The sequence below is a fragment of the Myotis nattereri genome, assembly GCF_964212035.1.
Source record: "Myotis nattereri genome assembly, chromosome: 16".
NCBI lineage: Eukaryota > Metazoa > Chordata > Mammalia > Chiroptera > Vespertilionidae > Myotis > Myotis nattereri.
The window spans coordinates 32,569,118-32,857,475 of record NC_138091.1 but is presented as its reverse complement, the minus strand read 5'-3'; the positions used below and the strand labels follow the sequence as shown (position 1 = coordinate 32,857,475).

At 39.9% G+C, this 288,358-nt stretch overlaps 5 protein-coding genes across 5 annotated transcripts; 2 read left to right on the top strand and 3 right to left on the bottom strand.

Annotated features, from left to right (window-relative positions):
- Positions 1 to 52,408: 52,408 nt before the first annotated feature.
- SMG8 (SMG8 nonsense mediated mRNA decay factor) lies at positions 52,409 to 58,906 on the bottom strand. Its single transcript, XM_081108771.1, has 4 exons — positions 57,129 to 58,906; positions 56,639 to 56,784; positions 55,515 to 56,387; positions 52,409 to 53,584 (listed from the first exon to the last, which is right to left on the bottom strand). Exons 1-4 carry the CDS (start codon positions 58,885 to 58,887, stop codon positions 53,387 to 53,389), a joined length of 2,976 nt encoding a protein of 991 aa, XP_080964897.1. The 5' UTR covers positions 58,888 to 58,906; the 3' UTR covers positions 52,409 to 53,386.
- A 4,267-nt stretch (positions 58,907 to 63,173) lies between these two features.
- Positions 63,174 to 76,090, bottom strand: PRR11 (proline rich 11; the record flags this gene model as incomplete). The annotated part of the gene is made up of 9 exons (XM_081108770.1): positions 63,174 to 64,234; positions 66,458 to 66,554; positions 66,643 to 66,702; positions 67,742 to 67,854; positions 68,226 to 68,324; positions 69,293 to 69,550; positions 73,616 to 73,738; positions 73,952 to 74,102; positions 75,963 to 76,090. 9 exons carry the CDS (start codon positions 76,088 to 76,090, stop codon positions 64,166 to 64,168), a joined length of 1,098 nt encoding a protein of 365 aa, XP_080964896.1. The 3' UTR covers positions 63,174 to 64,165.
- Positions 76,091 to 82,911: 6,821 nt separating this feature from the next.
- Positions 82,912 to 97,690, top strand: SKA2 (spindle and kinetochore associated complex subunit 2). Its single transcript, XM_081108769.1, has 5 exons — positions 82,912 to 82,959; positions 92,834 to 92,920; positions 95,132 to 95,308; positions 95,388 to 95,438; positions 97,227 to 97,690. The coding sequence occupies exons 1-5, from the start codon at positions 82,927 to 82,929 to the stop codon at positions 97,293 to 97,295; spliced, it is 417 nt and encodes a 138-aa protein (XP_080964895.1). The 5' UTR covers positions 82,912 to 82,926; the 3' UTR covers positions 97,296 to 97,690.
- A 4,552-nt stretch (positions 97,691 to 102,242) lies between these two features.
- On the top strand, positions 102,243 to 183,852 carry TRIM37 (tripartite motif containing 37). The gene is made up of 25 exons (XM_081108767.1): positions 102,243 to 102,667; positions 104,692 to 104,793; positions 111,629 to 111,669; positions 113,205 to 113,321; positions 115,698 to 115,785; positions 118,117 to 118,239; positions 120,298 to 120,421; positions 121,523 to 121,590; positions 124,688 to 124,812; positions 128,980 to 129,030; positions 130,058 to 130,139; positions 131,456 to 131,532; positions 138,960 to 139,139; positions 142,206 to 142,320; positions 143,968 to 144,183; positions 146,526 to 146,662; positions 149,042 to 149,127; positions 152,507 to 152,701; positions 156,396 to 156,704; positions 159,265 to 159,393; positions 159,743 to 159,932; positions 162,470 to 162,588; positions 175,216 to 175,326; positions 176,841 to 176,919; positions 183,164 to 183,852. The coding sequence occupies exons 1-25, from the start codon at positions 102,647 to 102,649 to the stop codon at positions 183,192 to 183,194; spliced, it is 2,916 nt and encodes a 971-aa protein (XP_080964893.1). The 5' UTR covers positions 102,243 to 102,646; the 3' UTR covers positions 183,195 to 183,852.
- Positions 183,853 to 190,798: 6,946 nt separating this feature from the next.
- Positions 190,799 to 285,390, bottom strand: PPM1E (protein phosphatase, Mg2+/Mn2+ dependent 1E; the record flags this gene model as incomplete). Its single annotated transcript, XM_081108768.1, has 7 exons — positions 190,799 to 192,430; positions 199,914 to 200,007; positions 200,227 to 200,370; positions 204,138 to 204,326; positions 207,872 to 208,071; positions 212,314 to 212,432; positions 284,900 to 285,390. The coding sequence occupies 7 exons, from the start codon at positions 285,388 to 285,390 to the stop codon at positions 191,376 to 191,378; spliced, it is 2,292 nt and encodes a 763-aa protein (XP_080964894.1). The 3' UTR covers positions 190,799 to 191,375.
- Between the last annotated feature and the right edge of the window lie 2,968 nt (positions 285,391 to 288,358).

Sequence of the window (288,358 nt, the reverse complement as noted above, 5' to 3'; positions counted from 1 at the left end):
AGCAAATGTGATAATTCACCTGATTCTTTCCCAGGCTGTGCCTTAAACACACTATGTATTTGCTGGCTCACTGGTCAACACAGAGAAAAGCACTTGTTTTCATTCTCAGTAAGGAACTTTGGGAGGTGACTTGGGCAGGCACCAAGAGAGCAGCATCCGCAAACTAATTAACCACATAGGAACTGGAGGCCCTTGCACTCTGCCTAGAACCCTACCTAACCATTTCAGATAAGAATTCCAACTTGTCCCTATTTACCCTTATTCTTATTGAAAAGCTCATCCTCATTAGACAATCCTTGTCATGTAGCTTCTGTGCCATGTTTTGCTTGTATGTGGCATTGAGAGGTCTAAATATATTCCTTAGCCAAAGCGGCCACTTTTTCCAGAAAAAGCCCTCCTAGAAAACAAACACATAAATATGAATTCTGCCTTTTCCTTGCTTTCTCCTGCCACAAAACATGCTGTCCTGTTTCCTAGTCCCACTGCTCCACTGGGGGGCGCTGTGCTATTGTCCTGTGTGTGGTTGGTACCATTCTGCATCTCATATTGCTAAGCTACCAGCATTTATCTGTGGTCATTTAGGTCAATTATTAAATCTTGTTCACTCAGAATTTCTTTTACTCACTCAGGCATTTAAGTCTCACTGATTTAATGAGATTTAGTAATGACTCTCCTCTCTTTGCAGGAGTGGAGGAACCAGTACATTCACTTGGAATCAGGCGTCGAAGGATCTGTGTTGGACACAGAAGGAAGTAGGTAGGTTTGGTGCTGGGCTGAGCTGGAGGGAGCAGAGAAGCACACACATGACCCGCAGTGGGGTCCACAGAGGCTGAGGCAGGACAAGTGAATGGAGCAGTGGCCCCACCGGTACTTTTTCTGAAATAAAGTCCTGAGGAGGGAAGTCGTAGGGAGTTGCTGCTCACACATTCTTCTTTATCTCCATCAACTCCCTGGTAGCTATCCAACAGTTGGGAGGGGTTTTTTGTTGTGTTTTTAATAAAAATGCTTGATTATTTATTTTTGTTCTGGATTTCAGAGAGAGGAAGGAAAGGGGGAGAGAAAGAGAGAGAGAGAGAGAGAGAGAGAGAGAGAGAGAGAGAGAGAGAGAGAGATTAGCTGCCTACTGCCTGCCCTCCTACTAGAATTGAATTTGAAACCAGGCATTTGCCCTCACCTGCTGATGCATGGGACAAAGCTCAACAAACTAAGCCACGCTGACCTGAAGTAACCACAAAGAATGGTTTGAAATTGAAACTTTTTAACTAAAAGCAGGTTATGGCAGGTAACCAGCCGGCCCCACCCCCTGGTTGAACTTCCGGTCAAGAAGACAATTTGCATATTAGACTTTTATTATATAGGAAATATATATATATATATATGAAATATGCAAATTAGGCCAGGACACCATAACGGGTCATGACCATACACCAGGAGGTTGTGCACACAGGTGAGGCCTGGAGCTAATATGGAGACAGAGACAGGAGGGCTGGCAAGCCGCTGTGCTGGACTTGGGCCGGCCCCCTGGAGCCAGAGCGGACACAGACAAGGACGGGGGCTGGCTGGCAGCCTCCACGATGGAGCACAAGCCTGGAGAGGAGACGGTGGGCCCGCATCCGGTGGAAGCAGCATGGCTCCCTCTGGCCTCCTGCGGAATTGGCGGAGGTCCCTCCCGGCTCCTGTGAGCGCTGGTGGCTCAATTCAGCCTCCCGTGGAAGCAGTGCAGCTCCTGGCAGTGCACCTCGGTTCCTCCCCGGTCCCCACAGAAGCAGCAGGTGAACTACTGCACACGATATTGCAGGATGGGCTACTAGTATCAGAATAACTTCCCCTGACAGTACATCGCGACTCAAATCCACCTATCACATTTCCTTATGTGCTTTTGGAATATGTAAAACCACCCCTAGAAAGTTTTTACTTCCAAAGCATATCCACATATACACATTTACCTGATGGGGGCTGGGGCTGGGGGTGAGGGTGGGGAGCTTCCTCTGGCTACTACCCTTGGGCAAGTTTAGCCCCATCTTGGGCACCACCTCAGCCTGGGCAGCAGCCCACTTGCCCCGGCTGTTGCCTAGGTGCCTGGAGCAGAGCACCTCTCCCCGTGGGTCCAGCACATGGGTACCTACCATGTGGGGCACAGAGCTGGAGCTGGGGGCTGCTTGAGTGGTCTGCCCTTGCTGGCCCTTCCAATGGTAGTGCAGCCAAGGAAGAAGGGAGAGCTGAGTGGGGAGGTGCTGGGGCCAGGCAGGAGGTGCAGGCCTGCGGAAATGGGTGCAGGGAGAAGGCCCATCGGAATTGCTGAGGTCCCTCTGGATCATCTTCAGACTTTTCTTATCTCTGGCTATTTGACCAGAACTGATAATGGGTGGAGCACAGTCAGTCAAGGGAGCTATGTCTCCAAGGAGCCTAGAAGAGACTGAGCCCATGAAGGGGCCGCTATAGGGCATGCAGTGGGGTTGGGATAGGATAGGGTGTGGGGGTACTATAGGTAGCCAGGCACCTCTGTACTGTGGCATATATCTCATCAGGGCCTCCCTCGTTGTCTCCCTTTCCAGCTTGGAGAGGAAGGCAGGGGAGGCCCAAAAGGTGTCCTCCTCCTGCCCCCTTGATGCCAAAAGATCCCGAGGGTATTGCAGGAGGCGGGGCAGGGGAGGTGGGGGAGGAACTTATGCAACCCAAGCAGGCCAGGGCAGCAGTTAATCCACTCCATCCATAAACAGCCCTGCCTCTGACTTAAAACCCTAAGCCAAAGTGCTATAGATTTTAGGAAAAAACTCAGTACTAATCAGAATATCCTATTTACATTTGACTTTCTCCTCAAGCTCCTCTATAAGAGGCAAAGGATTGAATATTTTCATGAGAGTTTATTTAAATCTCTGGAAGATAATTTTAACGGAAAGCTACATGTGGTCATTATTTGAAGCAAAATCTTAACCAAAATTTCCCTCCTCCTAAGCATCCTAGCGGGAAGTCATCTCTAAAATTTTAAAGTTAAAGGTTCTTTCAGGTATTGCCTAAAATTAAAAAACAAAAACAAACAAGCAAAAAACAGGTGTTGTAAGGCAGAAAAATTCTGCTCAGAGAGTTAGTAGTTTAACAAGGGGAGAGCTTGATGATGTATCCGAAAAGATGAGTTTTAAATGAAAGAAAAAAAGAGAGGTCCCCACCACCCCAACACACACCAGAAACAGACCTTCCTCCAGTTTACCCAAAGGCTCCTCGGCCATGCCAACTTCGATACTCCTGCACTCAGGATGACACCACCTGTAAAGCACAGAACTTTGGCTTTGCTTCTGAAGTGATGCAACCACAATACCTTCATTTTCCCTTTCTTCAAGGTCAGAAAGATCCAGAAGCTGTAAGGGTTTTGAAGTAAAGGTCCTTCCCAGAGTCTCAATGTAGACTTCAAAATGTTTTGTTATTAGAAATAAAAACTAAATTCCAACAATCCCAGCTATCAGTTGAGGTGTTCTGCAGCTTCAAAATCAAGTAAGACTTGCAGATGAATTACTAGATATAAACAACTATTTTTATAAGTACCATACAAATACTGGAGAAAATTATGGACACCATCACCCAAGTCTAAGAAATTATTATTGATTCTAGCTGGTGGTCCAATACTCAGCTACTTCCACTTACAAGTCTCTCACATCGCCTCCCCACAGCCCAGGTCTATTCTTGTCTCTAAAGTCTAGAATTTCAATGTTGAAAGGAATCTGGTTAGTCCAGTGGTCGGCAAACTCATTAGTCAACAGAACCAAATATCAACAGTACTTCTTCAAAATAGACTCGCCCAGGCCCAAAACCGACTTTTGCGCATGGCCTTGCCCTGGAGGCCCTTGTTATTTGCATATAAATACTTGACTATTTACACTTTAATTCCTTACATCAAGGCTAGAGGTAGCTATGAACGGGCACATTTGAAATATATGTTTAATAAGCTAATAAGGCTGAGGATGGCATCACTCTGTGGAGGTTTCAGGAGGTAGTTTCCCCTCCTGTCTCAGCAGTAGAGTCGGAGGTATCAATCTGATGAACCCGAGGATTTACTCTGCTTTTTCTCAAATGTTCGGAGTAAGAAATCCTCCTTGATGAAGCTGAGGATTTACTCTGCTCCCTGGGGTAAGAAGAAGACAAAGGTCAAGGCTTTGACTCTTGAAAGATACAATTAAAATATTCATTATTTCCTCATGCTTGATAAGAATTCTAAGTGTTCCCAATTATTTACATTTTTAGGAAAAGTTCCTGCTCTTGTGATTTCTGCTCCCCCTTCTTGCGTTTCTTGCTGCCATACATATCCTTCAGCCAAAGCAGCCGCCTTCTCCAGAAACCACCGTCCTACAAAACAGACGGGGAAATATGAATTCCGGTTCCCGCGCTTTGTCCCGCCACAGTACTTTGTCCTCCTCAAATGTACCTCAATATCCTGGTCTGAGGAGGATTTCTTACTCCGATAATTTGAGAAAAAGCCACTTGGAGGAAAATACATACCTGAAAGGTTCTCAGCGCAGGAAACAAAGTCAGAGAGTTAAGCAAGTCAGAAAGGAGGAAAAGAGCTTTAATCTGCGTCCCTGGCCAAGACCCACGAGTCCCAAAGGTGGGGCCACTGAAGTCACGCCAACATGGACGACGAGGGAGGGGGAGTTTTAAAGGCCAGGGTCAGGCAGAGGCAGGTCGGAGGGCAGCCGAGTGTAGGGGTGGAGCAGGAACTGATTTACAGTCACCTGTGACATCTCCACGATCCGGAAGTGGATGAACTTAAGGAGGCAGGGGGCTAGGAGAAAAAAGACACAGATGAGAATCAGGGGCCCTATCATGGGTAGGACCCAGGTAGCTAAGGGGCTTTGGAACCAGCCGAAAAGAGAGTTGTTCCGGGAGTGTCTTACACATAGTTCTTCACTCAGCTTAGTCAGGGTCTGCACATTTTGCTCCACTACTCCAGACTTGTTGATGTAGTAGCAGCATTCCTCCTGAAGGAATATACAGGTTCCTCCTTTTTCTGCAGTCAGAAGGTCTAAGGCGCACCGGTTCTGTAGGGCTACTTGGGCTATTGATGTTACTTGTCGCTGTAGGGAGGCTAAAGAGGTGGTAGAAGACTCCAGGGCTAATTGGAGCTTGTCATTGAAGTCCTGAGCAGAGACCAGACTGTTCCCAAGGGACCCCACGGTGAGGCCTACGGAGCCGGTGATACTCACCCCTAACATGACAAGGAGGAAGGCAGCCCAACCGTCCCAGGGGGAGGGATGAAGGGAGCAGCCAGGCGAGCTCAGACTCTCCATACAAGGTTAGTTGAACTACTATGACCACGAAGCAAGGCCCGGGGTTAGAGGAGTTTATGCAGTTGCTTAAGGTGCTGTTGCACCAAAAGAAGGTACCCGGGCTGGCCTTGGTGAGACTGACTGCAGTGTGGTTTTGGGTACAGTCCCAAGTGACTCGTCCCCCAGTTACCGGATTACTGGTCTGGTAGCATATCCATGGGGGAAAGGTGGGTTCTGGAGTTTCAGGCTCCTAAAGGGGAATGCCAGTCAAGGGAGGCTGACATTCACCTTGCCCCTGGGTTCCTGGGGGAGTTATGAGTGGGACGGCAGCCAGCAAAGGCCTTTGGAGAGAGAGGTGCATAGAAAGCAGTGCGGGACATTGGGCAGGGTGCGGGTCTCATTGAGGAATAGTAGAGTGTGTTGAATAAGTTGGAGCCAAGAAGATAGGACTTCTACCCGGGGGAGTCAGGCAGCTTCCCTTTAAAGGACTGTTCGGACTATAGGATGTTGTTGGAGACCTGGATTTGGGCCTCCTAGGCCAAGACATATTCCCGGGAGATGTAAATGGTCCCTGAAGGGGTCAAGCTCCAACCATTCCAGTATAGCTTTCCCATAATACCTGTAACCTATCACTGGTCACAGGGATCCCGGACCCTCATGTTGAAGGTCCCACCCTTCCAGAAAAAGGGGCCAGCCCTGATCTCATTATAGGCATCATGGATGACACAGCCTCTCCAGCACCAACCCCCATAGGTGTTGACATCTTGATTACACCTGTCTGGGTTCCGCTGGTTGTAAGCAAAACAGACATAGGGTTCGCCACCGTTGGACACTGACTGGAGGTCGACAGTCATCAGGATCTCCATCTGGCATCCAACCAGAGGGCAGTCCTGAGATCCTACCTGCCAGGTGACTTGTTTGCTGTCCTGGTAGTAGGTTTCATGGACCTTGAACCTCCACACATAAGCGGGTGGGGGTGGGTGTAAGTTAATCAGGGCCGGGAGGAGAAGGAAAAGGGGGAGGGCAACTAAGGCGGACCTTAGTGGGGCCCAACACCTCACATTTATAGAAGTCATGCTGCTCCGGGGTCCTCTTGAGTCTGGAGAGGTGGTGCCATGATGAATCGCCAAGCAGCTTGGCCATGGTGGGGTTGTAAGGATTACAGTGTGAGGTCCCATCCACCTAGGCTCCAAGGCTTTAGGATGTAGATTCTTAAAGATGACCAAGTCACCAGGGTGAAGGGCTGGTCCTCGGGAGCCCTGGTCAGTCGGTTCTGGCTTGGGCAGAAACCTGTCCACATGTTCTCAGAGCAGCTGCCTGAGTAATGACAGATATGGAAGATAAGTACCCAGGGGAGGAGAATCAGTAGGGAGATGGTGGTTGAACAAGAAGGGTCTCCCATATAGAAGTTTAAAAGGACTTAAGAAGGTGGGGCTCCTTGGTGTAGCCCAGATTCTGGTCAGGGCCATGGGCAGGAGATCTGGCCAGGAGCTGCAAATTTCTAGAGAGAGTTTAGTTAGATGGTCTTTAAGGAGTCCATTAATTCTCTCGATCTTACCCGATGATTGTGGTCGGTAGGGTATGTGTAGTTTCCAGGAGATGCCAAGAGAGGTGCTAACCTGCTGAACGACCCTTGATATAAAAGCTGGGCCATTGTCTGATTGGATGGAGGTGGGGAGGCCGAACCTTGGGGTTATGTGTGTTGTTAGGGTCTCAGCCACTTCAGCAGTTTCCTTGTGGGTGGGAAAGGCCTCTACCTACCCTGTCAGGGTGTCTACCATGGTAAGCAGATACCTGGTCTTTTTGTGGGAAGGCATATGGGTGAAGTCTACCTGCCAGTCCTGCCCTGGGAGGTGTCCCCTCATTTGATGGGTGGGAAAGTTGAGGCGCATTCCTCCCTGGGGTGAGACAGCCGCACACGTGGGACAGGAGGAGCAGGCACTCGTGATCACCTCCTGCAGTGTGGGCGAGGTGAAGAGGGGTTAGAGGAACCTCCAAAGTGCCAGTGGTCCAATGTGCAAAGACCGGTGGATCTGTTGGGCAATGGCCCCTGCCTGGACCCAAGGAAGGGCGATTTTGTTATTTATAAAGATCCATCCCTCAGGACCGGGAGAGCCTCCCCGCTGCAGGAGCTTATTTTTCTCATCTTCTGTATATTCAGAGGTAATGGAGGGAAGGGAAAGAAACAGGGCTGGGGCTGGGGACCCTCTACCCTGAGTTAAGCCTCTGGCCACCACATCTGCTTGGGCGTTTCCCCGCGTAACCAGTGAGGAGTCAGTCTGTGGCTTCAGCAGTGCACGATGGCTACCTGGGAGGGAAGCTGTAAGGCATCAAGTAAGCGTGTTATAAGTCTAGTGTTGATATTAGGTAAGCCTTTAGTAGAGAGAAAGCCTCTCTCCCTCCAAATTACCGCGTGGCAATGGGCTATCAGAAAGGAATACTTGGAGTCTGTATATATGTTTACCCTCTTCCCTTTGGCCAGATGTAGGGCGCCGGTGAGTGTGATGAGCTTGGCTTTTTGAGAGGTGGTACCCTCTGGGAGTCGGGCCGCCTCCAGGGTCCGCTGGTGTGTTACTACCGCATAGGAGGCTTTCCTACGTCCCTGGGGGTCTGGGAACGAGCTACCATCCACAAACAGAGTAAAGTCAAGATTGGAGAGAGGAGAATCTGAGAGTCCTGCCCGAGGTGAGTGAGGGCCTCAACGACCTCGGGGCAGGAATGCGTTGAGGCAGGTTGGGTGGAGGCAGTGGGAAGGAGAGTGGCTGGGTTTAGGGCTGGGGACTGGGTCAGGGAGATGTCGGGATTCTTGAGGAACAGGAGATGGAGTTCCTGCATGCGAGAGGGGGCAAGGAGAGATAAGGATCGGTGGGACAGGAGATCCTGTAGTCTGTGGGTGGAGAAGACCTGTAAGGGTTGTTGGAGGCAGAATTTTGGGGCCTCCTTGGTGAGAGCGGCAGCTGCAGCCAGAGCCTGGAAGCAAGGCTGCCATCCCTAGACCATGGGGTCAAGCTGTCTAGACAGGTAGGCTACAGGGGTGAAGGCTGGCCCTAGGGGCTGGGTGAGGACCCCAATAGCCATTCCCTGCCTTTCATCAGTAAATAGTTGGAACAGCTTAGAGGTGTCTGGGAGAGAAAGGGGCGGGGGGGATGCCAGAAGGGTATCCCGGAGCTTAGAGAAAGCCTGATGAACCAGGAGGGTGAGGAGAGGGGGCCCGCTGGTGTTTCTTTAGCAGCCTGGTATAGGGGCTTAGTTAGGAGAGCAAAGTTTGGGACCCAATGGCAGAAGAATCCTACCAGTCCCAAAAAGGATAAGATCTGGTCTGAAGAAGTGGGAGGCTGTAGGTCTCGTATTGCCTGTGCTCGGTCAACTGTCAGTCCTCAGGAATTGGGTATCAGACAGATCCCCAAGTAAGTGATGGTGGAGGCCGACAGTTGCGCCTTGGCAGGGGACACGTGGTATCCCTTGTCTCCTAGAAAGTTGAGGAGACTAGATGTATGCCTCTGAGACATGTCCAGGGAGCGGCTGCAGAGGAGGAGATCATCCACATACTGGAGAAGAGTGCTGGGTTCTAACAAGCATTGTTGGAGGTCTCTGGCTAGGGCCTGGCCAAACAGGTGAGGACTGTCTCTGAACCCCTGGGGCAGGACTGTCCAGGTGAGATGGTGGGATGCCTGCTCATCTGGGTCCTCCCAAGTAAATGCAAACAGATGGAAAGAGTCTGGGTCCAGAGGGGTGGTAAAGAGGGCATTCTTGAGGTCAAGGACGGAAAAGTGGATGGTACCGGACTGGATGCGTGAAAGGAGAGTGTAAGGATTAGGGACCACCGGGTGGATGGGGACCACCACTTCATTGATCAGCCGGAGGTCCTGAACCAGATGGTAGGTCCCATCTGCCTTCCTAAGTGGGAGGATGGGGGTGTTGCAGGGAGAGTTGATAGGTATGAGGAGACCCTGCTCCAGAAGCTGAGTAATGAGGGGTTTGAGCCCTCGGCGGTGAGTTAGGGAGATAGGAAACTGGGGATGGGAGGGAAATGAGGTGGGGTCCTTAAGCCTGATCTTGACCGAGGCATGGAGTCTAGCAACCACCGGGGTAGAAGTTTCCCACACTTTTGGGTAGAGAAGGGACACAGGCAGTGGGGGATCGGAGTCCCCATGAAGGGAGGGGGCCAGGAGCAGAAGAAACAGGGAGGCTGAAGGGCTCCGAGTGAGCTGCAGAGTGGCCCCTAGTTTGGTGAGGATATCTCGTCCTAAAAGGGGCATGAAGGCATGACTAAGAACAAGTGGGTTATAGAGCTATCATCGAGGAGACAGGGAAGGGGTCTGGTGGCCAGCGGGCAGGTGGATTTCCCATCACTACTCATGACTGAGATCATGGAAGGAAAAAGGGGCCCTGAAAAGGAGGGCAGGACAGAGAAGGTAGCTCCCGTATCAACCCGGAAGGAGCCCGGCTAACCCGCTACGTTTAGTGTTACCCTGTGCTCAGCGAGGGTGATGGGGGTCGTTGAGTCCAGGCACCTTTAGTCTTCAGCCAGTCCCAGCATGGCCAGTGGCGGGTCATGACCTGGAAGGGCGGCCCCTCAATGCTGAGACGCAGAGGGCCCATCACTTTTCCAGGGTCAGTCACGTTTCCAGTGGCCGCTTTGACTGCACGCCAGGCAGGACTTGGTTGGAGCCTGGGGCCGGGGGCTCTGCTTTGCCCAGTGGCCTTCATTTCCACATTTGAAGTATTCTCCGGGTGGCATTCGTCCCCTCATTGCACCCCCACTGCGCATAGCCCCCTTGGGACAATGCGTGGCTGCTGTCGGCCACAGGGCTGCAACCAGGGCTTGGGTTTGCAGGTCTACCTTCTGTCGAAAGCAGGCCTCCAGATCTGACTCTGCCTGCTCCTCACGGGCATTAAAGACCTTAAAGGCCATGTTCACTAGATCTCAGACTGGGGTCTGAGGGCCATCCTCAGCCTTTTTAAACTTTTTCTAAATATCTGGGGCCGACTGCAAGTTGAAGTGGGTGGCTAAAACTGTCCCTCCGGCCGGGGACCCAGGGTCCAGATGAGTATACAAGGTTAGCGCCTCAGTCAGCCAATTAAGGAGGACCGCCGGGTTCTCATCTGGTCCCTGAGTGATTTCTCTGTTTGTCATAATTAACTACCTTGTGGGAGACGGCCTGTAGGCTGGCCATCAGGCATTGGAGCATCTGGTCTCGGTGTCGGCAACCATTTTGCCCTTCGGGGGTACCTAGTTGATACTCCCAGCCCGGCTCCTGGCGAGGAATGACCTGGGTCCCCACTGGCATATTGGCATCTGTAAGGTGAACCTGATCTGCGTGGTTCATTGCTGCCCCCAAGACTCTCTCCCTTTCATCTGACATTAGGGTGGGAGAAAGAATGAATGCATGAATGTCATGCCAGGTGAGGTCATAGCCCGAGAGCGGTATCGGAATTCCTTGATGAACAAGGTGGGGTTGGTGGAAAAGGACCCCAGCCGCTTCTCAATCTGGGAGAGATCCGACAGAGAGAAGGGAACATGGACTCAGTCTACTCCCTCAGATGCCACAACCTTCCGGAGGGGACAGAAGAGAGGAGGGGCCTGCAAATGTGTGTGTTTGCTGACTGGGGAAGCAGGCAGGGGTGGGGGAGGGGGAGTCACCTGGCGACTTGAGCTCCAACGGCCATGGCAGTGTCCCAGGAGTGGGGCGGAGGAGGGGGAAGGTCAGCAGGTATGGGAGAAGGTGTTGCCGGAGGGAGGTCGGGTAGGGAAGGGGGAGGAGAGAGTACGGACAGTGAGGCAGAAGGAGCTTTGGGGAAAGGGCCTGGGTAGGGAGGCGGACGAGTCAGAGGGTAGGAAAGATTTTTGGGGGGTTCAGATAAGGCGGAAAGTGGAGGAGTATTGGTAAGCAGAGTAGGGAGCAAAGGCACTTTTTTAATACAGCTGTTCAATGAGGGGCGGGTGGCATGAGCTTTGGGAGTATCCACCGTGAGAGGGTCTGTCACGGGTTCCAGGAAGTAGTCTGTGTCGCCATCTGTCTGGTACTCTGTCCTGTTAGAAATTCCAGGACAGGTCCATTATCGGCGTCACCATCTACCTGGTGCTCTGGCCTGTTACGGATTCCAGGAAGGGCCCAGTATCCGAGTCACCATCTGCCTTGCGGTGGCCTGCATCAGCTCCTGGGCTTCCCTCCGACCTAACAACACCAACAGTTAGAGATTCATGCCATTCTCCATGTCTCTCACACATAAAGTTCTGGTCTTATTCGGACTAATTGGGTACCTGGGTCCATATTTCCGAGCAAAATCACCACAGACCTGGGACCTTTAAAAAGATTCCTTGTATGCTGGGCTTCCAATTCTCTGTGACTGTTTAAAATGCCCCTGCAGTGTCTCTGGGAGACCTATATATGTGGCTTCGAATGGGATATAGGCAGGATTTTCAGTGTTGCTGACTGCATTTTTAAGCACGGGCAGCAGAAATTCAGCACTCTTTTGGGGTCACCAACCCTGCACCCAGCCCCTCTTTTTGGCCTGAGCACGCCTACCAACTCTACCATGGTAATGACAGAATGGCACACATTGCTCCTATAAAGTGACATCCCTCAGATGCTTGGTGGTTTTTGGATATGCATACCCTTGATGACCTGTGTCGTTTTCACAAGTGTCCTTACAGTGAACACAAAAGTTTAAATCTCTTGACTTTCATGATTTTGTGGGGTTTTCTGACTCAAGTGAATAATGAGCCATTTTCTGAGGTCACCTCTGGCCGCTTACAGAAAGAGGAAATTCCTCTCCTGATGAAATTCTACTTTAAAAATCACCAGACCCATATTTACCTTGAGCTTCCTCTTTTATATACCTTCCTCTGACAAATCTATTTTGGAAGAAAACAACATCATGATTATTCATCACAATGACCACTCTCTCTAAAGCTTTATTCCTTCTCTTTTAAGTGAAATGGTAACTTTTTTGAGGACAGAAACTCTGTCTAGTCCTTTGACTCTTCCATAGTCCTAACTTAGGACCTTGCATGCAGCTGGCAAAGCATTTTATTGACTGTTTCAGATAACATTCAGCAGATAATTCCCGATAAAAACTCTTAGAAGTAGAAAAGAAAAAGTGCCTACCAGAAACCTACACAGCAGGTTTTTTTTGGGTCAAGAACAAGAGTAGGATGCCTGTTATTACTGTTAATATTCATCATTGTCAAGGAGGTCCTAATCAATGTAATAGGAAAAATGAAGTACTAGGAAGAAAGAGACAAAACGTATTTGCACATGAGATGATGCACAACCTAAAAAGCCCAAGAGCATAGATTAAAATTTTATTCAGTAAGATGGCTAAATCAAGACATGCAAAACTCAATACCACAAATAACTAATTAAAAAATGAATGAAAGAGTTCATTTACAATATCAATAAAATGTATAAAAAAATAAGCTTGACAAAAAATGTGTAAGACCCATTAAAATTCTTCTGAAGGACTTTAGAAAGAATACACAAAGTGAGATACCACGTTTCTAGATGGTAGTAAAGATGCCAATTCTCGTCATAGCCGGTTTGGCTCAGTGGATAGAGCGTTGGCCTGCGGACTGAAGGGTCCCAGGTTCGATTCCGGTCAAGGGCATGTACTGTGGTTGCGGGCACATTCCCAGTGGGGGGTGTGCAGAAGGCAGCTGATCAATGTTTCTCTCTCATCAATGTTTCTGACTCTCTGTTCCTCTCCCTTCCTCTCTGTAAAAAATCAATAAAATACTTAAAAAAAAAAAAGATGCCAATTCTCCTTAAATTAATCTACAAATGCAATGTAATCCTATTCAAATTCCAAGATAGTTTTTAAACAAAAACTGTCCAACTGACATTTGGTAGAGAAAATATGCAATGAAATGTATGAAAAAGATCAAAAAGTAGAAGTTTAAATTCCAAAAAGGAATTTAAAATGGAACTGGAATTATATAGTGACACAGGCTCTAGCCAGTTTGGCTCAGTGGATAGAGCATTAGCCTGCAGACTGAAACTTCCTGGGTTCCATTCTGGTCAAGGGCACATACTCGGGTTGCAGGCTCCATCCCTATCAGGCGACATGCAAGAGGCAGCTGATCAATGATTCTCTCATCATTGATGTTTCTATCTTTCTCTCCTGCTCCCCTTTTCTCAGTAATCAATATGTGTGTGTGTGTGTGTGTGTGTGTGTGTGTGTGTATAGTGACTAGAGGTCCGCTGCACAAAAATTTGTGCACTCGTGCTGGGTCCCTCAGCCCGGCCTGTGCCCTCTCAAAGTCTGTGACCCTTCGGAGGATGACCACCTGATGGCTTAGGCCCGCTCCCTGGGGGATTGGGCCTAAGCTGGCAATCAGACATCCATCTGACAGCCCGAGAGCCCTCGGGGGATGTCCACTTGCCAGTGGGGAGCAGGCCTAAGCTGCAGTTGGACATCGTTAGCGCTGCTGAGGAGGCAGGAGATGCTCCCACCACCATCGCTGTACTGGCAGCCATCAGCCTGGCTTGTGGCTGAGCAGAACTCCCCCTGTGCAAGTGCACTGACCACCAGGGGGCAACTCCTGCATTGAGCGTCTGCCCCCTGGTGGTCCGTGTGTGTCATATTGGCCAGTCATTCCCAGTCGTTCTGCTGCTATGGTCAGTTTGCATATTACCCTTTCATTATATAGGATAGAGGCCTGGTGCATGGGTGGGGGTGGGATGGTTTGCCCTGACGGGTGTCCTGGATTAGGGTGGGGGTCCCCATTGGGGTGCCTGGCCAGCCTGGGAGAGGGGATGATGGCTATTTACAGGCTGGTCAAGTTCCCCCCCCCCCACCACAGTGGGGACTCTCACCCCATGAAGGTTTGGCCAGCCTGGGTGAGGGGCTGATGGCTGTAGGCTGGCCACACCCCCTTTAGGGCAGGGGGTCCCCACTGGGGTGCCTGGCCAGTATGGATGAGGGGCTGAAGGCCGTTTTCAGGCTGGCCAAGCCCCCCTGGCAACGGAAGCTCCCAGCTTCTCCCTTTTTTTTTATTCTGAGGTTTATTTACCTTCTATAATTGAAACTTTGTAGCCTTGAGGGGAGCTCAGAGCTGGCCAGGGTGGGCGGGAGGGAAGCGTGGCTTCCTCCATCACCAGGGGCAACCCTAGCCTCCTGCTCGCTCCAGCTCCATGGCCACAGCCGGTTGAAAGCAGGTATCTGGGGTTTATTTATCTTCTATAATTGAAACTTTGTTCCTTTGAGTGGAGCTCAGAGAAGGCCACGGCAGGTGCTAAGCTTGGCTTCCTCCATCACTGGGGCAACCAAGCCTCCTGCTTGCTCCAGCTCCATGGCTGCTGGCCGCTATCTTGGTTTGGTTAATTTGCATATAGTCACTTTGATTGGCTGGTGGCTTAAGGTGTAGCAAAGGTATGGTCAATTTGCATGTCTATCTTTTATTAGATTAGATACTGCTACTGGTACAAAAAAAGATAACTGGGTCACAGCACAGAGTCCACAAAAAGGAAGATTTCAGATCAGTGAAGAAATAATGCAATATTCAATAAAACATTTTAAGACAATTGGATCTTTATGTAGGTTGCGACCCCTTTGGGTGTTGAATGACCGTTTCACTGGAGTCGCCTGAGACCATCGGAAAACACCTATATAATTACATGTTGTTTTTGTGATTAATCACTATGCTTTAATTATGTTCAATTTGTAACAATGAAAACATATCCTGCATATCAGATATTTACATTACCATTCATACAGTAGCATAATTACAGTTATGAAGTAGCAATGAAAATAATTTTATGGTTGGAGGTCACCACAACATGAGGAACTGTATTAAAAGGTCGCGGCATGTGGAAGGTTGAGAACCACTAATGTAACGTGTATGTAGGTTCAGCACCCTGAACTTATAGAAGGGTAAATAGTGTTTTTTTTCAATTTGAAAAAACAAGAAATGTTATAAAAAGGACTAGAAGAAAATATCAGACTACCTTCATACTGTGAGGTGACAAAGGCCTTGCTAACAACATCCACACCCCATAAACCATGAGAAGATCGACAGATATGGTGACAGACTATCTACACACAGCCTACCCTTCACAGACCTTGCCCTCTTCCACCCTAGATTGTCCTCTCCCTGTTGATTTATGGAACTCTTTTTATATTAAATAATTTAATCCTAGTGGCTTTCATTGAATTTCAATGTTTCAAATATTCCCCAGTGTTCTTTCTATTGTAGTCAATCCTCACCTAAGGATGTTTTTCTCATTATTTTTCAGAGAGAGTGGAAGGGAGGGGGCAGGAGGGAAGAAAGAGAGAGAGAAAAAGGAATGTAAGAGAGACACATCAACTGGTTGCCTCCTGCATGGCAGGTGCCCTGCAAACCAGGTACCCGCCCTTGTCCTGGAATCAACCTGTTTCTCTTTGGTGCTTGGACTGATGCTCTAACTACTGAGCAACAGCGGCCATGACCTGTGTTTTTGTCTTTAAGGAGACAGAACAGTGGAGTAGGAAGCACAGACTTCGCAGTCAGGCAAAACAGGGTCCTGCTTTTGCCTTTGTCACTGGGAACTTAAGTCGATCTCCATCTATGGGAAGAAGGTGGTACTATCTTCCTCACAGGACTGTGGGAATTGAATCACTCATTATCTTCATCCTGTGCTTGGCATCAACCAGTGCTAAGTTTGCTAATGGTGTCACAGACAAGGTGGTCAAATCTATCAAAGTTTCTGCCTGTGGTATCAGGCTCAAAAAGCTATTTTCCACCACCAGATTATAAATATATTGCTTTTATTTTCTTCTAGTACTTATACAGGATCTATTTTTTTTACATTTATGTAAATATGTTTGTTTAAGATGAGAAGTATAGATCTGCTATTATTTCCCCCTCAAAGAGTAAAGTAGCTTTTCTATTCCCATTTTTTCATTTTCTTCCACAGATTAGAATATTAAAATGTGACATTTCAAAAGTCTTAGGAACATATAGATCTGAAGCCACTTGGTGTTTACACATCTCTGCTCTGCTCCATGATGTGTTCACCTAGGTATTTCTCTCTTGGGGAAGCACATTTTAAAAAACTGTTTCCCATATTTTTAAGTTCTCAAGGGAGGGGAATGCCTTACTATTGCCCTAAAAAAATGGTGACACAGCTCACAAAAGGAATAGGAATAGCATGGCTGGAAGACTCAGGGTAAGCTTCATGAAGAAAGATGAACCTTAGCTGGCTTTTGGGAGATTCACAGGACTTCCCCAGGGAGAGCAAAATAAGGGAAATTTACATGAGCAAAGGCATAATAAAAAAAAGAATAAAGCATATCTCAGTGCTCATGATTAAAGAAGGTTATCAAGTAGGAATAGCTGGGACAGAGGCTTTGATTTTCAGGTTGTGGGTTCTGAACCTCCTCTAAAGATGGAATATATATTGGAAATCTGAATTAACTATTGTCTTACCGCAATGAGACAGAAAAGTACAATAAAAAATGTTGTTACTGCAATCACAGGTGCTGCCATGATCATTTTGTTTTTATATCCTGGAACTTCTTTTCTGAGCTAGAAGAGGAAGAAGGAGAAGAAGGAGGCGGAGGAGGAGGAGGAGCAGGAGAGGGTAAAGGAAAAGCAGGAGGGGGAGGAGGAGAGGGAAGAGGAGGGGAGAAAGGGGATGGGGAGAGAAAGAAGTGTGGGGAAAAGTGGGAGGAGGGAGAAGAGGAGGAGGAGGAGGAGGAGGAGGAGGAGGAGGAGGAGGAGGAGGAGGAGGAGGAGGAGGAGAAAACAACAACATTAAAAAAAAGTCGCAGATATGGAAAGCATAAAAATGAACTATTCTCAAGCCTACTCTAATGAATTGCTAACTATTCTTGACTACTACTCTAAAACCCCACCCTTCCACATGGTTCTTAAGGAACATGCCAAATCTTATAGGCTCTTAAAGAACATATCAAATCTAATGTGTTATGTAATCTGAACGTTAGCATTTTCTTGTACATTTGTTTATATTGGAAGTTAGGTCCTCTTCTCATCTATCTTAGGAACAGTGGCACAAATCTCTAAATGAGCAAAGTGGAAGTTCACTGTCTAAGCCAAAGTCACATGATGAATACACGATTCAGATGAGGTGCCCCTGGTCTTCCTACCAGGGTACTTTCATGGCATGTCCTAAACTGACTATCAGTCCAGGTCAGGTGTTTCAGGACCTGTCCTCACCTCATTTGATGACTTCTCTTCCTGCTCCCTGAGGGTTTGCATTCTCTCATCTTCCCACTGTTCCTCATCCCACTCTGCGTTGGATATCTTTACTTCCTGCTGCCCAGTGAGCAGTCTCATTAGAAGGCCTATTCCAGAAAAGAGTTTCCTCCGTTAATTTTTGAAACTTGAATGGTTAAGTTCAGGTTTAAGAGAAGGATTCCTTCTGTTGTTTTTCAAATGACTCAGGGGCATATCTGCATAGTGTACATTTGAAAGAGGGAGGTTAATGAATGGTAATAAAGTTGATTCTATATCTTCTAGATTTCCCTCCAAGAAATAAGGCAATTGGTAATTTAGTGCACTATTAACATCACTTTTATCATCAAAGTCTAGCTGCTCACTCATAACGGATGAGGAAGTGTCGCTATTTTTGATAGAGGATGCCCTCTCTGGCTCAATGGTCAGCTCAGTGCTGGTGTTCTGCCGGCCCTGAAATGTGTTCATAAGCGGTCCTTCTATTATGAGTTCTTCATCTGTCAAAAAAGAAGAAATCACATTTGATATTGAAAGACTCATGGGACTGCTATTCGTCAGTCCAGAGCCTACATCCCAGTGCAATATATAGGGAATCAGCAAATATTTGAGTGCCATTTGGAGAGGAGAAAAATAAACCCCGACTTACAACTATGATTGTTGACACAACAAAGGAGAAACTGTCTCTTTTTGAAAAGTGGTTATTTACTTAGAACATTCCATAGCATGACATACGGTGACTATATTTAGGATTATTCCATTGGTCCCCAAGGGCCAACTGCCGGTTACTGGAGGAAAGCCAGGGCTGGAAGACCCACCCAGTTAGACGCTCTGCAGATCTACTGTGAACTCCTCACATTCACGCACCCATCCTGTCCTGTTTCAGATGCAGAGGGGACCTGAGCCTTCCTCTCTCCACTCTTCAGGATGCTTGTGTTTTTGCTACCATCACAAATGACCACGATTAACACCCACTGCTAACACGTCCTCATCTGGACATACCCTTCTCCACTAACCCACCGATTCCTCACTTGGGCCCTGCCTCCACATATGCCAGTCCCATAACCGATGGCTCTATACAGAAAAAACAATATGTCTACCCTCGCTCTGTGCTTAAGATTCAGGTAGGCACTCGGGATGTACGTTAAGAGACTTGCCAGGTTGTGTACCACTGTGGAATCTTCTCTCTATATATAAAAGCCTAAGCAACCATCACAACCGAACAGACAACCGAACAGGCTGCATGGGGCAACCAGGCCTATGGGGGGCAGTTGTAGGCGACCAGGCCGGCAAGGGGGAGAGTAAGTGGCGACCAGGCTGGCAGAGGGGCAGTTAGGGGTGACCAGGCCAGCAGAGAGGGCAGTTAGGGGTGATCAGGCAGGAAGGTGAGCAGTTAGGAGCCAGTGATCCCATATTGTGAGTCAGACATCCCCTGAGGGGTCCCGGATTGGAGAGGGTGCAGGCTGGGCTGAAGGGATCCCCCCGATGCAGGAATTTCATGCACTGAGCCTCTAGTGTTCAATAAATCTATGAAATAATATTTGGGGTCCAGAAGTGAGAAACAACTTTTGTCAGTTGCCGACTTTGCTATCATTTCATGTCATTTCTTATATTTTCAGTTGTACTTGGGGAATCATCCAAAGCTTCTGACTGTGTGAAGGTCAAGTGTGCCATTGTGCAGCTGGTACACAAGAATTTTCAGAAGAATTAAAAGTATTGCTGGTGGTGATAAAAGTCAGAGAAGGAGGTAACGTCCTGGGAAAGAGGAGCATGGGCTTACAGAGAGCCCAAAACTGGGAGCTGCAGACCTGGGCTCTAGGTGACAGCTCTTAGCCCTTTCTGATCTTGTTTTTTTATTTACCTGTAAAAGAAGATTAAAATGCCTATTCTGCCCACTGTTGGGACAGAAGGGAATAATATAATTGGTAGAATCACTGTTTTGAAAAATAAGCTACACTGACTTCATGTAAGTAGCACAGCAGTATTATTTCTGATGTGCCCCAGGTCACGATGGAAATCTGTATTTAAGCTATCTGGGCATGAAAGCACATTTTGGAAGTTATCAAGTAGCTGCCAATAAACCTAATGTGTAGAAAAATACTTAAAAGCACACCACTGTTTGGTGGATAGAACTCCTTGTGCTTCAGAGCAAGGTCAGAGTTGTACAGTCTAAAAAGAAAGAGCCCTCCCATGCCTTAGAAGGGCTGGGTAGCAACTTCTGGTGATGGATCCAAAAACTCTCAGGTTCCAAATAAAACTTACATAAAACAGCACCATTTTGTACTCTTCATAAACTTGCAAAAACAAAAAAAATAAAAATGTATCTATATCTGTCTACACTGCAAAGGGCAATTGAAACCTAATGCATACAAAAGAGTTTACAAACTATGACACACTAATGAACAAGTTCTCATTTGGAAGTAAAGCACCCAGCAGAGAGCACCACACACACGATGTGGCCATTAATGGTAATACCCTTCCCTTCATCAGACTTTTAGCAAGGAGTAGTTCTTAAAATTTTAGAGTTGAACTCTGATTAAATGAATAAAAATAATATGGTTACTTTATTTGCCTAAAAATGTATTGTCATTGATTACAAATATACTAATAAAAGGGTAATATGCTAATCAGACCGGAGATCTTCCAGACAAAGCCACGATGGGAGGGGCTGAGGCAGAGGCAGTTAGGAGTAATCAGGCTAGCAGGGGAGGGCAGTTAGGGGCGATCAGGAAGGCAAGTAGAATGGGTAGGGGCAATTAGGCAGGCAGGCAGGTGATCAGTTAGGAGCCAGTGGTTCCGGATTGCGAGAGGGATGTCCTGGATTAGAGAGGGTGCAGACCAAGCTTAGGGACCCCCTGCCTGTGCAAAATTTTGTGCAGAGGGCCTCTAGTGAAAACATAAAATAAAAAAAAGTCTATCATTGGGCAATTCAGACTCACCACAAGGTATGCTGGTCACACATTCAGTCTCACAATGCAGTTTGACCGTCTTGGCAACAGCCTCAATATCATTTTTAAATTGGCAGAGGCAGCAGGCCAAATGGTTAGGTAAGATACTATAAATGGAAACATACAGAATTATATTAGTGACAAAGGAGTTACTTCGAAAATAGTTGTTTTTTAAAACTTAAACATACACCTACTGTATGACCCAGCCATTCTACTTTCAGGTATTTACCAAGAGAAATAGAAATATATTTCCATAAACAGACTTGTACATAAATATTCATAATAGCTTTATTTGTAAGAGTCAAAAATTGAAACAAGTCAAATAGCCATCAATGTTGAAAAATACTGATATATCCATTATTAATGGAATACTATTCAGCAATAAAAAATGAATTATTGATATGCAAAACAACATGGACTAATCCTGTATAATAAAAGGATACTATGCAAATCGACCCAATGACCTAACGACTGGTCACTATGATGCACACTGACCACCAGTGGGTAGATGCTAAACACAGAAGCTGTCCCCTGGTGGTCAGTGCGCTGGCACAGGGGGAGCGCCTCTCAGCCAGAAGCTGGGCTCACAGCTGGTGAGTGCAATGGTGGTAGCTGTAGCCTCTCCTGCATCCGCAGTGCTAAGGATGTCTGAGTGCTGGCTTAGGCCCGCTTCCTACAGGGAGCCATCAGTTGGGATTCCCCCGAGAGCTGGGCTGAGAGACCCCACTCCAGTGCACGAATTTCGTGCATGAGGCCTCTAGTCTTAAAATAATCATCTGAGTAAAGGTAGCCAGTAAGAGAGGAGTAGATACTATATGATTTTATTTATATAAACTTCTAGAAAATGCAAACTAATCTATAGCAACACAAAGCAGATCAATGGTTGCATGGAAATTGGGGAGGGCAAGGAGGAGTGGGAAGATAAAATTATAAAAGGGACATGATACAGCTTTTTCAGGTTATAGACAGTTTGATTTTGATGATGGCTTTGTGGTGTACAGGAGGCAACCAATCAACCAATTGATGTGTCTCTCTCACATTGATGTTTCTCTCTCTCTCTTTCTGTCTCTCTCTCTCTCTCTTTCTCTCTCTCTCCCCCTCTATCTCTCTTCCCTCCACCCCCACTCTCTGGCTCCCTTCCATCATCACTAAAAATCAATGGGAAAAATATCTCCTGGTGAGTATTAAAAAAAAACAAAAAACAGCCCAGCCTGCTGGTGTAGCTTAGAGGTTGAGCATCGAACTATGAACCAAGAGGTCACAATTGGATTCCTGGTCAGGTCACAGGACCGGGTGCAGGCTCAATCCCCAGTAGGAGACGTGCAGGAAGCAGCTGATCAATGATTCTCTCATCATTGAGGTTTCTCTCTATCTCTCTCCCTCTGCCTCTCCCTCTCTGAAATAAAAAATGTATTTTTAAAAATTTTCTCATATTCATAGATACATTTAATAGAAGACACAACCTTGAAGAAAATATTTAGTAAACACATATCTTACAGAAAGGACTTTATATAAAACACTCTTAAAATTCAATAATAAGATAAATATCCAATGAAAATGAATTTGAACAGACACCCCATTGAAAAATATATTTTCACATAGACATTCCACACCATCAGCTATTAGAAAAATGCAAATAAAACCACACTGCAATACAAATGCATTCCTACTAGAAAGGCTAATTAAAAAAAAAAGAAATATAAAGAACAGGTGAAAATGTGGAGCAATTGCAACTCTCATCTACTGCTGGTGGGAAGGCAAGATGGTACAACCACTTTAGAACATAGTTTAGCAGTTTCTTCTTTACTAGTTAGATATGCACTCAGCATATAATGCAGCAATCCCAGCCTTAGGTGTTTTACCCCGAAGCAATGAAAACGTACGTTCACACAAAAACCTGCATGTGAGTATTTTTAGCATCTTTATTCATAACAGCCAAAAAACTAGAAACAGCTCAAATATCCATTACCTGATTACTGCAGAAACAAACTGGTAACACACAATTGGAATACTATGCAACAATAAAAGAGAAATGTACTACTGATAGATGCAACAACATAGATGGATCTCAAAAGGATCATGCTACATGAAGGAAGCCAAACATAAAAAGCTACACTCGCCCTAACCGGTTTGGCTCAGTGGATAGAGCATCGGCCTGCGGACTGAAGGGTCCCAGGTTCAATTCTGGTCAGGGGCATGTGCCTTGGTTGCAGGCACATCCCCAGTGTGGGGTGTGCGGGAGGCAGCTGATCGATGTTTCTCTCTCGTCGATGTTTCTAATTCTCTGTCCCTCTCCCTTCCTCTCTGTAAATAATCAATAAAATATATATTTTTTTTAAAAAAAGCTACACTCTACATCAATCATGTCAATCTCACAGCCCACGGCCACATGCCTCATTTATTTGGCCCATGTTAGCCTTTTAGTTTGACACACTTGCTCTCATGATTTCATTTATAAGACACTCTGTAAAAGGCAGGACTATAACAATAAAAAATCAGACTGGTGCTTGCCAGGGGCTGGAGGTGGGAGGAGTAACTGACTGCAAAGAAATATGAAGGGCCCTGTGGGGATGATAAAAGTGTTCTGGATCTCTAATGTGATGGTGGTACATTTATCAAAACTACACATTTATCAGAACTCACTAAACTGTACGCTTTAAAAGAGAGAATTATATTAAATACAAATTATACCTCAATAAACCTGACTTAAGAAAATAAAAAAGCAAACCATAAGAACTAAGTGAAAATAAATATAAGAAAAATCAACTTACAGTTTCTCTAATTCAGGAGCTGTCATGAGAATGTTATCAAGTGTTGTCAATGTCACTTGTGTTGTTCCCAAGTCTCTGAAGGAGAAAGACCAAACATGCATGATATGAACCCAAAGACAAAAATTCTATTCTTTTTTTTTTTAATATATCTTATTGATTTTTTTACAGAGAGGAAGGGAGAGGGATAGAGAGCTAGAAACATCGATGAGAGAGAAACATCGATAAGCTGCCTCCTGCACATCTCCTACCGGGGATGTGCCCGCAACCCAGGTATATGCCCTTGACCGGAATTGAACCCGGGACCCCTCAGTCCGCAGGCCGACGCTCTATCCACTGAGCCAAACCGGTTTCGGCAAAAATTCTATTCTTAAAAAGACACTTAACAACATCTGTTTACTTAAATTCTGGCCTTTCTGTCAAGCCAGCTCCATAATTCAGGGTACTTTAGTTTACTTTCCATACATAATCATTTTAGAGAGCTCTTCTTGAAGAAATTTAAATGTATTGCATCATCAAATTAATGTATTTGCATCATCAAATTAATGACTTCGGTGAACAGTACAATGTGTTATTTTGTTTTTGTGTTACCATCATCCTACTTCTCATTCTCTGTTCTAACTACTATGTGATCACTCTTTTAAAAAAGCACAGAATGTACAACTTATTCCTGTTTTCTTTCTGAGATCTATGGTATTTCTACATGCATCTACATGTCTGAATGTGTTCTTCAACACTGCTCCCTTCCTCTGCCTTGTATAGTCTTTATCATTTTTCTGTGCCAATAAATCATTTTCAATAACCCAGTTAAAATTTAAATTATGAGTTTGTTTGTCAAAATGCAAAATTGTTCATCTTGAACAAAAGTAAGAAAGAACAGAAATCATCTCATGAGCCATGAAATTGTTGCAATACTTACAAATATTTCAATGCTGGCAAATTAAAAAGATATGGATCTTGAACAGTCATCAGAGGATTATGATGGAGAATTCTGAAAAATGCAATAGAATTAAAATTGCCTGCATTTTTAATAACTGCCATTAAAGTTTATATTCATTTTGTTGGTTCACAATGTGAAGGTTGAAAAAAATCATTTTCTGTCTATTCCCAGAGGTCACCCTTAGAATCTGTAAAGCATTCTCTTTTGTTGTTGTTAATCTCACCTGAAGATATTTTTTCCACTTCTTTTTTTAGAGAGAGTGAGAGAAATAGAGAAAAAAAAACACATATCGATGTGAGAGAGACACATCAGTTGGTTGCCTCCACCAGATGACCCAATGAGAGCCAGGGATAGAACCTATAACTCAGCTATGTGCCCTTGACCAGGTATTGAACCCGCAACCCCTTGTTGTATGGGCCAATGCTCCAACCACTGTATAACACGGGCCAGGGCTATAAAGGGTTCTTAATTGGGGAACTATCCAAGTCTCTGAATGATAGAGTGAAGAGAAAGTTAAAAAAAAAAAGAGGAAAGAAGTGGATAGCAAAGAAAAATATACTGAAGAACCTTTCAGATTGAAAACCCTATTAGTGACTATGCTGACAGGAAGCTCCTGCTCTACAGGAAATACCATTTCTAATGTCCTCATAATTCAAGGTGCTTTTCTTTCATCTCCAGAAATTTTTTAAAATCCAGTATAAACCACCCAGTTAAGGAGAAAAATAGACCTAATTTCTTGCTTTTGGAGCCACAAATGGTATAGACGTAAGAGGAACAGGTGAAAGCCATGCTCCTATCACATACTCCCATGTGTATTCTTGCATCACAGTCTTTCTTATAATGATTGTAATCACCTATTTACTTGTCAATTTCTTGGACTATGAGTGCCTGACATTTACTAGGAATTTAATGGATGTTTGTTTAAAAAATAAATAATATTTTGATTACATATCAATCAAATAAATAAATTTCTTAATTGACACAAACTTTTATTCCCAGTGCTGAAATAAATTTTCCTCTCAATTCAGTATTACCCGCCCCCCCCCCCCTCAATTCTTGAAAACAAAGAAGCCCATGCAAAGGTCAGTTCTGGGAAAGCAGAGCATGGCATATGTCAGTTAAACAAGTCTCTTGGACTCTTTGTACCTTAGTTTCCTCATTTAAAAAAGAAAGAAAGAAAAGAATGGCTCTTAAGCCTTTCTTCTCGAGTTCAAACTGAGCTTATACCCAGCCAACCAAACACTGTATGAAGTTTTTACGCATAGCTTTTTACATGTGTTCATCTTCTATTTCACTTACAACTTGTGTAACAGCTGCATTCCATGCCCAGTCTGAAATGTTCCAAAGTTCACTTTTGTAATTAAATTGCAACCAAGATTTCTATTTAAAAAAGACACAAGCAAAAGAAGAGAAAAAAATTCATTCAGGATACTTATCCTTTAGCAGAGATTCTAATTTATCCTATCTAATAAAGAGGGAATATGCTAATTGACCCTCACACTGTCGCAAAGTTGGCTGCACCCACAGCCAATAAGGAGGGAATATGCTAATTGACTGACCCACCCTCAAATATGGCAGCACCCACAGCCACAAGATGGTGGCACCTAGGCCCCTGAGCCCTGGGGGGGTGGCAGGCATGCGGCAAGGCCGGGCCCGACCCCAGGCAGGCCCAGCTGCTTTGTGTGCCTGCCTCAGGAGACCCCCCAGTCCCCTCAGCCCCCCAGCCACCCAGGGCCGGCCCGAGATGTAGGCAAGCCTCAGATGGTGGCTGCCCAGCCACCCAGGGCCACCCAAGGCTCAGGTAACCAGGGCCGGCCAAGGCTTGTGCTGCCAGCAGTGGCAGCAGCAGAGGTGTGATGGGGGAATCACCTTCCCCTGATCATCAGGTCACCTCCCACCCCTGAGGGCTCCCGGACTGTGAGGGGGGCAGGCCAGACTGAGGGACCCTCCTCCAGTGCATGAATTTTCCATGCACCAGGCCTCTAGTATATGATAAAACAACCTCAATACTCCCTCTATACACTAAAATTCTTTTTTTTTAAATATATATTTTATTGATTTTTTTACAGAGAGGAAGGGAGAGAGATAGAGAGTTAGAAACATCAATGAGAGAGGAACATCGATCAGCTGCCTCCTGCACATCTCCCACTGGGGATGTGCCCGCAACCCAGGTACATGCCCTTGACCGGAATCGAACCTGGGACCCTTCAGTCCGCAGGCCGACGCTCTATCCACTGAACCAAACCAGTTTCGGCAATATACACTAAAATTCTTACTATGGGAATATTTGCTTATGGTTTATGCTTTCATGTTTATACATGTGGTGCATTAGATACAAAAAAATGCTTCTATTAAACTGATCTATATTTCTCTGAAATAAGGTTACACAATCTCAACACTATTGACATTTTGGGCTAGCTAGATAATTCTTTATTATGGGGAACTGTCCTTTGCCTTGAACAATAATTCTGGCCTCTGCCACTAGATGGCAGTAGCAAATCTACAGTTCTGACAACTACAACTCTCTTTGGCTATTGCCAAGTGTCACCTGGTGCAAAATCACCCCGGTTGAGAACCACTGCAATAGAATGCTTCATTCTAAATGTGACAGAATTCTCACACTAATATATGCTAGAGACAATTAGAATTTGCTATGTAACTTTAGTAACTTTCTACTAATAAAATTTTAATCATACTTCAAAACAAATAACAAAGAGGTTTACAATTATGTTTTATAAAATTTCTAAACACAACGAAGAAGTTATATTTATAACTTACATATATTGTAAAAGAGGTAATGATTCAAATGCATTCTTTTCAATAAATTCTATTTTATTGCAGGACAAGTCCCTAGAAAAAGTAAAAGAAAAATAGTGCTTCAATTACTAATTAGGTATATAATTAGTAGCAATAACTGATAGAGGATAGAATAATATTGAATACTTCGGTTTAGTCTAAACTCTAAACCTTAGGAATTGTGATTTCAACCATCCAGTCCTTTTACGCTGCCCTCACCTCTCTTAAGAGCATCACCTACAGGATCTTCATAAATACAACACACAACTACAGATCTTGATAGATTTTTGAAGGTAATTTTTCCTGAGAGCAGAAGAATTGGTTAGAGGGCCATTTGTGGTCTCATAAAATTTAGATTATGAGCTCAAAGTTTATATCTTCGTGTATATTTATAAATTTCTAACATTAAAAGAAATAGTCTCACATCTACACACCTTCCTGGTTTACTTCTGTTTTTCTAGGCAAATTCAACACAGTCACCAGATTAACACTACAGAAGTGGTTCTCAAATACCAGAAGAAATAAAAGATGCCTTTTCACATAACTTAAAAGGAAGTGACTACTCTAAATAATACAGAACATTAAACTAATACAGAACTTTGAACAAATGATACTTTCTATTATACTAATAGCAATTCATTTTTTATTTTACATTGTTTAAATACCCATGTATTTAATGGCTTCAGTTGTACAGTGGTCGGACAACAGAACACAACATGGTGTTGGATTTTTATTTGAAAACACCATCCCTTGTCTATAATTGACTGTCTTATTTCCATTGATTCCACTTTAGTCCCTCACTTTTCTCACTTTTCTAACTGTCTTCTGACTGGTGTTTCCATCTATAATCTCCCCCTGGCTAAACCATCCTGCACACAGTCACCAGATTAACATTCCAGAAGTGGTTCTCAAATACAGCCAGGATCACTTGGGAACTTATTGAAGATGGAAATTTTCAATCTGACTCTGATTGACTGAATTAGTGACTGCGGGTGCAGCTTGAGTTCGAACAAACCCTCCAAGTGACTCTGTTGGAGGCTAAAGTTTCTCTTTGAGCAATGCCTTGATAACGTAGTACTTGGCATTCAAAGTACTAGAAGATCTGGTTTTAATCTCCTACTCCCACTATGTGTACTCTATAGCTACTCAAGGTATATTTTCCCAGGCTCCTTTTGCAAGCTTATTCTACTCAAGATGTCTGTCCATTGATTCCCAAGAGCCCTTCAAGGTCGTGTTCAAACAGCATTGCTCTACTGACATCTTTGCTGATCCAACATAAACTCTTTTTTCCCTCTGCTGTCACCAAAACCAAATTGATATATCCATTTCTTACAAAATTTTAATAGAGTTACTTTTGCATCCTATTTCCTCTGAGTATAAACTCCTTAAAGTATGGACTGAGTCTTGCTCGTCAGCATTGTCTACTGACATGTGAACAGGTGCAAACTGAAATATTTATCAAATAAACAAATAACTGGCAAGTAGAGACAGAAAAATGACTTTTAAAAGAAATGTAGTTTTATTATTTCATGGCTCCCTCTTGTGTGCCACTGCAGCACATAGTCTTCCATTTACTACTTGTGCTCTATGGTTTGAGTTGATATGTTTATTTTCCCTATGAGAGTATGAATTATCAGAAGGGTAGGAACCCTGATGTACCTATCTTGTGCCTATAGTTCTAGGTACAGTGCTTGGCATGTTCTGTTTTAGCTTGCTTATTGATTGGCATTTTTTAATGGATGGGAATACTTTATGCTAGCATGAAATAGGTAGCTTACAAAGTATTGCACAGTAGAAGTAATGAATGATCTAACCCAGTGGTCGGCAAACTCATTAGTCAACAGAGCCACATATCAACAGTACTTCTTCAAAATAGACTCACCAGGCCGAAAATCGACATCTGTACAGGGGCCACGAAGTTTCAGTCGCACTGCACGTGTGCGCCCGCACGTGGTATTTTGTGGCAGAGCCAAACTCAAGGGGCCAAAGGCCCGCATGTGGATCACGAGCCGCAGTTTGCCGACCATGGACCCAACCTATTGAGCAGTTATTTCATTTTATTTCCTCCAAACTGTATGGAAGGTTTGAAAGCGAGATAGCAAGAAGACCAATATAAAAGTGGATGTCCCTCTGAAGTTTGAAAGGTTTGATAATACAAATGACTATTTTTAGTGTCATGTGAGGCGCTTTATACCTACTTGCCTGAAGCCTTCCATATTTGCAGAGAGAATCCATTTGCTAAATAGCATCATTAATTAGCTTAATAAGGATTAATGACATACACAGCTCTGGGTCCCATGGACAAAGAATCATAGTCGAGTTTTTATACTAAAGAACATCTCCCTATTTCTAAGTAAATAGAATACTAGGCAAGCATTTCTCCTTGACAAGGAGGCTGAAGAGATTTTTATTTTGTAATTAGTAAAGTTAGGGGCATTTCTGATATACTTACTTAGTGGAGACATTCCTAACAATACCACTTAGCCATCATTTTAAACATCTACTTTTAGTATTGGTATAACAATTCCTGCATTGAAATCCTCAACAGCAGTCTGCTTTCTTCGTAATTTAATATGTTCTTAATAATATTGTTTACATAATTCATCTGCTTAAATATTTAATGTGTAAATGTTAATCTAATTTAGATTTAATTATCAAAAAATTATGGGTTAATGGCATTCAAATTAATGTAAATGCTTTATAGTTTCTTGTCCTATAGGAGGCAATTTGAGGTTAAGCTAAATTCCTCTCATTTGACTAAATCAACATTTTGAAACCTTTTATGTAAAGGTCAGACAGTAAACATTTTAGGCTTTGCAGGCCACAAATAGTCTGTCTTGCATATTCTTCTTTGTTTCTTTTCTTTCAAAGCCCTTTAAAAGTGTGAAAATCCTTCTTAACTTATGTGCTGTAAGAAACAAACAATCTGGGGGTGGAGGGAGGCAGCCAGGGAGAGGTAAATGGGGGGAAAAGGATACTTATGTAATACTTTAAAAAATAAAGAATTTAAATTTAATAAATGAAATGAGCAATCATAGGCCCAATTTGATTCATGGGCCCTAAACAAAATATAAATATAAGCAGAGGGTATATAAACCCTTATACAACAAGGCTCATATGGGTGTGTATCATTACTCAGACCTCACCACCACTTTTACTCCATAACTGAAGAGTTTTTCCTACCTATATTTTGTCTAGAGCCAGCGATTCTCAACCTGTGGGTCGCGAACCCTTTGGGGGTTGAACGACCCTTTAACAGATGTCGCCTAAGACCATCGGAAAACACATATATAATTACATAATTGTTTTTGCAATTAATCACTATGCTTTAATTATGTTCAATTTGTAACAATGAAAATATATCCTGCATATCAGATATTTACATTATGATTCATAACAGTAGCAAAATTACAGTTATGAAGTAGCAACGAAAATAATTTTATGGTTGGGGATCACCACAACATGAGGAACTGTATTAAAGGGTCACGGCATTAGGAAGTTGAGAACCACTGGTCTAGAGGATTGTAAAACTGAAAATCCATAGGAGACATTAAATGCTAGAGATGAGCTACACAGACTTATGGAATTGTAGAATTTTATTGCTGGGAGAAATTGTAGAAATTATTTCATTTGAACCCCTTATTTATTTTATAGATAATATAACTAAAAAAATTCATAAGTAAATACAATTAACTTACAAATACTGGAGGGAAGGCAGGCCTTCAAATGAATCTTTACGTAATTCTCTCAAATTATTTCCACTGAGATTTCTGAAAAATGAAAAGGTTATTTCTGGATCAAAATGCAAAATAACTACAACTATTTACTGTACAGAAATATATATGGGGAAACCTGGGCAATGGTGCCATTGAAATACCCTAATTTTTATTTAATTGAAGGAAAATAATCTGGGTTTTTTAAATTCAAACCTTTCTTCTCACGTCTTCTTTGTGCAAATAATGGACCTTTCTAGAATTGATTCACTTTCCCTTCCTCAGCTTTCTTTCTCTCCAAAGAACTTGTCAATACTTGAAATTACATCTATCTAGTTAATACATATATATGTGTGTTTATATATACATATATTCATTTTCATATTTTTTTTAATTTTTAAAATGTTTTTATTAATTTCAGAGAGGAAGGGAGAAAGAAAGAGAAATATCAATGATGAGAGGGAATCATTGATCAGCTGTCTTCCTTATATCCCCTGCAGGGGATTCAGCCCTAAAGCCCAGCTTGAGTCCTGACCTGGAATTGAACCTGACCTCTTGGTTCATAGGTGGACACCCAACCCCTGAGTCACATCAGGTGGGCTAGTCTGGAACCCTGTAAAGGGCTTGATTTAACTGGAAAAGGGTCCGGTACATAGGGTCAGGATGTACAGAAGGGCTTGCTGCCGGGGTCCAACCCCAGCAGGTCCAGGGGTCCCCAAAGGTGTGGACGGAGTCGGCGAAGAAGGAATGACACGGAGACAGTGTTCAGTTGATCAGCAGCCTAGCCAGGATCTCCAGCCAAGTTCTGGTCTGGATCTCCAGCGAAGTTCTGTTTAGGATCTCCAGCCAGGTTCTGTGTCCATGGTCTCTTGCTAGGTTCTCCAGCCAGGTTCTGTAGCCATGTTCCCTCACTAGGTTCTCCAGCCAGGTTCAGTCACCAGGTTCTAGTCAGGTTCTCTTGCCAATTTCTGTAGTCAGGTTCAGTCCAGGATCTTTTGCTATGTTCTCTCGCTAGGTTCTGTCTCTAGGTTCTGAGGCCAGTTTCTGTCCAGGATCTTTTGCCATGTTCTCTCCAGCGAAGTTCTTCTGTCTCTAGAGAACGTTCTGTGTAGGTTCTGTGCCAATTTCTGTCTCTCTCATTTTCATATTATATACTTGTGAACCCCTTGAGAACTGCTGTAATTTGTCTATTTTGTTCTTGGGCCTGTAATCCTGGTACATAAAACAGTTCCTGGCATGTAGCAGATGTTCCATAAATACTTTTTCCATGATTTCAGAAAATGACAAACATCATTTTCAGTCTACTACTTTTATTTAAAACAAATCATCCATTTACTATCACTCATGAGACCAAGCACAGCTTTATAGCCAAAGAACTGTCTGTCTTCTCCCCTACATTTGTGACTAATAATCTTTGGAGACAAGAGCCCTGTGAGAATTTCATAAAAGCTATGGACCCTTTCCCTAGAAAACTACACTTTCTTGAATACATGCAAAAGTGTGCATGTAATTTCCATTTGCTGATTACCCCTTCAGGCCAGAGTCGGTGAATAGCATTGTATGGACTGAATTCAGGGGGCCAAACCTGAATGGGAAATAAAATTTTCACAAACCTCTACCAAAAATTAGCATTCCCCTGAATTGTGAATGTAGGCAACAAACCATACTAGATTAACAGTATAGTTCTTCATTGGGTCTCCAATAAAATCACAGCTGTTTTCATATATTCGTTGCAGATATATCAAAATAACATTTATTCTCATCACTACATTGAAGTTATAATAGGTATTAGATCAACCACTATAGCTTATGTTACTTATAAGAGGAGCAGATTTGCCATTGCTGGTTTTGCTTAGTGGTTAGAGTGTTGGCCAACAAACCAAAAGGTCATGGGTTCAATTCCCAGTCAAGGGCACATACCTTGGTGGTAGGTCCAATCCCTCGCCCCAAACCAGCAGGAGGCAGTCAATTGATATCTCTTTCTCATGTCTTTCTCTCTCTCTCTCTCTCTCTCTCTCTCTCTCTCTCTCTCTCTCTCTCTCTCTTTCCTCTCTCTCTCTCTCTCCCTCTTTCCACTCTCTCTGAAAAATATTAATGGAAAAAATATCTTCAGACAAGGATTAAAGAAAAACGTAAAAAAGAGTAGTATCAATAATATTTTTATTGCTTTAATTTAAAAATATTTTTATTGACTTTACAGATGACTTTACAGAGAGAGAGAGAGAGAGAGAGAGAGAGAGAGAGAGAGAGAGAAACATCAATAATGAGAGAGAATCATTGATTGGTTTCCTCCTGCACAGCCCACACTGGGGATTGAGCCCACAACCGGGCATGTGTCCTCAATGAGAATCCCACCATCACCTCCTGGTTCATAGGATGACACTCAACCACGGAGCCACGCTGGCTGGCCTATCAGTAATCTTTTTAAAAAAAATATTTTGGCACTAGCTGGTTTAGCTCAGTGGATAGAGCGTCTGCCAATAGACCAAAGGGTCCCTGGTTCAATCGGGTCAAGGGCACATACCTTGATGGCAGGCTCTTCCACAGCCCAAGCCTGGTCGGGACTCGTGCAGGAAGCAACCAATTGATGTGTCTCTCTCACATCGATATTTCTCTCTGTCTTTACCTCCCTCTTACACTCTCTCTAAAAATCAATGGGAAAATATTCTCGGGTGAGGATTAAAAAAGGAGGAAGAATAGAAAAATAAAATTTTTTTTTTGAAATCTTCATTTTATAATAGATTCCTTTTATTTTCATATATATTTTAACTTATAAATGGTTTTAAAACATAGTACTCAAGAAAATAAGCTTCTGCCCTGGCTGGCTTGGCTCAGTGGATAGACCGTCGCCCTGTGGACTGAAGGGTCCTTGGTTCGATTCCGGCCAAGGGCAGTTGCCCAGGCTGTGGGCTCGATCCTCAGCAGGGGGTGTGCAGGAGGCAGCCAATCAGTGATGCTCTCTCACCATTGATGTTTCTCTCTCGCCCTCTCCCTTCCTCTATGACATCAATAAAGAAATATATTTTTTAAAAAAGAAAAGAAGCTTCTGCAGATCACCAAAGAGAAATTTGGGAGGAAAAATGGTAAGAAATGGTGCCCTGGGGGGGTCCATTGAGGTTAGAAACCTCTTCCTTACAAGGTATAAATCCCAAGCTGACTTAGAAATCTTCAAACCTGCCTGGCCAGCATGGTTCAGTGGTTGAGTGTCAACCTGTGAAGCAGGAGGTCATGGTTTGATTCCTAGTAGAGGTACATGCCCAGGTTGCGGGTTCAATCCCCAGTGTGGGGTGTGCAGGAGGCAGCCGATTCTCTCTCAGCATTTTATTTCTCTCTCTCCTTCTTCCTTTCTGAAAGCAATAAAAAATATTTTTAAGAAATAAATTTTCAAAAAATATATAAAGGTATCTGAATTCACAAGTAATGAGATAAATTCAAACTTAGGTGGGACCGCCTTTATTCACCAATTAGATCAGCCAAAAAAAAATGGAGATTATCTAGTGGTGGAAGGATAGAAGAAAACACATACTGTAGTTGCCCACTGATTGCAGTGTAAGTTGGCATAATTTCTTGGAGGGCAACTAAACTGTTGTATCAATAAAGTTTCACCCCAACAGTTCCATTTCTAAATATCTATTCTACACAAATACCTGCCCATGATCCCAAAGATGCATGTGCCCTAGCTGGTTTGCCTCAGTGGGTAGAGCATCAGCCTGCAGACTGAAAGGTCCCAGGTTCGATTCCAGTCAAGGGCACATGCCCAGGTTGCTGGCTTAATCCCCAGTAGGGGGTGTGCAGGAGGCAGACAATCAATGATTCTCTCTCATCATTGATGTTTCTATCTCTCTCCTCTCCCTTCCTCTCTGAAATGAATATATAATATGGAAAAATAAATTTAAAAAAAAAGAATGTATGCTGCATGAAATACATGTAACAAGAAAACTAGACATAATCTAAACATCAATATGGAGATTATTAAACTATGGAATATTATGAAATAGTTTAAATGAATTGGGTAACCCTCTCTCTATCAAGGAGACAACGTGTAAGATATGTGGTGAAAGAATCAAGTGGTAGGATGTTACCACTTATGTAAAAAAAAAGATATGAAAATCACATAACATACCTATTTTACTATCTGTAAATATGTGAGTAGGCAAATGCATGGAAAAAGGTCTGTAAAGATATATAGTAAACAGAGTGTAGCAGTTACCTGAGGGTGGGGATGAGGGCACAAGCAGGGTTTTCACTATACCTGCTATTTCATTTTTATATATTGAAAAAAATTATCATGTATTACTTGTTATAATGGAAAATAAGTTTAAATTGACTCTGATTATAAAGAGGGCCTACCAAATTTAATTTTTCAAATAAACAAAATTGCAATCAGTAGACATTGATTTGGGATACAGAGGGGAAATACCTTTTCTCAGAGCTACTGACCTCAAAATTCTGGACCAAGAAGGATCTCACAATGCAGTTAGTTTTTAAATTCATTTTTGGAGGGAATATACTCACAGTTTCTCAACCAAAGAGTATGACTTCCATGTACATTTTCCAATGTAAGAAATAGCATTTCCTTGCAAGTTTCTATAAAGAAACACAGATAATATCATTGAATAGGTAAGAAATGAATGAACAGAATAAGTAAAACAATCATTGTAACCTTGATATTTAAATGCAGAAAACACAAGCTTTCTAATTTCCACAACTATCCGCCTCCCAGTTTGCACAATTAATAAAGATATAGCCAAAACCGGTTTGGCTCAGTGCATAGAGCATCGGCCTGCGGACTGAAAGGTCCCAGGTTCGATTCCGGTCAAGGGCATGTACCTGGGTTGCGGGCGTATCCCCAGTAGGAGATGTGCAGGAGGCAGCTGATCGATATTTCTCTCTCATTGACGTTTCTAACTCTCTATCTCTCTCCCTTCCTCTCTGTAAAAAAATCAATAAAATATATTTTAAAAAAAAAGATATAATGTAAGCTCTAGTCTAGTTGGTTTGGCTCAATGGATAGAGCTTCAGCCTGCAGACTGAAGGGTCACAGGTTCAATTCTGGTCAAAGGCACATGCCTGGGTTGAAGGTCAATCCCCAGTAGGGGGAGTGTAGTAGGCAGCCGATCAATGATTCTCTCTCATCATTGATGCTTCCATCTCTCTCCCCCTCTCCCTTCTTCCCTGAAATCAATAAAAATACATTTATAAAGGCATAATGTGGTGCCCCGGGCACAAACTGAGGCATCTCCTCAGAACCTGAACTTCTTCTCTTGGATTTGTAATGCCAGTTATTTACTTTGAATGCATTTTTTCCAAAATCACTTGTTTCTAAAATGACTCCTAGAAATCAATGAGAAAAGAAGAACAAAAAAAGAAAAATGGCAAAAATGTATCATTTTAAGAAAAAAAATATAAAGAAACCTTATGCCATGCCACACGGAATGTTTGGCTCAGTGCCCTCTGTGGAAATCTCTCCAGGTGTTAGAAGGATAAGGGCAGTTAGAAATGAGGGGACTAAAATTAAAGCTGTTATAGACATATTTGACAGAAAAAAATAGCACAAATCACTGAGCAAGGAGTGAAGAATTACTTCATTAGGGGGAAAATGCAAAAAGAAAAGAGTTTGGAAGGATAGATACACACCAAAACGATAACAGGAGTGGTAGAAAGAGTTGGGTGGGATTTTCACACTATATCCTATATAATTCTGTGACACTAATAAACAAACAAATCACAAACAGTGAAAATGTGTCCATGAATTACAAGTGTTTAAAAGAAGCTGTTAAATTCTGAGGTTCAGTTTCAAACACGAATTCTGTGATGACTTTGAATCTTTAGCTTTGTCCTCTTCCCTCAGCAACAACTTACCCATTCAGTTTACATATTTTTCAGGAGGGTCAGAAAAAGTCAGATATCTGTCTGCCCCTCTGCCTAGTGGACATCTCCACTCAAGCAGAAGCCTTCTTGTTGCTTTATGCTCACCAATGAAAGATGCCCAAACTGAGCTCACCTCCTCAAACTGGCTCTCTTTCCCAACTGCTGAATGCCCACCTGTCATACCACCATCATTCTCCTCATCATCCAGGACAGAAATTTTCCAGGGTCATATTTGATCTTTCTCTTTCCTGTACATCCCATCCCTCACTCCAGTCAGTTACTAAACCTTGTCAGTTCTTCCTTTATAGTGTTCCGAGGATTTTCTTTCGACTCCTATCATAACCACTCTGACTCAGCGTCTTCTCACTGGACTCCTAGAGTATTCTACTTGGTCTCTCTGAGTCAAAATTTCTTCTCTAGATTGCTCTACTTATGGAATCTAAAATAATCCTCTTATTTTACTCATAAGTCTCTCTCACTTGAAAACTTTCAGTGGGTCTCCTTATCTCAGTGTAACTTCCAAACCTCTAGAGCTGATAGTCAAGGTTTTTCATAACCATATTTTTCACTGCTTCCTAAACCAATTCTTTATAACCAGACTGGTCTATTAAGTCCTGATCATTCCTGTAGCCATGCCTTTGCCCTAGACCAGCCGTGGGCAAACTACGGCCTGCGGGCCGGATCCGGCCCGTTTGAAATGAATAAAACTAAAAAAAAAAGACCGTACCCTTTTATGTAATGATGTTTACTTTGAATTTATATTAGTTCACACAAACCCTCCATCCATGCTTTTGTTCCGGCCCTCCGGTCCAGTTTAAGAACCCATTGTGGCCCTCGAGTCTAAAAGTTTGCCCACCCCTGCCCTAGACTGTACTCACTATTTTATCAAACCATAGCCACCCTTTAAGTCCCAGCTAAACTTCTGGCTTATCCATGCAGCATTCCGACTTCCATACCCTAATAACTACAGATTCTGCTGAATTATAGTACCTCTGGCCTGTATCTCTTTTAGTACTTAGATATCACCTACTTTTTTAATGCATATTCCCTTTCTTCCCACCTACCACTGTCATGTTCCATAGACAATGTCATACTCCTGTGACTCCCATAGTACTTAGACCTGGGCTGGGCACAAAATGGGTGATTTATATAGAAAGCCAGGGGGCAAAGATAAGTTCTAGATATGACTGAGGAATCTACACTAATAAAAGACAAACATGGAAATTTACTGTACCTTTGCTACACCTTAAGCCACGACCACCAGCCAATCAGAGCAACTATATGCAAATTGACCCAACCAAGATGTAGGCCGGCGGCCATGGAGCTGGAGTGATGTGATGGAGGACGCCCAGCTTCCCGCAGCCAGCAGTAGCCTCAGCAAAAGGCAACAAAGTTTCAATTATAGAGGCTAAATAAATCCCAGAATAAAAAAGAAAAAAGAAAAAAAGGAGAGGCTGGGAGCATCTGTTGCCGGGGGGCTTGGCCAGCCTGAAAACGGCCCTCTGCCCCTCACCCAGAATGGCGAGGCACCCCAGTGCGGACCCCGCCACCCACCCTAATGGGGGTGTGGCCAGCCTTCAAACAGCCATCAGCCTCTCACCCAGGCTGGCCAAACCTCCATGGGGTGAGGATCCCCACTGGGGGGGCCGCAAGACCAGCCTGCAAACAGCCATCAGCCCCTCACCCAGGCTGGCCAGGCACCCAAGCGGGACCCCCACCCTGATCTGAGACACCCTTCAGGGCAAACCAGCCAGCTCCCACCTGTGCACCAGGCCTCTATCCTATATAATAACAGGGTAATATGCAAACTGGCCCTAACAGCAGAACGACTAGGAATGACTGGTCACTAGGACATACACTGACCACCAGGAGGCAGATGCTCAATGCAGGAGCTGTCCCCTGGTGGTCAGTCGTTCCCACAGGGGGAGTGCTATTCAGCCACAAGTCAGGCTGATGGCTGCCACCACAATGGTGGTGGCGGAAGTCTCTTCCACCTCCTCAACAGCACTAAGGATGTCCAACTGCAGCTTAGGTCTCCTCCCTGCTGGTAAGTGGACATCCCCGGAGGGCTGCCAGGCTGCCAGAGGGATGTCTAACTGCCAGCTTGGGCCCAATCCCCCAGGGAGAGAGCCTAAGCCAGCAGGTGGTCATCCTCCGAGGGTTCCCAGACTGCGAGAGGGCACAGGCCGGGCTGAGGTAACCCCCACCCCGGAGTGCACAAATTTTTGTGTACTGGGTCTCTAGTCAAATAATAATAGCCAACACAGACATATGTTAGGAAATTGTACAAGATATATATATATATATACATATATATATATATATATATATATATGTATATATATATATATATATATACACACACACATATATATATATATATATACATATATATATATATACACACACACATACATACACACACTCGTCTAAAACTCACAACAAATCTATGTAATGGTAACTAATCTTTATTTTACAGGTGAGGAAATTGAGGCTCAACACTAATAAATGGCATACTGGGTTCAAACCCAGTCACTCTGGCTGTAGAATCTCTACTCCTAATCACTTTGTTGTATCACCACCAATGAATCTGGGAGAGGGCCATGTTGCTGTAAAAAGAATGGAGCAAAGGTGGGAGGACAGTAGAGGTTAAGGAATGAAGTGCTAGGGCTAAAAATTTGGAAAAATAATATGCGCAATTACAAGCAAAAGACTCGATAAGAGGGAACAATAGTATTAAGGAGAATAAAGATAATAGTTGTCAAACAAAGATAAAAACAAAGTCATTCAACACGGCTTGGGGAGATGAGGAAGGCCTAGGAAGACCTCAAGGAAAAGGCTGCCATGTCAGCCAAGATGCAGAGAGCAAATGAGGAAAGGCAATTCTTACAAGATGGTGAAGGTGCCATTATAGGTGCTGGGCTCTGGTACTGGCACTCTGTTGAGCCTCCGCTTTGAGCCAAAACCAATACATGACAGTGTCCCATTACTGCAGGAACAGAGCTCACATATGCTCACGGTGGCACTCTGTTCAGTCATTGGAGGAACTGTCTCTGATGACTCTGGTGGCTGAGTTATGGTAACTTCCAGGTCAAACGATAGAACTGTGGCTGTGACTTCAGAAAAAGCTGCCTGCTGAACCTGAACAAGTTCTGGATGTTGAAGTGTCACCTCAGGGAGCTTTGCAGGAGCTGTAGTCTGTTGCAGGGTTGTAGCACCAGTCTCCACTGTAGACTCTGGGGTGATGGTGAGCTCCAGGTCCACAGGTGGAAAGGTTGGCTGATGCGCCTGAACAGTCTCTGGCGGTGGAAGTGTCACCTCAGGGAGCTTTGCAGGAGCTGTAGTCTCTTGCAGGGCTGTAGTACCAGTCTCCACTGTTGACTCTGGAGTGATGGTGAGCTCCAGGTCCACAGGTGGAAAGGTTGCCTGAGGAGCCTGAACAGTCTCTGGCGGTGGAAGTGTCACCTCAGGGTGCTTTGCAGGAGCTGTAGTCTGTTGCAGGGCTGTAGTACCAGTCTCCACTGTGGACTCTGGAGTGATGGTGAGCTCCAGGTCCACAGGTGGAAAGGTTGCCTGAGGAGCCTGAACAGTCTCTGGCGGTGGAAGTGTCACCTCAGGGTGCTTTGCAGGAGCTGTGGTCTGTTGCAGGGCTGTAGTACCAGTCTCCACTGTGGACTCTGGAGTGATGGTGAGCTCCAGGTCCAGAGGTGGAAAGGTTGCCTGAGGATCCTGAACAGCTTCTGGCAGTGGAAGTGTCACCTCAGGGTGCTTTGCAGGAGCTGTGGTCTGCTGCAGGGCTGTAGCATCAGCCTCCAAAGTCAGATCTGGAGTGATGGTGATCTCCAGGTCCAAAGGTGGAAAGGTTTCCTGAGGAACCTGAACAGTCTCTGGCGGTGGAAGTGTCACCTCAGGGTGCTTTGCAGGAGCTGTAGTCTCTTGCAGGGCTGTAGCACCTGTCTCCACTGTGGACTCTGGAGTGATGGTGAGCTCCAGGTCCAGAGGTGGAAAGGTTGGCTGATGAGCCTGAACAGTCTCTGGACGTGGAAGTGTCATCGCAGGGTGCTTTGGAGGAGCTACAGTCTGCTGCAGGGCTGTAGCACCAGCCTCCCAAGTAGGTTCTGGAATAACAGGGACTTCCAGTTCCAATGGTGAAAAGGTTGGCTGCTGAGCCTGATTAGGCTCTGGAAGTGGAAATGTCACCCCAGGGTTTAGTGGAGGAGCTGCAGTCTGCTGATCCCAAGACCAGGGCTTGGTGGGCCCCAGGGGGATGGAGGTCAGCAGGATAGAGTCCATGGCCAACTCCGGAATCGGAGCTGCCTGGACCTGCAGCCACAACAGCTGCCACAGGAACAGGAACTGTGGGGCCCACATGTGCAGCCCAGACATGACAGGCAGAGGTAAAGGGCACAGTGAGCCACCAAGGCAAATGGAGCAAGGAGGGTGACCCAGAAGACTGGGGCACAACACGCGATCCAAAAGAATGGAGCACAATGAGGGACCCAGACAAGTGGGATGCAAGTACCATGCGTTGAGCAGGAGCCCAACAATTGGCAGCCATGTCACAATTGGCAGCCCTCTTCTGCATGTGCCCCTTAGCAACCAAGCACCCCTCCCCCACCTCAAGTTCTAACCTTTATTTAGGCAATCTTGATTATTCTTGGGCTGAAGTGCCTACAGAAGAGGGAGCTTTTTCCCCAAAATCACCAGGGACCAAGTGGTTCCTTTCACCTGCAGAAAAGATAACTATCTCCCTCTGGGTCTCCCCTCCCCACTCACAGTGAGGCAGGATTTGGACTGCACACTTGGGTGGCCCCAGAGCCCAGGCATGGTGGGATGTGGGGAGGGGGTGTAAAAGAAGGTGGGGAGGAGGGGAGTATTGAAGAGCTTTCCAAGAAAGCCACAGGGCCTGGCATCTTAGGAAATTCAGAAGAGCTAGTCCAGTCTGGCAATCTGAGCTCCTCCTCAAAGCTGAAATCTGAGAGTCTTCCTCCCAATGGCCATACTCCTTCCTGGAAAAGTAGATGACCTACAAAATACACCAGTTAGAGTGGTGTGGAGTGGGACACACTTTACAGTTCAAAGATGTTGCCAGCCCTAACCGGTTTGGCTCAGTGGATAGAGCGTCAGCCTGCGGACTGAAAGGTCCCAGGTTCGATTCCGGTCAAGGGCATGTACCTTGGTTTTGGACACACCCCCAGTAGGGGGCGTGCAGGAGGCAGCTGATCAATGTTTCTCTCTCATGATGTTTCTAACTCTCTATCCCTCTCCCTGCCTCTCTGTAAAAAAATCAATAAAATATATATATTTTTAAAAATGTTGCCATTTCCTTGAAATTCTCAATATCCATGTTAGATTTTTAAAAAATTCTCACCCAAAGATATGTTTATTGATTTTAAAGAGAGACAAGGGGGTAGGGAGAGGGGGAGAAAGAGAGAAAGATCAATATGAGAAATATATCGGTTGCCTACAGTACACGACTGATATCTCATGGCATCCTCACATGGAGAGTAGACAGAGAGGAAGTGAGCTCTTCATGACCTTTACAGGGGCACTATTCCCATTCAGGAGGGCTTCACCCTCATGATCTCATCTAACCCTAATTACTTGCCAAATGAAATAATACTATTGCATTGGTCCTTGGGTTTCAACATATGAATTTGGGTTGGGGGGACATAAATATTGGACCGTAACATTTCAATTTTGGACTTCTATACACCCAAACTGTGAGAGAATAATATTATGTTGTTTAAGCTAAGTTTGTGGTACTTGGTTACAGTAGACCTATGAAACTAATACAGACTCCAACTACCCTTCAGGAATGGTTTGTTTGATTGTTTTTTAATATATTTTATTGATTTTTTACAGAGAGGAAGGAAAAGGGATAGAGTTAGAAACATCAATGAGAGAGAAACATCGATCAGCTGCCTCCTGCACACCCCGCACTGGGGATGTGCCCACACCAAGGTACATGCCCTTGACTGGAATAGAACCTGGGACGCTTTGGTCCACAGGCCAATGCTCTATCCACTGAACCAAACCAGTCAAAGCCAGGAATGGTTCTGAACTTCAGTGACTAGTGGGTTTAGAAATCTTCTCAGGTCTCTTGCTTAATATAAAGCTAACATGAAAATGACATATACAAATATGGCTCTATTTACTTGTATTTAAAGTGTTTCTTACACGTTCCTAATCATTTCCCGAGACTATCATTGTGCATTTTAAGAGTTTTACCACAATTGGATAGTTTTCTTAGCAGTATATAAAGGAATCTTCAGGATTTAAACTCTTTTATTCAAAAAATGCCAAGCAATTAAGCCTCAATTGTAAATATAAACAGTATTCTCGTCATTTAAAGGCTTTATACACATATTCTGAGCTCTATAAACAGGAATTTTTTTTATTAAATCTTTATTGTTCAGATTATTACAGGTGTTCCTCCTTTTTTCCCCCCATAGCTCTCCTCCACCCAGTTCCCACTCCACCCTCTGCCCTTACCCCTCCCACTGTCCTCATCCATAGGTGTACGATTTTTGTCCAGTCTCTTCCTGCACCCCATACCCCTTTCCCCCCAAGAATTGTCAGTCCACTCCCTTTCCATGCCCATGGTTCTATTATATTCATCAGTTTACTCTGTTCATCAGATTTTTTATTCACTTGATTTTTAGATTCACTTGTTGATGGATATGTATTTGCTGTTCATAATTTTTATCTTTACATTTTTCTTCTTCTTCTTCTTCTTAAAGAATACCATTCAGCATTTCATATAATGCTGGTTTGGTGGTGATGAACTCCTTTAGCTTTTTCTTACCTGTGAAGCTCTTTATCTGACCTTTAATTCTGAATGATAGCTTTGCTGGATAAAGTAATCTTGGTTGTAGGTTCGTGGCATTCATCACTTTGAATATTTCTTGCCACTCCCTTCTGGCCTGCATAGTTTCTGTTGAGAAATCAGCTGACAGTCGTATGGGTATTCCCTTGTAGGGAACTGAGTTTCTTTCTCTTGCTGCTTTTAAGATTCTCTCTTTGTCTTTTGCTCTTGGCATTTTAATGATGATGTGTCTTGGTGTGGTCCTGTTTGGATTCCTTTTGTTTGGGGTTCTCTGCCCTTCCTGGACTTGTAAGTCTATTTCTTTCACCAGGTAGGGGGAGTTTTCTGTCATTATTTCTTCAAATAGGTTTTCAATATCTTGCTCTCTCTCTTCTTCTGGCACCCCCATAATTCGGATGTTGGTTCGCTTGAAGTTGTCCCAGAGGCTCCTTACACTATCTTCATATTTTTGGATTCTTCTTTCTTTTTCTTTTCCAGTTGGGTATTTTTTGTTTCTTCGTATTTCAAATCTTTGACTTGATTCTTGGGATCCTCTTGTCTGCTGTTGGATCTCTGGATATTATTCTTTATTTCAGTCAGTGTATGCTTAACTTCTAGTTGGTCTTTTTTCATATCCTCCAGGGTCTCACTAAATTTATTGGCGGTTTCTAGAAAATTCTTGAAAAACCTTATAACCGTGGTTTTGAACTCTATATCCAGTCATTTGCTTTCCTCCATTTCTGTCATTTGTGACCCGTTTCTTTGTCTCTGCATGTTTTATGCTTCCCTGTGTTGGTAGAGTGGCTTTGTGTGCTAGGTGTCCTATAGGGCCCAGTGGCTCAGCCTCCCCAATTACCTGAGGTGGACACTCTTGGTGCACCCCCTTGTGGGCTTTGTGCACAGTCTTGTTGTAGTTAAGCCTTGATTGTAGTTGGTATCACTGGGAGGAATTGACCTCCAGGCCAATTGGCTGTGAGAATCAGCTGTGTCTGCAGTGGGAGAACTTCTGTGCTGAAGACACCCTTCTGGGGCAAGACTTGCTTCAGTGGGGCTTTGGTGCTCACTGAGTCTGCCCCCTGAGTGTGTTCCTTATGGATCTGAGGAGTTGTAATCTGTACGGTCCCACTCTGACCACTGGGTACACTGGCTCTTGGATCTAAGGAGGTGCTAATTTAGCCTCTTCCTGAGGCTACCCAGCAGGAGCTACGAAGAGAACTGCAGATTCCCCTTCCTTTTTTGGGGGGTTTGGAGGTGCCCAGATGAGGCCCAGCTGTGAAGCAATGCAAGCTGCTGTGGGGCCTTGGACCTTCTCTTGGAAGTTCTGGGTCTGTCTTGCCCAGCTGCAGTTTGTTAGGTAATTTTCAAATTGCAAAGGGCCAGGGCATTCATATGCAAAAGCCTCTGCAGCAGCTTGGGTGGGGCAGGGTCTCGGAATCAACAGGGCGGAGCAAGCAGCTTTGGCTGATCCTCAGCCCTGCCCTAAAGGGCCCCCCTGCGTCTCAGTGTCCTGGTAATTGCTGCAAGCACCTCTGAGGGAAAGCCGCCCTCAAGATCTGAGTTCTGCGTGCTGCCAGACAGACCAGTTTCTCCCCGTATGAGTTCTGGGTCCCCAGAGACTTCCCAGAACTGGAGTTCAGAGCAGTCGGGAGCTTGTGACTCCCTCCCGATTCAAAAAGACAGCCACGTCCTCAAGTGCCAGCCCCTTTCTGCACACACTTGAGCCTCTGTACCTCTGCACTTTACTTCCGCAGCTCCTCTGAGTCTCAGTGTGCTTTTCTCTTTCCTTCTAGTTGTAGAATTTCCATTCAGCCAGCCTTCCTGTAGTTCTGGATGATGTCCGTTTTGTCTTTTCGTTGTATTTTTGAAGTTGTTGTCGGAGGCAGCAATTTCCAGTTTTTACCTATGCCGCCATCTTGGTTTCTCCTTAACAGGAATTCTTAATGGTTGAAACCACGTTCTTAGGAAAACGCCAACTAATGTAGCCGGAATTGTAAATATTATCAGTATTCTCATCATTTCACAGCTTTCTACCTTAATCTTGGTGATTGAACACGGCCATAGAGATATTATGGCTATATTTACTTGTATTTCAAGTGTTTCTTACACATTCCTAATCATTTCCTGGGACTATCATTGTGTATAACTTTCCTTATTTTTACAGAATGAAAGAATTATTACCTTTTTTTAAGTATATTTTTTGTTGATTTCAGAAAGGAAGGGAGAGAGAGAGAGAAACATCAATGATGAGAGAGAATCATTGACTGACTGCTTCCTGCATGCCCCACACTGGGGATTGAGCCTGCAACCCAGGCATGTGCCCTTGACCAAAATTGAACCCGGGACCCTTCATTCCACAGGCTGACGCTTTATCCACTGAGCCAAACCAGCTAGGGCAGTCCTAGTTTTTAAAAAAATTTTATTACATGTTAATATTAAATTATATTTTTTGCTTTCAAAAATCCCCATAGTTGCCGAAACCGGTTTGGCTCAGTGGATAGAGCATCGGCCTGCAGACTGAAAGGACCCAGGTTCGATTCCGGTCAAGGGCATGTACCTGGGTTGCGGGCGCATCCCCAGTGGGAGATGTGCAGGAGGCAGCTGATCGATGTTTCTCTCTCATCGATGTTTCTAACTTTCTATTTCTCTCCCTTCCTCTCTGTGAAAAATCAATAAAATATATTTTTTAAAAAATCCCCATAGTTATGTAATATAATCCTATTTGTAATGAATATTAAATAGATCCCATTTCATATATTATGAAATGATCTTAGTCCCCCTTACCCCAATAGCGTAAATACGTAAAACAGAAAGTGTGAGCCATTATATACTCTGATTTATAACTACTTACATTAGACTGAGTGTTTAATGTTCTCTGTATGTCATGTATTCTGAATGCAAATCCTAAAGTTTTTGATGCTTTAGGGCAGCAATTTTCAACCAGTGTGCCACAAGAATTTTTAAAGCATGTAACATCTGACTATTTAGTCAGGGGCACTGATCTCTTTTCCCTTAGATTGTCAAATTTAAAAAATGACAACTGCCAATACAATAGCCATCTGGTGTTAATGGAATCAAAATTATACCTATTTTTTTGTCAGTTGAACAAAAAATATATTTCTATGTGTACCACAGAATTTTAGTAATTTATATGTGCCGTGAGATGAAAAGGGCTGAGAATCACTAGGTTAGAGTATGGTTCAACTTTCTGTAGGAGAATTTAATAATATGTTTCAAAATGTAAAATGTATGTATCTCTTGACTCATCAATCCCAGCCATACCAGTTTATTCTGTAAAGAAAATTTCACGTCCAGGAAACTAAGATGGCGGCATAGATAAACACCGGGAAATAGTCGCCTCCCACAACAATTGAAAATTAGCCCAAAGGACGGAGCAAACATCGTCCAAAACAACAGGAAGGCTGGCTGAGTGTAATTTCTACAACTAGAAGAAAAGAAAAGCACGCTGGGAGCCAGAGGAGCTGCGGAGGCTGAGTGCAGAGGTACGGCGGCGGCTCGGGCTCGCGGAAAGGGGGTGGCACCTGAGGACGCGGCTGTCTTTTTGAATCACAAGCTCCCGACTGCTCTGATCTCCGGTTCTGGGAAGTCTCTGGGGACTTAGGACTCATACGGGGAGAGGCGGCTCTCTCAGGCGGCAGCGGGCGAACTTGAGGGCCGCTTTCCCTCAGAGGTGCTTGCAGCCGTTACCGGGACACTGAGACGCACGACTCCGGGCGCGGAGAATCAGCCATTGCTTCTTTCTACGCCCTTTGACTCCCTGAGACCACGCCCCACCCGGGCTGCGGCAGAGGCTTTTGCATGTGAATGCCCCAGCCCTTTGCAACCTGATAATTACCTAACTGCAGCCGGGCCAGCCAGACCCAGAACTTCCAAGAGAAGGCCCAAGGCCCCGCAGCGGCTTGCATTGCTTCACAGCTGAGCCTCTTCGTGGCTCCTGCTGTGTGGCCTCAGGCAGAGGCTGAATTAGCACCTCCTTAGATCCAGGAGCCACTGTACCCAGTGGTCAGAGGGGGACCATTCTCCCACTTCAGACACAGCTGCTTCCCACAGCCAATTGGCCTGGAGGTCAATTCCTCCCAGTGATCCTACAACAACCGAGGCACCAAGAGTGCACCAAGAGTGTCCACCCCAGGTAACTGGGGAGGCTGAGCCACTGGGCCCTACAGGACACCTGGCACGCAGGCCACTCTATCAACACAGGGAAGCAGCCAAAATGCGGAGACAAAGAAACAGGTCACAATTGGCAGAAACGGAGGAGGCCAGACGACTGGATATAGAGTTCAAGGCCACGTTTATAAGGTTTGTCAAGAATTTTATGGAAACCGCCGATAAATTTAATGAATCCCTCAAGGAGTATGGTGAGACCATGGAGGTCATGAAAAAGGACCAATTAGAAATTATGCATACACTGACTGAAATAAAGAATACATTACAGAGATCCAACAGCAGACAAGAGGATCCCAAGAATCAAGTCAAAGATTTGAAATGCAAAGAAACAAAAAATACCCAACCGAAAAAGAAAAAAGAAAAGAGATTCAAAAAATATGAAGATAGTGTAAGGAACCTCTGGGACAACTTCAAGCGTACCAACATCAGAATTATAGGGGTACCAGAAGGAGAGAGAGGGCAAGATATTGAAAACCTTTTTGAGGAAATAATGACAGAAAACTTCCCCCACCTGGTGAAAGAAATGGACTTACAAGTCCAGGAAGGGCAGAGAACCCCAAACAAAAGGAATCCAAAGAGGACCACACCAAGACACATCATAATTAAAATGCCAAGAGCAAAAGATAAAGAGAGAATCTTAAAAGCAGCAAGAGAAAGACAGTCAGTTACCTACAAGGGAGTACCCATCCGACTGTCAGCTGATTTCTCAACAGAAACCATGCAGGCCAGAAGAGAGTGGCAAGAAATATTCAAAGAGATGAATAGCAAGAACCTGCAACCAAGATTACTTTATCCAGCAAAGCTATCATTCAGAATGGAAGGTCAGATAAAGAGCTTCACGGATAAGAAAAAGCTAAAGGAGTTCATCACCACCAAACCAGCATTATATGAAATGCTGAAAGGTATTCTTTAAGAAGAGGAAGAAGAAAAAGGAACTCTTACCATTTGCCACAGCATGGATGGAACTGGAGAGCGGATAAATACCACAAGATCTCACTTATTTGTGGAATATAATGAACAACATAAACTGATGAACAAGGACTGATCCAGAGACAGAGAGGCATTGATTGGACTGTCGGTCCTTGGAGGGAAGGTAGGGGAGGGTGGGGGCAAGGGGGAAAGATCAACCAAAAGACTTATATGCAAGCATATAGGCCTAACCAATGGACACGGACAACGGGGGGGGTGAGGGGGTGAGCGGGGAGAGGGGGGGTAGAGGGTACACATATGTAATATCTTAATCAATAAAAAATATTAAAAAAAAAATTTACTCAAAAAAAAAAAAAAGAAAATTTCACAAGTACCAATAAAAGATGTATGCACCATGGTGTCCCACCATTATTCAAAGAAGCCTTTCTTTGGAAAGAACCTAGATATCAAACAATAAAAGACAGGTTATGTAAATCATGATAAGGAAAAAGATGCAGCCATTAGTAATACACTAATTTATTTACAGGAAAAATGTCTACTGCATATTGTTAAATTAAAAAAGTAGATACAGAACAGGATGTATTCTATGATTGCAATTATGTAAATTTGAGTACACTTATGTGCATAAAGATGTCTAGAAAGATATTTACTAAATTGTTGCAAATGCTTAGCACAGTACTAGCAGAACAAGGGAATTTCAGGTAACTTACTCTTTTATTTGTTTAAAAAAATTCTTAAGCAATAACAGACATAATGAATATGTGTTAGTTTTACAAAAACAACCAAGTTATGTTAAAAAATAAAATCAATGTTTTAAGTGGGATTATAAACCAGGTAGTCTTGGATTTAGAATGAGAAAACACGTAGGATAAAATGTAGGATAAAATTCACCCACGACTCAAGTTACATATAGCATAGTAAGATAAGTGAAGTAATGATCAACTAATGTAATAGAATCCTCTAAAAGTGTTTGGAATAAAAAGGAACCAGGGAACTAATTTACATTTTAGAAAATTGTCTGATACCTATTCAAATAGAAAATTTTATTACTATATCTATGGGAAGGATTTGCAGTATAGATGGTTTGAGGAAATATTTAAATTGTATTTAGAAGATGATTGGATCCGAGATGTCAGATACAAACAAGAAATAACAAGAAATAACTATCTCATATAATAAATGCCCAGTGACCGAATGGCGGAACAATGAGAATGACTAGAAAGACCAGTCGACCAGTCGCTATGACACGCACTGACCACTAGTGGGCAGACACTCAATGCAGGAGCTGCTCTCGGTAGTCAGTGCACTACCACAGCGGGAGCGCTGCTTGGCTGACTGGGATGAGTGGCTGTTCCTACTGCAAACACTGGGTCAAAGGGCAGGAACCAGGGCTGCAATCGTAGCCTCCTCACCCCAGGCTGCTCCTCCTCGCTCCCTGCCACCTCCTCCAGACGCCCTCATGCCCATGCAGCACTGCTGCCCAGCTCACAGAGCTGACCCCGGAAGCTGGGAAGGCGGGTTCATGGCCACTACAGGACTGAGGCCTACTATGCTGCCTCTCAGTGCTATTGTCCCTGGGCATGCCCCGACCGAGTACTCTGGAGAGGCAAGTGCTCTAACTCCATGGAAGATGTTGGATTAGGGAGCAGCTGCTCAGAGGGTAGGTCCACAGCCACTCAGGTGACCTGGATGAGCAGTACTCTCACAGTGGGCCACGCTCCCCACCAGTGCATGAATCCCATGCACCGGGCCTCTAGTCCCTTATATTTATAAAACAATTTAGAACTTGTAAAGGACTTCAATTAATACCATCTATAAGTGTTTGAATCACAGTTATCCTTTGAGGTAGATAAAGACATTAATATCCCTATTTTACTGATCAACAAGCCTAAGCTTTACCTTGGATCTAATGTTAGGAGATGCAGTAAACTATTTTCTCAAGACATGAATCCAGTGAGCTGCTGTGGTAACTTAGACCAATAAACGTTATTGCGTAATGAAAAATAAACATAAACAGAGTATTAGCTGGCCTTTGTGAAAAGTAGGCCATGTTACAAAAACTGAATGCAGTTCTACTTGCCACATCTTAGCACAGGCTTAAAGTTGTGGGATACAGAACAGAAAAGGGGAAATTAAATTGCCAAAGGATTTGACAAGCTGCTTAATTTGAAGCATAAACAAACTAACAAAGGTACACCCAGTTTAAAAAGACCACAGGAAGATACAAGAGGAAAGGTACCAACCAAGTCTACAGAACTGCTATGCCATGGGTGCTTACCACACTAGTGGCATACACTAGGTACTGTTTACCTGATGACAAAACTAAGACTAAAACTAATCAAGACTTAATCACTATATCACAAACTGTTAGAATGTGAGTCTCTTTTTAAAATGAATTTAAGATAAATAATTATCATCAAGAATTTATGTGCCCCTCTATTAGGAACTTTACATATACTTCTTTAATCCTCACAACCACCGCTGTGACACACAGGAATAATTATTAACATTTTAGAAAAACTAACACTCAATAATTAAGTTAATTGTCCAATTTTTTAAATGGTAGTTTTTTTTGTTTGTTTGTTTGTTTTTTTGCTTCGCTCTATTACAGTACAGTTTTATACAGGAAAAAAATATAAAATAAGAAGGAATATACGAATGTAATGATAGTTTTAAAGATTCAGTCTTGCCAAAACCGGTTTGGCTCAGTGGATAGAGTGTCGGCTTGCGGACTGAAAGGTCCCAGGTTCGATTCCGGTCAAGGGCATGTACCTGGGGTGCGGGCACCTCCCCAGTAGGAGATGTGCAGGAGGCAGCTGATCGATGTTTCTCTCTCATCGATGTTTCTAACTCTCTATCTCTCTCCCTTCCTCTCTGTAAAAAATCAATAAAATATATTAAAAAAAAAAAAAAGATTCAGTCTTAAGAGAAACTAAGATGTTTTGAGGATATCATACCTAATTTTTTCTGACATTCAAAACTCACCCATTCACATGTCTTAAGACCAGAGTTAAAATATTCAGTTGAAGGAACTGACATGCAGTTTCATTCTTATATTTTCTAATAAGGCAGAACATAGAGTACAGCTTTGAAATCAGTCCTCAATTTAAATTCTAACTTTGCTACTCTCTATCTATGTGATCTTGAACAAATTACTTACCACTTTAATGTTTAATTTCCTGATCTATAAAATAAGGATAACATTTTGCTCTGTTTGAATTAGAGGCAATGTATAAAAAATACCTAGTAAAGTACCTAACAAATCTACTTAGTAGATTTGCAAGAAGTAGTTATTATTATTGTGTGCCATTCAATAAAGAGTAGCTACTGTTATCTTTATAAATCAGGCTTCCCTGATTTTTCTACTTTTCTTTGTTTTCTGTTCCTTGGATTTCTTTTGTTTCCTCCTTCCTTGCTTTCCAAAGATACAGATTCACTGTTTAAGTAATAAAGGGAACCTAACTTTAAATAAACCAACAGGAGCCCTGGTTGGTTTGGCTCAGTAGATAGAGTGTTGGCCTGTGGACTGAAAGGTCCCAGGTTCGATTCTGGTCAAAGGCACATGCCCAGGCTGCAGGCTCAATTCCCAGTGGGAGGCGTAGAGGAGGCAGCCGATCAATGAATCTCTTTCATCATTGATGTTTCTCTCTCCCTCTCCCTTCATCTCTGAAATCAATAAAAATATATTAAAAAATACAAAGTAAAATAAAAACACTTCATAGAAAAATAAACCAACAGGAAAAGCCATTTTAAAAGTTAGAATAATGCAATTTACTTTACAAAAAGATTTATCATATTAGTCCTTTAAATAGTAAGCACTCCATGCCATGGTCAGATAGCTCAGTTGGTTAGAGCATTATCCAGATACACCAAGGCTGGAGTCAGGGTGCGTAAGGGAAGCAATTGATCACTTTTCTCTCTCTCTCTCTGCCCCTTCCTCTCTCTCTGAAATTAATAAAAACATATCAGGTGAGGATTAAAAAAGAATACAGTGTGTTAATATTTTGTGGTTTTTTAAAAAAATTTTATTGTTGAAACTATTACATATGTCCCCTCTTTTCCCCCATTAACCCCCTCCAACCTGCCCTCGCCTTCACTATCTATAGTCTGTGTCCATGGGTTATACACATGCATACAAGTTGGATCACCTCCCTCTCATCCACCCTCCCCTGTCTTCCCTCCGAGAGTGTGTGAATATTTTGGATTAAAAAGCTTTAGCTCATGCCAAACCGGTTTGGCTCAGTGGATAGAGCGTCGGCCTGCGGACTCAGGGGTCCCAGGTTCGATTCTGGCCAAGGGCATGTACCTTGGTTGCGGGCACATCCCCACTGGAGGGCATGCAGGAGGCAGCTGATCGATTTCTCTCATCAATGTTTCTGGATCTCTATCCCTCTCCCTTCTTCTCTGTAAAAAATCAATAACATATATTAAAAAAAAAAAAAAAAAAAGCTTTAGCTCAGATAGCATTAATTTACAATATGGTACTTCATCAGTCCAAGAATAAACTGGTAAGAAAAAAACAATCATTCTGTAATTATCAAGCAAATTTAACTCAGGTAAATGAACTGAACCAAACAACAGGGCTTGTTTTGAAGATAATTTCAGCAGCAGCATCTTAAGAAAAATCACAGTTAAAACACAATTTTAGCAAAACAAACTTTTGGCTCAACAAGATTATGCAACATTCAGTTTTAATAAAAACATATTTAATTATGGGCAGTGAAACAAAAACAAGAGAAAACAGAAGTAGCAACCATGTTTTTAAAATCCTTTTCTAGAATAACCAATGTTTATTAGGAAGTTATAGCCTCACTGACAATAAATATCAACAATATCAGGAAATAGAACAATTATTGTCCAAATACTGATCTTCTGTAAACAAAACACATTTTTGGGTTCAAGAAAACACAATATACACATACCAAAGAAAACACTCCATATACACCCCAAACAAAAACTAGCTGAAGAAAAGAATTGAACTGGTTGGAACACACTTATTGTGTTACTGCTTTAAGAACCCCACGGAGTACCTTGTAACTCATTAATTGCACGTTTTCTTTTGGAGGGAAACAAGGTCCTCTCTCTGTCACATATGCATAAGGAAATCTCAAAACCCAGAGGCCATCTGGTGGGAGAGTGATTTCTTGTTTTTCTGGGTAGAATACAGGACACGGTGGTGGGCCTGGTTGAACCTGAAGAACACAGGTAATATAATTATTTTTACATTTTTCAATAAGAAACACCTGAAAATAAATGCCTAAATAAACAATAGGTTTGTAAGTAATAGTACACTCCAATATTTCACTGTTTAAACTCAAATATTATCCTGCTTTTCTACAGATTATAACTTCAAGTTCTGCCTCTGAACCAATCGATGTGACCTGATGGCATGAACAGATGAACACACAATATTAGTATTTAAACATTTTTTAATGTTATTTTATTTTATTTTGTTTTTGTTAATCCTCACTGAGGATATTTTTCCCATTGATTTTTAGAGAGAGTGGAAGGGAGAGGTAGAGATAGAGAGAACCATCGATGTGAGAACTTATCAATTGTTTGCTTCCTGCACACACCCTGACTGGCACTGGGGACTGAGCCTGAAACTGAGGTAAGTGCCCTTCACAGAATCGAAGACCCTTCAGTCTGCAGGCCGATGCTCTAGTCACTGAGCAAAACTGGCTAGGGCTGTTTTTATTGATTTTAGAGAGAGAGGGAAAGTGAGAGAGAAAAAGAACCATTGGTATGAGAAAAACATTGATTAGCACCCTAACTGGGGATCGAGCCCCAACCTGGGCATGTGCCTAACTGGGAATCAAACAGGAGACCTTTTGGCGCACAGAACGACGCTCAACCAACTGAGCCATGCCTGCCAGGGCAAAAAAGTATTTAAATTAAGCCTTGTTTAATGAAATAATTACTTTGACATTATCCTGTACTTTTTAAAAATAATCAAAACAGCCCTGGACGGTTTGGCTCAGTGGATAGACTGTCAGCCTACGGATTGAAGGGTCCCAGGTTCAATTCCAGTCAAGGGCACATGCCCACGTTGTGGGCTTGATCCCCAGTAGGGGGCATGCAGGAGGCAGCCAATCAATGAATGATTCATTCTCTTCATTGATGTTTCTATCTCTCCCTCTCCCTTTCTCTCTGAAATAAATATATATTTAAAAAACAACAACAATCAAAACAAGCATCAGGCCTTACTGGGTAGCACAGCTGGTTAGAGCATCATCCTGATATACCAAAGTTGCAGGTTCGATCTCCAGTCAGGACATATACAAGAAGCAACCAATAAATGCATAAATAAGTGGCAAAACAAATCAACATTTCTTTCTCTCTCTCTAAAATCAATCAACAATTTTTTTAAATCTTCACCTGAGGATATATGTGTGTGTGTGTATGTGTATATATATATTTCTTTTTTTACTATATTTTTATTGATTTCAGAGAGAAAGGGAGAGGAAGAGAGAGGTAGAAACATCAATGATGAGAGAGGATCATTGATCGGCTGCCTCCTTCTTGCCCGCTACTGGGGTTCAAGCCTGCAACTCGGGCATGTGCCCTTGAATGCAATTAAATCCGGAACCCTTCAGTCTGCAGGCTGATGCTCTATCCACTGAGCCAAACCAACTAGGGCTGAGGATATGTTTTTACTGATTTCAGAGAGAGGAAGAAAAAAAGAGAAACATCGATGTGAGAGAGAAACATTGATACAGTATGTGTTCTGGTCTTATTTTTTTTTTAATATATTTTATTGATTTTTTACAGAGAGGAAGGGAGAGAGTTAGAGAGTTAGAAACATTGATGAGAGAGAAACATTGATCAGCTGCCTCCTGCACATCTCCCACTGGGGATGTGCCCGCAACCAAGGTACATGCCCTTGACCGGAATCGAACCCGGGACCCTTCAGTCCGCAGGCCGACGCTCTATCCACTGAGCCAAACCAGTTTTGGTTACAGTATGTGTCTTGAGTGGGAATTGAACCTGCAACCTTTTGATGTACAGAGGATGATGCTCCAACCAACAGAGCCACCCAGCCAGAGCTCAGTAAATAAAGTTAAAAAACAAAAAACAAGCATCAGCATTTTCTGTTTCTGAAGACAGAGTTGTATTTCTTACCTGAGGCATCAGTATTATCTGCAAAGGAGCATCAGGAACCACAACAAAAAGCCTCATAAGTTGAGCATAATGTGGTTTTAGTCCTCTACCCTGAGATGATGACAGAATATACAAGGGCATATCACTATTCAGGGCTTTTAAAGCTGATTCCTTTGGTCCACTTCCCAGTACTTTCATCACTTTGTCAGGTCCTGAGCACATAAACCTCCGACCTCGAGAGTCTTCATATTCAAAGCCCACAAATGCTCGAGCTATGTCATCTCGCCGTCTTCCTCTTCCCATTACAACTGCACTCCTTTTTCCAGGAATAGCTTTATTTGGAGCAGGCCAAGAATTTGTGTCCAAGTCTCCTTCATCTTCAGCTCTGGTCCTGATGACAATGTCCCAAGGCATAAGATAGTTTGTTCCTGGAATGAAGCCCTGTTGATCCAAACCTGTATGAAAGTTGTAAGACTTAGCAGGGCCTAGTTTAACCAGAGACCAACTCGAGAATTTGGGTAGGAGACCTTTAGGGCAATTTGAATGTAGCATGCCTGGGAGATACTCAACTGTGGATGCCTGTCGATCAATCAAGTTTGGTCTCTTCTCCGTTTTAACTTCTCCTTGACCATGGACTTCTGGATTATCTCCTCCTGCTTGTGGATCAGCTGGATAGGTACCTAAACTATCTGTGGACTGACCTAAACTCAAAGCTAAACTCAGGCTTGTGCTCTCTCCTTGGGTTTGAGGTTCTTTTTCTTTAAGTTTATCAGGATCTGTATCTGGAGGGGCAGGAGAAGATTCATTTTTAGCAGGAGCAGGATCTGGAGTACTTGGTTCAAATACTGGAAAATTAATATGATCCAATTTTCCACAACATTTTTCTTCTAGAAGCTATAAAGAAAGGAGGAAAGAAAAAAACAAACAAAAAATCCTGTGAATTTTTCATTTAAAGTAAGTCTTCACTCTAAAAAGCGTAATCAACAATTAATGAGTAAGCAAGTACTTTCCTTTGTCTATATATCTCACTATAGTCACATTTACTTTTCTAGATATTTTACTTCTGAAAATATGTATTTTTATTCAGTTGGTAGTGAATAAAAAGAAAGCAAGAAAAAGAAACAAGAAAAAAATCCAGAGTCTACCTGATAAAAGTCATAATTAGCTGCCTTGATATCAAAAGGATCATCTCGAGGTGCTTGTTTCCTTCCACAGTTACAGGCCCCAGTGGATCGAGCTCTGCTATTGTGATATAGCACAGGAGGATTTCTATCAGCCTCTGGTTTTTCTCCTGGAAAATATAAGAGTCACTATTAATTTGATACACACAAAAAGCAGAATCAAATTTATTTTGCATTCTATAACATCTAACCCCAAAAATGTTAATATGAAACTTTGTATTCTTTAACAGTTCTCATTTCCTAATCCCTTAGAATTCATTTTCTAAATACAAGAAAATAATTAGTAGCCATAGCTGATTCTTTTCTTTTTACAGAAGGAAAGAAAAAATACAATGTGCTTACATTTCTGTGGGGTTCTTTTTTAAATATATCAATACATAGTGAACAAACACCCTTAAAATCAGAATAAAAAGACAGCTCAAAGTTTTGATATCAAAATGTAAGAAAACTTTACCTGATTTAGGTAATGAATGAAATTTATGTACACAATGTTGATCAGTTAAACTCCTCTCTTCACAGAGCTGATGGCCATTGCTCCAAAACTTGTAGCAGTCCTCATGCAACTGCATGGCATATTTGTGGAAGGCTGGACCCCTAGCATGTTGACTGTAGACTCGCAGAGCCTGGGCAAGTTGATTCTTATGAACAGTCATTGTGTAATTATGAGGCAAATTTGACTGATAGGCACTATGGGCCATGGGTAAAGCTTTTTGGCACCGGTTTTCTGAGAATTTGGTGTCAATATCCAAAAACCCTTCCAAGACTTTAATACTACTTAAAATCTTAGTTGTTAGCTCCCCAGTGGGAGACCCCAGATCCTCCTCTTTTCCATCAATAGCTACTTCATACAGTTTTGAAGCTGCTGAGATCCACTTCTGGTAAGTGGGAAGTTCAAAATGAGAAGGCTGTGGGTTCCTACCCACACTGTCATCAAAACCTTTCTTGCTTAGGACTAGCTCCACATGCTGCCACAGAAACTCCCGAAGAGTGAAATCCACTAGTTGCCCTGAAGAACTGGAACTGCTGCTATCAACGTGGAAAGAAAGTTGTTGCCGGATGTGTTGCCTCATCACCTGGTATCGCCTGGGACCAGAAAGGGGTGCAGGCACCAGCAAAGATTCAGGATCCTTCACAGTACAATGACTCCTAAGTTGGTCCAGCAACATGCCTACTGGGTCCTCCTCCTGGCTTCCTGGAACTATGTACACAAAAGCTTGGTTGGCAGGCACAGTAAAGAGGCAGTTGATACTCTGATTAGTCAATACACGACTCTTCCGAAAGATTCTATAAATCTGGTCCTCCAGGGCATGCTGCAGTCTCCTCTTGGGAGAATGCTTCTTGGGTTTGTCTGGATGTGCTGGGTCTTGGTTCCGAGGGGGCTCCACTTTGAGGGCTCCATTGAGTTGAAAGAGGAAAAGAAGTCTAGGCGGGCAAGGTCGGCAGTTGAGTTTCCAGTCTTTGCCAACTGGACAATCCTTAATGGCTGTTTTGAGGAGGGGCAGTACTTTCTGCCTTAGTCCATCCAGGGCTCTGAATACTCGATCATAAGTGATGTCAAAGGAACAAGTGGGATGGACCAAAAGCAGGATGTGACAGACGGAGAAAAGGTAGAGGAGACTGAGGCACTGCAGTTTTTCTTGATGTTTCCAGAACTCGTGTGCTTCTGCATGCGGTAAAGGGAGGCCACCTCCAGCTTCCCCACTCTGAAGGGCCTGACAAGCCCGCAGAAGCTGGGCATTGTCACAGATGGACGTGAGAAGAAGGTACAGAACTTTGCTTTCCTGATTGTAATAGGCCTGCAGAAGGCTGTAGTCCTGAGGGCCTGGCCCAGTTTGGTTACCTTCCGCGGCCGCTACACCGCCCCGAACTGGATCCGCAGCCCCGGCCCCAGGGTCGCCCGCTCCACCGGCCTCCCCGGCGGCGACAGTTTCGGTCCTGGTTCCAGGCCCTGGGTCGCCAGGATCTTGGTGGCGAAAAAGGGGAAAGACCTGTCGGTCGCACACCGTGTTCACAAGTGAGAACTTCTCGGAATTCAGTCGCAGAGCCGTCTTGCCAAAGATTCCCACCACGCAGATCTCATCCTCTCGCCAAGGCGGCTCCGGTCCGCCCGCCGCGCTCCCTCCGCCCTCTGCAGGGGCCCCCTCCGTGCTTTCGGGGCTGTTCCAGGCGGAAGCTCCCACTAGAAGCTCTCGCAAGCTGACAGGACCCGCCATGGTGCTGAGACTCTCTCCAGTCCTTCCGGTCCGCCGGGTAAACCCAACCGACCTTCGTCCTGTCTTGAAATCCCTCCTCCGTTCCTTCAGTTCCTGCTGTCCTCTCATCATAGGTTCCGCCGCTCGCACCTCCCCTCCTAGTTTTTCTCCAAGGTTTCCCCTAGTCCTGCAAAATAGCCATTTAAGATTTTCCTCAACCCGATACTGTAGGATTTGAGATATCATATAAAAAAGATACTCAGAAGCAATTAGTTTGCATTTCAAGATATTTAAAAACACTGCAGAAGAAGTGTGCCAATGCCCCAGCCAGTTTGGCTCAGCCAGTGTCGGCCGCCCCCCCCCTCCCCCCGCAGACCTCGGTGCCCAGTTTCATTCAGGTCAAAGGGCACGTACCTCCCCGGTTGCAGGCTCCATCCAGACCCTGTCGGGGTGCGTGCGGGAGGCAACCAATAGATGTGACTCTAACTTCCATGTTTTTCTCTCTGTGTCTCTCCCCCTCCCTTCCATTTTCTCTAAAAATCAGTGGGGGAAAAGGATATCCTCACAGGAATTATCTCACTTATATGTGATCTTATAAGTGGAATTTTAAAAAGAAAAAAGAAAAACACCTAACTGTGAAACAGAGAACAGATTGGGGGGCGGGAGGGCAGGAGGTGGGTGAAGGTGATCAGAAGCAGTAAGATTAAAAGTTCTGGGGATGTAATTATAGCATAGTGACTATAGATGATAGTACTGTACTACATATTTGAAAGTTGCTAAGGGAGAAAAGAAAAAAAAGAAAGTTGCTAAGGGAGTACATCTTAAAAATTCTCGTTGCAAGAAAAAAAATTGTAACTACATGAAGTAATGATGTTAACTAGATTTACTGTGGGAATAATTTTGCAATATATACATATATCAAATAATTATGTTGTGTGCCTTAAACTACTAATGTTATATGTTAGTTGTATCTCAATAAAATGGTGGGACCCTAAGTTGTAGTGGGTGGTTTTGGTGTTTTTAATATGTTAGGCTATATTTGGCTTCCAGTAATTCTTCTCAACCAACTCGTAAGATTTTAGAAAGGAGTAGTGGTGGGTTTTTAAAATTTATTTTAAATTCTTTTTCTACTTGTTCCCTCCCTTCTACATGTCCAGATCCTATTTTTCTTTGAAAAGCCAACTAAAATGAAAACATCCACATGTTCATCCACATAAATTACATTGTGGTCCTCAACATGGAGATTATTTGCTATGTTTAGTAAGTGACTTTGCTGACATATTATTTTAACAATTCTTTGACTTATAAATACAGGAAAAATAGTGTATATTAACCTCACACATTGTATAGTTTTCCCAAGTAAGCAAAATGTTGAAAAACCAAATAGAAAAGACTCTCTTGAAGAAAACAGGAGAAACAACTGTTACACTTTGCTGAAGGGACCACAGATTGGTACAATCACTTGGAAATCCAGTTTGACACTATCTACAAAATAGGCACTTTGTAACCTAGCAGTTTCATAATAGCCAAAAACTAGAAATAACCCTGATGTTCATTAACAATAGAATGGATAACTAGATTCACATATCAAAAACAATGATTTGCCGAAACCGGTTTGGCTCAGTGGATAGAGCGTCAGCCTGCGGACTGAAAGGTCCCAGGTTCGATTCCGGTCAAGGGCATGTACCTGGGTTGCGGGCACATCCCCGGTGGGGGATGTGCAGGAGGCGACTGATCGATGTTTCTCTCTCATCGATGTTTCTGACTCTCTATCTCTCTCCCTTCCTCTCTGTAAAAAATTAATAAAAATATATTTAAAAAAATAATGATTTATAGCACTGCACAATGACATAATTGAATCCTTTTTTAAAAAAATCCACACCTGAGGATATTTTTCCATTGATTTTTGGAGTGGAAGAGAGAGGGAAAGAGAGAAATATTGATGTGATCCATTGGTTGCCTCCTGGAGGAGCCCTGACCAAGGCCTGGGCCAGGTACATGCCCTTGACCAGAATCGAAGCCGGGACTCTTCGGTCCACAGGCCAATGCTCTATCAGCTGGGGCAACACGGTTGAACCTTAAAAAAATAAATGTCGATTGAAAGAAGACAGAAGAGTCCTGGCTCGTGTGCTCAGTGGTTAGAGCGAGGGGCTTAATGGTTTTGATTCCCAGTCCAGGGCATGTACCTGGGTTACAGATTCAATCCCTGGCACCATGTAGGAGGCAACCAATCTATGTGTTTCTCTAACATCAATGTTTCTCTCTCTCTCTTTCCCTCCCTTCCACTCTAAAAAATCAATGGGAGTGCTTGCTTCAGCAGCACATATACTAAAATTAGAATGATACAGAGATTAGCATGACCCCTCCGCAAGGATGACATGCAAATTCGTGAAGCATTCCGTATTTCAAATAAATAAAAAATCAATGCAGGGAAAAAAATCCTCTGATTGAAGATTAGTGAAAGAAGAATAATGTATGATTTTATTTACATAAGAGTTCAGAAGCAAGCAAAATAAACCACACATTTAGGGAGGCATACTTAAAAGGACTAAACAATAAATATTTATTGTAACAAGCATGTCAGTAATTAGTTTTGGAGGAAAGGGATTATAATATGGGAGGGGGACAGTCAGGGCTTCTAAAGACATTTATAATGTCTCTTTCTTGGTTAGATGAGTGTTTGCTTTATGAATTGTTAATTTATTTACTTACATTTTATGTACCTTTCTCTATGTGCTATGGTTCTGGTGAAAACATTAAAAAAGAGAAAAACTGCCAAAACCGGTTTGGCTCAGTGGATAGAGCGTCGGCCTGCGGACTGAAAGGTCCCAGGTTCGATTCCGGTCAAGGGCATGTACCTGGGTTGTGGGCACATCCCCAGTAGGAGATGTGCAGGAGGCAGCTGATCGATGTTTCTCTCTCATCGATGTTTCTGACTCTCTATCTCTCTCCCTTCCTCTCTGTAAAAAATCAATAAAATATTAAAAAAAAAAAGAGAAAAACTAAAGGCTCTTTTATTGCTCTTTATTTAAAAACATAACCAGATGTACCATGGTAGTAGTTTATATTCTTTGGTTGTCATTTAGTCTCAAAATAAACATTGGGAACATATGATCAGCAACAGTTTAATGAAGCCATAACATTTACAGGATTCTCAAATGAGTACAATATAAAATCTGCCATAAAAATTTTAAATGATGCAACATAGAATACAATTTAATACTGGTATAATGGCAATAGCAGCTTTACAAATATTTATCTATAGAATTTCTATAACATGTTTTTATAAACCTGTATTCTACAAAAATGATTACATAATTTAAAATCGATATAGTACACAGTGGTTTATTAATATTAGAAACATTATGAGTGCAAACATTTATTTGTACAAAATAAAATATTTTGTACAAATGCTCAACTACTTTATTCTCAGTGATCATTCACACATAATACAAATGTAGTTAGCAGGTTAAAAAAATTTATTGGAAGCACATACGTTTCTTAACTAATATCTGTTGAATTTTTATTTATAAATGTGCTGTAAACATAAATGTGGATTTCATAAAAACAAAACAGTATCCCCAGGTCTGCTTTCCAGTCTGGTGACTTTATAACACTATTTGGCACCTCACAGCAATACTTACCTGTGGAAATACAAGCATTTCTGGAAAATGCTAAAATACCTTTTAAGCCGAAGCTAACCAGGGAATATTTCAAGGATATCATCTATGTAGCTGAAACCCCTGGGTCCCTATCCATGAAGAACTACTAGCTGCCTTTCTGGAACTGCAGTGGAGGTTACAGCATTAAAGACAGTCCTGCATGTTCAGTCACTCACACTAATGAGTTTCCCTTCCTCCATGATACTTAGAGCATTAGTAATGGGGATCCTTGACAAATCTATAATAGTGCTCACTGTTAAATACATGTGTCTGACAAACTGGGGCCTCCCAGAAATACCTGGCAAATTTGTAGGAGACTGACTCGTTGGTCACCAAATAAAATAAAGGATGCCCAGTTAAATTTGAATTTCAGGTAAACAATGAATTTTTTTTGTTAGTCCTCACCCAGGATATTTTTGCTAATAATATTTAGAGACAGTGGAAGGAAGGGGAAAGAGAGAGAAACATCTATGTAAGAGAGACACATCGATGGGTTGCCTCCTGCATGCACCCTGACTGGGGCCAGGGATCAAACCTGCAACCCAGGTACATACCCTAGACCCGTGATCCTTTGGTGCTCAGGCCAATGCTCTAACCACTGAGCACACCGGCCAGAGCTGACTTCTTCTTCTTTTTTTTTTTTTTAGTATACATATGTCCCATGCAATGTTTGGGACATAATTATACTAAACAAAGTATTCATTGTTTAATGGGACATATTTATATTGAAAAGTTATTTGTTATTTATCTGAAATTCAAATTTGATTGGTGTCATGTATTTATATTTATTAAATCTGGAAAACCTGGATTGGCAGGAAAGAACAAAAATCCAGTTAGGTGTACATTATTATTGCTATTGAATCAACAGGGTATCAGGTCTTATAGTGAACCTGCTATGGACCTCAAAGAATCCTTGCTAGGGCACTGTGGACAATACAAGGTTCAGGCTGAAGTCTTCATGAAATTTATATTTAGCTGTATGAATGTGGACAGCAGACATCAAAATAATGAATATCTCAGACTTCAGTGAGCCAGATATGACTCCCTACCTAAGAGGCCAGAAATGATATATTCTAATTTTTAAGATCACATTGGACCTTTTGCTTTCAAACCTTTTAGAAAATAGGTGGGTTTGGATGTAGGATGCTCTTATCTCTTAACTGTTTATAATGAACATAAATAAAACCTAGAGGGTCTTTCTTATTGATCAAGTTTGTAGCACTTAATGAATGCATGCGCTTTAAAAGCTGAAATACTTTTCAATTACCTGAGAATACCCAAGATGATTGGGAACTAGGTTATTGTCTTAAGGTCATAAATGCACCTGGAGAGTACAAATTAGTTATCTAGCTAAATTTAAAAAACTTCTCCAACCTAAATTGGGTAATTCCAGGATGAATATCACTTTGGAGATTGTATTTTCCATTCTGTTCTCTTATTGATCATGTAAACCAGAAAATATCCAAATACCCACTTTACTAGTATCTACAGTAAATATGGGCTCCATAATACTGTAATTCTTTAAATGGAATTATAAATTAGAATAATTATTTATACATACTACATTTTTAAAGAAGGAGTGGAGTGATTTTATGGATATTTTATGGATGAACCCATGGAGTCAGGCAGAGTTGGCATCAGTTTTGTTCATCATAGTTGCTTGTAGAAAGTGGCAGAGTTTGAGTTGGGCTTCTAGGGTGAGCCAGCTATGAAAAAAAGAAAGAAAAGTCTCAATTATAATGTGAATTATGCTCCTGTAGCTAACACAGTTCTCCTTCTTCCTGATTAACAGAACCCAGGTTTTGTACAAAGAAGCAATGCATCCAGATTCTAAAAAACAATTTTCCCAACTTCCCTGATATAATCAGAAGTTCCTGTTTAAAGAGATTAGGGATATCTTAGCTAGCACACCCTCTTGTCCTTTGCACTTTTTATCTTGCTTAGAATGTAGACATGAGTCTTCAGGAAGTACAGTCATTGTGCACCTTAATCAAAGCCACACATTAATGATGGGAAAGCAGTGATGACATGGTGAAGCTGCTGTACCAATTAGACTGCCTGCTTCTCAAGGGAATATGTAGGTTAAGAAAAAAAGCCCTTCGTTGGTTATGACACTATAGTCAGATTTCTGTTACCTGCAACCAAATGCAAGACCTAATGAATGCAGTTGCTTCAAAGGTAAAGGAAAGAAGCCTAAGGGCTGGGTAGGAAAAGTCATTCTATGCTCAACAATTTTTTACTAGACATCCTCCTAGCAAGTGACTTTTGAGGAGCACATATAGGGCATAGGGACTATCTGTGATTTTTGATGTTGTTGCTAAATATGTGGATATATTATTTATTATATTTCTATTTGTTTCTACATTACCCAGCCCACTGGGACAAAAAGGATCCTAGAATTGAAGAAGGGAAGGAAGGGGCTTAGTCCTTCGGTGAGGCCTCTGCCCTCTGCCCCTGTCCTTCACAGTCTGTGTTATCACCAAGGAAGGTAATCCAGAGGTAGAGCCCTATTGGAGGAGAGAGGAATCTGGCCACACCTCCAAAGAAGACCATATAGTCCCAGGAGGACCCAGCTGAATTGGCAAGAGAGAAACCAAGCTGTCCTGCAAAAGGCACTGATTCTTAATGAGGACAGTGTTGGGGTGAAGTGTCAGCAGTGAAGTCTACGGTGCGTCTTTGCTGCCAGAGGGTCACAGAAATGTAAGCTTCATAGCCAAAGAGGCCCGCAGCCTTGTGTCCCCGCACTCTAGCAGGGGTGGCAGAAGGATGGCTATTCTGTACAGATCTGATCAGGGAAATGATAGGGACAAACGGGGTTTGGAAAAAAATCACACAAGGCGAACTGATGTGCTGGATTTTGGTGAGTGGGCATACATGTAGATGACAAAGAAAAAAGCTGCCAATACCTTTTCCTATCAACTCTGCATGATCTGACTCCTAGCGATATCTCCATCCCTGTCTGTCACCACTGATAAACTTGCTCTCTCAGCAGCCATTCTGGCTACTTTTTAGTTCCTCTGAACGGCCATGATTCCTCCCACTGTGAGACCTTCTCACATGCTGTTCTTTATGTTCGGTACTTTTTCTTCCATGACATCCATGGGAGGCCCACCCCCATACTACATAGGTACCCTTCTCAGCGAATGCCTATTCACCCTACCAGTCTCACCGCATCACTTCCTAAGAAAATCCTTCCTAAATCACGGGCTCTACAGAACCCTATTCCTTTCCTTCACAGCACTTATTTTCGTGCACAATTATCCATATATGTGACCATTTGATAAACACCTATTTTCCCCACTAGACTGTAAGTTCCAAAACAGTAGATTTGTGTCTGTTTTGCTTATCACTATATCCCTGATACTCCAGCACAGTGCCTGGCATATGAGGTTTAATAAATAGTTAATAAAAGAATTTTAAAAACCAGACAGTCACTGGTAAAGTGAAGATGATAATCTTCACTATCTCATAGAATTTTATGAAGCCTAAATATGTGAGTGCTTTGTAAAGCATAAAGTATCATTTAAAGATGATGATGATGATGATGATGATGATGATGATGATGATTAAGAAAGCTGTTTTAGCCTTAGCTGGTTTGGCTTAGTGGATAGAACATTGGCCTGCGGATTGATGGGTCCCGGGTTCAATTCTGGTCAAGGGCACATGCCTAGGTTGCAGGCACAAACCTCAGTAGTGGGTATGTAGGAGGCAGCCAATCAATGATTCTCTCTCATCATTGATGTTTCTATCTCTCTCTCTCTCTCACCCTTCCTCTCTGAAACCAATAAAATATATATATTTTATATATATATATATATATATATATATATATATATATATGTAAAAAAAAGAAAGCTGCCTTAGATTAAGATTCTAAATAAATGATTTTGAAGAAAAGGAACCCAAAATTTTTTTTTCTAAAGGCTTACTTGAAACTTTCTCCTTAAGGCCCGAGTCATTACTGGGGTCAGTCCAGTTCCTGTTTCCATATTTTCTTTATTGGTAAGAGGGGTCCCACCTGGGCTCCTGCAAAGGTAATAAAACTATTAGAAACTGTATTTTATGCCAATTACCATGTAGATTTAGAAAACATAAAGATAAGAGAGTGTATTACCTCTCTACATCGACTTTTCTAAGTAGTTTCCTCAGGTCTATCTGACTTTTACCAGGATTACTGATAAAATAAAGACATCAAAATTAGAACTTGCTAGATTTTATCATTTTTCCCAAAGCAAAGCAGTCATTTTTATAGGTAACATCCTAGAAATAGTAAAAAATAGCAGTGAGTATTGTTGATAGGAGCATAAGATGATATAATAATTCTTCAGAGCAATACTTCTTGACTTAGTAATTACATGTATACAAATCCATCTTAGGGAAAACTCAGCTATGCATACAGATGATTGATAAGGATGTTCATTGAAATAAAAAAGCATAAACAACCTAAATGTCTCAAAACAGGATTTTATCTATGAAATTTATATATAATAAACAATATGTACTTAAGAAATCAAAATGATGCTTTAATTTTTAATAAGATGGGGGAAGCTCATGACACACTGAATGGGAAAAGTCGTAACTGTATCTACAATATGATTATACACAGGTATACACACATATATTATGTTTCCTTGATTCTAAGACACACTAGTTTCCATATTTTATTATTTCTGAAATCGAAATGCTTTAAAACTTATTTTATTGAGGTATATAAGTTACTAAAATTCTTGATAGTAATTGTTTTTCCCCCAAAATCTGTTATCTGCCTAGAAAAAGATTAGAATGATAAGTAATAGTACGTTAACAGTAGGAATCTTTTTTTTTTTTTAATATATTTTATTGATTTTTTACAGAGAGGAAGGGAGAGGGATAGAGAGCCAGAAACATCCATGAGAGAGAAACATGGATCAGCTGCCTCCTGCACGCCCCCCACTGGGGATGTGCCCACAACCAAGGTACATGCCCCTGACCGGAATCGAACCCGGGACCCTTGAGTCTGCAGGCCGAAGCTTTATCCACTGAGCTAAACCGGTTCTGGCAACAGTAGGAATCTTTAATGATATATTTAGTTGGATGATTTTTGTTTTCTTCTTTAAATTTTTTTGTAGATACCATTTTTTCTACAATGCACATATATAATTTTTAAAGTTAGAAAAAAGCAAAAAACACATTTGTTAAGTAGTGGTAGAGGATAAGATGGTGCAATTTCTTACATTAAGACGTTTGTAACTCGAGTTGATAACACTTTGGAGTTGGGCTTCAGGGTAACACGCTGCAGGTCAGAGACGGTAACTAGTGGATTCCGTACCTCTGGTGATGGAACAAGCTTTAATTGCAAAATGAGACATTATTAAAAAACACATTAAAAATATTCAAAATGTAAACATGCTGAAACAATGAATATTTGAGTGCTGAATATGCATAAGATATAGCCACTACTCTACTTAAGTTTTACTCTAAAACTTCAAAGTATGTCTCTACCTCTTCAGACTAATTAATGGTTGGCACATAAAACTGCCTCATTAAATAATTTTGGAATCTACATATTTTGTTGCAGAGATCCACAACTACTTAAATAAGATATCAAGTACTTATGTTGGGATAGCTTCTATACATATAAGACTTATATTTTGTTTCCATAAAGGGACAATCAGGCTAATAGCTTAAAGACTCTGTGTATGATCAATGATATCTTACCTTTTTCTTTTCATCAAAACTTTGGGTTTTCTTTAATTTCACAGTCATTAGATCTTTAACTGTTATCTGCATGGGTCCAGTTTTTTTCAATGGTCCAGCCTTAAAATACATGGAAAGATTAAAATTCAATTCGGAACCATGATATCTAGTCAAATGCAAATCATAATATAGTTTTTAAAGACCTAGAGTTAAAAGTTAACCCTTATTTACCCTAGGAACCTATCAAATTCTTATCACTTAATCAAGAATGATCCTGTTTTCAGCACCCAAAGATACTAAGGCTATTGAAGGTATTCATCAAATGGTACAACTTTGATAATAAGAGATGAGCTACTCGTTCCTGAAATTATGCATCTTCCTCAGTAGTCATTACAAGATACGAGTTGAAATAGTTCCTCAAATCACATGACGTTTACCTGAACTACGTAAAAAGATGATCCAGTTCCCATACAGCAAAAATGTATAGTCAGAGAGGTATACATTAGGGCAAATAGAGCTGTAAGCTCTGGATTTAACTCAGCCATTATAAATCAAATGTATCCATAGTGAAAATTCAGCAGATTTTAAAACAGGATCACGGCTATCTTAGTGATTTACAAATATTTCAGTCCCTGTGATAGATAAGTAACCTAATGGAGACTGGTTCTCTGGATCCACCAACTCTTTTTATGCAGAGTTCACTCACTAGCTATTTTCTGTTCTTAATTTGGTTTCTCAGGGAGGTTTTCCTTTTGGTAAAAAGATATGCTGACATTTTCAAGGGAGACTTACTGGTTTAGTTGGAGAAAAAAAAATAAAAGATATGCTGAGAAGCCAACAGAAATCTTCTATTCTACTAAATTATATTTATTTATCCTTAAACAAAATCACTTGTTTTTCTATATCCAGCTTTTGTGAGTTCCCAGAGGACTGATTTTTTTTATAAACACAATAACTGACATAATTAAGATATGGAATCAGAATATAGCTTTCCTGTTAAAGTCCTTAGGCCAGCCTTAAAATGACACCTGTCTTTACGCCTCCATTACATACTGACCAAAACACACCTTTACTAGATTGTATTTTACCTGAAGTGCTTTGGTGAGATTGGATTTTCTGAGCAGCAAAGGTGCTGTGGGTGGTGGAGGGGGAGGCAGAGGTGGAGGTGGAGGGGGTGGAGGTGGGGGTGGAGGAGGAAGATGTCCTGCTGGCTTTGGCAGTGTGGCAGGAAGTACAGCTCCCGATTCTCCAGGGGTGGTTACAGCACAGGCAGGCACTATTGTAAGTTTACCATTCATGTAACAGGGATGACCACAGCTCGGACAGGAAGAATTTTCTGAGATAGTCTGAAAGAAGACATAACATTTGGCAAAGAAATAACAGATTAATTTGGTTCTTGTAGCCGAGGATCATTCAAGTAAAAGGTACTATATAGAATACTTTCTCAGTACATCATGTTTCATAATGTTTTCTCACTTATCACAAGTTCATTCATTCATTCAGTTATTCAGTTAAATCAATTATGTATCTTAGTATAATAAACAATAGATTATATGCCTAGAAAAAGATTAGAATTATAAATAATAGTATGTTAACAGTGGCAATCTTGAATGATATATTTAAATTTCATTCAGACATTTGTTTTATGTATGCGATATGTCAGGCACTATAGGCCAATGAGAGCCCTGTGTGCCACCTCATGGAGCTGACAGTCTGGTGAAGAACACAGACACTAAACACATACGATATGCTCAAAACCAAATAAAATAATAATAAGAGTAATGAAGTGTGCTGAGAGCATAAAGAGTGAGAAGCCTGGGGAGCAACATTTAGCTATAATCTTAAGGAGGAACTGAGATTTATCATGCGAAGGAAGATAAGGACTGGGGAAAGAGAATTCCTAGCAGAGGGGAAATACTTAGCAGCCAAGAATCCTAAATAATAAAACGCTAATATGCAAATCGACCCAACGGCCGAATGACCGGTTGCTATGACATGCTCTGACCACCAGGGGCAGACACTCAATGCAGGAGCTGCCCCTTGGTGGTCAGTGCACTCCCACAGGGGGAGTGCCACTCAGCCAGAAGCCGGGCTCACGGCTGGCGAGTGCCATGGTGGTGGCAGGAGCCTCTCCCGCCTCTGCAGCAGTGCTAAGGACCCCTAGGGGATGTCCGACTACCTGGCCATGGAGCAAGCCTAAGCTGACAGTTGGACACCCCCTGAAGGGTCCCGGATTGTGAGAGGGCACAGGCAGGCTGCAACACCCTCCTCTGTGCCCCCGCCCCTCAGTGCACAAATGCCATGCACCAGGCCTCTAGTACAGTATATTCAAGAAATTGATAAAAAGGCCAAGGGGCTGTAACATGACCATATGGACTGACTTGTGTACACTCCCCTCGCCCCCAATCATATGTTGAAGTTTTAATTCCCACTACTCCATAATATATTTGGAGATAGGGTCTTTAAAGAGGTGGTTAAAGTGAAATAAGGCTGTCAGGGTGGGTTTTCATCCAATCTGACTGGTGTCCTTATAAGAAAGGAAGTATGAATATACAGGACACACCTGGGATGGGTGTGCACGGTGCAAAGTCCATGTGAGGACACTGTGAGAAGGCGAGCCAAGGTGAGAGGCCTCAGAAAGAACAACAACCCAACCTTGATCTTGGACTTGTAGCCTCCAGAATTGTGAGAAAATAAATTTCTGCTGTATAAGACACTTAGTGTGTGCTACTTTGTTATGGCAGCCCTAGCAACGAATAAAATGATCCTATGAAGTAAGATGGTATATTAGTTTCCTGTGGCTACTGTAACAAATTATCACTAACTTGGTGGCTTAAAATAATAGAAATTCATTTATTCATTTTCTCACAGCTGGAGCCTACAAGTCCGAAATCAAAGTGTCAGCAGGGCTGCACTCCTTCCCATGGCTCTAGGGAAGAACCCGTTCCTTGCCTCTTCCAGCTTCTGGTAGATTCCTTGGTTGAAGCTGCATCGCTACAACCTCTGTCTCTGTGGTCCCACTGCTCTTCCTTCTCTGTGTATTCTGCTCTGTGTGTCTCTTTTTTTAAAAAAATATATTTTATTAATTTTTTACAGAGAGGGAGAGGGATAGAGCGTTAGAAACATCGATGAGAGAGAAACATTGATCAGCTGCCTCCTGTACACTCCCTACTGGGGAAGTGCCCACAACCAAGGTACATGCCCTTGACCAGAATCGAACCTGGGACCCTTGAGTCCTCAGGCTGACGCTCTATCCACTGAGCCAAACCGGTTAGGGCTGTGTGTCTCTTTTATAAGGACAATTCACTTGTCGAAATGCAAAACCGTTGTCTTATTTAGACTATGAAGTTCCATTGGATGTAGTCTCTTCCCAGGTAACACAGGATGACCTCCTTATCTCAAAATCATTAATTTTATCAGCAAAGACCCCTTTTCCCAAATAAGCTAATATTTATAGGTTCCAGGGATTAGGATTTGGACATATCTTTTGGGCGGCCGTCACTCAGCCCACTAAAGATGGCATCATCCCCACTTAGAGATAATGAAACTGAGGCTGAGAGGTGATTTGTCTTCCCCTATCTGGCTAGTTCAGTGGTCGGCAAACTCATTAGTCAACAGAGCAAAATATCAACAGTACAACGACTGAAATTTCTTTTGAGAGCCAAATTTTTTAAACGTAGACTATATAGGTATGTACATCGTTATTAACTTAATTAGGGTACTCCTGAGGCTTAGGAGGAGTCACACTCAAGGGGCCAAAGAGCCGCATGTGGCTCGCGAGCTGCAGTTTGCCGACCATGGGGCTAGTTCATCGTGAGGTACAAATTCTGGGAGCAGGGATATAACCTCAGAGGTTTCTCTCTAAACCAATGAGTACAATGTTTATTCTTTTGAGTTTTGGACATTGAGAATAGAGGCCTTGCTCCTGAGAGTGAAGGGGGTGGATATTTACAGTTTGGGGTGTTTTCTTTCCTGCCTTTATTAGTCAAGAAAATAAAAACACCCTGAGTATTTCAAAGATGGGGAATGTAATGAAGGCAGTTGGTCCCACTGTTGCTGGAAGAGATGAGAAGCACACAGTGGGCAGTGAGGCAGTCCAGAAATTTTCAAGAGCAGAAAGCTATGAATATCCTGCGAATAGAAGGACAAAGGAAAGAGCACTAGAAGCAGATCTCTGGAGCTAGGTTAACCCAGAGAATCAAGAAATGTGGCACACTTACCTGAGGGAGCTGGAATTTGAGAAACAATTACAGCCATTGCTGGGGAAATCGCCCAACACAGAAAATGAAAGGGGAAAAACACCCTATCTCAGTGATGGCGAACCTATGACACGCGTGTCAGAGGTGACACGTGAACTCATTTTTTTGGTTGATTTTTCTTTGTTAAGTGGCATTTAAATATATAAAATAAATATCAAAAATATACATCTTTGTTTTACTATGGTTGCAAATATCAAAAAATTTCTGTATGTGACACGGCACCAGAGTTAAGTTAGGGTTTTTCAAAATGCTGACACGCCGAGCTCAAAAGGTTCGCCATCACTGACCCTATCTTCTCCCTCCCGCTAGTCTCTCATCCGTGTCTACTGTTAGTCTAGCACAACCAGGAACCAGGTGACACGGAGCTTGGGGAATGTAACCTAAAGGGGCCAGCATCCCTGCAATGTGGAGCAGAGCCTCAGTGTTTTAAGGAACAGATCTGAGGGCAAACAGGCCTAGGATTAGCACTCACCTGCAGTCACTCCTTTTCTAGTAAAAGCACATTGAGATTCTTATGGGAGACAACCCCTTCCCTCCATACCAAATCCCAGATTTATTTTTTGTTTTTTTGAATATATTTTTTATTGATTTCAGAGAGGAAGGGAGAGGGAGGAGACAGAAACATCAATGATGGGAGAGAACCACTGATCCGCTGCCTCTTGCACACCCCTTACTAGGCATGAGCCTGCAATCTGGGCATGTGCCTTTTACCAGAATCAAATCTAGGACCCTTCAATCCACAGGCTGACGCTCTATCCACTGAGCCAAACCAGCTAAGGACCCAGATTTGTTTTTTATTTGATAACTGGAGGCCAGGTGCACGAACATTTGTACACTCGGGTGAGTCCCTCAGCCCGGCCTGCACCCTCTTTCAGTCCGAGAGCCCTCGGGGGATGTCCGACTGACAGCTTAGGCCTGCTCCTCTGCAGGAGGCGACCAGCAGGCCGATCGGAGGATGGTGTCAGCCGGCGAGTGGCCGGCCCTTCCGCTCCTCTGCCGCTGACCCCTGATTGCCATCCACTCCCTCTGCCCGCTGGCACCTGACTTGGCTGGCCTGGAGCCGCCCACTTGCTGTGCCCACCCCCTGCTTACCAGGTCGTTCCTCCATTCCATTGATTTGCATATTAGATTTTTATTATATAGGATACTAACCTTCAGTGCTTCCTGGAGCTTGCATAATTCACTTTCCAAAATGCAAAACTGTTGTTTTAGACTTTGAAGTTCTTGGTGGCAGAAACGGGAAGGAAAGATGGTGTTTTTCAATACTTCTAAGCTCTAAAATTAAAAAATACACAAGCCTGATTCTGATGAGCAATAAGATAAAGACAAGAAAAGAGGACAAGAAAGTGGTCTTGTTTCTTATAGAAACAAAGGCAGACATGACCCCATAACTTCATCTTATCTGAGTTTAGCCTGAATGCTGTGCTGACCTGAGTGCACACACAAAGCGAGTGTGTAGTGCTGGAAACAGGTATGTCAAACCCATACCTGGGCTATGCAGTTCTGGCACCAGTTGTATATAAACCGTCCTCTATTTGTCCAAAGTTTTACTGCATCTTTGATACTGGGAAATTTGAAATTCCAGGATGATCTTAGCCAGGTTCTGATAAGAGGTGTGTTTGTTGAAGAAATAACCACTCTGTGGGAAAAACAAAACCAAATAAAGCAAAAACTCCTGAGTTGGAATCATAGCTCCCTAATTAAACAACAAGCTAGTTTTATAGTAGAAGTCAGGAACAGAGACTTCCTAAAGTCAAATTCTTCAGTAATTCTAGAATTCTGGGATTTACTTATGCAACAAATATTTGTTGAGTAAATAAATAATAATAAAATAAATGAGATAATAAATAAATAAGAATCAGGGATTTAGTAATGAACAAAATAGACAAAAACCCTACCCTCGTGGAGTTTACAGTTTAATGGAAGAAAGATAAAAATAAGTAAATAAACAACATATGTGGGTTGTTAGTGCATAAATGCTAAGAAGAAAAAGACAGAGAGAGGCCCTAACTGGATTGGCTCAGTGGATAGAGCGTCGGCCTGCAGACTGAATGGTCCCAGGTTCGATTCCAGCCAAGGGCGTGTACCTTGGTTGTAGGCACATCCCTGGTAGGGGGTGTGCAGGAGGCAGCTGATTGATGTTTCTCTCTCATCGATGTTTCTAACTCTCTATCCCTCTCCCTCCCTCTCTGTAAAAAAATAAATAAAATATTTAAAAAAAAAAAGATAGAGAGAGGGGGAATGTGAAATGTTGGATGGAGATGAAATTTTCAATATGGTAGCCAGGGAAAGTCTCACTGAGAAGGAGACTTTTGAGGGGTGGGGGGTGGAGAACCCTAAAGGAAATAAAGAAGCTAGCAATTCAAATATCTAGAAGAAGAGCATTCCATCAGGGGCGAGTGCAAAGGCCCTGAGGTGGAAGATCATTGAGGTGTCTGAGGAATAGCAAGGAGGCCAGGATGACTTGGGTGGAGAAATAGAAGGGAGAAGGATTAAGAAATAATGTCAGAGTCAGATCATACAGGCCTTGGGGGTCATACTATGGACTTTAATTTCTACTCTGAGAGAGGAAGATATTGAAAAGCTTTAAGTAAAGAAGCAATATGACACGATTTTAACAGGCTTACTGCAGAGGGCGAAAAGGCAGAAGCAGAAAGACCAGTTAGGGACTTTCTCAATATTGGGGAGAAATGGAAAAGAGAATGATATCATGGTAACTGCTTTTTGAGTGCCTGTTTGTTTTAAATTTTTTCTGTAAAGAGAGCTAAAACAACAAAATGTATAAATTGTTATTGTGCTGAAACCGGTTTGGCTCAGTGGATAGAGCGTTGGCATGCGGACTGAAAGGTCCCAGGTTCGATTCCGGTCAAGGGCATGTGCCTGGGTTGTGGGCACATCCCCGGTGGGAGATGTGCGGGAGGCAGCTGATGGATGTTTCTCTCTCATCGATGTTTCTAACTCTCTATCTCTCTCCCTTCCTCTCTGTAAAAAATCAATAAAATATATTTTTTTAAAAAAATTGTTATTGTGACAAAGTACCTTTGGGTCCCTAGAACTTAGAGTCTATTTCAATAACACATTTAAGCCTTGAGTCCCAGAGAATACTGACCAAACTTTACCAAAACTGAGATTTAAATTCCAATATTATACCTCGCTTTCATTGCTTGGTTATCATATTTATGCAATTAAATTGAGTAGGAAAAGAGAAAATAGTTACTGTGCACCTCCAACACAATTCCTTGTGATCATTACTTCATTTGAACTCATAGACTATAGTTGCCACACAAAATTCAAGGATGCTCAGTTAAAATTCAATTTCTGAATAAGTTTTAGTATAAGTATATTAGAAATGTTGCATGGGACAATAGAAAAAAACTCATTGTTTATATGAGATTCAAATTTAACTGGGCATTCTGTATCTTCACTTGCTAAATCTAGTAATTTTATCTTAAACTGATGGGATTTTTAATATTTTTCTCTGTTCCACATTATGCCTTACCTTTCTGTTGAGGATGGTGGAGGGGGAGGTGTAACTAGCTTGGACTGAAAGTGAGAGAATTCTTTTTTTTTAAATAATCTTTTTGCTTTTACTTTTCGCTTCCTTCTTTGTTGCTTGAACTTGAGCATGATTTCTGTAGAGAAAAAATATATTAAAAAAATTTTTTTCTTGAAGCCCTAGTTGGTTTGGCTCAGTGGATAGAGTGTCATCCTGCAGACTGAAAGGTCCCAAGTTCGATTCCAGTCAAGGGCATGTACCTCAGTTGCAGACTGGATCCCTGGCCCTAATCAAGGTGCATGGGGGAGGCAACCAATTGATGTCTCTCTCACATCGATGTTTCTCTCTCTCTGTCTTTCCCCCTCCCTTCCACTGTCTCTAAAAATCAATGGAAAAAATATCCTCAGATGAAGATTAACAAAAAAAAATTTTTTTTTTCTTGAAGACTACTATGTACGTATATAAAATGCACAAATCTTAAGTGTATCGTTTAATGAATTAAACTTAAATTAAACTTACTCTGAAACCACCACCTCGGTTAGAAAATAGATCACTACAAGCATCCCAGAAGTCTTCTAATGTAGAGAAAAATTTAAGTCCATATTTAAACTATCTCTAGAGGCTTTGGCTTTGGCATTACATTACTAATTTTGTTTTGCTTGTCTTGATTTTCTTCATTAAATTAAGTGAATTTCCCTTTATTTATAACAGAGAAAATAGCTATAGTTGGATTATGGTATGTGACTCAAAAGAATTAACTTTCTTTGCCAGTAACATTTACTTAGCATCTACTGTAATAGGTGAAGTTGGTAACAGAAGAAAGAAAATTAACTATTTACTTTTGACTGTACTTTTGTAAAGTTGGGGGCAGATTACTACTAAGAGCTAAAAAATATAAGCATATAAAAATGGTTAGGAAAAAAAGTTGTGCAAGAAGAAAAATAATCATAGTAATACTATATGTTCCACTGTTAAATATTTAATAGTGTAAATATTGAATGTTTACTCAACCAAAAATGATGATGTGGGTATATTGGGAAGAAAGAAAAGTAGGATTTAGCAGTTGTCTAAATGTATATAGTGTCTAAAAATTTTTAAAAAAGAGAGAAACGGTATTATAAGTATGTTATTTAGATGGAGGTAAATGTCAGAAAAAATTACAAGAGTGGACAGTGTTGCCTTTGGCAAGTGGGAATCAGGATTATAGGTAATTTAGAGAACTGCCATTTTTTGTTTGTTCTAACTATAATAAGTCTTGTATTAGTAGTTGACAGTTAACCTTCAGAATATATTATTAGCTTGAAAAATAGAATACCACCATTCTGAAACTGGGCCATCTCTTTTTAGCTCTTTCCTGGTGGTTGTTCCAGTACCCATGCATTCACATTTCTTAAGAGTCCAACAAAAGCCAATGCATGCCATTGTGAAGATTATTTTTCAATTAAAAAAAAAATCTAGGAAATAAGTCATATTTTCTCCTCTGGCTCTGTGTGTGTGTGTGTGTGTGTGTGTGTGTGTGTGTGTGTGTGAGAGAGAGAGAGAGAGAGAGAGAGAGAGAGAGAGTGTGTGTCCTGGGCTCTGGGTCATTCTCACTCTAATAGTCTTCTAATTAAATATAGTAATTAGCACATGCAGACAATTTAGAGACTATGTCAAATCTGTCAATGTAGAAAGGTGCAATCTGAGATAATTCTTAGACTAATATTCCATTCAAAAATAATCACAACTCGCCCTAACAGGTTTGGCTCAGTGAATAGAGCATTGGCCTATGGACTGAAAGGTTCCAGGTTCGATTCTGGTCAAGGGCATGTACCTTGGTTGCAGGCACATCCCCAGTAGGAGGTGTGCAGGAGGCAGCTGATTGATGTTTCTCTCACTGATGCTTCTAACTCTCTATCCCTCTCCCTTCCTCTCTGTAAAAAAATCAATAAAATATACCTAAAAATAATAATCACAGCTCTTCCAAAAATTAAAGATAATTAATTTCTACCTCAAACAGGACAAAGGACTCAGCAAGCTAAGGTTTGGTTTATTTTCATTGCTTTATTAACATTATTACAGCCTTGGTCTGTGTGGCTCAGTTGGTTAGTTGGTTGGAGTGTTGTCCCGTACACCAAAAGGTTTAGGGCTCGATCCCCAGTCAGGCATATATGGGAGGCAACCTATCGATGTTTTTCTTTCACATCGATGTCTCCCTCTCTCTCTCTCTCTCTCTCTCTCTCTCTCTCTCTCTCTCTCTCTCTCTCTCATCAATAAGCATATCCTTTCTACTCTGTAGAGGATAACTATCCTATTGAAAAACTATATAGCAATTTTCCTTGGGATTAAAAACACATATACCGTAACTGTCCCCTTTCCAAAAGAGTAATAAAAACATACATATTCTTTTTGCTGGGTTAGGTGGGATTCCAATTACTAATACTAGGTAGAAGCTCATTTTTCCATGATTACTCAAAGCATTTTTCCTTTTTTTTTTTTTAATTGACAAGTATTCTTCCTTCCTTTTTACGTGCCCTGTTTTGAGAAGATTTTAAGGCCAATTACAAAGAATCTATACCACAACATAAAAAAATATAAGTAAGTGAAGAAATTAGGATACTCCATTGTAGAGTAGAATATATAAAGTATCCTATCTAATAAAAGAGAAACATGGTAATTGGTGTACGACCGCTACCCTTCCCATTGGCAATTCAGGGCGATATGCAAATTAACTGTCAGCCACGATGGCGGCCAGCAGCCAGGCAGCTTGAAACTAATATGAGGCTTGCCTGCTTCAGTGACGGAGGAAACCAACGTTCCCCGCCTGCCTTGCAGGCCTCTGAGCCTGCAGTTTGAAACATTTTAACAAATATAGAAGCTAAAAACCCCCCCCAGAAACCAGCTTTCAGCGAGCTGGGATCTCAGAGCTGGAGTCAGAGCTGGAGTTATACATTGTTTCGAACAGAAACAAACCAGATACCTACTTTCAGCAGCGGAGGCCTGAGAGCTGGAGCCTCAGAGCTAAAGCTGGCCCAGAATTAAAAAAAAGAAAAAGAAAAAAAGGAGCGGTTGGGAGCTTCCATCACCCGCCAGCCTGAAAACAGCCCTCAGCTCCTCATCCAGACTGGCCAGGAACCCCAGTGGGGACCCCCACCCTGAAGGGTGTGTGACCAGCTGCAAACAGCCCTCAGCCCCTCACCCAGGCTGGCCAATCACCCCAGTGGGGACCCCCACCCTGAATGGTGTGTGACCAGCTGCAAACAGCCATCATCCCTTCACCCAGGCTGGCCAGGGTGGATGTTCCCAGTGGGAACCCCCACCCTGATCCAGGACACCCTTCAGGGCAAACCAGCCAGCCCCACCCATGCACCAGGCCTCTACCCTATATAGTAAAAGGGTAATATGCCTCCCAGCACCGGGATCAGCGGAGCCGAGAGGCCTCCCGGCACCAGGATCAGTGTGACAGGGGGCAGCACCCAAACCCCCTGATTGCCCTGCAGCTCTGTGTGTGACAGGGGGCGGGGCCACAACCTTCCTATCTGCCCTGCTCTGTTTGTGACAGGGGAAGAAGCCCCAACCTCCTGATCAGCCCTGCTCTGTGCCTGATACAGGGGAGCTCCCCAACCTCTGATCGCCCTGCGGCTCTGTGTGTGACAGGGTGCAGCGCCCCAACCCCCTGATCGGCCCTGCTCTGTGTGTGACAGGGTAGAGCCATAACCTCCCCATCGGCCCTGCCCTGAGTGTGAGAGTGGCAGCACCCCAACCCCCTGATCGGCCCTGCTCTGTGGGTGATAGAGGGCGGCGCCACAACCCCCCCCCCCCCCACGGGCCCTGCTCTGTGTGTGATGGGGTAGAGCCATAACCTCCCCATCGGCCCTGCCCTGAGTGTGACAGTAGCGGCGTCCCAACCCCCTGATCTGCCCTGCTCTGTGTGTGACAGGGGGCGGCGCCCCAACTCCCCTATCGGCCCTACTCTCTGAGTGACAGGGGGGAGCTCCTCAACCCCCTGATGGGCCCTGCTCTGTGCATGACAGGGGGGAGCTCCCCAACCCCCTGATCGACCCTGCTCCGTGCGTGACAGGGTAAGGAGCCCCAACCCCCCTGATGGGCCCTGCTCTGTGTGTGACAGGGGGCAGCGCCCCAACCCCCAGATTGGCCCTGCTCTGTGCGTGACAAGGGGTGGCGCCGCAACCTCCCCATCAACCCTGCCTTGAGTGTGAAAGGGGACGGTGCCCCAACCCCCCAATTGGCCCTACCCTGAGCGTGACTGGGGGTGGCATCGCAACCTCCTGATCCGCCCTGCTCTGTGCATGACAGAGGGTGGCGCCCCAACACCCCAATCGACCCTGCTCTGAGCCCAACCAGGGGCTGCACCTAGGGATTGGGCCTGCCCTCTGCCACCCGGGAGCAGGCCTAAACCAGCAGGGCATTATCTCCCGAGGGGTCCCAGACTGCGAGAGGGCACAGGCCAGGCTGAGGGACCCCCCCTCCCCCCCGAGTGCACAAATTTTTGTGCACCGGGCCTCTAGTCTATATAATAAAAGCCTAAGCAACGGTTAGGGCGGAAGGACCAGAACGACTGGTTGCTATGATGTGCACTGACCACCAGGGGGCAGATGCTTAATGCAGGAACTGCCCCCTGGTGGTTGGTGCACTCCCACAGCAGGAGCACCACTCAGCTGACTGACCGGTCCAAGTGGCCCACCAGTCTGGTGCAGCCACTCACTCCCTCAGTAGTTCTACAGGTCCAATCTCTAGAAAACTGGCCAGGCACCGATGGACTGGCATTGCTGGCACAATCTCGACAGTGCCTCCAGAGTCCTGTAAGTAGGCCTCAGGCACCGGCTGCCTCCCATCCCTAGGCGCTCCACAAGGAAGAAATGATATAAGAGCAGCTGCCAGGTGGCTCCCGACAACCAACAACCAGAGCGAACATCAGAGAGATGGATCCAGATCCCAGGCCGCTAAGGGCATCCCACCGACCACCCAGAGGGCTGATCATGTCCTGGCCCCCCTCCCATCCCCCTAGGGACAGGCACCAGACGCAGGGCTTACGATCAGGACTGACTGGACTCCAGCCAGCTGCAGGCACAGGGCGGCTGGGATCTGGGATGAGCGGGAGTGGCAGGCAGGAGCGGCAGGCAGGGTTGGACTGCCAGTTTCAGCCAATCCCTGCAGGCCACATTGAGGGACTCCACCTGTGCACGAATTTGTACACCAGGACTCTAGTATTATATATAAGACATACATACACATATTCATATATGAGTCATAAATATTCCTCTGACTAACTTAATTCTGTCCCTTCTCCTTACCATCCCTTCCCCTTCTGTCCTCTAACTTCAGGTGCTTTTACCATCTTTTCCCTGGGCTTTCTTCTGTTTTTGTCTTTTGCTATAACCTATTTTCATCTATTCTTTTTATTTTGAAAAATTTCAAACCTTGAGAAAAATTAAAGAATAGGGTACTAAACACTCATATCATTCACTTAGATTCACCAATTATCTGTTATCTCTTTCTGTATAGGTGTGCGTGCAATATAATGTATTTTATGTCATATATCTTCCTAAACACATTTTTATGGAGGTTTCTTACACTTTCCCATAAACAGCTTTCAGTCCATTAATCAAATTCCATTACCAACCAGTTCAATTGATTCCTCTTGAACATCCTTAGGGCTTTTCTGGTACTTTCATATATTTAATTTTACATTTTATGTTGTACAGCATTGCTTTTTAAGTTCCTGGCTCTTTTTTTTTCTTTAGAAATTAAAGCTCTTTAACCCTAGTCCAGCACAGTATTAGGTACATAGTATACAGGGCATACTTCTAAAGTTGACATTCTCACTGACTGGGGGATGATAGTAAGACTATATAAAGGATTATAGTAATACTACCTGTCAAGAAATTAACATTCTCGAACTTTAATGTGCATGAGAATCACTGTGTCTGTGTAAGTGAGGAATCTTGTTAAAACGCATTATTGATTCAGTAAGTTTGGGTGCAGTCCAATAATCTGCATTGTGCACAAGCTCCCCAAGTGATGTAGATGCCGTAGGTCCGTGGACCGCACTTTGAGTAGCAAAGATGTAAAGGACTGTGCAAAAGGAAGGCAGATACTTTCCTCCAAAACATAATTTTCAGAGTGTTAATTAAATAGAAATATGGTGAGGGTGGCACCAGGCGGACCACTTCTTACCCGACTCGACCTCCTCTGACCCGCTCCATCTCCCCTCCGAGTCCAGCCAAAGTCCCCACCTCCGTAAACCGTTAGGAACACAAGCAGCAACAGGCCCAGCCATGGAAGACGAGAGCCCGGGTGACAAAGAAAAGATATCCCTGCACTTACTAGTCTAAGAGCCGGGGATTTAGATGAAGTCCAGGCAGTGGCCTCGCCCTCGCCATGAAGAAAAATTCAAAATTAAAACCTGACGGAGAAGGGACCAATCGTAGTCTCGGTCTCCCCACGCACAGGTCTCCCAGTAACGTAGGAGCACGGCCTGGCTTGTGATTGGCTGAGACGACAACACGCTTCGGCCAATTAGAACTGAGGCGCTTCTCGTATGAATAAGGAGAAGGCGGGAGTGAAGGGGAAGGGAGGCAGGAGTGGAAAGAAGGTGTGTCACTTCCCGTTTGCTCTTTGTGGAAGCCTTTGTGCCATTGGTTGGCTCTTCTTCCGATGGCACCAATCGCAGTCTTCTCGGCTGAGCCCTAACTATGAAATTGAAAGTAGAGATGAGGATGCAGCCAATGTAAAAATATAAGTATACAGCAACCAACCCTCCGGCGGCATTTTGTGTCTTTGCCCAACTGGAAAAGGTGTTACATGAGGAGAGGCGTTGCCTAATCGCCAATGGGCGGGCGCCGGTGGAGCGGAGCAGCCAATGAGTGCAAGATGTTGAGTGACAGCTGTCCAATAGGGACGCTCAGTGCTAGTACGGTTTGCGCCTTAAGCACCGCCGGGGTCTGAGGAATGTCAACTATTCAACATGGAGGAGGAGGTCGATAAGCTGGAATTGATGGTGAGCGTAAAGTGTGGGATATCTGCTGGGTAGTTTGTTTTTTCCCCTGTGGCCTCCAAAGTGGGAAGCAATTCAGAGTCGCCGGAAACCCTGGGCGGCGGAGGCTGGACTAGACCCGAGTTCCCTCCTCCTGCACCAAAGGGAGTCGCCGCCGTCTGGTTTTTAACCGCCGCGGGGGGAGGGGGGCGGGGGAGGAAGGGTTACATCCGGGAGACTGGTGAGGGAAATGGCGGGAGTTGCCGAGGGTGTGGGGCCAGTGGGATTGTTTGTTCCTTGCCCTCACCTTTCCGCACCTTACGGACCTGTGGCTGGTGCAGACGCTTACATTTCTACCAAAAAGATGAGACTGGAATGGTCCCAAAACGTCCCAGAAGGGGAGAGGTCGTTCACACCCTGAAAAGAGGGATGGAGGGTGGGTTTGGGTGGGGATAAACCGAGTGCGGTGGAGGGAAACCCCTTCAGGGCTGAACAGGTTTGCATCCTCCACGGCGGGCTGAAAAGCCTGAGGAGGGTGCTAGACTTGCGCGCTCCACTTCCTCGAGGCCAAGAAAGCTTCTAGACGAGTTTTTGTTTGGCCCTAAGGGGGCAGGCAGCCCTTGGATGGGGGAAGGAGCGGTGGGCGCCTGAACCGTGAGCTCCTTTCCCGGTGCGCGGGCAGGATTGGGACCAGGAAGGCACCCTGCTCTCCAGTCTCCGGGTTTCATTCATTTGTGAAAGTTGGGGGCGGGGGCAAATCATTGGAGAGGACTCCCTCTGCTGCTTGGCCTGCGCGAGGGCGCCTCGCTGGAGAGCTGTCCCAGTTTTCTTCTATGGATCCTCTCTCTTGCCCTCTTTATTCTCTCCCTCCCGTCCCTGGACTGCCAGCTTGATCGCCCGCGCTTTTTCCTTCTCTTTTTAGTTCCGTATCTTCAGTCCTCCTTTCTCACCTGCATTACCAGCTTTTTTGAGTGGACTGGCTTCCTTTAAAACGTGCAGTTTGGAAGACACACCCATCCTTGAGCTCCCGTCGGTTTTTCCGTTAAAGAAAAATAAGATTGAGAAGCCAAAATCTTTTCCACCCGCAATCCGCCCCTTCTCGCCTTGCTTTCCTCTGTCATTACTTTTTAGGTACCATTTTTTTGTTGTTGTTGTTGTTGCCTCTGTTGCCCTCTCCAAGCTGAATCTTGGGTCGCTTGACCATCCGCACATGTAATTAATGATCCTGGAAGAACCTGAATACCATCCTCGCCCCTATTCCCACCCCCCAGAACATGTGAGACTTTGATATAACTGATTTTTCTTAGATGTATTAATGAATTGTAGTGCCTCATATAAAAATTCGATTTGAACTTTCAGTTGTTTCTAGTGTTTTGAGTTTTAAATTTTGGGGGAGTGGGGGGTGTGTGTGTGCTGGAGATAGGAAGAGAAATGGCAGAGAAAAAGGATTTTCTGCAGCTTTCCAAAGCAGTAATAATGAACGTTTAGTTCAAAGTTTTGTTATTTTTATCATTAACTCTCTTAAAAAAAACCAAAAAACCCAACCACAAAAACATGTTAAAGAATTGTTAGTAGGTTGATTCTATCTACAGGCATAAATGTTTACATTGTCTTGCTCTCCTCCATTCTGAATTCCCTCCATATCTACACTTCTGCGTAATTGTAAAATGCTAAGTGATATTACTTTTCCTTTTAACAGTTTTTCTCTCCTCAAGTTGGCTGTTTATTTGAGGTACCAATTAAGCCTTTTCTGGACTTTGCAATATATTGAGTCAATATTCTCATAGGACTTTTTTTTTTTTATAGAATGAACATATTTTATTTTAAGGAAAAAATGATTAAGTGTACATCTTGAAAAGTAGGTTTTAGAGAATTATGTGGTAGCCAGACTCTAATTTTTAGATGTTTGAATGATGGGGTATTTTTTAAAACAATCTTTTTAAAAGAGGAAGAGAAGAAAGGAGGTCTTCTTGAATTCCTTACATCTGTGAACCAGTTATGTTTCTAAGATTCTAAAGGTAAATAATTTTTTCTTTTTTGCTTTTGTTTATTTATTTATTTTTATTGTCTTTTTTATTTCCCTTTTCTCTAATTGACCCCCCTTCCCATTCCCACCCCGGGCAAGCCCCCACCGCCCCAGTGTCTGTGTCCATTGTTTATGCTAATATGCATGCATACCAGTCCTTTGGTTGCTCTCTAACCCCCCCACCCCCCACCCACACACACACACTCCCCTGCCATTTGTCTCTGGATCTATTCTTGTTCATCAAATTATGTTGATCATTATATCCCACATATGAGTGAGATCATGTGATATTTATCTTTCTCTGACTGACTTATTTTGCTTAGCATAATGCTCTCCAGTTCCATCCATGCTATTGCAAATAGTAAAAGTTACTTCTTTTTTATAGCCGCATAGTATTCTATTGTGTAGATGTACCACAGTTTTCTAATCCATTCATCTACTGATGGGCACTTAGGCTGTTTCCAAATCTTAGCTATTGCAAATTGTGCTGCTATGAACATAGGGGTGCATATATCCTTTTTGATTGGTGTTTCTGGTTTCTTGGTTTATAGTCCTAGAAGTGGGATTACTAGGTCAAATGGGAGTTCCATTTTTAACTTTTTAAGGAAACTCCATACTGTCTTCCACAGTGGCTGCTCCAGTCTGCATTCTGACCATCAGTGCACGAGGGTTCCTTTTTCTCCACAACCTCACCAGCACTTGTTGTTTGTTGATGATAGCCATTCTGACAGGTGTGAGATGGTATCTCATTGTTGTTTTGATTTGCATCTCTCGGATGATTAGTAACTTTGAGCATGTTTTCGTATGTCTCTGGGCCTTCTGTATGTCCTTTTTGAAAAGTGTCTATTTAGATCCTTTGCCCAGGTAAATAATTTTTGATGCAATCCTTTGATTTTTAGTTGAAATATTCTAATATCTGATTTATGTGGCCCAGAATTTGAGGTTAAGACATGTTCCAGCTGTCCTGAATTTTGTTCATTTCTTCGTAGGCTCAATCTAACTAAGTAGTTGAACTGGACCATTTAAGGCAGTGGTTCTCAACCTTCTGGCCCTTTAAATACAGTTCCTCATGTTGTGACCCAACCATAAAATTATTTTCGTTGCTACTTCATAACTGTAATGTTGCTACTGTTATGAATCGTAATGTAAATGTCTAATATGCAGGATGATCTTAGGCGACCCCTGTGAAAGGGTCGTTCGACCGCCAAAGGGGTCGCAACCCACAGGTTGAGAACCGCTGATTTAAGGGAAGGTTAATGAAAATAATGGAAAGTGTTTTTTCATCAGTCAACATTATTAATTGGAAAATAAGTTTATTGTAGGATTCTCTAACTTTTTCCTTCACTTAATGAGGGGTATTTGTCTAGTGTCTTTCTTTTGTGGTACCACTGATTGTACACAAAAGGTAGTATAGTGTGATACTATTTCTATTTCTGGGCTTACATCTGACTTTTGAATTGATTTCTTACCAGTTAGGATGTCAACTGGCTTGCATTCAAGGAAACCTGATACTTAAATATTTACATTTTGGACACCCTCCCATTCTCGCCCGCCACCTGCCCATTTTTCCATTATTATTTTCTCTTTGATTTTTATTATTTATTTTTTAATATATTTTATTGATTTTTTACAGAGAGGAAGGGAGAGGAATAGAGAGTTAGAAACATCGATGAGAGAGAAACATCAATTAGCTGCCTCCTGCACACCTCCCACTGGGGATGTGCCCGCAACCACGGTACATGCCCTTGACCAGAATCGAACCTGGGACCTTTCAGTCCGCAGGCCAACGCTCTATCCACTGAGCCAAACCGGTTAGGGCTCTCTTTGATTTTTAAAAATATATATTTTTATTGATTTCAGAGAGAGAGGGAGATAGAAACATCAATGATGAGAGAGAATCATTGATTGGCTGCCTCCTGCACACACCCTCCTGGGGATCCAGCCCCCAATCCTGGGCATGTGCCATGACCCAGAATGGAACCATACCTACTGGTTCATAAGTTGATGCTCAACCACTGAGCTACACCAGCTGGGCCTCTTTGATTTTTAAGTTTAAGAAAGATGTTTTGATGTTTTAGGGGTTAACTGAAAATTGAAAATGCCCTTTCATAATATTCAGCTAGGTAGGGCTAATGATCTCATGTTTAGGATACGTTGATTCCCTGGAAGTCTGTAAACTAGATAAAAAGCCCTAAGATGGTAAGCGCTTTTTGTATTATAGATTAAACTAGGGGCTTAGTGCACAAATTCATGCACCTTGAAAGGAACTGTGGGCCACAAGGCTGCGGTGGGCACAGGGGTGGGTTCGGCCCATCCTCCATGTCCCCACTGGGCTCTTCTCGTTGTGGCCCCTGGTCCCCTGTCTTCCGACAGTCCCGCACCCGCCACTACTGCTCCCACATGCTGACGGTGCTGATCCTGCTTGCACCTGCTGACGGCACGGAGCCACTGGGGCCGGTGCCAGCAGTGGGTGCGAGTGGGGCCCGCGCTATCAGTGGGTGCGAGCGGTGGCTGCTGCCCCGATCACCCTAAGGAGCAGGAGGACGTGGAGAAGCCCTCAGGGGTGATTAGGTCCGGCAGCTGCCACTTGCACCCACTGACGGCGCCAAGCAATTAGGACTGGTGCCGGGTGCTGGCAGCGGGTGCAAACGCCGGGTGGGACCAAAGGATGTGGGAGCAAAGAATTTTCAGTAACCACCAGAAACTCGCGCCTATGACAGTAACTGGTGCCCCACCTTAGCCTGGCACCCCCACTCACCTGCTCCACCATCCTGCCGCAGCTGATGCCACCATGTTCCACGCTCTGCCGCCTGCTGCAGACAACTGCCATGTTCTGCGCACACCCCCTGTGGTCAGCACACATCATAGCAACTGGTTGTTCAGTTGTTTCACCATTCGGTCTATTTGCATATTAGGGCATATTCCAGAGATAGATTGGGTATATAGAGATTGGGAAACATTAGTTTAATTTTTTTTTTCTTTGATATTATTCAAAAGACTTGTTTTATATGGCAGTTAATCAATTGCTATGGACGAGCTAACCAATATATCTCAGCAGAACAGAAATATTTTTGAACTTTGTAAAACTTAGGACATATTTACAAAATTACTTTATCTAAATGTATGTTTAAATTTCAATATTAATCATAGGTTAGTCATAAAAAACAACCTCATTTTGATGTTTAAGTGTGATTCTTTTTTTTTATTTTTAACATTGATAAAAATGTTCTTAGGTTTTGCATGTCTTCTGTCCAAAATGGCAATTCTTCTTTAAATTCTTTTCTCACTGAAGCTTCAACTCTTGCAAGATGTTTTTGTGTTCCTTTTCTACCTTTACTGCTAACGAATGCTCTGACTTTATTGCACTACTGTACTTGACACTAGCAGTGCAATAGTATTGTCAAAGCATCTGAAAGCAGGATGCACACCAGAATTTTGATTCTTGCCTTGCATCTTCAATATCTGTGAGTAGTTTACCAAAATCTTTGTTCCTGAAAACGTTTTTTGTATTACAAAAAATGTTATTACCAAAAGTGTTTTAAAAAGGTCATAATTTGAAAAAAAGTTTTTAACTAATTAAAAACACTGCATTATGAAATACATTAAGAGAATAATTTTTATAGCTAAAGTTGTTTAGGCTAATCTAAATGAGTAGTACTTTATAATTTGCTACTTTCTGTAACAGATTTTGATTGGCTCTGGCAAATCTTAGGTATTATTTAAATGAATTTTAAAATTAATTAGTAAGTGATTAAAGTAATGCCAGTTATATATTTCCTATGATAACTTTTCCTATATCTTAATCTGTGCATCGTGTAGTAAGTGCTCAAATTTAAAACTTAAGAATTCTTGATTTAAAGTTCTTTCTTTGTAATTGAGATATAATAAAGTATGAATCAGCACTATTTTTTTGTAATCAGTTTTATTAAGATATAGTTTACATACATTAAAACTCACCAATTTTAGGAGTACAATTTGATGAGTTTTAACAAATGTGTATACTCATGTAACCACCATGCCCTTTTTATGCCTTTTTGCAGTCAACCTCTTCTTCCCAAATTCCCTGACAACCACTTGCCTTTTCTAGAATTTCATGTAAATGTACTTATATGCAACATACAGTCTTTGTGTGTGTGTGTGTGTGTGTGTGTGTGTGTCTGTCTGTCTGGTTTCTTACACTTAACATAATGCTTTTGAGATTTGACCATGTTGTATGTATTAATAGTTGGACCGTTTTTTGTCACTGAGTAATATTCCTTTGTATAGAATATCACATTATCAACTTTGGGTTGTTTCCAGCATTTACCCATTTATGCACAAAATTGTTATAAAGATTGTATTACAAGTCTTTGTGTAAACATAATGTTTTTGTTTCTCTTGAGTAGCATGATAAATATATGCTTGATCTTATAAGAAACTGTTGAATTCTCTTCCAAAGCTATGTATTAGGATTTCAGTTTCTCTACATCCTCACCAACACTTTGTATTGTCATGAGAGAGAATCATTGATTGGCTGCCTCCTGCACACCCCCAACTGGGGTTTGAGCCCACAATCCAGGCATTTGCCCTTGACTGGAATCGAACTTGGGACTCTTCGGTCCGCAGTCTGATGCTCTATCCGCTGAGCCAAACCAGCTAGCGCATGTTTGATGGACCTCCAGGTATTACAGGAAGTCATAGCTGAAACTACTCTCTTAACAAGAAGACATTATTAAATGGACTATGGGATTATGCTAATTAAACTTTAAGCAGAACTAAAGTGTTGAGTTAAAAACACACACAGAGGGCCCAACCGTTGTGGCTCAGTGGTTGAATGTCAAGCTATGAACCATGAGGTCATGGTTCATCCCTGGTCAGGGCATATGCCCAGATTGCAGGCTCCATCCCCGGGTGAGGGGCATGCAGGAGGCAGCCCATCAGTGATTCTCTGTCATCATTTATGTTTCTATCTCCCTCTCCTTTCCTCTCTTAAATAAATACATATGCATATATATTTAAAAAACAAAACAAAAAACACATAGGTCCTGGTCCTGGCCAGGTAGTTCGTTTGGTTGAGCATTGTCCTGATATGCCAAGGATGTGGGTTCGATCCCTGGTCAAGGAGCATACAAGCATCAATCAGTGAACGCATAAATAAGTGGAATAACAAATCTCTCTAAAGAGTTTCTGATAAAATCAATCAATAAAATAATTTTAAAGGACTCCTCATAGGCCTAAGAGTTTCTGGTTCATAAACAATTCAGGGCTTCCAGATTAGAGATTGTTTTAAAGTAACCCTAAAGCCACAAATGCCATAATGTTAAGAATTCTGTGGTAATTTGTTTTAAAAACTTTTATTTCAAATTATGCTTTAGAATGTCATATAAAACCTTGTGTTATATATAAAGCTATGAAATTGTGGTCTATTTCAGTAATTAAACCAATTCAGTACTTGAACGCTTAGAGCCTTTGTTCAATTTGATTTGCCCTCTCCTCTATCCTCCTCCCCATACTCTCCATCCACATGTTATATAGGTTTGTGCACTCTGTTTATATAAAGGAAAAGATAATCCCCTACGTATTCTAATATGGGAAATTATGCCAACAGTAATTTCTTTATACATACCTATACATATATAGTAATTATTAGTATGTTTATAAAGTCTTATTATCAATTAATTTACTTTTGGCATCTAATCTAACAAGTACCAGTATATAAGACATGAAAAGCCTCTTTTTGTTTTTTGGATTTTTAAAATATATATATTTTTTTATTGATTTCAGAGAGGAAGGGAGAGGGAGAGAGATAGAAACATCAATGATGAAAGAGAATTATTGATCAGCTGCCTCCTGCATGCCCCACACTGAGGATCCAGGCATGTGCCCTTGTAACCAAACAATCAATGGGTCCCTGCTGCCTGCCACTACTTGAGCCAATTAAGTGCAGAGACAGGGTTGAATCATATATGAGCATTTATTGCAATACTGCTGGCAGTATGGGAGAGCAGCAGGTCATCCACAAAAATCTGCTCTGCAGCCCCCCATAAGCCAGCTGCTTATATAGGGTAGGACAAAGATTACAAAACGCCTCTATTTTTTGGAAAACACTTTAAAATTTTTTAAAATTAACAATGTCTACATTTTTTGTTTGTTTGTTTTTTAGGCTCATAGCAACTCCTTTGCTGTTAAGAGATTTTTGGAAAAAATTTAGAAGCAAAAACTGGCTTTCTCTCTCCTTTTATTTCCACTCCAAAAATTTTTGGTTATAAAGATAGAACTTTGGTAATTGCAAAATTTTCCATTCAAATTTAGGTCAATGATGAGAGCAATTGGTGATGGAAATTTCAGTATATCCCTTTCTGAAATTTTGTTCAATGATGACAGTTCCTGATCTTATAAGCATTTGAACTTCTGAGAGCCATTTTATCTTACTTTATATTCCAAAGTAGAGGCCTTAATCTACCTTTTGTGTAATGAAATATCTGTAGACTGTTTCTCATTAGACCTGAGAACTACTTTTACAGTGGGTTTTTTTGGCTTTTACTCTTTCCACTAAGGGTTCAAAATTTGAAGAACCAATCTTTAGTTCAGAGCTTAAGTTCATAATAAGGTCCAAACTCTATCCCCAAAGCAGTCTCCTACGCTGTAGACTAGGCAATTTCCCTGTGGAAATCATGTTTTGCCTTCCATAGGAAACTCATGGATGTTTCCTTGATAAATTCAAGGCAGTACCTGCTTTAAAATAATATAAAAGATGCGGGATTTTGAAAAGTTAAGAATAATTTATAAATTAAACACATTCAGATATAAACCACTTTTTCTTTTTCTTTTTTAATATGGAATCATTCATGAATTTGTGTGTCATCTTTGAGCCGGGGCCATGCTAATCATCTTTGTATTGTTCCAATCTGTATATATAATAGAGAAATATGCTAATTAGCTGGGACACCGTAATGGGTCTACCAGACAGGAGGAGGTTGCATGTGCAGCGTCAGATGCGGGGGGCATGGGGAGGGTCTGATCAGCAGCGGCTGACCGGCAGTGGCTGCTGCTGGGCCCGGGGTGCAAGGCAGGGCTGGACCGGCAACTCGAGGGTGGGCGGTGCTGTGCAATTTCAAATCGTGCTCTGGGCTTCTAGTTTTACTATATGTGCTGCTGAAGCGAGCACTAAACTACTTTTTCTATTAGATATCCTTTCCAGCTTTTCTATATGTACATATACATATTTAGGTCTGTGGTAGCTTTTCCTTTTTTTTTTTCCCTGAGAGGTGTACTACAGATGATGGTTCGATCCTAGGACCTATGTTCAATAAATTGGGTCTATTCAGACGGCTACCTTTGTGGCCTCTAGTATGTAGTTTTCCTTGCATAATTTGTGACTTTAAGCTCTCTAATTTTGGTCTGTGTAGCATTAATTTGTAGTTTTTTGGTTAATAGGGTTGCAGATCATGGAAACTGTGAGGATCCCTGAAAATAAATTTGTTCTGTGTTTTAACTTGAAACCTCATTTCCTACGAGAGAGGAAAAACCACTGCCTAACTGATGAGGGTATCAATGACCCTAGGGAGTTCTTGAAGACATTGTTAGTTACTGTATTAATATATGATGGTGGTGGCTTCTTGGTATTTAAATTTTGGCTCAAAATCTAAGACACATGCAGAGAAAAATGATTTTCAAAATGTTAACTAGTTTAAGATATTTTTAATATAGCCTGGTTATTATAGACCATTTAGGTTTTTTTTATACTTTTTTAGTTCCATATTTTCAAAATGAGTTGTATATCACATTATTAAAATACTAAAAAATATAAAGAGAAAAGGAAGAATAGTTGCAGGATCATGTTTATTAATATGACTTTTGGTTCACAGAATAATGATTTATGCTGATTTTTAGTTCCAGAAAGCTGATTCTGATCTGGATTACATTCAATACAGGCTGGAATATGAAATCAAGACTAATCATCCTGATTCAGCAGGCGAGGTAATCTGCAAAATCAATGTCTTTTCAACAGAATATTTTATCAAAAGATTTTCTGATAGTATTTCTAATAGTAGTGATTATAATAATTACAGTATTAAGTACTGACCTCATAGAATCTTAAAATCTTTTTATGTTGGAAATTTGGTCACAGCATATTTTTATACCCATGGTCAAGGAAATTTGTGGCTATTTTATTTTTTTAACCCTTATAAAAGAATTATTGAGTCAGGAGATACAAACCATTGTGGAAGCCTTTGAAATTGTGAGAGAATATAGATACCTCTAGAACAGTCTATCTATCTATATAAAAGCCTAAGTGATTGTTGGCGACTGAACGACTGTATAAAAGTTTAATAAATAGCCCTGACTGGTTTGGCTCGGTGGATGGAGCGTTGGCCTGCGGACTGAGGGGTTCCAGGTTCGATTCTGGTCAAGGGCACATACCTTGGTTGCGGGCACAACCCCAGTGGGGAGTGTACAGGAGGCAGTTGACCGATGTTTCTCTTTCATCGATGTTTCTAACTCTCCTCCCTTCTTCTCTGTAAAAAATCAATAAAAATATATATTTAAAAGTTTAATAAATAGAAAATATACTACAAATAAAAAGACTGATAAAATAATTCTGCAGAGAATGATCAAGACCTATGGCATGGCCATTACAAGTAGGAAAGGAGCAGAAGATAGACACCATGAAAAAAGAATACTTAGTATGTTTGCTATGGTCAAAGAAATAATAAATAGCATCAAATATATATTAAGATGCCTTTAGGAGTATCTACTCATTATACACCCCCTCTCACCCTTAGGGGTAGATTTTCTACCATGTTTCTAGATACTGGACATTGTATTGGATAAAAGATCTCCAGTAGAAAAACTGGAAAAATACAGTAAAAAATGTCTTTTATGGAATAGTGGCTATATTTTAAAAAGAATTTGAAAAACCAATGTAATGTAAGTGTGTCCCAAAATTCATGCAAGAAGTAATTTTGATAGAAAACACAGGTTTATAATCAAAAATTGTAAATTTTTTATTGATTCACAAAGTATACAGTATAGGGTTATGTATGGAATAGCATATCAGGTAAATGGCCTCCACGGCTTTGCTGGCACATACGCACTCTTTTGTTGAAATTTTCCATGACCATTTTGCATAAATGTGGCTGAATTTCCTTGATACAGCGCTCAATTTCCTCCTTCAAGGTGTGGGTGGGCCTGGGCTTGTTGGCATAAACCTTAGACTTCAAAAAACCCCAAAGAAAAAAGTCCAAAGGCGTTAAATCGCATGATCTGGGCGGCCAATTCTGATCACCAAAACGGGAAATTACACGACCAGGAAATGACTCGTGCAGTAATTGAATTGTTTCTCGGGCTGTATGGCATGTGGCACTTTCTTGTTGAAACCACATGTCATCCACATCCATATCTTGAAATTTAGGCACAAAAAACTAGATTATCATATTGCGATAGCGAGCACCATTAAATTCAAATCTTGCGTGAATTTTGGGACACCCTTTATAAATACAGTTGCTTGAGCTGACATGAATTTTATATAGTGAAGTCAATGAATTAGTATTTATACATACTTAAGCCTCATGGCAGTATGTTTAAGAATTTATAAGTGGCTTCAAGTTGTCTTATTCTTTAATGACAAATTAATATAGTTCCTTTAATCATCTTCTAAATAGTATTTAAAATTGTATTTTAGGAATATTATGTAATTAATTGTTGTGAACTATGCATCAAATATGGATCTAAGGTGACCTTATTTGCTGTTTCATGTTGCTTTTTTTGTGAGCTATTTCTGTACATAGGCTTAATTTTTTTTTTTTACTATAGTTGATATTTCAGTATTATTTTATATTAGTTTCAAGTGTATAGCATAGTGATTAGACAATTATATAATTTACGAAGTGATTCCCCCCATTAATTCTAGTACCCACCTGACACCATACGGGGTTACACTATTATTACATTATTATTGACTATATTCCCTATGCTGTACTTCTGCACCTAGGCTTTAAATTTCTTTAGAATAGAATCTAGGTCTTACTTCTTTCTTCCCCTTTTCCATCCTTGTCGCACAGTTGTATAATAAAATACAGTGTTTGATTAAATGGACGGTAAAATGTGTTGCATAAATTTTAATTATTAAAAGAAGCTTAATTTTTCACTTCCACAATTTAATATATATTAATTTTTTTTCTGATATAGAAAAATCCAGTTACACTCTTACAGGAATTTTCAGCAATAAAGTCCCGATATCAAACTTTGCAGGCACGCTTTAAGCCAATTGCTGATGAGCAGAAAGAGATTAAGAGCTGCATTTGTGCTACTTTCAATAAGACTATGACCATGATACAAGAACTACAAAAGCAAACAGACCTGGAGGTAATGCTTTCAATTGACATGTTGGATACTGTTCGCTGGTTGTTTCTTAGCATTTATGTTCTTCCTTCCTGCCTTACAGAGTACTGATTTTCTTGAGATGTGTGCTGTCCCTCACAGCCTCATGCCTGAGGTAAATAAAGCTGGCACTATCCTCAGCTTCAGTGTGTGCCTGATTGGCAACGGGAATGGATTTTCCTTTAAGTAAACTTAATTCAGGAATGGGTTTGTAACCCAGCTGACATGTGAAGAGGGAGCCTGGAAGTGGGAAATAAGGAAGAGTTTCCTCACTAATGAGAGAGACTTGGCAAGAGAAAACTTTTCTTTCTTTTATTTTTATTTATTTATTTTTTTTTGTAAAATATATTTTATTGATTTTTTACAGAGAGGAAGGGAGAGAGAGATAGTTAGAAACATCAATGAGAGAGAAACATTCATCAGCTGCCTCCCGCACGCCCCCACTGGGGATGTGCCCGCAACCAAGGTACATGCCCTTGACCGGAATCGAACCTGGGACCCTTCAGTCCGCAGGCCGACGCTCTATCCACTGAGCCAAACCGGTTTCGGCTAAAAACTTTTCTTTCTTTTAAAAAATATTTTTTTTATTGATTTCGAGAGGAAGGAAGAGGGAGAGAGAGAAATATCAATGATGAGAGAGAATCACTGATCAGCTGCCTCCTGCACACCCCCTACTGGGGATAGAGCCTGCAACCTGGGCATGTGCCCTTGACTGGAATCAAACCTGGGACCCTTCAGTTCGCAAGCTGATGCTCTATCCACTGAGCCAAACCAGCCAGGGTGAAAACTTTTTTTGTATAAACATTTCGCATAAAGGTGATGCCCAGCATCACCTCTTAAAGATAAAGCTACCATTAAGGATATCAGAGCTGTGAGATGGGAAAAACTAAGTCTTTATCTGATGAACAGATGAGCCCTAAAGTCTGTCCTATTTATTTTGCAATAATAATAACTTGTATTACTTATCCATTTTGAAATGTGTTTCTTTTACTTCCAGCTAAAAACATCTTAATTATCCTTCAAAATTTAGCCCAAGTTTCTACTTCTGAGGAAACTTCCAGATTATTTTTGTTTACTTTCTTTATCAAAATACTTTTACATATGGCATTCAGACTTGACTTCTTTGGTTCTGTCCAATTATAGTCCTTAAATTGTTTCTCATCTTGGTCTTGTTTCTTCAACTTTAAAAAAAAAATTAAAATATATTTTTATTGATTTCAGAGAGGCAGGGAGAGAGAGAGACAGAAACATCAATGATGAGAGAGAATCATTGATCAGCTGCCTCTTGCATGACCCCGACTGGGGATTGAGCCCCCAACCTGGGCATGTGCCTTTGACTGGACTCAAACCCAGGACCCTTCAGTCGCAGGCTGATGCTCTACCCACTGAACCAAACCAGCTAGGGCTGTTTCTTCAACTTAATTGCAAGTTCTTTGGAAGCTCAAACATCAAAGCACTTTGTATGTAGGTAACCAACTAATGTATTTTTTCTCCTGCTTTCTGAAATTTGTATCATATACATGGTATGAGCTTATGGAAACATTTATTGTTGTGTTGAAGAAGTTAACTAGCCTGGTCGGCATGGCTCAGTGGTTGAGCATCGATCTATGAACACGGAGGTTATGGTTCGATTCCCAGTCAGGGCACAAGGAGGTTATGGTTCGATTCCCAGTTGTGGGCTCGATTCCCAGTGGGGGATGTGCAAGAGGCAACCAATCAATAATTCTTTCTCATCATTGATGTTTCTCCCTCTCCCTTCCTCTCTGAGATTATATATATGAAGTTAATATATATATATATTTAAGAAGTTAATTAAATTAACACTCTTTAAAGGTGTTTTTGTTAAAATTATAGTTGAAGCTTTTAAAGGTTTTGGAAAAAAAGACTGTCATTTGTTTTCTAGCTGTCACCAATGACTGAAGAAGAGAAAACTGCAGTACAGCAATTAAAATCTCACATGTCAGATTTATGAAGAAATGGACTTGCAAAAGGGAACTCTGGTGGAGAAGAGATTAATTCCAGAGAGATTTAGGAAGATGTCTTGTTAGCATATGGTAACTAGAGGTGGGGTATGGTGAAAGAGAAAATTTGGCCTGGGTGACTGGATAGTGATGCCTTTCACAAGAGGGAAATATAAGGACAGATATGAATAAATTTCAGTCAAAAGGATGGAATGGGAAAAGGATTTAAATATATGCACACTTAGTTTTGCAATTTCAGGCAAGAAAGTCTTAACACTATTTTGCATCTGTTTTTGTATAATCAGGATAACAAAGATGTCCTATCATAAAAGAATGATTATGTACTTTCAGTCAAATGTGAATGAATGTGCATTGGAAATTAAAGATGGAAAAATATTTGTATTATATATTATATATGTATAAATTTTCTATTTTTGAAAATTTTAATTGAAGATGTGGTCACATTATTAGTGAGATTGCTAAGTGACCTATAGTGTCCCATAAAACCTAACCTTTGTAATAAGCTGGTTTCTCTGTGACAGCCTCTTTTATTTTTGTCCTATTCCTTTTGCTTGCTAATGTTGAGCAACATGAGTTCTGCTTTCAAATGCTGTTTTAGGTTGTCTTTATTGTATTTCTTTTTAGAAAAATATTTAAAATCAATATTTTCATCATTTTGTTCTCTACTGAGCTATTTTCTTGATAAAATATAGTCCTTTGATTGCTTTAAAAATTTTTTCTTAAAAAAAATAGAATATATAGCAACTTTATGTCTACTAGAGGCTCGGTGCACAACATTCGTGCACTGGGGGGAGAGGGGGGGGTTCCCTCATCCCAGCCTGCGCCCTTTCGTAGTCCAGGAGCCTCAGGGGATGTCTGACTGACATCTTAGGGCAGCCGTGGGCAAACTACGGCCCGCGGGCCGGATTCGGCCCGTTTGAAATTAATAAAACTAAAAAAAAAAAAAAGACCGTACCCTTTTATGTAATGATGTTTACTTTGAATTTATATTAGTTCACACAAACACTCCATCCATGCTTTTGTTCTGGCCCTCTGGTCCAGTTTAAGAACCCATTGTGGCCCTCGAGTCAAAAAGTTTGCCCACCCCTGGCTTAGGGCCACTCACCAGCAGTCAGCCTGGCTTGTGGCTGAGCGGTGCTCCCCCTGTAAATGCGCACTGACCACCAGAGAGCAGCCCCTGCGTTGAGCGTCTGCCCCCTGGTGGTCAGTGTGCATCATAGCGACTGGTCATTCCACAATTTGGCCGATTTGCATATTACCCTTTTATTATGTAGGATAATTGACATAATCTCTTCAGAAACTCCTTCTGGCCAAAACCAGTTTGGCTCGGTGGATAGAACATCGGCCTGCGGACTGAAGGGTCCCGGGTTCGATTCCGGTCAAGGACATGTACCTGGGTTGCGGGCACATCCCCAGTGGGGGATGTGCAGGAGGCAGCTGATCGATGTTTCTCTCTCATCGATGTTTCTAACTCTATCTCTCTCCCTTCCTCTCTGTAAAAAATCAATAAAATATAGTAAAAAAAAAGAAAAAGAAAAAGAAACTCCTTCTGGATACTTTGGAGTAGGTGGGAAGGGGAGTCAACCTTTTCCATTTTAAAGGCTACCTGCATTCTTCCACAGCATAACATCTCACGATTTCCCTCTTGGCTTTGCTTCTGTTGTCACATCTCCTTCTGTGACTCTCCCCTGTTGTATTTCAGTACGGCCTTTGTTCTCCTCCAGCCTATATTATTGTACTTGTTTATTCTATATGAAAGCTAAGAAATTGAAATCTGAAGAGTACTGCCAACTGCTGCTTGCTAGTTTTGTGTGTTTGTATGTATTTCCCTATTTATTTTTAAATAACTTGACAATAACGTAATTGTCCAAATTACAGGACAGATCTTGGTATAAATGTTTATCACAGGATTATTTATAATAGTAATACATACACATCTGGCTGATGTATATCATGATGTATCTATGCAATAGGAAGTCAGACTTGCCTATAAATTATTACTGTTAATGTTCAGGGAACTGCTGAATGGGTGAATGGAAACAGATATTGCTGTTCTGAAGTTAAAATTGGGCTCTGACATCATATCTGAGATGTAAATAGCAGGTTTTAAATTTCAGCTGTTTTACCCTGAGCAAATCACTTAACTTCTCTGTGCCTGCATGGGGGGAAGTACAATGAAATGTTGTTTGGTTTTAAGGATAAATATTGAAGGATACAGAGGGGCCTTGACTTACAAGTTTAATTTGTTTCGAGACCGAGCTCGTTAAGGAGCTCGTTAACTCAAATTACTCTATCAACTCAATGCAAAAAATCGGCAGAGAGACAGCTGGTATCTCAAAAAACTCATTAGTCGGGACACTCGTAAGTCAAGGCCCACTGTATTTAGTAATCCTTCAATAAATGATAGTTCCATATATGTAATAAAAATGAGGCATTGAAACGACTAGGAAAAATACATAAAATGTTAGGTCTGCAGGTTATCCTATCTAATAAAAGAGAAACATGGTAATTGGCATACAACCGCTACCCTTCCCATTGCTTAATCAGCGAGATATGCAAATTAATTGCCAGCCAAGATGGCGGCCGGCAGCCAGGCAGCTTAAAGCGAACATGAATGAGGCTTGCTTGCTTCAGTGACAGTGGACTCCAACGTTACCCGCCTGCCTTGCCGGCCTCTGAGCCTGCAGTTTGAAACATTGTAACAAATATAGAAGCTAAACAAAACCCCAGAAACCTGCTTTCAGCAAGCTGGGATCTCAGAGCTGGAGTTGATACAGAGTTTCGATTATAGAACACAAACAAACCAGATACCTGCTTTCAGCAGCAGAGGCCTCAGAGCTGGAGCCAGAGCTAAAACTGGCCCAGAATAAAAAAAGAAAAAAGGAGCGGTTGGGAGCTTCAGTCACCCGACAGCCTGAAAACAGCCCTCAGCCCCTCACCCAGACTGGCCAGGCACACCAGTGGGGACCCCCACCCTGAAGGGTGTGTGACCAGCTGCAAACAGCCATCATCCCCTCACCCAGGCTGGCCAGGCACCCCAGTGGGGACCCCCACCCTGATCCAGGACACCCTTCAGGGCAAACCAACCGGCCCCCACCTGTGCACCAGGCCTCTATGCTATATAGTAAAAGGGTAATATGCCTCCCGGCACCAGGATCAGCGTGACAGGGGGCAGCGCCAAACCCCCTGATCGGCCCTGCTCTGTGTGTGACAGGGTGCGGTGCCCCAACCCTCCCCTCCCACAGGCCCTGCTCTGTGTGTGACGGGGTAGAACCATAACCTCCCCATCGGCCCTGCCCTGAGTGTGACAGTGGCAGTGCTCAAACCCCCTGATTGGCCCTGCTCTGTGGATGATAGAGGGCGGCACCCCAACCCCCTGATCCGCCCTGCTCTGTGTGTGACAGGGGGTGGTGCCCCAACTCCCCTATCGGCCCTACTCTGTGAGTGACAGGGTGGGGAGCGCCCCAACCCCCTGATGGGCCCTGCTCTGTGAGTGACGGGGTGGCGCAGCAACCTCCCCATCTACCCTGCCTTGAATGTGACAGGGGGCGGTGCCCCAACCCCCCAATTGGCCCTGCTCTGAGCACTACCAGGGGCTGCACCTAGGGATTGGGCCTGCCCTCTGCCACCCGGGAGCAGGCCTAAGCCAGCAGGTCGTTATCTCCCGAGGGGTCCCAGACTGCGAGAGAGCACAGGCCGGGCTGAGGGACCCCCTCCATCCCCCCCCCCCCCCAGTGCACAAATTTTTGTGCACCGGGCCTCTAGTAGAATTACACTTTAATATAATTTTAAGAATTTGTTATGATCATCTATGTCCATTGGCCAACTTACAATAACTGACAAACAGGGTTAGGAGAGTAGCTCCAGTTAAAATTGTCCTGTCCAGTTTGAATATGTCAAGAACAGAAAGCCCTCCTTTAATTTACAGTTACATTTTAGTAACAGATATTCATTTTTTTCAGTGCTCAGGCAATTAATATTAATAAAGTTCCTGTACATAAATAATTTTTGGCACATAAAGTTGTTGCCCACTAATTATAATAAAATCCAAATGCTTTAATAGTCAATAACTTTCTAGGTTATTGTTGATTCTCTACACGTGCATTCTAGGTTGGGCTAAGTGTAATAGTTGTTTGCAACAAACTAGAAAGAAAAAATTAAATTCAAATCAAGAATTTGATGCACACCTTTTGTCTCATACCTTCAACTCCTGCAATTTTTAAACTACAATACAGTATTGTAGAAAGCGGCCTCCAATCTAGGAAAGCTGAATACAGCTGATACCGCTTTTCATTTTGTAGTCTCATGGCAACCGCGCACCTCACGTGGCAAGAAATGCTGGTGTGGTGTGGGTCTTACGTCTACATAACCTGTGGTCCCGTTCTCCCAGCCCTGAAATGAGAAGCTATACCGCTCTAGGCTTCACAGTCTGGAGCTTCGCTTCAGGTGGAGCGGAAATCTTAAAAACCTGAGTCTCGGCTTCCTCCCAAAGAAAAAAATCACTAGCCAGGTAACCTCTGCACCACGGTTTTGCAAAGGGGGGGGCCATACACCGCCTGCAGCCAACATCACCGAGAGAGGTTGTTGAAAGTGCGGATTTAGTGGGGCTCTACCCTAGAATCAGAGTCTAAATACGTAGGGGCGTGGCTTTGCAGTTTACGTTTTTCACATGCACTCCAGGTGGCTCTGCTCGTTCGCGCGCAAGTTTTGAGATCGGTGGGGCAACGCCCCACCCCTGAAGGGGCGGGGCCCTGCCAATGCCTGCCTTATCCTGGGGTCGAAGGCGAGCTACCTTGCCGCAGGGAGCAGCCAAATCTCGTGTGCGCCTCCGCACCGCGGGAACTAGGTGCCCGCCTCTCGGCTCCGCTCCTCTAACGCTGCGTCCTGCGCGCATGCGCGCCAGCGCCTTTCTGCGCCGCCGCGCCTCCAGCTGCCCTGGTTACCGTAGGTGTTTGTGAATTCCCTGCAGCGCCTGCTTCGCTGGAGACCTGAGGCGCCAGGCTTCAGTAGCGGTTCGACACGCGCGCGCCCGCCCGCCCGCCCGCCCGCCGGCGTCTCGCGGTCCCTGTTGGGCGGCTGAGCCGGGAGGGAGGATCTGCGGCCACTTCTCGCCCTCCTACTGCTCTCTAGGGCGGGCACGCGGATAAAATGGCGAAGTGGGGGTAGCTGGCGCGGAACCTGAAGCGATGGGGCGCGCTCGCGGGGCGGTCGTTGGAGCCTCCTGAGGTGGGCGCGGGGTGGTTCGCCGCGGCAGTTTGAACTGGCGACCTCGGGCCGGCGCCTAAGAGGTCAGACCACGGACTCCGCGGGTCGCTGTAGGCCCCGCCGCGAGTCGGAGGCAATGGATGAACAGAGTGTAGAGGTGAGGAGGTTTGAGGAGGTTGGTGGTTCGTGTCCCCATGCTACCCGCTGAGTGTTTTTTTAAGCGGGTCGCCTTTCCCGAGTCCTCTCCGGTAGGGACGCCGCCGCCGCCGCGGAGAGGCGGGCCAGGGGCGAAGGACGGCGGCGGGTGCTGCAGCCCCTGGTGCCTGTGCTGCGGCCGCTCCCGCAGGCAGGTGGTGCGCATCTTGGCGTGTTCAGGTTGTCTCCGCCCGGGCACTCATCCCCACGGGGCTTTTGCAGACTGCAGCCTGTGCAGAGCAAAACTGCAGATTCATTACAGGGACGTGCCCTGACACTCGCAACCAGTGCTTGTGATTTCTGCGCGGATCCAAATCTCCCTCCGAGGGGATAACCTTTCTTCCTAGCGGTACATTTTTGTAGACTTCTGCCCTTCCTAGGTTGAATGAGCATATTCTCTGATTATCTTATTTGGCTGTAGTTTGCCAGAACAACCTCATTTTTATTATACCTGGCACTTGTAAGCTCTGATTTAAAATTGTTGGGGTATTTACATAAAGGCTAGGGACAATTTAAAAAAAGATTGGTTATTGAACATAATTGTGTAATAATTGTCAAATACTGTATTAATTGTCGAAATACTAAAACACTGAATCCTTGCTTCGTTCTTAGTAAGGGCAGCGATGTGACAGGGCTTTGTAAACTAGTTCACCCAATGGTGTTAACGCCCCCACCTCCATCCCCTCCCCGCCAGCGTCTGCACCGCCCAGGTTCTTCGGGCTTGCTGTCATGATTAGACTCGCATGTGAAAGTATTTGAAAGGCTTGGTAACTTGACCTTGGTTTTATGAGAGTTTTAATTCTCCTGCCCTATAAAAATGAACTTAAAATATCTAATAACCTACATTTAATTATATCTCTTTTTCTTGTTAGTTACTTCCTAAATTGATTCATATGAGGCTTGTTGCCAAGATAATATTATTTCTCCTAATTTACGTGATCTTTTTTTTTTCTTCCCAAAGCATTGGGAGAACTGCCACTAAAATTCTCAATAGGGGTAGACTCTCAGGCTCAAGTAAGTAGCTACCTGGTTGCAGGAGCAGGGCAGAAATTCCGGTTTCTGGATTCTGAGTTAGTTTCTTTAAGTAAATTTAAAAAAAAATTGTTTTTAATCCTCACCTGAGAATGTTTTTATTGATTTTTTTAAAAATATATGTTTTTATTGATTTGAGAGAGAGGGGGGAAGGAGAACGGAGAGAGAGAGAGAGAAACATCATTTGAGAGAGATACATCCATCAGCTGCTGCTTGCCCTCTGCTGGGGGTCTAGCCTGCAACTGGTCATGTGCCCTGACCATGAATCAAACCCGAGACCCTTTGGTGCATGGGAGGAAGCGCAACCGAGCCACACCGGCCAGGGCTTTAGTGATTGTTCCACTTATTCATACATCCATTGGTTGATTCTTGTAAGTCCCCTGACCAGACTGAACCCACAGTCTTGGCCAATCAGGATGACACTCCAACCAACTGAGCTACCTATCCAGGGCATTGATCAAAGTGCACTGCTTTTAGGATATGTATCTCTTAAAAACTTACCATAGCAATTCATCCTCCTTGTGAAATTGCAGAGAAAGTAAAAAGTTCATATTGTTCCTTTAATCGTGTAGTTTGCCTTTTTTTTTCCTTACTGTTAAACGTAAGCATTTTTTCTGTATCATTAAATAATCGAAGAAATATTTGTAGTGACTAATGTAATCTATGTTAACTGTGGTAATTAATATTTGGACCAGCCAGATTCTTGCCATTATAATTAATGTTCAGTAAAAATATTTGTGCACTTCATATCCTTTCCTTAGAATAGAACCATTGTGAAGCTTAGATGTTCTGAGGTACTCCATCTTGGCTAACAAGTCCTGATATGGAATAAACTTAAAACTGAGATGTTATCAGCCTAAAATAAATGTAAATAAGCAAATTACTTTAATCATGCTTTTTACTCTTGATTCAGTAGCCTAACCTGGTGGACCTTACATCTTTTATTGTTTTCAGAGCATTGCTGAGGTTTTTCGATGTTTCATCTGTATGGAGAAATTGCGGGATGCACGCCTGTGTCCTCATTGCTCCAAGCTTTGTTGTTTCAGCTGTATCAGGGTAAGCTGTATTTTTCTTTCCACATGCATTTATATTGGTAAATAAAATGGTAAAAATTAATCATTTCCTTTATCTTTTCATTTTAGATTTTGTGTCCTTTTAAAAAAATGTCTTCAGTGAATGTTCCTTAATAGGGAGACCATCAGTGTATGTTGCTTAGTACTGTGGAGATGAATAATCATCAAATGATAACTGCCATGAAATGTCTGGAAACCAAAATCCACTAAAATTCTAATATATTTACATTATTAAGTCATTGCACATTTAACAAGTACTTACAAAGGGCTGGCCTCCATTGTGTTTGAGGTTGAGGGATATGAAGGTAAATGACAAAGTGCCTACTCTGAGGGAACTTAAATCTAATAAAGAGAATGGACTTTGTGTACCATCATAAAGAGACACTAACAGAATGTTGTGAGACCCAGAGGAGGGAGAGTTTATACTTGTTTGGCTATGTTTTCAGACTAGATCTTCAATTATCTAGCTACACTTAGTTGATTCTCTCTTACTACCTGTTTTTTTGTGTGTGTTTTTTAATTTTTTTTGTTTGTTTTCTGCCCCCTTTTTTTGTCCCTGTAATTCTCTCTCTCTTTTTTTTTTTTTAATCCCTTTTTGATTTTTAGCATACGTAGCTCTTTATGTTTGCCTACAATTATTGACTTTGTTTTGTCTTAAATTTTGCACACTTTTAAAATCGGGTGTAATTTACATACAATAAACTACACATTTAAAGTGTACAGTTTGATAAGTTTTGACAAATGTATATACCTCAGAAACCATCACCATGGTCAAGATATGAAAATATCTACAACCCCCCAGTTTCTTTGTGTCTCTGGGTAATGTCTCCTGCTTATCTGGTTCCCAGGCAACAATTGATCTGCTTTCTGCCACTATAGATATGTGCGGATTTTCTGGAATATTTTACAAATGGAATCTTATAATATATACTTTTATGTGTCTGTTTTTTTATTCAGCAAAATTATTTTAATATTTACCTATGTCAAGTGTATAAATAGTGTTCCTTTTTACTGCACAGTAATAGCATTGCATTGTATGCATATGCCATAATTTGTTTATCCATTCACATGTTTTATTGTTTTAAATGAGGTATAATTGACATTTAAAACATTATATTAATTTCAGATGTGCAACATATTTCTACATTCAACATTTGTATGTATTTGTATATATTGCAAAATGATGACTACACTAACTAGTTAACATCCATCACTATACGTAGTTACAAAATTTTTTTTTCTTATGATGTGGACTCAAGATCTATTCTCTTAGCAATTTACAAATATGTAGTACATATTATTAACCATACTATTAACCATAGTTATGGTTATATGTTAATAATACTATTGTTCTTAACATACAATCACCATACTGTACACATTCACTTGTGATGGATACATGGGTTGCTTCTAGCTTTTGGCATTTACATAGAGAGAGCTATGAGCATTTATATACAAGTGTTTGAATGAACTTCAGTTTTCATTTCTCTTGGGTAAATAATTAGGAATGGAGTATCTGGAATCTAGATCATAAGGTAGATGTTTAACTGTTTAACGTATTGTCAGACCGTCTTCTAACATATTGTCAGACTTTATCATTTTACATTCTTGCTGGTATGTATGAGAGTGCTAATTCCATATTGATGCCAACACTTGGTTTGTTCAGTCTTGAATTTTAGTAAGGGTACCTCAACTTTCCCCTTAAGATCGGGAAAAAGACAAGGCTGCCTGCTTTCATTACTTCTATCCATTACCTTCTCTCCCAACCCATAGTAACCACCGTTCTTTAAGTTTCTATGAATGTGACTAGTTAAGTACCGCATATAAACCCAATTATACAATATACTTTTTTTAGTACTTATTTCTGGGCTCTCTATTGGTCTCTTTCAGTCTTCATGCCAGTACAAACCTGTTTTGATTACTATGGCTTTGTCGTAAATTGAAATCAGGAAATTCAAGATAGTTTTGGTTACTTAGGGTCCCTTGTGATTATTTTTGAATTTTAGATGGGGTTTTTCTACTTCTGAAAAAAAGCACCATTGTGATTTTGATAGGAATTGCATTGATTCTGTAGATTGCTTTTGGTAGTATTGCCATCTTAACAATATTAATTTTTTTAATCCATGAATATGGGATGTCTTTCTAGTTATTTAGGGCTTCTTTAATTTCTTTCAGCAATATTTTGTAGTTTTCCACATACAGTTTTTTCAATTCCTTGGTTAAATTTATTCCTAGATATTTTACTCTTTATGATGCTATTGTAAATGTATTGTTTCCTTAATTTTCTCCTTGGAGTCTTTGCTAGTGTATAGAAATAAAAGTGTTTTATGTGTGTTGATTTTTGTATACTGCAACTTTGGTGAATTTATTAGCTTTAACTTAAGTTTCTTGTGAAATCTAGGATTGTCTACATATCTGATCATGTGTCATCATAAACATAATTTTATTTCTTTTCTATTTTGGATGCTTTTTGTTTCTCTTTTCTTCCTTAATTGCTCTGGCTGAAATTTTCAGTATTATGTTGAATAGAAGTGCTGAAAGCAGGCATCCTTGTCTTTTCCCTGATCTTAACAGAAAAGTTTTCCATCTTTAACCACTGAATATGGTTTGCTGTGGGTTTTTAAAATAAGGATTTTAGCCCTAGCCGGCTTGGCTCAGTGGATAGAGCGTCGGCCTGTGGACTGAAGGGTCCCAGGTTCAATTCTGGCCAAGGGCACATGCCAGGTTGCAGGCTCAATCCTCGGTAAGGGTGTGCAGGAGGCAGCCAATCAATGATCCTCTCTCATAATTGATGTTTCCCTCTTTTTGTCTCTGCCCTTATCTTCCACTCTCTCTAAAAATCAATGAAAAAATGTCCTCATGCCAAAACGGGTTTGGCTCAGTGGATAGAGCGTCGGCCTGCGGACTGAAAGGTCCCAGGTTCGATTCTGGTCAAGGGCATGTACCTGGGTTGCAGGCACATCCCCAGTGGGAGATGTGCAGGAGGCAGCTGATCGATGTTTCTCTCATCATCGATGTTTCTAACTCTATCTCTCTCTCTTCCTCTCTGTAAAAAATCAATAAAATATATTTTAAAAAAATTATTATTAAAAAAATGTCCTCAGGTGAGGATTAACAATCACAATAAAATAAGGACTTTATCAGTTGAGAAAGTTCCCTCCTATTCCTATTTCTTGAGTGTTTTTATCATGAAAGGATATTGGATTTAGTCAGATGCCTTTTTTCCTTTGTTTTATTAATGTGATATATTACACTAATTGATTTTTGTATGTTGAACTGTCCTTGCATTCCAGGAATAAATCACTTGGTCATGGCGTATAATCAAGAAAACTTGAGCTCAGTCACTTGTCTATTTCATGTGTTTAATAAGTGCTAGAACTAGGAATCAGACTGAGGTCTGAATACTGTCTAAAGCTTGTGTTTCCATTTAATGAGGGAGAGAAATCAGTTCTTCAGTTGATTGTGAAGGAATTACTATGAAGATGTTTCTTTAATATTTCTTGTGCATTAATATTGTTCACTGGTTTTTACCTTGAGTTTTGGTTTGAAAGAAACATTGTTTCCCCCAAAGTATGAAAATTGCCATATTTATTTTGTGATTAAGTTAGATTGTGTGATATGTACAAGGTAAAAATGCTACATATATATAGAGAAGGGAAAGGTCACTAGCTTGGGATAGGCAGGAAAGTTTTATGGTTATAACCAATGGATATTCTTATGTGAGAGCGCATAGAGAGAGGGACTATATAAGCAAATAGACAGTCCTGATGTCAAGAGTGGTATATATTGCAACAATAGCCCTTTTGGATGGGAGAAGTATATTAAAAAAATATATTGGTCCCAACCTTTATAGAGCTTATTGTGAAGCAGGGGAGGGGAGACTACAACCACAATGAAGGGAGAAGTATAGGTTGCTGTGGTAGAGCATGGCAGTGGTATCTAAAATAGTCTATAGAGCAAGCATGTCGAACTCTTGGCCCAGGGGCCGCATGTGGCCCACAACGAATATTTTTTGTGGCCCACCCAATATAATGGTATGTAAGAAACATTCTAATAAAAATTTCATAACTTGATTTTTATAATATCCTGTTATACATAATTATTAATAAGGAACTACAACGTTCGCTAATGGCTGATTACTATAATCCTGTTACATTCATTTCCCTTGCATGCCTTATATGCAGGCACATCATTTCTCTCTACAAATACTAGCAGCAAGTATTTTAGCAGCCAATTGCACGTCATTATTCTTGTACTGACTTTTGTGATGTGCGCAACGGGAAATATTTCGCTTTCTGAAAGCAAGAAAAATAGGTTTATTTGCATTACGCTTATTTGTGCAATTATTCATGTCTTGTAAATTAATGTTCAAGAAAAATTAATTTTTATTAAAATCTTCTATTTTATGTTAACGCTTATTTATTTTAGCCTTTTGTATTCAGCATGTCTCCATCAAAATAAACCTGTGTTTCTATGAAAATTAAAGCTTTTGTTTTTTTGTGGCCCACGTAAACTTAAACCTTGTTTATTTGGCCCATGCTAGCCTTTGAGTTTGATATGCTTGCTGTAGAGCCGTGGTTCTCAACCTTCCTAATGCCACGACCCTTTAATACAGTTCCTCATGTTGTGGTGACCCCCAATTTCATTGTTACAAATTGAACATAATTAAAGCATAGTGATTAATCACAAAAACAATATGTAATTATATGTGTTTTCTGATGGTCTTAGGCGACTCCTGTGAAAGGGTCATTCGACCCCCAAAGGGGTCGTGACCCATAGGTTGAGAACCACTGCTGTAGAGTCAGAAAGCTTTCTGAAGGAAGTTGCTTATAAACTGAAATCTAAAGGATGAGTAGGAATAAACCATTTGAAGAGAGGTATTGACAAATACCCTGGGCAGAGAGATACCAAATATATTTAAAGGTTTAACTTTGCTGGTTCCCCTAGGGCGGCCGTGGGCCCGCGGGCCGGATCCGGCCCGTTTGAAATGAATAAAACTAAAAAAAAAAAAAAAAGACCATACCCTTTTATGTAATGATATTTACTTTGAATTTATATTAGTTCACACAAACACTCCATCCATGCTTTTGTTCTGGCCCTCCAGTCCAGTTTAAGAACCCATTGTGGCCCTCGAGTCAAAAAGTTTGCCAAAACTGGTTTGGCTCAGTGGGTAGAGCGTCGGCCTGCGGACTGAAAGGTCCCAGGTTCGATTCCGGTCAAGGGCATGTGCCTGGATTGCGGGCATATCCCCAGTAGGAGATGTGCAGGAGGCGGCTGATCGATGTTTCTCTCTCATCGATGTTTCTAACTCTATCTCTCTCCCTTCCTTTCTGTAAAAAATCAATAAAATATATTTAAAAAAAAAAAAAAGTTTGCCCACCCCTGCCCTAGGTTGAGGTAGAGGACTAGGCTAGGGAGGTGTGGGCTGAAAACAGCCCTGGGGAGGTGCTATGACTTTAGTAGAGTTTTCAGCGGAAGAAACTTCACCCAAATTTTGTTTTTACCAAGGGACTGAAGAAATAATTTTCAAGGTTATTAAGAATGGAGGAATCCTCTTCCATGTATTTTCTTCTTCTAGCTTTATTTCTTTACTAGAGGACTGGTGCACAAATTAGTGCATGAGTGGGGTCCGGCTGGCCCACCCCGATCAGGGCCAATGGGGCTGGGCCGGCTATGGGAAGGGGCTATGGGCGATTGGCCAGCTGGCCCCGCCCCGATCGGGGGGGGGGGGCTGATTGGGAGCAGGGTGGGCCGCCCCCGCCCCTGGTCGAACTCCCAATTGAACTCCTGGTCCAGGGGACAATTTGCATATTAGCCTTTTATTATATAGGATTTTGCTGTGAGGTACCTTTTCCCTATTGTCTAATTTTTATTGTCCTTTAAGGTTTCCTTGGCAATTTTATTTCTGAGTTAATTAATTGACTTTAGGTAAAAGTTTATGTTTTATAAAAGTGCATAGGGATAAACAGAAATATCAGATACTGGAATACATTCTCTGAACCAATTTACCAGACTATTAAAACAAAAATATTTAACCATAAATATTGGGTTTTTTTGGAAAGCATTCAGAAAATCTTAGCATCTCCTTTGTATATGGTGTGATACTGCTTCCTACTCAGTAATAATTACAGTGATTAAATTAATATAATTTGAGGTTTAGTGGAGACATTTTGCAGTTAAAGGGTTTGTAAAACCTTTTCATAATTATGAGGAAGCAAAGTTATGTAGATGTTTAAAAGTTATTGAACTGTGGAACTCAAGATACAAAATGGTTTTGCTATATTGCTTATTCATATTTTAGGTCTAATTTATATCTATAGTGTATGTTCTTCAAAATTAATTTGCTTTTCTAAAAAGAAATGTATTAGTGCCTTAAATTTCCTTGGGGATTTTATGGTTTGTTAGTTAAACTTCCTTGCAGATTGTAGGGTAGGTTAGTTAGAAGTATGGTGGGTTAGTTAGAAGTAAAACCCTATGGTTTATGTTTGGAGATGTTAGTGACCATATCATTATTTTTGTGAAGATTATCCACATCTTCCCTCTGAGATCCAAATAGCCCTAGAATCACTTTCTTTCCTATGAGAGAATAGCTTCTTAACTATTTTGGGATGAGTTCTGTCCCTTCAAAAGTTTGTCCTGGTCAATATGATAATGAGAGGAAGACAGTAGGTGTCTACTATTTCTATAAGTATCTTTATAATTAATGCAGGCACTAGAAAGTTAAACTTATTAAATTTGGTATATAAGTATTCAATATGTACAAATTAAAATTATGGTGTTTCTACAATCAAAGCTAATTTATTTTTTTGCCTCCTTAGCGCTGGCTGACAGAGCAGAGAGCTCAATGTCCTCATTGCCGGTAAGTGTTTTGCTATGATTATTTGTGTATTTGGAAAATAATAAGGTAATGGAGTTAGAGTGTGCCCTAATATTAATAAGATTCTTTCTGTAATCTGCTTCATTTTGCCTCTTTGGGAATACAGCTGAAAAAAAAATAATCTCTCTAGATACAGCATAAACTAATTTATCTTAGAATTATGTAGAAAGCATTAAATTGTTTACCTTATTTTAGAAAATCATGTTTAACTTATAAAGGTTTCTCGTTTTAAAAAATCTTAATAGTGTAGGTAAATATTTCTTAAAAGTCTTCTGATTGTGTTATTCTTCACCTAGTCTTGTCATGAAATAACACTTTCAGGTGAAGTTATTGGGGTTGTTTCTAATCTTCTAAACATTTTTCTGTGTACTGGTATATCTACACTAATAAGAGAAACATGCAAATTGGTGTCACTCCTCTTTGCCCACCAGCCAATCAGAGTGACTATGCAAATTAACCCAACAAAGATGGTGGTTAATTTGCATGTGCAGGCACGGAGCGAAGACTGAAGAGGCTTGGCTTCTCTGCTGCAGAGAAGCCAAGCCTCGCTGTGGCTGGACCAAAGGCCTGGGTCCTGGGTGCCGGAGGAAAACTGGTGCAAGCAGCCAAGGGGAGCAAGGCCTATTGCATGAATCTTTGTGCAGCAGGCTTCTGGTATATAAATAAAAGGCTAATAGGCAAATTGTCCCTGCAGGAATTTGACCAGGAGACTGGGAGTTCGATTGCTCACTATGACGTGCGCTGACCACCAGGGGGCAGCGTGGAACAAAGGAAGGCCCCAGCTGGCAGCTGGGAGGCCCCAATTGGCCCTGATCGTTGGGCAGGCCTAGTGACCCTACCCGTGCATGAATTTCGTGCACTGGTCCTCTAGTGTGTGTGTGTGTATTCTTACAACACAAATGATATAGTACTGTTTTGTTTTTTAAATATAAAATATAGTGTTATCTTTCTTGATGTACACATGTCATTTAAATTTAAAAATGTTTGATTTATTTATTATGTGACCATATGTTACTTATTTATGCTTATATTGAGATACATTTAGATTGTTTCCACTTTTGGTAATTTCAAATTATGATGCCAGATTGTGCTGAAGAATAGGTTTTTACCATTTTACGTTCCTAATAAAAGATACAAAAGTGCCTTTTCCTCACATTCCTGCCAATATTGTATATTACCAATCTATCTTTTTTTGTCCTTTTGCTAGATGAAAATTGTATCTTTTTTTTTAAATATCTTTTTAAAATTGATTTCAGAGAGGAAGTGAGAGGGAGAGAGAGATAGAAACATCAGTGATGAGAATCATTGATTGGCTGCCTCCTACACAGCCCCTGCTGGGTATTGAGCCCACAATCTGGGCTTGTGCCCCGACTGGGAATCAAACCATGATCTCTTGGTTCATAGGTCGACACTCAGTCACTGAGCCACGCCAGTCGGGCTAGAATGTGTTTGTCTTAGAAAATTAACTCAAATTCCTGAATTAAATATATATATATATATATATATCTTCTCTCTAGTGCTCCACTCCAGATACGAGAACTAGTAAACTGTCGTTGGGCAGAAGAAGTAACACAACAGCTTGATACTCTTCAACTCTGTAGTCTCACCAAACATGAAGAAAATGAAAAGGACAAGTATGTCCTCAATTTCTTTAAGTATTTCATATATTTTGGTACATGTTATTTTAATGAAACTATTTAAAGATATTTAATTTTTAGTTTTGTAGGCGAACACAGATAGTTTTCATTTGATGTTGTGTGGGTATCACTATTTGGAAATATCTTTCTAACTCTTGAATGGCTTCTTTTATCAGAGGCTTTCATAAAAGGAGTGGAACTGCCACAGTTGCTGGTGTGCTAATAATTTCTCTTTGCCTCTTGATGCCTACTGGCTCTCCTTGGGTTTGCTGAAGTTGCCTATAGGTCATTGATTAAGAATTGTTCTGATAAATTTCCTATATTTTAAAAGATGTATCTTAAATTTGGTGTTGTGGAAATCATTCTAAATTAGCCTCCAGACAGTATCTAATCTGCTGTTTCTTCATACTTTTATTGATTTTCTATTGGATATTCATATTACTTATAAATGAGAATATGAAATGTAGACCTATTTAGGTATTTTCTCTAAGCTTAATGATGAACAGAACAAATGCAACACTGTCTCTTTTAAAGGCACACTGTTTCTTTTAAAGGCAAGAGGAAACTTTTTAAAAAATATATATATATTTTTTTTATTTCAGAGAGGAAGGGAGAGGGTGAGAGAAACATCCATGATGAGAGAGAATCACTGGTCGGCTGCCTTCCACATGCCCCCTGCTGGGAATCGAGCCAGCAACCCCAGGCCTGTGTCCTGACCAGGAATCGAACCACGACCTCCTTGTTCATAGATGGATACTCAACCACTGAGCCACGCTTGTCAGGCAGCAAGAGAAAACTTAAAACAAAAATTTATTGTGCTAAAATACACATAACATCATTACTATCTTAACCATTTTTAAGTGTACAGGTCAGTAGTGTTAAGTATGTTCACATTGTCACCCAACTAATCTCCACTAGGGCTGCCATAATAGAATAGCATAGACTGGGTGCCTTAAACAGTATTGGAGGCTGGAAGTTCAGGGTCAGGGTATTGTCATGTTTGCTTTCTGGTGAGACCTCTCTCCTTGACTTGGATATGGCTTTTTCTCTCTGTGTTCTTACATGGCCTTTTCTCTGTTTGCGTACACTTTTGGCAACTTTCTTTTCTTGTCAGGACATTAGTCCTATTGGGTTAGGCCTCTGCCCTTATGACCTTATTTAACATCCTTAAAGTCTTTGTTCCAAGTACAGTTACCTTAGGGCTCTCAACATAGGAATTTGGGACGTGGCGAATGCAGTTCATTTAATAACCATGTACATCTTCATTCCTTTGCATGTAGATCTCCAACTTAAGGGAAAATGTTTATTTTATTTTATTTTTTAATTTTTTTCTTGATTTCAGAGAGGAAGGGAGAGAGAGAAACATCAGTGATGAGGGAGAATCATTGATTGGCTGCCTCCTGCATGTCCCCCATTGGTGATCAAGCCCACAATGTGCCCTCACTGGGAATTGAACCATGACCTCCTGGTTCATAGGTCAGTGCTCAACCACTGAGCAACAGTGGCTGGGCTATTTTATTTAAAATATGGAATGCTTCGTGAATTTGTGTGTCATCCTTGTACAAGAGCCACACTAATCTCTTCTGTATTGTCCTAATTTTAGTGTATGTGCTGCCAAAGTGAACATGGGAAAACTTTAAAATTGAGTTGATTTTTCAGAAGAACCTGGTATTACTTTGTGCAGTTAATCACGTGTCTTATTGTTAGCATTGACCACATGTAGGGAAAGTATTTGTGCGTACATACATGCTCATGTAGATACAAACACATAATCTGATTTGTCCAAAAGTGTAGTAGCAGGCTAGAATTTATTATCGATAGCAGTGGTTTTCACTTGGTGTGCCACAAGAATTTTTTAAATGTGCAATATCTGACTATTTAGTTAGGGGCACTGACCTCTTTTCCCCTACATTATCAAATAAAAAAATGACAACAGCTAACATAATAGTAACAATAACCGTTCAGTGTGAATAAATCAAAACTATACCTATTTTTTCTGTCAGATCAGCAAAAAAGAAATTTTTTGGCGTGCTGCAGAATTTTAGCAGTTTGTGTGCCATGAGTTTAAAAGGGTTGAAAATTTCTGATCTATAGTAATATTGGGAAATGATGTTATATTTGTGCTTTATTCAAAAACTAGTCTGCATTTTTCATGTGATTTCAAGTTCTTATAGATGAATGAAAACAGAATTTTAAGAAAATTGTAATTTAGCTTAATTTGCAGAAGACTATGGAACACATTTTATATTGTTTCCTGAGATATAATTGTTTAAAATTGACCAACCTGTTTACCCAAACTTAGGAATTTGTTAAGGTAATTATTTTTCAATTTTAGTTTAATTTATAGCTGTATTTTCTTTTCATAATATATAGATGTGAAAATCATCATGAAAAACTTAGTGTATTTTGCTGGACCTGTAAGAAGTGTATCTGCCATCAGTGTGCACTTTGGGGAGGAATGGTGAGCAGAACAAATTATTTTTGCTTAGAGACTAAAAGCACTGAAATACTTGTTTGATTTAGATAAGAAAATAATATTTTACTTTGTTTATAGAATGAAAATTAAATTATTTTGCTTTATAGCAGAAGGTATCATTCTTTCTGTTATGTCAGAAAAACAGCCTTTGTGGGAGATTTTGGTGTGGGATGTGTACCCCCTACATAAATATTTTCTTTTAATTATAAAATGTATATATCCATCTGCAAATCTTTAGTTGTAGGATCAAGGTCTTTTTAAATTATTTTATTTTATTTCATTAAAGTTCAGTTGATCTCATGTCCTGGCCACAATTTTTCAATTTTGGTTTATTTAAAATGGAACAACACTTTGTGAAAAATATGAATGTAAACTTCTAGATCTTAGGATTTGCTTTTTAGGTAATTAAATTTTTTTTATTTTTTAAATTTTTATTTTTTCCAATCTAATTCAAAATAGTTTTTTAAAGTTATCTATCTTTATCAAGTCTAAAACATTGAAGTTAGTTTTCCTATAAGTAGCTTTTTATTTTATATTTGTGTCCTGTTGTTTAATTAAAATTAAATTATATACTTACAATAATAAGTACAATAAGCATAAATAGGTTTGAGAATAAACAGTAGATTCTTGGTGGGGAAAGTTAGTCATGGTGGGAGCAGACATCTAGAGGTGTCTGTTAGCAATAAGAATTAATCATTCTTAGGTCATCAGTTTGCACATTTTTGGGAGAGAATGCCAGGCAAGTTGGTTGAGTAGAACTCAATTCAGAGTTTTCTGTAGATATTTGCTTTTTAATATATTTTTATTGATTTCAGAGAGAGAGAGAGAGAGAGAGAGAAACATCAGTGATGAGAGAGAATCATTGATTGGCTGCCTCCTGCACCCACCCCTACTGGGGATCGAGCCCACAACCTGAGCATGTGCCCTTGACTGGAATTGAACCTGGGGCCCTTCAGTCCGCAGGTAGACGCTCTATCCGCTGAGCCAAACCAGCTAGAGAGCTTTTCTGTTGGTATTTGAATACTCTTGTGCCGACTAGAAAAAATTTATGTCCCACAACTTAGTACTTTAAATAAATGTTTCTTTGTAAGAAGCAATGGAAACAGTATTTTTCATATTTTAAGTGGACATGCAAAAATCCATGTCATTGTTTTCATAGAGACCATGGCTGGGTGTTTTGGTTGAATAAGACAGTTCTTTTTTCTTTTTCTTTTTTTTAAATGTTTTGATTTTAAAGAGAGAGGAAGGGGGAGAGAGATAGAAACATCAATAAGAGAGAAACATAGATCAGCTGCCTCCTGCATGCCCCCTCCTTTGGATCGAGCCATCCACCTGGGCATGTACCCTGACTAGGAATCGATCCGGTGGCCTTTTGATGCATGGCCCGAGGCTCAACCAATTGAGCCATACTGGCTGGGCAAATAAGACAATTCTAATAAGTACTTTTCTGTTAAAGGAAATTCCTTGTAATAGAAATTTAAGTTCTACTTACCAGTCCAGAGATTGTGATGAAATACAGTACATAACTTGGATAGGAAATTGATTTTAGGCTGTTAGCTTTAAAAAGTTGTTCTTTGAGTACAACTGGATTTGTAAGGCTAAATTGTATGGGCCTTCTGTCTCTGCAGTAACTCTTTGTGGCATGAAGAATGGGTTTATTGCTTTTGCTAATAGTGTACCATGGGTCTTTTCCTCAAATGTCTTTCTAATTTATTCATTTGTGTTAGAGACTAGGTATTCAGTGATAAACAAGATAGATATCAAATAACTAGCTATGTACTTAAATTAATTGTTGTAATAGATATTAGGAATAAGTATACAGTCTGATAAGAATGGATAACTATGAGACCTGACCCTCTAATCCTGAGCTAAGTTCCAAAGGATGAGTAGGAGTTTCGAGGTGGAGAGTTTGGGAGGGAAGATGGAGAATTATTTTTGAGTAAGTACGAGCTACTTTTGCAAAGGCCTGATGGGGGGACAGAAGGCTAGTGCTGATCAAGAGAAGAGTGACAAATGAGGTTGTGTCAGCTGCTTTGAGCCATGACTAAGTATCTTGGTTCTCTCTAATGAGTGAAGATTTCTAGATCAGTGTAAACATTTTGCTTAAGATCTTTATCCACAATTGAAGGATTTTTTACATGGGCCAAGTGACTTTAAGCAAGCTGTGACTTATTTTAACAAAGGCAGCCAAAAAAATAAAATTCATTTGGAAATATTTGCCAGTATATTAGTGTTCATAGAGTGTTAATAGAGGAATGTAAATGCAGATGAGATATATGAAGATGTTTTTTTTAACTATTTTATTAATTTAAATAGCACGGTGGACATACCTTTAAACCTTTGGCGGAAATTTACGAGCAGCATGTTACTAAAGTGAATGAAGAGGTAGCTAAACTTCGTCGGCGTCTCATGGAACTAATCAGCTTAGTTCAAGAAGTGGTAAGACTACTACTAAAAGATGATTATCCTTTTGATAGTCTATACCAGCCGTGGGCAAACTAAAAAAAAAAAAAAGATCATACCCTTTTATGTAATGATGTTTACTTTGAATTTATATTAGTTCACACAAACACTCCATCCATGCTTTTGTTCCAGCCCTCCGGTCCAGTTTAAGAACACATTGTGGCCCTCGAGTCAAAAAGTTTGCCCACCCCTGGTCTATACTATGTATACTATAGTCTATACTATATATTTTTATAATATAAATCAATCAGATGTTGAAATTAAGATTTAAAATAATTTTAGGCATATATATATTTTTAAATATATTTTTTGTTGATTTCAGAGAGAAAGGGAGAGGGAGAGAGAGAGAAAAACATCAATGATGAAAGTCATTGATTAGCTGCCTCCTTCCTGCACACCTGACCGACACTGGTGATCAAGCCTGCAATCTGGGCATGTGCCCTGACCGGAATTGAACCGTAACCTCCTGATTCACAGGTCAATATTCAACCACTGAGCCATGCCAGCCAGGCAAAATTTGAAAATTTGATAGGATATATTTATAGTCACCCTAGCCTAGGAATTAGAGTCTAAACCCCTCGCCTGTTCTGTAGTTGGAGCCAGAGAATTGTCTGGAATCAGTTAATGAGTTAAATAAGACTGTTTTGTTATACACTCAATATTGACTTTTAGAAAGTCATTAAATTATTCATTCTTTGGGCCCCCAGCTTTTGGGGTTTCTGCTGCGAAGGAATGAAGTATTTCTGATGTCCTGAATTAGAACTCCGCAGAATTAAAAGAGTAATATTTAACAGTACTCTTTAGATGCTGTATGGGTCAAACAGTTTTGGTGAGCTATTTACCATTTATAATAGTTCTGTGGGAAAATTCATTAAGCTTCAAACATTTAAATACTATATATACTTTTGGAATATATTTTGTTTAAAGTTGCCAGATTGATAATTGTTATAAATGAGATTTGTGGACCATTCCTAACTTAAGATGTCATCTTTATCCCCCTTCAGGAATAAAGTTTCACATTATAACTTTTTTTATACAGAAAGTAATGTTTTGAGTTGTATGTATACTATCTACAAAATCATTTGGCCTTTACCTTTTTTTTTTTTTTTTCTGTTTTCTCTTGGCAATATTATAATGTGGTTATTAGGAAGAGTATTCTAGGTTGCGATTCTTACTGCTTGTATTTATAATAATAGTAAGTATAGGAAATGATGCTTTTTTCTGAGTTTTGCTGTTAAAAAATCTCCATGTACTCTGCAGTCTTTGAAAATCTATTTTTTCCTTCTAAAAAAAACTCTGTAGATATGGTTTAAAAATTTTTTAAATTATTTTAGGGTTTTGCACGATGTGAAATTCCTCCTATTAAGTGTTCCCCTTAGTAAACTTTTGGTTTGAAATGGTTTCTTATAAGAGATATAATTGGGGCTTTGAGTATGTGTTCTGTATGTTACCTAAACCAATTTTTGTAATTACGTACCTATCTTTTATTTATACTTTATTTATTTATTTATTGTTTATGGTTTATTTATTGTTTATTTAAAAAATATTTTTATTGATTTCAGAGAGGAAGGGAGAGGGAAAGAGAGATAGAAACATCAAGTATGAGATTTATCAACTGGCTGCCTCCTGTATGTCCCCTACTTGGTTCATAGGTTGACGCTCAACCACTGAGCCACACCAGCCCAGCTTTATTGTTTAATTTTAAGAAATATATTTCCTGATTCTTTTCAATGTAAAATGTTTTTAAGGCCATGATTTTTCTATGATATATGAATAATTAAAAAGGATTATTAGCTTATGCTTTTTTTTTTCTTTATTATTTTTTTTGTTGTAATCCTCACCTGAGTATATGTTTATTGATTTTACAGAGAGGAGTTGGGGGTTGGGAGGGCAGAGAGAGAGAGAAACATCGATGTGAGAGAGAAAAAACGATTGGTTGCCTGTCATATGTGCCCCAACTGGGTAATGAACCCCAAACCTAGGTGTGTGCCCTGACTGGGATTTGAACCTGCTACCTGTTTATTTATTTTTTAGGAAAGAAATGTAGAAGCTGTAAGAAATGCAAAAGATGAGCGTGTTCGGGAAATTAGGAATGCAGTGGAGATGATGATTGCACGGCTAGACACGCAGCTGAAGAATAAGCTTATAACACTGATGGGTGAGTGTTTTTCTATGCTGCTGGAGTAACTGGGGCTCAGGTTCAATCTTTGAAGAGAAAAGGTTGGTGAGTTCTTTATGCTAGGAAAAGATTGGCTTAAAAATAAAAATTCCTGCCGAAACCGGTTTGGCTCAGTGGATAGAGCGTCGGCTTGCGGACTGAAGGGTCCCAGGTTCGATTCCGGTCAAGGGCATGTACCTGGGTTGCGGGCACATCCCCAGTGGGGGGTGTGCAGGAGGCAGCTGATCGATGTTTCTCTCTCATCGATGTTTCTCTCTATCCCTCTCCCTTCCTCTCTGTAAAAAATCAATAAAATATATTTAAAAAAAAAATAAAAATAAAAATAAAAATAAAAATTCCTCCTATTAAGTGTTCCCCTTATCAAAAACATTACTCCAAATTAATATAACTTCTATTAGCCTCACTAGATATGCTTCCAGCTCTTCAGACTTTGTGATTTAAAAAGACAATGGTCTGATTAGGCAAGTATGCCTATCTTGTTAACTTTCTTTTTAACCTATGAAGCAGTTTCTTTCTTCCTTTTTGATAGTAATTTCTGTAATAATGATTCCTTTATTCCTGTGTTTTTCCAGTTTCTTGAGAACTTTGGGGCATTCTTTTTTTACAGGTTCTTCTTATGTTCAAAGAACATAACCTTTTGCTGACAGTAAACATAAATATATGGCCCACTTACTTTATTTTTTTATGCCACAATTTAAATTTTGGGGAGGAATTATTTCAGAATTGTTGACTGAGTAAAAAGTTTACTATTCTAAATCATTATAGCCCTTTGGAAGAAGCAATAACGTTAATTTCTTTACAAAGTATATTGTCATTGTATATTTCTTAGATGAATTTAATAAAAAATCTAAATTACATTTTGTTTAAAACTGTAGTTAGGGTTGGTTCTGAAATCCTCTTGTCAGAGCTATTAGAATTTAGAATCAACCTCTTAAAGCTCTGAGAAAAATTTTTAGGATAGCTGTAATGAAGTTTTGCTTTCCTAAAATTAATTTCTTGTAATTGAATGTATTTCGTGAAAGTTAATTTTATTAAAATAATAATGAGCATGAGTATTGGTGTTTTGTTATTTTTAAATAGGTCAGAAGACTTCTCTAACACAAGAAACAGAGCTTTTGGAATCCTTACTTCAGGAGGTAGAGCACCAGGTAATGAAATATTAAATGTAATGAAGTCTTTACCCTTTTTTGTCCACATACTTTAAAATTCTTTTTGATAGCGATTATATAAGATCAAAAGATCTTGTGATCTATGTGCTATACTAGGGATTTTTATAAAATAGGATTTAGCTGATTCTATGTTTTCTCCATCAGGTTTGGGAACTAAATAAAATTTAGATTTATTCTGTTTTGTAAGAATGGTGCATAGCATCTAAGTCTATAAAAGATTAAAATCTCTGACTTTGTGACTTAAGTGGTGCCTTTGAGACAGAATATTATTGCCAATTACCTATATATACTATGTGATTTTTATTATAAACTTAGTGTTTTTATTTATTAAGTACATTTTAGTTAAGTATCAAAGAGCAGGCATTGTTTTAGATATTTGGAACATAGCAATGGACAAAATAGTAAAAAAATCTGTCCCCATAGAGTTTATATTTTAGTTTGCTGGTAAGTGAGTGTTAAGTATATAGTGAATGAATAAATAATTGTGTAGTGTTACATAACTATTTGGTATAGTCGTCTTTTTTTTTTTTTAACATGTCACTCTTGTGCAGGGACTATACTAATCTTTTCTGTATTCATATTTTAGTATATGTGCTTCTAAAGAGGGGACAATATTCATCTGCCTTTCCTTTTTTTTTGTTAATCCTTACCTGGGGGTATTTTTTCCCATTGTTTTTTAGAAAGAATAGAAGGGGAGGGGTACAGATAGAGAGAAACATCGATGTGAGACACATTGATTGGTTGCCTCCTGCATGCACCCCAACCAGGCCCGGGATTGAGCTTGCAACCAAGGTATGTGCCCTTGACGAGAATTGAATCCTTGACCCTTTAGTCTGTGGGCCGGCACTCTAACCATTGAACCAGACCAGCTAGGGCTGCTTTTCCTTCTTAATTGCTGAGTAGTATTTTCTTATATGTTATATACCATGATTTGTGTTTTCATTCAGCTGTTTATGGCTGTTTGGGTTGCGCTTTTTCTTTTTTCATTTTTTTTTTTTTTTGGCTTTTACAAATAAAGCTACAATTGATATATGAGCAAATTGCAAAATAATTTTGCTCAGAAAAGGAGGCAGACATAAAATGAGTACGTAATGTGTATGATTACAATTACATAAAACTCCAGAAAATGGGAACTTACCTATAATGAAAGAAAGCAGATAGGAGGTTGCTTGGAGGGGGAAGGAATCAGGAGAGCTTACAAACAAGCACAAATTTTGGGAGATAATGGTAAAGTTCACTATCTTGACTATGGTGATGGCTTCACAGGTATATACATTTGTCAAAACTTAATCAAATTACACACTTTAAATACATGCAGTTTATCTTACATCATTTATGTCAGTTATTCCTCAAAAAAGTGTTGTTGTTTTTTTAAAGCACATACCTGGGTTGCTGGTTTAATCCTTTCGGGGCATGTACAGAAGGCAACCAATCGATGTTTCTCTATCACATCAATATTTCTTTCTCTTTCTCACTCCCTCTCCCCTCCCCCCATTCTATCCCCCTTACTCTTTACTCTTTCTTTAAAGCAGCAGTTCTCAACCTGTGGGTCGCGACCCCTTTGGCAGTCGAACGACCCTTTCACAGAGGTCACCTCAGACCATCCTGCATTATCAGATATTTACATTACGATTCATAACAGTAGCAACATTACAGTTATGAAGTAGCAACGAAAATAATTTTATGGTTGGGTCACAACATGAGGAACTGTATTTAAAGGGCCAGACGGTTGAGAACCACTGCAAAATCAATAAAAACATCCTCGGGGGAGGCTTAAACAATAACAATTTATTTTCATTGTTCTAGAGCAGCCATGGGCAAACTACGGCCCGCCGGATCCGGCCTGTTTGGCTGTTCTATCCGGCCTGCGGAGCCGAAAGAGCAGAGGGTTCTCTTGCTCTCCCTCCGCTCCTTCACCAGCAGCAGTGTTAACATGTATTAGTTCACACAAACACTCCATCCATGCTTTTGTTCCGGCCCTCCGGTCCAGTTTAAGAACCCATTGTGGCCCTCGAGTCAAAAAGTTTGCCCACCCCTATTCTAGAGGCTGATTTACATCAAGATATTGGCAGGTTTGGTTTCCCCTGAGGTCCTTCAGTTTGGTTTGTGAATGGCTGCCTTCTCTCTGTTTTCTAAAGACCTTATCTCCAAACTAGAGGCCCGGTGCATGATATTTATGCAGGGTAGCATCCCTAGGGTTGGCCTGCGATCAGGGCCTCCCTTCCCAGGCTGCCAGCTGGAGCCTTCCTTTGTTCTGCACTGCCCCCTGGTAGTCAGCACATGTCATAGCGAGAGATTGAACTCCCGGTCGAACTCCTGAGGGGACAATTTGCATATTAGGCTTTTATATATATATAGATAGATACGATTACATTCTGAGGAATTTGGACTGCAACGTAAGAGTTTTGGGGAGACACAGTTTAGCTCTTAATAGTTTACAAAGCTTTTTCACATTCAGCTTCATGATTGTTAAACCCAGCAAAACAATCATAGATATTATTTCAGTTTTGCAAATGAACTGACAGCATCATATAATTAGTTTGTAGCAGAATTAGAACTTTGAACTAGTTGTTTTGAATACAAAATTAGTAGTCTTAACTACCATGCTTATTTTACTAAAGTTGGATTTATCACTTTTTTACCTTTGGCTGTTTCCCAAATCGATATAGCTTAAAACTTTTTGTGTGTGCATTACATCTTAATGTTTCTCTGGTCCCTGGAATACATTTTGAGAAAACCTATTTGAAGGCTATAAACCTATAGGAGTTTGTTTATTAAGATACCTCATGGCTTCACTGTAGTGCAAAGTATATTTGTAGTTTTTTAAAATTGGATTTACCCTAAGATATGAGGAGAGAAAAATGCTTTAAAATCAAATACACTTACTCCCTGACTATATTGTTTAGAATAGAAATAAATAACCTAGATTTTTTTGTAGATTTTTCATTCTAAAACCCACTTTAAGTCATTCTGTTTTTTTAACCTAATTTTTTTCAGTATATAACCAAAACAATTTTTATTTGCCACTGAACAGTAATTTTGTTTATTTAGTCAGGTACTTTGTTTCCTCACACAGTTACGATCTTGTAGTAAGAGTGAGTTGATATCTAAGAGCTCAGAGATCCTCATGATGTTTCAGCAAGTTCATCGCAAGCCCATGGCATCCTTTGTTACCACTCCTGTTCCACCAGATTTTACCAGGTATGACACAGTTTTTAAATTTCATTTTCATATTAAGTTTATGTGCAAATGCACATAATCATTTTTAAAAAACGCTGTTTTTCTTTGCTTCATTTTTTAAGGTTCTGTTTATAATGATGTGGTCTAGCGAACTTTAGTTTATGCATATAAATCTGGTTTTAAAAAATTCTTGTGGACTTATACATTTTTTTTTAAATATATTTTATTGAGTTTTTTTTTTACAGAGAGGAAAGGAGAGAGATAGAGAGTTAGAAACATCGATGAGAGAGAAACATCGACCAGCTGCCTCTTGTACACTCCCCACTGGGGATGTGCCCGCAACCCAGGTACATGCCCTTGACCGGAATCGAACCTGGGACCCTTCAGTCCGCAGGCCGACGCTCTATCCACTGAGCCAAACCGGTTTCGGCGACTTATACATTTTTTAGTGAAAAGAGAGGGTGGTAGTGAATTAGGAATTGGTTTCTTCCTGGATCTTCATCTTCCATACTGTAGAGAAGAAATAATTGATCACAGTTTGTTTCATGTCTGTCCGTTTATTCCTTTTCTTACGTGAAGATATACTTGAAATAACATCCTGTTTCAGGATGATATAATGATATAATATTTTATATACTGAGAAATTATCACAATTAGTCTAGATTATAGTTTACATCCATCACCATACATAGAAAACATTTTTTTCTTAAGACTTCTCTTAGTAGGTTTCAGATATGCAATACAGTGTTATTACTATAATCACCATGCTGTAAAATATAGTTCTATAAACTTGTTTGTTTTGTAACTAGAAGTTGGTACCTTTTGACTTCTCTTTTAAAGATTCCTCATATCCATGAGATCATATAGCACTTTTCTTTCTGTCTGACTTGTTTTAGTTAGCATGATGTTCTCAAGGTCCAGCCGTGTTTTCTCATATCCATCCTTTTATTTACCTTTGAGTTTACTTATATCTTATTACACAGTGACTATAACTCATTTACATGTATGTTCTCAAAAGGAAAACACATAAAGCATGAAATGCCAGAAGATTTTAATGGTGATAAGATGTTCTCTCCAGATCCTAAAAAATCTGGAAATAATAGTTGGTTGCTTTCTATGTATCTTTTTAGTTTTCACCCTGGGCAGTCTTAGAATTCTTCTGAACAGCATATTTTTTTAAGCATGTTTAAATTACCCTGTGCTGTTAAGAGCAGTGATTCTTAACACTGGTTGTATGTTAGATTCACTTGGGATTCTTTTGGAAATTTACCACTGTTGGCCCATACCCCCAGGACATTTGAAATAAAATCTCTGTGAGCGTATTAGTTTACTTGGATTGCCATAACAAAATACCACAAATGGATGGCTTATACAGCAGAATTTTATTTGCTCAGTTCTGGGGTGAAGAAGTCTAATACCAAAGTGCTAGAAAATGTGATTTCTGGTGAGGCTCTCCTCTTTGCTTATAGACAGCTGGCTCCTTGCTCTGTTCTCAACATGACCTTTTATCTGCATGCATAGAAAAGATGTCTTTCTCTGGTGTCTTTTCCTCTTCTAAAGAAACGGGGCATATTGTTTGTTAATTAACAAACCCTGGTTAGGGTTAGGGTCCTGCTCTTACTACATCATTCAACCTTAAATATCTCCCTAAAGGTCTCCAAATATAGTCATGCTGGAAGTTAGGGCTTCAACATATGAATTTGGGGGGACATAATTCAGTCCATAACATTGGCTACAGGTAGGAGTTTGTAGTCTTTTTTTCTTTTTTTAACTCAGCTTATTCCTAAGATGAGAGGTTAAACCACTGCTTCAGAGAAATATATTGGTATGACAGACTTTAGTTCATCTTAAACTTTAGAGATGGCTTATGAAATACTATCAAGTATTTCTAGCATTTTGAGAACTGTGGTACATTTAAGAAACAGCCTTATGACTTGTATGCATGCATATAGGCCTAACCAATAGACACAGACACCAGGGGGGTGAGGGTTTCGGCAGAAGGCACATCAATAAAGAAGAAACCACCAAAAATTTTTTTTTTTTTACAAATCTGATAATTAGGGAGCTTGCCATGGGTGAAGGTGCCTGTAGTACTCCCTCTCACCAGGAATGCTTATTCTTACTGGAAATTTTGTCTTATAACTGAACCATAATTTTTATTATAAACTTAGTTTATGAGTGGCAATCAGTACACAGGAAACAGGTGTGTTCATATGTTAGTGCATTGATCAGCAAAGAAAGAGGGCCAAATAAGAAAGGCCGCATTTATTGACATTAAGTTACAGACCAAAGTTTAGATGTGCAAAGCAGTGGTGAATGTTCTAAGCTTTAAGATCATGGGACTGGGTGAAATTCCATCAATTGATGATTGGTGATGGAGCCACAATGGAGAATAAAAGGTCATTAAGCAAATGCAATGTTATTTATTCAAGACTATGTGCTCAGTGCTGTTGTGGGCGCTGCAAAGGAGACATAGAAGAGGAACTAATTTACTGAGTATATATTTCAAATTAAATAGTAGAGAATTGTAACTTAAATTCCAGTATGTGTTACTCGGTTATATACTCTTCTGTCAGAAATTCTGAAAAGACTAGTGTGGTCAAAACTTTATAATCTAGAAAGAAATCATAGAAGATCTTGAAACATTTAGGATGTGATAGGAGCTGCTATATTTGGAGGATAGCAAGGAAATAATTTCAACCAGAATTTGTAGGACTATTGGTGGGGTGTTGTAGGAAATAAGACTGTAGAGTTGTCCTCAGGTAGAGCATAAAAGATAAGAATTTTTTGTTTAAAGTAATAAATTCAGTCATCTTAAAGACCAGAGTAGAGGAGGTAAAGAAATAAAGAAAACTGAGAAGATAAAGCTGTACCTTACTTGCAAGCCGAGTGGTTAACATTGGCACAATTTCAGATAACCTCTGAAGGAGATGAAAAAAAGATGTGAGCTATTATCATAAAAAAAAACAATAATGAATTTTTTTAATCTATATTTTTACTGGCAAACCACTAATTTTTTCTTAATATATTTTTATTGATTTCAGAGAGGAAGGGAGAGGGAGGGAGAGATAGAAACATCAATGATGAGGGTCACTGATCAGCAGCCTCCTGCATGCCCTCTACTCAGCATCGAGCCTGAAACCCAGACATGTGCCCTTGACCGGAATCGAACCTGGCACTCTTCAGTCCGCAGGTTGACACTCTATCTACTGAGCCAAACCGGCTAGGGCACAAACCACAAATTTTTTTAGGCACTATAATAGTGTGAAAATGGTATGGATGGATCTTATATCTTATTTTGGTAATCACAAATTTTCATGAATTGAACTTCAATAAGTAGATCAGAAGATGTGAATGGCTTACAGTTTTATCTTCTTGGTAAATTTATAGTTTTATATATTAAATGTATAACACTGTGTTACAGTACTATGTATGGCAGTGCTGTATCATAAAAGTTTTAGTGACTGTGACTCTATGGTATTCTAATGAAAATGCTACAGACTGTTGTCATGATATAAGGATATTTAGCAGCCAGGTGGTCTATCATTGTGCCTACCTTATGTGATCACAGTTCATTTCTCTTTGGAGAAGCCCTTATGACACTAAAGTTGCCTGAGGTAATCTTGCTTTGCCAAGAACTGTTAATGTGCTAGTCCATCCTAAGGCTTGCCCCTTTTGTGATTATGTAGTCTTATCCTATAATATTGCATAGGTTTATTTCCTAGTAAAAATTCTCTTTAGGGTCTCTCAGTATTCCTCATAATTTGTTCTGAAGACGGAAGTTTGGGAATTTATTGTGATGTCTTTTGTTCTTGTTGTTTCTTTTGGCTTTTAAATCTGTTTATGTTGGTTCTGTATTTCAGGTTTCTAGCCTAAGCATCCGTTTCTTCCTTTTCCTATTTTGAGTACTGTTTTGTCTCTTATTTTAATACTTAATTATATATTGCCTTGTAAAAAAAGATATTTTATAAAGTATTTGTTTAGTCCTCTATTTCATTGCAAACATTTGATGTAATTAATCTTCTGATGGTTTTATGAATTTATTTGACTTTATGTTATTTTTAATAAGGATTAAAAATTTTCTTAGGGACTTATTTTAATTTAATAAAGGGACTCTGTTTTTTAACTAAATGAAACGTTAAACTTACAGAAGCCAAATAATAATTTGCCTTTCCTTTTTTTTTTTAGTGAATTAGTACCATCTTATGATTCAGCTACTTTTGTTTTAGAGAATTTCAGGTAAGAGTTTTTGACAACTCTGGATTTTAGTATGTGCCAAGAAGGTGCTATTCCAGGGTAGGATATAGACTAATGAACTGTGACACTCAGTGTTGTCTTAGCAGAAACAAATTTCCTATTAGAAGCATAATGGTCAATTGTTTGGATTGTATTATTTCTTCAGGACCAATTGCTTCTCTAGTCAGGGGCAGGGAGTCATGTCTTATACAATAGGGTCCACTTGGCCTTTGTTAAGATGGGGTGAATGGGATGATAGGGATCAATGAGCCCATTACCCATCTTTAGAAATAAAAGCGATAATAACAAGTCCCATTTGGGTCCATTTTCTCTGAACTCAGAGTGAGGACAAGAAGTCATTATTTTAAGCTTTGTAATTTACATGTTAATTTTTTTTTAGCCATTATTGCTTTTTCTCTAAGATTATGAATGAAGACCATAAAAAAAAAGGTCCTAGAAATTTGTCTTCAAGGGCTGCAAACCAAGAATATAAGGTCTTGCCTGGGGAGGAAAATTCCAGGAGGTGATAACCATCAAAATAAGGCAAACTGAGAATTTATACCACTTCATATATAATTTGTTTTTCTTATGGGATAATTTTGTGGCTAAAATATAAACTTTCCAAGACTTTCCCCACATACATTAAGATTTAGCACATGCTCTTTTTGTTTTTCCATTTAAAAAAAAAAGATAATTATACTACCAGGGATAAGAGGAAGAGAGACTTTTTTTTTCTTCTTTATTGGTGAAAGATTACTTGTTGAAATGGTAATTAAATTCAGTATACTTAGTTGTTTTCCCTTTTCTCTTAAATATCACAGTTTTGAGGTGACCTAAAACTGAAGATACTGCTGAATATTTCAGTATTATTAAATTTTATTTTATTTCTAAATGCAACTATATATAAATTTATCCAGTGTAATCTTGACTTGATTAGTCACCTTTTACTTTGTCCATGGCTTCAAGTAAGTAACATAAGTAAAGTGGTTGGTTTTGATCCTTTGATTTGATTGGTTTTCTTTTACTTTAGCACTTTGCGCCAGAGAGCAGATCCTGTTTACAGTCCACCTCTTCAAGTTTCAGGACTTTGTTGGAGATTAAAAGTTTACCCAGTAAGTTTTTCATATTTTTAATAATTCTTTTAAACCCAAGATCTTTCTTTCAGGGTTCTGTAGTACACTGGTTCACTTTTTTGGTGGAGTAAGAAATTAAAGACAATTTTAATGTTTCTTTATAAGTTCTATTACTAATTCTACAGAAAAGTGAATTAAATATGAACAGTGTGAATCCAGACATTGTTGACTCTTATTTCTTGTTTGTATGAAGATTCTTGTCTTCAGAAGACATGTTTAAAATTCTTAAAAGCATTTTTAAAAATAAAATACAGAAAGCCATCAGAGCATACGTATGCTAATTGCATACTCATTGTAAATTTCAGTATGTTCCCTTGATCTATGTATTTTCTGTAAATTGGCAGCTGGATTCAGTGGCATGATGAGATACATAGTTCATTCCTATGGCAAGAATATAAGTAGTGCTGGTTTTTTAAATCACATGTTGTCTAGTCGTATCTCTTTGTGGTATTGGCAGCTATTGATGCTCATTGCCTATATCACTCAAAAGAGTGATATTCTCTGCCCTGACCGGTTTGGCTCAGTGGATAGAGCATCGGCTTGCGGACTCAAGGGTCCCAGGTTCGATTTCAGTCAAGAGCGTGTACCTTGATTGCGGGCACATCCCCAGTGGGGGGTATGCAGGAGGCAGCTGATCGATGTTTCTCATCGATGTTTCTAACTCTCTATCCCTTTCCCTTCCTTTCTGTAAAAAATCAATAAAATATATTTCAAAACAAAACAAAAACTGTGATATTCTCATTTTATGGGGTTTTTTTTGTTTTTGCTTATTAGTTGTCATACTTTTATAAAGAGATACTGTCCTTTATTATTTGATTAATCAATAACAGTTCATTTAGAAGAGGCAGGATTCTTTCCTGTAATTTACCAGTTTTCCATATTCTCTGAAAGTGATTAATTAGGTTTTAAAAAATATGAATTCATGGATTTACACATATTTAATCTCTTGGCTTCTGTGCCACTTTGTTGTCAATCTGAACAGGAGGGAACATTTATTATTAACAATAACATATACAGCAAACCAGCCAACAAGACACAAGAGTGCATGTTATGCCTCTATAGCTCAGAAAGTGGCTGGAAAGGCAGCCATCAGGTATTTTTCTTAATGTAAAAAAGTTTTGAATTGTTACAAAATCAAATCTTTTGGTCTTTCTGTTATTTTTTTTTATTGCTTCTAAGTTTAGAAGTACTTCCTAATCCAAATATCATATATTAGTCTGTATTTTTTTTTTTTTTAATTGTGGCTGGAATTTGTATTTCTATAACTTCTTTCTTTTTTTCTTTTTTTTTTTTAGGATGGAAATGGAGTTGTTCGTGGTTACTACTTATCTGTGTTTCTGGAACTCTCAGCTGGCTTGCCTGAAACTTCCAAGTAAGACATGTGATTAAATAACAAACTTTAGTGTGTGTTTACATACTGGTACATTCCTCTTTATAATTTTTTTATTAACTTTTTTTTTAATTACTGTATTATATTTGTGAAAGTGTATATCCCAGGAATAGGATGATGACATAGACTGGCAGTTCTCAAATTGTGTGGCCTCAGGACTCTTTATACTCTTAAAATTTATTGGGAACCCTAATGAGTATTTTTTTTTATGGGTGTTATATCTAGTGATACTTTCTGAATTAGAAGTTAAAACAGAGGAAAAAAATACAAAAATTGTATTAATTTAAAAATAATAACCTATTGTATATTAACATAAATATTTTTTTCCTGATAAAAATATATGTATTTTGCACTTTTGGAAATCTCTTGATATATACTTAAAAAGAAGATGGCTGGATTCCCATATCTGCTTCTATATTTAATTTGTGTGCAATAAGTTCAGTTGGTTGAAATTTATATATAAAATCTAGCCTCACAGATTTTGAATATCATGCAGTTGAGAAAAGTTTTTTTTATGAGATATGATTTAACTCCCATAAAATTTATCTTATAAATAAGTATACAATTCAGTAGATTTTTTGTGTGTGTTATTCCCCAAGTTCTACAACACATCCCTAATATCTGATTTTATAACATTTTTATCATCCCACAAAGAAATTCTATACCCATTACCAGCCACTTCCTATTCCTCTTTCCCTGTCCCGGGCAACCACTAATCTCCTTTTTTGTTAAGGATAAACATATTTATTTTAATATTGAGGTCTTATTAACACATAACATTATATTAGTCTCAAGTGTGCAATATAATAATTCAGTATTTTTATGCACTGAGAAATGATCAGTAACAATAAGTCTTTGTTACCAAAGTTATAAAAAAAATTTTTCTTGTGGTTAAAAAGGGAGGAACATTTGAAAAAGCAGTTTTAGATAATTGTGACTCTTCTTTGACATTACACCAAATTGAATGAGTGCTTGGTTGGTAAATGTAATTTGTAATGTGGAATCTAAAACCATATTAGTAAATTTGACTTTATTGCATTAAAATCTGTTGATTTGATATGAAATGTCTGCTTTCAGTTATAATGGAGTAACAGAAGAATAACCCTTTCTCTTGCAATAACCAAAAAGAAAAGAGAAAAATAAACATTTTCTAGGCATTGGACATGAGGCAACCAATGGAAACAATTCCCAATAGATAAGAAATGGACAGATGAGTTCTATGATTACCCCAGTTTACAGCCATGAGAGAATTTTCAGGAGGGTGAACTGAGATAGTGTGGCAGACTCCCTGCATGGAGTAGACAGTGCTGAGTGTCCAGGAAGACCGATGTAGCTTGAGTGTATTGGACAGAATACCAGAGAGGAGAGAGCTGCATAGGCAGAGAGCTCCAGAGATCTGTAGGGTGTTCCCTTCAAGTACTCAGAAGAGTACCGTTTAGGGCTCATTTGTGAGGAAGCTGAGTTTGGGGAAAAAATAATCTGAAAGGATTACAGGAAGTGGTGTCTGGTGTTCATACAGGGCCAGGATCTGTCTGTTCCCATTATGACAGTGGAGAAATTTATAATTCATGAGGCATTTGCCTCAGTAGAGGGGAACAGCTAGGTTCTAGACTGAGCACTGCTCTAGACCTACCTAAAAAATAAAAGCACAATCTCGAAGGATCATATTTTCAAATAATTGTTCCCCAGAGCAAAGCTCATGAAAATTTGTAAGATCACAAAATGTCCAGCACCCCACAAAGTAAAATATTCAATATGTGCTGTTCAATCAAAGTTTAATTGGCATTCAAGAGATGGGAAGACATAACCAATAATGAGAATACTCAAAATTAAGCAAGAACTTTTTCTCTATGTGGATTATATCTATTGATATTATCTGAATTAGAAATTAAAACAAGATTTTAAAAATTTTATTAATTCACTTAAAAATTATAATTATGTGTTAACATAAAGACCATTTTCATGAATATAACTTTTTTGAAGTGAAATAATATTTGATGAGAAGCTTGTGTTTTAGATTTTTTGAAATCTTTGAATGTCTGGCTTTAAAAAAGACAGCTTGGTTTTCATGTGAGAAGTAGGAAACAGGGACATTTAAGACAGTTCTAACTATTCCACTTGTTCAAAAGTTAAGTAGAGATATATAAAAGACTCAAATTGAACTTGAAAATGAACTATATTGGAAATGAAAAGTACACTGGATGGCATGAATGACAGGTTAGATATTGCAAAAGGAAAGATTACTCACACTTGAAGGCATAGCAATAAAAACTGTCCAAGATGAAACATAGAAAAACAAATTCCAAAACAGAACAACCTGAAACAACTTAATGTATAGATAACTGGATTCCTTAAAGGAGGGAATCAGAAGAACAAATAAAGAAAAAATGGGGAGAACTTTGTAAACTTGATAAAAATTAAAACACACAGATTTAGGAAACTCAATGAACTACAAGCAGATGAAACATGAAGGGTACATCAAAGCACATTATAATCAAATTGCTCAAAACTATTGATAAACAGAAAACCTTAAACTAGCAGTGGAGCCCTAACCAGTTTGGCTCAGTGGATTGAGCGTCTACCTGTGGACTGAAAGGTCCCAGGTTCGATTCCGGTCAATGTACCTGGGTTGCGGGCACATCCCCAGTAGGAGGTATGCAGGAGGCAGCTGATCGATGTTTCTAACTCTCTATCCCTTTCCCTTCCTCTCTGCAAAAAATCAATAAAAACATATTTAAAAAAACAAACAAACCAAAAACTAGAAGGAAAAAAACCGCATTTATAGAGGCACAAAGGTAAGGATGAAATCAAGAGTTTTCACTGGAAACAATACCAGTGGAATTATAAAGGGATGTCTTAGAAAGGCTGATGGGAAAAAAATATTTAGGATTTTGTACCCCACAAAAATATCTTTTAAAATATAAAGGTAAGGTAAAGACATTTTCAGGCATATTTTCAAACATGGACTATAAGAAATGTTAAAGCACCTGCTGTACATACAAGGAAAATAATACTAGTTGGACATCTGAATCTAAACAAATTAAGAACAGCAGAAATGGAAATTGCTTGGCTAAGTTAAAAAATTTTTACTATTAAGATAACTTTAAATGATAATTTACTATTTAAACAACAAATATTAACATTGTATTTTATGGTTTATAAATGTAGAAGTAAAATACATGACAACTAAAGCATAAAGGACAGGATGGTAGAACATGGTTCTGATACTGTATATGCAGTGGTATAATAACAAAGCTAGACGGTGATAAGTTCTGAAAAAAGATATCTTATTATCTGTTAATTCTCTTAATGCTTCAGTAATCCTAGAGAAGAGTTTTGAATACTTTTTCATCAAATACTGAAATGTCATTTAATTATGCAATTAAGAGTTTAACAGTTGAGGTAGTTTAACTGTCAAAATAGGGAATAAAAAATTATTGTATCATTGTCTAGTAGATTTTAATATCACCTGGGACCCTGCAGAAGTACTTTTCCATAATTTTATTATGCTTCAGTTTCTCAATACAATAGGTATGTGTTAGCATTCACATGTGTGTGGGCTTTCAGAGAAAATCTGCACTTGAGTGACATCCTGGAATTGACTCTTAACAGTATATGCTGAGTGACTTGTTTTAGAAACAGGAATTTGAGTGGTTGAAGGAAAGAGTAGAATTTTTCTGGGGGAGTACTTTTAGTCAGACTAAAATTTTAACTTAACAGTTGTTAAATTTATTCAGACTTTCAGTTTGATAGAAGGAAAGAATTTAAGTTGGAATGTTCCAATTTAAGTTTTTCGTTTTATCTAAGATTGAAGTTGAGGTGCTGTGTAATTTAACTTGGATTAATTGCCGTATTTATTAGAAAAATAGGTCTATATTAGTCATAATTTTAAAAAACTAATGCAGTGAAAAAATGACTTTTTTTCAAGCATTATATGATTTTTCATACAAAGGAACTGATTTTTCAAAAACTTATATATTGACTTTAAACTTCTACCTATCCTTTTCCTGGATGTATTTGACCATCTGCATTAATATCTTCCCGAATTTTTCAGTATTCTTGATTGTTTCTCTGTGAGTTTTGAGTTTTTCACTACGCACTTTTAAAATAGTAAAAAAACTTATTTTTTAGGTGAAATTTACATGAAATATAATTAACCATATAAAAATATGCAGTTCAGTGAAATGCAGTGCATTTACAGTGTTGTACACCTACCACCTCTCTCTAATTTCAACATGTTTTTCTCACCCCGGAATACCCTATACCCATTAAGTAAACACTGCCCATTCTTTCCTTCCCCCATTCCTAGACAAATACTACTTTGCTTTCTCTCTGTATTTGCCTATTCTGGATATTTCATATAAAAGTTCATATAATATTGTAACTTTTGTGTTTGGCTTAGCATAGTGTTTGCAAGGTTCACTCATGTTGTAGCACATACCAACTTTATTCCTTTACTAGAGGCCCGATGCATGAAATTCATGCAATCGGGGCAGGGACGGGGGTGGGGGGGCTGGTCCCTCAACCTGACCTGCGTCTTACTGCAGTCCAGGCCTAAGCTGGCAGTCGGACATCCTTAGCACTACAGTGGCGGCAGGAGAGCCTCCCACCACCGCTGCTGTGCTCACCATCCATGAGCCTGGCCCAGGGCTTCTGGCTGAGTGGCACTTTCCCTGTGGGAGCGCACTGACCACCAGGGGGCAGCTCCTGCATTGAGCATCTGCCCCCCCCTGGTGGTCAGTGTGCGTCATAGTGACCCATCTTTCTGCTGTCCGTTTGATTTGCATATTGGCCTTTTATTATATAGGAGAATATGTTTGAATAATACCCAATATACATATATACCTCAATTTGTTTAATCATTGGTTTGTTGATGGACATTTGGATTGTTTTCACTTTTTGGCTATTATGAATAATTCTATAAATATTCATGTACAGGTTTCTATAGGGACATATGCTTTCTTTATTTAATGTATACCTAATTGTGGAATAGTTGGTTTATATGGTAATTCTGTGTTTAACATTTTGAGGAACTGCCAGACTGTTCTCCACAATGGCTGTACCATTCCACATTCCTACTGGCAATTTACATGAATTTGTATTTCTCCACATCCTCAACAACACTTATTTTCCATTTTTAAATATATTTTATATCTATCCTAGTATGAAGTGGTATCTAATTGTGGTTTTGATTTGCATTTCCTTAATGACCAGTGAAACTGAACATCTTTTTATGTGCTTAGTGGCCTTTGTATATAACTTTTTTTGGACAAACGTCTTTTCAAGTTCATTGCTCATTTTTAAATTGGGTTGCTTGTCTTTTTGTTATTAAATTGTTATAAGTATTCTTTATCTCATATGCTAAATTTTTATCAGGTATATGATTTGACAATAGTTTCTCCCATTTTGTAGGTTATCTTTTCATTTTCTTGATAATGTCCTTTGGGGCACAAAAAGTTTTCATTTTAATGAAGTCTAAGTTATCTATGATTTCTTTTGTTGCTTATACTTTTGGAGTCAAATCGACAAATCCATTGCCAAATTTGAATTCATAAAGATGTATCCCCATGTTTTCTTCTGAAAGTAAGTTTTACCCCTTACGTTTAGGTTGTTGATCCATTTTGAGTTAATTTTTTGTTTAAGAGACTTTTCTTTTTCTATTGAAAGATTTTGGCACCCTTGTCAAAAATCAATTGTGCATCAATATTTGAGTTTATTTCTGGACATATAGTGGTACCCTTTGTACTATGGAGCTGGCTTCATGACTTCTATAAAATGTAGACAGTCAAAAAAATATCACAGCTTTTGTACTGGTCAGTTCTTTGTGTCATCAATCTAGATAACACATTATGAGAGACACTAATATAAAAATAATTTGACAGTGCTTAAAGAAATACTAACACACAGTATTTGTAAGTAAGGAGCTGTAATTTTTTTTCTTATGTCTACTTTACCAGCAGAAATAGCAGGTTGAGCTATTTTTTCTTTAAAAAATTTACGTCCAGCCTGGCTGGTGTGGGTCAGTGGTTGAGTGTTGACCCATGAGCCAGGAGGTCATGGTTTGATTCCTGACCAGGGCTCATGCCCAGGTTGTGGGTTAGATCCCAAGTAGGGGATGTGCAGGAGGCAGCCGATCAATGATTCTCATCATTGATGTTTCTATCTCTCTCTCCCTCTCCCTGCCTGTCTCTGAAATCAATAAAAACACATTTAAAAATTTTTTTACCTCCACCTTGCTGTACACCTGAAACTAATACAAAGTAAATTGAATGTAAACTGTAATTGAAAAATTAAATTAAAAGCACACACACACAGATACAAAATTTACCTCCGCCAAAAAGGAGAAGCATTTTGGTTACTACTGATGTAAGAATGTGCAAACTTGTAGAGAATTTTTATAAAAATGTATTTGAGCCAGACTGATGCCATATGCTGGTGAACAGGATTTCAAATGCTCCCAAGAATAGCAGGCTTGCAGCAGCTTTTATGCATTTGAAATTAGGAGGGGAGAAAGATTGGAGAAAGCAAGGTGGGGAATGGATTAAAGGATAGTTAAGATTGTATTCAGGGGGTATTACTTCTAAGTGTATTAATCTAGATGCACAAGAACAATGGACAGGGCTGGCTTAAAACCTTGCTAAAGACATTATAGGCCTGCTGCATGACTACCCACCATGACCTGGGCACTTAGGAATTTATGATCATATTACCCTGTGATGTTATTTTCCATAGAACCTCTTTTTTGCCCACATTAGTGTTGAGTCTTCCTTCTGATTATCTTTATTTCTTCACTTTTCTTTCTTTTTGTAATAATGCTTTCTTAGTAAAAATGAGTTTGGAGACTTGAAAGTTTTATGCTTTATAAGATAGGGAAATCTGAATATATTGGCTTTCCCAATTTATACTTATTTTTTGTTAGAAGAGTTTATAGGCTTGAATTTCTGAATGCACAGTTAATTTATTTTAACTTGAATTGGAAAAATAGAGTATTTAAAATTTACTGTTTAGTTTAAAATTGCATGGTGATAAATCTCAAAGGAAATGGCAGAATTTTTACATGTGAAGAAATATAGGTAATGAATATATGAAAAAGCATACAGCTTTGCTAAAACAAACAAAAGTAACTTTGAAAGTACTATTTTATACAAATTTGTTTATTTACTGAGGTGATGTTTTATACCTGCTATATTGATAAACAATATGGGAGGAAAGAGAGACCTACTGCCAGTCATGTTGGGATAGGCCATTCATAACACTGCTGTCTTTATAAATAATACAATCCTTCTGAAAGAAATGTAATTGTATATAAAGTTTCTTCTCAGGTAATTACTTAATGACCATAATGTTTTGATGAGTCTTTTTATTCTGGTTTACCAACTATATTAATATTCAGTTTTTTTTAATTTTAGATATGAATATCGTGTAGAAATGGTTCATCAGTCCTGCAATGATCCTACGAAAAACATCATTCGAGAGTTTGCATCTGACTTTGAAGTTGGAGAATGCTGGGGTTATAATAGATTTTTCCGTTTGGACTTACTTGCAAATGAAGGATACTTGAATCGACAAAATGATACAGTAATTTTAAGGTACTAGGAAACATTTGATATTGTGGTTTTTATCATGAGGGAATAATGTCACCAGAACTTTATTTTAAAAGCCTATTTAACAAAGGTGAATATTAAAATTCATACCAACTATAATCTTACTATGTTCTTAACCATTTCTTTCAGGAGTCTTGTGTAGTCAGTGAATAATTTAAGTTAGAAATGTTGACATTTAGTTAGTAATTCCATAAAAAGGAAACTACTACTTCTAATAAATATAGTAAGGTTCTATTTATCCATTGAACTTATTGCAACCTCACTATTTGCAAATCAAAAACACGGTCACTTGCTTTTTTTCTTCACTTGACATTAAGGTGACAGGTTTTATAAGCTGAATTTCACAAAAATATTTTCAGTTCCTTCTAGATAACAGCAAATGAAAAGTAAGGGAATAGAGATGAATCAAACTAAGTGATACTAGTTAGTGTGTTCTTTGCAAGAAAGGACAGAACATAAACACTATCATACCACAACAGCCCCATTTAATGTTGGGGTAACCGTCACAAGTCAGAAATTTTGAGCATCATTACAAGATGTTTTAATTTGATGTTACAAATGGGGACTTGCATACTTAAAAAATAGACTCTGTACTAGTTGGAGCGTCTAACCCCTGGTGGTTAGTGCACATCATAGTGACTGGTCAAACGGTTGGAGGAACAATTAGCATATAGATATGTATTTATTTTTTATTTTAAGGAAAGAAAAAAAGTATAGCTCAGCCAGTGTGGCTCATGAATCAGGAAGGTCACAGCTTGATTCCCAATCAGGGCATATGCCCAAGTTTTGGCTTGATTTCCAGTAGGGGGCATGCAAGAGACAGCTGATCAATGATTCTCATCATTGATGTTTCTATCTCCCTCTCCCTTCCTCTCTGAAATCAATAACAATTTATTTTATATAAAAAAAAGAAAGTTAAGGAATTTTATCTTCTGTTTGCTTTCGTTTTGTTGTTCTTGTTGTTAATCCTCACCTGAGGATATTTTTTCCATTGCTTTTTCAGAGAGAGTGGAAGGGGTGGGGGACAAAGAGAGAAAGAGGAAAATGTATGTGAGAGAGTTAAATTGACTAGTTGCCTCTCGCATATGCCTCGACTGGGAGTGAACCCACAACCTAGGTACGTGCCCTTGACCAGGAATTAAACCCTTGACCCTTGGGCATGCGGGCTGATGCTCCAACCATTGAGAGACACTGGTCAGGGTTGCTTGCTTTTGTTTTGGCACTAAAAATGTTCAGGGTTGACCATGCTTTTATTAGTCATTCAAAGATCTTATTCGTGTACTAGAGGCCAGGTGCACAAATTTATGCATGGGTGAGGTCCCTCGGGGTAGCCTGTGGGGATTGGGCTCTAGCTCACACTCCTAGCCTTGTAGCCCCACCTGGCACTCCACTGTGGCTTGGCTGCTCCACCATCCCGTTGGTGGGATGATCTATTGTGGCCGGGCTGCCCACCCAGTTCTCTCAGTGCCTGGAAGCCAGGTGGTGGCCCTGCCTCCTGCCGCCATCGCTGTCTTTTGGGTAATCGGGCCCCTGTTCACACCCGCCTTGGCCTGGCACCACCCACTCACCTCCACTATCCCTCTGCAGTCCCATTCTTGTCGGGGCCCATCGGGGCCGGCAGCGACTCCACTGCCCGCCTGCTGCCAGCACTTCATCGCCCACGCCCACCATGTTCCGCGCCGCCCCCTGGCGGTCAGTGCATGTCATAGCGAGTGGTCGAACTCCCGGTCAAACAATTTGCATACTAGGCTTTTATTATATAGGATACTGACTAGGCATTATCCACTCAGAATGGTGGTCCAGTAAACTTTTTCCACTCTCTGCTACATGAATATCCTTACGGAAAATAGACACCTGCTGCAGACAACTATTAGATGGTCAGTAGCTTCTTACACTAGCTGTAAAATTGTAGGAAAAGAATGGGATGGTATTTAACATAAGATTGGCAAGACTAGAAAGGATTTGCAAGCTTCCAAATCAGCCTTGCCTCTTGTTACTCTTTAGAAACATCTTTATATGTTACTGTAATTTTTTTCCACTGTAATTGGAGTCATATTAGGCTATATAACAAAGGTGGAAGGCTTCTTTTGCTTTAATGCAGGGGTCCTTAAACTACGGCCCGCGGGCCACATGCAAATACAAATATTGTATTTGTTCCCATTTTGTTTTTTTACTTCAAAATAAGATATGTGCAGTGTGCATAGGAATTTGTTCATAGTTGTTTTTTTTTTTAAACTATAGTCCAGCCCTCCAACGGTCTGAGGGACAGTGAACTGGCCCCCTGTTTAAAAAGTTTGAGGACCCCTGCGTTAATGCATATTAGCTTTTTAAATACAGAGATAGCTCTGAATAGATTAAGACCTTGTCATTTATTCACCATAGGCATTAATATAGATATTTGTTTTTTTTCTTAACTCTAGCTAAAATATACTGTATTGTGATATATGCAGAGTTTTGATTTTGTGTTGCTCTCTGGAGGGGTTGGGAATATAATTTAGAACATGAATATAGGTTATTTATAACATGAGACTGGGGAACTGTAAAGCAGTTCTGGGCAGTTGACCTTTTAAGTCATTTTTTACTGAGGAACAGGAAATAGGGAAATTGAGATGGAAGAAGGAAGGAAAAAGGGCAGTGCCTAAAAACTACCTATTTTGCTAGGGCCTGACCTAGTCAAGAAATGTTAGCTTCCTCCTTCCTGCATAGTATGGTCCTGTTCTTGAGTCATGATCAACCTTGTATTTTAGCTAGATTATTATAATAAATAATGCGTTAGTAGGTTAACAATGATATGTAATGGTATGTCTTTAGAACTCTACAGTTTAAGTTTAGACAACTGATTTATAGATGACTTTACAGAACCTTATTTTACTATAATTTGTAAAGTACATGTATAAGTGGGAAATATGAGGAGCTCTGAGTACATTTTGAATTTTGGCCTCACGTGATAATGAAACTTAAAATTTTAGAATTTATAGTTATAGATTCAAGGCTTGTTTGATGATATTTTATTATTTGGATTATTTTTCATGTGCAGCTATTTTTTTTAAGGTTTCAGGTTCGTTCACCAACTTTCTTTCAAAAATGCCGGGACCAGCATTGGTATATTACTCAATTGGAGGCTGCACAGACTAGCTATATCCAACAAATAAATAACCTTAAAGAGGTAAGGACAAAAATACATATTTTGGGTTTAGTGTTTTATCTTATTGGCCTGTTAACATTTATAATTAGATTTGGGGTACTTCTTGCTGTTTGTAATTTTGTAGAAAAGTCCAATTATTTTGTTGTCCATTCTTTTTTTTTAAATATATTTTATTGATTTTTTACAGAGAGGAAGGGAGAGAGATCGAGAGTTAGAAACATCGATGAGAGAGAAACATCGATCAGCTGCCTCCTGCACATCTCCTACTGGGGATGTTCCCGCAACCCAGGTACATGCCCTTGACCGGAATCGAACCTGGGACCTTTCAGTCCGCAGGCTGACGCTCTGTCCACTGAGCCAAACCGGTTTCGGCTGTTGTCCATTCTTACCACCTTTGAACCTATAAGTCTTTACTGCTCAGTAGCCACTCGCCATATATAAATATGTAAACTTAAAAAAAATGCAGTTCCTTAGTTGCACTGGCCACATTTTCTTTTTATTATTTTTTTTTAATTTTTAAAAAAATGTTTTTATTGGTTTCAGAGAGGAAGGGAGAGGGAGAGAGAGATAGAACCATCAATGATGAGAGAGGATCATTGATTGGCTGCCCCCTGCACGCCCCCTACTGAGGATCGAGCCCACAACCCAGGCATGTGCCCTTGACCGGAATCTAACCTGGGACCCTTCAGTCCTCAGGCTGACACTCTATCCACTGAGCCAAACCAGCTAGGGCATGGCCACATTTTAAATGCTTATATTGGGCATTGCATACAGAAACATTTGCATCATTGCATAAAATTGTATTACAGTGCTGCTCTAGTTTGAGGTTATCTCTCTGTGTTTTTTTCAGTGACTTCTGTATTTCTCTTCCCCATGCTGTCTTGAATTTAGAGGATTCAGAGCTATAGAACAACTGAAAATTGCCCCATCTTGAATTCTCATTATTGTTGAATTGAGCACTGGGGAGAATAAGTTAATTTTTATTTTACCACGGTAAACTAAATATGTAAGGAATGTTTCTTCTGCCAATTGAAAATGAGATGGGGTGGAAGCTTTTGAAGTGCCAAAATTGGCTAATAGATCAGGGAGTAATATATGAATAAATACATACTTTCAGAGATTTTCATGTTATATGTACTATTTAAAACTGCCTATATTTACTTTAGAGTTCGCTCACTGTACGTGTAGCTTGGGCTGGATAGGAGAAGGATGAGAATAAATTAGGCAATTTTTCTTTCTTTTTTCCAGAGAGAATGGAGGGGAGGGAAGGGAAGGAGAGAAGAGAAAGACTTTGATGTGACAGTTTAGAATATAGGTTATTTAGAACATGACACTCTTTGGGGAACTGTAAAGCAGTCCTAGGTAGTTGACCCAGACTTTGACTGGGGCCGGGGTCTAACCTGCAACACAGGTATGTGCCCTTGACCAGGAATTGAGCTCGAGATCCTTCAGTCCTCAGGCTGACGCTATAATCCCTGAGCCACACTGGCCAGGGTGGGCTGTTTTTCTTTGTCACAGATTTTTCCATAAGCAGAAGGCAGCAGGTGGTGAGAGAGATGGTACAAGAAATGGTTTTAAGAACATATTATATATTTTTTAAATATTTTTTGCTTTTCCATAGAAACACTGCTTATAACTTGTTTATTCGTGCTGTTTTTGTCTTAAAAGAGACTTACTATTGAGTTATCTCGAACTCAGAAATCAAGAGATTTGTCACCACCAGCTAATCATCTTAGCCCCCAAAATGATGACAGTCCTGAGACACGATCTAAGAAGTCTGGGTCCTGTGCTGACATGCTTCTCCAGGATGGTCCTATTTCAGCTTCTGTAAGAGAGGCCAAAGAGGATGAAGATGAGGAGAAGATTCAGAATGAGGATTATCATGTAATACACCAGTTTTTTAGATTTATTTTGTGTTTGATAAGAGAAATTTAATAAGATCGTGGTTTTTATCATGTGATGTAGAGGAGTCAGTGTGCTAAAAATCTTATCTGTTAGTCAAGTCAGAAGTTGCTGAATCAAAGTGTTTAAAGTTTTAAAATTAATTTATTGTAGAAAACTACATTCTACACAACAAACTGATGTACATTCTAGAAACTATAGATTGTGAATTTTTAAAATGTGTTGTATTTTTATTCACTGAAACTAGTAAATGCCTTGTCATTGCATATGTAGATAGATTCATTTAGGACTTAGGAGATAGCCAGGTTTTGTCTCAGCTAAATAATGAACAGAATGAGAATTCAAGGAGTGGTTGTTTTTATTTGAGGTAAGATAGGGATACAGAGAAAAGCTTTTTGAGAGGATGTGGAGAAAAGGGAACCCTAGTACACTGCTGATGGGAATGCAGACTGGTGTAGCCATTATGGAAAAAAGTATGGTGTTTCCTCAAAAAATTAAATGTGGAACTGCCATTTGACCCAGTGATCCCACTGTTAGGAATATCTATATCCTAAGAAACCCAAAACACCGATCAGAAAGAATGTATGCACCCCTACAGAGCAGCACAATGTACAGTAGCTAAAGTCTAGAAACAGCCTAAGTGCCCATCAGTAGATGAGTAGATCAAAAAGCTGTGGTACATTTACACCATGGAATACTGTGCAGCAATAAAAAAAAAAGTATCTCTTACCCCTTGAGACAGCATGGAGGGACCTGGCAAGTGTCATGCTAAGTGAAATAAGTGAATCAGAGAAAGACAAGTATCACATGATCTCACTCATATGTGGAATCTCAGTAACAAAGTAAACTGATGAACGGAGTAGATCCAGAGACATGGAAGCCTGGGAACAGAGGGCAGAATCTTGGAGGGAAGGTCGGGGAGGGTAGGTAGGTGGGAAGTAATCAACCAAGAACCTTGTATGCATATATGCATAGCCCATGGCCACTGACATTGGGGAGGTGAGGGTGGGAGGTGAGGGTGGGCTGGAGGGGGTCAATGAGGGAAAAAGGGGGGCCTATGTAATACATGCAACAATAAGGAATTATTTTTTTTTAAAAAGAAAGAGAATCGTTGCCCTAAGGCAAGCATGTCAAACTCACGGGGAATATTTTTTGTGGCCCAGGCAATATAACGGTGTGTAAGAAACATTTTAACAAAAATTTCGTAACTTAATTTTTACAGCATTCTGTTATACATAATTATTAATGATAAACTACAACGTTCGCTAATGACTGATTACTATAATCGTGTTGCATTCATTTCCCTTACATGCCTTACACGCAGGCGCGCCATTTCTCTCCACTAATGCTAGCAGCGAATATTTTAGCAGTCGATTGCCCCATCATTAGTCTTGTACTGACTTGTTTGGTCTGTGCAATGGGAAATATTTTGCTTTCTGAGAACAAGAAAAATAGGTTTATTTTGCATTAGGCTTATTAATTTGTGCAGTTATTCAGTGTCTGGTAAGTTAATGTTCAAGAAAAAATATTTTTATTTAAATGTTTTATTATTTTATGTTAATGATTACTCATTTATTTCAGCCCTTTGTATTCAGCATGTCTCTATCGAAATAAACCTCCGTTTCTATGAAAATTGAAGCTTTTGTTTTTTTTGTGGCCCACATAAACTTAAACCTTGTTTATTTGGCCCTTGTTCGCCATTGAATTTGACATGCTTTCTCTAAGGTAATGGAGACATGGTTTCTGAAGGAATAATAAAGACTGATGCCAGAATTTAAAAAAAAAAAAAAAAATGAAGGAGCCATTAGGGAGACTAAAGATAAGTTTAAGGTATTGATTGACAAACCCCAAGTATTTAAGGAAACTAATAGGGTCTGGAACTGAGCATTTGCGTTAATCTTTTGATAGGGTGAGATAAAGATGGAGTTTACATGTAGGGCAGCTGAAAGGTGGAGTAATTTGTGTTTAATAGCCAATGTGCTTTTCTATGCAGGTAGGTGCAGGTTTTACAATGACCTTGTGGATAATAGAGGTTAGGTAGGACTTGAGGAATGATAATTTGAAATGTTACTCAGTATGGAGCCTTACTGGAAGCTAACATGGAATACTGGAAGCATTTCCGATTACATTAAGGGCCCCGCTGAAATTGGCAGCAATAAATCAGTAGTACCAGGTAATGTGGTTGTGTGATTTTTTTTTTCCTACGGGGCTTAGGTGATTGGGCACACGAGCAGAGAATTCTGATGATTGCATTGTTATTTGGTGCTTGCTCCATACTCAATTGTTTTTTGAGATAAAAGTCTTTATTTCTTTCCTTGTTCTAGCATGAGCTTTCAGATGGGGATCTGGATCTGGATCTTGTTGGTGAAGATGAAGTAAACCACCTCGATGGTAGCAGTTCCTCTGCCAGTTCCACAGCAACAAGTAACACGGAGGAAAATGACATTGATGAAGAAACTATGTGAGTGTTGTACATTAACTACCCTATAAAACATCTACATGATAATTGGATATTAACTAGATCTAAAAGTGGGGATATTTAGCATTTTTTCTTGATAATCTTTATAAATAAAGGATTTTAAAGGAGATACTTGAATTAGTTTCCACTCTTTCATCTCTGCGTTCCAAACTGAGTTTTAATTTTTCTTTTTTATCTCACCCAAGGATATATATTTTATTGATTTGTGCGTGCATGCCAGAGAGAGAGAGAGAAAGAGAGAGAAACATCTGTCGGTTGCCTCCTGTCCCAGGGATGAAACCTGCAACCTAGGTATGTGCCTTGACCGTAAATTGAACCTGCAGCCTTTTGGTGTGAGACACACTCCAGCCAACCGAGCCACCTGGCCAGGGCCTGAGTTTTAATTTTTGTTTTAACTTTTAATTTTGCCGTTATTTCATATTTAAGAAAAGTCGCAAAAAATACTAAGAATTCCCCTATTTAAAAAAACTGCCTGTATTCTTTCCTCACATGTTAATATTTTGCTTTATATTTCTCTCTCACCATACAATTTTTTGTGAGACATTTGAGGTTAGGTGGGTATACGTCCCATTATGTACTTCCGGAAAACAAGTATATTTCTTATGTAACTACAGTTAAGTCTCTTTAGTTTGCCCCAATTGGGGTCACTCAGTCTTTTATTTCATTTTTTTTTACTTTGTTTTGTATGCCTTCGACACTTTTGAGAAAGACATAGCAGTTATTTTGTAGAAAATCTTCAGTTTGCAATTGTCTGATGTTTCCTCACCATTAGACTGAGGTTATGCACCTGTGGGAAGAACACTACAGAGTGGTGAGGGAATGTTTTCAGTATATTGTATGAGGGGGAAGTGGAGGCATGTCTTTAATCTGTCCCATTAGGGTTGATTAATTTAGATACCTGGTTAAGAGGGTATCTTCCTGATTTCCCTTCTCTACAATTATGACTTTTTCCTTTTGTGAATAATAAATATCTCTTGGGAACATAATTTGAGACTGTAAATAACTTTTTCTCATTGTACTTTTGTCCATTAATTTTAGCATCCATTGATGATACTAGCTTGGAGAAAATTACTGTGTTGATTGCCAGATGATGATACCATTATTCATTCTGCACTTAGTTGGAATTTTACTTTAAGGAAGAACTTTCCCTATTAATTAATTGATTAATTTCATTAGTATGGACTCACAGATTCTTATATTAAATAATTTAACCCATTTATTATCATAATTTATTACTCAGATTATCTAAGATTTAGCCAATGGGAGCCTGTTAAAGAGATAACTCCTGTGTCCTTTGAGATGTCCTCACAATTTTTAAAGCACTTATTTTCTGGCACTAAAAGACATTCCAGGTTCACCTTGTACTTTCTCTGTTCCAGCCCTGGCATCAGCCCATTTTTCAAAGGAAATACCAACAAAATAGCAAAAAGATTTGAAAAGCCCTAGCTGGTTTGGCTCAGTGGATAGAGTGTCAGCCTGCGGACTAAAGAGTCCTGGCTTATGCCTGGGTTGCAGGCTCGATTTGCAGTGGGGTGCGTCCAGGAGGCAGCCGGTCAATGATTCTCTCTCATCATTGATGTTTCTATCTCTTACTCCCTCTTCCTCTCTGAAATCAATAAAAATTTATATATAAAAAAATAAAATAAGGTAATAGTGTTTTTTGGTATGATATACTTTGAGGACTTTGATAAGAGGATATTACCAGTTATTCTGAAATAATATTTTAGGAAAATATTTAATATATGCAGTAATTTGAGCATCTTTCTTTTTGAACCTTAAAATGTAGTGGTGCTTTGTTTGTTTTTTATTCCTCACCTAAAGATATTTTTCCATTGATTTTTAGAGAGGGGGGGAGGGGGACAGAAAAAGAGAAACATCCATGTGAGACGGACACATGGATTAGTTGCCTCCTACACATGGCCCTGGACCGGGATTGAGCCTGTAGCCGAGGTACATGCCCTTGACCATAGTCGAACTTGAAACCCTCAAGTCTGCAGGCCAACGCTCTATCCACTGACCCAGACAAGCTAAGGCTAAAATGTAGTATTTTAAGCCTAAGTTACTGTCATTAAGGTACATATTATTTAAAGCTATAATCTTTTGCTCTACAATGGTTCTCAGATTTTCTCTTAAAAATTTAATGTTTCCAAGCTATTTTGGTATTTTTTAAAGGTAGTTTGACTATTACAACTAACTATACATGTGATAATGACCAAAGTCTTTTTCTTCATTTTTGTATTTAGTAATATCTGTCTTCACAAGAGAAAGCTGTGCATTATTGTTATAAAATTCATTGAGGTGTGATAAATAATGTTAATTTTGCTTAACTTTTTGGGAATAATGAATTTTGTGTATTCTTAGGTCTGGAGAAAACGATGTGGAATACAACAACATGGAATTGGAAGAGGGGGAACTGATGGAAGATTCGGCTGCTGCAGGACCTCCAGGTACAAGGGTCAAGCCCATAAGCCATTCTGTTTTCCCTTTGTTCTTTTTTGACCATATCATATTTTAATATGTGGCAGCCACTAGCTCTTAAAATAATAATAATAGCTATTTGATATGTACTCATGTACCAGGCAAATGCACTTTGTGTACCTTATCTCAGCTATATAATAAAGCCTAAGTGACCTTTACGGTGGAATGACCAGAACGACTGGTCGCTGTGTTGCACACTGACCACCAAGGGGGCAGACACTCGGCACAGGAGCTGCCTCGTGGTAGTCAGTGCGCTCCCACAGGGTGAGTGCCACTCAGCCAGAAGCCAGGCTCACGGCTGGCAAGTGCAGCAGCGGTGGCGGGAGCCTCTCCTGCCTCCGTGGCAGCGCTAAGGAGCAGTGAGCCAAGCAGTAAGGAGCAGTGAGCAGGCAGGTGGTAAGGACCGAGGGATCCCGGACTGCGAGAAGGATGTCCACCTGTTGACTTAGGCCTGATCCCCAGGGGGTGATTGGGCCTAAGCCAGCAGGCAGGCATCATCCGAGGGGTCCTGGACTGTGAGAGGGCGCAGGCCGGGCTGAGGGGCACACCCCCCCCACCCCGTTCCAGTGTATTAATTTTGTGCACCCGGCCCCTAGTTTACTTAAAAAAGTCTGTGAGATTCTAGGCTACTGTCTTTCAAAATAGCTTCTCATCTGGGTTCCTTGTATCAATTATTGCTCCCCTTCATTCTGTTTCCCACAGCATGAGTTCAGAATGGGTGTGATTTTTCCTTCAAATTGATATCTGATCATGTAACTTCTCTACTTAAAACCCTTTATTGGATTCCAGTTACTTATGGATAAAATCCAAACTCATTAATATGGTGTAGAAGGTCCATTATGTGCTGGCTTCTGCTCATTTCTTTAGCCTGCTTACACTCCTCTGCATCATTTTTCAGCCCATTAAATGTGCCATGGTATTTCTCACATCTTTGCTTCCCAATGTGTTGTTCCTTCTACCTTCTCCTTATTTTTGCTTTTATTTCATTTCTTACTGGAAGCCCTCCTAGACTGCTTGCCCTGGGTGTCTTTTCTGCTTTCTCAAATTAACCAATTAGAATCTGTAGAACCTATTTAACCTATGTTAAACATTATTCTTATTGCTTATATAGCTATTTTGCTTTTCACCTCTGAACTCCATGAAGCAATATAATGTGTGTCAGAATTTTGTATTCCTAGCACTTTAAACAGTATAATAGGGATCATTTAATATTTTTCACATAAACATTGAGTAAATACACTTTATTACTAAGTTTTCAATGTAATTTTTAAGGTTCTAAATAATGCATAAAAATTCAGAGGCCATCTTGGTATAAAATGGAAGATGAGTGTACTACGTCAAGGTTACTGAATATTTTCAGCCTTTTCTTTTTTTAATATATTTCTTTATTGATTTTGGAGAGGAAGGAAGAGGTAGAGAAAGAAACATCAATGATGAGAAAGAATCATTGATTGGCTGCCTCCTGCACATCCTACTGGGGATCGAGCCTGCAACCCAGCATGTGCCCTTGGCCAGAATCGAACCTGGGACCCTTCAGTCTGCAGGCCAATGCTCTATCCACTGAACCAAAGTGGCTAGGGCTTTCAGCCTTTTTAAAAAATTTTTATTTATTTAAGAGAGGAAGGGAGAGGGATAGATAGAAACATCAATGATGAGAGAGAATCATTGATTGGCTGCTTCCTGCAAACCCCACACTGGGGATTGAGCCCACAACCCAGGCATGTGCCCTTGGCCGGAATTGAACCTGGCGGAACCCTTCAATCTACAGGCTGATGCTCTATCCACTGAGCCAAACTGGCTAGGGCAGACTTTTTTTTTTTTTTTTTTAGGTTAAATCTGATTTCCTTTCTTAAACTGTATTGTAGGAAAATTCTTATATATAACATTTTTAGACACTGAGTAAGTGGAGGTTATATTTTTTCAATTATTCATTCACCAAATATTTACTAAGCACTTAACTGAAACTGAATACTGTTTTACTTTCAGGAACTACAGTATTGAAAAAAAGATGTCCCTGTTCTCATGGACCTCATGTTCTATAATTCTGAAATTATAATTTATTAGTTTAATATATATATATTATTGAGCACCTATTATAGTTCAGACATTGAATTCTAGATGCTGAGGATACAATAGTAAATCAAACAGTTAATTTGTATTTTGTGCTTTGGGGAATTTTATATATTAGGTAGGCATTTATTGAAATTCTTTTCTATTTCCAGATTTCTGGAAAATACAATGAAAAAGAGTTACTCTTAAGTAATTTATAATCTGAAGGTGAATAGATATATAACTAATATATATAAGACCATGCACATACAAAAGAATTCCAAGTAATTTTTTTATATATTGCCTCTGCAAGGAGGTGAAGTGTAACTCTCCACCCTTAAATGTAAGCTATGCTTAGTGACTTGCTTCCAGGTATTACAGTGTAAAATATATTTAAATAGCTTTATTAAAGGTTGATTTTTAACCAATATTTTCATAATCCAATATTGCTAGGCATTGTACTAGGCCAGGGGTGGGCAAACTTTTTGACTCGAGGGCCACAATGGGTTCTTAAACTGGACCGGAGGGCCGGAACAAAAGCATGGATGGAGTGTTTGTGTGAACTAATATAAATTTAAAGTAAACATCATTACATAAAAGGGTACGGTCTTTTTTTTTCAATAGTTTTATTCATTTCAAAAGGGCCGGATCCGGCCCGCGGGCCGTAGTTTGCCCACGGCTGTACTAGGCACTAGAGAAAAGTCAGGTGGTTTTCTTGGCTTAAAGCTTAGTTCAACATAGGTGATACAAATAGGACTTTTGCTCACAGTCTGTACTATGCCATCAGTCAGTAACAAGTTCGGTCTAAAAACTTCAACTTGTGTTCCAGTACTTAAGCTAGAAAAAAAGTCTACCAAACATGTCATAGATCTGTACAGTTTGCTATCCAGAGACCTGGAGAAGATTCCTATTTTGGTGTCTAGTTCTTGGAATCTGTTATACTATGGAGATTTGTCTTTAATCCAAGACCACTGGGTTATGAGATATGTTAGCTTTTCCTAATTCTCATTCCACTAATTGTATATACTGTATACATTGTCACTTTTTTATTTCTAGGGCTGAGGATGAGTTTGAGGGTTGCTCCTGAATTCTGGATAGTAATGAGGCCAGTGCTCAGCCACTGTGCTTTGTGTACACCTCTACGGCAATCTGGTTTCTTCATTGTGCTGCTTCTTATGAAAATAAAATCCTAAGAGACAAGTATTCAAACATCAAGCAGTTTACTTTTTTCTTTTAAGTATACTTAAATTTGTACACATATATAGCATGCACTTTCTGTATTTATTTTTTCTTTTGCAGGTGGTAACCATGGCTATGTTGGTGCCAGTAGTAGAATGTCAAGAAGAACACACTTATGTTCTGCTACTACAAGTAATTTATTAGACATTGATCCTTTCATTTTAATGCATTTGTTGGACCTTAAGGGCCGGAACAGTATGGAAAATTTGTGGGGCTTACAACCTCGCCCACCTGCGTCACTGTTGCAGCCCACAGGTAAAATATTAACAGTGATTTTCCTTTTTCATGGTTCCCCAAAAGAACTCTTATTCCAAATACGGTATATTTCTGTAGCAAATTGATTTTTTCATGGTAAGTCATAAAATGACATTTATATTAATCAAATTAATATTTTGTTACTGTTCAAAGGTATTTCGTGTGAAAATAATGTCAAAATGCCCGTAAGGAGGATTGGTTTTTTAATGGTTTGCCCTTTAAATTGTATATAATTGACAGTTTGATCCATATGAAATACAGTTTTCCTCTTTATGAGTGGACTTAGAGTTTTGCACAACTCACGAATACCATAACTTCCAAGTGGAACTCTGTCTAAGTTGAATATAGAAAAAGATGGTTTACCCACACTTTGATGTTCGGTAGCCTAAAAACCTAAACCAGCTAGCAGCAGTGTTTAGGTACAAAGGTTATTTGTTGAAGAGAAATTACATTTGTGTTACTGTAATACAGTTTATACGCATACATATTAAAGTTTGACTTTTCGAAATGCTATGGCATGGTCATTTTGAATAGCTAAGGATTTACCTTTAAATGACACATTTTAAAAACTATTTTTGTTGGAAAGCTTTTAAAAAATATACCAAACATTTTCCTACCTTCTTAAACAACAGCACTATACAAATTAAATCCGTGGCTTAAAACAATGGTTTTGATTCTTTAAAGCAGTGGAACTCATTTTTCAAAGTCTAAGGTAGAGCCTCCATGTAGAAATCAGAGAATTAGAGCTGTTCTACCTAGTGGGGAATGGACTCTCAGAGGTTGGATTAAGTTAGGCCCTTTCCTTTCTAAGGTATACTTCTGTAGGCTTACAACCAAGTTATAAAACAATTGCTTTTATCTATGATCCCCAAGTACATTTTGTATTATATTTGTACTTTTGTAGCACTTACCACATTGTATATGATTTTATATATTTTTCTGAGGCGTTTTTATTGTAGAAAACTGTGGGCAATATTTGCAAAGACCTAGTGAAACAGACAAGTTCTGGTTCTGGAAGTAGGAATGTATATTGGTTAAACCTTTTTGAAGGAAAATTTTATAGTAGGTTCAGAATATTTCTTTTTTTAATATATTTTTATTGATTTCAGAAAGAGAGGGAGAGAGAGATAAATCATCAATGAGAGAGAATCATTGGTTGCCTCCTGCAAGTCTCACACTGGGGATCAAGCCTACAACCTAGGCATGTGCCCTGACCGGGAATCAAACCTGTGACCTTCTGGTTCATAGGTTGACACTCAACCATTGAACCACTGTGGCTGGGCTCAAAAATATTTCTATCTTTGAATCATGTAACTTTACTTTTAGGAGTATATTCCAAAGAAAAATCAGAGTTTGAAACTATCCAACAAATACAGGATGGGGCAGAACTAGGTTTACAGTTGTTTGTATGGAAAATAATACAATAATTCTTATTAGCTGTGTTACCTTGAGTATTATGTTAGGTAACCTTTATGTGTCTTTCCTCATTTATAAAATGGAGGTAATAGTACTTACCTCAGAGGATTGATATGAGAGGATTAAATGACTTAATGTTTTAAAAATATTTGATACTCACTTTATAGATGTTTGTTAAATAAATACAACAAATCATGATAGAAAATCTTCCCAGAAGTTACTTCTCTTCTCTTTACCCCCAGTCTTTTGGTTGAGACTGAGTCTTATATCCACTATCAAAGAGGAATGAGCTTAGACCAGTCCTGGACCCATATCTACTGGAGCCAAAGGGAGGGACCTAACCTCCCTGAGCACATTGCTGCTCACCTGATACCTGAATACAGTCTGAATCCTTTTTGTGCAAGGGGAAATGGCTGATACACTACAGCACCTACCTTTTACTGTATGTCCTCATTTATGGCAGAAGGCTGTTGTAGCCATTTCTGCTAATAAAGGACTTGTTCTTTGTCCGGTTTGAGTGCCTGTTGGCCCCATTTGGGGATGTGTTATGTGTGTGCAGGTATTGTGTTTTGTGTGTGTTTTTTTGGTTTAGTTTCATTTTGCTTTAAGTCAGCCATAATGTTCTTTGATTTCCAAAATATTTAGCTCTTTTCTTTCCTGAGAGGAAAGTGTATTTTCCTTGCTCATACCTTTCATTTTAATATTTGGGTAGGGGGAAAAGTTAAAAACAGCTTCAACTACTTTCTCTGGGAAGAAAGAAAACATTGTTACTTTAATGGCTGTAGACTCAGTGGCAGGGAACTATTCTTTTGTGATGTTCTATGGCACTTAATAACTACATATGCTTGGCTAGTACTTCGGTAAATCAACATTTTGAATTTAGTTAGAATATATATATTTTTATATCAGATTTGGCTAAGTAGTTGGCTATGTTTTAAAATTATCCTATATAATAAAAGTCTAATATACTGTCTGGTCATTCGGTCAACCAATCAAAGGGTAATATGCTAATGATATGCTAAGGCTGCTCAACCGCTTACTATGACATGCACTAACCACTAGGGGGCAGAATGTCAACCGGTCAACCAGTCACTATGACGTGCACTGACCGCCAGGGGGCAGATGCTCTGGGTAGGTTAGCTTGCTGCAGGGATCCAGTCTATCGGGACTGAGCTAGACGGGCCAGACACACCCTGGAACCCACCCTGGGCCAGACACGCCCTGGAACCCTCCTGCGGTCCCTCCCTGGCTGGCCAACCTCCTGCATCCCTCCCTGGCCATGATCATGCACCAGTGGGGTCCCTCGGCCTGGCCTGCGCTCTCTCGCAATTGAGGACCCTTCAGGGGATGTCGGAGAGCTGGTTTCGGCCCGATGGCAGAATGACCAGTCACTATGACCCACAGTGACCACCAGGGGGCAGAAACTCAATGCAGGAGCTGCCCCCTAGTGGTCAAGGCACTCCCACAGGGGGAATGCTGCTCAGCCAGAAGCCAGGCTTATGGCTGGTGAGTGCAGCAGCGGTGGCAGGAGCCTCTCCCGCCTCCGTGGCAGCGCTAAGGATGTCCGACTGCCGGCTTAGGCCCGCTGTGGGAACGAGCCTAAGAAGTCAGTTGGACATCACCTGAGGACTCCTGGACTGCGAGAGGGTACAGACCAGGCTCGGGGACACCCCCACCCCCCGAGTTCACAAATTTGGTGTACCGGCCCTCTAGTGAATATAATAAAACTTCAGTGTAGAAAATTTGAGAGAAGAGAAATGTAAAGAAGAAAGCACAGGAAGTAGTGCAGCTTTTTAAACTTTAGAGTTCAATATTAGTACAGATTTGGGTGATTATAATGTGACCCAGATTCTAACTTTGAAGGTATGAATAATACTAAGATATTTGTGACTATATTTATTTTAATTAATGGCATGTAATACATACATTTATTGTTGACACCACCTAAAGTAGCTTATTTACACATCAAATTTGCATATTTCACAATGCAAAATGATTTTATTTTTTATATTTTTATTGATTTCAGAGAGGAAGGAAGGGGGGGGAGAGAGAAGCATTAATGATAGAAAATCATTGATTGACTGCCTCTTGCACACCCCCTACTGGGGATCGAGCCGGCAACCCGGTCATGTACCCTTGGCCGGAATTGAACCTGGGACCCTTCAGTCCACAGGCAGATGCCCTATCCACTGAGCCAAACCAGCTAGGGCCAGAATGGTTTTATTAATGTTAACATCTATATTAACATGAGTTTCTCTCTCTTTTTTTCTCTCTCAAGTTTCATATTGTCGAAAAGATAAAGATCAAAGGAAACAGCAGGCAATGTGGCGAGTTCCCTCTGACTTAAAGATGCTAAAAAGACTGAAAACTCAAATGGCTGAAGTTCGATGTATGAAGACTGATGTAAAGAATCCACTTTCAGAAATAAAAAGCAGCAATGCTCCTTCTGGAGACATGCAGACAAGCCTTTTTTCTGCTGACCAGGCAGCTCTGGCTGCATGTGGAACTGAAAACTCTGGCAGATTACAGGATTTGGGAATGGAGCTCTTGGCAAAGTCATCAGTTGCCAGTTGCTACATACGAAACTGTAAGTGAAAACGAGCCTGTTAGTGTCTTTTCTCCACATGTCATTTGGGAAGCTAGAGGACAGGTTATTTTCAGAGTAATAATACTTTAAAATCTCTCTTACAATGAATTGAGACTACAGATATATACCACCCTTTCTCCTATCTAAAACAGATTATATTTTTGTCCTGGCTGTTGTAGTCAATGGTTAGAGCATCAGCCTGAGCACCAAAGGGTCTCGGATTTGATTCCTGGCCCAGTTGGGGCATGTGCACAAGGCAACCAATTGATGTGTTTCTCTCACATTCATGTTTTTCTCTGCCCCTTCCTCCCTCCCTTTCACAATCTAAAAATCAATGGAAAAAATATCCTCCAGTGAGGATTAACAAAAAATAAAACAGACTATATTTTCAATTGTATAATAGAGCTAACTTTTCTTGATTGCTTATTCTGTACTGGGCAATAAATAACACAAAAACCTTAACCTTATGGATCTTGCATTCATGTATTTATATGGTGGGGATTGGACATTAAAATGTGTAAAGAAGTAAAGATAATTGTAGTTGATAAAAAGTAAAGAGTACTATAAAGGAAACAACAGAAGAGTGGGTGGAAAGAACAGGTGAGGAATGTGCTCCTTTAGTTAGGGTAGTCAGAGAAAGTCTGAGGAAGCAACATTTGAACTGTGACCTGAAGGTTAAGAAAGTGACAGCCATGCAAAGATCTGTTGGAAGTGTTGGAAGTGTTCTGGGTAAACAACAGAAAATGCAAAGTCACTGATAAAGGATTTGCTCTGCATATTTGAAGGCTCGAAGGAAGACCTTATGGCTGAATATGGTGAACACAGCACGGGGGAGAATATTAGGACATAAGCAGAGAGGTAGGAAGGATCTAGCTCAGGTAGGGTTTTTGGTAAGACCTCAATAAAGAGTTTTGTGTTTTATTCTGGTTTTAGGAGGAAGTCTTTAAAGAATAGGTATCAGGGAGTATTTATTATCTGATTTACCTTTTACAAAGATTACTTTGCTTGTTGGGTAGAGAAGGAACTGAAAAGGGTTGAGAGTGGAAATGGAGTCAGTCCTTGTGGTGTCGTGACAAAAGCGTTTTTGGGGAGGGCATGAGAGCATGAGGTCTGGTGGTAAGATTTATTAGGGTGGAAATAGAAGGCTGCCCCAGGTTCCCAGTGCCTCATCTCTTCCTGTCATGGAAGAAGTCCAGCCAGAAGTTCTGTGCTGTGCCTTAGCAATAATAGAATTTTTGTAATGTTTTTCAACTCTATTTAGAAATCCCTTTAGTTTTTTTATTCTCAAGTTTAAAATACGTTGTATGTTCCAATGAGTAGTTTTATTTTTAAAAAATAATTTTTATTGCTTTCAAAGAGGAAGGGGGAGAGAGGGAGAGAGAGAGAGAGAGAGAAAGGAGAGAGAGAAAGAAACATTAATGATGAGAATCATTGATTAGCTGCCTCCTGCACGTCCCCCACTAGGGACCAAGCCTGAAACCTGGGCATAAGCCCTGACCAGGAAATAATCCCTCCTGGTTCATAGGTTGATGCTCAACCACTGAGCCTCACTAGCCAGGCTTATTGTTTTACAATAGGAACTGTGAGTGCTCCATTCAAGATGGTTTGGGGGTGTAATGGATCTTGTGCATTTTCATGTGAATTTTATAATTGGTTTGTCAGTTTCAGCCATTAGGAAAAAAAAAGATAGCTAGAGGTTTTATTGGGATTGTGTTGAAATCTGTAGATCAAGTTTGAGGGTACTGCCATATTAACAGTATTAAGTCTCCCAATCAGTGAACACAATATTTTCCTATCTTTTTTTTTTCTTTCTTTCAACAATGTGTGATAGTTTTCAGTGTACAAGTCTTACATTACTTTGCTTAATTTTTTCCTCTGTTTTCTACTTGATGCTCTTGCAAAATGGAATTGTTTTTTACATTTCATTCTCAGATTGTTGGATTAAAACACAATTGATTATTGGTTTTATATGGTTCTACTTTGCTGAACCTGTTTATTACCTTTTAATGCATCTATTCTCTTAAAAAATTTAATTCTTTTTATAGCTTCTTGAGTCTCTGCATGTTAGGCCACTTAGTATCAGTTTTTTCTAATTCATTTTAAGGCCATCCATTTCTGCTAATTACTGATTTAGCCACAAACATCTTAAAGCATTATAATTGTGGTTCATTTCTAATTAAGCATTTTCTTTCCAAACCAGTAATATTTTACCATTTCCAAGTGTTTACCGATTATATTTTTATTGTTAATACTAGTTTAATTACATGGAGATTAGAGTCTATGTCTGGTGTGATTTTTCTTTTGAAGTTTCTGACTTACTTATTTTTTTAGATTTGTAAGTAACACTGCTCCACAAGCAGCAGAGTAGGAGTGCTTTTGGAATAAAACCCCTAATAAACCAGTTGGGACCAAAGCATCCTCTGCTTTGTTTTGTTTATTTTTGACATAGTAGCTAGAATACCTTTCTTGCATGTTAAGATTAAACCTTTCTCTGACTGCCTAGGTAGTGAGTTTTGTGCTATTTTATCATATTCAGAAATGTTTTTAAATGTCTTTGCAGCCACAAATAAGAAGAGTAATTCACCCAAGCCAGCTCGGTCCAGTATAGCAGGTAGTCTATCACTTCGAAGAGCAGTAGACCCTGGGGAAAATACCTATTCAAGGGGAGACTGTCAACCTCTGTCTGAAGGTAAATTTGAAGAGTTCAAAATGTAATTTTCATGGGTAGAAGTCTGTTATTCAGAATTGATCTTACATATAGCTTTAGACTCTACCATAATGCTGAAACGTGATTCAAAACTTCCTTGATCTCACAACAGATTAATTAGAGCCATCAGTAAAAAAAAAATGCAGCCATTAGGTTGCATATTCTGGATGCCTTAATTTTAAACAGTTGGCATCAAAAAGATTACGATATATTTTAAAATTATTTTTGCATTTTCCTGTAGTTTAAAAATGTATGATAAGATCTGAAGTGGAAATCTGAGAGAGAACATTTTGTTTTCCTTTTATCTGAATATCCCCTTCCTTTTCTGTAGTTTCCCCAGGAAGCTCTCAGTCTGGGAGCAGGCACAGTTCTCCCCGAGCCTTGACACATGGCAGTTTCGGTGATATTCTGCCGAAATCTGAAGACCTGCAGAGTCAGGCTTTGGATTCAAATGCTATTGTGGTTGCAGTTATCAATGGCTTACCTGCTGTTGAGAAAAGGAGGAAGATGGTCACCTTGGGGTAAATTAAGTTTTTTGTTTATGAAATGAAATAATAGCTTCATAACGAACAAAATAAATTTCTAGTATGTTAATTTTTTAGCAGAGAGAACGTTCATTTGTTGTATTAAAGTGCAACTTTTAAAGTATCAGAAACCTGTCCTGACCAGTGTTGCTCAGTTGCTGCCCCCGTACCAAAGGGGCTCTGGTTCAATCCTTAGCCCCAGTTGGGATGCATGCTGGAGGCAACCAATCCATGTGACTTTCTCATATCAATGTCTCTCTCTCTCTCTCTGTCTCATTCTCTTTTCCTCTCCCTCTTTCCTACTCTCTCAAAATCAAAAAAAAATATCCTTGGGTGAGGATTTAAATTTTAAAAAAAGTATCTAAAACCTTACTTTTTTTTTCTTAATGGGATGATATAGTACCAGAAATTTAGTTTATGTTGGAGCTCATTTTCACTGAAGTTAGGATAATAATGGTGTGAAACCTTATATGACCTCTGCCTTCTGATATTTTTTTGTGTGTCAGCCATTTTTTTTGCCATCTGTGCCACACTTTTCAAAGACATCTTGCTGGGCTATATTGTACCTCATAGACCTTTTACACATACTTTGTGTGGAACAAAGCACTTCTGGAAATTTTATTTTAACACTTTTTTATTTCACCTTTCCTCTCCTCTTATAAAAGTGTTGTCAAAATTCATAGTTGGAATTTCCCAAAATGATATACGTAATAGCACTTTTATCTATCCCCTAGGAAACATAAGCTCAAACCCCAGCCATGTCAATTAAACTTCTATCCCCTCAAAAGATAGAGTGATTGTCTATGAATGTACCAGATGAGCTTTACATAATATCCATCTGCTGATCTATTTTATGGATATTTAAAAAATGGAATGGTTCTACTTTGGAGACTTTGAATTAAATTTAGAGAAATATTTACATCTCTTATGTACTAACTTCATACAGTTTTAAGATCTGGACAATTACCAAAACTAAAAGGATAGCTGATAGTTTAATTTTCTGTTTTGGCTCAAGTTGAAGCAATGGAAAGGTGTTGTAATCATTGGTGATTAACTTGTCCTCTCCATTAGTTAGCCTGATTTTATACATGTTCCTTTCACTTTGAAGCTACAACTAGCTTTTACATTTTATGATGGAGATATTTGTCTGCCTTTAGCCATAAACATTAAATGTATATCATTGTAGACTTTTTTCTAGACTGTAAAATTCTTTATAAGTGACTGGAGCTCTTAACCCTCATTTTAAAGTTAATTGTATCATCAGCTTGGGTCTTCTTTTCATTTCCTGATTTAAAGTAGTGTAAGCAAAAATTTTAAATAATAGTGGTTCAGAAAAGTAAACAAAAGAAAGACTATTAAGTGAAAATTTTCCCATTTTTGTCTTCCATCTGCTTAGTTTTCCCATCCCCTGCCCACGTACATTCCTGCTGTTAATTTTTTGTATATGACTAGAGGCCTGGTGCACGTACTCGTGCACGGGTGGGGTCCAGTCCAGCTGGCCCGCCGCGATTGGGGCCAATCTGGCCAGGCTGACTGGGGGGAGCGGCCATGAGTGTTTGGCAGTCCAGCCCCGCCCCTTGGTTTAACTCCTGGTCAAGGGGATAATTTGCATATTAGCCTTTTATTATATAGGATGTGTCTTCTCAGTTTTTATGCATATTTAAGCAACTGTGAGTAGCTTTTTTAATACAAAAGATGCATTTGTTTTCTTAATAATATATCGAAAAAGTTTTTCCATATTGCTGAGAAGATATTATTTTGGACTTCTGTTTTTTAATTGAAATTTTTCTTGTAGATTCCATGCAGTTAAAAGAAATAATACATAGAATCCTGTATTCCTTAGCGAGTTTCTCCTAATGATAACACTTTGTAAAACTAATACAATATCACAGCCATGATGTTGACACCGATGTAGTCCATTTTATAACCTTTGTAGTGAGTCCTCTAGTGAATTTTTTTTTTTTAATATATTTTATTGATTTTTTACAGAGAGGAAGGGAGAGAGATAGAGAGCCAGAAACATCGATGAGAGAGAAACATCGATCAGCTGCCTCCTGCACATCCCCCACTGGGGATGTGCCTGCAACCCAGGTACATGCCCTTGACCGGAATCAAACCCGGGACCCTTGAGTCCGCAGGCTGACGCTCCATCCACTGAGCCAAACTGGCTTCGGCCCTCTAGTGAATTTTTAAAAATAAACTTGAGCCCGGCCAATGTGGTTGAGTTTCGACCTATGAAGCAGGAGGTCATGGTTCGATTCTCGGTCAGGGTACACGCCCAGGTTGCAGGCTCAATCCCCAGTGTGGGGCGTGCAGCAGACAGCCGATCAATGATATTCTCTCATCATTGATGTTTCTATCTCTCCCTCTCCCTTCCTCTCTGAAATCAATAAAAATATATTTTGAAAAATAAACAAACTTGAAATTTACTATTAGACATGAGTGGCATATATCCTCAGTTTCAGGAGAAGAAAATATACAATTGTTAGTGAGTAGTTATAGAAAAATATCAAGCTGTTTTCTTCTTCTTTGAGGGCTAATGTTAAAGGAGGTCGTCTGGAAGGAATGCAAATGACTGACTTGGAAAATAATTCTGAAACTGGGGAATTACAGGCTATACTGCCTGAAGGAGCTTCAGCTGCCCCTGAGGAAGGTAAGGAATGACAAGTCATAATTAGGCAGGAGGTGGGAATAATGACCTTTTTTGGTGGTGGTGGTGGTGGTGGTGGTGGTGATTGGTTGGTTTAACCCTTTGTATACCATAGGCAAGTATAGACGCAATTAAATTCAAAATATCGTGGCATGTGGGGATGGTCTCCGTTTTGGATGTGTGGCAGTTAACTGGTTAATTAAAAAGTTATTGAGGCGCCCTAGCCAGTTTGGCTCAGTGGATAGAGTGTCGGTCTATAGACTGAAGGGTCCCAGGTTCGATTCCGTTCAAGGGCAAATGCCTGAGTTGCGGGCTTGATCCCAGTGGTGGGCGGGGGGTGGGGGGGGCATGCAGGAGGCAGCCGATCAATGATTCCCTCTCATCATTGATGTTTCTATCTATCTCTCCCTCTCTCTCTGAAATCAATAAAAGTATATTTAAAAAAAAAAAAAAAGCTGTTGAGGCAATATCTGATGTCCTTAATCTAAACACAACATCTATTGTGCCACTGAATTTTATTTACTAGGTCATTAAGCAAAGGGGAAGACAAAATGGATACTTGATTACATTAAAGGACATGTCTTACTAGACATTTACAGGAGGGGAAAATTTATAGATAGTTTATCTGCTTATTCAGTTAATATATTAAGCCACCTACATGACAGTCATTGAGTTTTTGTTAGATAATGCAAAGATGAAATTAAATATATTCAGTCTTATGGGGGAGACATGCAAAACAGTAATTAGAATATTAAGTGTTAATCCTTCATCTTTTTTTTTTAATTAAATCTTTATTTTTCAGATTATTGCAGTTGTTCCTCTTTTTTTCCCCCATAGCTCCCCTCCACCCAATTCCCACCCCACCCTCTGCCCTTACCGCCCCCCCCCACTGTCCTCATCCATAGGTGTACGATTTTTGTCCAGTCTCTTCCTGCACCCTCCACACCCATTTCCCTCCAAGAAATGTCAGTCCACTCCCTTTGTATGCCCCCGATTCTATTATATTCACCAGTTTATTCTGTTCATCAGATTATTTATTACCTTGATTTTTAGATTCACTTGTTGATAGATATGTATTTGTTGTTCATAATTTTTATCTTTACCTTTTTCTTCTTCCTCTTCTTAAAGAATACCTTTCAGCATTTCATATAATACTGGTTTGGTGGTGATGAACTCCTTTAGCTTTTTCTTATCGGTGAATCTCTTTATCTGACCTTCAGTTCTGAATGATAGCTTTGCTGGATAAAGTAATCTTGGTTGTAGGTTCTTGGTATTCATCACTTTGAATATTTCTTGCCACTCTCTTCTGGCCTGCATAGTTTCTGTTGAGAAATCAGCTGACAGTCGTATGGGTATTCCCTTGTAGGGAACTGACTTTCTTTTTCTTGCTGCTTTTAAGATTCTCTCTTTGTCTTTTGCTCTTGGCATTTTAATTATGATGTGTCTTGGTGTGGTCCTCTTTGGATTCCTTTTGTTTGGGGTTCTCTGCGCTTCCTGGACTTGTAAGTCTATTTCTTTCACCAGGTAGGGGAAGTTTTCTGTCATTATTTCTTCAAATAGGTTTTCAATATCTTGCCCTCTCTCTTCTTCTGGCACTCCTATAATTCGGATGTTGGTTCACTTGAAGTTGTCCCAGAGGCTCCTTACACTATCTTCATATTTTCGGATTCTTTTTTCTTTTTGTTTTTCCGGTTGGGTTTTTATTTTGCTTCTTCGTATTTCGAATCTTTGACTTGATTCTTGTGATCCTCTAGTCTGATGTTGGATCTCTCTATAATATTCTTTATTTCAATCAGTGTATGCTTAATTTCTAGTTGGTCCTTTTTCATATCCTTGAGGATCTCACTAGATTTCTTGAGGGTCTCACTAAATTTATCGGCGGTTTCTAGAAAATTCTTGAAAAACCTCATAAGTTTGGTTTTGAACTCTATATCCAGTAGTTTGCTTTCCTCCATTTCTGTCATTTGTGACCTGTTTCTTTGTCTCCGCATTTTGGCTGCTTCATTGTGTTGATAAGGTGGCTTTCTGTGCTAGGTGTCCTATAGGGCCCAGTGGCTCAGCCTCCCCAATCACCTGAGGTGGACACTCGTGGTGCACCCCTTTGTGGGCTGTGTGCACAGTCTTGTAGTTAAGCCTTGATTGTAGTTGGTATCACTGGGAGGAATTGACCTCCAGGCCAATTGGCTGTGAGAATCAGCTGTGTCTATGGTGGGAGAACTTCTGTGCTGGAGACACCCTTATGGGGCAAGACTTGCTTCAGTGGGGCTTTGGTGCTCAGAGTCTGCCCCCTGAGTGTGTCCCTTATGATTCTGAGGAGTTGTAATCTGGATGGTCCCACTCTGACCACTGGGTACACTGGCACTTGGATCTCTAAGGAGGTGCTAATTTAGCCTCTGCCTGAAGCTACCCAGCAGGAGCTACGGAAAGATCTGTAGATTCCTCTTCCTTGTTTGGGGTTTGGAGGTGCCCAGATGAGGCCAATCTGTGAAGCAGTGCAAGCTGCTGTGGGGCCTTGGGCCTTCTTTTGGATGTGCTGGGTCTCTGACCCAGCTGCAGTTTGTTAGGTAATTTTAGATTGCAAAGGGCCAGGTCATTCATATGCAAAAGCCTCTGCACACAGCTTGGGTGGGTGGGGTCTCAGGGAATCAACAGGGCGGAGCAAACAGCTATGGCTGATCCTCAGTCCTGCCCTAAGAGGCCCCGGGTCTCAGTGTCCCTCGGAAATCGCTGCAAGCACCTCTGGGAGAAAGCCGCCCTCGAGTTCCGTCCGCTGCCAGACAGTCCAGTTTCTCCCCATATGAGTCTGGGTCCCTGGAGGCTCACCTGGAACTGGAGTTCAGAGCAGGAGCATGTGACTCCCTCCCAATTGAAAAAGACAACTGCGTCTTCAGTTGCCAGCCCTTTCCGCGTGCGCCTCCGTACCTCTGCACTTTACTTTCCTCTAAGTCTCAGGGTGCTTTTCTCTTTCCTTCTAGTTGTAGAATTTCCACTCAGCCAGCCTTCCTGTGGTTCTGGATGATGTCCGTTTTGTCTTTTAGTTGTATTTTTGAAGTGGTTGTGCGAGGCAGCAATTTCAGGTGTTTACCTATGCCGCCATCTTGGTTTCCCCCCCAATCCTTCATCTTTTAAAGTGAGTCTTGATTAACGTTTGTACTGCTTTGCTCTTGTAGAAGTATTCCATACTTTAACCATTTTTTAAAAAAAAACCCTGCAAATTCATTTTCAGTTACATTTCTAGTATTCTACATGTTCTTTCAGGTTCCTCATTCTTTATGTAAAAGTATAGACGACATTTTGTAATGTGGAAGGTGTTTGAAACAGGGCTTATGTGTATTGCCCTTGCTGTGTTCTTTTTATGTTAGCAGAACCATGAGTCAACTTCATTAATATTTGATATTGAAAATTTTAAAAATCTCAGTAAAACTGCCACCTTCCACCTCTGCACTTATTTTAATTTCAGTGATTGATGAGTTGTAGCTAATGCATACAGGTGCCAGCACACTGGCTACCCTGTGAGAGGGCATGTGGTTGGTGGCATTTTCAAGGTTTTCAGTGAAAGAACATTCAACATTTTGGTCTTCCTTCTTAGTTGGTATTCCTGTGGTGTGAGCAGCATTATTTCAGTAGAAGAAATTAAATGGAAAGGATTTTAAAAGTGAAGTGTTGATTGTTAAAACATTAAGAAAGAAATATTATGATCGTTCTTTATTTAAAGGATCTGTAGTTGTTTATTTGCCGATATTTATATATATGATTATGAACTATAGTGTCTTAAATTACTACAGCATGTACTGGAATTCCTTTTATTAATGCAGCATTTATGACAAATACTTCTAATTTGCCTGGCATTGCATATGATGCTGATAATTTCTGAACCTACTAGTTCAGGGTTTCTCTACTTTGGCACTATTGACATTTTGGACCAGGTGATCTTTGTTGTAGGAGGCTGCCTTGTGCATTGTAGAATGTTTAGCTGCATCCTGTTTTTACCCACTAGGTTTCAGTACTACCTCCTCCGAGTTGCAGTAACCAAAAATGTTCAGACATTGCCAGATGTCTCCATGGAGGCAGTCATCCCCAGTTGAGAGCCACTGGTTCAGTTGAATGACTCAACCAGGGATGACCACTCCTTGAGAATTACTTGCCTGCCTCACCAGCATGGCTCAGTGGTTGAGCGTCGACCTATAAACTAGGAGGTCATGGTTTGATTCCCAGTCAGGGCACATGCCCAGGTTGCAGGCGCAATCCCCAGTGTGAGGTATACAGGAGACAGTCTATCAGTGATTCTCTCTCATCATGTTTCTATCTCTCCCTCTCTCTTCCATTTTGAAATCAATTAAAAATATATATATTTTTTTAAATTACTTGCCAGAGTGGTTCCTGATTACAAATGGGAGCAGGTTATAGCTCTCCAGTATACTGGATATACAGGGGTTGGCAAACATAGGTTTATAGTTGTTCAAAAAGGAAAAATAAGGAATACAAGAATCTACACTAATAAAAGACAAACATGCAAATTGACCGTACCTTCACCATGCCTTAAGCCATGCCCACCAGCCAGTCAGAGTGACTATATGCAAATTAACCCAACCAAGATGGCAGCCGGTAGCCACGGAGCTGGAGTGAGCAGGCAGCTTGGTTGCCCCTGGCAATGGAGGAAACCAAGCTTCCCTCCCTCCCGCCCTGGCCGGCTCTGAGCTCCTCTCAAGGCTACAAAGTTTCAATTATAGAAAGTAAATAAATCCCAGAATAAAAAAGAAAAAGAAAAAAAGGAGAGGCTGGAAGCTTCCGTCACCGGGGGGATTGGCCAGCCTGAAAACAGCCATCAGCCCCTCACCAAGGCTGGCCAGGCACCCCAGTGGGGACCCCCCACCCTAAAGGGGGTGTGGCCAGCCTGCAAACAGCCATCAGCCCCTCACCCAGACTGACCAGGCACCCCAGTGGGGACTCACACCCTGAAGGGGGTGTGACCAGCCTGCAAACACCCATCAGCTCCTCACCCAGGCTGGCCAGGCACCCCAACGGGACCCCCACCCTGATCCGGGACACCCTTCAGGGCAAACCAGCCAGCCCCCACCCATGAACCAGGTCTCTATCCTATATAATAAAAGGGTAATATACAAACTGAGCCTAACAGCAGAACAATTGGGAATGACTGGTCACTGTGACACACACTGACCACCAGGGGGCAGACTCTCAATGCAGGAGCTGCCCGTTGGTGTTCAGTGAGCTCCCATGGGGAGTTCTGCTCAGCCACAAACCAGGCTGCCGGCTGCCAGTACAGTGGTGGTGGTGGGAGCCTCTCCCGCCTTCTCAGCAGCACTAAGGATGTCTGACTGCAGCTTAGGCCTGCTCCCGCTGGCAAGTGGACATCCCCCGAGGGCTCCCGGGCTGCCAGAGGTATGTCTGATTTCCAACTTAGGCCCAATCCCCCGGTGAGCGGGCCTAAGCCAGCAGGTGGTCATCCCCCAAGGGGTCCCAGACTGCGAGAGGGCATGGGCCGGGCTGAGGGGACCCCTCCCCCCCCAGTGCACAAATTTTTGTGCACCGGGCCTCTAGTTAATAATAATACAAGAAAATTCCATGTTTTGCATACCCACAACTGTAAGTCTACTTTTCCTCACCCCTATGTGTGTGGGTGGTGGGAGGGAGGCAAGGAGAGCAATTGAAACAACTGGGTCAGTTTCAAAGAATCCGGTTAATAGCCTATCCTATATAATAAAGAGGTAATATGCAAATTAACCCTCACGTCCTCACAAGGTGGCTGCCTATGAATGACCAGGTCGGCAGGGGGGTTAGTGAGGGATGACTGAACAGCAGGCTGCGTGGGACAACCAGGGTGGCGTGGGGGCCGTGAGGGGCAACCAGGCTGGCAAGGATGGGGAGGGGCAGTTGAGGCTGACCAGGCCAGCAGGGGGAGCAGTTGGGAGCGACCAGGCCAGCAGAGGGAGGCACTTAGGGGCGACCAGGCTGGCAGAGGGGGGCAGTTGGGGGTGACCAGGCCAGCAGGGGGGGCCAGTTAGGTGGGACCAGGCAGGCAGGCAGGCAGGTGAGCGATTAGGAGCCAGTGGTCCAGGATTGTGAGAAGGGATGTATGACCAAGGGGTCCCGGATTGGAAAGGGTGCAGGCTGACCTGAGGGGACCCCCACCCTCTCCCTCCTCCCCCCCCCCCCCATGCACGAATTTCGTGCACCAGGCCTTTAGTTATAATATAAAATGATGAGTGGTTTGGCTCAGTGGATAGAGTGTCAGCCTGTGGACTGAAGGTCCTGGGTTTGATTCCAGTCAAGGGCACATGCCCAGGTTGTGGGCTCGATCCCCAGTATTGGGGTGTGCAGGAGGCAGCCAATCAATGATTCTCATTTATTGATGTTTCTATCTCTTTCTTCCTCTACCTTCCTCTCTGAAATCAATAAAAATATATTTAAAAAAAAAAGATGAGTGCTGTAATAGGGTATATAGGGAGCTCAAAGAACAAATATGTAATAATAAAAATAATTGGTAATATTTACTAAGTAGTCAGTGTTACTCAGTAACACATTTTCTTTTATGTAAGGAATCTTATGATATAAAGCACCTAAAACTCAGTAGAAAAGTTGTTGTTAACGTGCAGATCAACAGTGCCCCAGAAGTACACCCTTGCATTTGTCAGTTTACCACTAGCGTCTCAGGATAGGCAGTGAGAAGGAGACTAAGTGATGAGGCTGGAAGGAGGGAGCACAGTGGACAAAAGGAGCTCCTGTCTTTTGGAATTTGCTTTGTTTGTGAGAGGGGAATGGGGCCTTACTGCTGTGAGTATTTTATCATCGGCAGGAGCCTATTCTCAAAAAACCTTTATTTTTCACACTGGTAAACCTTGGTGGAAAGTTCAGTGTGTTTCTCTTGTATCCATGCTTAAGAACAACAAGGCTCTATTGGAGCCAAATACCTAAGAGAAAATTTTCTTTGTCAGTTTGCTGTGGGTTGGCTCTCTCTTTTTTTCTTCCTCCACTGCCACCTTTTCTCCCCATCTCACTTTCTCAAGCTGTCTAAAGAAGCTTTAAAAAAAAGTATTATTTGTATTTACTAGGTAAGAATTCGGGAGTACCGAAGTGGTCTCTTAAAGTTCTTGAGTGTCAGTAAAATTTGACTTTTCTTACACATGACATGTATCAACCAGCCTTTTCTTTCTAATCTGGACCATATGAGAAAAGCTTGTATTAATCTTATGCTTAATGGCTTAATGCTGAAAAGCTTGACTCTCCCCTTCTTTCCCCCAGTTGATACCCTACAGCGGGGTTGGGGAACTTCCGCCCCACGGGCCGTATGAGGCTTGTGAAATCATTTGGTCTGGCCTTGCCAAGGCATTAGGGGTGAGTTAATTAAATGTTTGACCAAATATAGCAGGCTGATTTTTAAGTTGATTATTTTGTATGGCCCTCGAATGATGTTATAAATATCCAAATGGCCCTAGCAGAATAAGGGTGCCTCACCCCTGCTCTACAGGATGCCTGTGGGTAGACCAGATTCTTTCTTGGTTTGTCTAAAACTGGGAACTGTGCTCTGCTTAAGTTCCTATAAAGTGGCACAGATAGATCCCTTTCGGTGAAGACATGGTATCAAAACACCCATTCCAGAGCAGAGCTGTGGCACACTTGGTACAGACCGCACTGGCAGCCTATCTAAGGGGAATACAAAGCGATGCTCCAAAATCAATATTTTGGAATATTGACTAAGAACCTTTAACAAATTACAAAATCTCAAACTAGCTTGCTTAAACAGTATGAAAGATTTACTCTTATAATAACAAGAAGTTTCGCCTAATTCTGATAAGGCAGTTTAAGGGTTGGAAAATGTAGCCACTCACTGTCATATTTTATTCTGCCACTCAGTGAGTTGGCTCAGCTCCCCTCAGGATGACAAGTTGGTTGCTGCAGTTCTAAACTTTATATAGAGTCAACACATTCTGGGAGTAAGGAAGGATTATTTCTGTGTGTCTCTATCAACAAGGAAAGCCTTTCTCAGAGGACCTCAACAACATCCTAATTTCCTCTTATATCTCAATCACTGGCAAGAAAAGGAAACTTGGCAAAGTTTAAACATTTGGTTCCCTCTGTGGCCCATTTTACATGGTAATGTGAAACAATATTGGGGTTCTGTTAGAAAGGAAGAAGACGGGTGAAGCATAAGTTTTTGGTATACCAAGTGGTTAATGTATTTTCCAAGCATCAGAAATTTGAGCGCCCGTTAGAGGAGTTACAACTCGAAAGTTGGCTTTGGACAATACTGTGCATAAGGGTGCTCAAAAAGTGTGGTAGGCGCTCGATGTAGAAATACCCTGTTTCAAATTTTTTCCACACTAGCATCTCTAAAACATCTTATGTTTAATGGTACCTTATTATTACTATCAGTAACAGCCAGTTGCGTGAAAACCTGTTGACACCTTCTAGTGAGATCAAGAAAGGTCCAGTACTCAAATTTCTTAGAATAGATGAAACATCACTAGTTTGCTTTAATTATTACTGCTTAATGCAGTGGGTAGGTAGACTGCAGTATATGGGGCAAGGCATAGCAGATAGCTTGAGGCCTGTTGCTGGATAGAGGCTAGTCTCATTTCAAAAAAATGAAAATATTTGAAAGTGTTTGCTCTCTCTCAGTTACTGATGGTAATAAGTTGTACAGGACCTTTTGACCTAGTAGTCCAGCTATTAAATGGTAGAGGTCAAGAGACTAATTTTAATTTGTCTTTCTCGTTATATTTACAAAGCTAGGGCACTTCCACATCTTAAGACTTGATAAGAGACCAGTAGTAGTTTTTTCATGCAGTATTTCTAGGAAAAATGTATGTTTTCCTGAATCCTGAGAAAAATGATTCAAATAAAAACATGGAAAAGTTACTCTAATTCTCCTGTTACAATTCATTTAACAATCAATACAGAAACATGACTGGTTTGAAGAAATCCAATTACAGCAAGTTGAAAGTAGAAACTGAAAATGTTGATACCTGGAATCAAAGGTTAAGATAAACAGGAGCACCTGGGAAAGAAGTGATCACAAGCAAATCAGTTCTGGTTAATATAGCTTTGTCATTTTATAAGTGTGCATGGCCTTGTCAGCTGCTGTGTAAATATTCATGGGTTTATACTATACAGGAATCTTATGAGTAGTGTTATAAGAAATAGGTGTTTGGGAAACAAAATAATTGTTTTAATTGGCATTTTCCACCTATGATTCTATATGCAGTACTATAAACCTTGCTAAAATTTCTAAACGTTACATTATTTGAATACTATCCAGGAATATTCACTGTAGCCTACACTTCTTAGAAGTACTACAAATTAAACAGTTTTTTAAATAAAGAGTTTGAAAAATGTTGTAATGTTGTAAGTATTTAAAGAATAAGTTATGTTTTTGGGAAATCCAGAGAATTTCAGTTGGTGCATCCTGAAGGTTATTATCTGTTAGAAATTCTGAAACACCAGTTCCAAGAGGTAAAATTTGTGTCTAAATTTCAAGAACTGGGTTTTATTGTTTTCAGAACAGTTCCAGGAAAGGCCACAAGGTGGTGGTGGTGTTGCTTCATGGAAGTGGTGGTTTGGTCTCTAAACAGTCACTGTTCACTTTCTAGAGCAGGAAGTAATTTTTTCTCTCCTTTTCTTTGCTAAAGAGATTTCAGCCCAGCCAGTGTAGCTCAGTGATTAAGTGTTGTTGACCTATGAACCAGGAGGTCACGGTTGGATTCTGGGTCAGGGCACATGCTGGGGTTACGGACTTCATCCTGATGGGGGAGCACACAGGTGTCGGCTGATCAATGATTCTCTCTCATCATCGATGTTTCTCTCTCTTCCACTCTCTGAAATCAATAAAAACATTTTAAAAAATAAATCAATAAAAACATACTTTAAAAACGAGATTTCAGAGATATCCATACATTGCCTGTGTCTTCTAAATAGTTAAGGGAGAAATAATATTATTATAATAAAAGCATAATATGCTAATTAGACCTGCCTTCGAGCCAGGGCTGCGAGAGGGAAGCTGGTGTAGGCAGCCAGGGTGAAGGAATGCCTACTCTTGCATGGATTTTGTGCATCGGGCCTCTAGTACTACATGAACTCTTGAAAACAGAAGGGGAAGAGTTCACCAGTGAAGCCATCTGTAGCTACAGTTTCTTTGTTGGAAGGTGGTTTTTTGTTGTTTTTGGTTGTTTGCTTTTTACTGCAAATTGTATTTCTTTAGTAGTTAAAATACCCATTCAGGTTATCTATATTTTTATCTGAATGAACTTTGGTAGTTTGTGTCTGAATCAAAGAATTTGTCCTTTCCATCCATGTTCTTGATTTCATGCGCATTAAGTTGTTTCTATTCGCTTATTGTCCTTTTAATGTCTGTAGGATCTGTAGTGATGTCCCCTCTTCTATTCCTGATACTGGATTTTGTTTGCTATTTTTAAAGTCTCTTTAGAAGCTTTTTCAATTACTTTTCTGATAATTTTATTTCTGTTCTTTATTTTTCTCCCTTTGGGTTTATGTGTTCCCTTTTCTAGTTTCTTAAAGTGGGTACTTTGATCATTAATTTGAGACCTTTTTCTCTTTTCTAATAAAAGCCGTTAATGCTGTAACTTTCCCTTTAAACACTGCTATAGCCACATTCCAGAGCTCTTGGTAGTTATATTTTAATTTTCATTCTATTCAGAATATTTTTCATTAATCCTGGGAAATTCACAGCCACTTTCTCCTAATATATTATCCCTCTCCTTTGTTATTTTTGCTATCTCTGTGGCAGTATGTTTGAAACATTCCCTTTTATCCCCTTGTTTCTTAAACCTCTGTTTTATAATTTTCATCTCATTTTTCTTCGGTGTATGGGTAATTTCCTCAGTTCTGTCTTTAAGCTTGCAACCTGTTTTTCAACTTTCTAAATTCATCTATTAATATTTTAATTTTAAAATGACTATATCTTTCATTTCTAGAAGTACTTAGTAATTTAAAAAGTACCCTTTTGTTTTTCACATTAGTCTTTTACAAGTTATTTCATGATAGTGAAAGATTCATGGTATTGTTCTGTCTGTGTATCTGCTTGACTCTTCAGGTGGATTGTAATGTTGTAATCCACATTGTTTGTTTGTTTTGTAAATTTTGATTGGAACACAACTTTTTGAGACTCCCAACCCTACCCTTGAAGAATTCTTTATTTTCTTTTTTCTATGATAATTTTGTACCTGGATTGTGGAAGCATTCCTCCAGTGAGGTTTTTAACAAGTTTCAAGAGTGTTCATGAGCATTTTTACATCTACTTTGAAGTTCTTTGTTATATAATTTCAACATCTCTGTCATCTCAGCATTGATGTTTGTTGATTATCTTTTTCTGGTTCTTCATTTGCTGAGGTAATTTTGGATTGTATCCTGGGCATTTTTAATATGATTTTATGAGACTCAGAGTCTTGTTTAAATCTGCCAATTTGGTGGTACTTCAAATTCTGGTCTACACCAATATGCTTGTTTCTATTTACTTTTCAGAGTCCTTAAATAGCGGCTTCATGCATTCTGTCCACATTTATAGTTCCATTCAGTGGGAAAGACTGGATGGGATGTGCTTACTCCCTTTACCTAGAGCCTTCCCTTCAAAGGATTTTGCATTTGCTTTGTTCAAATAACCCTAGCTGCTAGCCAATTTTTATGTTAATTTCCTTATCTTTGAACCTTTAAATCCCAAACCTAAGTTGTTTAAGTACACAGGCTTTAGTTTGAATTCTTATATGAACTGAGCCTAGCAAAAACAGACAAAATTCCCTGCTGTCTTTCTATGCCAGTCGGCAGAGTTTTGGTCTCAGTATCGACTCCCTTCTGTGGTAGGTCCAAAGATTTCTTTTTTCCCCCCCCGATCTCCAAGGGAGTGTGAAAGACCTTCACGTTACACCCTCTGGACAACTGTGGTGCTGGACCCACTGGTCTCCCTTCTCCTGCTCCTTTTGGCAGCTGTGGCTTTTTCACTTCTTTCTTTTAAATGTGGCTCTTAGTTAAAATAATATTTTAAGGTTACTTTTTTTCCACCATTTATAAGGGTGTGTAGCAGATATATTTTCAGATTTTCTTGATCAATATCTTCTTGTAATAGAAATACTTTCTATAGACTTTTTCTCTTAAAAATCAGCTTAAGTACACAAATACAAAATTGGAGGCCCAATGGGATAGTAACTCATTTATTGCTAGAATTACTGGAATTTTTTAAAACATGCATATACAGATAAATGTGTATTTTGTTTATGTAACATGTTTATATGTTTTAGGCTAGAAACAATTATATGTATGTCCAGTCGGGATTGAGAGTTACTATTATCGCTTATGATTCTAGAAAATACAGTGTGACTTCAGAAAAGAAATTCTCAGTATAATGAAATTAATACTGGTTTCAAATTCAGGTACTGTGGAAAGGGTAATTTTAGTCTTTGAGGACAAAAATAAGACCACTGCTCTAATAATTAGAACTGAGGTTTGTGTGGTTGGTTTTCCTTGTTTTGTGTGGTGTCTTATATTGTCTTGGCATTCAATGTAAAATTCAGTGGGAATCACAGTTTAGTTGTAAGATTTCCTCTGCCTTTCACATGAAGTGGCTGCTTGTCAGAGACATGTTCTTCCCTTCTTTCCTGGCAGGAATGAGTAGCGACAGTGATGTGGAATGTGACACCGAGAACGAGGAGCAGGAAGAGCACACCAGCCTGGGCGGATTCAACGACTCTTTCACAGCACAGCCCCCAGATGAAGGTGCAGAGCCTGGTGTCACTTCACAGAGATGAATAAAGCCAATTCTGCTGCTGCTGCTGCTGATTTGCTTCTGTTCTACTTCTGCTTCTCTTTCTGTTTTAATTATTGTCATTTATGAGACAATACTAATATATATGGGGTAAACTAAATGGTGAGAACTGAAGAAAATTAGTAGGTAATATTTGGCTGGTCAGACACCTAATGGGTGCTACTTACTGAGTGAAGCAGGGGTCGGGAACCTGCTCCAGTGTAGCCTGTGGTCCTTTAAGAATAGCTTTTCTGCCGAAACCGGTTTGGCTCAGTGGATAGAGCGTCGGCCTGCGGACTGAAAGGTCCCAGGTTCGATTCCGGTCAAGGGCATGTACCTGGGTTGCGGGCGCATCCCCAGTAGGAGATGTGCAGGAGGCAGCTGATTGATGTTTCTCTCTCATCGATGTTTCTAACTATCTCTCTCCCTTCCTCTCTGTAAAAAATCAATAAAATATATATAAAAAAAATTTTTTTTAAAAAGAAAAGAATAGCTTTTCTGTTGTAAAGTTATAAAACAGAGTCCATTTGTGGCCTGTGGTACCTACGTACTAGTATTTACTCTCTGCCCATTTGTAGTAGATGTTTGCCAGCCCCTAGGGAGGTTTCAGATGTTTGACTTTTTTCTTTTTAGAAATATTTATAGCCTAGAACTTTTTCTGATTTTTCTAGACATATATGCAGATAACGGAATCATAAGTTATTATTCCCTCCTCCCCCCAAAAATGTCTTAGGGAAAAAACTCACTGAGAGAAACACATTGTTAATATTTTTGGTTTGTTTGAGGTATTAAACATAATGTTTTGTGTATGTATGTATTGCAAAATGATTGCCACAGTAAGTTTAGTTAACATCTATCATCCACTGTTAATTTTATCCAGAGACCTTAATGATCAATCTGAGCATTCAGAAGAATTCCTGGGATGCGAATGTTGCCAGGCTTGTGCTAATTGTCAGCTTTATAGTTTACATATTTCCCTCATGTCCTATCTAGTGTCTAATAGAGAGCCATGCATTTGATGATTTTTAAGTATTAAAACACTTTTAGTAGTTTTTTTCTCCTTCCAAAAGAAGCAGCCAACTTTTGGCAAGTTTTTGAATGCTGATAGGTGTTTGTCGTGATATTTGTATGTGCAATTTAATTGGCTTTACAATACATTTTATGTTTATACAGTCTTCAGAGTGTACATCACCACTTCCTGTTCCTTCTTCAGCTGCCCCCACAGTGTCCCTGGAGGACAAAGTGAGGCAATGCCTTTCATTTTCTATGGATATATGGATATCTATTGCACCTTTCTTTTCTCCTTTATTTCTGCTTGTGTTTGCTTGCACCTGACTCAGGTCACAAATTCCCTAAAGACAGCTTTGTTCACAACCCAGCAAGTCTTTATTGCTTAAATACCATACTTGGTAAGATCATTTAAAGACATGCAAAAAAATACTGGTCATTAGAAAATGTAATGTTTTTCTTTTCTTTTTTATCTTAGATACACATTCCAGTTTTCCTGATGGTGAACAAATAGGCCTTGAAGATCTCAGCTTCAATACTGAAGACAACAGTGGAAGGTAATTTCCAAACCAAGAGAACTGACTTGCAAGCTATCTTGACCCTGAAATTTGCTGTAGTTGGTGCTCAAATTGTCATCTATCAGATTTTGTCTAATTTTTTTTCATCATATCTACCTGAAATGATAATTATGAAACTTTAGAAAGTAGCACAATTCTACTAGAAGACTTTAGTACACAGGAAAAAAAGTGTGGGAAGAATTCTGTGTGATGTAGTAAATAAATATGTAGTCCTTAATTAATTTAGTAAAGTAGTATATTCTTAAAGAGCAGTTTGTCGACTACAACAGAAGAGCAAGTAACTACCGAAAAATGTCCCCAGAGACGTGCATGTGCCCAGTGATGTTCACTACTGGTTCTGTCCTGTTTTTGGCTAGATGCTCAGTTGTGTTTAAGTGACTGGCTTTTGGGTTTTAATCAGTGTATAGTTTCATTAGTGACTGTAGATTAGTGAACAGAAAAATTACTTATGTGTAGATTCTGTCCCGTAGATACTTTATTATGTGAATGACTGAAGTAACACTACACTAACTAAAGTTAACTTATTTATCTTTTCATGTGTTTATTCAAGTGCAGGCACACTGATCAATGGCTCATAATCTTTCTATTGTGTGACTTTTACAAGTGTATTTTTACTAGTAAATAAGTTAATGTGGATTGGTTATATTCCTGGTTACATGAACGCGTATAAGATCATTTAAAGTATCTCATTTTTTTTGCCTCTAAAGTACAAGTATTTAATGTCCTCTTGTTCTCCTTTTTTTCATTAGTTGGACATTGATTGATTTCAATGTCAGGGACATTTAAAGAAATACAAATTGCAGGTTTGCATGAAACTGTGGTATAGGTTTCTTTCATACTTGCAATGAGCCCAAAGTAGTTGCCAAACTTTTGCCATTGTGCTCCTGCACTTGTGTTTGAGCTGCTAGACTGTTGGTGAAAATTACACTGAAAGTTGACTGAGACTATTGAAAAAGCATGAATATATATATACATGTGAGAGGCATCTCATCTGCTTATATTTTACTTAATATTCACTTTTCCATGTCTAATGTGTTGCCGGTTGCTATGATTCATGGTTTGCTTTTGTTCAAAACAGTTTGCTCTTTTTGTTAATAAAATGAACTTGAGAAAATATTATGCCTCTGCAATTTATTAGAAGTGGGACAGGAAGCCTCCTTTTTTATTTTTTCTATTTATATTGCCTGCATATTATAGAGGCTGTTGAGCTCTGTAGACTGTTAGTAAATGCATGGGAAGTTAAGAGACTTATTTATAATGTCCTTAATATGTATGGTTACCTTTTCTCTTTAAAAGTTAATTGAGCCGAAACCGGTTTGGCTCAGTGGGTAGAGCGTCGGCCTGCGGACTGAAGGGTCCCAGGTTCGATTCCGGTCAAGGGCATGTACCTGGGTTGCGGGAACATCCCCAGTGGGAGATGTGCAGGAGGTGGCTGATCGATGTTTCTCTCCCATCGATGTTTCTGACTCTCTATCTCTCTCTCCCTTCCTCTCTGTAAAAAATCAATAAAATATATTTTAAAAAAAAAAAGTTAATTGAAAATATTTAAGAACTATCATCTTAGGAAAAGTAAAAATTTAGCACTTGTTTACTAACATGTTAATTGGCATGCTGTTGTATAATTATTATGTAGTTTGTCATGCAGTGATCTAACATTTTCTATTAGATAGAAATGTGCTCATGGTCATTACATTTTGATGAGATCATATTTTTAATTCAGCTTTTTCTTATCTCTAACTACATTGTAATAGATGAAAATATAATGTAAGAATTTTGCACCTTTAGTGTTGAGAGCAAACCATTGTGAAAAATGAGGTTTTTTTAAAAAATAAATCCATAAACATAAGTGATTGACACTTTGAATCTCTCACTGTCGCCTAGCCATTTCTTGACCTATGTAGTTTTTTTGTTGTTGTTTTTTTGTGTTTTTTTAAATATATTTTATTGATTTTTTACAGAGAGGAAGGGAGAGAGAGAGATAGTCAGAAACATCGATGAGAGAGAAACATCGATCAGCTGCCTCCTGCACATCTCCCACTGGGGATATGCCCGCAACCCAGGTACATGCCCCTGACCGGAATCGAACCCGGGACCCTTCAGTCCGCAGGCTGACGCTCTATCCACTGAGCCAAACCGGTTTTGGCGACCTATGTAGTTTTGATATAGAACTGAGTGCTTTTCCATATGCCTTTGTAATTCTATTTCTTTTCAAAATATGTGAAACTGCATGTGTTTAAGAAATAAGAGAAGCCTGGGAATAGATTCTTCACTTGGGGAAATTTACTTGTAAGAGCTTCTTAGCATGAGTGATTTAGCCATGCGATTTTCTTGGGTCATTAATCTATATACAGTAGTATCCCCTTATCCACAGTTTTGTGTTCCATGATTTCAGTTACCTATGATCCAAAAATATTAAATGGAACATTCCAGATAGAAACATACATTTTAAATTGTGCGCTGTTTTGTAGCGTGATAAAATCTGGTGCCATCCTGCTTTGTGTTGCACCAGCAAGAATTGAGCCCATAGGAAGACTTAAGCAAGGGGTCCCCTGAAATGAGTGGCATCAAGTAGATTCAGGAATAGGTTTGGACTGAAAAATAGAAGAATTACTGGAGAGTATTAATATAATTATTCTATTTTATTGTTGTTAATCTCTTAATCTGCCTAATTTATAAATGAAACTTTAGCATAGATATGTACATATAGGAACATAGTTTGTAATCATACTAGAGGCCCAGTGCACAAAATTCCTGCACGGGTGTGGTCCCTAGGCCTGGCCGACGATCGAAGTGTGAGCGTCTGGCATGGAAGGGCAAGTCCCAGCTGACCTCTGGGCCATGGGCAGCACCTGGGCTCCCATGCGCTCCCCTCCGCCTGAGTCACAGTACCCAAGTCCCCACACGGAGATGCGGTGAGCACAGCCAGATGCCCCGGGCCAGGGTGCAGCATGGGCCTCTGGGCTGCCCAGTGGCGCCACATGGAAGCTAGGTGGGCAGCATGCTCCCTCAGCCTCGCAGACCAGGTCCTGCGTGAACCGGCTCCTGCGGTCCTGGCAGCTGCGGCCCAGCTCACCCGGAAGATGTGGCACGAGTACAGGGCGGGCTCCTCATGGGCGCTCAGCACCTGAGTGCAGTGGGGGGTGGCATGCGAGCCCTGGCGTCCTGGGGGAGGATAGCAGAGGGAGTGAGAGCAAGCTCGGGCAGACATCTCGCATTTTCACCGCACCTCTATCCCCATCACCCCCACCCCCGGTAGCTGGCGAGAGGTCACAGCTGGACACTGATGCCTACCATGTTCCGCGCCTCCCCCTGGTGGTCAGCACACATAATAGCGAGCGGTTGAACTCCCGGTCTCTTGGTCGAACCACCACCAGAGGGGACAATTTGCATATTAGGCTTTTATTATATAGGAAGGGTTCTTAAATTTTGCTCTTATTTTTCATGACCTTGAGGTTTTTAAAATCATTGAATTCCCCAAATTTCATAGTGATACTTAGATCACAGTACACTTGGATCTCAAGTATTTTTTTTTTTTTTTTTTGGCTTTTCTTAACCTCTCAGGTTACTATGTATAAAAACAGTCAGGAGTGCTGCCCTTATTTTAGATGAATGGAGAATTAGTTGAGACCCTTTTAAATTGGTGGAGTTTGAGTTCACTATGTCAGCAAGACTATTTTTGGTTATTAATGGCTATAGGAAAATTAGAAGGTATTACTTGTTATGCTTGCACAATAATTTTGTACGGGAAATTATTTGAACTTAATTGGTATATTATCTTCTGTGTTCAAGGAACCTAACGCATTTATAGCATATTCTGACTCCATGTTTAACAATAAAATCTATCCCTTCAAAAAAACTAAGCTTCTAAAGAAATGATATTAACTACCCTCCTAGTAAAAAAAAAAAATCTCCATTTTTGTAATTAAAGTTGACAACAGGTTTCACCAAAAAAGAAAAACAAATTTGTAAGTACCTAAAGCAGGGATGGGGAACTTCTGGCCCACAGGCCACATAAGGCCTGTGAAATCATTTGATCTGACCCTGCCAAGGCATTAGAAGTGAGTTGGCCAAATATAGTAGTCTAATTTTTAAGTTGATAATTTTGTATGGCTCACGAATGATGCTGTAAATATTCAAATGGCCCTTGGCAGAAACAGGGTTCCCCACCCCTGAACTAAAAGATGAGCTCAGTCCAGCAGGGCCTCAGATAACATCATTTTGTTCGATGGCATAGGGACTAACATAGGAACTCGACTTTTGAGTAGCCTGTGGTAAAATTTGTTTCGTGTTTTTTTTTAATATATTTTATTGATTTTTTGTTTTTTTGGTTTTTTTACAGAGGAAGGGAGAGGGATAGAGAGCCAGGAACATCGATGAGAGAGAAACATTGATCAGCTGCCTTCTGCACACCCCCTTCTGGGGATGTGCCCGCAACCCAGGTACATGCCCTTGACCGGAATCGAACCTGGGACCCGAGTCCACAGGCTGATACTCCATCCACTGAGCCAAACCAGTTAGGGCAAATTTGTTTCGTTTTATGTTGTGTTGTTTTTAATGTTGCAGAACCTACTGATGATGTTAAATAAAAACTTACTGTACTCAAAAGCATTCTCCTATGATGAAGAAAATCATGCCTGTTTTGTTGGGTTCCATCTCACCTCAACTAATGTTTGTGAATTATGAAATAGCAAGAAATATGCAGAATATATATACACATTCACACAATCCATTGAGGAAAATGTCTGGGATTCAATTAGCAAGTTTCTACCTAGCATTCTTTCAAGGGGGAGACAAACAGCTATCTTTGGGCCAAGTCCCTACCACTGTCTGTTTTTGTAAATAAAGTATATTGGACCATAGCCACATCCATTCATCTACAGATTGTCAATAGCTGCTTTTCCCTGCAAAGACAGAGTTGAGTAGCTACTAACAAAACCTGATTCCCAGAGTCTAAAATACTTACTTTCACCTCTTTAAGAGATAGTTTACTGACTTCTGTTCTGTCATTAGAATTTATGGGAGTATCACTTTTTCTCAATATAGAGAAGATAGGGGAATGCTTAAGTTTAAGAAAGCATGATTTTTAAGTCAAAAAAAGATTGAACATTTAATTAGTTATTTGTGCTTAGTTTTGTGGATACAGGATGACGGCTAGGCAGCTGCTATCCCATCATTCTAGAATCATAAACCTACAGATCAAAAAATTTCTTCAAAGATCAAGAACCTGTTAGCTTTTAGTAGTGGGATCTTTGGGAAATGTGATTCCTTCCCTTGTTTCTAGCCGGGTTACATACTAAGTCTGCATCCAAGTCCCCAGTGGTGCCGGGCACCCTCATGCTTCCCTCTTTGATGTGGTGTGCCTGCTTGGGCTGTGCTCAAGTTTAGATAGCAATGAGGGCCGATACCAGTTCTTTTCCCCTCTCCCCATTGGTGGTTCTTGCTCTGGTCTGCAGAAGATCTGGTGCAAATGAGATCTCTCCCATTTTCCCAGGTATAGCTGTCATCACCCACAATCGATATAAGGAACCAATTTCTAACCCGTTGCTCCACTCTGTACCATTACAGAGTCCCCACCTTTAAAAAAAAAGTTCCCTCTTTTGCTGAAGAACATAATTTGTCTTAGTCTTTGCTTCCACCATCACCTTGCTCAGTATTTAATATTTTTATCTTTTCGTTCCTAGAAAATGTCTCCTTAATACTGTTTTCTTTTAGGCCTAAAGATACAGTGGTAACACTTGCATTTTGCACAAGCATATCATTTCTGTACAACTTGGACCAACTGTGTCATTGAACCCTGAAGTAACCTCTGAGGTAGATAAGTTGTGCGTCAGACCATTTTGGCAGGGAAATAGGTTCAGGGAAGTTGTGTGGTTCTCTCAAGGTTCAACACCATTGGCAAGAATGGAAGGAATTGCTAGTCTAGTACTTTTTCCAATTTACCATACTTGAACCAAACGCATCATTTTAAAACCTCATGATTAAAGACCTAAAGATTGTGACTTTTTAAAACGTTTTTAGATGACTTTAGATTTACAAGAGACATGCAAGAAACTTGAGTTCCTGTATGCCTATTACCCAGCTTCTCCTTTTGTTAACATCTTACATAACCACGGAATAGTGAACAAAACAAAGAAATTAGTCGTTTATAATACTGTTAACTAAACTACAGAATTTATTCAGATTTCTCCAGTTAATTTCACTAACACACTTCTTTCTGTTCCAGGATCCAGACCAGGATGCCACAATGCAATTAGTTGTCATGTCTCCTTCCGTCTGTGACAGTTCCTCAGTCTCTTCTTGTTTTTCATGACCTTGACATTGTTGAAGACAACCAGTTATAGTTGACCCTTGAAAAACATGGGTTTGAACTTCACAGGTCCACTTACATGCATGTTTTTTTCCCAATAAGTATATAGTTGGCCCTCTGTGTCTCTGGGTTTTACACCTGCTTATTCAGCCAAGCAAGGATCAAAAACAGTATGCTGACTGTGTGCATTGTTCTTCGACATTTTATATAAGAGACTTGAGCATCCATGGGTTTTGGCGACTGCTGGAACCAATCTCCCACAGATACCCAGGCATGAATAAAGTTTTGGGGGGAGTCAGAAGTTTCGACTGTGTGGGAGGTCACTGCCCCTAACCACTGTCTTGTTCAAGGGTCAACTGTATTTTATAGAATGTTTCTCTATTTGGATTTGTCTGATATTTTCTCATTTTCAGTTGAGCTTGTGTGTTATTGGGAAGGCTACCACAGAGGTGATATACCCTTCCAAGTGCATCGGATCAGGGGCTGTTTGGTGCAGATGCTTATTATTGGTGATGTTAATCTTACTTGGTTATGGTGGTGTCTGTCAAAATTCCCCCCGTTAATATTTTTCCTTTTGTAATTACTAAATATTTATGGCAAATACTTCTCAGACTGTGCAAATATTTCTGTTCTTAACAGCTAATTTTAGCATCCAGTAGTGGATCTTGCCTATGGCAGTTATTACTGCAGTATTCTAATGGTGGTTTGTTATTTCTTCTACATTTATTATTAGAATTCTTAAGGAAAAGTCCCTTCTCCATTTTTCCCCCCAGCTACTTATTTACACGAGTTTTGACTCATGGATATTTATTCTTTGAATTGTGTTCCAGTACTGTCATTATTTTACAGTTCAGTTTGTTCCAGTTTTGGCTATTTGAAGCTCTTTTAGGTTGGCTCCTGTTGTATCCTTTTGATACGTTCCCTGTGTCTCCTTCCTTCCCTCTCTCCCTGTCCTCCCTCTCCTTCCTTCCTTCCTTCCTTCCTTCCCTCCTCCCTTCCCTCCTTCCCTTCTTCCCTCCCTCCCTCCCTCCCTCCTTCTTTCCCTCCCTCCCCCCCCCCCCCTCACAGGATGCTCCAGGCACCCTGCCCCCTTTTTTGGACAATCGTATTTAGAAACAAAGATTTGTTGACCTATACTCTTAAGAGAAACAAATTCACCAACTGCAGTCCAGTGCTTTGTACAGATTTTAGCCTTTGAGTGTGATGTCAAAACACTTTTCCCAAAGTTACTTAGATATTACGATTCAGAGTTACACTAGCTTCTTGTTTCCTAGTCTCTCCAGGGTGATTATGTGGCTCATTTGAATATTGTTAGATTCATCTGTTAATCTGCATTCTGTCTTCCCCCACACATCCTGGTTGGTTTTTTAATTTACATATATTAAATTGCCTTTGTGATATACAGTTCTGTGGCTTTTGACAAATACAGTCATGTATCTGCTACTGTACAGAACAGCTCAATACCCCCAAATTCCCTTGTGTTGGCTCTTTATAGGTAAAATCCCCCACCACCCAGCCCCTGGTAATTCTCTGTCCTTATAGTTTTCTCTTTTCCAGACTCATATAGAATTATTCTAGCCTTTCACTTAGCAAAATGCAGTTAAGTCTCATCCATCTTCTGTAAATTGGTACTTCATTCCTTTTTATTGCCAAGTAATATTTCACTGTATAAATGTTTATTCATTTAACCGTTGAGGGACATTTGGGTTATTTCCAGTCTTGGGGTGATTATGAACTTTATAAACATTTTGTATAGGTTTTTGTGTGAACAGTGATTTCCATAAGGTAATATATGCCTTGGAGTAGGATTGCTGGGTGTGTAATAGAGAATTTGGTTGGCTTTTGTCCCTGGTTCTTGAGATATAGCCTCTTAGTGCTTAGAATTTTCTGAGTGATAGGAGTATGGTTCCTGATAGTTTATGCTAAAGAGATGACTCAGGATGTGGCTGCCATGCCGAAAGACTAACCTTGTAATTAGAAGATCGGGGCTAAGAGTCACATGATATGAGCCTGAATAGTTCGTTCTTATTTCCAGTGAGTCAGTCATGGCCACTGAGTGAAACCCAGTAAGAACTCTGCACACTGAAGCTCTGAATGTGCTTCCCTGCTTGGCAATACTCTGTATTGTCATGTGTTGATGGTTCAGGAGAGTAACATGCCCTGATCAAGGGAGCTTCACATTGGGACTCTCCTACACTTCACCCTATCCAGTGGTTCTCAACCTTCCTAATGCCGCGGCCCTTTAATACAGTTCCTCATGTTGTGGTGACCCCCAACCATAAAGTTATTTTCGTTGCTACTTCATAACTGTAATGTTGCTACTGTTATGAATCGTAATGTAAATATCTTATATGCAGGACGTATTTTCATTGTTTGCGACCCACAGGTTGAGAACCACTGCCTATTGTGTCTCTCCTTTTCCCTGGTTCTGATTTGTATCCTTATAAAAGAATTGTAAGCAATGTATTTTCCTGAGTTCTGAGAGCTGCTCAAGCCAGTTATCAAACCTAATGGGCACTGGTGGGAACTCCCAAATTTGTAGCCAACTGGTGGCCTGGGACTTCCAAACCTGGCATCTGAAGAAAGAGCTGTCTCGTGGAGGACTTTGCCTTTAACCTGTGAAGTTGGTGACAGAAGTCATTTCACTGAGTCATGTGATTTTATAAGAAACTGCTAAACTTTTCCAGAAGTAGCACTGCCATTTTGCATGCCCAACAGCAACATAATGAGGGTACCAGTATCATCCCACAAACACTTGGTCCTGTCATTATTTTTATTTTGAGTTATTCTAGTATGTGTGTAGTGATACTCTAGTAAGTATGTAGTTTGCTAATATTTTGCTGAGGCTTTTTGCATTATATTCACGAGGGATTGTTATTGGTCGATAGTTCTGTTTTCATCTAATTTGGTATCAGATTAATGCTGTCCTAATAAAATGATCATCTCTTTTTCTGAAAGAATGTATAGAATTGGTGTTACCCTTGATCAGAATTTGCCAATGAAACCACTTGGAAGGTGTTGTGTTCCCCCCACCCTGTAGGAGTGTGTTTTTGGTTTTTAGCCTGCTTAGTGTTCTGAACTTCTTGGGTCTATCATCATTTGGTGTCTATCATTAATTTTGGAAAATTCTCAGCCATTGTCTTTCTCTTCTAGGATCCTAATTATGCATATGTTAAACTGATATTGTCCCACAGCTCTTATATGTTCTTCTATGGGTTGTTTCCTTCGGAAAGAGATGTTTCTTTTGAACTAAGTAAATGGTGTATTAGGGGATTTTTTTCAAGTATAAATAATACTATCACAACATTCCTTTTCTTTTATTCCCAGCTTTAGCAAACTTCAAATATGATTCTTTCAGACCTTTGCTTTTTCTCTCAATTCTTGCTTTCTTTCATTTCCATATAAAATCACACTAAGTGCTGAATGAATTTAGGGAATTAGGGGTTCAAGTTCTTTCTGGACTTAGTAGTGGGGAGAAGAGTGTAAACAGTGCAGTTTATTAATTAGATATACTTGTTTTGCATGTTTAATTCCATTCACTTAGATGCAGGTGTGTTGCTTTATTAGCTTCACTTCCACCCCCAACCTTTCTGTCTCTATCTCCTATTAACTCTCTTAACAGCAAACCTCCAGACAGAATTTCAAGTGCAGTTCACCTGATTATTTTCCTTTCTTTACAGTTTAAAACAAAAGGGAAAGAATAAAGTGAAAGGGAAAAACTGGTTGGATGCAGTTTAAAGACTAAAGTAGTTGGTAGATTTGAGGAGTTAACACTTAGCCTTTGGCAGGTCCTGTTCCTCATCTATTTGAGGATACTAACCCCTCTACTTTCCCCCCCCCCCCCCTTTAAACTTACAGGGAAAACATATAGAAGATGAAATACATATCTTATGTATTTTCAGGGAAGGAAATAACAGTTATGGCAACTTTTTAAAAACAATATTTCTACTTTAAAGTTTAAGAAAACTACCACCTCAGGATTTTATTTTCAGTTCTGAGGGAATCAAGCTAAATTCCAGCACTAAATGTATTTCCTTTGGATAAAAAGACAAATGACTAGTGGTTTTAAATTGCTGGGTTTTATTAAGATATTGGCAAAATTTCAACATACTTCTCACCTGAATGAACAGTTTTAATAAATAAAGTATGAAGGATCACTGGTGATTGCGACTGAACTCAAGAGTGAGATGTAGAGCAGGTTCTTAAGTTGATAAATTTACTTGGTAAGAAATGTTTACTTCATTTGCTTCACTCCATAGAGAATTTCTTTGCAGAGAAATGTCATGAACAAGAGGACAAAGCCTGTCTCTCACCAAAGAGCACCCAGAGTAGGTTACTGATGATATATCATTGGGTTATCCAATACATCAGAGTTTACTAGAGTAGTTCCTTTTTCAGAACAACTACTGTGTCAGTCTGGAGTTCCCTATCTTATTTCATATTTCCTAATTAGTACAATAAATAATCTTCAAAATAGAAGATAAAATGCTGCTAGAGGAAGTAACTGTTTTTCAACACAGTACCATTTATCTGGAAAATAGTTGTGTTATAATACTGGTGGTATCTTGTTTTGAAAACATCTAAGCTATTCACAGGTCGGAATAGAAGAGTTGGTGGCTATCACCTTTTATGGCCTTGCTTAGGTGTGAATGACCATTGAGTGAACAAATTATGTTTAAACATCAAAATAATTATTTAGATCACTTTCTTACAAAGCCTTGGCCAGCCTCTGATGGGGAAGGAAGTGCTTGAACCACAGCAGTTTTATCTGTAAACACTGAACTTTCTGTATCGTTTTCATCTGCCCATTGGATGCACTTCTTACTGGCACAGTGTTCCAAAATGGAATGTGATAATCAGGGAGATGCACCGTACCACCATGTGAACATTGTACCGCTATAAATGGTCAGGCTCAATATTGACATTGATGTTGCTGACACTGTCCTTGGAAAAGGTGTTACTTTCAAGATCCTCTTAAATAAAACAGTAACTTTAATTTTATTAAGGACAGTGGATGGCATTTTTAGGCAAAGTAAAGGTATATACATGTGTATTTCCACTGTCCTCTAGTAGAGACCTAACTGGTACTGAGAGCCCCAGTGTTTGATGTGATAGTGCTGCTTAACATCAGCTCTCTCTCAACAGTACACATCCAGAAAGTGAACAAATTAGGGTGATTCCCTTTGAAACTCACAGTGAATGTATAGGCATTTATAATCACTTTAGTTGGTGACTTGAAGTCTGTTTCCCTAACCAATACTATACTTTCTTGTTTACACTGTTTTACTATTTCCTATTCTAACAAAACTAGCAGGCAAACAAATTGATGCAGATCATGTTAAATTCAAAAAGGGATACTGCCACTCTTAAAGACTGAGTGTAGAACTCTCACCACCACTAAATTACACAGTGAGTAAAAGTACAAAACACAGAGTTCACAGATTATACCTCAGCATTAACAGTTAATATATATTATATAGATACTTTTATATCTATCTAATATTTTTACAATCACCAGATACACCATCTTAAAGTACAAGTTACAGAAATGTGTAAAAACCATTAGTTAGAGGATACTTATTGCTCACATCAGCAAGCAGCAAATAAGGGCACAGGATTTGAACCGAAGGGAACTACTTTCTATCACCAGTGGCATTAAGATATAACACTGCACTTCACAAAGAACTGCTTTTATCTGGTTTATAGAACCAAGAGCAGCATATATCAGACCAATAACCACTACTTTAATATGTATTATAGAATTTTAAAGGACTTACCTTACAAATGGTACCTAACTACTCTATAAATATGCATGTGGACAAATGAAAATTTGCTATTTTTTACAATACTGTTTCATAACTTGATCATACTAGAACTACTTTGCTTTATTTTCTAGAGGGCTACTGGTATGAAAATGGAGTTAACACTGCTTATGTAGTCAAACCTACAAGATCCAGACCCCTTAAGATGTGGTCTGTGTTCATCCCAATTTCATCCAACCATTTTCCCCCACTGAAAAATAATATCACTTGTACCTTATTTCCTCTCACCAGCTTCATTCTGATCAAAACATTAGTTATAAAAAAATCTTAATTTCTTTTTTAACTTAGCTAAATGCTGGACTATAACATACCAATATTCTGCTGCCTCTGTTTTCTTATCTCCTTAGATAATTGGATTCGAAACTGATACTGCACCTGATGGGTTGTTAACAAGATCTAGGCTTGAGAAAATGAAAGATGTGAGTGAGGTGCATGGGGGGGTGGGGGGTGTTCAAAAATATCAGGCTGGTGAGATTCTGGTCACAAGCCTCGAGAAAAGAATGACTTCAAACCAAGGGAAAACAAATACTGAAAATGTCTAATTACATTCAATTTTTTAAAATAAAATCTGTAAATTAATGATGTGATCATCACTAAAGTGAAGCCGTTTTTACCCAAAGTATCTGATTTTAAAATCCAGGGATTTTACTCCTCCATTGTGGATCTGGAGAACATAAAGTAATTGCATTATGTACAAACATGGTTAGGCATTGGGCGCTTCTCAGCAAGAGTATCCAGTATCTCATAGTATGAGTGATGAGCACTATAGCAGGTACCTCCTGTCCACTGGCTTGTCTGGTCCACAGTTGACTAGGGGAGGGTAACATGTCATGTGGAGACATTCATGATTCTCAGAATCAGGCTGCTTCATTGAGTGAATCTGATTATTACTCTATTTGCTGCCTTTAGTTGAAGATGTGCTTCTGACTTGAAACTGCAGAAATGGCAAAAAGCAGACAATTTTAAAATATAAATACATATTGAAATGAGAGATACACATTCTCTCTGCATGAAGTTGCATGTAGCAGAACTCTGGGGTGTTCTCCATTTCTAACTAAGCAGACCTTGGTCTCGGTAATCTGTACTCTCCCTTGTCCTTGGCCTCCAGGCTCGCTTAAGCAGTACTTTCAACCTCTCACACCAATTCATTCCCTTGGGGGAAACAGTTTTAGAGAAGTTAAAACTCGTTATTTTTTATTCTCCAAAACCACTTATTTTTGTTAATCCTCACCTGAGGATATTTATTGAGTTTTAGAGAGAGTAGAAGGGAGGGGAAGAGAGAGTGACACATCAATTGGTTGCCTCCCACATGCCCCCGACCAGGGCAGGAGACCGAGCCTGCAACTGAGGTACATGCCCTTGACTAGAATCAAATCTGGGACCCTTCAGTCTGTAGGCCGACGCTCTAGCCACTGAACCAAACCAGCTAGGGCACCACTTCTTATTTGATAGTGGTATATGGCTTTGCTGTCTTTGACCTTTAAAAAGGCGGGGGGAGGGTAGAAAAAATAGCAATGCTATTCTATTTTCTTTTCAAATGTACCTGACATCTCCATTAAACCAGTGTTATTCCTGAGATGAAGGTACAATGAAAAACATGTTAGCATCATAGGTTGAAACCAGTTGACAGTGGTCTTCTGACAAATAATAAAAATTCCACCAAAAGCACCATAACAGGTTATGAAACTCCCAAATAGCTACAGCCCTGGGAAATAACTTAAAAAGCTTTGTCCTTTATGTTACAGAAAAGAAAAAAAAAATCAGTAAATCTTTATGCTGCCTCACAAGTCTGAAAATAAGACATTTTTACACTAGGTTTCTACTTCCATTGTTACCAATTAAAACCCGTATGGCTTATAGTCTTTTACTTACCAAAAAAGTGGGGAAGGTAGGGTTTTCCCTCATAGTCCCGAGTCTTTTGAGGAACAATCCTCAACTAAATCAATTCTACATTGTTTTCCAAAGATATATTAGGCATATCAGACCATATTTCAACACTGTATCCTGACAAAAAATAAGTACCTTGCAAGCTTCCACTAATGGTGTGAAGAGGCAGTGGGGAGGGGTTGTATGTAGATGTGGATACATTACAGGGATCAGTTGTATAATTTTGCTAATGAAACTGCCAAAAAACTTCTTTTGATTGAAATCACTATTTTGAGTTTCCTAGAGATCTATTTACATTTAAGAATTGAGCCATTTATGATTTCATAATGAACACATATTTCAGAAATGTCTACCTTGTTTCTACTCTGATGGTGGTTTTATTGGGGGAGAGCTAGCTAGCCTACTCTAAAGACAAGGTATTATATTTTACAGCTCCAGGGAAGATCTGGGTATGGAATATCATTACTCTTTCTGAGCTTCCTCATGTTTTCATTATACTCTTTCCAACTATCTTGCCTCCATGGAAGAGAACTTCTTAACATCCTATTTCTTTTCCCACCTGAAGTAAGTGAAAATAGGCTTGTGCCTATTTTGTGGGAAGGCTCTTGAGCAGGAAGGAATGAATTAAACTTTGGATTAAACCTGAATCCATGCCACCTCTTTGAGAAGTGATAGCGTAAATGAGATAATCTAGAAACTCTATTTCCCAGGAATTTTAACTGTTCATTTTCCAACCTAGAACAGACAGGAGACACACTCTCCATTCTGTATATCTGCTGCCCTGTTGCACCCAAATTAAAGGAAGAGGGAAACTCTCCAGCACCGCTCCATTCAGACAATGATTGAACGGATTCATTCTCCATTATTAGCTCATTAATAAGATTTGCTTTCTTTGGTGCACCAGGACCAAACATCTCAACTGGTGGCAAAAACTGAGCACTGTGAAGTTTGCTTGCTTCTACTTGTGTGAGATCTAGGTAGCCCGGGTCTTCCAGCACGTTGATTTGGGACCCTGGGCTCAGGCTAGTTCTGTCAGTGAATGAATCCACACGCCCATCATAACCTAGGTCGGCTGGTGCTGAGCACTGGTGCTGAGGCCAAGGGCGTTTGCACTCTCCATGATTTTCCTTATCATCCCCACCATCTTCTTGCCCTCCTTGAAAGGAGTTCTCTGTCCAGTCTGATTCCTCACTAACATTTTCAGCTTTGTTCATGTCCCTCAGGAAAACCACAATAACTGTGATGTTATCACTTGACCCAGCATCGCGAGCTGACGCCACTAATTTGTGGGCAACCATGCTGCTGTCTCCATTATTCTCCTTCAAGTGATCAGATACAACTTTCACTGCCTCATCAGGGTTCACGGTGTCATAGAAGCCATCGCAGGCCAGAATGAGGTAGTCTTCAGTTCCATCCAACACAGTAGAGGCGGAATCTGCATCCCCACAGATATATGGCTTATGTTCAGCGTCTCCTGTGGGAATTAGAACACAGGTCAGATTTTGGTTTACCTTGCTTGTAAGAATGTGGATGGCCAATGCTATGACTCTGACTACATTCTGTGATCTGAATTACTGGAAATAATTTATAATCTAGTTTGAGAGAATACTTGAATTCTCTGTTAATCAGATGCTGCTTATGCCTCACTCTCAGTTGTGTAATTGCCATTAACTGGGCTTAATTTCTTATCTAGCTTAGACTCTGAATTTTATGTCCTAGCTATGACATGGGCTTAGCTGAGCATGGCAACAAATGTAACATCTAAATTTGTTGCTGTACTGGAAACTTGAGTCCTGCGTAGGAAAACGTTGTGGATTTAGTAGATCTTTTCTTTTACTGGTGGTTAACTTCAATCAATTGAGATTTGAGAACAGGTCCACACTGAAAAACAAACCAAAGTTCTGATCACTTCTTTTTATTAAACACTTACTTCTTATTATATCCTTATTTAGAAATCAAGTTTCATGCTGTGAACACAAAGGAAGGCTTGAGTTACAAGGGATTTTTAAAAATCAAGTCCAACTCCCACAAGCCAGGAAAAGTCATCCCAAGCCTCAGACAAGTGAACTAGAATGTTAGGCTCAATTCCCAGTCCAATTTGCTTTCTATTTTTTAAATTCTGCTTTGTTTATTACTTCTAGGGAACAGTCAGAATGTGTATGATCATTTTTCTCATCTTCAGGGACTACCGTATTCTTGCTTTTTTCTTCAAATTGTTTCTGATCATCCCCCTTCTATCTTTATTACTATTACTCATCCTTCACACCTGTGAACAACTATACGCACCCCCAAAACCCTATTTGCTCAGCTCATCCACTTACAGAATGACATTTTAGCTGGGCCTTGAAGAAGTTATCACCAGGCAGATAAGGGTTCTGGGTTGAGGGAACTGTTAGAGACTAATATGTAGTTGAATATAGGGTGCTGGGAGTACAGACAGACTGGAGACCTTAGGGCCACACACCGAGGTAGGTTTCCATCACAGATTATGAAGACAAGCCATCATCTATAGTGCAGTTTGGAACTTCCAGATCCAGAGCACTTCCAACTCCATTCATTGTTTTTGTTTGTTTGTTTGTTGTTTTAAAATATATTTTATTGCAGAGAGGAAGGGAGAGGGATAGAGAGTTAAAAACATCATGAGAGAGAAACATCGATCAGCTGCCTCCTGCACACCCCCTACTGGGGATGTGCCCGCAACCAAGGTATATGCCCTTGACCGGAATCGAACCCGGGACCCTTCAGTCTGCAGGCTGACACTCTATCCACTGAGCCAAACCAGTTAGGGCTACATTCACTGTTTACATTCATTGTTTTCCTTAGGGATTTGGAGAGAACTAGCAAAAAGGGTCCTTACCCTATTAGGTAACCAAATAGATTATTACTTACAACAAGGGATACTCATTTCTTAACATTAAAAACAAACAAACAGAGTATTAAGCAGTAATTCTTAGATTAGGGCATCATAATGCATTGATAATACTTTTTAAAAATTTATAAAGTGCTTTTATCATTTGTAAAGCAGTGACAGACATAGCTTAGTGGTTTAAGGATGCCAGCATGAGTCACAACTACCTGGGTCCAAATCCTAGCACTTGTTAAAAACCCTCATCAATTATTAGCCTTTCCATTGCACTAAAACTGGACATTTTGAGAAGTGGAAGATAAAATAAAGATAAATATACTTAAGTGATCTGGCTATATTGTCACTGTTTCTGGTATCTGATATAGGTTTCCCCCAATGTTTCACATTCCTTTTTAATCCTCAAGTAGACCCAGAAAGCTGAATAGGAACCCTATGGAGAACTCCGCTAGCACCAACAGTGGGCCACATGCCCCACCCAGCATTTTGAAAGGGATACCCTAAAAAAAATACTGAATATATTTACCTGCCTTAGTTTATCTACAAGGTAAACTATCTTTTTCATACAGTAACCAGAACTGTCTTCCTCAAGCATGGTTTGATTTAGTCAGTTTCACTTCTATACTATGATGCCTTTTATTTTATATTTTATTGATTTTTTACAGAGAGGAAGGGAGAGAGAGAGTCAGAAACATCGATGAGAAAGAAACATCGATCAGCTGCCTCCGGCACATCTCCCACTGGGGATGTGCCCACAACCCAGGCACATGCCCCTGACCGGAATCGAACCCGGGACCTTTCAGTCCGCAGGCCGACGCTCTATCCACTGAGCCAAACCGGTTTTGGCCTATGATGCCTTTTAATTAGCTAGTTTATAAAAACTAGTTAAAACTTCCAATCATGGGGTTCAGTGTCCTCCACCAATCTACTTCACAAATCTCCCCCTCTGCTACTTCACCTCACTGTATTGTTATCATTATTTTCTGAATTCCAACTCTAAAAATAAATGTGATCTGAGTCATGCTGTTCCCAAAAATCTTGTTTTAGTGTGTCAAGTAAAAGGCTACTGCAACTGTTAGTTTAGAACAGAACATACAAAGAATTTGCAAAAGAAATGCTGCCAGAATTCTGGCTTTTCACTTGCTCTACTGTTGGATGTCAAATTCATGACATTTCACCCCCAATTTGGTAGGAGGTCATGATTATCCATTTCATGGCAGAAATGGCAACATCCTTTTGTCTTCAACATCCTCTCTCCATATGCTAGGAAACATCATGCTTCAGTCAACTTTGGATCATACATTTGAAGGGCTTTAAAGCTTTTAATTTTCAAAGCTTTAAGAGTCATTTTTTCCTAAGCAGAGGTCAACTTAGGAACTCTGCTTAGGAATCCTTTTTCTTGTCCACATTTAACACTCTATTTTATGCCATGAGCTTTCTAAATCTCTCATTTTCAACTCCCTCTTCCAATTAAACTACTGGATTGGGTAGATGGCCTAATTTCCTACTTCAAGGATAATTTGAGTTTATTAATCCTGAATTTCCTCAATTCCTCTCCACCCATTTCTTCTGTTTGTTTGGTTTTTTTTAATCTGTAGATTCACCCATATCAGCTACCATTTCTCAGAGTAAAAGGTGTCCATTCCCTTCTCAAAGCTAACCTGTGCATTTGGACCCTGGCTTCTCTCTCTCCCCTGTTCAATTTCTCTACTACTTGCTCTCTTCCTTAATTGTATAAACAGGGTCTGATCTAAAATCTCACCTAAAAAAAAAAAAAAAACAATGAAAGCAACACTTTCCCAAATCAGCTTTTCCCTCAAGTCACCACACTGTCTCCCTTCACCACCATATTGTCCAAGAAACCAAATCTGCACATGCTCCTTCCTGTTACTGCTCATTTTCCCTCACCTGATTGTTTTCTGCTTTGTGTGCCTACTGATCCAACACATTTATCTCAGATGTTACCAATCATAGTAAGCCTTCATTTAATGTCATCTATAGGTTTCTGTGACTAAGTGAAATGATAAAAGGAAACCAGTTTTACCTTAGGCCAGTGGTCCGCAAACTCATTAGTCAACAGAGAGCCAAATATCAACAGTACAACGATTGAAATTTCTTTTGAGAGCCAAATTTTTTAAACTTAAACTATATAGGTAGGTACATTGTTACTAACTTAATTAAGGTACTCCTAAGCTGGCCTTTGCTAAAAACATCCTCAATCTGATGAGGTACGTTCGCTGAGGTCGACCCCTTCCAACTCTCCCATCTACACTCGTCTTGTATACTTGTTTCGTCTATCAGATAGACTCCATCTCCTTTCGTTCATCCTCTCTATATGTCCAAACCATCTCAACATACCTTTCTCAATCCTCGACACTACATCTTTCACTCCACAATGTTCCTAAAATTAACTTAATAAACTACTTTTGTAACCCGCGCGCGATTTGCAGACGTGACTAGCACTAACCACTGCACAATGAGACTGCTGACTGGCTCACTCAACTCGTGCATGAATCGCGCGCGCCTCCCCCGCGATGCGCTGCGTCTCCCGTTGCCCGACCCACTGACACCCCCCACTACTTCTAATGCCACTTCTTCAAAATAGACTCGCCCAGGCCGAAAACCGACTTCTGAGCATGGGCCACAAAGATTCAATCGCGCCTGCACGTGGTATTTTGTGGAAGAGCCACATTCAAGGGGCCAAAGAGCCGCATGTGGCTTGCGAGCCGCGGTTTGCCAACCACTGCCTTAGAATACAAAGAAGAGCAAGTTCATACAGCATCTCATTAACGTTATAACAAAATGACAATAAACAGAACATAATGCAAGGACCTGTTGTATTCCCTATTTTCAAAATTCCAGGTCTTATTTTTAATATATTTTATTGATTTTTTACAGAGAAAAAGGGAGAAGGATAGAAAGTCAGAAACATCGATGAGAGAGATCGATCAGCTGCCTCCTGCACGCCCCACAGTGGGGACGTGCCTGCAACCAAGGTACATGCCCTTGACCGGAATCAAACCTGGGACCCTTGAATCCGCAGGCCGACGCTCTATCCACTGAGCCAAACCGGTTCGGCCAGGTCTTATTTTTTTAACCCACTTCTCACTTGACCTCTGCAGCACTTGACCCTGTTCACTACTTTCTCCTAGAAACCCTCTTCCCCTAGCGTCTGAGATACCCCACTTCTAAAACCCTCAACCCCTCTTTATTTTCTTCACTCGCTCCTTAACAATTGCACTAACAGCACAGCTGGTGTGACTCAGTGGTTGAGCGTCAGGTCACTGTGTGATTCTTGGTCAGGGCACATGCCCAGGTTGCAGGCTTGATCCCCAGTAGGGGGCATGCAGGAGGCAGCCAATCAATAATTCTTTCTCATCGATGTTTTTATCTGCCTCTCCCTTCTCTCTGAAATCAATAAAAATATATTTTAAAAAATAATAATTGTACTAACAGCTCTGGCCCATGTAGCTTAGTTGTTGGGCATCTTCCTGTGCACCAAAGAGTTGCCAGCTGGAGCACGTGCCTATGGTATGGCCGGTCCCTGGTTGGGGGCGTGCAGGAGGTAGCCGATTGCTTCACTCTCACATCGATGTTTCTCTTCCCCTCACCCTTTCTCTCTCTCTCTCAAAGTCAATTTTAGAATCTTAAATAAAAATAGCACTAACAATCACTGTTTACGACTGACATACAGAACTCTGAGTGTGTGCATGTACTGTGCTATTTAATACAAGAACTTCATAACTTAGGTACTGTTACTGTTCACACATTACAAAAAACAAATAGAAACCGAGAAATAAACTTCCCAAGGCCCACAGCTTGTAACGTGGCATATCCAAGATACAAACCCAGAGAGCTGACTTCATTATGTTATTCTACCTTAAGGAATGAGGCTCTCTCTTTCCATACTACAGGTTTTTCTTGGGCAATGTCATCCATACCAATAGTTTCAACTAATATATATGTTACTTCAGAGGTTGCATATATTATTGCCAAAATGGGATGAGTTCCCAAATCTCTATCTCCAATTCAGAGGAACCTAGAATATAAAATATATCCAAAATGAACTCATCATCTGCCCTGCTCCCCACCCACCAAATTGCTGCTGCTTTATTACAAATACTTTATCTTCTCAGTCACACAAGTCAGAAACCTGGAAGTTAGCTTTCCTCTTCCCCCACAAACTGTCATTTCTGTCCCATCAATTTATACCCTCCTCTGTATCCCTTTTTAGCTGCCTCATCTCTGTAAAAATGTTACCAATAGCTTCCTGAATGATCATTCATCTAGGTTTTCTACTCTAGACTGTCTTACAAACCATTACAAATATAACTACAAACCAGATCATATGGGCCCCCCTGCTTATCACCTGGTAAAACCCAGACTACTTAGTCCCTTCACAACTTAGCACCAGCACTTCCACCTCTGCTCCAGCCTCTGTTCCTAAAACACAACGCTCTTTCAGACGCCCATGTATTTATATCCCCCTGTACCTGGGATTTCCTCCCTGAATATTACCCTCCATGCCCAACACAAAAGTCACTTCCTCTGTGAAGTCTGCTTATTCTGTCCTAGACTGTCACTTAGTCAAGGGCATTCTCCCCCTGCTTTAGTTTCCCATGTGTTATATTTTTAGAAACAAGTATCTCCCTAGTAAAGCTGGTTCTATAACAGGCATTAAAGGTACCTCTCAAACACTGGCAAAGATGGGAAGATCAAGAGGAAGAGGTCTTTGGTTGGAATTGTCAAAAAATAATTCTATATAGAATGTTTTAGAAATGGGAAGTTTTCCCTATTTGGCCTTATGCCAGAGTTCCTAATAACCCCCTCAGTCATAAGATAAAGCCAACTTTCACTTTTTTAGGAGATATTTGCAGAATTTTTCTTTCTCTCTCAGCCTTCTGCTACCCACATTTGGGCCACTTCACAGCTTGCCAGTACCTTCCCAAAGAGTGGGAGGAACAACTCACATCCGTGGTGAAATTGAATCAGTCCTTTGAGATTTTTGGTAATGATAAGTAAAAGTTGGGGATTAGAGGTAAATTCCATTAGTCCATGTTATCCCTATGTCAGATTACCTCATTTCTTTAGGAAGCTGTGACTAAGAACTGCAGTATATATGCACATATGCATATCCCCCATATAGGCACTCACATTGATTTATTCTTTAAAAGCAACAACAACAGAAAATAAAGCTAAGGCATGAAACCTAAAATAAACTCAGGCGTGAAAGTGAAACAAAGACAGAAAGTAGACTATAACTCAATTCTGTTGACTTCCCCTTCTTTTGAAGAATTTAGGTCCCAGGGAGCAAATTCTTTGAAACCCCAGGATTATCTGGCAAATTATTACACTCATATAGAAAATTATTTTCATCTAAAAAGCACTATGTTTTCCCCATGGATTTGTTCTCTGTTGTTTAGTCATTTAAAAATTCATAATGATGCCCTAGCCGGCTTGGCTCAGTGGATAGAGCGTCAGCCTGCGGACTGAAGGGTCCCAGGTTCGATTCCGGCCAAGGGCACATGCCTGGGTTGTGGGCTCAATCCCCAGTGGGGGGCGTGCAGGAGGCAGCCGATCAATGATTCTCTCTCATCATTGATGTTTCTATCTCTCTCTCCTTCTCCCTTCCTCTCTGAAACCAATAAAGAAATATATTTTTAAAAAATTAAAAAATTAAAAAAAAATTCATAATGAATGACATAAAGACATTAGTAAGGTAAAATATGGGGGGAGGTTTCCATTTTCTAGAAAACACTGATTTAAACTAAATATGACCCAAAATGAAATGAGGATCATGTAGATTTGTGTACCAAAGATTAAAGACTTCCTTTTAAAAAAAAATGAAGATAGAAACTAATAAATTCTACATTTCTTAATACAGTTCCCTTTTAGTAATGGAATTTAAGCATATAAATGAGTAGGTTAATTAAGTAATTTACAGAGCCACCATCCAACTGCTGTTTTAAATAATAAAAAGTACACTGATAATATAAATTATCATCTCTGGTTCCTTGTTGTATCAGAGTTAACATAAGACAATGAGCCAAAAGAGGACAGTTTAGAGAAACAAAAATTAATTGGTTTTTCCTACCAATAGCTCTGGAGACGGATAGACTTCCATTCACTCGCCAGGCACCAAACCAGACTACACAACCTCCCAGGGCCTCAATTCGCTGCTTTTCATCCTAAACAGCAATGCAATGAAAAGAAGCAAATAATTAGATTCAGGATTTATTCATCTACCTTAACAGTAAACAACAGATATATTCATCAGCTTTCTGGAAAGTTTCTCTTTATTTCTCCTTTGGAAGGTGGGCATGGATGCTGAGATAATGGTGATAAGTATGTTATTAAGACAATCTTAATAACCAGGAAATTGCCTTTGTGGAACAGACCATACTTACTTCTCTGTCTGGTTTGTGTGGCTTCATTAGTTCAACAGCTTGGCCCTTTCTCACAAGCATAACCTGGGAATCACCCACCCAGGCTACATGTAGCATGTTGCCTCTGATAAAAGTCACCACTCCTGTGGTCCCACATCTTAAGCTCTGAAAACAGTTTAAATAAAACCAGAGTCAGTAAAAATACATAGATATAAAATTCTAAGAACATATATGCATAACCCATTGATAAACAATAGTATAGGGAAGGCCTGGAGTGGGGTGAGGGCTGGGTGGAGGGGGGCAAAAGGGAGGCATCTCCCATAATACTGTCAACAATAAAATTTAAATAAGTAGATACCATTCTCATTGAGAAGCAATTTATAATTGATTCAGACCTTTCAGTTGGGAGCTAGATTATTAATAGCTTGATTTCACAAATAAATAGCAATTTCTATTTCTAAATCTGAATTTCTCATTTTGATATGCATGTATGTACTTAAATGTGCACACATATAGATCCATTTATCTGTGATATGCAAGGCAGGGATAATTATTCCATTTTATATACAGGTAAGAAAACAATGATAGGTTATGTGACTTGTCCAAGGGCAGGTAACTGATTAGTACACATAAGAGAAATGAAATTCTTTTTCCTGCTAGTCCAGTGCTGAATCCACTATAACAACTCTAAGAGTAAAGACTGCCATATTGTGGGCTCTGTTTTGTTACTGATATACTGTATGTTTAGGGGGAGAGTCCTCACTTTACAGAATCACATGTAAAGCATCTGACTGCTACACAAATGCTCCCATACTCTGGATAGTGAGATAGGAGCCGAGGGATGACATACATTCCCTGGAGTTAGTGCTAAGATGCTTACTAGGATACCTTAAAACAAATAATTTTAGAAGTGAGGACTTTGTAAACTGTTTTTGGAACATTGCATAAAGAACGAACAGCCTGGAATTTCACTGCAATAGCTCAGTATCACTTTACTTAATGCTCTTGATACTACTATATTAATATGAAATCTCCATTTGACATGAGTCACCACCAAATGAGCATGACTTTCTGTTATTAAGAACTTGTCCTAAATTAGAACCAGTGCGTCATGGGTGGTAAAAGGCCCCTTGTAGCCAATGAGAAAAACAACTCATTTTCCCTATATAGGGATAGTTTGTTATAAATCCTCACCCACCAATAAAATGTCTTCCCACACAGACTGTTCAAAAACTCAGCCCCCTGGAACACATGATAAAGACATTGCAGTGCATATGCCCTGGAGAGAACAGGAGGCAGGGCTGCTTCGCAACAGGAATAGCTGCTTTCTTCCCAGCAGTTAGCAGCACATGGAAGCACAAGGAGAAAACTTAACTGTTTGTTGAGACAAACCTAAATTACTCAAGAGAACTATTGGCAGGACTGAGATAAACTAGGGTCACTGGCAATGCAAATAAAGTGAACTTGGTCAGGAAAAAAGTCATACTTTTGAGTACAACAGAGGAAAAGGGATAGAACAGAGGATGAGAAAGGCAAGTGATTCTCTTAGTTTCACGATGGTGATTACAGATCATCTCTCAGGGGCCGGGTCTTGTCCTCAGTCAGAATGATGACAAACAGCTGGACAGTGCCAGCACTCAAGAGATAGCCCACATCTCTATATGTAGACCTTAGTGGTTGCTGATGGTGGATTTACCTATTAATCTAAATCTGGGGTATAGATGGGAAATATAGACTATTTCTCTTGCCTAATAACAAATAGCTCTGAATTATTTAATTAATTTTAAGCCCCACTACTGCTGTATAGCATAACTATGAGATCAAAGAAATGTTCTCTCCAACCATTTTGAAGAGTTAATGTTTAGATCATATAATACTGTAATTACATTTAAAATTAAAAATTATTCTTTCTATTGGGCCCCAGTTAGAAATGAATGTAGAATACCATAGTTAATTATGTACCAATACCCAGACTGATAATTAAATTTTTTTACTTTTAGATCTTAATATAGAGCCCCTGTCATTTAGTCAGAGTAAAAACCTTATGTCTGATTAACCTCAAGAAATTGGGACATGAGCTCTGACTTTTCCTGTTAAGAGAATCAGTTCACTCTCATAGCCAGTTAGCCTGGAGGTCAAATCACCCCCGGTATTGCCGACAACAATCAAGGCTTAACTACAACAAGACTGCACACAAAGACCACTAGGGGGTGCACCAAGAAAGCATAAAAAATGCGGAGACAAAGAAACAGGACAAAACTGTCAATGGAGGATATTGAGTTCAGAACCACACTTTTAAGGTCTCTCAAGAACTGTCTAGAAGCCGTCGATAAATGTAGTGAGATCCTCAAGAAATCTAATGAGACCCTCGATGTTATGATAAAGAACCAACTAGAAATTAAGCATACACGGACTGAAATAACGAATACTATAGAGACTCCCAACAGCAGACCAGAGGAGCGCAAGAATAAAGGCAAAGATTTGAAATGCGAAGAAGCAAAAAACACCGAACCAGAAAAGCAAAATGAAAAAAGAATCCGAAAATACGAAGATAGTGTAAGGAGCCTCTGGGACAGCTTCAAGCGTACCAACATCAGAATTATAGGGGTGCCAGAAGATGAGAGAGACCAAGATATTGAAAACCTATTTGAAGAAATAATGACAGAAAACTTCCCCCACCTGGTGAAAGAAATAGACTTACAGGTCCAGGAAGCGCAGAGAACCCCAAACAAAAGGAACCCAAAGAGGACCACACCAAGACACATCATAATTAAAATGCCAAGAGCAAAAGACAAAGAGAGAATCTTAAAAGCAGCAAGAGAAAGAAACTCAGTTACCTACAAGGGAATACCCATACGACTGTCAGCTGATTTCTCAACAGAAACTTTGCAGGCCAGAAGGGAATGGCAAGAAATATTCAAAGTGATGAATACCAAGAACCTACAATCAAGATTACTTTATCCAGCAAAGCTATCATTCAGAACTGAAGGTCAGATAAAGAGCTTCACAGATAAGGAAAGGCTAAAGGAGTTCATCACCACCAAACCAGTATTATATGAAATGCTGAAAGGTATCCTTTAAGAAGAGGAAGAAGAAGAAAAAGGTAAAGATACAAATTATGAACAACAAACATGCATCTATCAACAAGTGAATCTAAGAATCAAGTGAATAAATAATCTGGTGATCATAATAGAATCAGGGGCATAGAAAGGGAATGGACTGACTATTCTTGGGGGGGAAGGGGGTGTGGGAGATGCGGGAAGAGACTGGACAAATATCGTGCACCTATGGATGAGGACAGTGGGTGGGGAGTGAGGGCGGAGGGTGGGGCGGGAACTGGGAGGAGGGGAGTTATGGGGGGAAAAAAGAGGAACAAATGTAATAATCTGAACAATAAAGATTTAATGAAAAAGAGAGAGAGAGAGAATCAGTTCAAGGATTATCTAAGGATTCACTGTCTCCAGGCAAATTTTCCCCTCAACAGATACACAGCAAAACACTGCCAACCCATTTAGAACTAAATGCATGGGAGTAATCCCAGCTTCGGTTTCTTTTTTAGACCATTGTTTTAATCTCCATTTCCAGATTTTATCAGCAAAAGTCAGCTTAGAGAGATGGTCCTCATGTGAACCTGACAGGTAATAGTGAATATGAAAGACAAAACTCATCTGCCAGATCCAGCAATGGAGTGCCTTTGTAGAAAATTATAGCTTGGGAGTTTCTATACTGTACATCATAGCACCCCACTAAAACTCTTCTAAAGAGAGAATTAGAACTACAACAGAATCCAATACTGTGGCTCAAAAACAGTTTGGAAGAGAACTTTAAATAATGCCTGCCCCAAAAGGGAAAATACAAATAGCCCTTTAACCACAGATCAGTTGAGCTCAGCCAGTGCAGTCATGACAAGAATTTATGAGAAAAAGGCATACCTCCCTGGCTGCTTTCTGTACAAACCGTTCATCAGTGACCCGAAAGGCCCGGCACAAGGCTTCAGCAGGATCATGGGGGAACATCTCCTGGCGTACCAAGTTAACATGCAGGTGAATGGAGGCATAAATGGCAGCATCCACTCCTCCGTGGCCATCAAACACTGCAAAGTAAGCTTGTTCTTCCTGGTCCTGTCAATAGAAACAGAGGCCCCTTGCACTGTGGCCCAGATTAATGAGATTAAATGTTTCCCTCTTCTGATATGCCTGATCAACTGCTAAAACACCTGCAATACTAGGGCATATGTGTTTACACCAGAATGCTGGAACACATCATGCCCAATTAGCTCAGGCTGAAGTGCCCTCTCTCTGTGAAAGTTGTCTTGCACCATGGAAACCACCCACATGTATTTGCTTCAAAATTGCTACTACAATTTTGAGGGGAGAGGAAGGAAAAAGAAGGTATGAGGGATTGAACAAAAACTGTTCTGCAATGAGTGATGTTTCCAAAAAGAAAAGCATTTTAATCATAAAATTAGAAACTACAAACAATAGGAAATAATTGGCCTTCCAGCACAAGTCCAATTATGTTAGGTTGTTTAAAATACATAGAGATAATGAAAGCATACACATACTTTTAAACTATAATATCGCCCTCATAAATCATTCATAGTCACATTGAATCCTCACCATAAATAACACAGTCTAAACTGGTTGGCAAAACTTTAACCACACAGATGTCCTAATGCACTGTAACACTTCCTTGTCCCCTATTGGAGGATTCGGCTTCCCATTTCCTTGACACCCCCCCCCCACCCGCCCCCAACAACTGCCAGAGGAAGGGCTTCCAAACCTGTGCTTTGTCCTGCCAAAGGAAGCCTAATCACAAGATTACATTAAAACCATTAAGTAATTTGCTTCTTCAACTCAAGTATTTAAATCTCAGATCTAGCTTGCTTAGGAGATATATAACTCACTGAACTCTGAGTCCTGGACTCTCTTTAGACAACAGTATTTAATGATTTTCATTTGTAAGTTTTTGACATTCCTTGAGCTCTAGAAGCTTGAATGAGTCTAGGTCCTGTCATTCAAATGTCATTCAAACAAATATCCAAAGTAAACCATATAATTATTTTGTGCTTGTTTTCCTATCTATTAGGTAGGGGTGAGTTGCTATCTCATGGGGATTTGGAAGGACTACTAAAACAACAGGTATATTTGTACTTTGAAAAAGTTCTTTTAAAGAGTATACTACATTTATATAAGTACCACATGTAAATATCCAGAAAGTAATGATTACACCCAAATATTATTAAGTCTGTACTTACTACAGACATTACAACTAGTTAATTTAGCAGTCTAATGAACACCACCTGCAAGGTTAACTGACTAAATCGATCTATCTAGAACAGTGGTGGTGAACCTTTTGAGCTCAGTGTGTCAGCATGTTGAAAAATCCTAACTTAACTTTGGTGCCATGTCACATGTAGAAATTTTTTGATATTTGCAACCATAGTAAAACAAAGATTTATATTTTTGATATTTATTTTATATATTTAAATGCCATTTAACAAAGAAAAATCAACCAAAAAAATGAGTTCGCGTGTCACCTCTGACACGCGTGTCATAGGTTCGCCATCACTAATCTAGAAAAACAGTCCTGTACTGAAGAGTAGTACTCATTTTTATACAACTCAATTGGCAGGATAAGGGTAAAATAGAAAAACAGCATATATAAGCAGTTTTTAAATGATGGGGAATGAGCTGCTGTGGGATTATCATGGGGGGGCAATAATTCCTTTATTGGGACTTGAAACTGCAACTAAACAATGTGAATCTGTGGAGAGATTCTTAGTATAGCATCAGAAGAAACAGAAGAAGTCTAATGGATTTCTTAAATAATATAGCTTCTTAAATTTTAAAAAATACTGATGTTTTCTCTATTATAAAGATGGTGTACATTTTTTTGGCCTGATAAAGAAGTGTAAAGAAGTAAATATCTATAATCCCACCATCCACAGGTAACCAGTCTTTTACATACATACATATATACATTTTTCAATAAAATTAGGATCATATTATACATTGAATTTTATATCCTGCATTTCCCCCATGTCATTAAGTATTCTCAAAGACATAACTTTAAATGTATGTGTACTATACATTTTAGGAACATATCATAGTTATTCCCTATATGCAATACTTTAGATCATTTCCATTTTTTATTGACAATGTTTTATAAAAGAGTTATGTCAAACAAAACATCCTTTGGGTTATATTTGCATGGACATGGTAACATTTGGAAACAAAGATATCACCTCATCTATCTTGTAATATAAGCACCAGTTAATAAACCACCATCACTGCTTATCAGACCTTGACAGTCAGTCGGCTTAAATTTAAATTTAACTGCTAAATAAAGTAAGTATTGTGCTTTGTAGAAATGACTACATTGTAATTTCTAAGTTATGGACTTAAGTGAAGGAAAGAGGTAAGTGACAGGCAAAGAAAACAAACCTACCTCTGTTTGCATTAACATAATATACTTAATAGAAAGAGAAGAGGAATATGACAAGAACATGGTTATTAAGTTGACAAGGCTCATATGATCCAATTTGTCAGTCACAGATTCAGGAAATGTAATTCCAGCTACTTTCCTATCAGAAACCAAGATTTAAAAAGGAAACCACATGAAATCAGAAAACTGTCTCAGTCTCAAATTCATTCTTTTATGTTTGTGTTTTGTGTTGCGCTTCAAAATAATGTGGGAACTTAATAAATACCACTTGATTATACTATCAAAATAGTTTCCTTAAAAAACACACAGCTTTATAGTGATATAACAGTTTTCTTTTTTACTTGTATGTCTATAGAATAGCTCTGGAAAGTTACACAAGAAACTGGTAATTCCCTTGCCTTCATGGAAGGGAACTGAGTGTTTGAGAGACAAAGATAAGAGAGATTTTATTTTTCTACTCTAAACCATGTGAATGCATTACCTATTCAAAATAAATTCCTTTTCTATTGTCTAATGCAAGCAAATTTGTGCCACTTTGCCTTGAATCCTATTCAGACATATCAGATACTATAAGAAGTACAGGGTAGGACAAAAGTAGGTTTGCAGTTGTTTATATGGAAAATAATAGAGTAATTAATAATACAAGAATAAACTCCCACCCAACCAGTTGAGCATAGACCTATGAACCAAGAGGTTACCGGTTCAATTCCTGGTCAGGGCACATGCCCAGGTTGCAGGTTCTATCCCTAGTAGGTGGCATACAAGTGGCAGCCGATCAATGATTCTCTCTCATCATTGATGTTTCTCTCTCTCTTCCTTTCCCTTCCTCTCTGAAATCAATTTTTAAAAATATATTTTTTTTAAAAAAACAACTCCTGTACTCACAACTGTAAACCCACTTTTTAAAATTAATTTCTGTTGATTGATTGATTGATTTTAGAGAGAGGGGAAAGGAAAGGGATAGAAAGAAACACTGATGAGAAACTTCAATTGGCTGCCTACTGCATGCCCCCTACTGGGGATTGAGCCAGCAACCTGGGCATGTGGGCTGACTAGGAATCGAACCAGTAACCTCTTGGTTCATGGGTCAATGCTAAACCACTGAGCCACCCAGCCAGGCTATACACCTACTTTTGACCCACCCTGTATATTAGGAGTTCTGTTAGAAAACCATGACGGTGTTTTTTAAAATCTCATTGACCTCAGAAGTGCCCTTTACCTCTAGGTTGAAGAGCATATTAAAGTCAGGAATGCAGACATGTTTGTCCTCCATTTTCCTGCGCATGTTTTTGATGGCATGGATTGATGTCTCATAATAAAGCTGGGGTCTCCGGCGGAGAGGGAAGTCTTTCACCCAGCTGCAACAAATCTCATGTAGTTTGCTGAAGACAGAACGGGCCAATTTCACTGTCTCAATCTCTGTGAAAGAAACACAGAAACCCCCAATGAAGAGCCTTGTAAAGCTGCTTTTCACTTGCCTGATTGGTAAAGACAGAAGTAGGTCACACCGGTTAAGCTCCTCCTTAATAGAAGAAATTCCTTCTTCTCAAGAGAAACGAAGTATTGCTTCTGAAAAGAGAAAATGACAACCTATCTATTAGAAAATCATCCAGCAGCTGCCACTATGATGATCCTGTTTCATGAGGAGAAAGCTCTGTTCAGGGCTGGGTCTTGGCCATGCCTGGGTTTTGTCAGCCCCCACAGTGCTCTGGCCACTGCTCTCTAGTTTAGGGCCGTTTCCTGCTCAGTTGGCTGCCATGGTTATCATCTGGAAGGCCAAGCCCCCTGTGCTTAGATGAGTGAAATACGAACAGTGGCTCTCCAACTGATTAGAACGTGAAAGGCCTCTGAACAACATTATTTATTTATAAACTACAGGGACCAGAAGAGTTTACCTTATCATTTGTCTTTGTCTCCCCTTCCTAGCCTCTTTTCCTCTTTCCAGTTCCCCGTTTTCTCTTCTGTAACTGATTATAACTCAGAAATAAATTATTTTTGTTGATTTGTTTTGTTTTGTTAATCCTAATCCAAGGATATTTTTCCCCCCATTGATTTTTTTAGAGAGAGTGGAAGGGAGGAGGAGGAGGAGAGAGAAACATTGATGTGAAAGGGGCACATCAATTGACTGGGTCCCACATGCGCTCTGACTGGCAGCTGGGAATGGAGCCTACTCCCTTGACCAGAATTGAATCAGAGACCTTCAGTCCTCAGGCCGACACTAACCACTAGCCAAACTGGCTAGGGCTGTTGATGTCTTGTTATTTATTTAAAGCTTTAGGCAGTAGCTTAAATAGTTTAGCCAATAGGTTAACAACGTTTTTTTATTTCTCTAAGGAAAAAATACTTACATTCTATGTGTGTAACCCTGGATAGAAAAAAAAAAGATAACAATCAAAGGATTCTCTACTCCCAGACTATTAAGTCTACTACTCAACCTATTAGCTGGTTTCTGAGACTGACTTGCATCCCTCAGTGTATGGACAGATATGAAAGAAAGCCTTTTAAGCAACACTGAATAGTATTGACCCTATTGTCTCACATCACCTCCACTCAAGTTGTCCTCTCCTCAAGCTGCAGTTATTGCAATAACCGACGGGAGATTAGGTTTTCTCAGGACAGTATTTTAGAGGTTCTACTTACATCCCAGGTAAAAAAAAAAAATTTACAATTCTCAAATTTTTGTTTTACTTTACTAAGTCACATATAGCTTGACAGCCTAAGAAAATGTGTGCCAGATGGCAAATGGCTGTGCATGCCTCTTGCCATCTACAATACACGTCCCAAAGAGAGACTGTGTGTTCTTAGAACGTCCTGGGAACTTAGTCTCATTTTATATTCCTTGCCCAGACATTGCCTAAATCTGTGACTACAGTTACTTGTTTTCTTAGTCAAATTTCTTTTTAAAATGACTGTTCAGAAATTGACTTCAAGGTTTTTTGTTGTTTTTCTCATTAACATAATCCAGGGTGGTAAACTATGTTTTGTGGTTTTGTCCCCTTGACATTTTTATATAACTGAAAATCAAGGGTACATCTGAAAGAACAAGTAAAACCTGAGGAGGTGTATATAAGAGGGAAACTGAGGCCAAGGGAAAACACATTTTGATGGTTTTAAGCAACTCCAATCTTTTTTTTAAGCACCAGCTGCCAGACACTGTCTCTTTCAGCCAGCAGTTGCCTATGTGTATCACTCCAAATATGTGTTTGGATATGCATTTGACTCAGTCACAACAGAGGATTGCAAAATGATAAATGAATTCGGAAACAAATAACTGATAATAATATAAACCATTACATCATTCTTTGGTTTATATATTACTCTTATTTTATAGACCTGGACTGTTCAATAAAATACCTTTCTAGCTGCAGTGTGGCTACTTAAAATTTAAAATTCAGTATTTTGGTCATATTAGCTGTATTTCAAGTACTCAATAACTGCATACACTCAGTAGCTACTGCACTGGACAACACAGGTAGAGATTATTCTGTGTTTTTTTACTTTTGACCTATTAATATATAAATTATGCTAACAGACTTCCCAATATTTTTGTTTTGTTCACTGCTATTTTGCCAGCAAAACGCTAAGTATATGGTAGGCTTTCAATAAAAGACTCATCAAAATAACTGTTGTACTCAATGTTACCAATATTTTGCTTAATTTATTTAACATTTATTATTAAGATTGATCTCATTTCTTTTTTAAATCTTGTCCTAGACAGCTTGTCTAAGTTTTGGTGTCAGTGTTATGCTGTGCAAATTTTCCTTTTTATGAAATCGAATAATTCATTTTCAAAAGCATTGGAATTATGTGTCTTTGATTGTTTGAAATTGTTCACCTGGCCGAAACCGGTTTGGCTCGGTGGATAGAGCGTCGGCTTGCGGACTGAAAGGTCCCAAGTTCGATTCCGGTCGGGGGCATGTACCTGGGTTGCGGGCACATCCCCAGTGGGAGATGTGCAGGAGGCAGCTGATCGATGTTCCTCTCTCATCGATGTTTCTAACTCTCTATCTCTCTCCCTTCCTCTCTGTAAAAAAATCAATAAAATATATTTAAAAAAAAAAAAAAAAAAGGAAATTGTTCACCTGGAGAATCACTTGCTCTTTGTCCTTTGGGGAAAATAGCTAGCTTCTTGACAATCTTCTCAATCTCTTTCTTCTTACGAAAAGTTTGTTAACTTGTATTTTTCCAGAAAATATCCAGATTTTCAAATGCATTCACACAGTATTTTAATAATTCTTTTAATTTCTTTTGTATTAATGATAAATTTCCCCTTTTTGTTTTTAATGTTTACATTGGGATATTTCAAATGGATTTTAGGTTGTCTGGACAGGCATTACATCTACTAAATAAATTTGTACCAACAGATATGCAGGGTTGTTTAACAAACATTGTTAGGGACGATATAAACATGAAAAGAACTTTTTTTTTTAAACCTGTTTTTGGAAACAACTAAAGAGACAAAAGGCATTTCAGTGGCAGCAGGCCTTATTCAGTATGCCCATCTCCCACTCTGACACGTGGGGAAACGCAGTCTGCCCTGCAGGTATTCTCCTCAGTGCGGTCCATACTGAGTGATTTGGGTTAAATAGATTACGGGCTTGCAAACAGTCCCGAATTACAATAGATCATGCTGAATCACAGCAGTGGCATGGAGAATACATTACTGGGTAATCTCTTGGAAAAATATACAATCAAAACGACCAGTAATATCCACCAAAAGAAAAAATGCCTTCATTTCACTTTTGCTATCCTATGGGAGAGGGAGGATGTCAGAAAATTCTTACAAAGTAGGCATGTAGGGCAGTATTTCAATCTTGCTACTTTAGGTATTCTCCTTCTGTGGGGAGCGGTATAGAACATTAGTATATAAATAATTGCTGCCTGAAATGAAAAAATAATTTAAAAGGGTGAGAAAATTGTTCAAAGCAGTAGTCCACCCCCTAACAGCTGTAAATTACTCATCAGTCTTAATGTCACTGAACTGAGCTGGAGCTGAGTCAGCCATCAGCCTGGCTGCAGTGAAGCAGAATTTAATCTCCCTTATCTTTTCATTACAGGGCTTTTACTTTATGCATCAGTACCAGAAGGAAGACCAATGCATTGTAGCAGGAATTCCATCCAACTTGATTCTGGAATAATTTGGTTCCAAGTGAACCAATTACTCTCAGTAAAAACAAGCAGAGGAATTACTTCCTTGCCAATTTTCTATCAAAATGATCTAGAGAGATAAAGGAAGAACAGGAATGTTTACTGTTATATCTGCCTCAGATTCTCTGGAACCTAGCTACTCTGATTCATTAATATATGCTTTGCTCCTTATGCACCATGTTGAAAGGCAAATGCTTGAAATAGAACAAACAGAATGAAATATTTAAATTCCTTAACAATTTGTAGTCATTCCCTAATTTTTATAAAAATCGGTATTTCTTTAGAGCTTATCTAATATGTATAAGTCTAATACATTAGTAGATATACCTTCTTTAATAAATAAAACCTCATAATTTGCCTGGATAAAAGAAGTAAAATGATCCATGCTTCTACTATACAATTAACCAGTGGGTAAACATAATTAAAGTTAGTATTTGGCAGACATTTTCTGTGGATCAGTACACATGAGAATATTTTAATATTTTCAAACAAATAATGTAGAATGGTACTCACCCACAGTTCCTTCTGTGCCATCCGCTTCCTTTGGGATGTAATGTGCAGAAAGATCACTCTGAAGGACTTCATCTGATGTGGCTCTGGCTAAAGCAGCAGCCAAAAAGGAAGGGCAATTACTGAAAGAAAAATAAAAGGCTATTTCACTAAGAATTAGGAAACAATAAGTTCAGCATGATTAATAATTAGTTATTAATATATTTTCTCAAAACAAAATTATATCATTAAACAATACCCAACACATTTATTGAGTGCATATTATGTGCTAGGCATTCTGCCTAGGCACTGGGTGTGTATACTAGTGAATAACAGAAATAGCCCCTGACCTAGTGGGGGGCATAAAATCTAGTTATGGAGACGTGATAAGTAAACAAATCTATACTAATAATAGAGGAATATGCAAATTGTCCAGGACACCATCACAGTAACATTAACGACCAAATATCAGGCTGGCAGGCTGCGTGGGGCGACAAGGCCAGCAGGGGGGAGCAGTAAGGGGCAACCAGGCCAGTGGGGTGGAGGGGCAGTTAGGGGTGACCAGGCCGGCAGGGGGGGCAGTTAGAGGTGACCAGGCTGGTGGGGGGGGCCATTTAGGGGTGATCAGGCCAGCAGGCAGGTGAGCAGTTAGGATCCAGTGGTCCAGAATTGTGAGAGGGATGTCCGACTGCTGGTTTAGGCCCAATCCCGAGACCATCCGCTTCCTTTGGGATGTAATGTGCAGAAAGATCACTCTGAAGGACTTCATCTGATGTGGCTCTGGCTAAAGCAGCAGCCAAAAAGGAAGGGCAATTACTGAAAGAAAAATAAAAGGCTATTTCACTAAGAATTAGGAAACAGGGGGTTGGGCCTAAACCGGCAGTTGGACATTCCTCTAGGAGTCCCGGATTGTAGAGGGTGCAGGCTGGACTGAGGGGGACCCTGCCCCCTCTCCCCCATGCACAAATTTCATGCACCAGGCCTCTAGTAGGATATAATTTAAAACTGGAACAAGTTTTATAAAGGAAACAAATGGAGTACAGTGAAAGAAAATAAAAGAGGGGTAACTCCTTAGAATGTTTAGGAATGCCGTGCCTTGAAGGATGAGAAAGCCTCAGTTATGTAGGGGTGGGAATTTTGGAGAGAATATTCCAGGCAGAGAAAATAACATGTGTACAAACCCTTTCTGAGAGTTTGGTATGTTTGAGGAACTGAATGAGGCCCAAAGAAGATGAAGTATAGTGCGTAAGGGGAAAAACGACAGGGAATATTGTCAGAGGAACAGGCATCTTTGAACCATGGTAAGAATTTGGATTTGCCCGGACCGGTTTGGCTCAGTGGATACAGCGTCTGCCTGCGGACTGGGGGGGGGGTCCCGGTTTGATTCCAGTCAAGGGCATGTACGTTGGTTGTGGGCACATCCCCGGTGGGGGGTGTGCAGGAGGCAGCTGATCGATGTTTCTAGCTCTCTATCCCTCTCCCTTCCTCTCTGTAAAAATTCAATAATATATATTTTTTTAAAAAGAATTTGGATGTTACTCAAAATGTAGTGGGAAGTCACTGAATATTGTGAGCAAGAGAATGCCATTAAAATATTATTAAAATAATACTACTTAAAATATTGCTTTGCTATGTCAAAGGAAATTGGAAGCAAGCAAAAATGAGTGAGTAACCACTGAGGAGACAGTTGTAATCCCAGGCCAACGCTCTAACCACTGACAACCGGCTAGGACGAACCCGCAACCTTTTGGTGTATGGGACGCCGCTCCAACCAACTGAGCCATTAGGCTACAGCTGGATATTGAATTTAATACCATATAATCACTGGGTACCAAGACAACTCAATGGGGGAAACAAGTCTTTTCAACAAATGGTGCTGGGACAACTGGATATCCATACAAAATAATCACGTTAGACTCTCTCCTTACACCATATACACAATTTTAGTCAAAATGGATCACAGACCTAAATGTAAGAGCTAACACTATAAAAATCTTAAAAGAAAACATAGCAGTAAAACCTCATGACCTTGAATTAGGCAATGGTTTTCCTAAATATGAAACCAAAAGCACAAGCAACGAAATAAGAGAATTAAATAGGACCAAAAATCAAGAAAGTGAAAAGACGCCCAGCCTGGTGTGGTTCAGCAGTTGAGCATGGGCCTATGAACCAGGGGGTCATGGTTCGATTCCTAGTCAGGGCACATGCCCAGGTTGTGGGCTGAATCCCCAGTTGTGGGCATGCAGGAGGCAGCCGATCAGTGATTCTCATCATTATTGTTTCTATCTCTCCCTCTCCCTTCCTCTCTGAAATCAATAAAAAAATATTTCTAAAAAAAGAAAGTGAAAAAAAAGTGAAAAGACAACACACGGAATGGTAGAAAATATTTGCAAATTATATCTGATGAGAGACTAGTATTTAGAACATATAAAAAACTATTTTAACTCAATAATGAAAACACAACCCAATTTAAAAATGGACAAAGGATATTAATATTTTTCTAAAGATCTAAAAATAGAAGAAAACCGTAAGAAAAGAGACCCAAAATCATTAGTCACTAGGAAAATGCTAATCAAAACCACAAGATACCTCTTCACACTGAGTAGGATGACTGTAATAAAAAAAGAGGCAACAAGTGCTGATGGCCATGTAGAAAAATTCAAATTCTCCTTCTGGTGGGAATGTAAAACGGTGCAACAGCTTTGGCAGTTCCTTATAATGTTAAACACAGTGCTACTACATGGCTCAGCAATTCCTATGAGTGGAATATACAAGAGAAATAAAAACATACTTCCACACAAGAACTCAGACATGAATGTTCATAGCAGCATTATTCATAATAGCGAAAAAGTAAAACCAACCAAATGTCCACCAACTGCTTATGGATAAACAAAAGGCAGTATATTCATGCAATAGAATATTATTCAGCCATAAAAGGAATGAAGTATTGATACATGCTACAATGTGTATGAACCTTGAAAACATGGTAAGCTACAGACACTAGTCACAAAAGATCACATATTGGATGATTCCATTTATATGAAAAGTCCAGAATAGGCAATCTATTGTAACAGAAAGTAGAGGAGATTAGCTTAAGGCTGGGAGGTGGTGCAAACAGGGAGGAACTGCTAATGGGTAGGGGGTTTCTTTTTGGGGTGATAAAAATGTTCTGCATCTTACACTGTAGTGATGGTTAAACAATTCTGAATACACTACTAGTAAAACCACTGAATTGTACAATTTAAGAGTGCAATTTTTACAGTATGTAAATTATATCTTTAAAAAAGTCATTGACTTTGTCAAGAACCACTGAATAAAGACATGACTGAAAGGGGATATGAAGACAGGGAAAGTTTGTGGTTTTAGAATGGTGCAGAATCTGACTGCATACTAAATGATTTGACCTAGTAGAGAAAGATTGATAGCTAATGCAGGAGAGAGGGAAGGAACAAAGGAGCAAATTTCCTGAGAAGGCAAGGAGGGATGATATCCGGTTCATATACAGAAATATTGACCTTTGATAGGACGAGGCACATTTCCTTAATTGAAAAAGGAAAAAATAGGGACAGATGCAAGTAGGTTTCCAATTTCTTGGTAGGAAAATAAGGGAGTTCACATCTAATGGTCTGATTCAACAACAGCTATTGAGGCTCACAATGTTCCAGGCACTGTTCTACTCCACAGGATACACAGATGCCCAAAAAGGACAAAAACCCCTGCCTTTGGAGCTTACATTCTAGACCAGTGATGGCGAACCTTTTCAGCTCAGCGTGTCAGCATTTTGAAAAACCCTAACTTAACTCTGGTGCCGTGTCACATATAGAAATTTTTTGATATTTGCAACCATAGTAAAACAAAGACTTACATTTTTGATATTTATTTTATATATTTAAATGCCATTTAACAAAGAAATATCAACCAAAAAAATGAGTTCGCGTGTCACCTCTGACATGCGTGTCATAGGTTCGCCATCACTGTTCTAGACAATGGCTTCTCAATGACGTATAAGGCTAGACCAGTAGTTCTCAAACTTTAGCTTGCATCAGAATCACCTGCAGGCTTGTTAAAACACAGATTGCTGGGCCCTAACCCTAGGGTTTCTGACTAAGCAGGCCTGGAGTAGGGCCTGAGAATTCTCATTTCTAATAAGTTCCCATATGATGTTCATGCTGCTGCTCTGGGGAGCACCCCAATGAGAACCATTGCGTGATGTCATCACCTGGGTGGTGAGGGCAGAAAGCACACGGGCAGGAGGGATGAAGAGAAAATAAATACGAAAGAGTCTTATCAGAGCAGTCGGGCTGTCAAGCACTGCCAAGAGATTACTGGAGCTGGAGACCATTTTTTAATGAAACCAGTCTTTCTGGCTGCATGTGCTGGAACATGCGTAAGTAAAAAAAAAAAAAAAAAAAAAAAAATTGTTTAGTTCATCAAGATTTGAGGTTTTGCAAAGTGATTCTATAAAAGTAAAGAAGAGACATGGGAACTGATTATCTTTTTAAGGACATGATTACAATGTTCGACCATGTACTATTGGCTAAGAAAGAACAGACATGAGTTGCAAATCAGTGTGGTCTAAATGTAATTTTAAAACTGTGGTGGGAGTACTTGAGCACATAACCTAGGACAGAATGTTGTAGTCTGAGAACAGAATGTTCTATATGATTTTGGAGCTGGTGTAATTTTTGTGATGACAAGTTTTAGGTGAGACCAAGAAAATTAGTGGTTTAGAAGCAGATAAAGTGACAATGTTTAAGGTTTATGTCCCTAAGGGGAAAGGGGACTAGAAATTCTCTTTATTTTTATCAGTATTTCTCAAATTGTAGGTTATAATCCATTAGTGAGTAATAAAATCAATTTATGAATTGTGGCCAGTATTTTTTAAAAAATAGAATAGGGTATATGAAGTAAGGCTAAGTATTCTAGATATACGTGTGTGTGTGTGTGTGTGTGTGTTGAATCCTGATTTTGATGGGGGAAAAATTGAAAAAAACAACTCCAGAATGGGCAATTACTGCCTTTCTTAATTATGAAATAAATTGGTGGCATCTTTTGAAGTCCAAATGCTGTATAAACAGTATTACCATTTCTCCTTTCATGCTAGGTTAATTGAATTCTTCCTTATGAGTCAAAATTTCCCTTCATACACCTAAACTGTCTTCAGCACTGCTTGTTTTTACTTTTCAATCACACTTTACTTGAAGTAACTGGAGATACCCAAATATTTTGCCTAAGGCGACTTTATACTAACAGTATTAACATTTACTTGGTCCTTCTGTTTGTTTTAAAATTTATATTTAAAACCATCTAAAAAATCTTTATTGTTTCCCAGAATTAAAAAAAAGAAAAAAGGATATTTGGATCTAAGTTCACTAAAGGTAAAACTTTTGAGAATACAGCAAGAACTATTAGTCTCAGTAATGTGTCATCTGCAAATACATTTTTAGTCACAGTTAATGTAATTTCTTTCTTTTTGTCAGACAGAATGAAAATATTTTCAGTGAAGTAGGGAGGAGGATTAGCTGACTAATAGCTAGATATAAAACATCAAGCTAGACGCTTCACCCACATCCGAAATTCCTACATGTCAGAAAGCTATCAGTAGAGTAGTCTTATGGTTTTGACTCTGAAGTGAAAGTGATTATTTCTAAAAAGTCAGAATTGCAAAATGTATTTTAAAACATAGTCACATCACAGAATATTTGATACAACTCAAATAGAAGGTTATAATTAAAGCTTGTCATTTTAAAGAGAATTACCAGGAGTGAGTAACAAGATAATAACATAGCAAACCACCTTTTCCCATTTCTCATTCAGTGCTTGAAAGATCCTTATACAGAACGTTTTAAAGTTAGGTAAATATACTGCATAGCAAATATCAGAGGAGGGCCAATACCCTTGGCAATTTGGAGGGTTGGGGTACAGATGTTACTATATTGAGAACGTTGCTGAAGTAGAGTATGATTAGAAATGTCTTTTAATTTTTCCAGTGTATGTCATTTTGGGGGACTGGCTCTTTTGAAGTCAAATTAATCTTGTCAGGCCCCTTAAATATAATCCAAAAACAAGCCTTTGCTATTTGTTAACATATATTATCTGAGATGCTTACCATTCCTATCTTTAAGTAATTCATGTCCTGAGAACAAAAGGAAATGTATTTCATACCAACTTGTTACTTTGTTTTAAACATCAAAGTATAGATTTTATATACTCATAGATAAAAATCTTTGTCTCATTTATGTCTAAGTCACATATAAACTATATGCATAAATAACTCTAAACAATATTGAAATATTAATAGGGGTCCATTTAGTTTTAATTTTTAGTCATATAAACATTCTACTTTATTAAAGCTATTTATGTTCACAAATACATGAATTATGTATTTGAATTTCTGTATATACTGACTTTCTCAATGTTATATATTATAAAGCAAGAGTCCAGACTCTGTTAAAATTCACAAACTGAATTCTGTAAACAAAGCACAAGTTTTATTCTTCAGACACACAAAATCAATCTTAACTCTTCAATTTTATTTCAAAAATAACCACAGCACAAAACATGCTTGGTAGAAGATTTGAATTTTAAAAACACGACTGCATTCTAGTGATCTTCAACAGTTCAGTACTTATCAATGTTTATATAAATTATTTTATTTTACTTTGTCAGTCTTTTCCCAAATTAGACATTTAAAAAGCTATATAGTGTATCTGGGAGCAGTATTTAAGGATAAAGCAGATGTTAAATCATTGTTATGAACTGAAAGTTTAGTCCTCCTCCCTCAAATTCATATGTTGAAATTCTAATCAACACTGGAGGTGGAACCTTTGAACGATCATTAGGTCATGAGGGTTGGGCGCTTGTGAATGGGATTAGTGCCCTTACTAAAGTGCTCTCACCCTGCCCAGCAGGACTGGCTCAGATGGTTGAGAATTGGCCTGTGCTCCAAAAGGTGGTGGGTTCGATTCTTGGTCAGGGCACATACCTGGGTTGTGGGTTTGATCTCTAGTATTGATGTTCCTCTCTCACATCAATGTTTCTCTCTCTCTCGCTCTCTCTGAGCATGAGGATTAAATAAGTAAATAAATAAATGTACTCTTAACCTTTAAACCATGTGAGGATACAGGTGATAGTCATCTTTGAACCACAAAGCACACACCTAAGACAGCAAATCTACTGGCATCTTGATCTTGAACATCGCAGCCTCCAGAACTGTGTGAAATAAATTTCTATTATTTATAAGCCATCCAATCTATGATAATTTGTACTGCAGGTCAAACAGACTAAGACAATCATTATGGAAACTACTCAAATCCTTATAATTAGTGGATGGAGGCATTAACTATCATATATGGGTCTTTGTTACCTATATGTTTTTATGTTTCTTCATTTAATTTTTTTCTAATTAGTTTACATAAAATATTAGTTTTAAATGTACAACATAGCAATTAGACATTTATATACCTTACAAAGTGATCACTCAAGTCTAGTACCATCTGACACATAATAGTTATTAAAATATTATTGACTTAGATTCCCTATGTGGTACTTTACACCCCTGTGACTATTTTTATAACTGGAAATTTGTACTCCTTAATCCCTTTCACCATATTCACCTGTCACCCCAACCCTCTTCCCATCTGGCGACCATCAATTTGTTCTCTGTATCTATAAGTTTGTTTCTGTTTTGTTTGTTCCTTTATTAGATTCCACATTTAAGAGAAATCATATGGAATTTGTCTTTCTCTGGCTGACTTATTTCACTTAGCATAATACCCTCTAGGTCCATCCATGTTGTTGCAAATGGCAAGATTTCATTCTTTTTTTATGGCTGAGTAATATTCCATTGTATTTATGTACCACATCTTCTTTATTCACTCATCTATTGATGGACATTTAGGTTGTTTCCATATATTGGCTAACCTGTATAATAAAAGCCTAATTTGCTAAGTGTCCAGTCGTCCAGTCAGCTGTTCAACCAGTCAAAGCATACTATGCTAATGAATGCTAAGGCTGCTCAACCACTTGCTATGACATGCACTGACCACCAGGGGGGCAGTCAACCGGTTGACCAGTCGCTATGATGTGCACTGACCACCTGGGGGTAGACGCTCTGACTGGTAGGTTAGCTTGCTGCTGGGGTCCGGCCTATCAGGACTAGGCGAGATGGGTCAGACACGCCCTGGAACCCTCCCACAGCCCCTCCCTGGCTGGCCAACCTCCCACGTCCCTCCCCGGCCACGATCATACACCAGTGGGGTCCCTTGGCCTGGCCTGTGCCCTCGTGCAATCCAGGACCCCTTGGGGGATGTCAGAGAGCTGGTTTCGGCCTGATGGCAGAACAACCAGTCACTATGACATGCACTGACCATCAGGGGGCAGATGCTCAATGCAGGAGCTGCCCCCTGGTGGTCAGTGTGCTCCCACAGGGGGAGTGCCGCTCAGTCAGAAGTTGGGCTCACGGCTGGCGAGCGCAGTGGCGGTGGCAGGAGCCTCTCCCACCTCCATGGTAGTGCTAAGGATGTCCAACTGATGGCTTAGGCCTGCTCCCCAGGGCTCCCAGACTGCAAGAGGGCGCAGGCCAGGCTGAGGGATTTCCCCCCGCCCTCGCGTGCATGAATTTTGTGCACAAGGCCTCTAGTTGTACATAAAGCTGCAATGAACATGGGGCACATAATATCTTTTTGAGTTATTGTTTGGTATTTCTCTGGATAACTACCCAGAAGTGAAATTGTTGGGTCACATAGTAGTTCAAGTTTTAATTTTCTGAGAAATCTCCAGGTGTGAGGTGATATCTCATTATGGTTTCAATTTGTATTTCTCTAATGATTAATGACACTGAACGTCTTTTCATGTATCTGTTGGCCATCTGTACATCCTCTTTGGAGAAGTGTCTATTGAGGTCCTCTGCCAATTTTTTAATTAGATTGTTTGGCTTTATGTTAAGTTAGTTGTATGAGTTCCATGTACTTTGGATATGAACTCCTTTTCAGGTGTGTCATTGACAAATATCTTCTCCCATTCAGTAGATTGTCTTTTTGTTTTGTTAATGTTTTCTTTTGCTGTGAAAAAACTTTTTAGTTTGATGTAGTCCCATTTGTTTATTTTTTCTTTTGTTTTCCTTCCTAAGGAGACATTTCCAAAAAATATTGCTAAGAACAATGCCAGAGTTAACTGCCTATTTTTTCTTCTAGGAGTTTTAGTTTTAGTGCTTACATTTAAGTCTTTAATCCATTTTGAACGTATTGTTGTATATGGTTTAAAAAAGTGGTATCATTTCATTTTTTCTTGCATGCATCTGCCAAGTTTTCCCAACATAACTTACTAAAGAGACTGTCTTTACCCCATTGTATATTTTAGCCTTCTTTGTCATAAATTAATTGACCATGTAGGTGTGGGTTTATTTCTGGGCTTCCTATTGTGTTCCACTGACCTATGTATGTGTTTTCATGCCAGTACTATGCTCTTTTAATTAGTATAGCCTTAAAGTATAGCTTGATTTCAGGTAGCATTATACCTCCAACTTTGTTCTTCTTTCTCAATATTGCTTTGGCTGTTACCTAAAGATATTAAAGACTATTGCTTTAAAGACTATACACTGATAGCCCTAGCCGGCTTGGCTCAGTGGATAGAGGTCAGCCTGCGGACAGAAGGGTCGTGGGTTTGACTCTGGTCAAGGGCATCTGCCTGGGTTGCGGGCTCAATCCCCAGTAAGGGGGTGTGCAGGAGGCAGCTGATCAATGATTCTCTCTCATCATTGATGTTTCTATCTCTCTCTCCCTCTCCCTTCCTCTCTGAAATCAATAAAAATATATTAAAAAATAGATTTATTTTTAAAAAAAGACTTTACATAAATATATCTCAGTTACTCAGAAATCACTTTAGCTCATAATTTAAACATTGTGATTTCTCTATGTTGCTATATGATTTTTTTTTTTTAACAATGAAGAGTAATTAAGAATCACTACTGACTTTGAAGCCTGGACATACATAGTTGCACACTGAGGGAGGCCTAAAATTTCTGACAACTTACTTGTTATTCAACTAACTTGTTGGAGACAGGAGGTTATAGCAGAAATATAAGGAGTTAGAAAGCCATGTTCTAATTCTAGCTGTGTAACCTTATAAAAGATTCTTAAATGCTGGATTTCAGTTTCTTCAACTGGAAAATTAAGAAGTTGTAATAAAATAACTTTAAAGTCTCAGGTCTAAAAACTAAAATTCTAATTCTATAATTTTATTTCAAATAACATTTTTAATTTCAAAGGTAGGACAAAGGCAGTTTAAAAGTATAAATTAAGACACTCCTGATCCAAACAATGTTTTCACACAGGCCAGCAGAATGGGAATAAACTCTATATATTCCTTTTGTAGACAATATGGGGTACTCTACAGACTAGGTGTATTCTTAAAAGTTGGATGTATATTTATTTTGATAAATGTAATCAATCTTTGCAGCAAATCCACTAGTTAGAAAAAAATCCTTCAGATTTTGTGTAACTTTTTTTCTTAAAGAGACATGCTTATTAAGCTTCATATAAAATAATAGTTAGCAACTGGTTATGAAACTTTATATTTATTTCAAATAAGAGAGTACTATTTCCTGCCTCTTTATAAATATTTATTTACGAGAGCTTATTATTCTGTTTCCATTCTATAGGCTGATATAATCCAATCTACATTTTCTTTTTAAATTTATTTTTAATTATGGTTTCTCATTAGAGAAAAGGTGTCAGATTGTAACTGAATATGAAAGCTGGCTCTCTTTCAGCACTACTAGTATATATTGTTATCTTGATTTATAAAGCAGAAACCACAATAGATTATTCTAGCATAAAAACACATTTAATTTGCATCATTTTTCAAATATAAAGAGTGGCTAAGCTCTGTTAGATGAATAGGATAGTATTTTATTTGGATCTTTTTCTAAGTTGACTTGTTAGTACCTTCCACATGCATTTTAAGACAATACACATTTCAAGACTGCATACTGAATTCTTGTTATAAACCAAGCCAGGAAGCATTTTCATCACAATGCCAAACCTACACAAATCACTAAAGACATTATTAGATAAATTAGAGGTTTGAAAGTACATCCTTCCTGACACTGGCAACGTAGGCGTTGGCACAGCACCCACAGCTGTGTTTCGGCAGCCTTGGCATAACATTGCTAAGGTAATAAAAATTCTTGAAGGTGGGAAGCTTCCATCAATTAACTTTGAGAAAGATTCATCTGGAGCACCTTCATCATAGCCCACATATTATGATGCTATCTACTCATTATGCCCTTGCTGGGGGAACAGCACTTAAATGTTGAATTTCTGATCACCTCCCCCCAAGTTAACCTAGAATGACCTATTAACCTAAAAATAAAGAAGGCAAATTATCCACCTGACTTGGTATTATTTTTCTTAGTGGACTAAATGAAGTTAAATTCAGCACTGAGTTTTTTTCCTCTTTAAGCTATTTTCTTTCTTTCCACAGCAACCTCTAGGAATGCCACCTGGGTACCCATACTTCACAGATTCTCTCAGCTTCTTTCAATTTACCAAATGACTAGTTCCTGCAGTTCTGAGTTTGAGATCCTCACAACAGAAAGCTCATTCCCTACTGCTACTATTAATGTAATTTTCACAACCACTTGTTCACATTGACCAGGCTGACATTCAAGCAAAGCCAACAGTATCCTAAGTTTTCTGTGAATAGCAATCTAAATGTTAAGCATTTACCAAAGGTCAAACTACCGGTAGTGCCACAAGTCTACAAAAAATGAGAGCTTAGCAGTAATTATCTTTCTTGTCATCCTCCTCCATGACCAAAAGGAATAGCAAGTTTACTGAAACTTGGGAGCATCTGACTACTGATATTCCCTCCACTTTGATACACTTTTCTTTAGGATTCCAGAACACCATGCCTTCTGTTACAGGGTTCTGTCTTCTCAGTCTTCCTCTGATGGTTTCTTCCTCTTCTTCCTGCACTTGTAACTCCTCTCACTATGTTGCAACTCTTTTACTTGTTTTCATAGCCTTTATCAATTTCTTGTACACTCCATGAAATTACTTTGTTTACTGTTTATTTTATGCCTCCATTCTTCCTCTCTCTAGACTGCAAATGTTTTCTGTGTGCTTTTGGTCATTGAGACTTAATGACCAGATCAGTGCCTAGTACACTGATCAATAAATATTTACTGAATGAATAAAATTCTGATTTATATGTGCTTAAAGCATTCCCCAACTCCTTATAATGAATGTTTCTTAAGAGTAGAAAATCAATATATTTACAAAAGAGTATTCTACGTAACATATATTGAATTTGTATCCATGCTATAAAACTTGGGTAGTATCAGTAAATGGGTGATAACCATTGGCAAACAGGAATTAAGGTCATATTTACATTTTTGTTGCCAACTCAACTGGTGTATGCTGAAGTCTCATTTATATTAGAGACTTTAATCCTTCTCAATAAAAGATAATGTATTTAAATTTCAAAAGTATTCATGGCTTAAAAATTTTTTTTAATCCATGTCCACCCAAGGACATGATTTTTTGAGAGAGAGAGAGAGAGAGAGAGAAAGAGAGAAACATCTAACATCTATTGGTTGCCTTCTATACATGCCCCAACCAGAAATTGAGCCTGCAACGTTTTGGTGTATTATGGGGCTGACACTCCAACCAATGGAGCCACCTGGCCAGGGCTGTATGGTTTTTTAAATAGGAACTCTACTTCAATCAATATTTTGAAATTATTGACTAGTCTTAAGAAATTAGGGACTTTACTAAAATGATACACAATTATTCTTTGAAAGACAACTAGAAATAGAACCCTATTTAATGGTTCTAGAAATCCATGTTACTATTTCTGGATATTAACTTAAGTCCTAACCTGTTCCATATTCATTCGGAATACAATACTGATGACAATTAGATGTGGGATCCCTAGGCCTGGCTGGCGATCAGGGCTGATCTTGGGGCAACCAGTGGGATGATGGGAGGGCAGGGGGGGCCCCACTGGCACCCACCTTGGCTGGCCTGAGGCCTGCGAACAGCTCTTACATTGAGCATCTCCCCCTGGTGGTCAGTGTGCATCATAGCGACTGGTCCTTTGGTCAATTTGCATATTAGGCTTTTTTTATATAGGATCTTGTTTTCAGGGAGAATGATAAGAGTAGCTACAATTTTTTGAATTTTCACTACATGCCAGCTAATGTACTAAAAATTTCACTTTTGTCTCTCTTAATTCTCATAATAGCAATATGAAATACAATGTATCTGAAATTCCTAGCTGAAGAACCTAACGATTAGATAAGTTAATAGTAGAGCCACATTTAAAACCCAGATTTATAAGTCCAGAAAGCTATATAGTAAACCTCTAACAGTATATATATGAGCATACCTTGAAAATATTGTGGGTTTAGTTCCAGACCACTGGAATAAAGTGAGTATTGCAATAAAGCAAATGGTAGGTAATCTTTTTGTAGGTGGAGAATCTTGACTTCAATTTGTAAAAAAGGCAACACTTGTGAAGCACAATAAAATAAGGTATGCCTGTAATTGTTTATGCCAAGAACATATATGGCAATGAATTATTCAGCTTCTACTGATTGGGAACACAGATACAAGATAATTGATAAAAGTTGTGTAGCCTGGCCAGCGTGACTCAAAGGTTGAGCGTCGACCTATGAACTAGAAAGTAATGATTTGATGCTGGTCAGGGCATATGCCTGGGTTGCAGGCCCAATTCCCAGTGTGGGGAGTGCAAGAGGCAGCCAATCAATGATTCTCATCATTGATGTTTCTCTCTCTCTCTCTCCCTTCCTTCCTAAAATTAAAAAATATACATTTTCTAAAGAAAAAAATGTTTTTTAAAAAAAAGCTAGTTAACAACACAGTGACACAGGAAACATATTATCTGAACTCTGGGCCCTTACTCTAGTTTTTCCGCATATAACGTATATATTTATTCATTTATTTTAATTAAAAAGTAATACATGCCACATTCTTACTGAAAAAATTCAAAGAATAAAGTAAAAAGTAAAGGTAAAAGTTATCAGTTTACTATATATTATACCCTTCCAGACTTTTTTCTATGCATTTACAAACAGAAAAATACAGCTGTTTTTTCGATTTATTGTTAACATAAATGAAATGACATATATATCATTATAAAATGTACTTTTCCCTTAGAATATGTTTTAGAGAACTTTCCATATCAACACACACACACACCTAACTTGTTAGTTTAGGCTGCTACATAGCTTGTCTATCAATAAACATTTAGATTATTTTAAATTTTTTAATACCATAATGGTGCTTTAGTGAACATCTTTACATGACTTTTCGTGCACAGTGCACAAAGACATATACAAAGGTTTATTTCTGGGCTCTTTATTCTATTCCATTGGTTTGTATGTCTTTATGCCAGCACTACCCTGTTTTAAATACTATAGCATTACATTAAATCAGCAATTGTGAGTCCTTTGGTTTTGTTCTTTTTCAAGATTGTTTTGGCTATTTGGGGTCCCTTAAGATTCCATATGAATTTTAGAATAAGTTTTTCTATTTCTGAAAAAAAAACAAAAAAAACCAATCATTGGGATTTGGATAGGGATTGCATTGAATCTGTATTTTGCTTTGGGTAGTATTGACATCTTAAAAGTATTACATATTCCAATCAATGAACATGGGATGTCTCCCCATTTAATGTCTTCTTTAATTTGTTTCAGCAACTTGTAGTTCATTGTACAAGTCTTTTACCTCCTTGGTTAATTCCTAAGTATTTTATTCTTTTTCATGCTACTGTAAATTGAATTGTTTTTGTAATTTCCTTTTCAGATTGTTCATTGTTTGTGTATGAAAATACAACTGATTTTTGTGGGTTGGCTTTGTACCCTGCTACTTTGCAAAATTCATTTATTAGTTCTATCAGTTTTTTTGTTTGCTTGCTTGTTTTTTTCTGGAACCTTTAGGGTTTCCTACATTTAAGCACATATCATCATCAGATAATTTTATCATTTGTTTCCAACTTGGATGCCTTTTGTTTCATTTTCTTGCCTAATTTCTTTGACTGGAACTTCCAGCACTGTGTTGAAAAGAAGCGGGAAAAGCAGGCAGTACTCTATTGCCTAGAAGTGGTGAAAGCTCTGTTCTCACTTATGGTTCACTTAGAAAGGCTGGAGTCTTAAAAGATATCAACATCCCAGTTATTTAGATAACATTTAGCTCATAACTGTAGCTCATAAAAACAATGTCTTTTCTGTATTTTATTTTATTTATTTATTTAATTATTCATTTATTTATTTATTTTTGGTATTTTATATTTAGATTTTGGGTTCAAGAGGCAATGAACATGGCTAAATCCAAAACTTTAAAAGTCCTTGAATAAATAGTTCTTATTTAGGTTTTTAGAAACCTGCATCTTTAAAATATGCATTATTTGTTTTAAAAAAAGGGGGGGGGGAGAAAAGAAAACCAAAACTATTTCAGGGAATTTATGGTAGGTAAAAAGTGCCCCACTAACAATAAATGAAACATTATAAATCAGAATGAGTACAGCATTAGATCTAGCCTTACATAAAAGAGGATTTTCTTCTACTTGACACAAATTCCAGTCATCTAAGTAATCTCTACCTGAGAAAGGAATATGCCCTTAGGAATTCTATCAGTTAAATAGTTCAATTTTTGAAGGAACTATTTTTAAATAAGCCATAGATAAGCACCAAACCCCCAGAAAAGCTTAATTACCCTCTTATTCTTTTAATCATCCAAAGAAACCAATCCAGTGACTATCATGGTATTTATTACCTGCTGTGAGCACAGTCAAGTGGATTCCCCACTGTTAAATTCAGAAAATAAAGTAGAGAAGAAAAAAAAAGGAATGCTAACAGAGAAAATAACAAAATATAGCAACTAGGGACAAAATGAGATTCACAACCTGGTTTTTGATACTGAGAAATATCTGAAAAACTATTTTCATGAATTATATAAAGATATCTAGGAAAATGCATTTGTTCATAATGGTAGAATAAAATTCAGAGTAATAATAGAGGAATTTGCTACCATTTTTTTAAAATGCTATTTTTTAGTGAACCAGAGAATAAAATTACTATTGGACTTCGAAATGATCTGGTAGGGTCAATAAGTGAAAACTTAAAAAACAAAAGTAAAACAAAAAGATGGGTCATAAAACATTTTTTCTTTTTTGGAGGAGAACCGTAACAGCACAAAGTATGTATTATTCATAATGAGAAGAAGAAATAATTGGCAATAGACACCATAACAGGATTCAAAATCATTTTACTTTCCAGCTATAGTTTCCCTTCTGAAGTCACCATAAAATTGATTCTGTGCTACATAAGTTAAAAGAAGAGTAGTGGTATCAAGCTGAGCGAATATGATTGCAGAGAGCTATTTTCTATTTTAAAATGGTTTTTGAAAAGATGTCTCCTTAATGGAAATGCTGAATTATAACCTTAGCAACACGTCTGGGCATCCCCTTAAGAAAAACTGTCATAGAAGTAAATGAATTGGAAAAAAATAGAAGAATGTATGCTGTATAAAAAAGTGCTACAGCCCTAGCTGGTTTGGCTCAGTGGACAGGTCGTTGGCCTGTGGACTGAAGGGTCCTGGGTTTGATTGTGGTCAGGGGCACATACCTAGGTTTCGGGCTCGATCCCCAGGGGGGGTGTGGGAGGCAGCCGATCAATGATTCTCTCTCATCTTTTTTTTTTTTTTTTAATTTTATTGATTTTTTACAGAGAGGAAGGGAGAGAGATAGAGAGTTAGAAACATCGATGGGAGAGAAACATCGATCAGCTGCCTCCTGTACATCTCCCACTGGGGATGTGCCCACAACCCAGGTACATGCCCTTGACCGGAATCGAACCCGGGACCCCCCAGTCCGCAGGCCGACGCTCTATCCACTGAGCCAAACCGGTTTTGGCCTCTCTCATCTTTGATGTTTCTGTCTCTCTCTTCCTCTTCCTTCTTCTCTGAAATCAATAAAAATATTTTTTTTTAAAGTGCTCAATCCTCGCCCTGAGTGGTTTGGCTCAGTGGATAGAGCGTCCACCTGCAGACTGAAGGGTCCCAGGTTTGATTCCGGTCAAGGGCATGTACCTTGCTTGCGGGCACATCCCCAGTAGGGGGTGTGCAGGAGGCGGCTGATCGATGTTTCTCTCTCATCGATGTTTCTAACTCTCTATCTCTCTCCCTTCCTCTCTGTAAAAAATCAATAAAATATATTAAAAAATAAAAATAAAATAAAATAAATATATATATATTTTTTTAAAAAGTGCTCAATCTTCTAGCTAGGAAAACAAACATAAACAGTAATAATAGACGGTAATAATAAGCAACAATTAAATTATTAACTCTAGGTAGCCGAAACCGGTTTGGCTCAGTGGATAGAGCGTCGGCCTGCGGACTGAAGGGTCCCAGGTTCGATTCCGGTCAAGGGCATGTACCTGGGTTGCGGGCACATGCCCAGTAGGAGATGTGCAGGAGGCGGCTGATCGATGTTTCTCTCTCATCGATGTTTCTAACTCTCTATCTCTCTCCCTTCCTCCCTGTAAAAAATCAATAAAATATATTAAAAAATAAAAATAAAATAAAATAAATAAATAAATTATTAACTCTAGGTCTAATGGGGGGAAATCTCATGCATCAGGTATACCCTTTAATTTCCAATGAATATAGACAATTCTTTTAGTTACTCTGTTGCTAGCTAATTAATATATAGTATCACATATTTGTATGGAACTTTGTTTACAAAAGATTTCACATATATTACCTTGGCTATCTCTTATTAAACCCTGTGAGGTAGGTATAATAGATATTAAAATGTAAAAAAAAAATTGAAGGAACCATAGACGTCAACCTTCAATTTGCAGTTAGGAATTTCTCTCTATAGTATCGCTGATATCTGACTACATTTGTTAGTTTCTGTTATAATTTCTTTAACGACAGGGATATGAAAAATGAACAAGGCTTAGCTGAGTATTTACTTATTTCCCGTGCCCAGCAGTCCAGGATAAGGAGGGAGTTCCCAGCTTCTGGAATACTTGGTGTAGGTCTGCTAACTGCAGCCTCTTTCTCTTCCTCCCTCTTCTCCTGCTTTCTATCTATTTGTATGCAGGTAGCGCATCTTTTCTCTAAAGTCTAAACCAGGGGTGGGCAAACTTTTTGACTCGAGGGCCACAATGGGTTCTTAAATTGGACCGGACTAATATAAATTCAAAGTAAACATCATTACATAAAAGGGTACGGTCTTTTTTTTTCAATAGTTTTATTCATTTCAAATGGGCCGGATCCGGCCTGTGGGCCATAGTTTGCCCACGGCTTGTCTAAACTATCAATTTAGCTCCTTCTCGATTTTCTTTTGGGTCAGAATTATGCAAAGACATAAAGGCTCAAACATACAGCGTTCTCATTTCCCCGACCTCTGACAAAACAATTCTAAGTATAATAGTTTAAAGACCTGTTTAATAACCACCTTTCCCCAGAATCTAGCATACACAGGCCAAGCAGTATTGCAATAAAACACCATTTTCCTTTTTTTTCATTGGTGGATAAGTATAAGTAGTCCAATCCCCCAAGATCTGTCCCAAGAGAGTGTCTTTTGTGATCGAGCCAGCAGCACCCATCCCTGAACAATTTAAGCAAGATTACAGGCAAAGTTACACCTGGCAAAATCACCCTAATATACAATATTTACAAGTGCGCACAACAGACAGATAACCGTTTGTGGCTTACCATGCACAGCCAGGCAGGATAACCAAGCAAGGACCTTGAGAGGCTACTTGCAACCAGCAGCTGATCAGGCTCGCCCCAGACAGGGACAACTAGCTTCCCCATTTTACGAAGTTACAGTACACTCAATTCTCAAGTTTTAGGTGAGACAATGGGGATTGCTGAAGACAATGGGGATTGGTGAGACAATGGGATTCGCAACAGGAAAATTCCTGGCAGCGCTCCAAGTAAGATCTAGGCCTCAGCCCTGGGAACCCTAGTCCAGGCAGCAAGCTGGATCCCCGGTACTCACTCAAGAGGACTTCCCCGCTTGTGTCCCATCTGGGTCGACAGAATATGTCACTGGACAACAAGGGGTCTGGGCTGCCTGTCCTTACTTGAGCCAATTAAGCAGAGACAAGTTGAATCATATATGAGCATTTATTCCAATAATGCCAGCAGGATGGGAGAGCAGCAGGTCATCCACAAAAATCTGCTGAGTGTTTACTTAAATAGGGTCAGGAAAACAGGGCAACAGAAAATTCTACCTCTATCAGCTATTTTCTGTTTATTGAAAATTTATCATGTGCTAGGCACATGATCCTTACAACACTTTTAAGGAGCTGCTAGTAGCTGCTTAATTGGAATATTTTGCTTGAATCTATTTTTCCCCAAACTATTTAATGACCTTTAAAATCTATTTAAATAGAGCACTTCTGAGAATACATGTTGAATAGTAGGCATAGCTAAAGATAAAACATGATTATACCCATTTTATAGATGTGGAAAATGAGTTAAGTGAATTACTCACATTTAGTAAGTAATGGGGCAGGACCTAGAATACAGATCCTCACTCTACTAATCCAATATTAATTTCATTCCACATTGTGAAGTCTGTGAGCTACAATGCATTTTATTTTTATTATTATTATTTTGTTCTTCCTCACCCAAGGGTATTTTTCCATTGATATTTAGAGAGAGTGGAAGGGAAGGGTGGGGGCGGAGAGATACACATCGATTGTTTGCCTCCCACATAGGGTTCAGGGATGGAGCCTGCAACTGAGGTATGTGCCTTGACTGTGAATTGAAGCCAGGACCCTTCAAGTCTGCAGGCTGACACTCTATCCACTGAGCCAAACCAGCTAAGGCTACAATGCATTTTAATAGAAACAAATATTATAAAAGTCTCTTAAATTTACAACAAAAATAAAACTATTTAGGATATAATAATAGTGTCGTATGTATTTTTTTGAACTTATTGATTTTGGCCATTGCAACTGATATACTTGTGGATTACTACAAAAACAGGAACAAAGTCCACCCTCCTCATCTCTCATCGCCCCCACCCTCTTCTCCTCCTTTTGCTCTGTCTCTCTCCCCCCTCTCTCTTTCTCTCTCTCTCTCTCTTCACAAACACACATACCACAAAATGACAACATTTGATGGTAAGTAGTGAGTAATTGTGGGAGATAAGAAGAAATGTCAAAAATCTAGGTTTAAATTAACTTTGCCACAGATTACATATACTTATTTAACGAGTACATTCTAGGGAAAATTAAGTGGACAAAACTTTGAAACATCAGGTCTTGTTCACAATGTTATCTCTATATCAAAAACTGTTAAATTCATCACATCATGTTAACATAACTTACCACTGGTAATACTAACCTTGATCACTTGGGTTATAAGACAGTGTTTTCCAGGTCTCTAAACTCTTTAATTTAGAAGTGAGTCACCCCTCAAGATGGGGATGGGTTAACTCCATCTCCTGGAAAAAGGCAATTCACTTCTGTGATTTCTTCTCAAAAACTATAACTCTAGTCTACTCATTTGGAAAACATGATCAGATAAACCCAAATCGAGGACCATTCTATAAAACACCTGGTCAGAGCTCTGTAAGACTGTCGAGGTCATAGGAAACAGGGAAAGAGTGAGCAACCGTCATAGACTAGAAGAGGCCATGAGACATGATTATTAAATGCAATGTGGATTCTGGATTGGTTCCTGGAACAACAAAAAGGACATCAGTGGTAAAACTATGAATCCCAATTCAGTCTGGAGTTTAATTAATATTAATGTGCCAATGCTGGTTGATATTAATGTGCCAAAGGTCCCATGGTAACGTAAGACGTTAATGTTAGGGGAAACTGTGTAAGAGGTAACTGGGGAAATTATCTTACAAGCTTCCTGTAAATCTAAATTATTCAAAACAAAAGAGTTTACTTTTTAAAAATATGTTCAAGGGTACATGCTTATAAACTCGTTCATTACCTTGCTGACATCACCTACAATTCTACTCTTTCCTCAATCCACTCCAGCCATACTGGCCTCCTGCTACTCCTCAAATATACCAATAATGCGCCTACTTCAGGCCCTCTGTACTGCGCATCATTACTCTGCCTGGAATGACCTTCCTTCAGATACTCACTCATATGGCTCATACCCCTCACTTCCTTCATGTCTCTTTCAAATGTAACATTACTAAAGATTTTTTTACCCATTGTGTTTTTTTAAAAACAAAACAAAACACAGCTCCTTACCGTCTTTCTTATTACTTATTTCTGAATATATTGTCTGTCTCCCTCCTGTTCTCCACAGGGGCGCAGTCAATTTTGTTCAATGCTTTATCGCCAGCACCTAGTATATAGTAGGCACTCATTAAGTATTTGTTGAATAAATGGATTACTTCATATTAAAAACAGATTTTAAAAATTCTTCAGGGATATTTTACAAGAACAAAATCTTAAACCAAAGGAACAAACCCCTGCTGTTGTAATTTTATATATCATTATTAACCAGTAGAAGTATTTATAAATACAACAGAACACCTTTCAGACCATCCCCTGAAATCATGTAGATTAGTGCTTATTCATCTGGTCCTAAGACTCATTCCATTCTTTAGTACACAAGAATGTGGTTAAACGTTATCCCCTATTTCTGTTACAATGAAATTAGAGGGAAGAAATGTGGGGGGATTAAGTTAATACAATCAGAGCCAAAGTGGTAAATTCAAGCCTCTTTTTTATACGTACCTTATAGAGAGGACACCCTCAAACAACTTCAGAATAGTGCTATTTTTTAAATAGGAAGGGCTCTATATCTAAAACTAATTTCTCAGATTTGGAAAGAGCATACGTAATTCAAACAATAATGGTGTCAAATCATATTATATTCTTTAATTTCATATTTTAGCTTGGAAGACCAAAGCCTAAGAGCTAGCTTAATTCTGAAAGTCATATTAAAATCTGTTTCTAACAGGAACGGTAGGGCATCTGAAATGGTATCTCAACCGTACCTACATCTAAGCATCACAAACTCCAGTGTTCTTGTGTCAACAAGACAACTGCTTCCACTATATCACAGCCCCACTCTCTGCCAAACTGTTATGCTTCAGGCAAGGTTACTAAAATGGTTTTCAGAAGCAAAAAGTGTTTTATTACATTCAAAACTCAGATGGTCCAACCTATGAGGAAAGGCGGGGGGTGAGTGGGAGGGGGTAAGAGATCAACCAAAGGATTTGTATGCATGCATATGAGCATAACCAATGGACACAGACGTGGGGAGGAGGGGCATGTGCTAAGGGGTGGGGGTAGTCAGGGAGAGGTCAATGGGGGGAAAAGGAAACTTATGTAATACTTTGAACAATAACAAATTTAAATAAAAAAAAAACTCAAGGTACAGGTCAGGTAAACTCAAAGGTATCAAAATAACTGGAATTACTAACAAAGCTGTGCCCATCTCCATGTTTCTGCTGCAGTTATATTACAAGTGGATGAAAGCCTGATGAGTCACTCATTTATTCAACTAATATTTATGAAATACCTGGAAACACAAACCATAGGATCATCCCTTTTGTGCTGTGGGCCATAGAAAGACATATATATTCCAGTGTTCACCCTCAAGTAGTTTATATAGTCCATTAAGAAAATTAAAACATCATTCACTTGACTATGCTTGGCAGGTATTATGATCTCTATTAGCCAGATGAAGAAATTGGAAGCTGAAAAAAGTTAAGAATCTTGCCCAATTACATGAAGCAAGTGGTAGAATAGTATAGTCATAATATATAGGAGATCAGAGGAGGGGAAATTACTTCTAGCAAGGGTAGAAATCTTTTTTCCTACAACTAGCTTGTATTTTTTAACTTTGAATCTGATTTATATGCTTAATCTATAACAGTCTTAACTCTGCCCCAAATCCAAAAGGTCTTTCCCACAGGCACACCACTACCCTTCACCCAGATTAGCTGCATGTCTAAAAGAATTCAGCATGTCTTATGTCATGACTAAACGCATTGGCCTTGAATCTGGGTTAAAATCTGTGTTCTGGTATTTACTAAGTAACTATGTGACCTTGACAAGTCACTTAAACTGAGATTTTTATTCATCTGTAAAATGAGCCTACTACCTATTTTTCAGAACTGTTATGGGAATTAAATGGCATAATTAACATGTAGTACTTAATAAACAGAGCTATATTATTAGTATTATGCCTGGCTTAGAGTGGATACTTAAAAGTGATAACATTATTTCATCTAGAGGGTTTCATGTGGTAATAATTATGTGGGGTTTTATTCTTTATCAATTAATAATTCATCCTTTCTTATCCCCCATAATTAAAGAAATGTTATTGAAAACCTGTTTTATGCTCTGCCAACCCATCAAAACCTCTACTCCTGGCCACTCCATCATAGCCTTATTAAAATATGTAATGGTCTTATTTTGGTTTATATTATCTGGCTTCCTCCTTTAGAATACACCCAGTGCAAGCAGGAACTTCTTATTTGTTTGTTTTGTGGTTTTGTTTGTTAATCCTCTGAGGATATTTTTTCCATTGACTTTTAGAGAGCGTGGAAGAGGAGGAGGGAGAAGGGGGGAAAAGAGGGGGTGGGGGGGGGAAGAGAGAGAGAGAGAGAGAGAGAGAGAGAGAGAGAGAGAGAGAGAGAGAGAAGGAAGGAGAGGGGAGGGGAGGGAGGAGAGGGGGACATTGATGTGAGAAACGCACATCGATTGGTTACCACCCACAGGGGCCTCAACTAGGGCTTGGGATCACACCTGCAATCCAGTTGCATGCCCTTGACTGGGAATCAAACTTGAGACCCTTTGGTGCATAGGCCGGTGCTCTGACCACTGAGTATACCAGCCAGGGCAAGCAGGGTCTTCTTTTTCTTCACTACTTATCCCTAGTATCTAGCACTGAAATATTTGTTGACTGGCTGAATGAATGAATGGGACATGGTCTCTTCTGAAAATGTTAAAGTCTTCTGAGAGGTATACAGTTGAACAGATCATCTTAATATGAAATGTGAGATTGCTAACAAAGTTTCCTATAAGAAGTGATAGCTCTTAGTTTTTTAAAGTATTTTTTCTTTGTTTCTTAGGCTTGCTCTTTTCCTCTAGTGCCATAAATATATTAATAAGCCAACTAATACTTACTCAACCTTTACAATGTTTCAGACACTAGTCTTAGTGCTTTTCATATTACTTATTTAATCTTCAAAAAAATTCTCTTAGATATTATTGTGAAGGAAACTGAAGCATAAAAGTGTAAGTAACTTGCCAAGAGGTCACATGACTCAAAAATTGGGCATTTTGCTCTTAGCCACTTCAATAAGTTGTCTCTCAAAATCAATCAAAATACTTCTTTAAATGGAAGAGCACAAAAGTGGCTTTTTTAACTAAGTATTCTCCTAGAAGGAAGGAATTTATATTATAAATTAAGAACCTCGCTCTTCATTCCCTAGCTGGTTTCGCTCAATTGATAGAGCGTCAACCTGTGGACTAAAGGGTCCCAGGTTCGATTCCGGTCAAGGACACATGCCCAGGTTGTGGGCTCAATCCCCAGTGGGGAATGTGCAGGAGGCAGCCAATCAATGATTCTCTCTCATCATTGATGTTTCTATCTCTCTCTCTCCCTCTTCCTTCCTCTCTGAAATTAATAAAAATATATGTAAAAAAAAAAGAACCTAGCTCTTCAACAAAATATTAACCAATCATATTTTAAAAGTACAAAAGTATATAGCAAGATATAGTATTTATGTCAGGTATGTGAAACTGATTCAAGATTTGAAACTCAATTAATGTATCCATCACATCAACAGATTAAAAGAGAAAAATCAAATGATCATATCAGTAGATACAGATAAATCATTTGATAAAACCCAGTACACATTCATGATAAGAACTCTCAATGACCTACATTTAACATCATACTTGATAGTGAAAAACTCAAAGCTTTCCCACTAAGTTCAGGCACAAGGCAAGAATGTCCACTCTCACCCTGGTCCAGTAGCTGTTGGTAGGTCCCACACACCAAAAGGTTGCAGGTTCAATTCCCAGTCAGGACACATCCCTAGGCTGAGGGTTTGATCCCTGGTTGCAGCATGTATGGGAGGCAACCAGTCAATGTTTCGCTCTCACATTAATGTTCTCTCGCTTTCCCTTCCTCTCTCTCTAAAATCAATAGAAAAACAAATCTTTGGGTGAGAATTAAGAAAACAAACAAAAAAAGCCCAGAGCGTGTAGGGTGTAGCTCAGTAGTTGAGTATTGACCTATGAACCAGGAGATCATGGTTCGATTCCTGGTCAGGGCACATTCCCGAGTTGCAACCTCCATATCCAGTAGGGGGTGGGCAGGACACAACTGATCAATGATTCTATTTCATCATTGATGCTTCTATCTCTCTCCCTCTCCCTCCCTCTCTGAAATCAATAAAAATATATTAAAAGAAAAAAAAACAACAAGAGAAATAGAGACACTAGCATTTGGGGCAATTCAAATTTTATATCTATTTGTTGAACAAGTGAGAAACACCTCAATCCCAAATTATCTTACTGTATATCAACAATATAATTTTAATTAGTTTCGACTTATGTATGGAAAAGGAAAGTTTCCTATCAGTTCAAACTGTCATCTTTTTCAAAATGAAAATATCTTTACTGTGTTTGGTTAGGAAAGTATTGCTATACTCATTCTAAAAATATTGGTGTTCTACATAAAATAAAATAGATAAGACATACAAAATGTAAAATGAAGGACATAAACTTTTTGAAAAATTTAGTTGAGTTGTCAACTTTATTCTGTCTCCTAAGAATTTCATTAGTTTCTCACTGCATCTAAATTGCTTACCACTTCATCTAGTTTAAGCAGCATCATAACTATAATCTCCCTTACCTTTCCACTAGCTACAATCGGAAGAGTGGGCACACCCATCTGTAAGCATTGCTTAAATTAATGAAGCCAAAGACATTGACCCTGTTTGTTTTGGACAAGGACAGAGGGGCTAATTATAATCAGTAGCCTTCTTATCAGACAAATGGTTACAGATACGAGTATAATAGCTTTTCCAGGGGATGACATTTTAAAATACCTCCTAATTGTAACTGATTTTTATTATAAGACATTTGACTATTCCTGGTTGCTAGAACTATCTTTAGAACAAGCAGCCAGATTTAGGAGAAAATGTCTAATATTTATAAGAAAACCACAGAGAATATGAGAGTCAAGCAGAGAATATAAAGGAGGGTCATCTGGAACTCAGTGGGAGATGGCATAAAAGCAGATGCAGTTTCAAAACACTATTTCACTTAACCTGCTAAGATAGGATAGTGCAGGAGTCTCCTTGTGTTCATTTTCCTCCGAGGAAACCCCACCTTTCCACTGGTGTGGAAAGCAAAAGGTATGTTCTATTATTCTTGTAAGTTTCTCTGCTGATTAACAACTATCTAAAGGCACTTAAAGGAGGTAAACAGAACACTGATTTTTCTCTGCTTGGTACTCAGTTACTTTGGAAAGCCAAAATAATCTGACTTCTTCCTAATAACATCATTAACTAAAAAAGAAGTCTATTTCTTCAGTTTTCACTGAAACTTATTTAAAAACCTAATATAAAATCATTTCTACTATCCTGTGTTTTGTTTTAAAAAACTGCTCCTTAGTATCAAGAAATCATCCCTCTTGGGTAAGGGGAAGAGATCAACCAAAGGACTTGTATGCAAGCATATAAGCCAAACCAATGGACACGGACAACAGGAGGATGAGAGCATGAGTGGGGGGGGTGGTGGGGGAGGTTAATGGGGAGGATGAAGACACATTTGTAATACCTTAACTAATAAAGAATTTTAAAAAAAAAAAACAGGCAAAACTAAACTAAAAAAATGAAAATAAATCATCCTTCTCTATATATTTACATTTTGTTGCAAAATACAGCATCTAAGACATATAGGTATTTTTCTTAGCTGTACAATGCTACATTATGTAAGGTGTAAAGGATAAACTGTAAAGAAACTACTTGATAGCTAACTAGAGAAAAGTTTTAACAAATGGTTAGGGTGAAATGACTGATGATTCAAAATAATTCTCTTCGCCGAGACCGGTTTGGCTCAGTGGATAGAGCGTCGGCCTGCGGACTGAGAGGTCCCGGGTTCGGTTCCAGTCGAGGGCATGTGCCTGGGTTGCGGGCATATCCCCAGTGGGGGATGTGCAGGAGGCAGCTGATCGATGATTCTCTCTCATCGATGTTTCTAACTCTCTATCTCTCTCCCTTCCTCTCTGTGAAAAATCAATAAAATATATTTAAAAAAAAAAAATTCTCATGTACTCACATAAATTTTGTCACTTTCACCATATCCATCCTATATAATAAAAGAAAAACATGTAAATTGATTGTCCCTCTGCTATGCTCACCAGCCAATCAGGGGTGAGTATGCAAATTAACCTGACAAAGCTGGCAGGTTAATTTGCATGCACAGGTGCCAGGCAGAGAGCAGAGCGGGAGACCTGGTGGAGAGTGGAGTGGTTGGGGAACTTGGCTCCCCAAGCTGCCAGACAGAAAGCAAAGAGGGAGAGCTGGTGGCTTGGAGGACTTGGCAGAGTGGGAGGCCATGGGACAGAGACAGAGCAGGAAGGAAAAACCAAGAGCACAGGGTGCACCAGGATTTCTGGGAATAGTAGTTTTGGGGGCAGCCCCAGGACCAGAAGTGGAAGCCCAGAACACGGGTAGCACCAGGAATGCTGGGAATCGTACTTCTGGTGGCAGACGGATCTCCTAGACCAATGATGACGAACCGGTGACACGTGAACTCATTTTTTTGGTTGATTTTTCTTTGTTAAATGGCATTTAAATATATAAAATAAATATCAAAAATATAAATCTTTGTTTTTTACTATGGTTGCAAATATCAAAAAATTTCTATATGTGACACGGCACCAGAGTTAAGTTAGGGTTTTTCAAAATGCTGACACGCCGAGCTCAAAAGGTTCGCCATCACTGTCCTAGACACTAGAGCAAAGTGAGCCTGGAGCAAGTTACTGTTGTGATGGGGGATGGAGGGAAAGCAAAGGTGAGAGACATAAGTAAAATCAGAGTATCTAGGAAAAATTAAAGGGAAAATATCCTAATACTTCCAGGAAATCTCCACCAATGAAACAAAGAAAAAAAAAAGGCCTCTATTATTCTGTGAGCAACAAACCAAACTGAGTTGGGATCTCAGACAATTCACTCATATGATTGCAAAGACAGACAGAAACTCCCAGATTGGAGAGGGCTTCCCTGAGGGCTCCCAGATTGGAGAGGGTGCAGATCAGGCTGAGGGACCCCCCACACACCCCCAGTGCATGAATGTTGTGCACTGGGAGTCTAGTCCTATCAAATAAAAGAGAAACATGGTAATTAGCGTACGACTGCTACCCTTCCTATTGGCTAATCAGGGTGATATGCAAATTAACTGCCAGCCAAGATAGCGGCCGGCAGCCAGGCAGCTGGAAACTAATATGAGGCTTGCTTGCTTCAGTGACGGAGGACTCCAACGTTCCCTGCCTGCCTTGACGGCCTCTGAGCTTGCAGTTTAAGAAACACTGTAACAAATATAGAAGCTAAACAAAACCCCAGAAACCTGCTTTCAGCGAGCCCGGGATCTCAGAGCTGGAGTTATACATTGTTTCGATTATAGAACCCAAACAAACCAGATACCTGATTTCAGCAGCAGAGGCCTCAGAGCTGGAGCCAGAGCTAAAGCTGGCCCAGAATAAAAAAAAAAAAAAAGAAAGAAAGAAAGGAGCAGTTGGGAGCTTCAGTCGGCCTGAAAACAGCCCTCAGCCCCTCACCCAGACTGGCCAGGCACCCCAGTGGGGACCCCCAACCTGAAGGGTGTGTGACCAGCTGCAAACAGCCATCATCCCCTCACCCAGGCTGGCCAGGCACCCCAGTGGGGACCCCCACCCTGATTCAGGACACCCTTCAGGGCAAACCAGCCAGCCCCACCCATGCACCAGGCCTCTATCCTATATAGTAAAAGGGTAATATGCCTCCCAGCACCGGGATCAGCGGAGCCACGAGGCCTCCCAGCACCGGGATCAGCGTGACAGGGGGCAGCGCCCAAACCCCCTGATCGCCCTGCGGCTCTGTGTGTGACGGGGGCGGGGCCACAACCTCCCTATCCGCCCTGCTCTGTTCGTGACAGGGGAAGGCACCCCAACCCCCTGATCAGCCCTGCTCTGTGCCTGATAGGGGGGAGCTCCCCAACCCCCTGATTGCCCTGCGGCTCTGTGTGTGACAGGGTGCGGTGCCCCAACCCCCCCCCCCAAGGGCCCTGCTCTGTGTGTGACGGGGTAGAGCCATAACCTCCCCATTGGCCCTGCCCAGAGTGTGAGAGTGGCAGTGCCCCAACCCCCTGATCGGCCCTGCTCTGTGGGTGATAGAGGGCGGCGCCCCAACCACCTGATCGGCCCTGCTCTGTGGGTGATAGAGGGCGGCGCCCCAACCCCCCTCCCCCCCCATGGGCCCTGCTCTGTGTGTGATGGGGTAGAGCCATAACCTCCCCATTGGCCCTGCCCTGAGTGTGAGAGTGGCAGTGCCCCAACCCCCTGATCGGCCCTGCTCTGTGGGTGATAGAGGGCGGCGCCCCAACCCCCTGATCCGCCCTGATCTGAGTGTGACAGAGGGCGGTGCCCCAACTCCCCTATCAGCCCTACGCTGTGAGTGACAGGGGGGAGCTCCTCAACCCCCTGATCGGCCCTGCTCTGTGCATGACAGGGGGGAGCTCCCCAACCCCCTGATTGACCTTGCTCTGTGCGTGACAGGGTACGGAGCCCCAACCCCCCTGATGGGCCCTGCTCTGTGCGAGACAGGGGGCAGCGCCCCAACCCCCTGATTGTCCCTCCTCTGTGCATGACAGGGTACGGAGCCCCAACCCCCCTGATGGGCCCTGCTCTGTGCGTGATGGGGTGGCGCCGCAACTTCCCCATCGACCCTGCCTTGAGTGTGACAGGGGGCGGTGCCCCAACCCCCCAATCGGCCCTACCCTGAGCGTGACTGAGGGTGGCATCGCAACCTCCCAATATGCCCTGCTCTGTGCACGACAGGGAAAGGCGCCCCAACTCCCCAATCGGCCTTGCTCTGAGCCCGACCAGGGGCTGCACCTAGGGATTGGGCCTGCCCTCTACCACCTGGGAGCAGGCCTAAGCCAGCAGGTCGTTATCTCCCGAGGGGTCCCAGACTGCGAGAGGGCACAGGCCGGGCTGAGGGACCCCCCCCTCCTCCCCGAGTGCACAAATTTTTGTGCACCGGGCCTCTAGTATATATATAAAAAGCCAGCAACTGGAACACCGCAACAACTGGAACAACAGGTCGCTATGACGCCAACTGCAGCCCAGCCCACTGGCCCAATCAGGGGCGGGACGGGACGGCTAACCGCCTGTGGCCCCTCCTCCCGTGTGGCCCCAATCACCCCCCCCATCAGGGGCGGGGCCAGCCAATCTCCCACACTCTCTGCCCCCCAGCTGGCCTGGCCCCAATCACCCCCCCACCCCGATCGGGGGTGGGGCTGACTGGCCAACCTTCTGCACTCCCTCCCTCCTGCTGGCCTGGCCTGATCGGCCCCTATTGGGGTGGGCCAGCCGGACCCTACCCATGCACGAATTCATGCACTGGACCTCTGTGGGGAGCAGCTACAGGGTTAAGCCTCGGACTGACCTGTTGGCAAAGTCACAAACAAGTCCCAGCTTAGAGGGTACAGTTCTCTTAGCATAATTAGGCTTGACCTTATAATGCTCCCTAGATCTTATCTGGGGAGCTAATGGGCCGAGGGACGTGCAGGACTCCACCAGGGTGCTGCAGACCCCCCTACAGAGGATAAAATAGGGTAAGAGGTGGATAGTACAGAACTTAGATTGAGAAGATGTGCCATACTGAGTCTAAAGGAAAAAGACTCTGTATTGATCTTTTAACACATATGCTTGCTAGCAGAGGATCTGAGGTTACTCCCAGTCAGACGGAATGTTTTATACAAGAAGTGTGTCCATGCTTTTCTGAGGAAGGAAAGGTAAATGTAAAGGTATGGGAGAAGGTAGGCCCAAGGAGCCTTATTCTTAACCCCACTGCAGCCTTTCCATCCCGGGAAAGTGCAGGATTGGCAAGCTCTCCCTGGGGTGATAGATCAGGACTCAGGTAATAGAGGAAAGCGCCAATCCTACTCTTAAAATGGATACAAGAGAGCATTTGGGGTTTTTCTTTTTTTAAATATTTTTTTTTATTGATTTTTTTACAGAGAGGAAGGGAGAGGGATAGAGAGCTAGAAACATCAATGAGAGAGAAACATCGATCAGCTGCCTCCTGCACACTCCCTACTGGGAATGTGCCCGCAACTAAGGTACATGCCCTTGACCGAACTCGAACCTGGGACCCTTGAGTCCGCAGGCCAACACTCTATCCACTAAGTCAAGCCGGTTAGGGCAGGGGCGGGGGGGTTTCTTTTTAATGCCTGTTTTGGATTGAGTAAATGCATTTTACTTAGTTTTAACACATCAAAGTTAGCTCTTGACACAAAAAGAAAAACTGACAATTCCATCAATATAAACCCTTTCTATAAAAACAAAAAAGGGGGAGAAGAATGTAATATGTTAAATTTTTTAAAATTACAATTCAGAGGGTTGTACAGCAGCCAAAAGGCATCGGGCCTCCTGTACAATAGCCTCTGCCGACTTAGCCCAGTAGAAGGATACACAAACCAGCCAAGAGTTTTATGAGATCTAGTAATGATGTGGGGAAGAGGTTGTGTTTTGTATCTTTCCAGAAGGAGCAGTGCAGCCAATTTGGGTACCAGAGCGTTACGTGGGTCCACAATGGACCCAGAGAAGCTCCTTATCCCATCGATCAAAGAATGAGAGTTGCCCCAATGATAGCAAAGTGGAAAAAAGGAGAAAAGGAAGGCTACGCAAGGGACCGAGGTGCTAACATGGGGTCAGCTGAAGAAGTTAACAACTGAGGCCCAGCAGATGGTAGAAAAGCAAGAAGTGGAAGCTACTCCCTCAACCATGTTTCTGGCTGTGCCAGCGTTGGTCAGCTGCCAGTCTTGCGCAGCCATGTCCAAGGACTCTGAGTAAATCAGCAAAAGAAACTTTCATTTAGTAGAAAAATGTTACTGTAGTTTGATTTCTCACTTATTACTGTTTTGCATTGGCATTTTTTGTTGTTCTTACTAGTTTTAAAAATGTTAACACATTGGCATTGTTTTGTTAATAGCCAGAGCTTTGTTCTTGATGTTTAAGTTTTACTTTCATTATGGTCTGTAGTTTGGGTTTTGCATTGGCATTGTTTTGTTATTGTTTTAATAGAGTTTTGTTCTTGATGCTTAAGTTTTACTTTCATTATGGTAGCTTCTTGTTCTTGATGCTTAAGTTTCACTTTCATTATGGTAGCTTAAAAACTTTCATTATAGTAGCTTAAAAATAAAAGAAGGGTGAGATGTGGGGAGCAGCTATAGGGTTAAGCCTCAGACTGACCTGTTGGCAAAGTCACAAACAAGTCCCAGCTTAGAGGGCACAGTTCTCTTAGCATAATTAGGCTTGACTTTACAATGCTCCCTAGATCTTATCTGGGAAGCTAATAGGCTGAGGGAGGTGCAGGAAGTGGCCCAAACAAGTGAAACTCACAAGAACAGTGTAACTATGGTCAAAACAAGTGAAACTCACAAGAACAGTGTAACTATGGTAACCACTACCTTGTTTACCTCTGACTATAAAATAAAGGCTCAGCTTGCCTCTGGATCTCTCTCTGTGGCCTCAGCCAGGCACAGGGAAGATCCACGGAGACTAAAGAGAGCTATGCTGATCATCTGAACACTGTCTCCATGTAAATCATTCTTCGCTGACTCCATCCACACCTTTGGGAACCCCTGGTCCGCTGGGGCTGGACCCTGGCAGACCTCTAGTATGTTTATATTAATCTTGCTGTTTAATAGAAATCATTCTTTTAACTGTTTTTCTTCACTTTTTCTCTCAATATATTCCATTCTACTGAGTAAAACACCATTACTTCAATTACTTGATAACATGTTTGCCAATAGTGCTTCAACAGAACGAAATTACATACAATAAAAAAGTGATTAGCAATAAGATAATGAAATATAATATGGCTTTTATTTGGAGTTCATTATGATGCTAAGAGATATTTCCTCCATGGGAGAGCCCTAAAGGAACTTAAAATTAGCTACATAAGAACTAAGGTAAATTTGACAAAATTCTATTTATATATAATAAATTTCTTTCAGGTTTATTTCTCTAAGAAGGTCTTCAGTGTAAAATTATTGGAACAGAAGGCAAAAGGCCCCCAAACACCTTCACTTAGCATATCTGGTCCATTCTATCTCCCTGCCTTCAACCTATTCCTTCCATTCAACCCTTTGCTCCAGCCATATAACATAACTATGTGTTACACTGCGTTATGCTAACACAAACTCACAAATGAAATTTTCTCAGCTTGGACTATCCTTTTCTTCTTCATTTAGTCAACAACTCTTTTTTTTTTTTAAATATATTTTATTGATTTTTACAGAGAGGAAGGGAGAGAGATAGAGAGTTAGAAACATCGATGAGCGAGAAACATCAATCAGCTGCCTCCTGCACATCTCCTACTGGGGATGTGCCCGCAACCCAGGTACATGCCCTTGACCAGAATCGAACCTGGGACCTTTCAGTCCACAGGCCGACGCTCTATCCACTGAGCCAAACCGGTTTCGGCTTTTTTTTTTTTTTTTTTTTAAATAGTCAACAACTCTTATTGGGTTCTTAAAAAACTCATTTAAAGCATTAACTGCTTCAGGAAGCATTCTTTGACACCTTCCCTTACAGTTGCATACTTTTAAAATATATATATCTTCTTATTTATTTTCAGAGAGGAAGGGGGAGAAAGAGAGAGAGAGAAACATCAATGATGAGAAAGAAACATTGAGGAGAACCAAGATGGTGGCATAAGGTATAGACCTGTGCGTGCTGCCTCCCAAAACAGCTATCGTTCAGAACCATGGGAAAGCTGGCCCAGTGGAAGTCTTACAACTGGAAGGAAAGAAAGAAGAGCATTGAGACTGAGTAGGATGTGCAGAGGCGCCAAGAACAGAGGTACGGAGTCGCACGCCAGGTGGGCTGCAACTTGATACGTGGTTTTTTTTCTATCGGAAGGAGTTACAAACTCTCGAATCCACTGAGCTTGTTTGGGGCGGGATTCTGAAGTCCCAGACCCCTACAGGGAGAGGCAGGACGGCCTTGCAGCCGGTTGGAGAGCGAGGGTGGCTTTCTCCCAGAGCTGCTCGCCGGCACTCGGGACGTGGAGAGGCAAGGAGTTGCGGAGTCGTCATTGCTGTTTGCTCCACTCTGGTGATTCTCTGAGACCCCGCCCTACTCAATTTACATCCCCACCCAAGCTGTGCCAGTGGCACAAAAGGAACCACCTGTGCTTTTGTAGCCTAACCCAACAAACTGCAGATTTCAACTCCTCACATCCATAAGGGACACACTCAAGAAGCAGAATCAGGTTTGGAGGAAGCCGGAGACGCACCTGGCTGGGCCGGTGACATGGAACCGCCGTACCAGCAAACACACAAGCAGGTCCACCAGATCCAGTCTCTCAAGGGACGCCAGGAGACAGCAGACAAGCAGTCTGTGCACTTAGTAGAAAACGAAATCCAAGCAAGCATACCAGATATTCAGCCAGCAAGAACGCCTGGAGATTTTGTACAGCAAGGAGCCCCCCAACAAAAGACAGAATGCCAAACTTCGTGTTGACCAGTTAAAGTATGACGTCCAGCACCTGCAGACTGCTCTCAGAAACTTACAGCATCGGCGATGTGCAAGGGAGCAGCAGGAGAGACAGCGAGAGGAGCTTCTGTCTCGCACCTTCACCCACCTTCACCCCCAACGTGGGATGCGGCGCCCCCGGCGAGGCTGCGAAGGCCCCTGCGAGGCTGCGACGACCCCTGGGAAGCCGGTGGAACCGCGCAAGCCACCCAGATGGCTTTGTCAACGGCCTGCGAACCAGCGCGCAGCCCCAAGCACAACTATCACCCTAAGGGCGAGAGGTGTGAGAGCAGCTATAGTGTTGCTTTCTCTTCACTTTTGGTAGCGAAATCCTCCTTTTAAACATAAGAGGACACATTATTTTAAAAAGCCACTACGTGTCTCTGTACCCTTTCTGAGTAGAGCGTGAACAAGTCGTGAGAGACCTTTCCGAACACAGGGACACGTCACGGATGAAAATAGCTATTTTCCATGTGTATGACCTTTGACCCGGCAACAAAAAGTGTACATCTATGGATGAGGACAGTGGGGGGATAAGGGCAGAGGGTGGGGTGGGAACTGGGTGGAGGGGAGCTATCGGGGGAAAAAGGGGGAACAACTGTAATAATCTGAACAATAAAGATTTATTTTTTAAAAAAAAGAAACATTGATGGGTTGCCTACTGCACATCCCTCATTGGGAATCAAGCCCGCAAACTGGGCATGTACCCTAACCGGGAATCAAACTGTCACCTCCTGGTTCATGGGTCAACACTCAACCACTAAGCCACACCGGCCAGGCTCCAATTGCATACTTTCATAATAGTATCATTTTCATTTGTTGTACTCTAATTTACTCATATTTTCACTAGTCTGCAAGATCCTTGAGGGTGAAAACATAATATATTCAACTTTATTCTTTTCTCGGCTCTTAGAATAGTCTAGGCCTCAATTAATGATTGTTGAGTGTTCCAGAAATTATTTCAAATTCAAGTAAAAGTCATGATAATACTATCAGATCTAGGTTATATGACTCATTATAGATCTGTGGTACTTTGCTATTCCTTAATGTCTACTGAAAATGCACAATAATAATATATTTTATTCGGAAGATATTACCATGTAAGGGGGAAAAGCCTATGTAACAGGATGTTTTACTCTGATTTTTACAGCAATAAGAGATAAATACAATATCCAAGTCACTCATTTTATCAATCCTGTTTTAATTGTTTATAAATATAGAATCATCTATAATAATCTAAAGCCTCTTCCTACCAGTACTCAATAAAAACTGAAAAACTTAGAAGTAGCCCTTGGCAGAGAGATGGGGTGGCATGTGTATGTCTATAGGTGTACATGTTAAGAGGCAGGGTAATTTGTTAAGATCTTAATTTGCATTTTGTTCTCCATTAATTTTTTCCTTTCTCCCATTCTAAGAAGGTAACCAGGTTTGGGGGCTCCAATATTTATGAAAGATTTGAATTACTGAGTAAAAAAATCGAAGTTACTTGTGGATAACTGCTTTCTAACTTTCACTTTTGGGGGTTTAAGTTAAAGGCAAAGCTTTTGAGGGCTGTCAGGGAGCCTGGGAAAGAGCCTCCTAAACCCAACTTCCCAAGACTGGAAAAGGTTCAATAATATCAGGCATAGTAGAGACCTGAATCCTACTTCCTGGCTGTACTTCAAGGAAATGACGAAACTACAGAGAATGATTACATGGAGCACCTTTGGAAGCTATACTCTAGGTCCTGGGGACTCAGTCAGCAGAGACTCCTGTGTACAAGCTTGGCCAAAAAGCAGTAAAGTCATCTTACTTTAAGAAACACATGGATTTATTTTAATAAAGATATGTGTGACCATGATAAACTGCAAACAAGTGGGTTGGGAAAGGAAAGAAAGGAAGGAAGCCTTATTCTTCACGTGCTCCCATAATGACTGAAATGAATCCCCATCTTACCAGGTTGGGTAATTCAAAGTCAGATTTAATTTAATTTCATATTTCTTGAATATATAAATCTGCGATATAAGTAATTCAACTAAACACAATATGGATTTGTACATTTCTAATATACGTTAATATACATTTTCTTGTTCATTATGTTATTTGTGCTTCACAACCCCTATAGCAGAATAACTGAAATGGTTGCATTTTGAAAGTCTAAAAAGTTTTCCTTTGGAAGCAAAACAATGATGGCTTTATGGCAGAATTGATTACTGCTGTCAATAAGAAGTTTCTCATCACAAGAAGTATAATACTGCAAGATAAATTAATAATTTGGACTCAGGGACTGCAAACAAAACATCTGAAGAAGTAGAAGAGGAAAAAGCAACCTCATTAAGTTTTCCCTAGAAAGGCCTATACGTAGACAGAGAATGATGACTCCTTTCAAAAATGCTCCACATCTAAATGAATATATTTTTATTAAAAAACAAAACAAAAACAGTGAAGGATCTCTAGCATCCTTAAATCCACCCATATAAGTCTTAGCTGGGAAAGATAACTATCAAATTCAGGAAAGTGTCTACAATGGAAGGGAAGGGGCAGGCATAGGATTAAGGAAGGGTATGTAGGAGTCCTTCAACTTGGATCTATTGTGCTTAGTTTTAAAATAATCTTTAAACAAATATGGCCAAAAATTAAATATGACAAACAGGGCGGTAGGTGTATGGATGTTTGCTTTGTTATTTTTTCAATGCCAATCTCTATTTTTGGAATATTTAAAAATTAAAATCTAGCATAAGCATGTATCCTAGTTTTTACCTGACTATAAATTTCTCTTCTGCAGTTTAGAACCAGGATAGTTTGATACAGAGCAGCGCTCGCCAACTTTTCAGACCTCAGAGACCACCAGTGGTCCGCGGACGACTGGTTGGAGACCGCTGATACATAGCCTAGTGGATTACTGTGTGCAGTAAGTCTTTGTTTGTATAGGACAACTTAAAAGGTAATGGAAAAACTGATTACCTGGTTCATTATTCATTCCTTTCCAAATAAAGCAACTTCATCCAAATGAAAAACAAAAAAGAAAAATGGAAATAACGAGAGATGTTCACTGGTATAAAATATATAACTATTTCCATTTTATATAGTCTGCAATTTTGAATTAAGACAGACCCATTAAAATAAAACACATTTATCTAAATATATACATCCAGTACAGATGCTTGTTTCATTCACTTAAAATTTAGTTTCAATCATGTAACAATCCTGTGTTAAGTACTAAGAATACAGAGATAGCTCGTGAGTGTAAACCTATGAACCAGGTCACTGGTTCAATTCTGATCAGGGCACATGCTCAGGTTGCGGGCTTGAGCCCCAGTGTGGGGCATGCAGGAGGCAGCCAATCAATGATTTCTCTTATCATTGCTGTTTTGCTGTTTCTTTCTCTCTCTCTTCTCTCCCTCCCTCTCTGAAATCTATAAAAAATATATTTTAAAAAAAAAGAGTACAGAGATGAATGAGAAAAGGTGCCTATTCTTAAGGAACTCACAATTTAAAGAATCCTGACAAAGAATTAACATAAAATGTGATGTTATAAAAAGGAATGCACAAGGTGATATGAAATCATTCAATGAGTATTGGAGAGAATGTTAATTCTGTCTGAAAAAGCTGGGAAAGGTTTGAGAGATAGGGTGACATGTGAGGTGGGACTTAAGTAATGAGTACAAGGTAAACAGAAAAGAGCATAATATGTTTCACACAGAAATGAAAAAACATGTATGTATACAGTCAGTCCTCATTATTCATAATCGGTATTTGCAAATCCACCTCCTCATTAAAATTTATCTGTAACCCTAAACTTAATATCACTTTCATAGTCATTCATGGACATACACAAAGTGACAAAAAAATAGGAGTTGCCTGAAGCATGCATTCCCAGCTGAGATCAAAGAAGGCAACACTCTGCCTTCTTGTTTTAGCTATCATACTGTAAACAAGTGTCCTTTTCAGTCTATTTGGTGTTTTTTTCAAATTTTTGTGCTTATTGTCGGTGATTTTGCTGCTTAAAATGGTCCCCAAGTATAGTGCTAAAGTACTATCTAGTGTTCCCACGCACAAGAAGGTTGTAATATGCCTTATGGAGAAAATCCATATCTATAGATATAAAAGCCTAATATGCAAAGTGTCCTCTCAGGAGTTCGACTAACCAGGAGTTCGATCCTCACTATGACATGTGCTGACCACCAGGGGATGGCACAGAACGAAGGAAGGCCCCAGCCGGCAGCCACTAGGGACCCTACCTGTGCACAAATTTTGTGCACTGGACTTCTAGTATTTAATAGCCTCATTCAGATATGAGTTATAGTTCTGTTGGCTTGGAGTTCAATGTTAATAAATCAACAATATACATCAAATAAGATATTTTTTTAATATATTTTATTGATTTTTTACAGAGAGGAAATGAGAGAGATAGAGAGTTAGAAACATCGATGAGAGAGAAACATCGATCAGCTGCCTCTTGCACATCTCCTACTGGGGATGTGCCCGCAACCAAGGTACATGCCCTTGACCGGAATTGAACCTGGGACCCTTCAGTCCGCAGGCCAACACTCCATCCACTGAGCCAAACCGGTTTCGGCAAATAAGATATTTTTAAGCAGAAACACACACAAGCTTGTATTGATTGGTTGATGAAAATGTGACCAGATTCTTTGAAAGAATAAACAAAATTGATAAACCATTAGCCAGACTCATCAAGAAACAAGAGAGAGGACCCAAATAAATAAAATCAAAAATGAAAGTGGAGGAGTAATCACTGACACCACAGAAATACAAAGGATTGTAAGAAAATACTATGAACAACTATATGCCAACAAGCTGGACAATGTGGATGAAATAGACAAATTCCTAGAAAAATACAATCTCCCAAAACTGAATTAGGAAGAATCAAAAAATCTGAATAGGCCAATAACAACTGATGAAATAGCAGCAGTAATAAAAAAACTCCCACTGTACAAAAGCCCAGATTTGGATGGCTTCACAGGGGAGTTTTACCAAACATTGAAATAAAGAACTAACACCTATACTCCTCAAACTATTTCAGAAAATCCAAACTCTTTTTATGAGGCCAGCATTACCCTAATTCCAAAACCAGATAAAGACACTACAATATCCCTGATGAACACAGATGCTAAAATCCTCAACAAAATATTAGCAAATCACATCCAGCAATATATTAAAAAGACCATACACCATGATCAAGTGGGATTTATTCCAGGGATGCAAGGCTGGTACAATATTCGCAAATAAATAACATGATACATCACATAAACAAATTGAAAGACAAAAGTCACATGATCATATCAATAGACACACAAAAAAAGCATTCGACAAAATCCAACACTCATTTTTTTAATAAATCTTTATTGTTCAGATTATTACAGTTGTTCCTCTTTTTTCCCCCCATAGCTCCTCTCAACCCAGTTCCCATCCTACCCTCTGCCCTTACCCCCCACCCCCCGTCTTCATCCATAGGTGTACGATTTTTTTCCAGTCTCTTCCCACAACCCCCACACCCCTTTCCCCCCCTGAGAATTGACAGTCCACTCCCTTTCTATGCCCCTGATTCTATTATATTCACCACTTTACTCTGTTCAACAGATTTTTTATTCACTTGATTTTTAGATTCACTTGTTGATAGATATGTATTTGTTGTTCCTAATTTTTATCTTTACCTTTTTCTTCTTCTTCCTCTTCTTAAAGAATACCTTTCAGCATTTCATATAATACTGGTTTGGTGGTGATGAACTCCTTTAGCTGCTTCTTGTCTGCGAAGCTCTTTATCTGACCTTCAATTCTGAATGATAGCTTTGCTGGATAAAGTAATCTTGGTTGTAGGTTCTTGGTATTCATCACTTTGAATATTTCTTGCCACTCCCTTCTGGCCTGCATAGTTTCTGTTGAGAAATCAGCTGACAATCTTACGGGTACTCCCTTGTAGGTAACTGTTTTTCTCTTGCTGTTTTTAAGATTCTCTCATTGTCTTTTGCTCTTGGCATTTTAATTATGATGTGTCTTGGTGTGGTCCTCTTTGGATTCCTTTTGTTTGGGGTTCTCTGCCCTTCCTGGACTTGTAAGTCTATTTCTTTCACCAGGTAGGGGAAGTTTTCTGTCATTATTTCTTCAAATAGGTTTTCAATATCTTGCTCTCTCTCTTCTTCTGGCACCCCTATAATTCAGATGTTGGTACGCTTGAATTTGTCCCAGAGGCTCCTTTCACTATCTTCATATTTTTGGATTCCTTTTTCTTTTTGCTTTTCCGGTTGGGTATTTTTTGCTTCTTCGTATTTCAAATCTTTGACTTGGTTCTTGGGATCCTCTAGTCTGCTGTTGGATCTCTGTATATAATTCTTTATTTCAGTCAGTGTATGCTTAATTTCTAGTTGGTCCTTTTTCATATCCTCGAGGGTCTCACTAAATTCATTGGCGGTTTCTAGAAAATTCTTGAAAAACCTTATAACCGTGGTTTTGAACTCTATATCCAGTAGTTTGCTTTCCTCCATTTCTGTCATTTGTGACCTGTTTCTTTGTCTCCGCATTTTGGCTGCTTCCCTGTGTTGATAGAGTGGCTTTGTGTGCTAGGTGTCCTATAGGGCCCAGTGGCTCAGCCTCCCCAATTACCTGAGGTAGACACTCTTGGTGCACCCCTTTGTGGGCTGTGTGCACAGTCTTGTAGTTAAGCCTTGATTGTTGTTGGTATCACTGGGAGGAATTGACCTCCAGGCCAATGGTCTGTGAGAATCAGCTGTGTCTACAGTGGTAGAATTTCTGTGCTGAAGACACCCTTATGGGGCAAGACTTGCTTCAGTGGGGCTTTGGTGCTCACTGAGTCTGCCCCCTGAGTGTGTCCCTTATAGATCTGAGGAGTTGTAATCTGGATGGTCCCAATCTGACCACTGGGTACACGGGCTCTTGGATCTCTAAGGAGGTGCTAATTTAGCCTCTGTCTGAGGCTACCCAGCAGGAGGTACAGAGAAATCTGTAGATTCCTCTTCCTTGTTTGGGGTTTGGAGGTGCACAGATGAGGCCCAGCTGTGAAGCAATGCAAGCTGCTGTGGGGCCTTGAGCCTTCTTTTGGATGTTCTGGGTCTCTCTGACCCAGCTGCAGTTTGTTAGGTAATTTTAGATCTCAAAGGGCCAGCCCATTCATATGCAAAAGCCTCTGCTCAAAACTTGGGTGGGGCAGGGTCTCAGGGAATCAACAGGGCGGAGAAAACAGCTATGGCTGACCCTCAGCCCTGCCTGGAGAAGCCCCAGGTCTCAGTGTCCTGTGGTAATCGCTGCAAGCATATCTGAGAGAAAGCCGCCCTCGAGTTCCACACGCTGCCAAATAGTCCAGTTTCTCCCCGTATGAGTCTGGGTCCCCAGAGACTCGCCCAGAACTGGAGTTCAGGGCCATAGGGAGATTGAGACTCCCTCCCGATTGAAAAAGACACTGGCATCCTCTGTTGCCAGCCCTTTCCGCACGTGCCTCTGTACCTCTGCACTTTACTTCTGCACCTCCTCAGTCTCAGTGTGGTTTTCTTTTTCCTTCTAGTTGTAGAATTTCCACTCAGCCAGCCTTCCTGTGGTTCTGGATGATGTCCATTTTTGTCTTTTAGTTGTATTTTTGAAGTGGTTGTGCGAGGCAGCAATTTCTGGAGTTTACCTATGCCGCCATCTTGGTTTCTCTCCAACACTAATTTTTTTTTTAATATATTTTATTGATTTTTTACAGAGAGGGAGAGAAATAGAGAGTTAGAAACATCGATGAGAGAGAAACATCGATCAGCTGCCTCCTGCACATCTACTGGGGATATGCCTGCAACTCAGGTACATGCCCTTGACCAGAATCGAACCTGGAACCTTTCAGTCCGCAGGCTGACGCTTTATCCACTGAGCCAAACCGGTTTCGGCATCTCCAACACTAATTTTTGATAAAAACTCAAAAAAGTGGGAAGAGAGGGAGCATATTTCAACATGATAAAGGCCATATATGACAAACCTACAGCCAATATCATACTCAATGGGCAAAAACTAAAACCATTTCCTCTAAGGACAGGTACAAGACAGGGATGCCCACTTTCACCACTCCTGTTCGACATAGTACTGGAAGTGCTAGCTATAGCATTCAGACAAGAAGAAGAAATAGCTCTAGCCGGTATAGCTTCGTGAATAGAGCTTCAGCCTGAGGACTTAAGTGTCCCGGGTTTGATGCTGATCAAGGGCACATGCCTGGATTGCAGGCTAGGTCAGACACACAGGAGGCAGCCAGTCAATGATTCTCTCATCATTGATGTTTCTCTCTCTCCCTCTCCTTTCCTCTCTGAAATCAATAAAAATATATATTTTTAAAAGAAGAAATAAAACGTATCCAAATCAGAAAAGAAGTAAAACTGTCATTATTTGCAGATGACATGATATTGTACATAGAAAACCCCCGAAGACTCCATCAAAAAACTTCTAAACTTAATAAATGAATTTGGCAATGTAGCAGGATACAAAATTAACACCCAGAAATCTACAGCTTTTTAAATACACCAATAATGAACTCACCGAAAGACAAACTAAAAAACAATCCCATTTATGATTGTAACAAAAAAATTAATATACCTAGGAATAAACTTAAAGGAGGTAAAAGACCTGTACTCAGAAAACTACAGTATGTTGAAAAAAGAGACAGAGGATGACATAAACAAATGGAAGAATATACCGTGTTCATGGATTGGTAGAATCAACATCATTAAAATGTCCATACTACCCAAAGCAATCTACAGATTCAATGCAATCCCCATTAAGATACCAACAGAATATTTCACAGACCTAGAACAAACTCTCTAAAAATTCATATGGAATAAAAAAAGACCCCGAATAGCCACAGCAATCCTGAGAAAGAAGAACAAAATTGGAGGGATCACAATACCAGATATCAAGCTGTATTACAAAGCCACTGTTCTCAAAACTGCCTGGTACTGGCACAAGAACAAACATATAGACCAATGGAACAGAACAGAGAATCCAGAAATCGAACCAAGCATCCATTATGCTCTATTAATATTTGACAAAGGAGGCAAGAGCATACAATGGAGTCAAGATAGTCTCTTTAATAAATGGTGTTGGGAAAATTGGACAGATACATACAAAAAAAAATGAAACTAGACCACCAACTTACACCATATCCAAAAATAAACTCAAAATGGATAGAGGACTTAAATGTAAAAAGGGGAAACCATAAAAATCTTAGAAGAATCCATAGGCAGCAAAATATCAGACATATGTCATAGCACTATTTTTACTGATACAACTCCTAAGGCAATGGAAACTAAGGAGAAAAACAAATGAAGCTACATCAAAGTAAAAAGCTTCTGCACAACAAAAGAAACCATCAACAAAACAACAAGAAAGCGCACTACATGGGAGAACATATTTGTCAATGTTATCTCAGATAAGGGTTCAATCTCCAAAATTTATAGGGAACTCATACAACTTAACAAAAGGAAGATAAACAATCCAATCAAAAAATGGGCAAAGGACTTAAACAGACACTTTTTGAAAGAGGACATTCAGAAAGCCAAGAGACATATGGAAACATGCTCAGTCACTAATCATCCGAGAGATCAAAACAACAATTAGGTACCATCTCACACCTGTCAGAATGGCTATCCTCAACAGATCAACAAACAAGTGCTGGCAAGGATACGGAGAAAAAGGAACCCTCGTGCATTGCTGGTGGGAATGCAGACTGGTGCAACCACTGTGGGAAACAGTATGGAGTTTCCTCAAAAAATTAAAAGTAGAACTCCCATTTGACCCAGAATCCCACTTCTAGGAATACTAGTATATCCCAAGAAATCAGAAACATCATCAGAAAGGATACAGGCACCCCTATATTCATAGCAACACAATGAACAATAGCTAAGATTCGGAAACAGCCTAAGTGCCCATCAGCAGATGAATGGATTAAAAAACTGTGGTACATCTATACAATGGAATATTATGCTGCTGTACTATTTGCAACAACATGGATGGACCTAGAAAGCATTGTGCTAAGCAAAATAAGCCAATCAGAGAGAAATAAATATAACATAATCTTATTTGTGGAGTATAATGAACAACATAAACTGATGAACAAAAATAGAGCCAGAGAAAAAAATATTTTAGAATATTTTTGTGGTTCCAGATATCCATCCACTGGGTGTCTTGGAACACATTCCATCAGATGGGGGAACTACTATTTAACACTAAATGCAAACACTGTTCTAGAACCTGAATGATGGTCACACAATCCCTTATCGAAAACTCTTGGGGTTTACACTATTAATGAATTTTTAAATCACTTGTCTATTAACTTCCAAGACCATTTTTTTCTAAAATGACAAATATAAGAAACTAAAATTGCCACTGAATTACTGAATATTCAGGCAGACTAAGGGATGTCATTGAATTGATAGTATTTAGTGTTTAAAAAAATATGGATTATGGTTCTATCACTGTCAAATCCATCTATCTATCACTAATTTTATAATATAGAAGACTAGGTAGTATCTAGAGGACTGAGAAAGATTTTAAATAGGTTAGTACAAGTCCGGCACAGTGAGCATCACCCCATACACCAGTTGTTTGAGTATTGTCCCATACACCAAAATGGTTGTGGATTCGATTCCCATTCAGGGCACATAGCTAGGTTGCAGGTTTGATCCCCAGTCAGGACCCGTATGAGAGGCAGCCAATGGATGTTTCTCTCAAACATCGATGTTTTTCTTCCTCTCTCTCCCATCCTCTCTCTAAAATCAATGGAAAATATCCTTACGTGAAGATCAAATAAATAAATACTAGTCTGCACAGTCCATTACCATTGCAAGAAAAACCTCCTCAGTATATAAAAAATATCCAGACAAATAAGTAACAAAATCTTTGTACATTAAGGATAATAGGTTACATTGACAAGTTAAAACTAATTTCTCTCTTCTAATCTAAAATGATAGCAAGCAATAATTTTTTATCATATAATAGGATTAAGTTATCTTTTTATATACATATATATATATTTTTTTTTTTTTTATTGATTTCAGAGAGGAAGGAGAGGGAGAGATAGAAACATCAATGAGAGCCGAAACCGGTTTGGCTCAGTGGATGGAGCGTCGACCTGCGGACTGAAGGGTCCCAGGTTCGATCCCGGTCAGGGGCATGTGCCTGGGTTGCGGGCACATCCCCAGTGGGAGATGTGCGGGAGGCGGCTGATCGATGTTTCTCTCTCATCGATGTTTCTGGCTCTCTATCTCTCTCCCTTCCTCTCTGTGGAAAATCAATAAAATATATTAAAAAAAAAAAAACCATCAATGAGAGAGAATCATTGATCAGCTGCCTCCTGCATGCCCTCCACTGGGGATCGAGCATGCAACCCAGGCATGTGCCCTGGCCGGGAATCAAACCGTGACCTCCTGGTTTATAGGTTGATGCTCAACCACTGAGCCACGCCAGCTGGGCAAATGTATCTTTAATGTACTCTCCTCCTTCAATATAGCTTATCTTTGAGGTTCTGCTAAATTTTAGTTGCCATAACAACCTGAGTAAACCTTTATTGCTTCAGACATCTGTAGCTATTTTTAAATGCAACAGCTGGATCTGTCCAGCTAACTTTCTTTTATAAGACACTAAAGCAGTTTTCATTTGCTCTGAATAAGCTTGAGAAAAATGTCAGGGACCATTAAAAGTGAAACTATAAACATGTAGAATAAATCAGAAAATGGAAAATTACTGCATTTTCACTGGAGTAGTTCCTGAAGAAATATGTTAACACAAAGCTTTCTAAATTTTCAACCATTTTCTGAATTGAAATTATACTTAGATGATTTTCTTCTCTCTGTAATTAAGAAATGCAAGACAATATACAAATAAGTAAACACTAGCATTTACATAAAACAACATTTATCAGCAGTTAAGGCAACATAAATGAATTTAGAGAAACAGCGGAACTGAATCCTGTTTCTTTTCAAAATGATTGTAATGGATCCATTAAAATGACTAATAATAATTAGGCTGGAGAAATGTCTATATTCACTGATAGAAGTTTTTTAGTACACATGATTTAAAAATAAAAGGTTTATACTGTAGCATGTAGCAATTGATTAGAAGCTTCTTAGAGAGGATCTGTGCCCATGTTAGAGTTTCAGAAAGTGTTAGCTAATAGATCACCCAGATTAAGACTATTATAGTTAGAACAGCCTATGTTTTTACCCACACAAAAAAAGTTTTAAATTATGTATAAATAAATTTATTGACTGATAATCATTACATACAGTTTTAGCCTGGATTGAGATTTTCATCTATGTGCTCATCTCCTTTCAACCCCCCTCTCCCTAACTATAATTCATGTTTTTAAAGCATATATACAGGGATGGACAAAAGTAGGTTATAGTTGTGAGTATACAAAACAGTTTATTATTTATTGTAATTACTGTATTTTCCACACGAACTGTAAATCTACTTTTGCCAAATCCTGTAATATCTTGTACATCAGTATATTTGGGAATAGTCTATTAATTTGTATGAAAGTTATTATTTCACACCTTGTTTACATTTAATCTAATATATACTAAATTTTCTAATAATTGCCTTGTAGTAATTAAATAATGTACAAAAGACAATTTCCTAAAGACAAAAGTTAAGAACCAAACGACAGGCAATCCAAATAGCAGTGGCAATGTTATTTCCAAATTTCAAAGGATTGTCTACAGATGCATAAAAACCATTCTCCTATATTCATTACTACTGTATTTTGACATAAAGCATATCCAATTATTAAATGAGGTCTTTTCCCTTTTACCTAAATCTTCAAAGAATAGCATTATCACAACCCTTAAGAAACCATTCCTGTGCCTGGAATTTCAAGTAAGTCTGTCTTTCATACAAGTGCCCACATGATTATTTTCCCATTACTTTTATATTTCCTTTCCTGCCCATTCCAAATTCCTTGAACAACTTATCAGAAATTATTACATGAAAGGAATATGCCCATTTCAGCTTCTCTTCAACTGAATACAATTTTTCTTGTGTAACAGAAATGAGGATAAGAATTTACTTTTATATTTTGCATTTACAGTTTTAAAAGTGCTCACATAAAACTATATTATCTGATGGACATATAATGCTTTGACATAAGAGAGATATTACTGTCAACTTGAAAATCAGAAAAAAAAAATTAGGCTAGAAGGGTTTGCTGTAGGTCAAACAAGAAGTGCAATAATAATCAGAACTCAGCTCTCCTGACAAACCCTTTTCACAACACTCTGCTGCCTCACTATTTTGTAAGTGACAAGGAGGAATAAGTGGGGCAACTGACTTTGGCAGCCTGCAGTTGTTACAGACCCTGAACAACACAATCAATTACAATCTACATTCTCCAACAGCAAGTCCTGGCAGTATGGCACATCTGTCTGATATCATAGCTTTCATTATCAACCATAGGCTTAAATTTATGCTTGCTATAATTATAATCCCCCCCCAAAAAAAAAGCACATCGTACTCCATAAAAGAACCATGGATTAGATACAAATTTTTGCATTTCCCTGTCATGGCCAATTAGTGTTTAAAATATGAATTATCTTAATTCAAAGAGCAAGTTTACAAATGCCTATGGACTACACCTTTAGGAACGTGAACACACTCTATTTTTAGGAAACACTTAAGCCTAGTATAAAGCCAGAACAGAAATGGGATATAAACTGGCTCCATCTTTGATATTCTTCCTGCCAGATAACAATATAACAAACATATAAGTTGTTCTAACCATAATTATTAGTTAAACCCATAATAAAATCAGAAAGCAGCTCATATTCTCTCTTCATTTGAAGAAAGAGATTTGGGATTCTCTTTCCAAAAAAAATCATATTTCTCAACTGTACTTTTAAATAACACTGCTGCTCATGTTTTATAATGCCTGCTCTTATTTACATATTTATCTCATTTGGTCCCACGTTTCAGTGCCATCCTTTTTTCTATTTTCCACTATTCTGCTGCCGTTACTAGCTCACCTCCATTATTATACTAGAGGCCTGTGCACGAATTTGTGCACGGGTGGGGTCCCTGAGGGTGGTCTGTGGGATCGGGCTGAAACTGGCAGTCCAATGCTGCCTGCTGCTCCTGCCTGCTACTCCTGCTCATCCTGGCCCCACTGCACCTGCCACTGGCTCGCACCCAGTCAGTCCTGATTGGGAGAGGTTCGCGCCGCTATAGCAGCGCTCACCAGCCGTGAGCCCTACATCTGGCACCCATCCCGAGGGAGGTGGGGAGCAGCCAGGATGCGATCAGCCCTCCCAGCAGGCAGGGAGACACCCTTGCTGACCCTGGATCCGGATCCATCCTGTTGACGTTTGCACCAGTTGTGGGGAGCCACATGGCGGCCGCTTTTGTATCCTTTCTTCCTTGCTGAGCATCTAGGGAGGAGAAGTGGCTGCAGTGCCCGAGGCCAACTTCCAGGAGGTCGGCAGCTCTGTAGAGGTCATGCTGGCAGCTCCAGTCTATTGGTGCCTGGCCTGTTCTACAGAGATTGGACTACTGAGGGAGTGAGTGGCTGCCACAGGGCTGGTGGTCCGCCAGGATGGGTCAGTCAGCTGAGTGGCACTTCCGCTGTGGGAGTGCACTGGCCACCAGGGGGCAGCTCCTGCGTTGAGCATCTGCCCCTTGGTGGTCAGTGTGCATTATAGCGATTGGTCGACCAGCTGTTCAGTCATTCGGTCGCTTAGGCTTTTATATATATAGATCTTTCTTTCCATTACTCTTCAATAAGCTTCATCTCTACCTGAGCTGTCTTTGTCTTCTGCTTGCCAGCTTCCTTCCTGACACTGCCACCTCAATTCCCAATTAAAGCCTTGCCTTCTTCAACAAGTTATGCTTTAAAATGATCTCTCTTACTTTTCCCTTGATCTCCTTTCAAAATCTCATTACCTTGATGCATCTCAGTTAGTTATTTAAAAACCTAGTTGATTAAAGGTGCATAACTCAATAGCTGGTGTCATTTCAGACAGAATGGGAGAGAAACTGGGAAACGACAATTTTCATACAATTCACCTCAACCACCTCCTTGCTTCTAGCAACAAATAATGAAGTTAGTAAACCCAGCCCAGATGGTGTGGCTCAGTGGTTGAGCATCGACTTATGAACCAGTTCGATTCCACTCAAGGCACATGGCCAGGTTGTGTTGTGGGCTCGATTCTGGGAGCAGGGGAAGAGAGGTGTGGAGGAGGCAGCCAATCAATGATTCTCTCTCATTGATTTTTTTTCCCTCTCTCCCCCTCTCCCTTCCTCTCTGCAATCAACTATATATATGTTTGTTTTTTTAAGTTAGTAAGCCCAGGAAAATCCTTTCACTAATCTATCCACTCATAAAAATAAGTTCCTTTCATTATTGAAGAGAACCTCAATACTATTCTAATTTCATCACTTCTACTACTTTCTTGAGGCCCTCATATTTGCTCTTCAATGGGAGGATTCCATTTCTATTACATTGGGAAAGTATCTGCCCTGCCCTAAGCTTAGTTAAATCAAACATCTAAAGTGTGTATATCTAAACAAAAATGTGTGATTATTCTGGTCTCTCAGTGGCATCCACTGAAAAAGGGGGTTGAATGTAGGAATCTTTTAATTAAAATCAAACAGCTTCTTCTTTTTGGTTTTGCTTCGTGGTTACAGCATTGGCCCATGCATTGGAGCGTTGAGGGTTCAATTCCTGATCAAGGGCACATATCTGGGTTGCAGGTTCAATCCCAGGCCCTAGGGGTGAGTGCAGTAGGCAACCAACCAATGCATCTCTTTCACATTAGTGTTTCTCTCCCTCTCCCTCTGCCTCCCTTCAACTCTCTATAAAAATAAATGGGGGAAAAATATCCTCAGGTGAGGATTAACAACAACGAGAGAAAGTCCATATTCTCCCCACCCCTTCTGGATATCTCCAGAACATGTGCTTCTTCTCAATTATTTATTTCAGAGAAAAAATAGGTAGAAGGGTAGTTTTTATTTTCCTACTGAGAATTCTGAAGTTAAGGGCAAAGGTTTAAGTAATTTACACAAGAATTCAATGTTAATAACTTTAAAAGGGAAGATGGGAAAGTGTATGTACTTCATTCATTGAGCATCCAACATATACTAGTACTAAGCTAGGATATTTCTGATAGCTCATGTAATTTATTCCTTAAAAACAACCTGTGTCACATAACTGCACACAGTTCAAGGGTGTACCATTCATATCCTGGTCTATGTTGGTGGCAAGCAAACAGGCCCAACACCTATTTTTATAAGTAAAATTGTATTAGAATATAACCACACTCATTTGTTTACATATTACCTATGGCTATTTTTGTGCTACAGCAGTAAGGTTGAACAGCTGTGACTGATACGTTATGGCCTGCAAAGCCTAAAATATTTATTATCTTGTCCTTTACAGGAAAAAAGAAAGCCTGCACTTGTCTAGGTGAAAGCCATCCCTGGAATAATACAATACAGAGGCTACACAGCAGCCCTGAAACAATCTACTGAAGGAGGTATTAATAGATGAGAAAACTAATACTCAGTAATATTAAGTAGTATGTCTAATGTTGTGCAGATTTTAAGTGACAAAGTCAACTTTCAAATCCAGATCTTTCCACTAAATCACACAAGACCATGTCATTGGAGGCAGTAATAACACCTCCCATAGCTTTTCTTATAAGCCTTAAAATGTACATGAAAATATTTGAGAAATAGTTGCTATTATTAATATTATTACAGAATAAAAATCAAACACTTACATAGTTTGGCCTTATATTCATTCTTCTTTTTCCTTTCACAAAATTGAGGCTTTAACCATGCATTCCTCCATATTTACCAATCCCTCAAAAAATGAGTAATTCACACTCCTATTCCCAAAATCATCACTCTATCCAAATACTCCTCCTTTTCTAGAATCAACTTAAATGCCACATTCTTAGTGACACCTTCTCTGATTTTCTAATCAATCTTCATGCTCTTTCCTATGTTCCCCTACAGCCTGTTACTGTGAAGTCTTTAGCATCTGTTTCTTTCTATTTTCTATTATTTACTGGTCTATTTCTCCCACCGTATTTTACATTATTTAAGAGACTATTTCTTCTTCATTCTTATATCCAGCCCAACCTCCGAGTGTCTATCAAAGTTCCTTATATATTATAAATATACAATGAATTGTACTCCCTGACATTGTACACCTAGCTCTGCTCTATGTTCCAATCTGTTGCTTATCACACCAAGCGAGGTTGCCTCCAGATCATCTGTCTACTGCTCAAAGACAAGAGGAAAGCTATAAAACTCTTCTAAATGAAATATGCATAGAAATTTCAATTTTTAAATGTTCAGTATGATGTTCAAAACTTTAAATGTGAACTCCTCTCTATAATTCAGTAATATTTCTTGAAAAGATTAATGATTGTATCAGGTTTACCAATAGAATTTATTTCCTCATTTAATCTTTAAACCAAATTGTTCATACTCAAATCCTCTCACAATAAACACAATGTTCCAACTCAGATGTTGGCGGCAGAATGTGTTCACAAATGAACAACAACCCCTACTATCCTGGCAAGAATTAAAGGATTAGCTAAATACAGTAGTCTCCTATATCTATTTTCACTGAGATAAGGAACAATTTGTATATATTAAAAAACCAAAGGCCCAGAAGGACATCTTAGGATTTTTCACAACTATGGAAGTCTCACTAAGTCAACTTAAATTGGGCTTTTCTCCACCATGTGCACAATTTTTCTATGATAAAGAAACTCCAAGGTATGAGAAAGGTTTTCAAGAAAAAGAAGCTTTAAAAAAATTCCATTATACAAACTAGCCAAGACAAAACTATTTTGAATAAGATAGAGATTTATATGGGCCTGGTTTGACAAAAAGAGGATCGAGATACATAAACAAAATAGAAGTCTCTGCCGTTAAAGAGCTTGGGTTTTCTTTGGGGGAGAAAAAATAAACACATGAAATAACTTGAGAATAATAATGAACATCGTATCTTATAAGCAGTGATTCAAAATATTCTCTCACGTCACTGCTATATCACAAATTATTATGACTACTTCCCTAAAAAAACCATGCAACATTATTTGGTCCTTAATATTGAGTCACAGAAATTGAAGGGAAAAAGAAGGAAATTAGTTTTCATTTATCATGAATTGTATTCTACTTGCTTCGGAAAGGACCCGAGGAACCTTGAAGAGTAAATCTGTGCCATTTATTGTTAAAACAAAATATATCCCCTCAAACAAGGTAGAAAAATAATTGAATTACCTGAGGTGAGCAGATTACATTTGGACTAAAAATATGAAACTTCGCAATCTCCTACCATTTTCTTACAACATAATGTAAAACTAATATCAATCATATATTTTGCTATGAATTTGGCATCATAAACATGCTGTGAAGACTATATTAGAGATCTTCATTTTTAGGGTTTAGAGCAGTGATGGCGAACCTTTTGAGCTCGGCGTGTCAGCATTTTGAAAAACCCTAACTTAACTCTGGTGCCGTGTCACATATAGAAATTTTTTGATATTTGCAATCATAGTAAAACAAAGATGTGTATTTTTGATATGTATTTTATATATTTAAATGCCATTTAACAAAGAAAAATCAACCAAAAAAATGAGTTATCGTGTCACCTCTGACACGCCTGTCACAGGTTCACCATCACTGGTTTAGAGACTAAAAAAATAAATAAAATTCTAAGACATTTGTCCTGCCTTTATCTTTAGTCCCTCGTCTTTTAATGACAAAGGATAACAATGGTAATGAATAAGGTATTATATGTATTTTTCTTCTCCAGCTAACGATATGAACTACAAAAATAAAACTGTACTATTAGAGGAACAGCAGGAATTCATTCAATTTATACCTGCTAATAAATAAGTAGCATCTTATAGAAACTGGTAAAACAGAACACTTCATAGTCACATAGATGCCTGCAGTTTAAGATAACAGTTAACACACACAAAAATGTTCTCCATTTTTTCCTATTAATTTTATTCTGATTGCACAGTATATAAAAATAGTAAGAGATTTTTAAGATGTGTAAGACAATTTAAACACCAAAAATAAATTCTAAAATTTATATTTCAAAAGCCAGAATCCTATTTTATATTGCTATAGACACATTATTTGTACTACTTTTTTCCTAGTTAATGGAAAACATTTCATATCTCCCATTTTAGGCAAATAAAATAATTTACACTGGTAAAACCCCTGTTAACATGTCACATAAAAATGCTAACTAAACTATGAAAATTATCTTGAGATAAATAAACGTAAATTCAAAATCACAAAACAGCCCAGCAGATGTGGCTCAGTGGTTGAACACTGACCCATGCATTGAGAGGTCACCGGTTCACTGGTCAGGGGACACATTGGGGTTGTGGGCTTGATCCCCAGCAGGGAGCATGCAGGAGGCAGCAGACCAATGCTGATGTTTCTCTCTCATTGATGTTTCTATCTCTCCCTCTCCCTTTCTTTCTCTCTCTCTCCCTTTCAAATCAATAAAAACATTTTTTAAATCACAAAATATGCCCTAACAGGCTTGGCTCAGTGGATAGAGCGTTGGCCTGCGGACTGAAAGGTCCCAGGTTCGATTCCTGCTAAGGGCATGTACCTTGGTTGTAAGCACATCCTCAGTAGGAGGTGTGCAAGAAGCAGCTGATCGATGTTTCTCTCTCATCGATGTTTCTAACTCTCTATCCCTCTCCCTTCCTCTGTGTGGAAAATCAATAAAATATATATTTTTTAAAAAATAAAATAAAATAAATCACAAAATATATGAAGCAAGCCACTATGATTAAGGGCCAGCAGAAGTACTAAACATGAGACTCAGACCCACAAAGACTGTGGAATTACTTGCTACAGAGTAACTTTTAAAGAAACAGATTTTATTCAATGAGCAGACTGATTGAAAAGGAACCTAATACAATATCTAGAAACAACATATAATAATTAAAATTAGAAATTTGGTGGATAGGTTAAATATCAGGGCAGATGAACCAGAGGTGAGAATACATAGATTGAACTAGGAGATCTGAAGAATTTCCTCAGATGCAAAATTAAGACATAAAAGAGATGATGTTAACAGAAAAGGAAAGTGTAAAAATTTTTAATAAATTGAACAGAGTTCCAGAAGAAGAAAACAGAAAGAATAATCAAGAGGCAATATTTAAAGAAACAATGGTTAAAGAATTTTTTGAGCTTGAAGAAAATCATAGATTCTCAGATTCAGGAAGCCCAACAAATCATGAGCAGATGTATACACACACACACACACACACACACACACACACACACACACACATATATAAAAGCCCGGTGACTGGAACGGCGGAACGACCAGGATGACTGGAATGACTGGTAGCTATGATGCGTACTGCAGCAGCCAACCAGCCTGATCTGGGCCCCGATCAGCCCCTCCACAGCTGGCCCGGCACCCGATTGGCCCCCAATACCCTGATCAGGGGAGGGGCCGGCTACCAACCGCCCGCAGCCCCTCTTCCTGCTGGCCTAGCCTGATGGGCCCCCATTGGGGCAGCCAGCCGTACCCCACCTATGCACGAATTCATTCACCGGGCCTCTAGCAGGAAATAAAAAGAAAACCACCCTAAATGTTGTTGTGAAACTGGAAAACGCCAAAGGCAAAGAAAATATTTTAGAGTCCACAAGAGAGAAAAGACAGATATCTGATGAACAGACAACTGATTTCTCAATAGCAACAATAAAACTCAGAAGACAAAGAAATAATAACTAGAAAAGAGCTAAAAGGAAATAACTATCAACCTGGAGTTGAAATACATAGGAAAATGATCTTTAAAGTGTGGAAGCAAACAATGACATATTTAAACAAACGAAAGACTGTCTTTAACTGAACTTCTAAAATTCTAAAGAATGTACTTTAGGAAGAAGGAAATGTCAAAAAATTAAGAAGAGAACTCCCAGAAGATCCAGCAATTCCACTTCTGGGCATTTATTTAAATGAAATGAAAACATTACTCAAAAAGCTATGCATCCCCATGTTCATTGCAACATGATATACAATAGCCAAGACAAGGCAGTAACTTAAGTGTCCATTGATGGGTAATAACTAAAGAAAATGTGGTACAAACCCAACGGAATATTATTCAGCCACCAAAAAAGGGACATCTTGCCATTTGTGACAATATGAATGGCTCTTGAAGGCATTGTGCTAAGTGAAATAAGTCCGACAAATAACATTATCTCACATATATGTTCAATTTAAAAAACAAACCCAGAGACTGATGGTTACCAAAGGCAGGGGTGGGAGGTGGGCAAAATGGGTAAAGAGGGTCAAACGATACAAATTTCCAGTTATAAAACAAGTCATGGGGATGTAATGTACAGCATGGTGACAATTGTACATATATTTTTTCCTCACTCAAGGGTGTTTTTCCATTGATTTTTAGAGAGTGGAAGAGGAAAAGACACAGAGAAATATTAATGTGAGAAAAACACATCGATTGCTTGCCTCCTGCATGTGGACCAGGACCCGGGTAGGGGAGGAGCCTGCAACCAAGTGCGTGCCCTTGACCAGAATCGAACCCAGGACCCTTCGGTCCATAGATGGACGCTCCATCCACTGAGCCAAACTGGGTAGGGCTATTGTACATTTTAAAGTGGTTAAAAGAGTAGATCTAAAGAGTTCTTATCACAAGGAAAAATATTTTTAATTACATGTGCTGATGGATGTTAATCAGACTTTTTGTGTTGATCATTTTGTGATGTATATACAAACATCTAATAATTAGGTTGTATATGTTATATGTCAACTACATTTCAATTTTGTTAAAAACCTGGCTATTTCAAAATAGTGTGATACATGCTGTATAGAACACCCACAATCTTGGGTAGTAGAAGTCGGGGGTCAGGGTGACAGTAGTCAGGGAAGAGATCCTAAGGATATCTAACTGAAGTCTGAGAACTGGGTTACATGATAAATTGAGAGTATGAGATTAGATAAACTACAATTAGATAAACTACTTATTAAATACCTAAAACGGGCATCAGGGTTCTTCTGTGTCAAGTCAGGAGAAGGTAAAAGGTTAGGACCATAAGTACTATGCTAAAGATCACATCTAGAAGTCCTATAAGTAGAAAGTATAAGGATAAAGATGCCTTTTGTTCAGACAGCAGGTAGATATCAAATTAGCAAAAGCACAACAAGGTGATAGCTGATTCTTCTGGTTACATCTTACATTGAGACAGAAAGGTTAGCAATTGACTTCTGCAGTTTTGGGATCAGCTCAGAAAGACATAGGATGAAAGTAGGTGTAAATTTAACCTACTAGAGAGAAGAATAAGCAGGAAAGCAACTAGAAGGCAGAGTAATGAAGACTTCAACTGAGGTGGTTGCAATAAGAATGGAGAGAATCTGAGACATAATTTAAAAAGTGACAATGAAATTGAGGAATAACTGAATGGGGGGGAGGGATGGAAAATAATGAGATGACTAATATATTAATTTTTAGAAATTCTAAAGAAGTGCCATTTGATGAAGAAAGAGGCAGAATCTTCATTTGGGTGTACTGAATGAAAAGTGATCATGTTTTCTATATTATCTTGGAAATATGAGTTTGAGCTCCAGTAAGAGTATAAGGCTAGAGCTGTATGTCTATTACCATAAAAAAAGAGAAAGGTCATTAAATTGCTTTTACTATGCCATCTTTCAGTCCAAAACAGATGTACATTGTATGTTAGGTTTAATAGTCCATTTCTGTGGTCTGTCTATGAAAATTTTCATTTTTGAGAATATGAACGCAACTTAGATTAAGCATCTGCCACCTCATTATTATGATTAATTCAGCTGATCTGGCTGGTTGGGTGAGCTCTGTCTGGGTCATTGATCAAAACTAAATATGTCAAATATTTTATCTGAAGGCAAATTCACTGAATCCACCTTAACATTTTAGTTGACAGGATTTGTCTTTCATAATAATACTTTAAAAGAATGTTCAATTTGTTCACCCTAATTCCCTGCTTCTGTCGCCAGAGATTGAGAGGCAAAGAAAGAAAGAGGACTAGGCCTAGAGTCTTCAAATTCTCCACTAATAAAGAATACATACATTGCAATTATATTCTTGAATATGAAAAATCCTTCTCTGTCCACCTCAATAGCAGCAAGGAATTGGAGCAAAAGCAAATTGAACATTCTTTTAAATGTTACAAAGAACATGAACACTGATCAACTAACTAAAAACAAACAAATTTAGGAAATTGCCATTTTGTGAAATGGACTGCTTCAGCTACTTTTCTTCCCTCACAGTTACATATGAATCCCTCTTAAAGCTACATCTTCATGAAAGAGAACTATTTTACCAGACTGAAGAGGCTCACTCTTCTGCATCAGCAAGCATGTCAAACTTGCGGGCCGCATGCATACCACAACCAATATTTCTGTGGCCCAGCCAATATAATGGTATGTAAGAAACGTGTTTTTTGTTTGTTTGTTTGTTTTAATATATTTTATTGATTTTTTACAGAGAGGAAGGAAGAGAGAGAGAGAGAGTCAGAAACATCGATGAGAGAGAAACATCGATCAGCCGCCTCCTGCACATCCCCCACCGGGGATGTGCCCGCAACCCAGGTACATGCCCTTGACCGGAATCGAACCTGGGACCTTTCAGTCCGCAGGCCGACGCTCTATCCACTGAGCCAAACCGGTGTCGGCGTAAGAAACATTTTAATAAAAATGCCGTAACTTAATTTTTACAATATCCTGTTATGCATAATTATTAATAACGAACTACAACATTCATTAATGACTGATTACTATAATTGTGTTGCATTCATTTCCCTTACGCGCCTCACGCACAGGTGCACCATTTCTCACCACTAATACTAGCAGTGAATATTTTAGCAGCCGATTGCCACATCGTTAGTCTTGTACTGATTTGTTTGGTGTGTGCAACGGGAAATATTTCACTTCCTGAGAACAAGAAAAATAGGTTATTTGCATTACGCTTATTAATTTGTGCTGTTATTCAGTGTCTGGTAAGTTAATGTTCAAGAAAAAATGTTAATTTTTATTAAAATGTTCTATTATTTTATGTTAACGATTACTTATTTTAGCCCTTTGTATTCAGCATGTCTCTATCGAAATAAATCTTTGTTTCTATGAAAATAGAAGCTTTTGTTTTTCTGCTGCCCCCATAAACTTAAACCTTGTTTATTTAGCCCATGATAGCCTTTGAGTTTGAAATGCTTGGTCTAGCAGTGGTCAGCAAACTGCGGCTCACGAGCCACATGTGGCTCTTTGGCCCCTTGAGTGTGGCTCTTCCACAAAATACCACGTGCAGGCATGCATATACAGTGCGATTAAAACTTCGTGGCCCATGCGCAGAAGTCGGTATTTTGTGGAAGAGCCACACTCAAGGGGCCAAAGAGCCGTATGTGGCTCGAGAGCCACAGTTTGCCGACCACTGGCTCTAGGGCATACAAATAGCTCCAATTGCCTTGTTAATCTTAAGGAAATAGTATCTTTAAATAAAAATCAAGGAAGGAAAGACTTTATGCAGTTTGATGTGCTGAAAGGTTGCAAAAATAGGAACCTGGAATAAGAATTTGTATAAAGAACTGGTATTTCCATGCTTGTGCTTGAAAGGAAACTGTGTTATCTCTGAATGTGACAGAAGCCATTTTTTTTCAGACTACCAGCACTTCAAAATTACTGTTTCTTAAGTATCACTTTATTCTTATAATTGTGATTTTCCTCTTCATATTTCAGATTATAAGAATGATGAGTGCCAAAACCGGTTTGGCTCAGTGGATAGAGCGTCGGCCTGCGGACTGAAAGGTCCCAGGTTCAATTCCGGTCAAGGGCATGTACATGGGTTACAGGCACATCCCCAGTGGGGGGTGTGCAGGAGGCAGCTGGTCGATGTTTCTCTCTCATCGATGTTTCTGACTATCTCTCTCCCTTCCTCTCTGTAAAAAATCAATAAAATATATTAAAAAAAAAAGAACCATCTGGTTCCACAACCATCAAATCTCACAGAACTGGACAGTGCTATTCATCAGGCATGGTGTCATATTCCTTGCATCACCTTTCAACATCTCATGGAGTCAATGTCAAGAAGAATCGCTGCAGTATTGATGGCAAAAGGTGGCCCAACAAAGTACTGATGGGGTGGTCATAATAATCTGGTCAGTCATAATAATCTGGCCACTCAGTGTATATTATATAGGACTCAGATATCTTGAACAGAAATGCTATTGTGTATATTCTCCCCCAAATACTAAAATTTATATCTTTAAGATCTCAGGAAATTTTGATTTCTATTTGAGTATTAAAGATTTCTAATTCATTTCCCATTTTCATTTTTATTGCAGCATTTATTCATTGAGTGAAACAATTTCTGTAGTGGTTATGTATGCTCCCTAAATAAACCCTTTGAAATGTCAAACACTGTAAAAATGGGAGCAATATAAAATGAATAGTTCATGGTCCCCAAGAATAATGAATTATTAAATCTACAAAGAAAAGTCAGTTTTTAGATTCTCATTTTTAAAAAACAAATTTTGGGCCAATAATGCATTAGTATATTGAATAATGCATTAGTATACTGAATATACAAGTCATGTGTATTCAAAGAACTTCCACACAAAATAGCTAATCTAATCTTGCCTACTATACTATAGAAATCTTGCCATTTAACTGTTAAGTGTTCAGTCTGGGAGCCAGTGGAGTTTTGGAGTCACACAGTTCTGTATACCATTTTAGGCATTTATTAGTTGTACAACTTTGGGCAAGTGGTCAAATTTTTCTGATCCTTGAATCCCGTACCTAATACAATTTGTGAGAAAATCAAATACAACTACACACACAAAGTATTTGGCACTTTGCCTGACTCAATCAGAAGTATCAGCTGCTATTATTATATTAAATGAGCCAACAACAAACGTAACACACACTCCAGAATTCCCCAAATCAAAATTATATAATTAGTCTTTACTTTTAAATATATGTTTAGAAGAAACACTTCCAGAAATTTACCTAAGAAAATTATTCGACAGAAGACTAATAGCACAACATGCACAAAAATTATATTATGTATAGCCTATAGATGGAAAATTTGGCAACAAAAAAAAATAATTTGGAAATCTTTTTGCGATATGGAAATTGTGTATCATATATTCAATATTAAGTGAAAATACAAAATATAATTAGTACATTATCATTGCAACTATAAAATTTATGATAAAGGCATTTTCATTTTAATACTTTGTCAATGATTTATTAAAACTGGCATCATTTTTCTAAATATGGTCACACAAAATTTTAAAACTTATACCTACTGGCAAAATACTGCAAAAAACAAATTTTTCCAATAACAGGGCTATAACTGAATTGCAAAATACTCATAAAAAGAGTAGTATTTAAAAAAAAGAATAGTATTATTCCTACAGCCCACCTTCACTTTTTAGAACCCTTTAAGAGTTAAAATCTCTTTTCGATTTTCCATTCTGAGTTTCTCTCTAATTTAAGTTTCCTAATTATAAGAGACTAGAGGCCCAGTGCACAAAATTCGTGCACAAGTAGGGTCCCTAGGCCTGGCCAGCGATCAGGGCCTATCTGTGGGGCGACCGGTAGGCAGGGCGATGGGGGGGGTGGCACACCCGCTGGCACCTGCTTTGGCTAGCAGCCTGGTGCCACCCACTTGCCGGCCCCAACCTGGGGCAGCTCCTGTGTTGAGCATCTGCCCCCTGGTGGTCAGTGCCCCCTGGTGGTCAGACCGATCACAGCAACCGGTCGTTCCACAGGTCATTCCGCTGGTCGCTCAGTGTGCATATTAGGGTTTTATTATATAGGATACTGGTAGAATTCAATTAAACCTTTTAAACACGTTAATGTTTTGAACGGACAGATTTTTTTCTTAAAGAGGAACAGTTTTTAAATATATTTTTCTTGATTTCAGAGAGGAAGAGAGAGGGAGAAAGAGAATCACTGACTGGCTGCCTCCTGCATGCTCCACACTGGGGATCGAGCTCACAACCCAGGCATGTGCCCTGACCAAGAGTCGAACTGAGACCTCCTGATTCATAGGTCAACACTCAACCATTGAGTCACACCAGCCAGGCAAAGGGACAGATTTTTAAACACTGCCAACATATTAAAACATAGCCTAAGGTAGTTAAATCATCTTCAGGATTTATTTATTGAAACAAAGCGATTAATGATACCTAAAATGACCAATGTGTAGAATTAAAAATGAAATAACACACATCAAAAAATACTTTATTCATATGTGCCACAGAAACATCAATAAAAATGCACTTTTTATAGAGAAGGATTTAGTAAGCTTTATCAGAAAGAATGTATATTACTAAACATCTTTCAAACATAATTTTTAAATCATTAGTATGGAAATTTATCTAGCTTTTTTACTTCATAAAAATCTGTTGTGTTCCAATACTTCAAAAATTAAAATTACTAAACTTTCACTTGATTCAATTCGTGCTAAAGATGTAAATATTTGCATCCAGACATTTTTTTATTTTTACCACAAATGATTATCTACTGCAATCATAAACACCAAAAATGGCACACAAAAACAATCTTTGGACATTCAACTCATTTTAATTAAAGAAACCGGGATATTACTATAAATAATCTTTGAAAGAATGTTTTAGTACTTTTACTAAATGTATCCTCTGAAAGATAAAGTGGATCTGATACAGAGAAACATGCTTACCCTTTCATAAATCTTCAGGAAGTAGGATTTAAGTATAGTTTAAATGAGAACACTTTAGGCAGATTAGCATCAGGTAGCATTGAGGAGAGAAATAATCAGGAAAAAAGAGAGAAAGTTTTAACAATTGTTCTAAAAGCCAAATAAGACAAATTAGAAGGCAGAAGAAAAAGCATAAGGTTCTTCATTTTCCTGATTATGCGGCATTTTGTTTAACATTAGTGACATTTTTATGACTTATAGTTTAAAAAATTCCAGTATCATTCCAGAGATGCAGTGAATACTAAGTCTATAGTGCCCAATACTGAATGAATGAATAAATGAATGAATAACCTCTGGGGTACTTCTCTGGTCTTTCTTACAGGTTTACTCTCCTTTATTCAGAGAAATAACAGTGAGTCAGACAAGTCCCAAATGGTCTATGTTCTCTCATTTCCATGACTTTGCACATGATAGTCTCTCTGTTAGAATGATTTTCAGCTCCCTCCTTTTGGCTAATTCCTATTTAGTCTTCTAAATTCAATTTTAAGTATCACCTTCCAGGATCCAACAGCCTACATTGGCACATCTCCCTCAGTGTCCCCATAAAATCCTCTGCATCGCTGTGTACTCTTATCAGTACACATATAGAGGCAGTAAGATAAGCTTCAGAGTCAGACACATCTGAATTCAAATAATAATTCTGACACTTACTGTGTGATCTTGGATGCTGCTAAACATTAAGTTCTTGATTTTAAAACTGAAAATGACAGCATTTTGCTTAGAATATCACCTCATACATAACAGATTTAATAACTTATTATACTCGCATTGTACTGTACTTGCAGGTTAGCTTCTCTGACTTTTCCTCTAAACCACACACTTCTTGAGGAAAGGAACAAGTATTTTATTTCTGTGTAAGACACATGGTAGGCACTTAATAATTTTTGATGACTAAATAAATATTACTCCCAATATAGTAAAATTAATTTGCCACTTGAAATATTTTCTGTAATGAGATGGAAAACAAGTGACTAAAGAAAATAAACTCCATTAATGTCAGTTTCAAAAATGGAAACGGTCTTTATTACATTGGTTTTAGGATTTACTGTTTGGTATTTCGTAACATGTTAATTATACATGTTACGAAATACCAAATGATTTAGTATCTTACTTCAACGCAACTGATCACATCTGCCTCAGGAACTGAATACCTATAATTTTTTCACTGTATAAACTGAGTGGCCAGATTATTATGACCACCTGACGTTTGTAGGCAAATTAGCTATAATTTCGCGCTGAAGTTGCTAGAGGGCCAGACCATTATAAATAGGGAAGCAGGTTGTTTACCACGACAGTAGAAGTGATTTTTTTCTGAAGAGATGTGTAAACAATGCGATTTAACAGCCTTTGAACGTGGGATATATTTGAACGTGAGTGGCCAGATTATTATGACCACCCCATCAGTACTTTGTTGGGCCACCTTTTGCCATCAATACTGCAGCGATTCTTCTTGACATTGACTCCATGAGATGTTGAAAGGTTATGCAAGGAATCTGACACCATGCCTGATGAATAGCACTGTCCAGTTCTATGAGATTTGATGTGTGGAACCAGCTGCCTGATGGTTCTTTTAACTTCGTCCCACAAATGCTCAATTGGATTGAGATCTGGTGATTGTAGGGGCCACCTAAGCAAGGTAATGTCTCCCTCATGTTCTTGAAACCACTCCTGCACAATATGAGCACCATGGCATGGCGCACTGTCTTGTTGGAAGAAGCCATCTCCATTGGGATACGCCATCAACATGATAGGATGAACTTGATCAGAAACGATACTTAGGTATGTTGTGCTATTCAGACGTTGTTCCACACAAATTAAAGGGCCCAGATCATGCCAGGAAAACATGCCCCAAACCATAACACTGCCCCCACCAGCTTGAAGGGTTGTACTCATGCATGTGAGGTGCATGCTTTCATGCTGTTTCTGCCAAATTCTCACTCTGCCATCTGCATGATGCAACTGGAAACGTGATTCATCAGACCACATGACCTTTTTCCAATGCTCCACTGTCCAATCCTTATGATCCTGTGCGAATTGGAGACATTTTATCTTGGTAACTGCAGACAGCAAAGGTGTTTGAACAGGCCTTCGGCTTCCATATCCCATACGATGCAGTGTACAGCTAATTTGCCTACAAATGTCAGGTGGTCATAATAATCTGGCCACTCACGTTCAATTATATCCCACATTCAAAGGCTGTTAAATCGCATTGTTTACCCATATCTTCAGAAAAAAAATCACTTCTACTGTCATGGTAAACAACCTGCTTCCCTATTTATAATGGTCTACAACTTGAGCGCGAAATTATAGCTAATATGCCTACAAACATCACGTGGTCATAATAATCTGGCCACTCAGTGTATATTAACCATAAAATTACCAAGTAACACATAAGGCTATCTTTATTTAAACAACCACTTAGAAAAATTACAGTAAAATAGACAACTTTTTAAAACTGAGGAGATTTTTAAACATAGCAAAACTTAATTAAAATCTTTTATACTCCTTATGGAAATGAGAAGAAATTGTTTCATGGTTTGGAAATTTTGACTTAAGAATATAAAAATATACTAGTTACTTAATGTAATATTTAATGGACCTTTTCATTATAATGTTTAATTATTTGGCTTGAGTAAGAGTATTGGTAAGGCCTCTTTCTGGGAGTGCTTTCATTTTATATTTGATCTTCAATATATTTTAATCTTTAAATTATTTTTACAAATCTGCCCTAGAAGCTGATATAATACTTGTCCTATTTCTTCCTCCTTTCCTTGATAGTCAAGGATAGTTTTACTTTAGTATTACATGTTGAACATAAACTGAGTATTTTTACATATAAAATGGAATTCTGACTCTATGTACAACCTTTACTTTGAGCCATTTTTAAATTCATCATTCAATGGAATAAGAACTTTACAATGATAATGAATCCAAACTATGCTATAGAATATGAACCCAATGGTGGGAAACTGTATACCATGACACTTGTAGAATACAAATGGTCATTGCTTTGTGTTAATTTATATAACCCACTGATTATTATAACCAGTATGTATTTTACTGGCTTCTAAAAAATCTCATACTGGATACATGACATTAATACAGACTCCAAACTGAGCTAAAATATTTCTCTTCATTTTATTTAATTTTTTAAAATGAAAAAGGATTTCTTTCCCAAAGAGACACTATGTTGAGTAGATGACTACTACATTAGGAGTTAAAACTGTATAGAAAACAAGTGCCCTTGATTACTTCAATAATTAATATTGAAATTAAAAAATCAAAATCTATTACAGGGTTAGTAAAGTATAAAATGGAAAAAAATATCTCCAGACAAACTCATTTGTAGTAAAAGCATAAAAATATAGACCAGAAGGATGCAGTCTCAGAATTTTCAGATTATCTCTGGGAAGAAAGAAAAAGGAATAGGTTCAGAGAAGAGAATGACAGTAAAGTCTTCAATTCCATATGAAATTTTTATTTCCTTAAAATAATCTTTTTTAAAAAATATATTTTATTGATTTTTTACAGAGAGGAAGGGAGAGGGATAGAGAGTTAGAAACATCAATGAGAGAGAAACATTGATCGGCTGCCTCCTGCACACCCCCTACTGGGGATGTGCCCGCAGCCAAGGTACATGCCCTTGACCAGAATCGAACCTGGGACCCTTGAGTCCACAGGCCGACGCTCTATCCACTGAGCCAAACCAGTCAGGGCCCTTAAAATAATCTTAAACAATTATGATAATTTGTTAAAACTGCATGGTGGGTGTATGGGTTTTGCTTTACTATTTTCCATTATTTTCTAAAGGTTTACATTATTTCATAATACCAATAACTCTTTTTATTTAATATGTATTATTTTATTTTATTTTTTATTGATTTCAGAGAGGAAGGGAGAGGGAGAGAGAGACAGAAACATCAATAACGGAAGAGAATCATTGATTGGCTGCCTCTCTCCTTCACGCCCCATACTGGGGGATCAGGCCTGCAACCCAACCCAGACATGTGCCCTAACAGGGAATCGAATCCTGACCTCCTGGTTCATAAGTTGATGCTCAACCACTTAGCTATGCCGGCTGGGCTTTATTATTTATTTGTTTGTTTGTTAAATATCGATTTGTTGTTCCATTTATTTATGCATTCATTAATTGATCCTTATATGTGTCCTGACCAGGGATCAAACCCACAACCTTGGCATATTGGGAAGTTTTTTCTTATATATATCTGCTTAGAGGGTAAACTAGCAAAACCTTATTAGAGGACATTTTAAAACTATGATCAAATGTCTCATAGTTGCCCTAGCCAGGTGGCTCCATTGGGTGGAAGCTTCTTCCAGTACACCAAAAGGCAGGTTGTGGGTTCGATCCCAGGTCAGGGCACATAAGGGAGGCAACCAATCCATGTTTCCCTCTCTCTCTCTCTCAAAAACTTTTTTAGCCCTAACTGGTTTGGCTCAGTGGCTAGAGCGTCGGCCTGCAGACTGAAGGGTCCCAGGTTCGATTCCGGTCAAGGGCATGTATCTTCGTTGCGGGCACATCCCCAGTAGGGGGTGTGCAGGAGGCAGCCGATCAATGTTTCTGTCTCATTGATGTTTCTAACTCTCTATCCCTCTCCCTTCCTCTCTGTAAAAAATCAATAAAAATATATTTAAAAAAAAAAACTTTTTAAAATTAGTCTCAGAGTTGAGCCTCATCTTTCTCCCCCATTGCAGTGGTTCCTCTTGAATAAAGTCGTCCTTAACATCTTTAAAAAATATGTCAATATCCTTTAACATAGTCCAACACTAGAAACATACTCTTAAGAAAAATCAGTCCTGGCTGGTATGGCTCAGTTGCTTGAAGCATTGTCCCCTACACCAAAAAGTGGCAGGTTCGATTCCCAGTTAGGGCGCATACCCAGGTTGCAGTTGGAGGACTGAACTCAATTTTGGGCAGTTTAATTTGAAAAGCATTTTAGACATCTAGGTAGACTGTTCCATTATTTGTCAAAGCAGGGATGGAGATAAAATCGGAGGGCATTAGTATAACTACAATTACCAAAGCTAAGGGAGACAAGTCAGCCAGGCTTGAAAGGCCAAGGACCAATAATAAAAGAAAAGGCAATATATTAAAAACTCAGAGAACAAGTGGCAGCCTGAGAGGTAGGAGAACCTGAAAAGTACAGTTAACACTGAATGATTGGTATTTATTTTCTTCTTTTTTTGCTAATGTCATTTTCTTCTTATAATGAACATCTCTCTATATATAAAACCCTAATATGCAAAGTGTCCCCTTAGGAGTTCGACCAGGAGACCAGGAGTTCAATCACTCGCTATGGTGTGCACTGACCACCAGGGGGCGGCATGGAACGAAGGAAGGCCCCGACCAATAGCCAGCAGCTGGGGAAGGGAGGCACCAGCCAGCAGACACTAGGGACCCTACCCATGCACGAATTTCGTGCACTGGGCCTCTAGTTACTTTAGAATAAGAAAAATATGTAGTTTTAAATTATTACTATAACTCCCATCCATGTATTTTTCAACTTTGTGAGACAAATTTTAATGGTTTTCTGGCCTATCTCAAAGTCATGATTCACACTAGAGGCCTGGTGCACAAAATTCATGTGCTCATGGGGTGGGGGGTGTCTCTCAGCCTGGCCTGCACCCTCTCACAGTATGGGAGCCCTTGAGGGATATCTGACTGGCAGCTTACGCCCGCTCCCCAGCAGTCAGACATCCTTAGCGCTGCTGTGGAGGCATGAGAGGCTCCCGCCACTGCCACTGGGCTCACCAGTCATGAGCCCGGCTTCTGGCTGAGCAGCGCTCCCGCTGTGGGAGCACACTGACCATCAGGTGGCAGCTCCTGCATTGAGCGTCTGCCCCCTGGTGGTCAGTGCGCATCATATCGACCGGTTGTTATGCCATTTGATCAATTTGCATATTAGCCTTTTATTGTATAGGATAATTCAATATAATTATTAGTGCCTCTAATCAATGATTTTATTTTCCAAGCCCTTTTTAAAATACACACCCCTCATTACTACTGTAAGCCATCTGGAACTACTTAACTTTGCCAGCATGGTAATTTTCAACTAGTGGCTGGGATATCTGTCTTCCCCCGCCTTGAGAAATCCACGCAGACAAATGCATAACTGAGGAAATACTGCTCTAAAAATGTAGTGACATGTACCTCTAGTAACAACTTAAGAGTGTTTCTTCCAGATTAAAATAGATTTATCCTCAGTATAATACAAAGAAATAAAATGCATAGTATTGACCCATGTAACCTATACAAGTAGCCTCATATTCACATCCACTGTAAGACCAGTTATAAAATTTGTATTTGCAAATTATTTCAAAGCTATAAAATATCTCACTTTTTTCTTTTAAAATATATTTTTATTGATTTCAGAGAGGGAGAGGGAGAGAGAGATAGAAACCTCAATGATGACAGAGAATCACTGATCAGTGGCTTCCTGCACGCCCCACACTGGAGATCAAGCCCCCAATCTAGGCATGTTCCCTAATCTCCTGGCTCATCGGTAGACTCTCAACCATTGTGCCATGCAGGCTGGGTGTCACTACCTCTTTTTAAAAGAGACTCTCTCACTGACCTCAGAAATCCTAATATCATGTCATTAGAAAACATTTCATTATTTTTCTTTCAAAATGTTACATGTTGTTATCTAGTAGAGGAGTATCTAAGTACGTATTTCCCATTTTTAAGACTAATGGCAAAAATGTTATCCCAAATACTGCTCTGAAAAACTCTGATGTAACTAATTATAACTATATTTTGTCCATTTAAACCTTGATCCTTCATTTATCTCTAAGTAACTGCTTATCTCAAGCTAGTCCTGGGCTTTGAATTTACCAAAATGATGAATGATAAGTATATCTGCTGTTCTTATTCTAAAAAATCTTTTGAGAAGCAAAATGTTGAAAAAAAACCTTTACTATGTTTTTTAAAAGCAAACTTTCAACTAGTGTATACGAAAAGCAGTATTAAAATAAGCACCTTTATTTTTTTTCTTCAGAGAACCTGTGTATTTAGCAGCTACATATTGTATACTTCTAAAATACTCACAGAAAAAAACACACTAGAGATTTATGAAACTGGCATTAAACACTGTTAATTTCTTCTTACACTAGTCCCAACTATCAAATTGGTGAATATATAGTTCAGGTAACTTCACTTAAGAACTTAAGCATGCATTTGACAAGCATGATAATTTGTAAAGAATATTCAGAATTCCCAAAATAAACAGAGTAGGTGGGTATGGTATTTGAGAAAATACTTAGAAAAACAATCTTCACCTTCCCCAAATAGGCAATTCCAACAAATTCCTAATCAGAGTTATTTAAGAATATTTCTTAGGAAATTTGAGAACCCAACATGTCAAATATGTTAAGGAGTTTTTCCATTTATTTGTTGTTCCACTTATTTATGCATTCATTAGTTGATTCTTGTATGTGCCCTGACCAGGGATCAAACCCACAACCTTGGCATATTGGGAAGTTTTGTATTGAGAAATGTAGAAATTATTTGTACATAATCTGTCATTTCTGAATCTGAATCCATAGTTTTCTCATCTGTAAAATAAAGTGCTTGGGCAGAAAATGATCTACCCTTACCATGTCTTCCAATATTGATTTTTGTAACTAAGTGATATGATTTCCTTTTATAAATAAAATAAAAACAAAGCGTTAAAAGTATTTCTAAGTTCTGTGGGGGAGGGGGGTTAGTTTTTGGCTTATCTGTTAAAAATCTTTAAGTTAGTTTACATAAACAAACCAGCCATTTTATATATGAATAAAAATAGGTTAATGGCCTCTGCACAAAACACAGTATAAATGACGAAATTTGATTTAAAGCAAAATAATATCTTCCAACTTTAATTTTGGTAGTTTTACTTCAAATTCAAACTTTATTCTTCATTACATAGCCATTGTATCATTTGAATACTTTTTCTAGTTTACACAGTTATCGAAACTAATCTCACTGCCCTTCGATACGGAAAAACACACATCTACTTGTCATCATCTTTATACAGATTTCATTCTTTTTAAAATATATATTTTTTTATTGATTTTCCGAGAGGAAGGGAGAGGGAAAGAGAGACAGAAACATCAATGATGAGAGAGAATCACTGATTGGCCCTTGATGGGAATCGAACCCATCCCAGGACCGCTCAAAGACCCAGGTGGACACTATCCACTGAGCCAACAGGCTAGAGCAGATTTCATTCTTTTAAAAGCCTTGAATGACAAATGTTTATAGTTATTCTGAACTAATGACTCTCTTTTTAATGGAACTTCTCTAATGTTTCTCTCTTTAAATTCTGCAACAGCATTTGTAAAGGTAAGAACTGTCCAAATAGAATCAGTCCGATTCTGAAGTAAATTCTTCCACTTTATTACACGTTTTCATTTTGTTTTTTTAAAAGAAGTTTTAAGTGTTTTTATATAGTGTTAAAAAATGACATTTCGGAAGCCCTTTTCAATGGCAAATTACAAACACTAGGAAGACTCTAAAATGTTAATACTGTTTGTAATACCACATGGGTGGTGGTATTACATGCCATTTTTTTTTTCATTCGCCAAAAAACATTATTACTTTGGTAACTGGAGAGTATTTTAAAAATTTTTTTAATTTTATTGATTTTTTACAGAGAGGAAGGGAGAGAGATAGAGAGTTAGAAACATCGATGAGAGAGGAACATCGATCAGCTGCCTCCTACACATCTCCTACTGGGGATGTGCCCGCAACCCAGGTACATGCCCTTGACCGGAATCGAACCCGGGACCCTTCAGTCCGCAAGCCGACGCTCTATCCACCGAGCCAAACCGGTTTCGGCAAGAGTATTTTAAAATTTAAATCGCTTGTAAAGTGTGGAACATCAACACAGTCCATTTCTATAGCAATATGTTAAATGTTTCTTACCTGTTGATAAGCTTAAGCTTTAACAGGAAAATTCTGATCAGCTATCTGTTAGGTTGAATGAAGACAAAAGATTTACTTTCCAGGCCCTTCTCTTAATTTAGGCCTTTGAGAGGATCCAAGAAGTGAGTTTGAATTTAATTGCTTTGAATCTTGCAGTAGAAAACTTTTGGGGGGGGGACCAAAGTTAACATCTTTCATTACAACCATCAGCAGAATGGCAAAGGATTCCCAGGTTTACCAATGTTCCCAGAAACTTCTTAGTATTCTCCTGTCATTATTCCAGAACAATTCCATTTGGAAAGCGACGCGATTGTCAACCGTTTCTATTTCAAGCCCATAAAAACCAGAACTGGGATGAAAGGCAAAAGCCCTGACCTTTCTATTTTCGACTTTCATCTGTGTAGCTAAGCCATCTGCTGTCTCTCTCCGACCCCATCTACTTAATGGACTGAAAACACTGCACCTAATTGCAATTTTATCCAAGCAGCCTGACTTTCCACTTGAACGCATTAGGGCTTTTTCAGGTGTCTCTCACCTGAAGGCTCGCTTGTAAAATTGTGCTTACCCTTCCCCCACGATGCCACCCACTTCCCTCAATGGTGAGTTATCGAATATCTTCAAACCGGGAGCCTGGGCTCCGGCGCATTAAGGCACCTAGAGCGCTTCCCTCCACCGCGGAGCGCCCGACGGGAGAGCCCACCCCCGCCGGTCTCCTGCGGCCACGGGCCGGGGTCACCTCTCATCCGCCTAGAACCGAGCCGCGCGTCTCCGCCGCCCGACAACCAGGCACTCGGACCGGAACGACAGACAGACCCGGGCGGGGAAGGAGCGCCCGGAGGAAGGGACCGGGAAGAGGGCGCCCTCGGACCTCCCGAGGCACGAAGGGGATAGGGATGGTGAAGCGGACCGAGAGGTGGGAGGTCGGGGTGAACTGGGAGCGGGGGCCCGGCCCGGCGGGAGGGCGGGAGGGCGCGGGGGCCGCGGCGGGCGTGGGCAGCCCGCAGCCGCCCGCCCGAGTCAGAGCAGCGGGGGCGCTTTCGGCGACGCCAGTCGCGGGGGTGGGGGATGAAGAGCGGAAAGGAGAGCAGTTCGAGGGGCGCCGCGGCAGGGACGGGGCCCACCTCCGCCGAGCCCCGCTACTTAACTATTTGTAGAGCTGCTGCAGGCACAGGTCCAGGCTTTCGCCCTCCACCTCCTCCCGGGTGATGCGCTCCGACAGCGGCCGCGGGAGCGGGGGCAGCGGCGGCAGCTGGGGCTGCGGTGGCGGCGGCGGCACGGCCGACTGCCCCGGGGTGGCCGCCGCCGCCTCGTCGCCCTCCGCCGCCGCCGCCGCCTCGTCCTCCGCCGCCTCCTCCTCGGGCTCGGGCTCGGGCTCGGGGTCTTGGTCCTGCTCTTGCTCCCTCTCCTCCGTCGCGGCTACCGTGGCCGCCTCCTCCCCGGGCTCCTCACTCGAAGGCTCGGCCGCCTCAGCCGCTACCAGTTCGGACTCGGGCTCGGGCTCCGGCTCGGGCTCGGGCTCCGACTCGAGTTCGGGTTCCGGCTCCGGCTCGCCGCCGCCGCAGGGTCCGCGAAACTCGCCCAGGAACAGCTCGAGGAAGCGCCGGTAAGTTTTCTCCTCGGGACCGCAGCCGGCCATCGCTGCTCCAGCCCCGGCGCCGACCGGGAAGTGGGTGGGGGAAGCCCAGGAAGGGGAGGGGGCTGCTCTTGAGCCTCGGCTCCCACAAGGGCGCTGACGGCCGCACCGGCACGAGCGATCAGCACCGGGTTGCCTGGAGAGGGCTCCCGCAGGCGTGCGCGCCGCCGAGGGCCGACGTGCGCGGCGCGGGGGCGGAGCGCGCCGCTCCGGGGATCTGGAGGGAAAGTTGGCTGCGGGCACGCGCTCGGGGTCCAGCGGAGGCCCATCCTCTAGTCTAGCCCTACAGAGAGCTCAGCCCACGCTGCCTGGAGACTGTCGCCATGGCAACCGGCGCTCATTAATTTCAGGGTCCCTCCCGTCGAGTCTCCGAAGTCGAATGGACACTTGACTTGCCCTCTCTCCAACTCCGAACGTCTTTTTTGTATGGATACCCTGGCCTCAAGTGCATCAAGTGAACTAAGGCATCTCCAAGGCTAACTGTTGGTTCCCACTTTGACTAGATTTACCTCAAGGTTTCCTTATCTGTTCCTGCCTTGCCTTAGCGTCTTTATCTGTTGAAAGATGCTACCGTGTGAATAATTTGTGGATGACATTAATAAGTAGTTTGGGGCAGTGGAGGGCATCAAACACATCCCAGTGGTAGGTTCCTTTGCGTACTTTCATTTGATTCTGTTATACTCATTTATCAAAAAGAGGAAAGCAGGAATTACGTACTTTCTTGATTCGAGGTGTCATAGCTACTAGCTATGACATTGAAATAAGAACCCAGGTTATCAGACTCCAAGGCCTGTTAGACATTTTTTCCCTCTTTCCTCTGTTTCTGAAGATTCAGCAGTGCAATATGTCTATAAAGCCTCATCTGTATGCATTTTTTTAAAAATATATTTTATTGATTTTTTTACAGAGAGGAAGGGAGAGAGATAGTTAGGAACATCGATGAGAGAGAAACATCGATCAGCTGCCTCCTGCACATCCCCCACTGGGGAAGTGCCTGCAACCCAGGTACATGCCCTTGACCGGAATCGAACCCAGAACCCTTCAGTTCGCAGGCCGACGCTCTATCCGCTGAGCCAAACCTGCTTTGGCTGTATGCATTTTTAAATATATTTTTTATTGATTTCAGAGAGGGAGAAGGAGAGACAGAAATATCAATGACTAGAGAGACTCATCGATAAGCTGCCTCTTGGGATTGAGCCCACAACTCAGGCATGTGCCCCTGACGGGAATCGAACCTGGGACCCTTTAGTCCACAGGCTGATGCTCCATCCACTAAGCCAAACCATCCAGGGCTCTTTATGCATCTTTGAGGCTTTGTAGTTTATAGGTTTTCATCCCTTTAATCCTTTCAATAATGCCTCAAGGTAGAAGACACTACCATTATGATTCCATTTTATAGATGAAACTGAGCCTTAAAGACATTGTGACTTTGCTCAAGGTCATACACAATGGTGCAACAAGGAGTAAATCCAGATCTTTTCATTGCAAAGACATTAGTTTTCCAGCACACCCTTCTTTAGTCTCTGCATAATATACACTATACTTTATTACATAATATGTATTTTTTCCACATTTTGTTAGCTCTTCTTCCTCATCTCCCCAGTCTTTTTTCTTTTAGATTTAAACTGGAACTTTAAATGATTCCAATTTTCTTACCAAATTACTCACAAACCTATTATTTTCACGCCTTACTGAGGGTTTGGGAAAGGGAGAGGCTGTGTTATACAGCTGTATAGATGATAACAGCCTTTCTACATACTGCTATGTCCATATAACATATAATTCAGCAAACATATGATTCTTTTTCTACTTTGAAACATATGTTCACCTCCATATCAAAAAAACATATTCATAAATTCTCTGCCCATCCTCTCCATTGTTTCTGGGTTTCAGTTGGATTTAAGGTTTGAAATGCCATTTGTAGTCAGTTAAATAGCAGAAAGAGTCTCCCTGCCAACTTTTTTAATATAATACTGTATTCTAAATCTCTGACCTCATACTGTTATTTTAAGATTAAGTGAGCGAGCTCACTAATGTACATTATGGCATCACATAAAATACACACTCTCGCCAAAACCGGTTTGGCTCAGTGGATAGAGCGTCAGCCTGTGGACTGAAAGGTCCCAGGTTCGATTCTGGTCAAGGGCATGTACCTGGGTTGCGGGCACATCCCCAGTGGGAGATGTGCAGAAGGCGGCTGATCGATGTTTCTCTCTCTCATCGATGTTTCTAACTCTCTGTCTCTCTCCCTTCCTCTCTGTAAAAAATCAATAAAATATATTTAAAAAAAAAATACACACTCTCTCCCAGCTGGAGATTAAATAATACATGGTAAAAGTGTATAGTAAGTAATGCACATGAGTCCTCTATAACTATTTTTGTCTCAAAGGTAAATATAAAGACCCAATAAATAAGTCTGTTTCCAGACAAGTTCAATGTATTTATATGTGATTTGTTTAAAAATATCACCAGTGTACAGCAACTTCTCTATGAGATGCCAAGAAGTCTTTAAACTCACTTGTCTTTATTTTCAATCCACCTGTTCATTTCCATTTCAGAATGTCTAGAAAAGACTGACAAAACATTTTAAGACTGCAAACTTAAATGTCCACAATTTTACATTCCAACAACTATTTAAGATCTCAGAATCTGACATAATGACATTGAGTTCAAGAGTACATAGCTTTCAACTGTAGCAATTCATATCAAGCTACACCCTCCTACTTTGTAATGTGGTTGCCTTCGTCATCTAGGTGACATTAATTTATGACTCAGCCCACATATCAAAGGGAAGTGTTATATGTTGGGGAAACATTACTACTAAAAGAAAAAGCCCACACCGCTATATTACAATAAATGAGAGGTGTGTTTGCTTATATTAATAAAGATATTACTTCACAAAAGATCAATCCTAGTGCATCCATTTGACAGAGTAGCTTTGCCAGAAGGTTGCTGACAGCAGTGCTGGGAT

Excerpts from the sequence above, each read along its gene's own strand:
- SKA2 (XM_081108769.1), top strand. The coding sequence starts at position 82,927 with ATGGAGGAGGAGGTCGATAAGCTGGAATTGATG. Across the intron at positions 82,960-92,833 it reads TCGATAAGCTGGAATTGATG|TTCCAGAAAGCTGATTCTGA; the intron begins GTGAGCGTAAAG and ends GCTGATTTTTAG. Across the intron at positions 95,309-95,387 it reads AAAAGCAAACAGACCTGGAG|AGTACTGATTTTCTTGAGAT; the intron begins GTAATGCTTTCA and ends CCTGCCTTACAG.
- SMG8 (XM_081108771.1), bottom strand. The coding sequence starts at position 58,887 with ATGGCGGGTCCTGTCAGCTTGCGAGAGCTTCTAGTGGGAGCTTCCGCC. Across the intron at positions 56,785-57,128 it reads TCATTCATTACCTAAATCAG|GAGAAAAACCAGAGGCTGAT; the intron begins GTAAAGTTTTCT and ends TATATTTTCCAG. Across the intron at positions 53,585-55,514 it reads AGATAATACTGATGCCTCAG|GTTCAACCAGGCCCACCACC; the intron begins GTAAGAAATACA and ends TGTGTTCTTCAG.
- TRIM37 (XM_081108767.1), top strand. The coding sequence starts at position 102,647 with ATGGATGAACAGAGTGTAGAG. Across the intron at positions 124,813-128,979 it reads GTTCCACCAGATTTTACCAG|TGAATTAGTACCATCTTATG; the intron begins GTATGACACAGT and ends TTTTTTTTTTAG. Across the intron at positions 175,327-176,840 it reads AGCACAGCCCCCAGATGAAG|ATACACATTCCAGTTTTCCT; the intron begins GTGCAGAGCCTG and ends TTTTTATCTTAG.